The sequence below is a fragment of the Gopherus flavomarginatus genome, chromosome 2 (genome assembly GCF_025201925.1).
Source record: "Gopherus flavomarginatus isolate rGopFla2 chromosome 2, rGopFla2.mat.asm, whole genome shotgun sequence".
NCBI lineage: Eukaryota > Metazoa > Chordata > Testudines > Testudinidae > Gopherus > Gopherus flavomarginatus.
Window position 1 is genome coordinate 65,200,011 of NC_066618.1, and position 288,358 is coordinate 65,488,368.

Sequence of the window (288,358 nt, forward strand, 5' to 3'; positions counted from 1 at the left end):
ATAATAATAAACTAATACCGCAAAATCTTTTATTCTTCTCCTGGTAATATATATTTCTTGGAGACTAATGTATGATGAAAAAATAAATTTCCTTTCTGGCAACTTAATTTGTAGCTAACTGTGGTTGTTTTTAGCTAGGATTTTCACATTATATTTGGAGTCTGTGTGACTGTTTAACATCGTTAAGGGGATATTATATTGACTACTAAGGCTTAGTGAGGTAACTGGTTTCCATGTGGTTAGAGCAATCTATTTCTGTAACACTGTACACTAGTTTTTCCCCTAGAGTACTCCTTGTAACGCTGAGAAAGTGTCAGAAATAATGACTGTCTACCTATATCTGCAATAAAACATAGAGCATGGATATTATAGTTGTAAGTATCAAAGATTTATTTCATGACTGCAGGTAATGATGAATCTTTTAGCACAACTAATGTCTGGAGGAAACCTCTCTTCTTCTCTGCGCTGTCACATGGAGACTATTTATAGGGCCCTTAGTGCTGGGGGGTTTTAGCATAAAGAGGCAATGTGTCTAAGGTGCCACTGGATGGAAATGTTAGCAAGGGCTTCCTCTCATTGAAGATCTTTTAGTAGATGGCATTAGATTCCCTCTGTGTGTGTTTACGTCCCCCAAAAGACAGGGGACAGATGTTTAACATCAGACCATTAATCCCTTAGCCCAGGTTCCTGTGACAGCGCAAACCCAACAGAATGAGCCCTTTGCCTTTGTTCAGTGTAAATGCCGCAATTTACTGCTGATTTACAGAACAGGGTCAAGCCATTAGAAACTTGGCAATCTTCTGTACAGCTGGAAAACAATATGCACGATAAGCTAAAATCCAATACCTTCTTGCACTAATTAAATGGGTTCCCACCAGGACCAAAACACAAATTACAAACACAGGACCTTTCTGCATTCCTATGCATTTTTCCTGCAGATGTGACCATGCTTTATTTAGGCCCCTGTCTCCAAAACACGCTCTAAAGATTTAGTATGAAGTTGAATTCTTATCATAACTGTTTCCATTTTCTATTTTTCGGTCATAGTGTTTTCATGCTGTCTGATTACTCCTCATCTGCTGGGCATGGCTGGCAGGTATACAAACAAAAAATCAAAAGGATTCTCTGAAAGCTGTACTTGATTTCATTATATGGATGGGCATTTAGATAGCATATGTATTTCTTAAATTAAAGGCTCACAAATATTGTCATTATAGAAAACAAAAGAACTCATTTCAAGGCCAGGCCAATTAACCTTATTGCAGGGCAGTGCTGTAAATTTCTGACACAAACTGTCATCTAGTGACGTCAGGAATATCAGAAACTATTTAAATAAACTTGTTTGAACGCACGAAAGTTTATCCAATGACAAAGTTGGTAAACGATATTTCAGGGGAAAAAAAAAGGCAGCCATCTCCCATTTATGAAATTTGTCTGAAAAAACTGCGATTCGTGCATCTGAATGATGCACCATAATTCATCAAGCGAAATAATAGTCTCTCTCTCTATTTATAACACAAAATTAAAATCTAAATAGACCATGTGTGTTCGGGTTGGACTCTGGAGATTACCCACCAACATTTTGCTGAATTGTGAATAATATTTAGCTCTAATATGGTGTGCTTCCAGACTTATTCACGGAGAAACAACAGTAAGATACTGAACAGCTGGAGGGTTAAGTAAAAAACAAAAATAACTCCAGGCTTTAACTCAGATCCAAACAGTCTGAATAATAATCATAAAAAATACCTAGTAACTATAAATCTCATCAAGCAATGTAAAAGAACATTCTAAATCTATTAATATTTCCAGAGACATTATCTGTCTGCCACCCCACTGCTTTGTGACTTGTTGTATCAGCTATATTATTTGCCTTAAAGCACCATCTAAGTGTTTTTCTTCCCCTGTGAGGACAATCTTCCACAACCTTCACAAGATACAGACCACTGCTCCCCTGCAGGAGGACTAGAGCATCATTAACAACCAAAGACACTTCAGCACAAGTTGAGGCTCCAGTGTCTCCAAACCCATCCTGTCTCACATCAAAATTCATCTCCTGTCACTGTTCTAGGAGCAGAAAGGCTTCTCATTACAGCATCATTCCCCTCTTGCAAGAAACACTGATTGCTGCACTGGTGGCTTAGAAAGGCAAAGATGTAATTTAGGAAAATAATGTACCATGCTGATTAATTTAATGTAGCCCATGACTAATTACGGTAATTCATTACATCTACAATTAGGCTAAGTAATTTATTGCACTGCAGTCTCATAAAGCAGAGGATTTATATCGAGTTTTGAATGTCACCCAAAGGACATTTCTGTACCTTGTCTTTACTGAAGCGGAATAAGGCTGCCAGCTGAGATGAGGTCCCTTCCCCCCCCAAAAGCGGCCCCCCTGTACACACTTCTTCTGCCATACTTGATGTTTGTATTGCGGAGAGAATGCAGGCGTGATGAGGGTTTTTCTGGTAATATCCTCCTCTGCCAATTGCTTTGTGATTATCTGGCATTGAGTTTCCATTTTTTAACCACATACCAATTTCATCCACTGTAACCCCTGGACACCTGATACACTGAACATAAAGCCCGCTGGGCTGAAATGAATATTATTTGGAGGTTTCTGAAGATGATCAGAGAAAGATTGGCGTTTATTGGCTCCGAGTTTTGCTGCTTATTTTGCAGAGTGTATTGCAGTCTATTTCAACAAAGGCTTTTGCTTGCCTTGGATAGATGAGCCAGGGACATCTCCCTTCACTTCAGAAAGACTCACACATAGCATTATTATGAAATACAGCCTCACTTGCACCCTGCAGCAGGGTTTGCTCCAGCAACGGTGTACTTCGGAGACCAATTTGTTTAGCTGATCACGATCTCTTTGACGTGGCTGCAAATGTTACCTTTCTCTTTCAATCAAAAACACAGCAGGGTGTGCCATCTGTTTGGCACAGCCTTCGCTCTCTTCCCCAATGCCTTTTTGTGCTGATAATTTTACATGGTAACTTGCACAAATCTTTTCTACTGGGCTTTTGGTAAACAGAATTTTAAAAAATAATAATAAAAACGTGCAATTCTGCTGAGTATCCGAAAGGTTAAAAAATTAGGTTGAAAATAGGCAACAGAAAAATATCAGAACAAAAGCGTGTGTGTATAATATATATAAAGATTATTTCTGGAGCAAATGGCTGCCTGTCGTTACACTGATTATTTAAAATAGACATGTTTACCAATACTGGCTAAGGCATTTTACACTGCTGTGTTCCACATCATTTTCCTCCTTAGATTTTACCTGGCAGGCACAGCTAAATAGAAGATTAATTTGACCCTTTAAAAGACCTTTTTAAAGCAGGTTAACAAAAAAATAGCCACAATGTTAAATTGTCATTATATCACAAAAGCTAGCAGTAAAGTGGTTAACTATGTTTTCCTCAGTTCAGATGCTGCTCCGAGAAATGAAGCCCCTCTCAAATAGGAACAGATGATCAGCACCACAAGCTGAAGCCACAGGGATGCTCATGGAGTTCTGAATGCTTTGTAGCATACAAATGAATTATCCTCATTCTTCTTCTACCGGAGCATATAGGCCAGACCTCATTAGAATTCAATATCACTCTGCTTTTCTAATGCTAATGTACCAGTTATATAAGAAAAGCAAAGGGGGTGGGGAAGACAGAGGAAGTTTATGCCACAATTATGGCCAACATGATATCATAATTCTGAAAAAAGGACTTCATTTTTTTAAAGGAAATGATTGCATTTTCATATTTTATCTCTCAGGCCTAATGCAACTTTCCTCCCTCTAATAAGCTGGTTTTAATTATGTGTCTACCCTAGAACTGCAGCGACTACAATAATGGGTTTTATAGCTTTTATTTTTTTTTTGAACATGCCATGACTAAAGATCAGATTGTGAAAGCTTTGAGTTCGTTTTACTGTGAAAGGAAACATAGCACATTATGTTAATAAACAACTGTAGGAGTTTTTGACATCCAGGAATTACTTAGAGCATTAGGGCTTGTGCTCTTTTGTCTTGAGTGCAGCAAGAAGTGCAATGAAAACAAAACCCACCCAGACATAAAAATACATTTTATACCTTTTTATCAAGAAAATAAGTTGGTTAATGTTTGAAAAGGGAGCTATAATGCATATTTATTGACAAGTTTACTGTAATAATTAGCTGTTTACACAGTCTGGACATTGTGGCTAAATCACTTCCAGCATGTTTATTTGCAGAGGACTGTTTTCTGGGCAGTGTAGCAAGTTCATTAAGAAGACAAACTGTATTAGGATTCAAAGAAATTACCAGGTCCTGTTCTTTACTCCCCTGTTTTGGATTTTTTTTTTTTAAAGACTAGAGATAATGAAGTAAAATAGGAAAGTATTTTCTCTCATAAGAAAAACTGGAGCTTTTCTCAGATGTGGCCGGAAAACCTGGTACTGTACAGCTGAAGTAACATACAGCATTGTTGATGCCACTTTTAAATGCTTATCTGTAGCTCTTAATATGCATAGCTTGAATGTGTATGTTTTTTGCACTGACGCTAAATGGCAACATATTGGATTAAGATAAAGTCAATTTTTTCGTTGTGCCTTTGATTTATCTCAGGAAGTAATTTTACTTTAAGGCTGAATTTGTTCTTCAGAAAAGAAGCCTTTCCTTTTGCTACTTTTGAAGTTACACGCTTAAGCCTCAGAACTACATATAAAACACTGAAAATTATTTAACAGGTTACTGTAAACCTTAAGCATTTTTGAACTGGATAAACAGGTTAAACTTGCACACTCAGTCTGGAGAAATATAAAACATTCACCTGACCCTTTCCTTCTCCCCCTCCCCCCGATGTGTGCTTCTTGTCTCAAAATTTTTTTTTTCTTACTCTGATCTGGGTTTCACATGTCCTTAACGAGCATAAACACAACTGACAGATTTTCTGTTTATACAAAATGCCACAGAAAAGAAGAACCTAAACAGAATGATCTTTCAGTAAAACAGACACAGTGAGAAAGTTCTATTATATCATGCGGAGGCATACAGGAGCACAGCACTTCATTTAGTGCAATAACCATTTTTAAAATTTAAAAACTGTTTAAAAATTAAGGCAGTAAATAGGCTATAATTATGCTCCTGTCTAAGTATGCTTCTCCTACAATTAAGTAATCAATATACAGTATTTAGTGCTGTAAACCAAAGCATAAAGAGAAACATAAAAGGACCTGCGTGTCTAACCCTTCCTGATTTTCCTTTTGCTGCTTTTTAGCTAAAAAGAAGTACTCAATTTTCTCCCAGAAGCAGACATGTTATGTCACACACAGTACTGAATGCATCTCTTCCTACACACACACACACACAAATAAAAACAAAGAAAGAGATGCCAGCTTGTATGGAAAATATTGGGTTATGTCTTCTGCATGCTGCATAAGCCAACTTACAAACGCAAAATATTACGGCTTTCGTTTCACAGGTCGATCACAGCTATATATTTGGACTTGTAATTACTGTCAGTTTTGACAGTAAAGGTAATTTTTTTTTTCCTGACGTGTGGTTCAATAAAACCAGGTAGGCACATCACAGAGAACATTCTTAGGCACAGAATGAAATACATTCCTAAAAGGACTATTTACAAAGCTAAAGAGCGCTACCAGAATTAAATGTAATGCACTTAATGAAAAGACAAGGGGGAAGAAAAAAAGAAATGTATCCCCAAATATGGACCTGATCCAAAGCACACTGAAGACAATGGAAGCTTTTCCACCAACGTCAGTGGACTTTGGATCAGGCCATGTGTGCTCCTGGAAGGCTAGAAAGAACCAGAGGAGAAAACTGAAGATCCTTGGTGGCTTTGTGGTTATTTTGTAAGGCACTTAGCTACCACATTGATAAGTACAATCTAAATACTTTAGTTGGATACATGGCTGCAGCTTCAAACTGTAACTGTTCTGCTCAAAAGTAAATGATTAAAATGCTCTTCATGGCAACTGAAATCAATGTAATGTTCCGTACATTCAAACATACTTGAACATCTGTACAGTCAAACATGCTGTGAAGCAAAGTGAGACAAGTGGTACTATTTGAAGAATCACGATGGAACACTTACTAGAGAAAGTCACTTGGGGGCCAGTTTTATTGCAGATGTAATTCTGTTCGTGTCCAGGGGAAGGGTGACTAGAATAGGCTCCAGGCCTGGAGTCGGTTAGGTTCATTGAATGAGGTTAATATTTTAACCTGTAGAATACTGGTATTTTGTAGCCTGCTGATCAAATGAATGCTTAGGAAGAGATAAATTTACACTTACTTCCATCGCTCACATCTCCAAATGGTAACAATTCAGCTCTGACAGATGTCACTCAATCGCTAACATTAGCCTAATCCAGCAAAGCACTTATGTATGCATTTAAGTGTCATTCAAGTCAGGGGGACTAAGCATGTGTTTAAAGTTATGCAGGTACTTTGCTGGATCGGGGCCACTGTGAATGGGGGAACCTTTCTGGCAGAAAAACTTCAACATATTTTAGAGGAAAGCGCCAGTTTTTTCTTAAATCTTTCTTATATACATAGCAAGCAGAGGAACTTGTGAGCCATTCAAGCTGCTTACTCATCTTTACTTTATTCTTCCCTCTGTAGTGAAGGTGAGCTACATTTCTAGTCATGTCTCTGCAGCAGAGACAGAGTAGTAAACAGTGTTTATGCAGTGTCTAGCACAATGAGGCCAGGTTCTCGGTTGGCCTTGCCACACTACTGCGGTAAACAGGATTAATAATAATCATGTGTCAAGAACCACACCAAAAGTATGTGCTCTTAGTGTTTCCCACTAATACATTTCTTGCTGAAAGTCTAATGGGGGAGATACAGCAGTAAAACGTTTGCCCTCAGATATTCCTAATGCTAGATGGAGCAAAATGATAACACTGACCACTGCAAAGCTCTCCCCGTCCCCCACCACAGCCTGTCTGCTGGTGTCACATCTCATTTGAAATTAGGGAGTGAAGAAAGTCTGGGATAGAATGAAATGCTTGAATTAGTCCGACTGGAAAAGGCAAACACTTAGGTGTTGATGGTTATACAAAAAAGATCCAAATTCCCTGCTAGTTTTGACAGGGGTAACTCCACTGAAGTCAACAGAGCTCTACTGGATTATGAAAGAAATGAATTTGGTCCAGAGAAAATAAAATGGAGACTGGCACTGTCCCATATACAGATATGTTACAATATTGTGTAAACACACTTATAACAAGATAAATCCACACTGCAGTATGTCTTATCTATTGTTAAAAGGGCAGTAGCTTAGCCAGAGTACCCATCTGCCATCAATAGATTTCTATTATACCGGCTATTGAAGGCAATTATAATGCTTGCTCTTACTTGGATTTAGTAGAAGGAGGGAAAGGATGAACAGAAAGACTGGATCACATGTTACTTTTAATGACAGCAGTGTAAATCTGGGGTACCTGCATTGTTTTCAGTGGAATTACTCCGTATGTACATTGGTGTAACCAATGAGAATTCAGCCCTGAGTCTATAGACCATGCATGCATGAACTGGGAATTAGAAATGAGTCATGTATCCAATATTTAAATCAGGAGATGAAGGTGGCTTACACTAGGAAATCTACTCTGGGCAGCTGGAGATCAGGACAGCAATGTCATTAACTTCCTGTCCTTTAAAAAATTTCCTGAACCCTTTAACTACTAGGTATGGTTGGTTTTGGCTTGTAGAAGAGAATATTGCCCAGATAAATCAGATTTCTCTATTCACTTTCCTTCCTCATGTTCTTAGGTACTGTTAAAACCCATTTAGTCATTCCAAGCTACATTCTGAAAACGCCAAGGCCACATTGTAAACCCCTTACTCGTATTTGTAGGCAGTTACTCACACCAGTTAGACCCATTTAAGCCAATGGGATTGCATGTTTGAGTAACTGCTCACTAATGTGAGTAAGGGGTTAACAATCTGGTCCCAAGTAAAGATTTTAGTGAGGCACCTTTCACTGAGGTTAAAGGAAGTGACCTGGCTAATGCCCCATGCACTGCATAAACCCTTACAACTCACTGTATTTTGAAGTAGAATACAATATAAAAGAAAGACAGGGAAGTTTTGTGTCATTGTTGGTTTTCCTGGCGCCCTGGAGTGACTGCACTGTAAATTCCCACAGTGGTACCAGCAGATAATGGGAAGGTCTGTATGAACAGAGAGCATTTCAACAGCCTGCAGAGACAGGCAGAGTACCACTATAATAGGCTTGATAAACATCCTAGCTTCATTGATTATGCTTACTGTACTGTACATCTATCAGCTGTCATCATTTACTGACACTGAAATCATTGTCTGATTATCAAACTAATGAATAAACAACTCTGGTTATCAAACTACATAAATATCCCACAGAGTCATTTGAGAGTAAAGGCCTCAATACAGTCCGTTAGCTATTGTCCCTTGAGTCTCAGTGTCGCATAACATCATGGTCCTGCTGGATTCCCTTTACTTTTGGATTCCACTTCAGTCACTTTGGATTCCACCTTCTTTGGCTGCATCCTTTCCTCTCTAATGACCCATGTACCACTGCCCATGCTTTGTCAGTGTCAGGGTGGACTACTCTAACACAGAAACTACAGCATGGAGCAGTCTGCCTACTAAGCCAGCCAGATCAACAAGCACTCATTGCACTAAGGCTTCATGCTCTGTACCAGTTGTCTATGTGGACCAAGCTCTAAATAAAGAGCCTAGTTTTCATCCACTCTACAAATGCCTAAATGGGATGTAGCCTGGCCTTCTCAGTGAAAGCTTCCTCTATGATTCAACTGTGTTCAGCGGAGATGCTGCCACTGACTGAGCCCAGGGTAATGCCTGCAGAGGTTGGCAGTAGCATACTCGCAGCAGAGGGCCAACTTGCTTCCACCAGAGCTCAGGCTCAGCCTGTATCGTTCCACCTTCAGAACACATTGAAAGGTTCAGACATTCAGGAAGGTGTTCTCCTAAGAGACCGACAGATAGGACCTGACTCTTCTTGCAATCTGACCCTTCAAAATGTCTTGGGAAGAGGAAGGTAAGAGAGAGAGAGAGTCTTCCATAAAGAGCTGTAATATTTATGCCCAGGTACTGAGGTGAGGGGGCATATTTTAGAAACGTGGAGCTCAAAAGCTTGTCTCATTCACCCACAGAAGTTGGCCCAATACAAGTGATAACCTCACCCAGCTTTTCTCTGTGATAACAAAACTCATTATAAAGTATAGCATTTTTTATTAACAGATATTACTGTGGATGGTGACTCTCGCCCCATTAAATGTTAATGCATATTTTAAGTGTTGGGACATGTGAAAAGATGCCTCCTGTTAGGTCAAGGAAAGAGAACAGTCAGGTAAAAAGTGTGGTTAGCAACCTGATCAGGTAAACAGTTTGGTCAGCAGTCCAATCAGATAAACAACTGAGTTAGCAAAACAGGATAAGTGTTTATACAATCTATAACAACAAAGTGTTTAAGGCTAGCACCTGAATGTGGGTGTGAGCTTCCATTTAACCCTGTACTATGCCATGTTTCGGTGGACTGATCACTCACTGATGCAGCAAATAAACAACATACTTCTTCATCTCAAGGGTCTATCTGCAAACCCGTGCATTCTGAGTAGCAGGGAAAAGAACTGGTCAACAATTAGCAAAACTCATGAGATAAAATAGCTCATTCACTGAACACTGCATATGAAGTGGCACTAGAAGTGATGAAGAAAAGATTGTTTCAAATGTGACACAAACTATCTGCCTCTTCATCTACAAGTTTTCTTGTTTTCAGGCTCCCTGCATTGTTGTACTTAGGTCTCTCCACTCATAGTTCCCACAGGTAGATGCTAGAAAGATCATCGGACACACAAGAGGATATAAAGCCTTTCATATGGGAGGCTTATGTCAATAATGACCCAGAGTTGTCATCAGATGGATATCAGCTATTCTAAAGTGAACAGGCTGTCGCAGCCCAGTAAATGGGCAAATGTCCACATCACAAAAACCCACCATCCAACAAGTGCCAACCTCAGAGGCACAAAGGGCAGAATGGATAGAGGCTAATTATCTACTTGCTCCCAAGATGAAGCACCAAAAGCGATATGCTCCTTAGAAAAGTAGGCCCCAAGCCACAGAGTAGTGAACAGCTATGCAGTGTAGTAAACTAAATGAAGACTTGAGAAACTGGAGACGAAGAGAATAAAAGAATACCTAGGAATTGTTTCCTCTTCTACATTAAAGATATCTAGAATAGCATGTGTCAGCAAGCATATACACATGCACCTACTGGCCTTTAAGAGATAAGGAGCAATTAAAACAAAGCAGCTTCTGGGTGGAGGGGCACTGTTTTAGTGAAACTCCCCACCTCACATCCCCACTCTGCTTGGTCGTCTCTAAATCCAACAAGATGCCTAGAATTCTCTTGGGAAAGGGCCACAGAAAGGAAGACGGCGCCCCTGCTTCCCTTATATCACACACTTCTGTGATGCAGCCAACTTTTCCCACCCATTTAGAATTAGGTCTCGGAATTGCAAGACTGCTGGTGTACAACTCAGTAACCTGTGCCTCACAGGCTGTCTGCTCTCTGCCTTTCAGTATGACTCCCATTGGATCTCACTACAAAGCAGCAGTAGGCCATGTCAATTCTTGGATGGGAGACTGCCAAAGAACACCTAGTTACTGTCAGAAGATTGGAAGTCTGCGGGTGATTCCGTGCAACAGTTTTTCTTCTATCCCAAAGAGTCCTAGAAATGGGTGGGTATTGCACTGCTGGAGATGCTGTCTTACAATATGAGCTGTAAAACTAAGATCCTATTATTTGTGGCTACTAAAATTCTCATGTCACTTTCACAAGAGTGGGAGCATTTATATGAACTGTATCTGGCCATAGTGGTAATTTTATTCTATTGACATAAATCCTCACCTCCACTGCAACTGAACATGGAATTCTTTTCCATCTTCTGGCCTGACCTCTATACTATTGCTGTAAAATTGTTCATTGCCTATCACATGCCACTCAGTGGTTGCTTTTCAATGGTAGGGGAAGGAGCCTCATGTTACAGTCTCTCAAGCACTTCAGGACATGCTGGGAGCAAAGAGCCAGTGCAAGCATTAACTGAAAGCAGACAACGAAGGAGAGATTAACTGTGAGTAGCATTTGAAACTATCTGGCTCTTCATCTACAAGTAGCTCGTTTTCACACTCTGCCTTGTTGAACTTGGTTCTCTCCACTCAGAGCCACCAGAGACAGACGCCATCTTCTTGAGTGTTAAATCTTCCTTTATTGTGAAACTTTCTCTTTGCAAAAGGCTGGGATCAGTGCTAACTTTTTAATAAAAGAAGATGTCATCTCACTTTTCAGAATGCACCAGTGGTTTCCATCTGGTTTATATCTCTCAGCTACCGAGGTTCTTCCTCTGCCTACTCTTGGACCAGAGTCCTGGCATTTTCTGTGGACTCCCTTCACAGCTGTTTGATTAGGAAGAGGGCCTCTGACTGCAGAAACAGTGTCCATTTAGAGTGAGTATTTTAACAGGATCTAGTGGATTAAAGTCTTTCTATAGTTTTAGTTAATCATTCAGGGGCAGATAGTTCTGCATGTCAGGGCAAAAGAGCACAAGAGGCTTAAAGTGCCTTCTTTCCCCTCGTCCCCTCTTGCACAAAACCACTAGCTCCTGTGAGCGGGAGAAGCAGAATCTGCATAGCTGCTACATCCCTCCCCTACACACATTCACCTGCACGTCCACCAATGTTATATATGCCATCATGCGCCAGCAATGCCCCTCTGCTATGTACATCAGCCAAACTGGACAGACTCTACGTAAAAGGATAAATGGACACAAGTCAGATATTAGGAATGGCAATATACAAAAACCTGTAGAAGAACACTTCAACCTTTAAAGTGGCCATCCTACAGCAAAATAACTTCAGGACCAGACTTCAAAGAGAAACTGCTGAGCTTCAGTTCATTTGCAAATTTGACACCATCAGCTCAGGATTAAACAAAGACTGTGAATGGCTTGCCAACTACAAAAGCAGTTTCTTTTCCCTTGGTGTTCACACCTCAACTGCTAGAAGAGGGCCTCATCCTCCTTGATTGAACTAACCTTGTTAACTCCAGACTGATTCTGGCCTGCATATTTATATCTGCCTCTGGAAATTTCCACTACACGCATCTGACGAAGTGGATATTCACCCACAAAAGCTCATGCTCCAAAACATCTGTTAGTCTATAAAGTGCCACAGGACTCTTCGTTGCTTTTTACAGATGGGAAGGGAGTGGGCAGGCCCCCAACTTCACCCCTTTCCCCTGTTGCTACCACCATCACTATACCTGGCAGCAGCCTGCTGCTATTTACTCACTCCCACAGAATTAGAACGACTCCCACCTCACAAGCTTGAACCAGGGGAAGTGCAGCAAAGCACCTGAGTCTGGGCTGGATTACAAACTGATGAGGTAGCCCACAATCTGAAGTATGCTAGTATGAGCAGCAAGGGATTCAGCCCAAGGAGGATGAGGATAGAGAAAATAGCTCTAAAATGAGTGCTGAAGCTGTGGCTGAGCATTCTTAGCTCCAAACCAACTTGCTGACATATTTTGCTAAATAGGGAGGGACCTAAACACATGCACATGTGGTTGCCTGCATGAATCAGGTCTTTGAGGAACATTGACATTACAAACCATGACAAATGAATGTCTTAAAGATGTGTTCCAATTGTCATTTGTATCCTGCTATCCCATAATACATATCATGTATAATACAGTGAGTTACATACAAACATACTTCTAGAAGACCTTCCTATATCATCATGCTCTGTCACAACTTTACATACTCTGAATGGTTCCTTTAACTTGACAAACTGTTCCAACCTAAAAATGGGAAGAGGGTAAAATCTAATATTAACACTTAATTTTATAACCATTCTGTATGTTCTAATCCATACCTAATGGACGGTTACTCCTTTCCCCTTTTATAACTGGAGTTCTTGCAGGGTCCCTACAACCAGCCGGAGGAAAAAAACCTGAGTGGCTTTTCCAGTTGTCTGTGTAGCTTAGTGGTGTTCAGCAATCATGCGCTTGGATATCTTTTCTTGTGTATGAACTCTGATATAGCTCAGCTGCAGGAACTGGTTAACTTGGTAGAGATCAGGCTCCCGACCCCCACTGGTTTCTTCTTCAGTCCCTTTGCTTATGGAACAAAATTGAGTTTCTATCTCTTGGCTATGTAGGATCCTGTGTGTGTCTGATTATTTAGTCAAAGGAAAAGCACAGCTTATAGAAACAACAGCACCTCCCTAAGACAGAAGCCTGACTGGCAGCAAATTCAGCGGAGGACATTTTGAAAATGATATGGCTTTTTTTTTTTTCTTTTGACTTGGTGTTTTAAGGGCCTGATCCAAAAGCCACTGAATTCAATAGGAGTCTTTCCATTGACTTCAATGGGTTTTGGATCAGATCATAAGGGAGTTAAACTTTATACCCCTCCTAATGGAAATACAGTCTAGATGGAGCTACTATAAAATGGGTGTTATGTATTTGTTGCAGAGCAAAACTGAATATAGATTATGCATTTGGCCTTGAACACGTAGGGTGGGATTTTCTTTCATTAAGTGTTCAGGTTTGGCCTAACTCTGGTTCCCTTAAAGTCAACAGAAGATTTATAATTGATTTTAAGGCCTATACTGAGCACTTTTATAAATCTCACCCTTGAACTTTGATTGAAGTCGTTGACACCTCAGGAGCATGCACTGCTGTATATGTACTTATTGGTAAAGGAAGTAAATCCCACCTACGTGCAGGTAAAATGTGTGACCCTGAAGCAAGTAATGCAAAGTGAAAGAATTATGTACACAGAAGTACATGAAGTCATCCTAGAGGTGGTACAGTTATGTCTGGGTGCTACAGCAATAAAAGACATTTGTATTCCCCTTATTTCTCTGAATAAATTCAGATGACAGCCCCATTTCATTTCTTCATTCAGTTTGGAGGCCAGATGGCATTAGAATCATTTACTTCACCTTGTTGTGCTTAATTACTACAATCAACACACTATTTTCCAAATTAATCATAACAAAGTAATTTCATTAGTAACACAGCAGGCTGTTGAATTATTAGCTTCATAACAGTTTGCAAACAATTAAACTTTATTTGAACCTTTAAAATTTGCAGAGTGGAACATTATTGTAAGATCTAATGGCAATATAGTACAAATTCAGTACAGAGCAAACAATCAAATAAAAATGCTTTATAAAATATGACTTACAAGCACCTTTGGAAAAAATTTGCTGTCTTACTGTTCACAGAAAGGCAAATAAAATCCACGTAAACAACAAAAACAAAGCAATTAAGCATATTTTCTAACACTCTATTTTATATAAGTTCTATTAATGGGAACTTTCTCATCCAAAAAAGGTTATGGTATTTGCAAAGATTTAAAGTAAACATTTTTTTTTTCTGTTTTACATTGTTGGATTATTCCAAGAAATTTCAGGTCAGGGTTTTGGGTCAGAGTTATGGGTCTCTGTTTCAAAATATCCTAGTTTTGGAATATTTATGTAGTTTGTTTGCTAACCTCTCACATTGTACTAAGTGAGAAAAAACAAAGGATCTAGAAACTACAGACAAAAGATGCTTTATTTCTATTTGTGCCACCAGCATCAGGAAAAGCAGCTCAAAGAGCTTTTTATTCATCAGTTGGCTAAGGACTCCCTCTCCTGGATTAACAGGAAAAGAGAAAGGAGCCCTCCAAATGTTTTCAGTTGCAAATGATGTGCCTGTGCATAAGACACACATTGGCGGGGGGAAGGGTTTCCAATCAGTTCAACATGCTACGAAAATCTGCTGCCATCTACTGTCAAACCATTGCAAAATCTTCTCTTTTTATAGTACTATACCAAAATATAACAGTGATGCCCACTAGCGCTGCTGTAGTTCAGGGTTTGTCAGCACAAGACCACTCATTTCAAGGGGTTTCACTCAGCTGTAAAAATCTGCTGTGGTTTCATCTTGGCATATAAAGTATCTTTAAAAAAAATCAAATTTAGTATATCTCAGATGATTTTCCTTTTGTTAATTCAATTTTACAGGTGACTAGTGTGTATATTGTGTATTTGACAAAAAAAGAGTTGTTACAAAATGAAAAGCAGTTGTGGTGAATTTCTTTATTGTGTAATAGGAAGCCTTTTCAACGTGTCAATTTATTGTGCCGTCATGTTAATGAGAAAAAGCTCTTGCGATATTGACAGTTCACATTCTAAATACAATCCAGAAGTATACTTGAGAAAATAAAGATCTAAATTTACAATCTATAGTTTTCATGCTTCATAAATTACCTGGTTTGGATGACCGTTTCTCAAAAATATATGTTTATAAAATAACCATAAAACCTCGCCTGATTTTACTCCTACTGGTAGTCTTACGTAACAAAGGGTAAAATAAAGTAATGTTAGTGGTCAAAGCACACACAGACAAAAATATCTTTTAACTCATTCTGTTTTCAGGGTTAGCCTGAAGCATAAACAGCCCAAACAGCTTATGGAGGACCTGCATAGGCTCAGCAACTGGCAGACTAAAGTGACCTGCCTTTTTGGCAGCTTGAGGCCTCACAAATCACAATGCTATCCCTGGTTGTTTCCAGCAGTGCTGGAGATTCTAGATAGTTGGTGTTCTTACATACTAGAATACACGGCACTTAAGTAGAATAAGGGGATTTTAAGTATTGACTCTGAATTGTCGTGCTTTTGTGTGTGTAAATGAAATGTTTGCTCAGGGTGTGTGTGTGTTTTAACTGAGTAACTTCAGATTCTGGATTTGATACTGGCAAGACTGCAAATAACCTGCATTCACATAAGCTGTTTTATAGACTTCTGTGGCACTACTTATGCAAGCAAGGATCATTTACATAAGGAAGGTTGCAGAATTGACCTAATGACAGCATCCATACTTTAACAATATCACAACAGGTATATAAACTTTTTCACTGACAAAGAATCATCCACAAATGTTTTTTTTAAATACAACGTGTATTGTCAACCCAGAATATAATTATTTTCAATTCGATACGTTTTAATCTCATGACCACGTTTCTCATGACGCAAGTCTGCCAATAAAGATAACATGGTGTAAATCAATGTAGTTCTACTGACTTTAATGGAGTGGAGTTACATGAATTGAGAATCTGGTTTTATATATTATTTTGTGACTATAAAATCTTATTCTACATAAAAAATACTAAAATTACATGAAGAAATAAATCATGCAGAAATGTAAAACGTTTCTTTAGACGCATGTTAGTTTTAAAACTTGCATTATTGCACAGGAATTTACCTAGCTTTTCCATGGAATTATACATTGCAGTCCCAGTGAAGTGAATTTATCAAAAGGCTAATGCTATTAAAATCCACATGAGGAGAACGATGATTTTCAACTGTCAAGGTGTTGCTAAATTTTTAAAGTTTACATAGAAAAAAATTCTGATTCCATTTAAACAGAACATATCTATAACTACAAAGTGCACTTAATGTTTCAGTAAAACAGCAACAGGTACAGCTTTGCTGCTTGTGCATCACATGTTAACGAACGTCTTCTATTGAGTGTCACAGTACTTTAGTTATATAACAAAGGATTGGACAGAGCACTTTTCCCAAAAAGATTAAAGATAAAGTAGTACAGAAATGGAGAAAAATTAAAGAATGTTTTATGTTTAATATATTTGGTATGGTGGTCTGACTACACCCATCAAACAAGTTCACACAGTAGAATCCTTGCATTTTGGAAACCAGATCTGGAAGGTGCAGTTGTACATCACTCTTGATTGTAATTGCAGAATTCTCCTGATTAGGAAGAATGACATTTATAGCACACGGTTAGCCAAAAAGCCAAAAAACTCCAAATAGCTATCGTTTCCATATATTTCTAACTGCACACACGCGTGCACACACACACACGCTATTAAGCACCTAACCTAACTAAAAAGCTTGCAAACTTGATTCTATGAAAGGACAAAGAAAAGGAAGCTAGTTATGGAATACATCTTATTCTGAACACAATAGTTATTTTTTATTTCTTATACAAACCCAGCAGAATTTCTTTAATTGAACTGTAATATAAAGATTGTGGCAAAATATATTTGTCAATAGAACTCCTGCAAAGGTTCCAGGAAAGAAATACTTATGAAACAGGGAACAAGGGAACATATAAACCATTACATAAGATTGGATTAAAATGTACTTACCCAGGCCTCTCAAATATCATACATCTCCATTACGTAGGCTCTAGGCACCAAGCCAATGGTTCCCTTCATTTCTCCTACCCACCAGCCAAATCTATCGTAGTCCTAATTGAAAACAATACGCAATATTAACCTTTAGTCTGATATAAATGCAATAGAGTTTGTATGAAGCTCCTTATGGATGTTTCCTCTTATATACAGTTTTATAAGAGCTTGAAATTAAAATTAAAAACATTAGATCCTTTTGTTTGAGGCGTTCAAAATGCATGGTTAGGCAAAGAAATACATTACATTTTAAAAGGACCAGCATATTTATTAGTGTTTTGAAAAAGTTACCAAATGTTTCTCTACAACAGGTAAAAACCACACTTGATCTCCCCTTTCTCCAATACTCTTCACCCCAAAACCTATATAAAATCCTATTGTTTGTCACCAATATCCAACAGTGGAATATTGAAGTATGAAAATTGACTGGAATTCTTTCAGTACCACAAGACTAAATTTAAAGGGACTTGCAATCAAATTATTTAAAATAATGTTTTGCTCAAATATGAAATGAAGGCAATCATACATTTAATGCATATTCTCTTTTTATGGACAAAGTATACCATTGCTTTAACCTTGCAGAAAATCCTGCCACAGCTCTCATATGTCTGACAGATGACTAATGTATTTTTGTTTGAAATTTGTTTAGGCTTATTGAGATAAATATGAAACAAAATGAATTATAATAGTTTAAAGAGAAAATATTTTCCAAAAAGCAATACCAAGTAAGAGTATTGTGGGATCCAAATTTAATTTTTTTCCTTTGAGGTAAATATTTTAAGATCAATTTTAACAAGAGTTCAATAAATTGTAACTGCTGAAATTGCAGGCACACGCGTGCGCGCGCACACACACAGAGTTACATATGAGGCATTATTAAAACAGAGACCCTGTTCAAAATGGATTGATTAGTAAGATAATTACTGTGGAACAAACATGGAAAATGTAAAATACACAGATATACATATTAATAAGCAACATTTGCTTCCTGCCATTCTGCTCTTTTGAAAAGAAAGGCTGTAGGATTTCTGAATTGATGGTTCTATTAAGATACCATGAGCTACTATTTTGCCTGTAGCTAAAGTTATTTATGACATAGCAGCCAAGTGGAGGCCAGAAGTTTAAGGGTTAACAGATTTTTATTAGAACCTCAATTATATCGACTTGTGGCTAACGTACACGGCCCATTCTGGAGTTCTCTAAAGGTCCTGTAAGGTGCTTGAGGCTCTCAACTCTCATTGTGACTAACAGGACAGGGCCCCAAAGATGACCAATCATCCCTCTCTCCCCACCCCTTAATTATCCCCTTTATTTATGTATTATTATTTTTTGGGGCTGTGTGTGCAGGTAGACCCTATTCCCAGATTAAAGAGATTCCCTTCTCCTCTCCTCCAAGGTAAATAGAATACTGGTCATTTGAAAGTCCTATCCTCTGATACATAGAATATTAAAATGAATACGAGGTTAAAATAATCCAGTACTGACAACACATTTATTTAAGCTGGAGCACACATGACTGGGAGAAACTAGGGAAGGAATTCCATCTCCTTTTCCACTCTGCAGTAAGGGATTGTGGGGAGCTACCTGGTCTATAAAATCCTAGGGCAATTTGAATGAGGCTGCCAGTCAGAGAATAATCCCCGGTTGCATATTAGGAAGAATTGGAGGAATTGTTATGAAGCACACATTACAGTCAAAACCCTTAAAGGTTAAGCAAGTGTTCTCACACCAAGGCTACAAATGTTCCAGCTCAGCTTGTTTGTTTAATACATTTTATAATTTTCAGTATATATATCACACTATGCTGCTTAAGTATACAAACTATCTCTAGACTGAAAACTGGCAATTGCTCAAGATGCCAGCACTCACCTATGCTAAAGGAATTTCACCCATAAATCTTTCTAATGAAAAAGCAACAACATACTTTAAGCTGTTATGTGAACACATGAAGTGAGCCCAAGAAAGATTGATTAAGCAAGTTTTACTAGACATCACCAAAAACAAACAATACATGAGATCAGGGAAGAGGCTTAGTTAAGTGGTCATTAAACCATTTATAACAAATGGCACAGAAAAAGGTTGTGGACTAAATTATTGCTTGAAAATGTTTCACTTAAAGACACTGTGTGAACTTTGATACCACATGAACTTTTAAAAAGCTATTCAGATGGCTCAATTTAAAATTACAAACATGTTGCTTTTTGAAAATTTTCCATTTCTTGCTATTTAGTAATATGCCATTTAATGCTCTTGTGTGAAGCTAAGTGATAAGATGAAATGGATGGTGATGTAACAGTCTAGTAAGCTAATTTATGGATTCATTGCAGCCATTAGACCATATAGACAAGACTGCAACACAGAAGCCTTTACTTTATCATTACTATTCTTTGCATGAGCCTCTACTGCAATATGAATTCCAGTTAAACCATCTGCAGTCCATAGAAGTTGGAATAAAAATATAATAAAGGTTCCTGGTTACCAAGAATATAATATTTTAACCTCAGGTTTCAGATCATCACTACGTAGAAGTCTCCTTTTTAAACTGGTTAATGTATGTATGTCTCCCTCTAAATACTGCTAAAGCTCACCTTCCTGCACGCCCATATACAAAATCTAATTGATGTATTGTTTCTACTATTGTTATCGATGATAAATTACTTACAGTGACAAAGTAATGCAATTGAATCAGTGTTGTCTTAGGTTCCGTATGTCTGTTGTTGCTGTATAAGACAGGCGTGAAATAAAATAAAGACTAAAATCCACATTTGTGGGAACTAGAGAATAGTTAAAAAATGCAGTAGAAATGGAATCTGGTTATAATAGATAATATGTACTCTTAAAAGTTAAGAAGCATGGTATCCTGCAAGCAGCAAGTAGGACCTCAGCTTTGAAAAAGCTCACCATCTGGTATCCCTCACTGCATTCAGCTCCTACCATCAACGCTAACAGGGGCAAGTGACTATACTTCAGAAGGACTGATAAAATAATGAAGAGTCCTTTAATCTACAGGAAACCATTCTAGTCAATTTATAAGAAATATTGTGTCCCTTTGTAGGACATGTAATTATTTTCTATTAATCATGTGCTATAAAGCTATATTATGTAGTTATTCTGTTATCACTAGAAAGAGGCCTGCAGTCAGTTCCTGACAATGTTAGGTAATTACTAACACAAAAGCTTCTTTCTGCTTACGTAGAAATGCTATCAAGATCCAGAGTTGCTTACTGTATGATGCTTACTGTATGAAAATAACACTCAGAAGAAATTCAATAACTGCAAAATGAATTGCTTCACAAGGCACATAGTATATGGGGAGGAGTGGGGAGGGGAGGGGGGGAGGAGTGGGGAGGGGAGGGGGAGAGAAGGGGAAAAATCCTTTCCAAATAAAACAAGAAGGTAACCCTAAGGAACAGCTAACTGTTTTCTAAACTGCTGATATATTTTCGTTGTTCATTCTGATACACAGTGGGTGATGGTTTTTGTTTTCTACAGATGTTGATTAAGCAACAAAGTGATTGCATCCGGTTGAAAGAACAAAAGAAAGCTGCTAATTTAAAATTAAAACTATTTTTGCCTACACATTCATTTTCTATGTAGTGTATAAAGGTAACAACAAAACAAAGATCCTGATCCTGCAAATGCCTATGCTCTTAATCTTATATGCTGGGTACAGATGCCCCTGCCTACTGCCCCCTACCCCCAACATCAATGTCTAAAGGTAAGCATCTACTTAAGACTTTAAGAGATCCAGGCCTAAAAGGTTATTGCAGTTTGGTAGAGTGCATTCAATGGAAACATGCTAGCCACTTCCATATTTATCTGTATATTTTTGTCCAATTATTTTTTAGTGTACAGAATATTCCCATAAAAAGAGAAGTTTGAAATGCAACATTTTGCAAGAAGTTCTCTCTCACTCCGTCTCTAAGAGCCAGATCCTGTGCAGAGCTGAGAGCCTCCTGAGAGATGCTTAGTATTCTCTCAGGGTATGTCTACACTACGGGATTATTCCGATTTTACATAAACCGGTTTTGTAAAACAGATTGTATAAAGTCGAGTGCACGCGGCCACTCTAAGCACATTAATTCGGTGGTGTGCGTCCATGTATCAAGGCTAGCGTCGATTTCTGGAGCGTTGCACTGTGGGTAGCTATCCCATAGTTCCCGCAGTCTTCCCTGCCCATTGGAATTCTGGGTTGAGATCCCAGTGCATGATGGTGCAAAAACAAACAGTGTCGCGGGTGATTCTGGGTAAATGTCGTCACTCATTCCTTCCTCCGTGAAAGCAACGGCAGACAATCATTTCATGCCCTTTTTCCCTGGATTGCCCTGGCAGACGCCATAGCATGGCAACCATGGAGCCCGTTTTGCCTTTTGTCACTGTCACCGTATGTGTACTGGATGAGGCTGACAGAGGCGGTACTGCAGCGCTACACAGCAGCATTCATTTGCCTTTGCAAGATAGCAAAGATGGTTATCAGTCGTTCTGTACCATCTGCCATGCCATTGTAAATTGGCGATGAGATGACGGTTATCAGTCATTCTGTACCGTCTGCTGTTGTCATGGTTGCTTCTGGCTGACCTTCGCTGAGGTCGGCCGGGGACGCAAAGACAAAAATGGGAATGACTCCCCGGGTCATTCCCTCCTTTAGGTTGCATCTCAAAATAGAGTCAGTCCTGCCTAGAATATGGGGCAAGTGTACTAGAGAACCAGTGTACCAGAGAGCACAGCCGCTCCGTGTCAGATCCCGCAGAAATGATGAGCTGCATGCCATTCTAGGGGGTGCCCCTGCAACAACCCCACTCGTTGCTTCCCTCCTCATCCAACCCTCCTGGGCTACCGTTGCAGTGTCCCCCCATTTGTGTGATGAAGTAATAAAGAATGCAGGAATAAGAAACACTGACTTTTTAGTGAGATAAAATGAGGGAGAGGCAGCCTCCAGCTGCTATGATAGTCCAGGCAAGACATTAAACGGTGGGGGGGAGAGGAGCCCAGCATCCTGCTGCTATGATAGTCCAGGCAGTACAGAATCTTTTCTTTAGACATGAAAGGGGGGAGGGGCTGATGGAGCTCAGCCCCCAGTTGCTATGATGAAGATGGTTACCAGCCGTTCTGTACCATCTGCCGGGAATGACTGGGAGTCATTCCTATTTTTACCCAGGCTCCTCCGGCCGACCTCACCGAGGCCAGCCAGGAGCACTCACGGGATGATGACGAGGACGGCTACCAGTCCTTCTGCACTGTACCATCTGCCACTGGGGAAGGGAGGGGAGAGGATGCTGCTGTTCAGTGCCACAGCACCACTTCTACCAGTAGCATGCAGTAGACATATGGTGACATTAAAAAAAAGTCAAGAAATGATTTTTTCCCCTTTTCTTTCATCGGGGGAGAGTGGGGGTAAATTGAGGAGATATACTCTGAACCACCCTGGACAATGTGTTTGACCCTACAGGCATTGGGAGCTCAGTCACGAATGCAAATACTTTTCAGAGATTGTGGGGACTGTGGGATAGTGATCTGAGCTTATAAGACTAATATGTTTCTTTGTATTTTGATTAAACAAAAATACAGGTTCAGAGGTGCACCCTGCGGTGGTTATTTTTGTTCAGTTTTGTTAAAAGATCCACCATTATGCATTTACAGATGTTAAACACAGTGTACAGAAATCTGAATACCGAATCCTTGCTCTATACTCAGCAAAAGTTCCAGGGTCCTTAAAGCAAAGGGTTAACTAGTGGATGAAATTCCTATGGACAATAAATACTTACATGAGTAGTATCATGTTGCATTGGCATGCACTGAATTAACAACAGGAAATGGGCATAATTTCAGCAATACTGGCTGAGATATGACACTTGTCTTTCTAGTTAAAGTTATTTGTTGTTTTTAAAAATATAAATGTATAAATCTGGTTGGTATGAAAAGAGGTTAAAGATCAGAAGACTTACATAGTGCATGAATCCAGAATACTGTTATATGGTAATGGACAACTACCCGGGGTCTGCTAATGCACTCAGCACAGCATCATAATCATTTGCATCTGGCTGATGAAATTATGAAGCTTTCCAGTATGAAATATTCTCGCTAGAAAATCATACAACTGCCACAAATAGGTTAACTGTGTACACATTCTGAATCCAAGGCATACCCAACTTACAAAAATATAGCTATTCAATCACCCAGGCTTAGCTTTATATTTTAAACCAATTTTTATACACAAAATAAGATTTATGGTAAAGTATTTAAAAGAACTGACCCATCATAGTTTGCTTTCCCACCGATTATAGGAATCTGAAACCAAATAAGAACCCACAACTGAATGGAAGTTGAGGACATTCAGTACCTTGCAGACTTGGGCCATAAAAGTATTGCATTTCTAATGTGATATTTGCTTTTTACATGAGTTAATTTTCATTGAAAAAAATTCCCGTGAAGCTCTGACTGTAAATGTATCACTTACTTGTGGGGCGGAAGGGGAAGGAAGTACAAATTTATGAAGGTTGAGTAAAACAGGATAAATATGACAAAACACACACACACACACACACACACACACACACACACACACACACACAACTTTAACATGATACCAGCATGAGTGTGTATCTGGACAGGTTCACTGTAATCAACTAAAGGTAATCTTTTTAGCTAACTGACTACCTATCAAAATGAGTTATGAAGCATTTGTTCAAAAATTCTGTTATTTAAAAACCCTCAACATTTGAAATATATACTTAACAGTAAACGTTTGCAACAAAAAACGACATGTTCTCCTTATATGCCAAGTACAAGTAGATGCATTATTACTTAGGTGCAAAGGTTAAAACTGCAAAAATGCCCCAGACTTGGAAGGTAGCTCAGTCAGATTTCAGGGCTCAATGTTAAAAAGATGGAAATCTACTTTTACTCAGGAACATTACTGCTAACGTGTGTGCTTGCAGGATCAAGGTCGTAATGGGCACCGTTGATTTCAACAGGACTATTCATGAGTACATCAAGCAGGATTTGGCCTTCTGTAGTGTTTAGCTACATTAGCAAATAAATTACAAATAATCAATGTTGTGTCACTGAAACCATGATTATTTTCCTTAGGTGCACTTAAACTAGAATCACCTCAGCTGCTATTTATTGTCACCTTATTTTCATTGTCTCTTTAACATGTAAAAATGCTACAGTTTTCCAAGTCAGAACAAAATTGCTTCCATTACATTAATACTGAATTGAGAGAAAAAAAGTCTTTAAGGCATTGTACAAAGTATGTGAAAACAACAATTTTTTGGCAGAAGATGCAAGAGTCGTATTGGTGGAAGCTACAAATACATATTTTGTCAAGTTCATGAGATTTAAATTTCTCAATAAAACAAATATACTCTTCTTACACAAATACCCTACATTTTTCTTAATATTGCATTCTTCTCACAATATATAACACTTGCATTTAATTCCTTATCAGCAAAACATGATTGCTTCATGATTAATGTCAAAACCTAGCTGACATATGATAGGAAAGTAATAAGCCATAGCTAGGATCAAGCTGGAGTTGAATTTATGACACCATTTTGGAGCTACACACATTACCTACTGTCAGCAACTGCGTCTCTCATTTTTAACCACTAGATGGTGTAAAAAAATTAAAAAATTGCCCAAGATTCATACCACTGCCACAGAACCCAAGTATTACTCTACTAGATTAAGGAATAATTGTTACAGAAAAGTCTTCACCAATTTTAGGGTGCTCTAGATTAGTTTTTACTTTGGTTGATTCTTAAGAAACCCTATGCTTGGTTAGTAATGCTCAGACAGACCTTGAAATTGAACAAAGTGGAAGGCTAGATGGATAATTCCCTGGCACTTCACCTCCAAGGAGCCTAAATTCAGAGCTGACAGTAGTGATCAAAACGCATTTTCTGAAAAAGCTATAAACAGTCCTTAAGTGAAATAAGACTGAATTCTGCAGACTCCATTTTGGTATTGAAATCACCCCTCACCAGAAAGCTTCCACACATCTGGAGAAATTAGCAGGCCAGTTCAAGGACTTAATATGCATTAATCAAGGCACAACCCGGAGAGGGCTGGTAGGGATTGGATGGATTAAGCTACTGTTTCTCCCCTTCTGTTCTCATTTTTAAAGTGAATTCTTTCAGACTATCTGCAAGAGAGGGGTAAATAATTGTTAATTGTCAGGTGGAGAGGTTAAGATTTAATTAGGCCCTTGTGGCATTAGACAATAGTAAAAGGAGGCTGATGTGTACAATGGAATTGTTTGCTTATTGTTTTCCATGTTTGTTAAGGAGTACTGGTCTTCACTACTGAATGGAAGCCTGCCCCACCAAAAAGCCTTATCTTACCGCTAGTAATGTAATTCAGTTATTAGCTTAAGTGACAATGAAATACCTCAAAAAAAGCACATGGTCACTTCATCATTAGCAATACGTCACCTATATTTTCACATCTGACTATCTTTCCAACAGTAAGTCTTAAAGTTATTTAAACAGAAGCCGTACATTCATTATCCAAAAACACTGCCGTTAAATTAATCAAGGAAGATTTAAAGCAACAGTGAGGCAACTGAAAGTTTCAAACTAACAGAAAGAATACTGCAGTTTTTATGGGGTTACTTATGATTTCCATGCACAAGTACAGAAAGGGTTTAAATGAGCCCCAAAGCCTTCAGCATTGTACTGAATGGCAATCGTGGGTGAAGGAACGTAACTGAAAAGTGCTGCTAACAAAATAAATGTTCAGCTTATTTACTGTGGAAACTGAGGACTTTTATACAGGAGGAGAAGAAAAAAAATGTTTTACTCTCAGATGCACTCATATGTAAACTTCAATGGGCTTTGTGTAACAGCATACAAGGAAAGGATTTTGTCTCATTATTATTTAGGAAAGGTAGGCAAATTAACCTACCTTACAATAAAACATGTCTGTGAGCTTAATGCAGGACATTATATTGGAACAGAAAATCTGCCTTTACCTCTGTGGGTTTTTTTAAGCAAACAGGAAAAAGCGGTGAATTAAAAATCGCCTGAATCTGTCAGAACAAACACACACAAAGCCTAAATTGTCAGAACAGCTGCAGTGTATACCAAAAGATGAAAGCCTAGTTCTAAAACAAATTGTTTCCGGTAGCAAGATGCCCAGAAAACCAAAATCAGGACACACAAGAATATAAAGGAAGAGGAAGTAAAAACCGTAACACACAACATAATATAGTTTACTCTACAAGGTTAACTTTTACCTAGAGTAAGCACATTGTCTTCCATTAAATTAGCTAAGGGATGTCAGCCAAGATTAAACGAACAGATAAACATACTTTTAAGTTGATTCCTGTTACATGGTTATGTTTTAAAAGTGATTATATTTCATTTGACAAAATAATTCATTACTGTGAATGTCTGACTGCTAACAAAGGGTCCAAAGGGAGTGTCATTCCCCGTCCTCCCCCATCCCCGTATTATTGTAGGAATATATGACTCTTTTCTTACACCAATTTACTCTCAGTAGCATACTGTACCTTGCTGAGAATGTAGATAACATCGCCACGTTTAAATGACAACTCATCAGAAACATCTCCTATGCAGTCCCACAAACCTTGGTAGAAATTAGCATAATTGGTATTTTTATCTCCTGGGAAAGAAAAAAAAGCATATATTAAAGCTTCCAGCATTTGTGATCTTTTATCATCAAAGGTAGTAATTAAATCTTCACACACAAAACGAAGATGCGCTAGAACACATTTCTCAATTTTCACTGTAGAAATCCCCATCACAGGCCCACAAAAAAAGCAAGTGGAAAACCAGTTTAACCTGTGAACCCTACATTTGGTAACTGTTGTCACCCAAAACATGTAGCTACAGGTTCTCAAAGCATTTGGCAGCCGTGTCTTACAGCACCTAACTCTTCTTTACTAATATATTTCCAGCAAGCCATGTTTGCATCCTAACTTGAAAAGGATACAATGTTAGAGTACAATTAATAAAATCTGTGAGAAAAGGCCAATGGTAAGCATTTTGTGGTGCACATCTTTTTCTTTTCAACAAGATTTTCCTTTTTCTGAGACTCTTTCATATAATCTTTGGCTGTTACTGCTGAAATATTGTAGCAACTTTGAAACTGTTTGCTGAAGCAGCATTTTTAAAATATTTTGTGTCAGCTTCAGCTTAGGACATTAAGCTCTGGCTAAACATGCAACATACACTATAGTCATAAGCTCATCCTTCTAACAGCATAAGCACAATGGATGTGCCGTGTTCAAACTGCCATACAGACCATTAACTGATTGATTATTTAGCACTCTTTGCTCCCTAATACTGCAATAACAGAGTAATAAATGCTTTGTCATACGCTTACCATATAGAGTACATCTATTGGAACATAGAACTTAAACATGGTTAAATACACTGGACACTTCTGTTACACTACAAATGATTTCCTGTTTTTAATTAGGCAAAAATGGAGTTGGATGAGTTAACTCACAAAGAATGTAAGCAATGCGAACAAGATGACCAGTTACATTGTGTATACACTAACCAGACAGAAGATGTACTAACAATTTACAACACTGGAAAACTATCTTCTGCTTCTGATAACATAAATATCATTGAACTGGCTGAATCAAGGCTGTCATCTTAGTTTTGTTATATGATCCTTGCACTGCAGGCTTGCTGGTTATTCCAACATGTACCAGTCACATTTGCATATCATTAGCACTCTAGATTATTATTTATAGATCACAATTTAATCATGATTGGTTACGTTTATTACAAGAAAAAACATCCCCCTAAAGTATCAGGTAACAAATAGGAGAAATTGCCACACTATTTTCTAAAGTATTTTTCTGTTGATGGTGGTGTTCTCTATTTTGTAAACAATTTGATTTTAGTTCCAGGATTTCCTACAGCAGCAAGAAGAGCTGCTTTCTATTTATTTATCTCAGTCTGTGGGCTAGCACTTTCAGATGTCGTTACTGACATAAGCAGGAATTTGCACAACTCTGACATAAATTAAAACTGCTGTGCATTGCCATTTGTTATTTATCCTTTACATAAAGCAGTGCTTATTGGCTAACTTCCATCACATAGCACTAGAGGGCACTCAGGCTAGCAGCACACAAATTCTGCTATGATCGCACCAAAATATAGATACAATTTAAAAAAACCTTAGTAATAAAGAGGTTTATTTTTTAAATGTCGATGTTGAGACAGTATGGCATCTGGAGGAGATTGAATAAGTTTGAAAGTTTTTGCAAGGTCTAAGTTTTGGCTCTAACAAGCTCGCCTGTCAATTTATTATTCACTGAATCTAAAACTCACTGAATAGTGTAAGATGATAAAATGAACATTGTATCTCTGCTACCATATTTTAATATTGTAATTATTTCAGCTACTTGATTGAACATAATGTCCAGTACAATTTTTATTAAATCAAACTGAAGCTCTGGCTGAGGAGGTTTGTTGCAATTGTCTTTTTTTAATATAACAAATAAAACTTTTAGTTCTTCAGAGTTACGTCAATGTGAATGATGATTTCTCACACATGACACTTATCCCTCTGGGGTTTCTTCTTCCCATTGAGGAGCCTGGTGGAATTCCTATTAACATTAATGGGAGTTACATGGGGCACACTGACAGGAGAAGAGATCCCACAGCGCATGAGATACATCTCTCCCTCGATGAGCATCACCAGTATTTCATTAAGCCTCTGAGTGTAAATGCAACTGAACTAATGACTTAGCAACACTGGAAAAGATGCATTTTAAAATAAGCTAATCGCTACTCGATGATGTTACCCAAAGACCTACCATGGCTCTGTGCTCTCATATGTGAAATCTACATAAGAAGAGAGCTGTTTACCCCAGTGAGCCACTTGGTTCAGGCAGTAATTGGTAGGCCAGGGGGATGAAAAATTATAAATAAAAAAAAGAGGCAGTGTACATTTGTTAAGTTACTTTATTCTCCCAAACACAGTAGTGTGTGAATTCCAGATGGGAAATCTAGACATGAAAAATTAACAACTGGAATCTCCTTGCTCCGCTATGACCACAAGTGTGTCTGATTAAGTATGTGCATAGTTACATGTGTATAATAAGTATAGACATATCCTAAGAAGCAATATGTTTCAAGCAAAGCAGGCTTCATTAAAAGATGGAGCTAGTATTGTTTACAGTGCCTGCACCACACAGAAAGGTGCAGTGAGAGATCTTGTAACAAACTCACATTGTATTCTAAAATACATATACAAATTTCTATTGCTCAACCCCTAATTTACAGACTTATGCTAAGTTCTGAGCTCTGGCCTGATTTCAGAAATGAGAGAGGACCATCTTGTGCCTTTTGCCTTTATCTGGAGAAGTGGATAAAAGAAAGCCAGGTGACCCTGGTGAAAAAGAATCTGGCGGAGAGTTAGGAATGATGCTGACTCTCTGTTCCCACTTTTTATACACTTTAAAGACATGAAAACAGATCAGTGATTTGATATCAGGAGCATATGTACCAATGGGCAGGGGCGGGGGGTGCATATGTTCCTGATATCAGTAACATTACATTCATGGGTTACTGATATGCTCTCACATTTTCTCACATCTCAATTATGAAACCAGTGTTGTCACCATTGTACTGTACCTTAAAGATGAACTAACTCCTTAAAAATGCCATTTCCCTGTCTATAAATATTGCTAAAATAAAGAGAGCATCTATCTTATGCAGAAGGCCTGACCCTGTACCCTTTGCTTATGTGAACAAGGGATACAGGATCGGGTGTATATTTTGTATCTATCAGCTGCCTCTGATACTATTGATCATAAGGAGTGGCTGAGCTGCATTTGGTAAGAGTGGATGATTGTGGTGGGGAAATACAAAGTTAGGTAGCTCACATTCCAGGGCAATTGTTTGATAAGCAATTGCCCAACAGTTTTCAAAACTTGTGAAGGGTTCCTCAAAGTTTCATTGTCAGACCTATTTTTCCAGGGGGTGAGAGGGGCTGATGGAGGATATAGACATTTTTGTCTTATGTGCTGATGAGAACGAACTCTTTGTCAGATCCAGACAGCGCAGCCTCCCTACTTCCCTGATTTCAGACAGAGATCAGGCCTAAAGGAAGGCTAGATGGCTAACGCACATGTCAGACAAGGAGGTGGTAGTGCTAGTTGGTAGGGGAAGCTGCTGGAGAAATTGCTTGAAGATGTATGTGCTCTTGCTAATGAAGTATACTTTGTCAAGGATATCCACAATCACGGGTTATTCTGGATCTCTATTTCCCAAGGTAGCAGCCATACGCAAGAGTGTTGTGTTTGTGGTTCCTCCCCCCGCCACCACTTGCCACTGGCTAGATTTGCAATATATTCTCTCAGGTCTGCACCTGACCACTGTTATCTATGCCCCTCTCATGTCTAGATTAGACTACAATAATGCTCTATACTTGGAGATTTCCTTGAAGACCACCCAGGGGATTCACTGCAGCCCACTTTCTCAGTGGTACTAGATATGTTAAGAGCATCATACTTAGATGTCTAACATATTGTCCTGCTACAAAGATTTCCTTTTTTGCTTCCAAGTTCAAATTAATGCTTAGTTTTAACATCCAAAGCCATACATGGCTGTGGGTCTTGGCCACTTTAGAGACTTCCCCCCTCCCACAATGTCCTCATTAAGTAGCTGTGATCATCTGTGGTCAGTAATGTTACCTGTCCTCAGTGTCAGGACATATTTGATGGATGGACCTTGCTGGTCCAGGAGCTAAGTTTGCTAGCCTTCAGGGTACATTGCAAGTTTGAGTTTGAGTAGTTTGTGCTGGAGATAGATTCACGGATCTTTTAGATATGGTGGTAGTTGTGATTAACCTGGAGATTATTTGCATGCTGTAAGCTACTGGCAATTTATTACTCATGTATTCTTAATGCTCATAATACCAAAAATATGAAAGGTATCAGGAAAAAAAGCTATGAAAAAGTTATTGTTGTAAAAAGAACAGGAGTACCTGTGGCACCTTAGAGACTAACAAATTTATTTGAGCATAAGCTTTCGTGGGCTACAGCTCACTTCATCGGATGCACAGACTGGAACATACAGCAAGAAGATATTTATACATACAGAGAACATGAAAAAGTGGAAGTAGCCATACAAACTGTAAGAGGCCAATCAACTGAGATGAGCTATCATCAGCAGGAGAAAAAAAAACTTTTGAACTGATAATCGAGATGACCTATAGAAGGTGTGAGGATACTTAACATGGGGAAATAGATTCATTGGCCCAACCATTCCCAGTCTCTATTCAAACCTAAGTTAATGGTATCTAATTTGCATATTAATCAAGTTCAGCAGTCACTCTTTGCAGTCTGTTTTTGAAGTTTTTTTTTTTGTAAAATTGCCACCTTCAAGTCTGTCCCTGAGTGGGTAGAGAGGTAGAAATGTTCTCCCACTGGTTTTTGCATGTTATGATTCCTGACGCCAGATTTGTGTCCATTTATTCTTTTGCATAGAGACTGTCCGGTTTGGCCAATGTATATGGCAGAGGGGCACTGCTGGCACATGATGGCATATATCACGTTGGTAGATGTGCAGGTGAATGAGCCCGATGGTGTGGCTGATATGATTAGGTCCTGTGATGGTGTCACTTGAACAGATATGTGGACAGAGCTGGCATCAGGCTTTGTTGCAAGGATAGGTTCCTGGGTTAATGTTTATGTTGTATGGTGTGCGGTTGCTGGTGAGTATTTGCTTCAGGCTGGGGGGCTGTCTGTAAGCAAAGACTGGTCTGTCTCCCAAGATCTGTGAGAGTGAGGGATCATCTTTCAGGATAGGTTGTAGATCTTTGATGATGCACTTGGAGAGGTTTTAGTTGGGGCTGAAGGTGATGGCTAGTGGCGTTCTGTTATTCTTTGACAGAGCCAGTAAAGTACCCAGAAGTCACCTACTACAGGACAGGCCCAACAATCTGTTTTTTCACTTCAGCAGGTGGGTATTGTAGTTTTAAGAATGCTTGATAGAGATCTTGCAGGTGTTTGTCTCTGTCTGAGGGATTGGAGCAAATGCAGTTGTATCTTAGATCTTGGCTGTAGACAATGGATTATGTGGTATGTCCTGGATGGATGCTGGACACATGTAAGTAAGTATAGCGGTCAGTAGGTTTCCGATATAGGGTGGTGTATATGTGACTATCGCTATGCAAATTAGATACAATTAACTTAGGTTTGAAAAGAGACCAGGAATGGTTGGACCATTACACTAATTGAATTTACTTCCCCATGTTAAGTATTCTCACACCTTCTATGGGTCAATTGGGTCATCTTGATTATCACTTCAAAAGTTTATTTTCTCCTGCTGATGACAGCTCATCTCAATTGACTGGCCTCTTACAGTTGGTATGGCTACTTCCACCTTTTCATGTTCATTGTATGTATAAATATCTTCTTGCTGTATGTTCCAGTCTGTGCATCCAATGAAGTGGGCTGTAGCCCACGAAAGCTTATGTTCAAATAAATTTGTTAGTTTCTAAGGTGTCACAAGTACTCCAGTTCTTTTTGCGGATATAGACTAACACGGCTGGTACTCTGAAACCTCTTATTGTTGTAAATGCATTCTACATAATAAATCAGCTCTTCTGGCTCAACATAGATTTTACTGACTATGGAAGGGTTCAAACCTCTGATCTGCGTTCAAATAAACTAGAGAAGAGCTGCTTATGCCTTATGTCTGTGATTGAAGAAATAAAAGGTTGGTTGCCATGGGCAAAAATTTGGCAAATATATTACACACACAACCTTAAACTTTGTTAAACTGGATTTAGGGTTATAAATAACTAGATATTTAAGGAAAAAAGCTTTATGAGCACAACACAGTAGTCTCAAGGAGAAAGCTTAGAAAGCCTGGAAATTCAGAGTAAGATTACACCTTTTAAAAACATTAACATTAGAAAGTATAGATCTGATCTCTTTGTCCTTACACTTGAAAACAGAAGACTAGAAAATAGAACTACTTCTCCAAAGCTCAGAGAAAGCAGGCAGCCAGAAAACAAAGACCTTAGACACACAATTCCCTCCACCCAAAGTTGAAAAAATCCGGTTTCCTGATTGGTCCTCTGGTCAGGTGCTTCAGGTGAAAGAGACATTAACCCTTAGCTATCTGTTTATGACACGCCCCCCAAATTGCAGACAGTGGGGAAGCTCACTGGCGGCGATTTCCTTCTAGAACTTGAAAATAAACAGATTAATACAACACATACACCTTTACATATACTCCTAAGTATATAACTAACAGACTTCTACATTTTAAGAACACTTTTTAACTACTGAATTCTGGGAAACTCTCACGGGAGAGTGCATCAGCTACTTTGTTAGAAGCTCCTGTGATGTGTTGAATTTCAAAATCAAAATCTTGGAGAGCCAAACTCCAACGAAGAAGTTTCTTGTTGTTCCCCTTGGCAGTATGAAGCCACTTTAGTGCAGCATGGTCAGTTTGTAGTTGGAACCGCCGTCCCCAAACATATGGGCGTAGCTTTTCCAGGGCGTACACAATGGCATAGCATTCCTTTTCACTGACTGACCAGTGACTTTCCCTCTCAGACAGTTTCTTGCTGAGAAACACGACAGGATGGAAGTTGTGATCTGTTGCTTCCTGCATGAGCACTGCTCCTATACCACACTCAGATGCATCTGTGGTTACTAGGAATGGCTTGTCAAAATCCGGGGCCCTGAGCACAGGGTCAGACATGAGCGTCGCCTTAAGCTGGGTAAAGGCCTTTTGACACTCATCAGTCCACTTAACTGCATTTGGCTGGGTCTTTTTGGTCAGGTCGGTCAGTGGGGCAGCGATTTGGCTGTAGTGTGGTACAAATCGCCTGTAGTATCCGGCCAAGCCTAAGAAGGATTGGACCTGCTTCTTGGACCGTGGGACAGGCCACTTTTGGATAGCATCCACCTTGGCCTGTAGGGGGTTTATGGTTCCTCGACCCACCTGGTGCCCCAGGTAAGTTACTCTGTTTTGGCCTATTTGACACTTTTTGGCCTTAACAGTTAGTCCTGCCTGCCTGATGCGCTCAAAGACCTTTTCCAGGTGTAGTAGGTGTTCGGGCCAGGAGTCTGAAAAAATGGCCACATCATCGAGGTAGGCAACTGCAAATTCTCCCAGTCCAGCTAGTAGACCATCTACCAGCCTCTGGAAGGTGGCGGGTGCATTTCGAAGGCCGAAAGGAAGGACATTGAATTCATACACCCCCGCATGGGTGACGAATGCTGACCTCTCCTTGGCAGGTTCATCTAGCGGTACTTGCCAGTACCCCTTGGTTAAGTCTATTGTAGAGATGAACTGGGCACGTCCCAACTTTTCCAATAGCTCATCGGTACGTGGCATTGGATAGTTGTCCGGACGAGTTACAGCATTTAGCTTACGGTAGTCCACGCAAAAGCGTATTTCCCCATCTGGTTTGGGTACCAGAACCACTGGAGATGCCCATGCACTGGTAGATGGGCGGATTATACCCATCTGTAGCATGTTCTGGATCTCCCGTTCTATAGCAGCTTGGGCATGAGGAGACACTCGGTAAGGTGGGGTTCTGATTGGGTGAGCATTACCTGTATCAATGGAGTGGTATGCCCGTTCAGTCCGTCCTGGGGTGGCTGAGAACAATGGGGCGAAGCTAGTGCACAGCTCCTTGATTTGTTGCCGCTGCAGACGTTCCAGGGTGGTTGAGAGGTTCACCTCTTCCACGCCACCGTCTTTTTTCCCGTCGTAGTAGACACCGTCAGGCCACTCAGCATCCTCTCCCTGGACTGTAAACTGACAAACCTGTAAGTCTCTGGAATAGCAAGGCTTGAGAGAATTAACATGGTACACTTTAGGCTTTAGTGAGGAATTGGGAAATGCTATGAGGTAGTTTACAGCTCCCAGGCGCTCTTGGACCGTGAATGGCCCTTCCCATGATGCTTCCATCTTATGGGCCTGTTGCGCCTTCAAGACCATAACCTGGTCTCCTACCTTGAAGGACCAATCTCTGGCATGTCTGTCATACCAGGCCTTTTGCTCCTCTTGAGCATCCTTTAGGTTCTCTCTAGCAAGGGCTAAAGAGTGTCGGAGGGTGCTTTGTAGGTTGCTTACAAAGTCCAGAATGTTAGTTCCTGGAGAAGGCGTAAACCCCTCCCATTGCTGCTTCACCAACTGTAATGGCCCCTTAACCTCGTGACCATACAGAAGTTCAAATGGTGAAAACCCTAAACTGGGATGTGGTACAGCCCTGTAGGCAAACAGCAACTGCTGCAACACTAGGTCCCAATTATTGGAGAATTCGTTGATGAATTTTCGTATCATGGCCCCCAAAGTTCCATTGAACCTTTCCACCAGGCCATTGGTTTGATGGTGGTATGGGGTGGCAACCAAGTGATTCACCCCATGAGTTTCCCACAGTTTTTCCATGGTCCCTGCCAGGAAATTAGACCCTGAATCTGTAAGGATGTCGCAGGGCCAACCTACCCTGGCAAAGATGTCTGTTAGGGCCAGGCACACAGTGTTAGCCCTGGTGTTGCCTAGAGCGACTGCTTCTGGCCATCGGGTAGCAAAGTCCACTAAAGTCAGTACGTACTGCTTTCCTCTGGGCGTCTTTTTTGGGAAAGGGCCCAGAATATCCACAGCTACTCGCTGAAATGGGACCTCAATTATGGGGAGTGGCTGGAGAGGGGCCTTGACCTGGTCTTGAGGCTTTCCCACTCTTTGGCATACCTCACAAGACCGGACATACTTGGCAACGTCCTTGCCCATCCCCTCCCAGTGGAAGGACTTCCCCAACCGGTCTTTGGTTCTGTTCACCCCAGCATGCCCACTGGGATGATCATGGGCTAAGCTTAAGAGCTTCCCCCGGTACTTAGTTGGAACCACCAACTGTTTTTGCGGCTGCCATTCTTCCCGGTGTCCACCAGAAAGAATTTCCTTGTATAAAAGTCCTTGGTCTATAACAAACCGGGATCGATTAGAAGAGCTGAGAGGCGGTGGGGTGCTCCGTGCCGCCGCCCAAGCTTTCTGAAGGCTGTCATCTGCTTCCTGCTCAGTCTGGAACTGTTCCCTTGAGGCTGGGGTCACCAGTTCTTCCTCAGACTGTGGACTTGGGCTTGGTCCCTCTGGAAGCGATGTAGGTGATGGGGTTGTTTCCGTTGCTGGTGAACCGCTCTCCGCTGGTGCACCTGAGGGTATTTCAGGCTCCGGCTGAGCCTTTTGGGTATGGCTGTCTGTTGCTTCTGCCAGTTTTGGCTCGCTGGCGCCCTCTGGCGTTGAGTTTGAAGATGGGGTTGCACTTGCTGGTGCTGGTTGCTGTTCCAGTTCCGGGCCTGGGACTGGAGATGCTGTGGCTGTTTCAGTGGTAGGCATGGAATCTGGGTCCACTACCTCTGTCTGGGTCTCTGGTAACACAGACGGGGCCTCTGTGGACGGTTCAGGAACAGGAATGGGTCTGGAAGCTTGCCTGGTTTGGCTACGTGTAACCATTCCCACTCTCTTGGCCCGCCTCACCTGGTTGGCCAAGTCTTCCCCCAGTAGCATGGGGATAGGATAATTGTCATAGACTGCAAAAGTCCACATTCCTGACCAGCCTTTGTACTGGACTGGCAGTTGAGCTGTAGGTAAGTCTACAGCTTGTGACATGAAGGGGTAAATTGTAACTTTGGCCTTTGGGTTGATGAATTTGGGGTCAACGAAGGATTGGTGGATAGCTGACACTTGTGCCCCCGTGTCTCTCCACGCAGTAACCTTCTTTCCGCCCACTCTCAAATTTTCCCTTCGCTCCAAGGGTATTTGCGAGGCATCCGGGCCTGGGGATCTTTGGTGTGATGGTGGTGTAATGAATTGCACTCGCATGGTGTTCTTGGGACACTTGGCCTTGATATGTCCCAGTTCATTACACTTAAAGCATCTTCCATCTGATGGGTCACTGGGCCGAGGTGAGTTACTGGAGACTGGTGAGGTTGAAGGGTAGGGTATCTGTGGCTTTACTTGGGTGGTATGTGGGGTCTTTGGCTGTCCTCGGTTGTAGGGTTTATGGTCTGTGTGCCCCCTGGGGTAATCGTTCCCCTTGACAGTAGCTTTCTTGCTTTCTGCCAGTTCCATCCATTTGGCTCCAATCTCCCCCGCCTCAGCGATATTCTTGGGGTTTCCATCTTGTATGTACCGCGTGATGTCTTCAGGAACACCATCCAAGAACTGCTCCATTTGTATGAGGAGGTTCAGTTCTTCCAAGGTTTGAATGTTGTTTCCTGTTAGCCAGGCCTCATAGTTTTTTGCAATGTAGTAGGCGTGTTTGGGAAATGACACCTCTGGTTTCCACTTTTGGGTTCTGAAGCGCCGACGGGCATGATCTGGGGTTATCCCCATCCTGTATCTGGCCTTGGTTAGAAAAAGTTTATAGTCATTCATTTGGTGCTTAGGCATTTCAGCTGCCACCTCTGCTAAAGGTCCACTGAGCTGTGACCTCAATTCTACCATGTACTGGTCTTCGGGAATGCTGTACCCAAGACAGGCTCTTTCAAAATTTTCCAAGAAGGCCTCGGTGTCATCACCTGCCTTGTAGGTGGGAAATTTCCTGGGCTGTGGAGCAATATTTGGCGCCGGGTTGTTAGGGTTGGCTGGCACAGGCAGCCCAGCTTTTGCCAACTCCAGTTCATGTTTTCTCTGTTTTTCCTTCTCTTCATTCTCTTTTTGTTGTTTTTCCATTTCTCGGTGGTGGGCCGACTCTTCTTCTGCTTGTTTCCTTCGGTAGGCCACCTCTTCTTCTTCTTGCTTCCTTCTGTGGGCCAACTCTTCTTCTGCTTGTTTCCTTCGGTAGGCCACCTCTTCTTCTTCTAGTTTTCTTTTGTGTGCTGCCTCCTTGGCTGCCTCTTTGGCTGCCTGTTCTCTTTGGTAGGCTGCCTCTTTGATCTGTTCTTCTCTTTCTTTCATCTCCATCTCTTTTTGTTTTATTTCCAGTTGTCGCCTGTGTTCAGCTTCTTTGATTTGTTCTTCGGCGTCAATTTTTGCCTTAGAAGTCATGGTTCCTGTTTTCTTGTGTTGGGGTGCCCTCCGGTGTTTATCTTCTGAACTGCAGGTTCTCTGTTGCCTCCTGAAGTCTGCCTAGCAACAGTGCCTTTAGCTAATTTTCCTTTTCTCTCTCTAGCTAATGTTCAATGAAGGGAAACCAGAAAAACCACTTTATTTGCATGCATATAAGTGCCGGTATTTACCTCCTAATGGGAGGGCTATTGCATGACAAAAGACCCTTAACATGCAAGCCACAAACTGCGAGAGAGAGCAGAAAAAAAAAATTCTCTCTGGTTCCCTTTTAAAACCAACTGCTTCTCTCTGCTAAAAAGCCCTTAGCAGAGAAAAGAAAAATATAATATTTCTACTGGCTTCTGGGTTCTGTCTATCTCCCACCAGCTGCCACTCATGTAATAACCTTAGTCCCAGATTTGGACCTTAGCGTCCAAGATATGGGGGTTAGCATGAAAACCTCCAAGCTTAGTTACCAGCTTGGACCTGGTACTTGCTGCCACCACCCAAAAAATTAGAGTGTTTTGGGGCACTCTGGTCCCCCTGAAAAACCTTCCCTGGGGACCCCAAGACCCAAATCCCTTGAGTCTTACAACAAAGGGAAATAATCCTTTTTCCCTTCCCCCCTCCAGGTGCTCCTGGAGAGATACACAGACACAAGCTCTGTGAACCCAAACAGAGTGAATCTCCCTCTCTGTTCCCAATCCTGGAAACAAAAAGTACTTTCCTATTCCCCCAGAGGGAATGCAAAATCAGGCTAGCGATCCAACACACAAATCTCCCCTTGATTTCTTCCTCCCACCAATTCCCTGGTGAGTACAGACTCAATTTCCCTGAAGTAAAGAAAAACTCCAACAGGTCTTAAAAGAAAGCTTTATATAGAAAGAAAGAAAAATAAGTACAAATGTTCTCTCTGTATTAAGATGATACAACACAGGGTCAATTGCTTAAAAGAATATTGAATAAACAGCCTTATTCAAAAAGAATACAAAATCAAAGGACTCCAGCACTTATATTCATGCAAATACCAAAGAAAAGAAACCATATAACTTACTATCTGATCTCTTTGTCCTTACACTTGAAAACAGAAGACTAGAAAATAGAACTACTTCTCCAAAGCTCAGAGAAAGCAGGCAGCCAGAAAACAAAGACCTTAGACACACAATTCCCTCCACCCAAAGTTGAAAAAATCCGGTTTCCTGATTGGTCCTCTGGTCAGGTGCTTCAGGTGAAAGAGACATTAACCCTTAGCTATCTGTTTATGACAACACATCAAGTCATTAAAATAAATTTAACACTGCCCTCATCTCCACTGACCTCCCACTCTACATAAGACAGACATTTTTCATCCTGCTGTAAAGGGGGGGTTGATTAAATCTTTAAGAAGTTAGCAGAGCCTGCAATTGTGTATCTTAAATCTACTAATCCCACTTTATCTGGCTAGTTTCCCTGTGGGAAGAAGGAACTCCAGCATTTTTTCTCATTTATAGTGCCTTGGCTTTGTACATAAATGACTGTGATATATAGGACTGATCCTCAGGCAGACTGCAACTCTGACGTATAAGTTACTTTATTCTGGCTCTTAAGAGGTCACAGCACCAGATAAAACTACTACTACGTATGTCTAGGCTATATTTCATAGCATGACAGCACCATCAACATTTGGGGTGTTCTCCCATGGGACAGTCTGGAATGTGGTTTCTTTTGAGGAAGAGATGCAAAAATTCTGCCCTTTTGGGGATCACTGTTTATGGTCTTTAGAAATAGCATGTGTACTGTAGTCAGCTCTAGTGAGGTAAAGACAGGGGACATTCAGAATAAATAGCACAGTAGTGTACAATTAGTCTTAACAAGAGTAAGATATGGTTATCCAGCTAGTTTCCTTCTCACTTTTCAGACTCTCTGCTGTGATAGTGTGTGTTATTTGAGGACACAAACCATCTCTTGGTTTTCAGTTGTTCTGATATTCCTGCAGAATGTACAAGAATGCACATAGCTTCCTTCTTCCTGGGCCCTTTCTCTCACTCTTGCTATGCACATCAGGGAAAGAGAATTATAAGATAAAAAAGAAGCATGGTAAAATAATTGTACTGGATTTATTTGGAGAGCAAGGGTCAACCACAAGATGAGTCCAGTTTCTCTTCTATATTTCCCCTGCCCCGCATTTCTCCCACCACAGCTCTGTCCTTTCAGCCCCCTCTCTTCAATCCAACATCTGGTTGAATTCTCGCTTTGCCACTTCTCTCGGTCGCTAATACTCCACAATCACAGCTATCTACATCAAGGCAACACACAGTTTATTAAGTCTATGAAACCAATAATGGAAGTGAAAACTGGTTTTGATAATTAAATCACTCTACCAATAATGCAAAACTAGTTAAAGGCACCAGTCTTCATTAAAACCAGCAGATTACACAAATTTAGAGTTTGTAGACAAATTGCTTGGGAGTTAAGATGAGACCAAAAAATGCTAGAAAAGCTTTCAAGAGAAGAGATTTTCAATTTTTTGCCGCTATATTTCAAAAATTCTTTATCTGAGTTGCTTCAAATTTACTATAAAAATTCTAGCCTGACAGAAGATCCCTTAGGTTCAATTACAGATTGAATGGTTTAGTTCTGGAAAAGTTAAGAAGCATGTGTGACCAAGCCAAGTTCATAATGGAAGTCTAGCATCTCTCCATAATATATACTATTCACTCTAATAGATAATTAGAGGAAAAATTAGTTAAGTGCAGAAGATGAGTTACTGATGGTAAGGAAGGTATCGTTTTTCTTGTAGTGCTTGAGACTGGTTGAGATTTAGGTACCATATTCTGTGTGTATTATTTGTTGGAAAAACATCAGACATTTTTGAATAAGTTAGAAGTACATATGATATGATGCCTGGAAAGACAGAAATGCCCTTGTCAACTCACTGTCCTACATGGCAAACAAACTTCTTGTGTCATATATTTAATGGTTTAGGGAAGAACAGAGCTCAGTGCTATGCTCAAGTGTTAAAACTATTACTTGAAATGAATTTCATGTCTGGGGAGAATTATGATCGTGCTTTATTTCAAGGATACTGTATGAACCCTAGTTAGATTTATACAGCTGTTCTCATAAAAATGGGGACTGCTGTGTTCATAAACTAAAGTGCTAATATTTTTGGTTACACTAGAGGATGTTATCAAAGTAAAGTTTCTTTGAGCTGAAATATTTACGAGAATAACAAACATCTGTTGCTCACTTCATAATTGGATTGACCCTATCCAGTATTATAATTATTGGCATGTCTAAATGACTGTTAACACTAAGGTTTCATTGAGTCATGTTGTTTTATGCATGATTTTTAGTAGATCCCAATGCCAGCAACATCTGATGACCCAGTCCTCATTTCCTTTCCAAGAACAGAAAACCAAAACATTTTACTGCAACCTGTTCCTGCTTTCCTGTATGGGTCAGGAAATCAGGCCCCTGTTTCCTCTCCCCATGGTGCAGTAGGAAGAGAACTGTAAAGCTACTTCCTGAACACACACTCCTTATCCACCCTTTTCCTGACAGCACTGGAAGAGTGATGTGCAGTATATATGATGGAGGAAGGCGACCCCAGATTGCATTACACTGCCCGGACACAGTTACGACACGGCAAATCTGGCGTTGGCCGACATTTAGCTGTGAAGAGGTGTAAAGACCTGATAAGAAGCAAGTCTTCCCTACTTTATGGTCAAAAAAGTGATGGTTTAACAACAGGACCATGCCCTTGAGGCAGGGATATATCTTGTTTTTACCTTAGCTGGAAATGTCTTGCAGTCGAGAAAAGTTGTCCCTCCATGTGACTTTACATCGTATATGCAGTTATTTTTCCAGTCCCAGTGACAATTAGCACAGGGCAGTTTGCCAAGCTGAGGCAGAGACAATATCCTTCTTAGCCTTCCCTGGCATTTGTGTCCTTTTCCAATTTTTTTGCTGCTGTCACTGGACTCTGGCATTTCTTACCCAATTCATTTGCTTTCTGTGATAATCATATGCAATGAAGATATGCATGGCCAACATTTAAACAGGCTGCAGATCAATTAGCGGTCTTAAGTTTATCTGATTTTTATCAAAGAAGACAGAGCTCTGGGTCGATTGTCAGAGCCTGTGTCAAGTTGACCTTTTCAGAGATGTCTACATTGCCAGTCCCCTGGGCAGCTTGTTGTCCCCTGTTAGTCTCTGAATGGCAGAAGTCTGTTCTGCTCAAGCACAAAGTATACACAGATGTCTATATTATATTCTTATAGGTTTGACAGCAACTGCATGTTGTATCTATAAACTGTCCTTTAGCAGTGACACTTCCTCAATGATGATAAGCTAATTTATGCAACTAAATCTCCTTTGTGCAGAAATGAAAGCTAATTGAGTCATTACAAAGTAATTCAGGAAGGAATATCTTGTATAAATGGGCTTACTTTATAAATCCTTCTCAAGTGGTTTTCATGCATCCTAAATGGTGCTAAGCAGTTTTACTGCCATAAAATACCCAGATGAAACAGATAACTTTTGGAAGCTGGGAAAACATTGTTTACAACAGCAAAAGGCAAAGACTGGAAAAGAAAAGTAAAGAAATATTTGCAGAAGAAAGAAAAACATTTTAATTACCTGAAACATTGCTAGTGCTCCCTTGGCTCAGTTTCTTTGGCTCTTCAGTCTTTGGAGGAGCACTCTCTTCTTCTTCTGCAAATAGACAATTAGAAACGAAATGCTGAAGGAACCCGCTAACTGGCAGGAATTACAGCCCACATCAGTTAATCAGTCACACTACCTATATTTCTAAAATGTAAATGCTGGAAGTCAAACTCTTCTGTTTTCATAGTGCCACACAAGTTTGAGGGCTTGGTTGTTTTTTGCTTTTAACCACTCTGGTAGCCCTTTTTAAAATAACTCAGTAGTGAACTGCTGAATTCATCTTTGACTCTGAAAAGTGACTTGAAAGTCCCATTTTGGGGTTCCTCCTTTGCAATCTTTCAATGGCTTCTAGAACAATCAGAACTGGGGTCCCATCCTCCCTTGGCTACATCTATCATTCCAGGCTAGGGAAAATTCAGTCTTTGCTATTCATTCTTACATCAGAGGGATGTGATTGTCACTGCCCCACGCCTCTACAAAAAGTTGGGGGTTCCATAGGAGACATGGGGTCTCTTTGCCTCTGCTGTGCCATGCATCTGCATTGGCTCCTGCCTGCTCAATGGGAGTATAGCTGCCCTGTTTTCAGTGGCTCCACCTACTGTGGCAGATTATGGGAACCACTAAATGGAGTGGGTGGGGGGGGAGATTATATATAACCTGGGCATGGGTGGGGGAACAGTCCATATTAATACAGTCTCAGACCATACCAACTAAATGTGCTTTCCTCCATGATTTGGGAGGGAGGAGAAGAAAGCTTGATGGAGCCCCTCAACCCTGTTCTCTTGCCAACACAGAGTTAGAACCCTCCTCCTCCCAGATACAGGTTCCGCTTCATATAGGTACAAGAAAGGGACTACTATAAACTCCTTAGTTTACAATTCTGTTGATAATGAATAAAAAGGAATGGACTTAAACTCTCTCTATCATAGCCGTGTTCTTTCCATAGAAGTAAAATGAATTAAAAACCAAAACCTTCTCATAGTTTCTATAACAGCACAGCTAACACCACAGATCCCTTCGCTAGGTATTATATTGACACAACCACTTTTCAGAATAGAACTGCACTTTAGGCATGTCCAATTTCTGTGCTATTTAACATACTGTGTACTAATATAATAAGGATGTTTGCTTTTAAATACCATGGACCCATTACAGCTACTAATCTGATATTTTGTTAACAAACAATGAGTATAAAAGTCATGGCTTTTAAAATGTTCTTCACAAGCAGATTATGTAAGTATTTCATAACATTCTATGATGGCAAGGAGGGTAAGTTTCAGCATGAACATGGGATCACGTCTGGTTTGCATTAATAACTTTGTAAACGTATAGGTTCATTCATATACATCACATTATACATTCAGACTTCAATTCTGCAAATACTTAATAGACATGTTTAACTTTAAGCACAGGAGCAGACCTGTGATTTCTGTGGGACCACTCACGCTTAAAGTTAAGCACATGCAGAGCTACTTGCACGACTGGGGCTATAGGTTGCCAAACACAATATAATGGGAGCCATGATTATGTGATTTACTGTTCAAGGAGCTTTGTATTATTGTTCTGCTAGTTAATCAGTAGTTTTTGTTGTCTAATAACTACTGACTAGTTAGAAGTTTGGTTGAGACATTCTCCAGTGACTTGGACACAAAACAAGAAAACAATGGAAAGTGGTAAATCTGATGCTACTGCACGGCACATAAAAAAGAGAGAGAGACTGACTATCTGCTATATTTAAATTTGTTCAACACTGAGAACTTCATTACATCATGTGGGGCATGCTAAAAAATGTAACAAAAGTATCCTTATATACTCTCAAGAGCACCAGGAGGCACTCATCCCATGGATTACAAGCAATATTATCCCTTTGTCTGTCATCTTTTCTACCCATAATGCATTATCTCTTCCTATAAACACTCAATTCCAGGTAAGAGACAGCATATTATATACTGCTAGAAATAAGTTTTGATATTGAATATTGCAGAAGTATTTTTATTAAGAATATTCATACCATGCTGCTACTCTTTTCATCGGTTCTGTGATAAGAACTCCATTTTAGTAAGTATTTTTCTCTTCCCTCTCTCTAATTTAAAAAGGGAAAGGTAAAGCAGTGCAGGTTTGAGAAATTTTTCCACAGTAAGACAGAGTACCTATAAAAATAAATACTATATTGTCGGTTCACAAACAAAGTTCATAAATAAGTTCAATTGTCCCTTTAAAAATGGAAAACATCATTTTAAAATGGTGGCCATTTCCTAGACCTGTATTTGAAGTGTAAGAGGAGAAAAGAAAGCCTGAACCCAAGTTCCTTCAGAACCCCAGTGGTTCTCCATGTCAATTAAATATTGCTTTAGATCCAACAGACTTGGGTCATGGGAGCTTAAAGAGGACATTTAGCTCCTAAAATACAACTTATTGAACTTTGGGCCTGGAAGCAGTGTCAAACAGGGAGAGACCTCTTTTAATCAACAGGAGACTCAAATGCCTAGAGACACTGGTCAGAAACTATGTTGCAATGTTTGCAGCAATGCATAGCACAGATAGTATATACAATATCAATTATTAAGGAGAAACAGTACGACATAAGGTACATTGTATTATCAAGATAGTGTGTCACAGGGAGCCGCAGAGATTTTCAAAATAATCGTAGCTCAATCTTTCCTCTCGCCCCTCACTTTCTACCCTTCACACTGAGAAGAGATGTCTCTCTCTAGTTTCTCTCTCCAGATCAATAGGAGCTCTGATCAAACCCAGAGCTCTAGAAGAGCTGCGTATGTGTCCCAAAGAAATCCATCTGGGCCTACAGCAATAGGTTGAGGATCCCCAGAGACTAAAATATAGACACACAGCATGTCTTCACTACTAGAAAGTTAAAAGATTTTTTTTCTGGTAAGAGATCAGGGAGGAACTGCAAATATTAAAAAATTTTAATAATTCCTGTAGATTTCACAGCTGAATTCTAAAATTTTGCACTGTGAGTTAAATATGTAAATTACTACCAGGAGATTGCCAGAGCTATTCCCCAAACACAGATGGCTCTACCTGCACATATGATTTAAAGCAAATACAATAAATACAACAGTATCTGACTTTTAGAGATGAGTCTAATTGATTTTTCTTCCTTTTTGTTCTTCTCAAAGAGAGAATCAGATTATATGAATATAAAAATGTATTAAAGTGTAGGTTGCATAATACATTTCTGCAACAGAATTGGTAATCTCCAAGATAAATATGTATAAAGTCAGCATTCCACCAAAAAACTGATAATAGTCAACCACTTACCTACATTAGTTCTTATATTAATAGCAGTATTATTAGCTAGTATTTGATTGTGTTGTGTTATTTGATATAGACACTGTCATTATCCAGTATTAATTAATATCCTGGATAATCACAGTTTGTGGGTTAATATATTCTATTCAACACTTTAACAACAGTAAACAAAAACAGCTCAGCTATGCAGCAAAATCCATCAAACCACACAGATGGTTATAAGGTTTTCATTATGTGGTTTCCATAGCAATCATATTGTAAATCTGGAAGCTTCTTGCAAATAAGCAGCTTGTATTTACATGCCTCTCAGCTGCAGCATGGAATTCTACAACATGTGAAGTTATTATTCCAATCACATATTATTAGAAGAATTGTTGGGAGATGTTTTGATCAGTCCAGATTAAAAAAAATACTGCAGTGAACTAATTTTTAAAAATTATTCAAGCATTTAGATGACTGTAATGCATACTAATAGATCCATGTTTGAAATTTCACTGTGGTGACAAAAGGCTACAAGCATATAAGCTTGTCCTCTGGAACCCCCCCCCCCCCCACAGTACATTAATAAAAATCAAATGTCTTCACCAGGTACAGATGACAGAGACACACAGGAAGAACTCAGATGAAACTGAATAGCCATTGCTTATTTGCTCAATAGGACTGTAAAGGTATAAGGGCCTATTTAGAGCCTATTTGAGAGAAGGACTGAATTATTTCTCCTGGATCTATCCTTTTCTTAAAATGACCCCATGTAACTGTAAATGGGAAGTCTAAAAAGAGAGTAAATTCTTGCTGTGGCAAAGAGACAAGTACTTTTCTCTCTCCGATTTATAAACTTAATTTTACAAATTGAGCCTGCTCTGTAACAGATGGATTATTACCCTAATAAGCAACATAAGTCTGCCCAGCTATTCAGTTTCACAACAGCTAGATCTAACTTTTACAAATATTTTTGCTTTGAGGAGGATTTGAATAAACAAAAGGAAAGAACAATAGGCAAACAAGTTAAATCTATATTCATCTTCTTAAATTGAGGCCCATATCTCCCATTCCCTTTCCCCCTCTTCTCCCTGCCGCTCTCTACACTAGCATAAGCAGTGAGGACTCAAATCCAGGGACCACTTGGTTTACAAGGAAGTAAGCAGAAATAGCTCTAATACACTGTATCCTTTCCCAAAGACTTGCAGAAGTTATTACCCTTACATTCTGTGAGATTAGTACTCTCCCTTTATGAAGGAATAAGGTCAGAAGGATGGATAGTCTCTGTGGTATCCTCCCCCTCTCCTCTCAGATTTCCTTATGGAAGCTGATGCTTAGTCAGCACTACCTTGCATGGTTCTCCCCCCTGCACTGAGAAAGCTCATTGTGGAAGAAAGAGTGTTGTGTGAATGCCACAGCCAGAGAGGCTATCGGACGAGGGGAGAGTGCAAGGAGCAGTGCGGAGGTATTAAGCTTCTGAGTGACTGCAGCTTCTGGGGGATCTACAAAAGTTTCCTGCACATCTTAGGATATCTCCAGCACAGTTAGTCTCAGACCTTTGTGGTGCTACAGGGGTGGTCAGGACATCTCAACACAGAAATCATTGCCCAAAAGCTTAGGTGGCTTTACATGCCTTTTATTCTCCCAATCCTGCCCTGCTCTGGGGACCAGAGAACCTCCTAGCATAATTTAGATAGCTCTGGGGGCCTAAGTTAAGGTAGCCCTCACAGACCACTATATTGGCCACACCCCTGCACAGAATTGCTGCAGCACTATGTGCTGTAGCTCCACCCCACCATGCCTTACACCAGGACTTTGAGGGTCCTCAGAAGGCAGCCTGATTCCTCTGAATTCAGGAAGCCTTCCCCAGCTGGAATTAAGGTATAAAGGGGCCAGACTTAGAGTGAGAAACTCATCCTTTGGATCCATAAAACTTCTCCATGGAGCTAAGGATGTCTGTAGGTTTGGTGGGTCTTTATTCCCCTCCAACAGAATGATCTGCAAGAAATTCTACCAGTTCAAACTAGCTAAAGTTCCTGGCCCCTATCTGAATATGGACTTATGCAGGGAGTTACTTGGTCCAAAGTCTACATGATGGTTGGGCATAATAAGAAAAATAGATACCCCATGAGGTAGAGAATGTATTTCAAGGATAAATTCACTTATGTTTGTGAAGCACTTTGTTAGTATGGTGATGGGGAGTGGGTAATATAAGTACATAGGCAGACAGATAGAAAATTAGTTAATTATTCAAAGATTGGGTTAAATTAAGAAAAAGAATCCCACTAAGACCACATACAACACAGTCCTCACTGTAACACACACTGTTAAGTATGGTTAAATCTGATGACTGAAGCTGTCTACAATTAGACATTATCAAACACACCTGTTTTTTTATTGCTTAGATGAGATAGTATGCTCATTGTTTAAAATAATACTTATGTTACCAGAAGAGTAACCACATAGTATAATATTGGGAGAGGGGGGAGGAAATGGGTGAAAAAAAATCACATTTTTAATGAATTTATAAAAGGTGAAAGCCACTGTATTTTCATGCACATGCACATGCTGTTTTTCACCCCCTTCAATTTGCCACTGTCTTCCTCCACATGAGGGAGAGTGGGGAGATGTACTATAAGGACATGTTTATGAACACATTGTTACTATATGACTATTCACTATTAGGGAATCCTCCCCCTATCAAAAAGGCAGAGTATAAAGCTCCTCTTATGAAAAGTTTTTGTGTTTTTGATGGCCTGGGGAATATGAAGCTTACAAGGCTCAGGGCTTAAATTTTTCTCTTTGGGCAAAGGAATAGGGGAACAATGGGGGAAAGGTGTAGAGACACCTATTTTCTCAAATGTGAAATTCAGAGAAATTAAAAAAAACTGCTTTTGCTTCTTTTTTCGACAAAAACTTCCACTGTTGCTTTGAGGTGGTACACTGTTTCACTTGATCTTTGCTGTGTCTTCTCAGTTACGCATAATTTTTAAATGCTTTCAGGAAATCCAGACACACACTACCATATATTTGCTTGAGATCTGAAGACCTGTTTTCCCTCTTAGTTTTCCAACATCCCTTCTCCCTCCTTTTCTGTCAAGGCTCCATTTTGTTCAATGATTGATTTCAGCAAAGAAGTTTCACCCTTTGGATTGCCTGGAATTATTTGTTGAGAAAACTGAACAAAATATTCTAATTCATAATATAATGCACAGTCTGGTCCTCATATAGAATAAAATTTTCAAAAGTGTCTAAGGGACTTAGGGGCCTAAGTCACATTGCTGTTCCAATGTGATTTAGGCTCTTAAATCACTGAAGCACTTTTGAAAATTTTGCCCATATGACTCTGTCCTTTGATTAGATGACCAAACTTTTAAAACTGGATAGCAGCTTCTCCAAAGTAAAGGTTTTACCTCACTTTTCAATAAAAGCCTGATTTTGGCCCCAGCTCTAAAATCATCTTTCGGCTTCAAACTTGGTATGTAGTGTCTAGACAGTGGGCAAAATTACAGATATACCAGACAAGATTTTTTTAGCACAATGTTTACACAGTTAGAAAAATGTTCCAATTTTAGGCAGAAAAACACAGCTTAAATATGTATATTCTTCCCCTTTCTATGCAAGTTATTAGGTTATTCCTCTCATTGAGATATAGAGCTATTTCTATAAAGCACAGGAAGCCAAGATTTTGTGTCTGTTTGGTCTCAGATATTAAAATGGTTTAAGAGTTCAACATGACCTTTTATAAACCTTGATACTAAGTTGTGGTTAAAATACACGATATTAAATACTATGCAATAAATATAAACAATTCTCTGAATAAACAGATATAGCAATCAAATATGCAAATAAACCATGCAGTGCAACTTATCACTAGAGTTATTTGATAGACATATATAGGTTACATTTCTGTGGCTTAAATTTGTAGATTAGTAATACAGAGCAGAAAATCTTCATACATTATGTAAAGTTTATAAGCAGCAAGATCTTAGATTAAAACCCATTCCTTAAAACAAAATAACCCTAATTGTGACAAATGTGACTTGACATAATATTTACATACATGAAAGCAGCTTGTTTAAACCACAGTATCAGTTCTATAGTAATTTGTAGGGTTAATTTATTCAAATTTGTAGTCCGTCCCTTTTCTGAACAACTTCATTTCTGGATTTAGAAGAAAACAAGGCTAGTCATTTCAGCAAATTTCACTTTAGTGAAAGGAAATGATATAGTTGCTGGCATGTTTCTCTAGGACGAGTCTGGCTCTTGGATGCTATAATTGCTTTAAAAATGTTAAAGCAACTGACACTTTTGCATTCTCTGTATTGACCACTGACAACACAGAGGGGGAAAAAAATCAGCAGCATGCGCCCTTTGGGTATTTTAATGGAGTCAACATGTCCTTTTTGGTTGTTTAAAGCCAACATTACCAAATTACATGAAGCTAATTCTACTAAAATCTTTTATCTGGCTTAAATGACAAAACAAACCCATTGTTATATTATGATACACAATCAAACAAAATCAGCCAAAATGCAGACTGAGCAGAAAATTAATGAGCAGAGACCTTGATTTTTTGTGTGTGCAGTATAATAGTTCAATTATAGTTTCCCACAAATCACTGTTACGTTTTTCCCTGACCTCCCATACAAATTTCCTGAATCTTACTATAAAATTTTATAGAATGTAGCAAATCCTATAACAAAATGTTTATGTATTTCTCTAGTGTATATTATAGCTGAAAGTATCGTTCTAAATTATTAAACGTGTTAAAAACATATGAAATTCAGCAACAGAGTCTTAATTAACATTTCCAAATACATAAACACCAGTTTATAGCTCCTCAACAAAAGAAAAAACAAAGACCTAACCAACCATAGTGGGAAATAACCTGATAATCCTTTAGTGTCCATTGCCTCTGGCAGAGAAATGGGACCGTTGTATAAATAGTGGAGGAAGACAAACTGTTAGTAATCCTGTCAAACCCCCGATAGAGTGGTCTGTTGGTTGAACTTTATTCTCACTCAGAGCCATCTGGAAGTCTTAAGGTTCCATCAGCCTCCATAAGTGGACTACCAAAAAAGGCCTTTCTCCCTTAGGAAAAGCTGTGATCTGAGCTCATATCGAAGGTGGCAAGGGTTGGTCCATGACAAAGGAGCAACCCATTTCCCCCATCTCCAATCTTTTTCCATATACCACAGCCAGAGTGCAATCAGCTGTGTGAGAATTAACTCAGAAACCAGCTGGGTTAGTCTCATGGGTATCCTGGAAGCCACGAAATCCTGAGCAGATCCATAAGAACAGTCATCTATTGAATTTGTCATGAGATATTCAGCCTTGGTGTCATGTCATAATCAGGTTCCTCCCTGTGGGTTTTTTTGGTTTTTTTGAGCCTTTTTACTCACTATCCCCTTATATGTGAGAGTTTAAAAGGGACACATGAGCTACACATTTTAATTATATTTAAGGTGGATAGCTATAATTGGTTGAAAGGCTCCTGCTTATTGATTATGTTCTGCTTGGCTTAATTCCTTCAGTTTAGAGGAGGAAGGGAGAGAGAAGGCTGGTAGTAGTGACAGTCCCTATGGCAATTAGAAGTTCATTCAGGGGCGGGGGTAGGGGGAATTTGAGAGGGAGATTTATGCTAATGAGTCATCAGGGCTGGGGAAATCTTGTGGGGAGGGATTTATATCTACAGTATCTGAGTGGGTAAGATGGACTTTGTGGGCCACTCTGCTGGTTCTTACTTGGGCACCTGGCTGAGTCAGCTGTCTCTCTTTAATGCCAACCTTATGGAAGCCAGGAAGGCTGAACAAGGATATCCCAAAGCAGCTATAGGAATGTATTGTTTCTCAACAACAATATCCAGTGGCATTAACAGTCTGATCGTGCATTCCTTAAATCATAAATTCAAAAAATATGGGTTCCCAGATTTAGCTGGATATGTATACCATGCTCATCGCAGTGATAAACAAGCACCAGAGTGGGCCCAGAATCTCTACTATCAAAAATATATGCATAATAGACCTCGGACTATGACCTACCAACCTAAAACTATTTCTCATTTTTTAGGATTAGTAAAATGTCTCCCTTACTGGGATACTTGTTTGTAATGCTTTGCTTTAGCATTATTGCACTGCTTCTTAATTAGATATGGACAGTAATATAAAGAAAACTACGCTGCTTTCATAAGAGGGAACTTTAGGTCTGTAACTCGCTGAAGATGTTCATGCATAAACAAAGCGTTGTTAATATTTAACATGAAACCAGCTGTCAAAAATGTAGTCAACAGTGAAAGAGCTATGATACAAGTAAAATTACTTTGTGTGATTGTGTCTCTCTAGGATGACAAGCTTCTCTGAGATGGGATTCTATCTCTTAATAACAAACAACTTCTGTCACATAGTGTTCACATCATATTGGTTTTACAAATCAATAGTGTCAAAAGTGGTTTAATGTAGGTGAAGAGGAAATAGTAAAAAGAATGATTGATCAGTGCTGGAAATAAAGTATCTTATTTCAATAAAAAGTGAATTTGTGTGAATGTGATGTGTGTTAATTTGTTTTTGAAAGATTTTCTTACGCATCAAATTACAGGATTTGAAGTAGGTTCCTTTTTGATATGCAAGCGTAAACCTTCAAATTTTAAGTAAACATGCTTGAACATGCCAACAGATAATGTAGATTTTGCTCTACATTAGGTTTTTTTTATTTTTATTACTCCTCAGAAATACTGGCATAAAATTCAGCCTTCATCAAACTGATCACAGCTATACATTCTCCTTCCTTCAAGAACATACATGACTTGGTATAACAGTTGTTCAGAAATACAGGCCATGTACCACTTTTTTATGCATGGAACTTTGAAGCCAAAGCAAGTTTTGCATGCAAGTCAGTGGAATGAATAAAAACTCTTACTCAATAGTGCACATAGTTCATTTACTTCTGTAGAGTTAGAAACTAACCACTTGAGATTCAGTGATTGTTATAGGATACCAACTCCCCTGACTTAGTAGTCCCAAAATTTGAAACTGAGAAAAAAATCAGGTTTGGAATTGGTAAAATTCATATAGAGTTTAAGAGAAGAACAGAGCTTCACAAAAGCACTGAAAAGGTAATAAAAAGCAGACAATTCAATTTAGCTGTATGGAGTTTCCATCAAGGACTAATATGAGAGCCATTGCTATGCTTTGGAATGCAAATGAGCCATAGCAAGAGGGGGATGGGCAGAGTGTGTTACTAGACTGGACATGTGTCCATGATCTTGATGTTCTACATTAATTAAAAACAAAGTTTGGTAGTCACAGGCTATGGTAGTATCACAAACTGTGTGTATGCAATGTGGTTTATTGTTTTCTACATATCACCATGCACAAAACACACTGTTTTGGGATAAGGGTAAGTCACAGAACCTGTGAACAGTCATACAACATAGGGCTTTTCATATACTCAATGTCACATTGTTTTATGACATTGTCACCAATACCAAATGCCAGTTATTGTTGACATTTGGGTTTTGGGGCACACCTCTGGCAAAAAGAGCAGTCTGAATCAAAGTAATGCTTATTGGGAGCATTTTTCAATACAAAACCCTGCAAGGGGACCCCATGGGCACACAATAGATCATAGGGTCTGCTGCTGAGAAGCACATCATGTAGCAAGAAGCAGGAGACAATCTGTGCACTCTCCAAAACGCCCACCAGGATTTTGGCTGCTGGGTCCGCTCCCTCCTCTCAACCAGGTGAGAAGAAGAGAGAGAGACGATCCATTAATGCCTACTGCTTATCACCAAGGTAAAGATAAAGAAATGGGAGTCATACTCAGATGACAGTTTACACAGATAAAAATCTAGCCCAAGGGATTGCCAGGAAGAAAGGATAAGACCCAGACATAAGGCTCTTAACTTCTTCCTGAATTCATGGGCTTTGAATTGAAAATCATCTTAATATATGACTCTTGTATAGCCACAAGCATTCAACAGTTGCTGGGAAATATCCTCAGGAAGCACATCTGGGAGGGTAAAATAAAAAAAACTCAGGAAAGTACTGCCCCAAAATAAAAAAAAATTGTCACCAACAAATTCAGAGAGATTCTCTCAGCTCCAAACCATGACAATGTTTTGGATTCAAGCTCATTCATGTGATGATAAATCCATTGTGCTATGCCCTCTGATATACAGCACAGGCACATCGGACACCAGATTTATGTAGTTTCTAGAAAATTATGGATTCTGAAACTAAACTTTCATACATTTCAAACAAAAAATCTTTACTATTTTCTGTTAATACGTCATTTATAATTGCTTTTCACTGCTTCTGTATATTTTGCATGCTTCTGAGCCATATGACCAACTTTTTTCTCTTTCTTATTACTCATATAAATGTAATGTTAATTTTACTGTTTGTGACCACAATAAAATATTTTGAAAAATCTGGTAAATTTAATTTACTCTTTAGAGAAGAAAGGATGCAAATTTTCTATACATAAGAATAATGTAATAGCTACAAAACAAGTAATAAGCATCTTAATGTCTTCACTGAGATCCATTTTAAAAGGACTGCTTTTACGTGGTGAACTGTCCTCACTGATTTTTTTTCCCAAGAAAGACTTCATTGTGCACATCTGCCATATATATCAACTGAAATTGTTCAGAATACTTCCTAGAAGTTCTTTTTTCTAAAACTCACCTTCATTTTTAATCTCCAGAATGATGATAATCTTACATTTGCCCTTTTCACCTCCAAATAGTCCAGATATTTTACGAAGTGATTTACTATTTACATTCGGAAACCACTTCATCCATTGCTAAAATGCAGCCACTGCTGGAAAGAATAACAGTTTAACAGTGCATCAGCACTGCAAACAATACGTGAGCACGAGAAGTGAAGAAGAATCCCATATCCACTTGTAACAGTACCAAGACAAGATTACTTTGTTTTCCTAATCTTAGGAGTTGATTGCCCCGTTGCAGTCCATGACTGGGACTTCATGCCACTAACCTCTATGTTTTCAAAACAGTGTGCAGGATTTTAGTCTCAAAACTCCCGTCAAAATCAACAGGGAACACATAGGTAATACCCAGTGCATTATCTTGAAAACTTAAAACTAAGGAAAGAATTTATGAGAAGGTTTCATTAACTGTTATTGTCGTGAAATCCTCAAGCATTAGTGCTTAGAGAAAGGAAATACAAAATGACTGTTAGGGAGGAATCCTGGTTCATGAAGTAACAGATCAGCCTTACACACAGTCATCACTATGTAGTCATGACATGCTTCTCCTCAAATATAGGTAGAACAAAGTCATATTTTAGTTTTGATTCCTCTGTACTGACAGATCGTGGAATGCATTAGTAAAGCTCATTTACTTCTGAGACCCAAACAGCTCCACATACAAAAAAGATTGCAGCAGGAGGGTATCAAGCTTTGCTACTTTCCTAGGCAGGATAAGTGGGAGTATCATCTTTTTATTAATACACAGATGCTTTAAGTAACGACTAAAAGGAATGGACAGGTTCAACATTGCTTACACTCTTACAAAGTATCAAACACTAGTGCAATAATAACAGTTTCATTGTTAAGGTGTTTGTTAGATGAAGCAGCTAAGCACGTCAACAAAAATATAACTGAAGACATAATTACATATAAACAATTTGCCTAAATCAACCCAAGGCAGGAGCAAAACCCAATCAAATAGTAAGTATTTTAAGTGGCTAGAATATGTTCAGAGCTGTACAAAATGTATAGACACTTCTTATCCTGCTCAAAGTTTTACCCCAGTTACAAAATAAGGTTAAAGTCTCACCTACACTACAAAATAGAACTATTGGCCAGAATCCAAGCAGTGGCCAGTATTGCTTGGCACAGGTCTCAGATTGGAGGTGAGGTGGAAAGGCAAACTTTCCATTCCCTTGATCCCTGGCCCAGACATGCACCGAATCAACCTCAAAAGTAATTTAGAGCAGCCTAAGACATGCTCTTAGTTATACATGCTAGAATAGTTCTCTGTGGGGCTGTGCTGTTGGCTCAGGACTACTGAAACAGTATACACCAGCTCTGCCCTCACTCCCTGACTTCCGGCCTGCCCACAAAGAGCTCCTGTGCTTGGTGTGGGAAGTTTGGAATGAGTGGCATAGAGCCAGCTATACCAGCTTTATGCCGTCCAGGGATTCTCCTTATGTTGGGGAAACTTTGGGCAGTTCTTCTTCATCATCATCATCTGGAGTTGTCCCATGCATGGAGGCAGCATGGAAAAAAAACACAAAGCATTTTTAAGAAGCCTAATAACAAAATTCCAGTTTAATCAAAGTTTGATCGTATGCCAGAAGGTGGGCTAGATTAGCAGAACCCTTTTAGAACTGGAAAACATTTCCTTCACCGCTCGCCAGGCTGGGAAGCTGAAAATATGGCCTGCCTAAAATAAGCTAATTCTTCTCCCATCATTTAGAATTCCATTGATCCAAAGATCTTGGCTGTCCTGGTATGATAGGATGCATAGGTTTGCTCTATGTAATATTCATTCTTCAAGTTATTTTTTTCAGGTTTGCACTGTCAGTTGTAGGCTACAATACATATTTGTCATGTCAAAAATACAGAGAATTGATTGATTTATCAGACTATTAATTACTTAACTTCAGCAAAGAATTTCAGTGTCAACTTTTGTTTTTGTTTTTTTAAACTGAGTTTTCCTTTAATTGTTCTCTCTAGGCAAACTAGCCTACCTGAGCCTGCTGAAAGCAGCAAAAGTTGTCTTTTCCTGCAGAATCCTGCAGGGACGGTTTGTAAATTAGCATGTCTTTGGCAGTGGCAATGATCTTGACTCTACCTGAATAATCACAGTATCTATTAAACATACTCTTACTAAAGTGAGCCAGAAAAAATGATGCCCCTGTGGTAAATATGAATTTGTATATGCTATAAAAGTAAGAAGAAAATGGGTTAATAGATTAAGAGATTAGTTTTCCTCTTTGTATCCCTCCCAACCAGCCTACGCCACCTGCCAGCAGACATTACAAATTGAATTCCACTGAAAACCAAGTCTTCAATGGGCTAATAGACTGTTACCATTCTAGTTACTGGTTTAAACTATTCAGCTGATTTCTGCTGCAGTTTTCTCAAGTGCTGAATTCCCAAGTTTCAAAACTATACTAATATTCCCATAATATCCTCTTCAGACAAGGAGGCAGCTTTAAATACAGCCTTCACTCAAGACCACTACTGAAAAAAATGAACTGTATTATGAAAGGGCTCAATGTGCTTCGGTCAAAATCATCATTTCAAAAACCTCTGAGTGCCACAGAAATGCCAGAATTCATTAGTGACTTTGGCACATGAATTGCCATTCCTTGATTAAGCAATAAGGCACAATAAGCTATGTGTCCTAGTGAAATATCAACACTTGCAAGGCCCTAGGGGTAGGTGGAAAGGCAGAATCCGGGGCATGCTGAGTGGAAGAGGATGTTGTTATGAGGCAATCCTAAAGGAAGATGTACTTCTTTCCTCTCCCCACATCTTGGTTTGGCAAAGGGGTCTAGGATAATTTCTTCTACACCCTCCTGCTTAGGGCATCTTTTGGAGGTGTAGAAAGCATTCTTCTCTATTGTTTAGGTCAGATGAAAAGTTAAGAAACCCTTCTCTGCCCTCCATGATTAGGACAGATGCTGGTGGTGGTCATGACCATGGTGTTTTAACCTAAGCATCCAAGCAAGTTCCAGGAGAAGTTTCATTTTTACTCTCCATTTCTTGTACTGAGCATCTTCACGTAGTCTAGAAGGCAGAAGGAGAACTCAGAACACCTAGCCAGGGAGGGGCAAATCTAGCTGAAACAGGGTCACAGGACCTGATGTGAAAAAGCCTCACACAGAACAGTATAACTTTGACGCTACAGAATATTTATGAGGGAAACACACTTCAGTCATTAAACTTATTCCATAATTAGTGCAGACAGATTTTGTCATTCATTTCTTGTAGTTGGGTAATACCTAGAGGCCACAACAGAAATCATGGTCCCATTGTGCTGGGCACTGTTCAAGCACATAGTGGAGATAGTCCCTAAAGAGCTTACAATTTAAATAGACCAGATGGACAAAGGGAAGTATTGAGATCCCTAGGAACTGAAGTACAAAGTGCCCAGGATCAGAGGAGAAGTATATGGTTCAGCTGGAAACCGAACACACATATCCTAAATTCCAGGCCACTAACAAAAAGACCATCCCATCCTTTCAGTTTTACTACTTTCTAGTCTTGTCCACCACATTGTAGGAGACAAAAATTGTTGGAAAAACCTATGTAAAAATGATATGAAAGTTAAAATATTTTTGAATACTCCCACGGCCATCAGGATGCAGGTTAGCAATATTTTGAACACAAATTTTTTATTAATGTGAACATAAATTTTATAACTCCTGGCTCTCAACATACTTTCCAGTTTAATTCATTCAAGCTGTGACCATTACTACTGCAGCTCTGCTTATTGGTTGAAAGAGCCCCATGAAGACGTGAAATGAAGTTATCCTATAGTGAGGTTTACTTTAGTAGTTATATATTTAGGGGGAAAATAAATTTATAAAAGGTATAAGCAAACGTACAGGACCATAACCTGCAAGGCGCTGAATACTCAAAGCACAGTGCAAGTGGCATCCAACACATGGCAGGCCCGGGCCCAAACAGACTGATGTTTTTGACCTTGTGACTTTGGACTTTAAACCCATTGAAGGTCAGTTCTTCATTTTTTCAGTGCATTCAGTGCACACAGATACACTCCAAATAAACAGAGGATCTATCCATGTGATGAACTCTGCAATTTAGTTCCTGGTCACATATATAGAAAATTATGCCCTTTCAGCTACACCAGCAGATCATCTCTAGATCCTTTCTAAACACGCAGAAGTCCTTCTACACTTCCACAAGTGTACAATAAACATTCTTATCAGCTTCCATGATTATCGGCTCTGAGAGTTCATTGAAAAGCAGTTAACACTTGAGTTCATAAGAAGAGAACAATTTCCAAAGAGCGCCACCTAACTGTATTTTTTCTAATGGATAAAATATTCAACATGCAACAAATAAAGAAAGTTAAGTCTATGTCACACGCAAATTATTTTTTCCTCTGAGATACTGGTTGATAGTAGTGCTTTCTCTGAACAGCAAAAGAAACAGAATTCTATCTTGCATTATTGCATATCAAATGACTGAGTATTGACATTTTTTATTTTAAAATGTCATTTTTACACATAGCAACTGAATATCTCATTTTCAGACAGCTTACTAAAACATAAACAAGAATAAAACACGTCTTCCTGCTATTTTACTGTCGTAATAAACTCCAAGGTCTATTGCCAAGAGAAAATTTTGAGATTTACGTTTGATTATCAAGAGGAGTAAACGTTTGACTATGTCTGAAAAACCAGAGTAAGAAATCACTGTATAATCAGATTCGTGCTGGATGATATGAAAAAACAAAGTCAAGCTTCTCATTGCCTAAATTTACAGATCACCACACCTCTCCAACCCAACACATTGCATTGTTGCAAGGGATATTGAGATCATATAATAGACAGAAGTGGATGGCGTATGGAGTGCATGGAGAACCTCTAGTTAATACAAATGGTAAAATGAAGGAAGAAAAAATGAAGGGCAAGTTGGCAGAAAAAGCTGTAAGGCAAGTCAAATTTTTAATTAAAAAATTATGTAGCAGAGACAATGCTAATGAGCCAAAATTCCCACAAGACTATTTTTACTATTTGTCTGATTTTGATGTCCTGATTCACCAAGACAGAAGTGTCCTCGCTCAGACTTGGTAAAGAGAGTATATTCTTTTCATTACTATAGCAAACAGTACAATTCAAAACACAAGGGCTTCTATATTAATCTGAGTACTTTAGCCACTCACTGTCACTCCCTCAAAGTTACCAGACCAAAAACTGAGCTTCTCTAAAAACATATCAGATTTCTCTAGTCACATAAAACCTCAGAAATACCTGGAAGTTCTTCATAAATGTCATCATCTATTGCTGCAGTGCTGACTGGAGGAGAAACTTGTCCAACGTCATCATATTCTTCTTCTTCAGGAATAACACTAGATCCCAAGTCTGTTTAATAGCAGTTTAGAAAATTAGCATTGACGAGAATAGAAGAAGACCCAAAGTGGATGTTTGTGCAGCATACAGCACACTATTTTAAGAGGAATTTTACTGAATCTTAAGAACAAATGCTACTAACAATGGAATTACTTATATGGGTCCTTGTAGAAGAAAAATATATTAACTACTTTTGTTTTCAGGTCTCAGAAAAGATCTTTAAGATACCATCTGAAGAAAATGAAAGTTGTTTAAGTAAAATTGTGCTCTTCTTCTATATACCATTTAAAGTGCTTTATGGTCATCAGATTCTCCAAGAGGTATAGGGATAGATCTATCCACAAAGAGTTTTAAGATATATAAAATATTTGGAAAAACAGAATCCTGGAAAAGAAAAAAACTAATGCAAGCAGCATAATGTAGCAGAGAGACAGCATGTGCTATCTGAAGCCTGGATTGAAAATGATTATGCTGTATTATGCACAAATAGAACATCAGTTATAGATAAAGCTATTATTAATAAACATTATTAAAAACAAAGAATATTGTTTCACTGATTGACTTACCTTGCAATACAAATTTTATTTCCTGTAGCCATTCCTCTGCTTCTTTGGGAGTAGCTGCTGTAAACTACAATAAGCATAATATTAATAATAGTTATAATGGTAATATAAATACAAACACCACCACATTTGTAATGGAAGGAAATGCAGCATTCTTGTCACTTCTTCAAGGAACCATTAGTAATTCTCTTCATGTCTTCTGGTACTTTTCTTGCAAGGATGCTTCTTATAATGTACAGTTAATTTTGACAAATTTACGTAATTGAAGCAGAGGATGATGGATTTGAAACTCTGATCAGCAGCTGGCAGCTGTGCAGAAAAAAGCTGCTTCTCTTTATCAATGTCAAAGCCAGAAGTGATGAACAAAATTTGCCCTTGACAATTAGAAGACACCCATGAATTTCTTTAGACTGCTGGATACAGTTTTCTTAAAAATGTTCTTGTCAGATTCCAACACACTACTTGACAACTTAATTAACTGGCTTTCAACTGCAATCTTAGATATTTAAAACTTATTAAACTTACATTCCATATTGATGCCTAGCTGATAGATCTTTGAATTGCATAGCTGATATGTGCTTCTACCTTGATGTTCCTTCCAAAGCCCTAAGCAATACAATATGTATTTAACTCAGATATTTTTCTTTGATAACTCCATTTTTTTACTATATAATTCATCCAAAAAATCATACAGACCAATTATATAGAGATATTATAGATATAATACTAACACTGAAATGACCAGTAGACAAAAGTAATAGATTTGCTTGTTCTTGTTCAAAAAAAAGATAGTATTTGAACTTAATCTGAATTTTTTTAAAATGTATTTCCTATTATATGAATGTACAGTGTAAGTAAGCCAGTGTTCCTTTTTTTCACTAACGTGTCAGGGAGAGTTGTTTTACTGAAATGTTAATGTCTCTGTAACTGGAATCATAACGGTTTTATCAATTTAATTTAAAGACGACATGCGAAGTCCAACCTGATAAATGCGTTTATCAGGAGCCGAGATTTCAAAACAGCAATCCTTCTTTCCATCCTTCCGAAGGGTATTATTCATTCTGACGGTGTATCCATCTATAGCAAATTCACCTTTCTGTTGTTTGTCTGTTGGAGATCAAAACAAAGTTAGAGCTTCATTTGCAACAGTGAATGTAAGCGGTCCAGCAGGTTATCAGTTATTCAGATTTTGTTTTGTGTTTCATGAATATTACAATGAACAGGGAGGTTTTTTTAGCAAAATCATTAGGTGATGCTTTTGGAGATAAAGCTTTATTTTAAAAGAAGGTATAAACTAAAGTACATTTTTTATGTAGGATGTCTAAGAAATCCCACAGGGAGATGTTTGCAGATGGTGGTCCTGTTTAGTAAGAACTGCATGCTATGACATGCCCAGGGAAAGCCAAGAACTGGAACATGGAACTCGCAAGACAAGTTTACCATAAAGCAGTCTCTCTTTCAGTTTCAATGGGAAAACCTTTCTAGGTTATAACTTGCTGAGTCCCTTGCTAAACTTATCACTCTCTTCCCTCAAAACAGTAAACTTCAAATTCACTTTTAAGCAACTGTAAAAGCCTCTCTTTCTACTGAATTCTCTTCCAGACGCACCTTCTTTGTGCAAACTCATGAACCAATTTAGAAGCTCATTTAATGCCTGCAGTGTGTTCCAAGAGAATTCTACACCTAACACTACAACTGTTGAATTACAAGCCAAGAAGAGGATAGAATTTGATCACAGTTCAACACTTTGGACACAGTTCAACACGTGTTTATATTACAGACAATTCCAGATCACAATTTTATGTATTCTCAAGGTTCTTGTTTATAAGGGACTGTTTTACAAACAGCTATTCTGAAAGTGAGACATGGCTTAAAAAAAGCCAGGGTTTAAACACACAAAACGTTTGGATCAAGATACCGCTGTGTCTTTCAGAGACTACACTCTTCAAGGTAGGGCCTGTACCATCTTTATATGTGGAAAGTGTCCAGGACAAACAAAACATGAATAAGTACAACAATAATGTTGAGATCCATAATCTCCATATGCCATATTGCTATACTCAAGGTAAAGATGGCTGAAGTCTGCACTGTAAATCTTCATGAGTGATACTTCGCCCACTCCTCATATGTTACTGTGCACATGAGAGCTAAATAATGAAAGTAGCACGAAGGCCTTTACTACACTAGAATAATATTCATTGCTGATGAGTATTAGCAATGGGTTCACTTAAACCAGTGCTGAACACAGCTTAGCAGCAAGTGTGGTCAAGGGGAAATAATTTTCAGCACCTCTTCAGAAACATCAATATATTCATTGCTGACACCTGTTGTCAGCAAGGGATACTTTTCCTGATAAGGGCAGGAAAGGTTTAACAGATTATGGCCTTCCACAGAGTTGTTGCATTCCTAGAAAACTTATAGAAAAGTTCATCTATTCTCCGCTTCTTTGACAGTGAAATTCACTTCACCTGCACAAAGCCCAAGCAACTGGATTTTACTTGGAGGAAATGGTACCATGCCCTGTTCACTGACTTTGGGGGCTAAGGTGCAAAGAGAGTTGCATAATGGTGAAGGCCTATCTCGCTTGCCATCCTGGGGACAAAGCAGAGGGATGCAGCACTGTCTTGTCACATAAATACAAATCCTGTGGTTCCTTTCTTGACCTGCTCATATACCCATTTATGCAGAGTCATTGTGGTTGTGATGCCAGGGGTGCATAGTCAGTCACTATACAACTACTCTGCTGGCAGCCCCACATGCACACAGTCCCAAATCTATTTGTGCTGTCCCACTACAATAGAGTGAGAGTTTTCCCCCAGGCCAAATAAACACTGAATAACAAATTTTCACAAATGAATTCAGAGCATAAAATTGAGTTCTCTGCCTCCTTTTCCTATTACTTCTTCCAATAACTTTTACTATGTCTACATTAACTACTGTTATATAGTATTAATATTTTATGTCTGTTCACTCCTCCATCCTCACCACATGTACAAAATTCATGGAATTATATATTATCATACTGAGGCAGACACTAGAAATAATAACTTGCAACAGGCTAACCAAGTCCCTTTTCAATGAAACTCATTTCAGTCTAGAAATTTTACTGTTCATTCACTTATGACCACAGGGAGCAGATGAAGTAGACGACATTAATTTCTCACTCTCCGTGCTGGAAGTTTATCAAAACCCAGAAAGACAGTAGCACAAATATGGAATAAACAAATACCAGGTTCAAAAGGTAAAACCATTTTGTCAAGATAAAAATGAGGCAAGTTATTCAAATTTAGTATCTTGGAATATTTGTGAGAAATTCTCTCTCATACTGATGACCACTTTATATGGTAATACAGTTTTTCAGAGTTACTCTAGATGATCTCTATACTGTACAAGTTCCTTCAAAAAAACAATACAATTAGACTACAAAGAATGCAATACTGACTGCAATATATGCGAGCGCAGCATATGCTGTTCATTTTGTCTTGGATTGTTTTATTGTTTATATTATCATTGGTTTATCTCTCAAAACACACAACTCCAGTGCTAATGATAATTACTTGTGTGCACCAGCAAGAAAATATATGCCCTTACTATTAAATTCTTCCAATCAACTTTACAAAATAGGCTACCTACAGTATTGCAGTTTTCCCTCCCTGGTGACACGTGCAATAAAGGACTCCCAACTAAGGCCCTGATCCCGTAAAGACTTTTGCACACGCTTGAATCTATGCACTGTGAGCAGTCCCACTCAAGACAATATGACTGCTCCCAGGCCCCCATTCAAAGCCCAGTGAAGTCAATGGAAAGATGCTCATTGACTTCAACAGGCTTTGGGTCACTCCCACAGTGCATGAATTAAGTATGTGCATGAGTCTTTGCAGGATCAGGCCCTCACTGAGCAAATTCCTTTTTTGTATTTTTACAGAGGCTTTCTTGCAGTTATCAGTTTACAACAGAAATATATTTCTGGATACCTTGAGCTCTACTGTGATGAAAAGTTAAACAATTGTTATCATTTTAACTAAAATAGCTCAGACTTAAAGATTTTTACTTGAATTTGGAAGTTAGTTTCCTACTTTACTTTAGTGTTGGCATATTTTAAGCATAGATGGATTCTTCTGCCTCCTGGGAGTAATTTTGCATTTTTCAACTAAATTCCACAAGAACTAGGAGGATTTCATTTTCTGATTCCTGCATCTCCAACTCAAACCAGAGATTTTGCAAGGTCACAGTGTAAAAGTGACGGAGCGGCCAGGGGAAAAGTACTATGAGCAGAATACAATTTTCAGTGAAGGGGCAGTATTCTGATGGCCTCTCATTCTCCTGACAATTAGGCCTGCTCTACACTGGGGCGGGGGGGGGGAGGCAGAAATAGATCTAAGATACGCAATTTCAGCTATGAGAATAGCAAAGCTGAAGTCAAAGTATCTTAGATAGTCTTAGACTGACTTACTCCGCATCCTTGCAGCGCGGGATCGAAGGCTGCTACTCCCCTGTCAACTCAACTTCCGCCTCTCACCTGGTGGAGTTCTGGAGTTGACGAGGAGTGTGTTCGGGGATCGATGTAGCGCGTCTAGAAGAGATGTGATACATCGATCCCCAATAGGTTGATCACTACCCACCGATACCCTTAGACTTGCAATCTGATAACAGGAAACCCCTGGGTTGTTACAGTATGCCACACAACTGCAACAGTGTAATATTGATAATTCTACTACAGAGGGACATGAACAGCATTAAGCCAACGTTATTCTAGTATCATCCTGCTAACATGATTCTCTGTATGCCTATTTCAGAATGCGGCTTTATATTGTTCCTATCTCCTCTCTCATGTGCATGTCAAAAGAAAGAGAAAACTCTGGGCCCCTGTGGAGAATTTTTGCTCCACAGAGCTATACTAGTATAAAACTAGTATAAAGCAATGAAAATCAGGCCCCATGTGTTTATTTTGTATAGCAGCTTTGACACAAAGTATATTAAAAATATTTTACAAAGATCAATAGTAAAGTATAAGATAAAACTTCTTATTTGGGAGGTATAGGCAGGAAAAAAGACATGTTTTTGACTGAGATTTGAGAGCCTGTCAAGTGGAGAAAAGCATTCTAGGTTCTCACACCAAAAGTGGTGAATTATTGTGTTGGATGGAGATGACACGAGTGCTAGGTGGGCAGAGGGAATCCTTAGAGAAGCTGAGAAAGACAAGGTTTTGAGGTAGCATTGGGCAACTGCATCCATGAAGAATTTTGAAATAGGAGGGTGCACCTTCAACTAGGTCTTGAAATGATTGGGCTGCCAGTTTGAAGATGAAAGAGAGGTGGCCATACTTCTTAGCACGTGTGAAAAGGAAGGCTGCAGCATTCCACAAATCCTAAAGTGTGGAGAGAGCTAGGACTGTGGAGAAGGGGGTTGATATAGCAAGGCAGGAGGAGACAAAGACAGTGTGGGATTTCAGATAATGATAAAGTATGTACAGTATTTTTATTTGAGAACTTGTAATGACTCTGAATAACAGATGCATGCAGTATTTACTTGTATCTAGGTAAGCATTTTATCTACCCCAGAGCCTGGAGCAGTTCTAAGCTATTATGATGATACTTCTATGATCTGTTAGGTCAATGGGTATTTTGGCAAGCACACTAATACTGAAAATGTCAGCTATGTCTGACAGTCAGAAAATGCATTTTGATCTGGTAAATAGTATTAACTGTTTCTGTAATATAGGGCTTGTCTACACAATGGATTAATATGCACTAGGGGAGTGTAATTTCTAAAGTGAACTAGGGTGTTGTGTGTTAATTTGTCCATGTACATCCTGCTGGTGTGCAGAAAATGTTCCCTAGTGTGCTTTAACCCAGTGCATCAGATGGGTTTACACAGACCATATTACTGCCTTTTAGAAATCACATCCCTGTAGTGCACCACTGTGTAGACAAACCCTAGGGTGACCAGATGTCCCAATTTTATAGGGACAGTCCCGATAGTCAGAGCTTTGTATTATATAGGCACCTATTACCCCCCACACGTTATCTTGATTGTGCCTTACTATCTGGTCACCCTAACAAGCCCATATTCTTAGAATATATTTAGCTCTTCCTTAGTTTTGAGATTAAGGTTCTCCCAGATCTTTGAGACTCTTTCCAATGTTCTACATTGTTTCATATTAAAGTAGGTCTCATATACACAGTAAACATGCTTGCTAAATATTAAAGTGCTAGAACCTCCCAAATGATTTAAAACTTCCAATTTTGGAACAGTCCTTTCAAGATGTCTGTGCAAGAATGCATTTCTTTTACAAGATCAAAAAAGCATGCAGCCATTTTTTTAATTACAAAAGGTGCCAAAGCAAGAGCAAAAATTGTACTGCCTCATTACAAATGTCTTTTAAAAAATGCAACAATCCCCACCCCTAAAAAAACAAAACACAACCCCAAATCGAATTAACAGTATCATGAAAATGATGATAGAAAACTTAGTTATCAAATCATGTCTGTGGCACTTTAAAAATACGTATGTAGTACATTCATATGTAGTATACTGACTAAATAATCATTTGAGGGAAACTGGAGTTACAGTACTTTTATGGCCAGATTTTCAAGAGAGCTCATCGAAAAAAATGGGAAATGCTGAGTATTTTTGAAAATCTGAGCCAGATTAAACAGAGCAGGATTTATATTGCCTTAAGTTTCATCTTCAAGAAAACTGAGTGAAATTCCAATGGACGCAAATGTCTACGACACATTGTTTAGGATTCCAGTTTACATTTTATAGGTTGAAGTGAAGAGTAGGAAACTATTGGGTCAGATGCTTGGCCCACTACGGGCCCTGTAAAGGCAGCATGATGACCCCACTGCTGGAATGGTGATTCGGGGCCAAAGAAGCTGGGCACAAACTTAGAACAAGTTTACGACTGCTCTAAGTTGCCAGTGCTGATAAGGGAAGAGGAACTGTGATTTAAAGCCACCTTCTCTTACCTCTGGTGCCACACAGAACATAGCTCAGCTGGAACAGAGAATCTGAGCCACTGTTTTACATTCTGCTTGATTAATATTTTCTTCCATTTCATGTTTCTTTGGACTTCAAAAGTTTAATTATTACTATTTACGTATATTTTAGTAGGGTTTAAAGGTCTCAGTCAGGGTCCTATTGTACTAGGTGTTATATAAACATGTAAATCTGAGCTAAATTGTGTGTTTGGTTGTGCATGCAACCCCACTTCCCCTTATTAAAATCAACAGGAACTGCAAACGTAGTTAAAGGCAAAACTATATGCCATGAGCTTTTAAGAAAGAAGAAATCTTTGACCAAGTTGTGAGTATGTATTCTCATGTGTATACTTGGCAAATCAATTTCAAACTGACGTGCATTCAGTTGATAAGTGGAGAGAATGCGGGCTTGTTGACTGGTCGTTATATGATTGTGGTGTCTCTTCCTGCTGTGTCTGCTTTTGTTTGCAGTAGCTTGCAATGGACTATTTAGACCGTGTTATTTGTGACCTAAACATAAAAATATAGCTAGAGGAAATCCTCCAAACACCAGAGTTAGTGCTTATTGTTTTGAACAGAGGACATGAATATACAGTAGTTATTAAGAACATCTTGAAGACAAGGCTGGTGGTTCTTTAGAGTTAACTTGATACACTCCTCAGTATTAAGAGGAATTTAAAGTTAATGATTAAAACATATTTGATATAACAATTCTTGTACATGCAAAACTTGACTTCTGACCCATTGACTTCTGATCTGGAATTATATGCAAGGAAAAAATGCAGGATCTAGCCTTTTATGGGTAGTCACAATGAAGGAAGGAGAACTGGACATATCTTAGGTAGGGGGTTTAGACTGGATTCAGTTGTATTCCTGCCATTGTTAAGGCTGGTAATATAACTGCAAACTTGACCAACCTCATGGTTAACATTGGTAAGAAGCCTATATATTTAGTCTGTGTTGAGAAACAAATACAATAGTAGCAGCAGACTGGAGGCTCTGCGAGGAAATTAAAAATCTCTCGCAATAGTTTTAGCGACTGAAAAAATGTATTAACAAAAAAGGTTGCTGTTAATAATACATTAAATGATATATTCAACTCACAAAAGGAAGCTAGGGAGAACATACAAAAAAAAAACAAGATCACTTTCTAGGGGAAGAAGAAATAGTAAAAGAAGCAAGCCAGGATCACATCAGGACATTCAAAAATGTTTTAAGAATGATCAAACTTTAGAAACAGAGACTCTCTCTTAGAATTCTAAAGGAAGCAGCAAAGGAAACAAGGAAACATTTAACAGACACCTTTAAAATCTCTGGAAACCAGGAAAGCATCATAGTCAGAGTAGGAAGAAGGAATTGTTGCAAGTGGAAAATTGCACACATAAATCGTCTGGGCTTTGAGATAAGACATGACCCCTACGTCTGCATTTAAAAAAAAAGAAAGACAAGATTAGGTTGATCAGCATAGTTGAGAAATGCAACACTTAGAAGACCAATGCTACCAGGCTATTCAAACAGTACCACAGAATCTCTATGGGTAAGTCTATGGATAAGTCCATGCTTGAATAATAGGAGTATAACAGTAGGAATATACTCCTGACAACCTGACCAGGATGGTGATAGTGATTATAAAATGTTCAGGAAGAAAAAAGAGAGGCTACAAAAACAGAAAACCCAGTAATAATGGGGATCTCAACTATCCCCATGTTGCCTGGGAACATGTCACCTCAGGACAGGATGCAGACATAAAATTTCTACACCCCGTTATTGACTGCTTCTTGGAGAAAGGCAATTCTTGATTTAGTGGTAAGTGGAGCACAGGATCTGGTCCAAGAGGTGAATATAGCTGAACCATTCAGTAATAGCAACCATAATGGAAACAAATTTAACATCCCTGTAAAGGGAAAATATCAAAGAAACCCACCACAGTAGCATTTAACTTCAAAAAGGGAACTACACAAAAATGAAGAGTGTAGTTAAATGGAAATTAAAAGGAACAGTCACCAGAGTGAAATGCCTGCAATACAGCATGGAAACTTTTAAAAAATACCATAATAGAGACTCAAACTGTATAATATACCCCCAAATTAAAAAACAAAAATCAGTATGAGGACTAAAAAAAAAAGTCACCAGGGCTAAATAGAGTAAAAGAAGCAGCTAGAGACAAAAAAAAGACATTCTTTAAAAACGAAGTCGAATCCTAGTCAGAAAAATAGAAAGGAACATAAACTCTGGCAAATCAGGTGTAAAGGTTTAATTAGGCAGCCCCCGCCCAAAACTGAAGAGCAAGTAAAAAAAGACACAACCAAACAGCAAAAATAGGGGAAGAAGAAATAGTATATGAGATGTAGGAAGCCTGCCAAACAATCAGTGGGATAACTGGACGAAGATGCTAAAGGAGCACTCAAGAAAGACAAGGCCATTGTGGAAAAGCCAAATTAATTTTTTGCATTGGCCTTCACTGCAGAGGAGGCACAGGAGAGTCCCACACCTAACTCATTCTTTTCAGGTGACAAATCTGAGGAACTCTCCCAGATTGAGATTTTGGAACAAACTGATGAATTAAACTGTAATAAGTCACCAGGACCAGATTGCATTCACACAAGAGTTCTGAAGGAACTCAAATATGAAATTGCAGAAATACTAACTGTGGTATGTAATCTATTGCTTAAATCAGCCTCTGTGCCAGATGATGATTTTTTAAAAAGACTTCAGAGGTGATCCTGGCAATTACAGGCCAATAAGCCTAACTTCAGTACCGAGCAACTTGGTTGGCACTACAGAAAAAAACCCAGGATTATCACACATGTTGGGGAAGAGTCAACATGACTTTTGTGAAAGGAAATCGCATCTCACCAATTTATTAGAATTCTTTCAGGGCATCAACAAACATGCAGACAAGAGTGATCCACTTGATTCAATGTACTTTGACTTTTAAAAAGCCCTTGACAAGGTCCCTTACCAAAAGATCTTAAGAAAAGTAAGGAATCCTGGGATAAGGGGGAAGGTCCTCCCATGGATCAGCAACTGGTTAAAAGAAAGGAAACAAAGGGTAGAAATAAACGGTCCGTTTTCACAGCAGAGAGAGGTAAATAGCATGGACCCCATGCACCTGTACTGGTACTAGTGCTGTTCAACATATTCATACATTATCTGGAAAAAGGGGTAAACAGTGAGGTGGCAAATTTTGCAGATGATACAACATTACTCAAGATAGTTAAGTCCAAAGCTGACTGTGAGGAGTTACAAAGGGATCTCACTAAACTGGGTGACTGGACAACAAAATTGCAGATACAATTAAATGTTGATAAATTCAAAGCAATGCACATTGGAAAACATAATCCCAACTATACATACAAAATGATGGGGTATAAATTAGCTGTTACTACTCAAGAAAGATCTTGATATCATTGTGAATAGTTCTCTGAAAACATCTGCTCAATATGCAGCAGACATCAAAAAAGCTAGCAATCTTACGAACCATTAGGAAAGGAATAGATAATAAGAAAGAAAATATCATAATGTCACTATATAATACATAGTACGCCCACACCTTGATGCAGTCCTGGTTGCCCATCTCAATAAAGATATATTTGAATTGGAAAAAGTACAGAGATGGGCAACAAAAATGATTAGGGATATGGAACAGCTTCCATATAAGGGGAGATTTAAAAAGACTTGGAAAAGAGATGATTGAGGGGGGAGTATAACAGAGGTCTATACAATCATGAATGGTATAGAGAAAGTGAATAAGGAAGTATTATTTACCCCTTCAAACAACACAAGGACTAGGGGTTACCAAATGAAATGAATAGGCAGCAGGTTTAAAACAAAAGTAAGAAAGTACTGCTTCACATAAACACACAGTCAACCTATGGAACTCATTTCCAAAGGATGTTGTGAAGGCCAAATGTGCAACTGAATTGAAAAAAAGAGTTAAATAAATTCATGGAGGACAGGCCCATAAATAGCTATTAGCCAAGTTGATCAGGGATGCAACCTCATGCTCTAGGTGTCCCTAAACCTGTGACTGCTAGAAGCTGGGCCTGGACAGCAGGGGATAGATCACTAGATAAATTGCCCTGTTCTGTTCATTCCCTCTGAGGCAGCTGGCACCAGCCACTGTCAGAAGACAGGATACTGGTCTAGATGGGCCACTGGTCTGAACCAGTATGGCCATTCTCATTTGCATTCATGTCAAATAAGAATGAGGAAGGAGGCACAAAGACTTAAGCTAAGACAACACTGGGCACTCAGAGGAATTTAAGCAGAACTTTCATACAGCAAGTTGTTAATATCAGGAAAGAAATTTAAGACATAGCTGTGCTCTGAACAACTGTGATTGTGGAATTCTATATTTTATAAACTGTGATCGCGGAATTCTATAATTCATAAACTTCCATATCAATTTTGTTCAGCAGACAAGTAAAAAGATGTTTACTAAACTGCCAACCTTTCCAATTCAACATTGCATATTGAAGTCAAGCTACACTCTTTCCTTCTTATGTATCTTCACAGAAGAAATCAGTTTGACTTTAAGACTCCAGTTTGAATGTGCAGGGTTGTCTTTTAGATAAGACTTTGTGTTACTTGTGTACTCTACAAGGTTGAGATGGAATATTTAAGACAGAAACATGAAACTCCAAAATGCAGTTTTTAGAGAATAATTTTAAAGTGTGGTTCTACTCTGAAGAGAATTTTTTTTTTAAATAAATTGGACAATCACTTGGACTAAAAAAGAATTGTGACGTAATGAATGGAGAATGGATGTAGGAGCCAGACAACTATGAGATCTAATCCTGGCTCTGTTACTGGCTCACAGTGTAGCCTCACAAGTAATTTAACCTTTCTGCTTCAATTTTCCCATCTGAGAAAAAATGAACACACTACTTAGAGGTGTTGAGAGGGTTAATATTCGTACAATGCTTTCAATATGTAAAGCACGTGAAAAAGCTAACTATTCCAGTAAAACATTAATTTGCTATCTCAAGATGGACTTAGCTTCTCGATCTCCTTCTCTCCTAAAGCTATCTTCTTTTTCCACATATTAAAAGAAAGAGAATGATAAACTATTAAAATGTAGATTTCAGAGTAGCAGCTGTGTTAGTCTGTATCCGCAAAAAGAACAGGAGAACTTATGGCACCTTAGAGATGTAGTTACTCATACCTTTATCACTTCCATAATAATAGAAGACTGTTCTACTGAGAGCACACCAACGCTTCTGCCATTCAAAGCCAAGAAAACTGTGGTCTGCAATTAATACACAATTCATGTTAGATTGCTTTTACTACATACATTTAAGACAAATATACACCTATGTGTATTTTCTTCAAAAGGGGATAAAAGGAAAAGAGGGAGCAGCATGCAGTCCAGAGGGAAAACGGAGTAAAAAGGAGAAGAGAACAAAAAAGAACTTGAAGATGGTAAACAGTATAGACAGGACAGTCTTGTGTGGTACTAAATATACAGAAACTATGAACAACTTTATAAATACTTTCTACAGTTGTAATGCAGCATTAAACAAGTATTAAGATGAAAACAGAAGGAATTATTCAATCAAAGTAAATATTGACTAAACCAAAGCTAAGCTTAATACTTGCTTTCTTGAAGGACAATAAATCTTGATGCTCCCCCAAACATGAAGTCAATATACGCATTGTTACATACTTTTTTCAAAAATATCCACAAGTCTCTGAATTATGTGTCACACTAGAAACTCACTGACTCATCACAGGGCTCCTCAGTTGACAATGAACCATGATTATTTTCTTGTACGTCACAATACAAACTATTTGAAGTTTCCTCTTTTAGCTAATGGTGTTGTGACAGATATGTTAATATCCTTGGGAGCCCTTATTGAATTAATTATGAATACATTTGGGATCCATACGGTGTAGGCCAGAGAATGTGTAGCCTGGAAAAACCCCAGTCAGGAGGGAGAGAGATACAAGTGTCTTTGCCCAAGAGAGGTGATGGCTGAGGAGCTGGGAGGCTAGAGCAGATGTCCTCGAGAGACCACAGAGGGGGAATACAAGTGCAAATGCCCCAAACTATGAGAGGTATCATGAGTACTCAAATTTTATTGGTTTTATTTCAGCCTTCTCCATGTAATTTAGTGTGTACATACACACATATGCATATATAAAGTATGTATTTTTCATTTAACATTTTTCATAAAGCCAACTTACTTTACCTTTTCTGCGTTTTTCAAGGTATCCAGCCTTTAGAACAAATTGAAGGTCTTGAGCAGCAATAGGAGGAAACTGGTTCCCTGAAAGAAAAAAAAAAGTATTATAAACCACTGTTTTTCAAGCTAAACACTACTCTATCCATATTAATAAGAATTGGCAGTGCAAAGGAACTACTGGAAGAATAGAATTCTATTAAATACTATTCCAGATAATTTTTGGCTAAATAGACACAAGTATAATGACAAGCTGTTGGCTGCATTGCTATGCCAATGCAGTGACAGGAAAATTATAGCTGTGAACCAGCCCCTCAAGTCTCCAAGGGGAACAGGGTGGGGGAAGAATCTGTATCTACTTTCCAGACAAGATGAAAATTCAACATGTTACATTAATCTAGAGGATGTTAAGTTTGCATCTTAGATTACAGTTTAAATGAGCTGTTTAGTAAAATCAGTGTTTTCAAATCCGTGTATAGAAGCAAAGGTCCTTAAATACCTTAGACACAATTATTAACTGTAATTAAATGCAGAATTTAATTTTTAGCCATCATCATCTCCAAAAGCCTAACAAAAATCTACTGCAACAATATACAAAGCGTGCACCCACATGCCATGCTGTTGAGAAAGAAAGGAACCAGACGAAGGGATGATAAAAAGTAATATCTTATTGACAGATAACGTATAATTTGTGCTAAATTAGGAAAGCACTGTTGAAACAAATAGACAGTACTTGAGGATATTGGACAGACAAGACAAAAACACTGCTCAAACACTGCCAAAGCAGCTTCTCTTTTAAAAGTATTGTTATTTTCTGTAAAATGACCAATGTGTTCAGTTATATTTGTACTCTCCCCCTCCCCCAATTGTTCGCTCACAGCTAGAAGTGTGAGATCTTAATATTCGGGATTAAACTGGAAACCTGGACACAAAGAACTTATTTAACAAATTAGTTTCAAATCTTCACAAATGTGGAATCAACTTTGTAAATTCTAAAATACTAATATAAAATATAAAGAGCAGAAATACAGCTTTAGACATGCCTGACCATTTATGTATAGAAATGTCCAGTTTTTCCACAAGTACAACAGCTATTCCTGTAGGGGGAGGGTTAATACATTTGAACATCAAAGTGTAGTTTTCCCATTACTTATTATCATTAAATATTAATATTAAAGCCACTGTAGGTAGGTGGCAAATTAACATAGAAATAATTTTTTATCAAAATTTTATACATAACCTTGTTAGTAATACAGTGAAAACCACACTAAGGATCACAATCAGAAGACTACTTTGTTAAGAAACCACTGTGAAATATCCCATCTGGAAACCGATTTGTCTGACCCAGAGATAGCTAAACACTATCTCTGCTAGGTAACCAATGCCTGCTGGGCCGTTGGGTGGTCACTTAAAACAGGATTCTACCTATACTGTTCTTCTTTGGGTACTGGTTTTGTTAACAAAAGATATTTGTGATAGGGCAAGAAAAATGTTAGTGAGAACAAGAGAAAAAAATTACTGAAGATTACAAAAGATATGTACCAAAGAGGGGAATATACTCCCCTGAGAAATCCAAAACTTTTCAAATAGTAAAAACAAAATATATGGTTAAGTTACAACCAATGTAGCAAAGTGTATTAACATTCCAGTTATTAAAAAATTGTGCTTTGACATTCAGTATTATACTATTACTTTTTTATTTCTAAATATTCCACATTACACCTGTGGTTCTCAACCAGGGGTTCGTCCCCCTTTCCCCCCGTGGGGGCCACAAACAAGTTCTAGGGGGTCCCAAGAAGGACCAGCATTAGACTCACTGGGGCCCAGGACAGAAAGCCGAAGCCCTGAGCCCACTCTGAGCCCCGTCATCTGGGGCTGAAGCCACAGCCTCATCAACTTAGTTTTGAGGGGCACCTTGTGGCATGAGGCCCCAGGAAATTACCCTGCTTGCTACCCCCTAACGCTGGCCCTGCCTTCTATATGCAGAAAAACAGTTGTTGTGGCACAGGTGGGCCATGGAGTTTTTATAGCATGTTGGGGGGGCCTCAGAAAGAAAAAGAGAGAGAACCCCTGCCTTACATCATTATTATTTCCACTCCTGTGGAATTTATGACTAACATATTAAAAACAAAAAAGAGATGTACCACATGCATGAAAGTATGTGACCATAAGAACTGCTTTTGGGAATTTAACTCAGGACACTCACTACTTCATTAGTTAAGAAGCTGATCTAGTTATTAGATCAAAATAATAACTGGTTATTAATTGCTCAAGATAAGCAAATGGTTTCTGGCTAAAGATCTACAGCTATTGGGCTGATATACCTTAACTCACCCATAGCTGTACTGAAAAATTATCCATTTCACAATGAGAAACTGACTGTTGTCTGGGAGCGGATCGGGGAGGAGGATTCAGAAACAGCCTTGCTGCGCTGCCTTAAATTGGTCATTGGGAGGCATCAGCGTGCAACACTTGCAGCTTTACCTCCTCCACAAAGGCCTGTTATACACTAGACCAAACACTGCAACAAAGGTGGGGGAAGGGAAAAACCTAATATGTCAAACACATTAACCACTGTTGCTTCATTTTTAAGCACAAGATCTTCAAAACATTATCTGGATTCCAATTTTATGCAAGGTTTTAGTTTAGATTTGTTTCGTTTTTGTTTTACTTTTTTCTTTTTTTGAGAGAGAGGAAATGCAATTTGCAGGGGGTTATAATATAGCATCTATAAGAAGTATCAGATCAATAGCCATGGACAATGAAGACCTTTATCTACAGACCAAGAAAAGCGCCCACAGTGATTTCTCCACACTATCCTGACCATAGCTGGAACCTGATCTGGACTGCCTGCCTTCAGTGGAATAGAGGAGTTTAGGCTCCACAGCAATTCCATCCTTATCTCTGCTGAGATTGCCAAGTCAGTGCCAACTGTAGGGTGGTAGTTTTGGGGATGCAGAGATTAGCCTGCAGAGAACTAAAGTGAAAACAAAGTTATTTCACATAGGGCACTGAACAGCCTACTGCATAGAAAGCTACAAGTAACAGCAGAGGCAGGTACTCAATACTACGCTTCTTCTGGGTTATGGTGTGAGGAGTCGTCTCCCTCCTCTTCCCTTATCCCCAACTAAACAGTGCAGAACTGAGAACCCACCTTGGCTCAGCAGCTCACTGCATTATGAACAGCAGATCCATCAAACAAGAAGCTAGTCAGTTTGACTAGTGCTCAAAATCTATGGAAGTGGAAACTGACCAGATACTTGTCAATTTCATGCTGCAGCCTGGGAAGTCTTAGAACAGAAACAGGGTGGCAATGGTGGGAGAGAAAAAGACAACACACAGAACAGAGATTTGGCAAAGTTTCCTTTTTCTTTCCCCTCTACAACCCAAAAGAGTATTAAGAACCAAGAGGGCAAAGTAGCAAGAATAAGGAGCACCCCCACTCAGGTCTCACTAGCGGTAAGTGTGTGTATGTGGTGGGGAGAGGGAAAGCATAAAAACTTAAGCTTCCTTCACATCAAAATGAGAAATGAGAGACTGAAACCTTGTCCTCCAGCAACTGGCTGGACCCTGCTGAGGAGATTCCCAATCTTTCTATTCTGCTCCCATCTCCCCAGTTGTTACTGCCTTCTTGTGTGTATTAAATAAATAAATGAGAGGAAGGGGTTACAGAGGTTTAAAATTCAAACTAAAAATTTCAAAGTATATTAAATATGTACAGCAGCTACTTTTCATCAGAATACTGTTTTCCTGTTTGTTTTAAATAGACCAGGTTTGCCACGAAGCTCTTAAAAACTGCTAATGGAAGCCCACTGAAGTAACATTTTATTTTTATTACAGACACAGCTAGAGGCCTCAGCTGAAATCAGGGTCCCATTGCACTAGGTTCTGTAACTTAGATAAATTATGACAGTCCCTTCTCTAAAGAGACCAAATTCTGTCACAAGACAGAGGTAGTGAGAAAGGAAATACTGATATTTTACAGGTAGGGAACTGAGGCACAGAAAGATTAAGTGACCTGTCCAACATCATGCAGGAAGTCTCTAGCAGTCATGAACTAAATCCAGAACTCCCAAGTCCCATTTCAGTGACCTAATAATTTTTCTCAAGACCATCCTTACTCTCTTTTGAGATTAAAACATCCTAATATGGCTCAACTTTTGAGGGAAGGGGTTAACTCATATTAAGCTGTATACTGGGGAGGTCTGAGGGAAGACCAACTGCTTTCATGTTTTTCCTTCTCTTCACTCACCCACTCGCAAACCAAAGGAATCTCTCAGTGCAGTTCTCCTCATCTGATCCTGTTGGGCAGTGCTTCAGGCTTGACCTTCTCTTTCATGGCTTCCCTAGGAGTATTTTCTCCTGAGGAAGCCCTGCAGGTGGCAACTGCTTAGGCCTGAAGTGCTCCTGATTAGAGAATCCACATATATAACCCCAGAGTGATGTTTACAAAGGTCACCAAAATATCAGAAGAGGATGCTTATGAGGCCTCTCCAACCCCACAAATTTGTCTATTTTAAGTTTTGCTCTATGTTCTTCATATTTTATATAAAATGGACCAGATTCTGTCCCTTGTTTCTGGCCTCTGTGTGCCATCTAAGCAGCTGGCAGCTCCTATATGGCCTTAGCAGACAGGCAGCTAATCAGGGCTGGATTCATCTTTTGTGGGCCTGACGTCAAACGTATTTGTGGGTCCCCATGGGGGCAATGGAGCATAGCACGAGATGGTCGGTCTCCGGTGTGAGGGGCCAGCCAGGGGCATGGCATGGCAGGGGTAGCCCCACTCTGCCCAGCCCAGTGTGGGGGCACTATTTACAAACCAATAGTTATAGACTTTAGGGTCAGAAGGGACCAATGTGATCATCTAGTCTGACCTCCTGCCCAAAGTTGCTAGACACACAATGGCATACCTGGCCCTGTGCTGCCAGTATGTCCCTTCCCTTTGGGGGCAGGCCCATGCCATGCCACACAGCCTCCCCCGTCCACACTGGAACACCCCTCAGACTGCCTATGGCCAGAACCCCCAAACTAGACCATGCCAAAAATGCCCAGTGCACTGCACACCATCACCCCTGTCCAGTGCCCCCCTGCCCACAGCCCAGCACCCCCACAGAACTCCCACTCCTTAGTGCCCCAACACATACAGATCTTCCCTACCCCCTCACAGCCCAACACACCCCCCAGAGATCCACTCCCCCACCCCCTGCCTTCCAGCTGCACTTCCCAGCCCTGCTGAGAGGCGATTGTGTCTGCTGGGCTGAGCCAGCAGCACAGCCAGAGCTGGTCCTGGGGCTGGGAAGCACTCCGGCCCCTTGGGAGTGGTGCAATCAGCTAGGTCAGGGCCTGTCCCGGCTGGGCTCCCTCAGGACCCACTTGGCTGGAGGGGTGCAGCCAAGCCCCCCACACTGTCCTTCCCCCACCCCCAACTGGCTGAGACTGGTCAGGCTTCTGCACCAGTCCCAGGCAGTTCAGCTCCCCTCAGGTGGTGGGAAGCAGAGTTTGCTCGGAGCTGGAGCTGGCCAGAAGTCAAAGAAAAGCTAGTGGGTGGGTCCAGGGGGCGGAAAGGAGCCCTCGGTCAGCCGGCAGGCCGAGAGGAGCAAGTGGGGAGGTGGCAGCAGGCTGATGGGGTCTCAGGGTGCAGCAGCAGAGAATTGCACAAGTGAGGGGAAGGTGGAACACTCACTGGAATGTAAAGCTGACTCCTACACCAACCACTTCCTTGCCCCATTATAGGACACTTATAAGGGTATAGCTTCACTGCGCAAATTTGCAGTGAGCCTATGGTCTTGTACAGACTGCTCCTTATGCTTAAGTTTGACAATCAGGGAGCCAGCTCCTAGAATACCCTCTGCCCAATAGAGCTCAGTGCAAGAGTGAATCTGGCCCATTACTTTTAAATAGTAAACACTTCACACGGTGCCTTAACTAATGATTCAGGGCATGATTCTGCCATGGAGGTCATGGATTCCATGACTTTAGGGGACCTCTGTGACTTCCGCAGTGGCAGGGCTGGAGCAGCTGTCAGCCCTAGGAATGCCAGAGCAGCAGCCCCAGGACTGACGCAGTGGGGGAGAGAGGGGTTGGGTCAGCCCCAAGGCCGCCAGAGCAGTGGCCCGCAACACCCACTCCCTGCAGCACTCCCACTGATAGTCTCCCTCCCCCCCCCCCCCCGACCCACCCACACACACACACACACACAGTATTTTTAGTAAAAGTTAGAGACAGGTCATGGGCTTCTGTGAATTTTTGTTTATTGCCTACGACCTGTCCCTGACTTTTACTAAAAATACCCATGACTAAATCTTAACGGTACCTATATGAAATTTAAATATGTATTCGTTTTTGATTTCCAGTGAATGTGAAGTTGTTATATTAGCAATACAAAGTAAATTAAAGAATACCGGGTCATGTTATACTGCAGTATGTGCCACTAGTAAGATATTTTATTTCTCCAATGTGGGCTAAGGGATACATAAAGCAAGAAATAATTAGAGGCCAATGCATTCTTAAGGGGTGCTTAGCACGTTTATGGGAAGTTAAGCAGGTGAAGTGGAGATAAGTGTGATTCAGCAACAACTAAGTGAGCTATTATAACTTGTCTTCCCAGCAAAGCATTGTGGCTATGGTGATAATAATGGTAAAGAGAACTTTTCCTCTAGAAAGAGAGATTCAACATCTTTTGGTCATCCGAAAAGGAAAACTGTGAAACTGAAATATAATTCGTAAAGGAGAGTTTATAGTTGTTTCAGCTTCTCTCTCTTCCCCTGCAATTTTCTAACTTTTACTTTACAAATCACTGTTCTTTTAAAAAATATATGTTTTTATTCACCCTTCCTACTGTTTGAAAGATACACACACACAAAAAGGGAAACTGCCTATGTAAATAACATTGAACCAGTTCCAGTTATCTTTAACCAAAAGCAAAAAGTGTATTTAGCCCATGTCAGAAAATACAGAGAAAAAGCGCTAATTATAAAAAAGCACTACTAAATAGGCAAAATATTTCCATATTCCTTAATGGCAAACCTACCCACAAAATGGTGAACAAAATCACTTTCTTGGCCTAAAGGCTACTATGGCTCTTGTCAGACTGAAAGCTGACATACTGTTTCTGGAAGTATGTGTCAAATTTCAGTGAGGAAGATTTATTGTCCCAGCAAGGAAGGTAGTTCATGCCTTCTCTTCCCCAAAACTTACTTTCTTCATTTATCCCATTTCCCTTTAATCTTGAAATGAAACACTTGTCCATTGCTAATAACTTGCTGCAGAGAAATTCAATTGTCCTTGGAGCCTGTCCACTGTAATACAATGTGATTATTCCTGTTACACGTAATGGTTAACCTACACAGGTGTTTTGCATATATTTAAATATATTTCTTTTCCTTGGAAATGTTTTCAAGAACACCAATTTGCATTAAATTTAAAAAATATTTTCCTCACTTTCAAAGGCTTTTTGTTAAGGGAAGGTGATTAGCAGGTAAGTCTCAGTAGCCTCATCAATTGTTTTCAATATATTTTGAAAGAATATATTAGTAACATGCAAATGAAAGTAGCCTACTAGCTGTCAGATAACACAGAACACAATGTTAAAGCTGCAAGATTTCAATGGCAAATACATTACTGGTCACCAAGACATAAGCCACCATATGTTTTCAAGGTGTCTCAAAGAAAAGGAAGCTGTGCCACGCAGCTCTTCAAACTGCTTCTTTCAGGGGTAGTTTGTGGAGCCCTCTACTCTATAGCCCTCTGCTCTGTAATAATGTCTTATTCATAATTTGATTTGCACGCAGTTGGCTCCTCAAAAAGGAATGTATTTGGGTGATAAGGTTTCTTATTCAGGAATATTTAAAAGCAGTGTCATCCCTTTCTAGTTATTTAGCTCTTTCTGGTTTTGGAACTGGAGTTTTGGTTACCAACTTTAAGGCTACAGCTTTAGGGCCTATATTCTGCAGGTTTAGGAGATGGAGAGAAAGAGAAGGGGAATTCTCTGCTTCCTTTCTGTATGTTCAAGAGAAGACAGTGGACCAGGTGGCTGAAATGCTACTGCCATGTATTATTTATAGAAAGAAATATTTGGTTCAGTTTCCACCCATAAGTATTATACTGCTTTAAAGACTGCTTTTTCATTTATTCCCTATTCATGTGATTATATCTTAAAGTGTAGTATGTACAATTTAGGTTAAAAACTATTAATATCTCTGGTTCTTTATACCTCTATAACCCATACTTATTTGTTTGTGTTCAACCCCTCTCTTTCACTTAACATTCGTGTTCTCATTTGACACCTTCATTTTTTCTTTGTCATCATTTCCTGGGTCAAAATATTAGGCCCCATCCACCTGTGACCAGTCTGGTGGAATTATTGTATAATCAGACACTCTTACAGCTGATTCTGTTCTTAAATTTTACACTTTGATCTTACTTCTCTACACAGATTTTCTTCTGAGTATGTGCATACTTGCATTATTTCTTGAATTGGTTTTAAGATGTCCTTTGTTGCTACATTTTGTTGTATAGCACCTCAAAGGTATTGTATTAATTAAAAAATAATCACTTTACCCCTTGCTTCATAAAGGACTGCAACATAAGTAATTACCTAACTGCAATGCACCACAAATACCACCCATGGCATTAAGATGGTGATACTGTATATTGTAAATGGCGATGGTTTCTCATTTTGACAAAAGGAGCCATGATGTTGGTCACAGGAGCCTGCTCTGGCTTCTGCTGTTCATCAAAGACTAGCAAGATGGAAGGAATTAGAGAATCCAGATGAGCATTTGTATAGGCTAGTACAGGGGTCGGCAACCTTTCAGAAGCGGTGTGCCGAGTCTTTATTTATTCACTCTGATTTAAGGTTTTGCGTGCCGGTAATACATTTTAACATTTTTAAATGGGCTCTTTCTATAAGTCTATAATATATAACTAAACTATTGTTGTATGTAAAGGAAATAAGGTTTTTATAATGTTTAAGAAGCTTCATTTAAAATTAAATTAAAATGCAGAGCCCCCCGGACCGACGGCCAGGACCCAGGCAGTGTGAGTGCCACTGAAAATCAGCTTGTGTGCTGCCTTTGGCACATGTGCCATAAGTTGCCTACCCCTGTAGTACGATCATTGGTGGAACAGGAGGACGTACACGGTCAAAGGCACCCTCTCTGAGGAGATTAGATCAAAGGCAGTATACAAAAGTCCTCCTGAGCAAGTTTACTGACGGGCATCTCTGAAATACAAGGCACAGAAAGTTTAGTAGAATGTTGCTGAAATCCCTCCAAGAATCGTTAAAGTCTAATTAATCATTCTGGATGGTGGAAATGGGAAATCTCAATCATCCACAGGCCCACACTGCATCTAAAAGGAAGGCATATCAGATGTAGAGACATGAAAAACTAGTTCATGTTGTCAGTGTGACAGCAAAGCAGAAAACTGAACATTAAGAGATCCGCAAAGTGTCCTGAGAACGCACACCTCCATAAAAGCCATGTATCTACCTCCCAGACATGAGCAAGTCAAAATAGGCTATAATCGAAAAATTAGATGTACAAGAAATTCCTATTATATGAAATAGGTGGGTTAAAAACTTTATAGCACAATCTCAGACAAGTATACTTATCTAAATTTGAACAGAAAGTAGAGATTCAGAGCACCCCCACAAAATATATGAACCATTCGCAGTGCTGTCAACCAGCCGCTGAAAACTAAGGATATGTCCACACTGCATTGTAAACCTGCGTTTACAATTGCTGGACTCAGGTCTCACAGATGTTCTAAGAAGGGCTGTCAAGCGATTAAAAAAATTAATCACGATTAATTTCACTGTTAAACAACAATAGAATATCACTTATTTTAAATATTTTTGGATGTTTACTACATTTTCAAATATATTAATTTTGATTACAACACAGAATAAAGTGTACAGTGCTCACTTTATATTATTTTTGATTACAAATACATGCACTGTAAAAATGAAATAGTATTTTTCAATTCACCTCATACAAGTACTGTAGTGCAATCTCTTTATCATGAAAGTTGAACTTACACATGTAGAATTATGTAAAAAAAAACAACCTGCATTCAAAAATAAAACAATGTAAAACTTTAGCACCTACAAGTCCACTCAGTCCTACTTCTTGGTCAGCCAATTACTCAGACAAACAAGGATGATTACAATTTTCAGGAGATAATGCTGCCTGCTTCTTGTTTACAATGTCGCCTGAAAGTGAGAACAGGCATTCACATGGCACTGTTGTAGCTGGTGTCATAAGATATTTACGTGCCAGATGCGCTAAAGATTCATATGTCCCTTCATACTTCAACTACCATTCCAGAGGACATGCATCCATGCTGATATGGGTTCTGCTTGATAATGATCCAAAGCATTGGGGACAGATGCATGTTCATTTTCACCATCTGAGTCAGATGCCAACAGCAGGTTGATTTTCTTTTTTGGTGGTTTGGGTTCTGTAGTTTCTGCTTCAAAGTGTTGCTCTTTTAAGACTTCTAAAAGCATGCTCCACACCTCGTCCCACTCAGATTTTGGATGGCACTTCAGATTCTTAAACCGTGGGTCGAGTGCTATAGCTATGTTTAGAATTCTCACATCGGTACCTTCTTTGCATTTTGTCAAATCTGCTGTAAAAGTGTACTTAAAACGAACATGTACTGGGTCATCATCCGAGATGGCTATAAAATGAAATATATGCAGAATGCGGGTAAAACAGAGCAGGAGACATACAATTCTCCCCCAGGGAGTTCAGTCACAAATGTAACTGATGCATTACTTTTTTAATGAGCATCATCAGCATGGAAGCATGTCCTCTGTAATGGTGGTTGATGCATGGAAGTGGCATACGAATGTTTAGCATATCTGGCATGTAAATACCTTGCAACGCCGGCTACCAACGTGCCATGCGAACGCCTGTTCTCACAACATGCCATGCGAACGTCTGTTCACACTGTAAATAAGAAGCAGGCAGCAGTGTCTCCTGACAATGTAAACAAACTTGTTTGTCTTAGCGACTGGCTGAACAAGAGGTAGGACTGAGCTGACTTGTAGGTTTTAAAGTTTTACACTGATTTGTTTTTGAGTGCATTTATGTAACCAAAAAAAAATCTGCATTTGTAAGTACAATCTCTTTCACAATAAAGAGATTGTACTTCAGTACTTGTCTGAGATGAATTGAAAAATACTATTTATTTTATTTATCATTTTTATAGTGCATATATTTGTAATCAAAAATAATAATATAAAGTGAGCACTGTACACTTTGTATTCTGTGTTGTAACTGAAATCAATATTGAAAATGTAGAAAAACATCCAAAAATATTTAATAAATTTCAATCGGTATGCTATTGTTATAAGTGCAATTTATCGCAATTAATTTTTTTAATTGTGATTAATTTTTTTGAGTTAATCACATGAGCTAACTGCGATTAATTGACAGCTTTAGTTCTGACATGTCCATACCACAATACACAGACCTTCTGACTTGGGTCTGTGGCTTGAGCTGTGACCACAATGCAGAATGACAGGACTTGCACAACAGGACTTGGTCTTTGATTCATTGCTCTACCAGGGTCCTAGAACCTGGGTCCCGAGTGCTTGCTGACCCAAGTGAGACTGATTTATGCTGGATGGAAGAAGGCTTTGGATCAAACCTGAGTTGGAGACCAGGATTAGCGTACAGTGTAGACATACTGTAAGAGGCCACGTAAATTAACCCACCATAGGACCATGACCAGTATGGCATCAGAACATATGTGGACGGTGTGTCTGATCAGGTCATTGTCCCTATATTCCCAGATGAATGGAAGGATGAAGGTCCTTTGGTAAATCAAGCAGCAGCTTAAAGCAAATGAATCCCCAACCCTGCATCAACAGACTGGTAAGGCTGAGACAGACTGTCTAGAAGCAAAGGGGGAGGCAAGAGCACATGTGGGGGGAGGTAGCAGTTGGCCCCTGCTTCTCCTTACATCCTCTGCCTCCCTTTGACCCGGCTAGGGGGAGCTCCCCTTAATTGTAGTGTAGGAGCTGTGATTTTCAGGATGCCACACATGTGACAGATGCTCTGTTTTGGGATTAGGAATGAATTTTTCCCACTGAGGACAAATTGGACAAGTTCCAGTGGGTTTTTTCACTTTCCTCCCTGACACAGTTCAATGGAATAGGAACTGGAAGTTTAACATTAGGAACGGTCAAACTGTTTAACACATGATAATTTGAGGCCAGTGTCCAGTGAGGATCAAAGCTAAAAGGGCAAGCTCCCAGAGGTAAATGAAACCTGGATATTTGCTAGTTGACCTCCTATCTATAGGAGAAGGGGAGACCTGAAGTCTTCACAGACTGAGGACCCATCTTAGTACCCACTTATCCACACACACATAAAGGAGATGGCAAGAGGATTCAGAAATGAGCTGAGTCATAAGGGTAGGCCAAGGAGGGTCTACACTGAATCATTAGCTATATGGCAGAAGCCCAGTAACTCTGCACTGGACCCAATTAAAATGCCTGGTATGTAAGAAAGGGGCATATAGTACCCCGCCACAGTATTAAATTAAGAAAGTTGAAGCCTGCCACTTAAAATACATCCATGTATCTGTCATTCATTTACTCATGTGTCGTAGGGTTGTCAACACTCCATGACTGTCCTGGAGTCTCCAGAAATTAAAGATTAATCTTTAATTAAAGGCTACCTCATGTGATGACATCTCCAGGAATACGTGCAACCCGAAATTAGCAACCCTAGTGTGTCCTGATCAACATTTTGGGCATCTCCAACTAATCATCAGCTTTTTTCCCATTTGATGTATGGTCACTAAAACATATAGAAAAGATAACACTGCACTTTAGCTGTATAACAGCATTTACCATTTATTTGCATATAACCACCCAGGGAATACAGGATTCCCAAAGAGATAATCACACGTGCCTTAATACTTTGGGAACATCAACAAGAACAAGTTAAAGTTAAGGTTCTTCTTTTTTTGGGGGGGGGGGGGTGGTTTACAGCTTTAATGTTAATTGTACTTTTGGAGTGTTTAGTTTCCTCTTGGCATAACTGGCAGGTTTTGTTCAGCAAAGGCCAATCACTAAGCTGGAATTGAGACTAAACAGTAATGACAGATATTTAACTCAACACAAGAAAGATCACACAGTCTGAAAGAAAAGTTTTCTTTTAGTATAAATGCTACTTTGCAAAAAGTGAACATAATGTGTAGCAAATAATATATAAACAACACTGATATACATTTATTTTACTTTCCATGTCCTGGTAATTCAGGTGTTTATTATACAATAAAATATAGCTATTTCAAGCTTTATACACACACACAACCTAATTTATGACTGTCAAGCTCTCTTAAGTGTAACTAAAACAGGTTCTATGAACGTTTTCTGTCATGCAAATGTTGGTTAGGGTAAGATTATATAAACTATATTTTCCAAGAAGATGCATGAAAGTTAAACCTAATCTGAAGCATGTCATATTTTTCCCTTAACTGATTAGGAAAATCATCCAATGAGCATTTGGATTTCTGGTGAATACATTCAAGTAGGGGATAGAGGGAGAACATTTTAACTGTACATTTGAAGTCTATCCACCTATACCAAAGTAACTCCAAGGAAATGGGAAATTATCATACAACCTCAGAACACCATTCAAAAACCCCTAATATAAAATGGACAATGTTTTGTAATGTGATTACTCCAAGTGGCATCCCCCTCATGCAGAGATCTGTATTCTGTTGAACAGTTCCAGCAGTTCTGACTTGTGGCCAGACTCTTGGCCTAGTAAAATTCTGAAAGGAAATATACAGATAAACTATCTGAGCATTTTAAGTGCTCCAACGGCTCCTATACTATAAAAAAAGGTATAACGTTGCTGACTGCAGCTAAGAACCTTTCAACTGTAAAAATAAAAAAGATGAGGTGTCCTACAGACAGCTAAAGAAGAGAAACAATTTTTGAAGGGTGGATTTAAGATTTTCACAATGAATATACAGATTTTTATAAATTTATATATATATCAAAATGTTTCATTTGGGGTTTCTGTGTACCTCTCTACCTGCCAAGTGGGCACTAGTTTTTATACATTTATTTTACTGCTCTGATAATTTAGAGTGAAAAGTTAAATTGAGTTATCAATGAAGAAAACAAAACCAACAAAAGAAATTAGATCCCCATGAGCCTTTCAAGTTTTCCTATTATTGCACAAACCACACTGGGAAATACCTCAACAGTTAGCAATGAGAGGCTCCTTCCAGTGCAATTATAAATTCCTCACAACAATGAAACTGAATTTACAAAACCAAGCCAGAATAGATGGTGTGATACTGTGATGAATTCAGCCATTCCTTTTGAACAGGGCGAGAGAGATCTCTTGAAAACGAGTTGACTCTCATCCTTCAAAGTCCTAATGTGACAAAGTTCTATGGGGACCCATACTGTCTGAGGAGAGGTAGTGAAAGACTACTGGCTTCATTGTCAACAAAATGCAGATGAACTCATCTCTATATCTCCTTCTCGGTAGGCTCAATCACCACTATCACGAAGATGTCAAAATGGCTGTAGCAGATTGGCATCTAGATGAAAACCAGCCGGCTCAAACTGCATCAAGTTTAATCTGACCAGATTAAAAAAGGAAGAGGGAAACACTGCAAGAGACTATTGAAGATATTGCCCTCATTCTGCCCTCAATTTGCAAAATTTGCAGAAAATCTCAGGATTTTAACAGAGTCTTCATTAATCTTGGATATCAGGTAGAAATGTGTCATAAATGGTCTTGTTCCAGCTTCCAGTTCAGCCTGCCTCTTGCCGGGATACACCACAGGATCAAGCCACAATGATCCATTCAACTCATTAAAATTTCCAGAATAGATTATTATAAGTATCTATATCTGGGATGATGATGGAGGCAATACGGAAGCCAACATGAGCAGAATACAGCTACAGCTTTAGCAGAGAAAGAATCAAATCAGTTATCTGCATTCGCTGCGTCCCCTCCCCCTTTGTTTTCTGTGCCAATTCAAGACTCTGTCTTAGCTTTTAGGGCTTTCAACAGGTGGAGGTTAGTCTACATCAAAGGTTGCCTCCCCTCATGGGAACACTGAATCTAATAACATCCATAGTAACACCTGAGAAAAGTCATTCCCAGTCAAAGGCCCTTGACTATGGAACATCCTACCAGAACACAAGACTCTGCCCTAGCCAACTTATTTTCAGAGACTTGCTGTTTTGCAGAAACCTTCCTGCAATAACCAAATGACAAAGGACTACAACCAAAAATAAGCAAAGCTATTGAAACTTGGAGAGGCAAAGATCATCTTCCAAAGACAATTCTATGCAACTCTTAATTACTGTATTTGGTTCTATATACAATGGGAACACAGTTTCTATCATTATAAAATATTCATGCAATTCCAGCAAATCTTGCAATTCTGAAAACAGCAGAATCTTTCAAAATGGCACAAATGTTTAAGGGTGCCATTGGATGCTCTATGAATACCATCAACATTCAAACAAATCCAAATGAAGCAGAAAACAGTACTGCAAATACTACTATTTGTGTAGTATAAAATCCTTCATAATAGTAAGCAACACTCATTCACCAAACCAGATTGCTATTCTCTCTGTTGAGCTCCAAGCTGGTGTCTCCTTTCAAATCATGGGAGTATACGGACTTTTGCATCTCAAATATCTTTAACGGGAATATCGTAGGCACATGAGAAAGGAAACGGTCCCCAAGACCAGAAAAGAGAGTACTGATAGATACTGTGCTCTGCAGTGGAATCATAAATGGGGAGATGGGGAGTGGCAGGGGACAGTAAGACTGGTAAGATATTAAGTGGGGGAAAACCTGTATGGAGGTCATGCGGTCTGTAAAAAAGATTCACAGATTCCATGGTCAGAATGGACCATTGTGAGGTCATAAAAGTCCTCCAAAATAATTGCTAGAGCTTATCTTTTAAAAAACATCCAATCTTGATTTAAAAATTGCCAGTGATGGAGAATCCACAACACTTGGAAAATTGTTGCAATGGTTAATTACTTTCATCATTAAATTTTTTGCCTTATTTCCTGTCTGAATTTGTCTAGCTTCAGCTTCCAGCTATTGGATAATGTTATACCTTTCTCGGCTAGATTGAAGAGCCTATCATCAAATAACGGTTCCCCATGTACGTACTTTTAGACTTTAATCAAGTCACACATTACTTAAACACGCTCTTTGTTAAGATAAACAGATTGAGTTCCTTGAGTCTATCACTGTAAGGCATGTTTTCTAATCCTTTAATCATTCTCGTGGCTCTTCTCTGAACTTTCTCCAATTAATCATTATCCTTGTGAACACCAGAACTGGACATAATATTCCAGCAGTGCTCACACCAGTTGAGACACACTGGGGTCTTTATTTTAAACTTTTATAAAAAATGGCTGTTATTTTTTCCTGAACTAGTTCAGAACAATCCTGATCTCTGACATTTTATTCTGTGTCCTTTTTATCTTCTGAAATTTCTTGTCCACCTTTCATTTCCCTTAATCCTACTTCCCCAGACCAAAATCATTTTAAGAATTAGAATGGCAAACTACCTGGTGAATGAACTGCTGTTGAAACCTCAGCCGATTGTGGCATTATAGCAGTTTGAATATTAGAACATCTACTGAACCTGCAAAATGTCACTTAGTCAAAGAACTGCATTTAAAAATAAAACATGAAGTCCTGGTAAATCATATATATTTTAGCCTTCCAACTTAAAAATGGTTGAGTGAATTCACTTTAAAAAAAGGCATAAAAGGATAATTGTGTCAAGACTGTAAACTGGTATTTCTAAGTTTCATCTGGGAACAAATTTTACAACTGAACTATAAACTCCAAAGAAGAAAATGGGAGTTTTAATGGAAATGATGACACAGCCTTAACTCTAGCAGTGCTAGCGGGTGGTGCTATAATAAATCTGTCAGTTTCTATAATGCCTATGACAAACCCATTAATATGAATGAAGTACACGTCACATAGCACACTACACAGCAACTGCATAAATTATGTCATCTTCATTCTGAGTAGCAGATCAGTAATCAATATTTGTAAAAGCAGGCTAATCCTTTGTAAAATCAGTGGTTTAGTGATTGAAGAGTTTGCTCAATCTACACAGTTAATCCCTCTTCATCTGTGTGAGCCCTCTATTTATTCCAACCACTTACAGTGGTAGCAGTGGCAGATTAATACATCTCCACGTGCTTAACATGTCTTGACAATTGACAGAGCACACTGTCAGTATAATCTTTACAAACATTGAGCTTCTTCTTAGCAAGCTTGAAGCCAACATTCAGAAATCAAAAGTTTACAAATTGTCTCAGTGATATCCCCTCATACATACATACAATTATGTTTCAATTGAACTATTTGCCTAGACACAGAACCTACCTCCTTATTTTCTAACTCTGAAAGGTATCCTAAAAGGTTTCAGAGTCATAAAGTTAAAAATAAACCTAATCAAGTCATACAAAAGGAATTCTCTTCACTTATGGTGAATTTTTGTTTAAAAGAAAAAAGTAACAAAGAATTTCTTTGTGCTATAGTATGTTGGCACCATGAAAAGTAAGCTTGCTGCCCCGGTGAAAAAACAGTAGTCAAAGTGCTATAGTCAACAATGTAGCTGAACAAACATCAGCAAGTTAACAATCTACAAAACAAAAACAGAGAAGTCACCAGGGAAGTCTACAACATGCTAGAAGGAAGAGCTATCTGAAATTCAAAATAATTAAAACTATAGCAAAACTAATATAATTTCTGGAGATATTTTTCTATTTAAAGATTTTTGACCCAGGAATGGTTAAATACTAATTAAAGGATGGTATAATTTCTATAAAAACTTTCTTAAAAATTCATAAGTGGATTAATAATGCTACTTTGATGCAAATCTGATCTGCAGATAGCTCTCAATCTTTCACTTCTATCAAGATATTTATTCTACACTCATGACACACCTCAATCCAAGTATTATGTTACAAAATATTTCAATTTATCAAGAGACTGAAAACACATTTTCACACGTAATGTGAAATTTAAGTTTTAGGATGAGTAAGTAGAACACTTAAAATTTACATGAAGTTTTTGAATGATTAACCCAATGAGATTTCATAGGGAACCACATGTGCTACTTAGAGCCTTTTTCGTAACCCAGTAGCATTATACCCAACTGTTCATATTAGCCACTAAAAACTTCAGTGACCAAGGAAAATAAGCTATCATTGTTGCCATAGGAAACTGGTTAATTCTCAGGATTTACACAGAAGTATTTTCTTGAGCTACAAGTAAATTACTTCAAGTAAAATGCAAAGCGGATCCAAGATTTTGTACTAGGAAGGAACTGGTAGGTTAAGAATCTGACCAGGCCAAGCAACAAGAGAAAACAGAGGGAATGATGTTGAGCACAAAAATAAACCTTTGTCCTGGCTGATGTATTAGTTACTGGAGGACAGATTCCAGCAGCTCCACATGGTCCTGAGTATACAATTCAGAATCAGGAGTATAGTTAAGGAGGAGCAAGGAACACAGATAGAATCACCTGCTGTGCTTGATACAATTGCATAGGTCAAAGACTTGATGTGCTTCAATTAAGTGCACAGGTCTACTTACAGTACCCATACCCCAGACAGTCAACATTAAGAAGCAATGGCTGCCTTAAAAATAAAAAGCAAATAAGACAAAGAAGTGTGGAGTGACAGGGATAAGAAAGCCATTTATTTCTGGACACAGGTGCCATTTCTGCACATCGCAAACAGGAATTCTAATAAAGTTGCAAGCTGACACTTCAACAAGAACCACTGAAGCTGTCAAGGAAATTACAGGTTCAGGCATGAATGCTATGGATTTGGTAACTCATGCCCTGTGGCAAGACATTTTAAATAGACAGTCAAACCAAGAAAGGGTATGAACTTGTCCTGTTTATTTCACTGGTGTTTTTTTGGTCTCATCAGTAGCACGCTTGATTGACAAATCAAATCTAATTTGCCTTTTGGTTGCACCAAAAATAAAAAAGAGTTCATGCAAAGTGCACTGCTGAACAACACAAAAACCATTCAAAACGTGATATGGGTGAGCCACAGAGTAAACCAAACCAGCGTATTTCAAGAGGGCTGCAAAGTGGAAAGAAAGATGAAGTGCTCTTCTAGCTGGTAAAATCCCAATAAACGGTAAACATAGGTTTGTTGTATATTTTACCATCACTTGGATGTACTGCACATGGCAGCTTGAAAAGTCAGGTCTACCCAAGTTATGTAGTCTCCTGTGGTTTGAATGAAGCAAGTAAAGAAATTAGGGAAGGAAATGTCTTACTACAACCATGCAGCAGTGGAGAGTGTTGTCAGTGTGATGATTCTAGACTAACTCCTGGGGTTCCTCCAAACAAGTTCTAGATGAGTTTAAGCTTCTCATACAATCAAATTCAGAGCGCAAATCATTTAACTCAGCACTGATTATTAGATATTCTAAAATCTTCATTTGGCCAAGACATCAAGAACATTCGTGAAGGTACAGACACCCTAATGCTAATATAAGTTATTACACAGACCTGATTAGTTTTTATAGACTAGGACTTAACCTTCTTTATCTGGGTTAAAATGTTTTGTGGATAAGTAAATAACTATAGTTTGGGTGATTTCCCATCAATTTTAAAATCTTATTTCCTTTGTTATACTTAGTAGTGTTTAAGAAAATGGGAGCATACTCAATGCACCATTATTTGGAAGGTTTTTCATACATGTAAGAAACTGCTGTATATCTTTTTGACTCTGAGTTTGGAGTCCTGGTGGCAAAAGAAAGATACAGCAGGTTTCAGCCCAGTAATGATGTTAGAGCTCAGTTATGTGGATTCTGGGAAGAGTTTCACCACCCAGAATTTGCAGAATTTTAAAGTAGTGGAAGCACCAAGAATGACAAAGGTGGCTGTCACATTTCTGGAGAGCTGAAATCAGTATTCCCCCTTCATGGTCCAGCTAGCATTTCAGGCTTTCAGCTCCCCAGCAATCACCTGACTTGGGTGGAAACCCACATCTCTCTCCCTCTCTTGAACAGGGTTTTTCCAGGCTGTACCATCTTCTGCCTACACTGTTATGACCAGCAAGTCAGATGGCCTAAATGGCCGGAGTCTGCATTTTGCTTTCTCCTCAGAAGCTATAAACAATGTAATTACCCACAATTACAAGTTGCCACAGAGTCCTTTCTAAGCAAGCACATTTATTCTTAAGGTGAAGGCATTACAGAGAAAACATTAAAACAATAAAAGAACCTACATGCATGCTAGTACGCATACCAGAGATCACCCACTCCCAACTCCAGCAAGGGTTTTTTCTGTGGTTAGCAGTTCATAATAGCATTTGCTCAGAACAAGAGCACAGATTAACCTGTTCCTTTACGCAGTTTGGTTCTTTGATATTCTGAGACTGTAAATAGGTAGTCAGATAATGGTTCTCTCATCAAGACATAGCTTCAAAAGGTTGGGGTCACAGGTTAGAATTTGCATTCACCTCCCCTCAGATATTTCCTAGGAAACCCATTTAACTTTGTTTGTCCCAAAAGTTCCTTCTTGTCTGGCATGTTGTATAAAACAGTCCTTTGAAGCTCATAACACTTCCCAGGGTTTACATCGGCCACATCTCCCCCGTCCTCAGAGAAGTTACATACAATCCCACAGTAATACATAAACTTTGCATTTATAATACCATGGACTCCAAAGCTATTTAAATTTAAATTCAACAAGATCTCCCAATGATATGACAGGAAATTGCTGTTATCTGTCACAACGGCCATTACAAATGAGATCACAATTAACGTCTTGGACTTCACCTATGAAGTTAATTTAATGGACTGCACTTTCCCTCACTTTCAATTCTGATTATAGTTGGAAAAGCCCCATAACTGCAGTCAGTCTTGACTGACCAGTTAAATGGAGACTTTCCTGCCACTCAGATGGTCTTTCTGCAGAATCCTAGAGGCACTGCTATGTGACTGATACCCATAGTGTATATCTAACCATCTCTTGCAATTTTCATAGATACATAAAATTGAAAACATTTTAGGGCCCCTAGTTTTCTGAGAATTAGCCTGATAACTTCAATTTACCATTATGGAGTATATTTACTACTGACTGTTCCAGTGTTAGGTCTCCACAACACCGGCTCCTAGTTAGGGCATCCAAACAAAGTAAGAGTGTTAAAGGAACAAATGAATGAACAGAATTCCGCAGAAAAGTCTACAACTGGAGTGAAATTAAATACATTAAAATTCCATGAACTCTTTCCCACTGTCATTCACTGAAAGTGACAGAGATTCACTCAGGAAATTGTTTGGGGAGCCAAAGTGGCAATCAGCACCACAGAGCAAAGGAGGGCATAAGCCTTGTGATTTGCTGGGCTCCACTGTGCCAAAAGGATGTGTGTTGCTTCTCCCTCTAAACTTACTGGTGATAGGTAGTGTCAGGCTGGCCAATGAGTTGCAAGTTTGTACAAGCTCCAGCAAGCAACTGCTAGCATTGCTTGTGCTTAGGGCCATGCTGCAAGAATGAGAGAAAGAGGAAACAGATGGAATCATTATATTGCAGGTGGTGGAACAACAACAAGCAGACTGACAGGCTGAAATCTTGAGGCAAGTTTTGTGAGGGAGGCAACAGCACCTGAAATACTGCCTAGAGTGCCTGTTAACCATTTCACATGAGTCAGTCTCAGAACTTTTTCCCCATAGTCATAACTTCGGTCATTATAGAACAATTAAGACATTATAGGGTTATCATTAGTGTAACACATTTCAAGCACCTGACAGGCACTTGGCAGTCTTCAGATCAGCATCTAAATATTTCTGTCTCTGACCCTCTAGCTGCATATACAAAGACATACCAATAGCACATTCCTTATTGTAACTAGAATCTTAAAGTGTCTTTGGGGAATTTTAGATATGTATAATAATAAATCTTTTAGGAAGATAATATACAAGATGCATGAATTGTGTTAGGTCACACATAGAATGAGACAGATTAATTTGGAAAGAAGTCTTAAACATTTGTTTGTTTCCATGGATCTTGCTGTAGTGATGTATCTGCCCCTGTATTTTGAGTTTCCGATAGCTCTATATTGATAATTCTACACTGTCAGTGTTGTCTGAAATATTTTCTTCGTTCCGTTTCCCAGCCCTTCCATAGATTTTACCTAGGAGGCTTGGGTGATTTGGTCCTTAGAAGCCAAGGAAGAAGTAGGCACGCTCAAGTAAGGGGCTACTGGCCATTTACTGTATGAAGTGGTTCCCACGATGGAGAAATCAGAGCCTAAGATGATGTACTTTAGAGGAGAGCTTTGCACTGAAGCAGAATCAGGGTTCACTATGTACAGAGCAAAAATATATATGTGGAGGTTGTCAACACTACTGTCATGTATACAATGGAGGATTAAGGTCTCATTTGTTATTCTCAGTTGGAGAGGTCAACAACGTTATCTTGCACATGCTGATTTGATGCACTATGCATGATTAACGGTTGTTTAAAGGAACATTGCCAAGGTTTGTAGGTCAAAATATGACCTACCATTATTTTCTGATATCTATATGCAAAATATTTGCAAACCTTTGTCTGTGTTTTTCCTCTCTTAAAAAAACAAGAAGAGAAAAGGAAAGAAGAGATATTTCAATTCTTTTCTTCCAAAACCAAATGTCCAGCAGTAGAATTTAACAAATCACTGTGTATGTAGCAGGAAAATAGTGTCAGCTTTCAAGCTTCAAATTTATTTATATATAAACTAAAGAATGGCTGGTCTAGTTGTGGGACTATATGCAAACACACTTTCTATTATGACCTCATCCATTTTCATATGTTCATGGGTTCTGAAATATTCAACTTTGGGGCTTAAATGCCCTGTACTTAGTTTCTTCACAAAACTTTATTATTAATTATTACCACCATATTTTATTTCCATTAAGTCTGGAGGTGCAAATCTAAGGACAGATGCAAAGTCAATTTATGTCCAGCTCAACTCAAAAGCACATTTTCCAGGAATGATTAAAATGCTCCATTTGGGCAAAGCTCCTTAAACATGCTTTCAAATGCCAGCTAGACCCTTCAGTTCTGCCCTCCCCTAACCAGGTTTGTTATCCCTCAAAGTTGTATGTTGGTTTTTAAAATTTATTTTTGCTATTTAAAATAATCGTTAAAGCTTTAGATCATTTAAAACGTAAGATGATCCAAGGTGACCAGCCCTCTGTGGAGAAAGAAGTGGTTCGAGACTATTTAGAAAAATTGGACGAGCACAAGTCCATGGGGTCAGATGCGCTGCATCTGAGGGTGCTAAAGGAGTTGGCGGATGTGATTGCAGAGCCGTTGGCCATTATCTCTGAAAACTCATGGCGAATGGGGGAGATCCCGGATGACTGGAAAAAGGCTAATGTAGTGCCCATCTTTAAAAAAAGGGAAGGGTGAGGATCCGGGGAACTACAGGCCAGTCAGCGTCACCTCAGTCCCTGGAAAAATCATGGAGCAGGTCCTCAAGGAATCAATTCTGAAACACTTAGAGGAGACGAAAGTGATCAGGAACAGTCAGCATGGATTCACCTAGGGCAAGTCATGCCTGACTAACCTAATTGCCTTCTATGAGGAGATAACTGGGTCTGTGGATGAGGGGAAAGCAGTGGATGTGTTATTCCTTCACTTTAGCAAAGCTTTTGATACGGTCTCCCACAGTATTCTTGCCAGCAAGTTAAAGAAGTATGGGCTGGAACATTGGACTATAAGGTGGATAGAAAGCTGGCTTAATCGTCAGACTCAACAGGTAGTGATCAACGGCTCCATGTCTAGTTGGCAACCAGTTTCAAGTGGAGTGCCCCAAGGGTCGGTCCTGGGGCCGGTTTTGTTCAATATCTTCATTAATGATCTGGAGGATGGCGTGGACTGCACTCTCAACAAGTTTGAGATGACACTAAACTTGGAGGAGTGGTAGATACACTGGAGGGTAGGGATAGGATACAGAGGGACCTAGACAAATTAGAGGACTGGGCCAAAAGAAACCTGATGAGGTTCAACAAGGACAAGTGCAGAGTCCTGCACTTAGGACGGAAGAATCTCATGCACTGTTACAGACTAGGGACCAAATGGCTAGGAAGCAGTTCTGCAGAAAAGGACCTGGGGGTTACAGTGGATGAGAAGCTGGATATGAGTCAAGTGTGCCCTTGTTGCCAAGAAGGCTAATGGCATTTTGGGCTGTATAAGTAGAGGCATTGCCAGCAGATTGAGGGATCATTCCCCTCTATTCGACATTGGTGAGGCCTCATCTGGAGTACTGTGTCCAGTTTTGGGCCCCACACTACAAGAAGGATGTGGAAAAATTGGACAGAATCCAGCAGAGGGCAACAAAAATGATTAGGGGACTGGAGCACATGACTTATGAGGAGAGGCTGAGGGAACTGGGATTGTTTAGTCTGCAGAAGAGAAGGATGAGGGAGGATTTGATAGCTGCTTTCAACTACCTGAAAGGGGGTTCCAAAGAGGATGGATCTAGACTGTTCTCAGTGGTACTCAATGACAGAACAAGGAGTAATGGTCTCAAGTTGCAGTGGGGGAGGTTTAGGTTGGATATTAGGAAAAACTTTTTCACTCAGAGTGGTGAAGCTCTGGAATGGGTTACCTAGGGAGGTGGAGGTTTTTAAGGTCAGGCTTGACAAAACCCTGGCTGGGATGATTGAGTTGGGAATTGGTCCTGCTTTGAGCAGGGGGTTGGACTAGATGACCTCCTGAGATCCCTTCCAACCCTGATATTCTATGATTCTATGACCTTAGGTCAAATTACATTGGAAAAAATGATTAAAATAACCAACCGTATGTGATCAGCCAGCTCTCCAGAGATAACCAGCAAGTGTTTCATGGAGGGGTGTGATTCCCCTGCTTGTTTACACACACTCATACTAGAGCTAGAACAAATATAAATAAATAGCAGGGTAGCCATGGTAGCATAGGTAGCAGCAGGGGAGGCACAGTTTAGTGATGCTGAGTGCAAACCCAGTACCGTAACCAGCATAGCTAAGCTAGGCCTCTGCTGCTGCTACCCATAGTACCACAGCTATTCTGCTATTTGTCACAACCCAAAACTCACACTCTGGCTTTCGGTCTGGCCGACCGTCGGTCAGTACAGGGTCAGCACAAGGTCAGTTTAGGGCCGTGTGCTACTAGTGGGCCGTGTGCCATTTGTGTGCCGCATGCTACTGCAGGGCCGTGTGCTACAAGTGTGCCATGTGCTACCTGTGCCGTGTGCAAAAGTGGTGTGTCATGTGCCGTCCCTAGTGTGCCGGGTGCAGCTTCTACTGACGTAAAGGGCACCAGCTCGGAACCTGATAGGTGTAGGAGCTGGGAACCAATCCAACACCGACACAAGTAAGAGTCTTCAGATAAAACTGTGTCTCATGCCAAAAACTGTTAGAAGTCAAGCGTGTTAGCTGAAGGAGCTGATCACCCCTTCAGCCAGGGTCTTCTCCGTTTTTGCCGGCTCATGTCGTGTCGTGTTAGGATTACATTCCTCCAATTTGCCATGCACTCGGTGTCTGTACTGCTGGTCAGCTGCATCTGGAGTGTAGTAAGAACATTTTAATTTTTGTAAATAATCCTTTTCGCCTAGTCACCTTTTTCTGTTTTTCTTCCCTGCTTGGTACAAAGTTGTGTACAAAGTTGTATATAAAGTTGTGTATAGAGTTTTGTATATAATTGTTAATAGTATTCTTGATTGATAAATCGCCTTGTTCAATTTGATTTGTAATTTACTCCTGCTGCTAGCTCAGTCTGGTTATTTTCCTTGTCGTTGTTCTTGTTGCCTGGTACCAGGTTGTGTGTGTTTTTGTTCTGACAGTATCTGTAGTTGCTGAATTGCCTCCTTTTCTAATCCAAGTTGCAGCTTATCCTTGTTGCTTGTTCGGTTAATAAACAGCAGTTTGGTTTTGAACTTTATTCGGTTGCATCTAGTTGTTCCTCACCGGATTAAATACTTAGTGACCGGGACAAATCAGGTTCGACTATTTATAATCACACTAGCTTGATGAGAGCTGGCGTGAATGTGTACATAAGTAGGGCAATCACATCTCTAGCTCATATTGTAGAAGTAGCCCTAGTTGTAATTAAAATGGCTATATGAAAGGATGACTTCAAGTAAGAAATAAGCAGAAGGAACAGATGAACACCTAAGCAACAAAGTTCCTGTTTTTGAAGAAACATCCCTAGTAATAAAAATAAGGAAAAGAAAGAATGATCAAAATATGACAGGTCTTGAGGACTGTTTCTAACAGGAATGTTTTTCAGTTTTCCATAATATTTCAGCAAATCTAGGAATCCTTTTGTGTGCCCTATACACTAGATAGTCTTTGCTTCAGACGTGAGAGATTGTTAAATTCTTCCATAATTTTTGGCTATACCTCTAAACATTTAATAATAGACTTTCTGGGATTTCTACATGGTCAGTATCAGTGTATTCTTCCGCTTTTCCACAGGGTAGCAGTGTACTTCAAATCAAGGCCATCACGGTGGGAATATCAATGAGTACATAAAATGCCTGCTGAAAGCAGCTGTTCCCTCTTGTACATATGCAAATGTGAGAATGCTAAATGAGGGCAACTCTATGTCACAAAAGCCCAGAACACAGAGACTAAGTGGACTACAACAAAGTATTTGTAGGCAGCAGTGAACTGAAATTTATAAAGAGGGCTATGAATGGCACTTTATAGTCTGCATCCAGAAGAATCAAGTTAGTAAGAAAAATAAAATAGACTTTGTTTTTGTAATTTCTTTGAGCAGACAATTAAAAAGCATTGTTTAATTAAAAGTGGTTTTATTCTAAGAATGATCATATAATTAAGACACAGGCATCAGAAAACTTGTACTCTAAACTCAAGCTTTACTACCAGCTTTGTGTACAACCTGAGATAAGTCACTGAATCTAACTACACCTCAGTTTCCTGATCCATAAAATGGAGCTAACAACTACACCACAAGGCTATCTTGAAGCTAAATTCATTAGAGTGCTTTGAGGTAATAAGATGGGAGAGGCTATAGTAAAGGTAAATATGGTTCTATTTTTCACCACTTTTAATAAACCTACTGAAGCCAAGTAGATTTTGAATGACAATGCTAAAAGCAGAATTTTTAGACCAGCCCTTTTTAGAAATAAAAGGCATTACACAGACCTCTTGGGACGACCCCAATTTGAGCTCTAACAACTAATGACTGAGTCAGAACATTGCTATGTGGAGTGCTGCGAGGAGCCTTCCAGATGTCAGTTGTTCTAACAGGGGACCATTTATTTGATAGTGGAGAAAGCAGTTGCCTCCATGACAGCAGGAGGAACTGGAAAAGGAAAGGAAGCAATTTTTTTTTTGCACTTCCCATTTGCTGTTTGTTAAGGAAGAAGCAGCATTAAAGTTTTAAGAGGCTTGTCATCTGAGTTCAGCGGTAAATTAATTATTGATCACTTCTTTTCTCACCAGCAGATGTCACAGATAAAAAAGGATTTGTTTCTACAGACATGTAATTAATTTAGCTAACCAAAAATATATAGAAATCAGATGAGCAACGTAGATAATTTAATACACTAGTGAACTACATTCCATTAGTATGATGATTGCCACCAAAACTGCACATTTTTGTACATAGGTTTGCAAGTGCCTGGATTCACAGATGATTCATGTAAATACTCAGTAGCATGATTTTTTTTTTAACACACACAGCAGAGTGGGTCGTGCAGGTCTCTTTCACCTAACCAACACAGGCTTAGGGTGATCACGGCTTCCGGTTTCTTTTCATTCCTTTGGGCCCTTCTAATCTTTCATCTTGTTTACTTTCAACCATATAACTAATAGACACAATGCATACCGTATTAACTGGCATGTTTCACCAGCAGTCTTTAAAAATAAAGACAGTACACACACACACACACACACACACACACACAAAATGAGACAAACTTGACCCAAAATACATTGTTTGCTATCTGATGTATATTACTATTTGACATTATGATCCCTAAAACGTGTGCAGAGAGCATGATTGTCATTAAGCAGGCTGTCAGCAACAGACCATACTAAGGATTATAAATCAGCATCTTTCTGTAAGAATGAAATTATTGTTCAGCATTTGACAGTTATTCTTTACAACAGTTCTGAAGAAGAGAGCAGTAGAAACAAAAACTTCAGCTCAACAATCAAATATTCCATTGAAATCCACTGCAACAGAAAGAACTACATTTCTGAAGCAGTGTGTGACACAATGCAAAAATTCAGATTTCCTTATATTATCTTATACCAGCAATTTTAAACCACACACCACACACAGCTAGTGTCATTTTAACTGATTACAATAATGTGGGCACTCACATATTTCATAATGTGTTGATTTCTCTTCTAATCTTTGCACGCTTTTCATACATCTGTATAGCTAACTAGCTTTTATAGGAAACTAAATTCCAAATTTTAGTTGATCTGAGTAGTGATTTACTTGTAGTGATTTCAAGGAAATGGGGGAAAGAAGAGAAGACGCTATTCTTCAGAGATGAAGGGGTTTCTGACAACTGTAGAGGGAATGGGAGTAATAGTGAAGACTCTTGCTTTCTCCCTGGCTAGCCTGAACTTCCATAATCCACCTCTCAATCCTGATCCAGCCCTCAGGCTGAGAAGCAGCAGAGGGAGATGGATCATGTTGTGAGAACAGACCAAGGTCAAGAGAAACTGGCAGAAAGCCCAAAGCTTGGGTCATCTGGAAGCTGGGGCTGGCACTATGATGAAGCAGTACACACCCACGAGGAAAGGTGTCGCTAAGCTTGGCAGAGAGTGCGCGGGAATAGGAGAGGACTGGAAAGGTCTCTGTGACTTCAGGAAACAGAGGGGGAAGTGCAGTAGAGAGTGATTAATTTCAGGATCTTTGTTAGAGCCAGATAGATATTTAGACCCTAACCCATAAACCTCAAAACTCATCTCTTCTTCAAACACAAACTCCAGACTCACCAAATCAGGGCTACCCACTTACACACAAATCTGACAGACGAGTTCCAGACTGGTTTTACTAGTTCAGAGCCCAAAGTTTTACATACATGTCATCCTTGAAACTCTGTTCTAGACATGTTACGGCACTGCTGGAATTAACCTCTGTGTTCCCCACAAATTTTTTGTGCCACTATGAATTTATTAAAAAGGTAGGAGAAAGGGTCCTATTTCTTTTCTACCTTTCTCTTTATCGTCCTTTCCCCATGGTTAACTATGCCTTTAACATTATGCCACACAATAGACACCGTGTATTAAAACTAAAAACCTGGCCAAAATTTCTGGAGTCTTAGACTCTATTGGGCAAGAAATAATCACACAGAAGTCAACCTGAGCATGAAAAAACACAAAAGCTTTCTTAAAAAACAAAAACAAAAGGCATTTCTAAGTCAGTTACAACTTCCTACAATACCATGTGAAGGACTGAACATAATAATTAGCCTATAAATATACAATGTAATTAATTGACTGTCATCCAGAAAGCTATTTCCATATTAAGCCTGAACAAGCAAATTCTCAACATACTGACATTACTATTCTAACATAAGCAATTTGTAGGTACTTCAGCGTGGTATGTTACTAATACAAAACACTGGGAAATCAATGTGCCAAGGAAAGTACCACCACCGTGCCCTCGCCCCTCCCCATCCCAGACTTAAGTGCTTCAGAACCATCAAATTGTGGACAAAACCAGCCTTTGTCTCAATGTATATTGACTGGTATACCTTCATCCTCTCTCCCCATTCCTATCTCAATGATTGTTACCCTCAGCTGGCATGTCAACTTAAAAAAGAGTATGCTCCTTGGAGCAGGGTCTCAGTATTCTTATGTGTTTGCATAGCACCTAGTGCAACAGGGCCCTAATTCTGATTGGGATCTTGGAGCACCATTATAATAGAAACTATATAAATAAGAAAAACTAGTTAGTGTGCACTATGAAAGAGAGAAAACTACAGACAGCTTTAGTATAAGCCTTATACTAATGTCTGTAAAAAGTGCTGTACATAGACAGAATCCCTACAACATAGAATCATATATCCTCCTGTCACAGTTATCCTCAAAACTCTTGGGACCAATAGTGATGTGAAAGTATTTTATAACTAAGAGGGCTTCAGACAGCCATAATCAGCTTTCACATTTATTTATTCTAATACCCTCTGCTACTGGCACGGTGCGCATTCTATCAGCATGCTTAGATGAAACAGTCCATTGCACAAAATCACGGTTGAAATATAGTGCAAAAAGCCATTGTAAAAAATGTAATTAGTTCAGTACCAGTAGTGTATTAAGTGTTGTTTCACTATGAATGCTTACACAGATCACTGCAACATAAAAATGTCCATAAAAATAATGTTAATTGTATTCACTGGTACTGTTATTTCATAAGTTAACTACAGCTGTTGCCTACTCTCCATTAACATAACAAAAGACAACGACATTTATCTAATTTCACTGGAAATCCTGCCATCAGACACAGTTGCTATCAAAAGAGAGGAGAAAGATGGAAGCTTATCCTTCAGCGATGTAAGATCAATACATACATAGTACTCCTGGAGCTTGTAGACCAGTATATCTTCTGTAAGGTTAGCTAGAACCTGGAAGCTGGGGCATGCAGAGGGACACTGAACACCACATTTTTCTTGACAAGAAAGTTTACATCCATTTGGAATACTATCAAGTCATTTTGATTATTTTCTTCACTGAGTACGCAGTGTTAAATTCATATTAGAGATTTTATATGTCAGACACACATCCCTCAAATGAAGAATAGAGATAAGATTTTAAAATTGAGACGCTCACAAGTGCACATATCTAAGTTGGGTGTGCAAATATCCAGTGTATTTAAGTGCCTCAATAAACATATAACTTGCCAGGTCCCTACCCAGTTTGTTCATGCACATCAACTATTTTCCAGCAACCCACCTATGAAAATTAAAACACTATATAATATAGGCATTTTACGAATGGGACCTCTATCTGTTATACCTTGTTTTAGTTTTTAATATATTCTGATGAAACAGGAGACCTATACCTATTCTTCAATTCAGACAACATAGAGCCATAGATGATCTTCTCCAGCTGTTAGCATTTTAGTTGACACATATGAAGTTCTTCCATTGCATGATGCTATACATAAGTTCTATAATACAAAATTTAACTATTACTTTAAACCAATGAATAATCACTCTAACTAAGACAAGGTGAGTACAGTGCCAATCGTGGGATCTGATTTATCTACAAAAGTCAGGTGTAAATCACTATCCCTGGCATATGGTTTTATTGGACACTCATCACATTAAAAGCTTTTTGAAGAAATCAGTAAAAATAATTGTTTTATTGTTAAAAGGGTCAAACTAGAAGACAATAAATAATGCATTTCAGTGATAACCTATACAGAACATGCATACAACGCAGCAAGCTGAACCGATGAGTGGGGGATAAACTGAGACAGATGAATCAGTCTATTAAAAAGTTTAGTTTCCTAAATCCCCTATGTTTGTTTTTCTAAATAAACCTTTTTTAATGAGTTTAAGCAGTCATGAAAGTGAGGTCCTATTAGCACTGTCTTGAGTCAAGCAGATGCTGATCACCTTCAACTTCCTACTTACCACAGGGAGAATTGAAGGTGTCTCCCACATTCAGAACCAGGGAGAACTGATACTATATTAAACTTTACCACACAGTTTTGCCAAAACACCTAATTTCTGATATAAGGGCCTCTCTTGGACAGAAACTGCTAATTCACATTGATTTTGTGGTAATTTTATGACGTGCACAAACAGGAATTAACATAATACAAAACTTGTGGATTGAAACTCTGTACAGTGATGAACAGCAATCAAAGTCTTTTAGCCAGCTAACCCTTACAGTAAGGGACTTTTAAACAAGAAATTTCAGAATTAGAAGTTAATCCTGAATTTTAACATTACAGGTTCATCTGAACAGTAAGTGAATTTCCAATTAGTGTGAACTGAAGTTATGTATGGATTGTCATAGATCCACAAGATCAGTGCTACGCCCGAGCTTTCAAACAGTGTCTTAGAGGAATCCTTTCAGTGTGCCAGACCCCGCAACGGATCCCACTCTTCCTTCAGGATAGGCCCTGTGGCCTCACCTCCAAGACCGAACCTTTGAACTCCAGAACTCCTGCTTCACATTGAGCTCTGCCCAGCAAATCCAATTAAAGACAGACTCCTAATCAGAGTCTTAACACTCTTCAGGAACTAATGCACCTCAGCAAGTATTCGCAGTGACACCGGGCAGCCTTTTCAAAACAGAGTAGGGTTTATTGGTCAATTGAAATACAGCATCAGAAGTCCTTAGGTTACCATAGAGAAATAAAGATTAAGACATAGTCCACTTGGCCAAGCCAGTACCATCTGCCACCCAAGCTGCTCAGGACACCATTCAGGCTCTATCGCTGACCCTTTTTCCCAGGTGAGAGCAGCCAGCCTCTCTTCCAGAAGTCAATTCTTTATCCCCTGCCTGTCGCCTATCAATCCTTTGTTCTTGAACTGGCCTCTCCTCAGCTTGACGCTGAGAGATGGTGGGGACAACCTCCTTCTTCTTGGCCATTATTTGCTAGGTGTGAACGTTCTGGTCATTGGGACTTCCCATTGTCTTTTTCAAATTCTCCATCGATGGGGTCAGTTTTAGCAGTTTCTCTAACAACCATTAATTCTGCTCCAGACAGCAATGTGACACAGACATCTCATGTCCCCTGTACTGTCACAGGAGCAGACTTAGCCCTTTTGCCCCCAGTGGCAAGTAATGTAAAGTACAGAAGAAAACTGAGACACACAAATGATTCATAAAAATACTACAGAAAATTTCCAGTTCACATGGATAAGCAGAGAAAAGTCATTGTATCCTTATGTCACCCTTTGACTTGTCTTAGGCTTCCCCTTCCCTCCAAAGAAGTCTACTTTGTAGGATAGAAAGAGGTGGCTTGAGGATTGCGGATTTAGGGATTCAGCCATATTTCTGAATTGCTATATGCCTGAATTGCTTTTATGGGTTTAAATTGGGCACTTCTATTGTTTATTTCCCACCTGTATGGGAAACGAATAGAACTTCTGAAGATCCATTCTCCAAAGCCTCTAATTATTCCCCACTCTTTAACCAGCAATGGCCCACATACTCACCGTTACAGATAGCAACTTCTGGCAATGGAAGACTGGATGGACCTCCTCCACAGAAGCAGAGTTTAACAGTCCATTTTGTGGAGTGTGAGAGGGATCATGTTTCAGTGTCCTCAAAATCCCACACAGGACCTCAGGCCAGCCCTGACCACTACATATTTTCTATTCCTTAGAAGTCAATTAAGACCACTGTTGAATTACAGATGCCTGATTTCATGCTGCCTTTGCAGGTATCCCAGAAAGCAAAAGGCCAGATCCAGACACAGAATTCCTGTTTCATGAATAGGCCTACAGAATGATGTCTGGTCTCAAAATCATCTCCTCACTTATTTTCATACAGATTTTTATGGTTTTCTTTTTATAATAAGGTAAAAATAAATACAAGTTGGTACAGCTGTGTTGTCTACCATATAAATATATATTTAGTTACAAGCTAAACTAATCACAAACACTTATTTAGAGCAATTACAGAATCTTGCGTCCTCACGTAAGTAGTCCTCATGTAAGTAGTCCTTACAATAACAACAGATGTGTAGTAGATGTATACTGCACATGTGTAATTGACATCCAAACCTCAATAACTTATTCCTTTGGCAAAATATGGCAATGGTCTACTCCATAATATGGACTAAGAGCACAAAAATGTGTTAAGAAGCAAGATGTATTGTTCCATACGTCTGTGTTCAAAAATTTTAAGTTGCACCCCAAATTATTGTAACTGGTTTATAAATTATGACTTGTTAGAAATATTTTGGGGGCTTTATTTGCTTTCTAGTTTTTTAGTAGTTAGGAGTCACATTTTCAAGCTTTTCTCCACATCACTGAGAGCTAGAAACTCATTTTTAAAAAATGAAAGCTGAAAATCTCTTGTATTCATATGATTCTAGGAGCTGGAGCTTTAAGAAAAAATACACCAGATATTGTGAGACTCATGATAAAAATCATAAGATCTAGCAACACTCCAACTGCTAAACTACTATCGGTTTTTACTTCTGAATCACGTAAAAAGGTCAAATCAACACCAAAATTGACACAGTGTGTGTTTGTGCGTGTGCACACACACACACACACACACGATATATATATATATTAGTGTGTTAAAAAGGGGACTAGCCCTCAAGCTAAATTGCTACATGACAAAGTTTAACCAAAGATATTAATAAACCTCTTCCAGGGTAAATAAAGGAAAGACTGACAAACCTTTAAGCTATATAACATTTGTTTCAAGTGCCATTAAAATAAATTTTTATATTGCCACAAGTATTATTCACACTATAATTTCCTTTCCCATCCACTTATAGTGCTGTCAGATTAGACACTGAAATTCTTACTTTTTAAAATAGAAAATATTTACATTTTTTAAAGCATCCATTCGGTATTCAGGCTTCTATTTTCTCAGCAAAACAATAACTCTCAGCCCTTGTAGGCAGCCAAATATTGGGCCTTAACCATCTGTCAACTGGCTTGGATTCAGCAAGCATGCTCCTGTAGTTTTAGTTCTAATTGTGTTTAATGCTGCACTAATTATTTCAATGGGGAATAATTTTGTACAGTCAAAGTTGACTCATTTTATAAACTGGAAGCTCCTCAGCTATAAATTGGCAGGTCTCATCCTTCATTTCTCCTAAGCGTTGTGCCAAAGGGGAATAAGTATATGGTTGCTCTGTGACCAAATGTCATGTGCTGGGCAGAAACATTGATCCTGGCTATTAATCACTCTGCAAGCCCTCCCAGTAATCAAAGGGCACAGCTGCAATGATATATGACCAGTGTCAGAGCAGAAAACCCTTTACAAGACTGCATGCCTACCAGCTGATGGCCAGTATGTAGTACAGCATGCTCACTAGCCAGCCCAAAATGCCCAGGCTAATTAATCATCACCTCTAACGGTTCATACGATCATTAAACACCTTTATTGGCTGAATTATCTGAGGATTCTTACCCCCTAATTACTTAAGTCTGGAAGCTAAGAACCTTCACCTGGATACAAAGAGCTGCCTATTACCTGCTCTGGACCAGCACACTCTTTCATTCTCCCCTCAGTAACAGGGTTTGCTGACCCAGCAGTGAACCTGTGACTAGGAGAAAATTGGATACTGTTGTGACTGATCTTGGTATGGTTCATATCAATTTATTGAGAGAACTAAATAATATCCCACTGTTAAAATCATTAGGTTGGCTTTTAAAGTATCATGTTTGGATTTATACCCTCAGAGTTGTGATACTACCTGAGAGAGGAAATTATATAAAATGTATTGAATTAAAAAGCAAACAGGTTTCATTTGCAGCTAACAAACATATTTTTTTCTGTTCATTACATTACTGTGGGTTTTATCCTCTCTTCTTTTATAGCCAGGGTTTTTTTATTCCTACTTTTTCCAGCCAGTACAGAAAACTATTCATGGACTGTTTCTTAAAATTCAACCACTGTTTCTGTGATTAATATTACTTAAATGCTTATAAGTTTCCTGAAAACAAAATCCAAATATTCCTTAATCCTAAAGAATCTATGTGCTTCAGAATATGCTCAGAGAAAATTTACTTATTTATATAATATTTGGAAGGTTTTGCAATCTGTATATCTACACTGTCCCTGGGACTCTGCTTCCCTTCTCAGGTAGATAGACTTGCCCTAGCTTTGCTTCAGTTAGCACTCTAAACATAGCAGTTTAGCAGAGGGTAGCTGCCTGAGCACAAACCTGCCAGGACCCTCTAGCTACATACGCTGGCAGCTAGCCCAAACTGCCGCCCTTGCTACTACTGTGCTAACTCGAGCAGAGCTAGTGCGTATCTGTCTACCTGAGAAGGGAAGCACAGTCCCAGCTGCAGTGGAGACAACCCCTCTATGGACCAAATCCTGATCCCCTTAAAGTTAATGACAAGATCACCATTGAGTTCAATGGTATCACCCTATATGCCCAGTTCTGCAGGATTCGTTTGCACTGAGTAGCACTTAGTGGAACTATCACTGTTATTTGCTTTCATACCAAATGCTACTCATTGTGAATAAGGGCCATTGAATCAATCCATTCCTTGCACCAGCTTCCTCCCCACCATGCCACATGCTGATATAAGAAGCTCCATAAGTGACTGCATGAATTAGAATTATGGACTGTCTGCCAAATACTAGGATGTAAAAGAATACCCCTGAAGGCCAGTAAATATATGTAATGGCCTCATAATAAAAAGCTCAAAGAATCTTAGTAGCCATAAGAGAAATATACAAAAAATGTTAAACATATGCTGTACTTTGGTAAACCTGTCACTTGTGGCATATTGCTGGAAAATGGTATTTTTGTTCAAATAACAGAATTTTTAATACTGCAGAGCCCATATCTGCCCCCCAGTGATGTCTGTGACAAAATAAATATAAAATAATGAACAGTATATACAGAAAGTAATTCACGGGCTCCCAGTTACCTCCTCAATACCAAGAATTAAATGAAACTGAAAGGCAACACATTTAATAATCAGAAAAAAGACCTCCATATGCAATTAACCTGCAGAATTTACTATCACAAGGTATCATTGAGGCCAAGAGTTTAGCAGGGTTAAAAAAAAAAAAGGATTAGACATTTATATTGCTAATGAGAATAGTTACCCTGGCTAGCATAAAAAGCATATAGGTTATAAATACTCAGACACAAGAGCATAAACAAAATTAATGGAGATTAGGAAGAAGCTTCCCCTCTGGACAAGCTATTCTATAATTATCCCTTTTAGGGATTCTACATTTATCTCAAAAGCTTTTGACATTGGCTCCTGTCAGGACCAGGAACTGGACTAGGAGTGGACTACTGGGTCCAACTGATCTTGTACTTCTATATACCACTGCCACTTATTTCAACAAGAGCAAGAAATATGCCTTAAATATTTATTCAGATAGAAAATTAACATGGAAATCTCCAGTTCCATTTACACAGAAGGTGTTTAAAATGCCAAAAGAACAAACAAACCAGTCTCTATTAGGCCTGGTCTATACTACGTGTTTAAACCAATTTTAGCAGCGTTAAACCGATTTAACACTGTACCCGTCCACACGAGGCCCTTTATATTGATCTAAAGGGCTCTTTAAATCGGTTTCTGTACTCCTCCCCGACGAGAGGAGTAGCGCAAAAATCAGTATTACCACATCGGATTAGGGTTAGTGTGACCGCAAATCGACGGTATTGGCCTCCGGGCGGTATCCCACAGTGCACCACTGTGACCACTCTGGAAAGCAATCTGAACTCGGATGCACTGGCCAGGTATACAGGAAAAGCCCCACGAACTTTTAAATTTCATTTCCTGTTTGGCCAGCGTGGAGCTCTGATCAGCACAGGTGACCACGCAGAGCTCATCAGCACAGGTAGCAATGCAGTCTCGCAAGAACTGAAAAAGAGCTCCAGCATGGACCGCACGGGAAGTACTGGATCTGATCGCTGTATGGGGAGAGGATTCAGTGCTGACAGAACTCCGTTCCAAAAGATGAAATGAAAAAATATTTGAAAAAATTTCCAAGGCTATGATGGAAAAAGGCCACACCAGGGACTCAGTGCAGTGCAGAGTGAAAGTTAAGGAGCTCACACAAACCTACCAGAAAACCAAAGCAACAAACAGAAAGTCTGGGTCAGGTCCGAAAACATGCTGCTTCTACGCCGAGCTGCATGCAATTTTAGAGGGCTGCGCCACCACTACCCCACCCCTGTCCGTGGATTCCGAGGTGGGGGTGGTAATCTCAACCATGGTTGAGGATTCTGCGGAGGGGGAAGATGAGGAGGAGGAGGAGGAGGAGGAGGAAGAGGAGGACGACCTTGCAGAGAGCACACAGCACTCCGTTAGCCCCAATAGCCAGGAGCTTTTTCTCATCCAGACGGAATTACCCTCCCAGCCCTCCCAAGCCACTAGCCCAGACAGTGAAGCCATGGAAGCGACCTCTGGTGAGTGTACCTTTGTAAATATAAAACATGGTTTAAAAGCAAGCGTTTTTTTAATGATTGATTTGCCATGAGAGCTTGGGATGCATTCGCAGCCAGTAAAGTTACTGGAAAAGTTTGTTAACATGTCTGAGGATGGAGCGGAAATCCTCCAGGGACATCTCCATGAAGCGCTCCTGGAGGTACTCCAAAAGCCTTTGCAGAAGGTTTCTGGGCAAGGCAGCCTTGTTCCGTCCACCATCGTAGGACACTTTACCACGCCATGCATGTAGCAAGTAATCGGGTATCATTGCATGACAAAGCCTAGCTGCGTATGGTCCAAGTGATTGCAGGCATTCAAGAAACATCCGTTCTTTATCTCGCTCTGTTATCCTCAGGAGAGTGATATCGTTCATGGTAACCTGGTTGAAATTCAGGAATTTAATTAAGGGGACAGAGATGGCCATTTTCCTCCTGGGTTGTTGCTTAAAAGAAATCCTTCCTTGCACGTAGCCAAGCGGGAGGAGGGGAGGAAGGATAGCGCTGAGCTTTTTTGCGTTTGGCTAGCAGAAATCTTCCCAGCTACCGGCCACGCAGGGTGAGGGGGGGAAAGGGAGGTGATTAGCAGTGATCTTCCATGATACCAGCCATGTGGTGGGGGGAGGGGTAAAGCAATCATCCTAGAGAATTGGATTGGGGGGGTTGGCTTCTGCTGCTGCATGTTAACAGGAAAGAAGCATCAGAGGGCACTGTGTATATGAAGGCTGGAGAAGTCGAAAGACAATGGCTCACCATGGCCGCATGCAAGCTGAATTCTGATGCCCGGACCTGCGTCTGTGAGATCTCTAACACCAGAGCCGCAGGCACTCTATATTAAGATGCAAAATGCGACCTTGTAGTGAAATCACACGTGCTATGTAAGATGAATAGTGTTGTTCACTGTGAAAGAGTATAACCATTGTTCTGTAAAATGTATCTTTTTAAATACTTCTCTCCCTTTTTTCCCTCCCTCATGCAGCTGCACATTTTTCAAGCCTCCCTACTCCATCCCGAAGGCTATCTCAGATAAGGCGGAGGAAAAAGAAGACGCGAGATGAAATGTTCTTGGAAATCATGGAAGTAACTCGCAATGAAAGAGCTCATCTGAATGAGTGGAAGGATGTCATATCAAATTACAGGAAAGGTGCTAGTGAACGTGAGGACAGGAGGGACGCTCGAGATGAGAGGTGGCGGCAGGAACATCAGAGGTGTAGGCAGGAAGATCAGCGGTGGTGGGATGCAACGCTGGAGCTGCTGCATGATCAAACTGACATCCTCCGACGTCTGGTGGAGCTTCAGGAACAGTAGCGGGGTCACAGAGTGCCGCTGCAGCCCCTGTGTAACCACCCTCACCACTCACCATGTTCCATATCTTCCTCGCCCAGATGTGTAAGAACGCGTGAGGGAAGGCTTCGTGCACCTGCCCACTCCACTCCCATGCGCAGTACAACCATAAGGCTGTCATTACATTGAAATGTGTTTAATGGCCTTTTCCTTCCTTCCTATCCTCCTCCCAAACCACACCCGGGATACCTTGTCAGTTCTCTGCCTCTGTTTATAATTACTTTTTAATAATGAATACATGATTTTTAAACAATAGTGACTTTATTTTCTTAAGCAAGCTGTAATCGAAGGGGGAGGGTGGGTTGCTTACAGGGAATAACTTTTAATAATGAATACATGATTTTTAAACAATAGTGACTTTATTTTCTTAAGCAAGCTGTAATCGAATGGGGAGAGTGGGTTGCTTACAGGGAAGGAGTCAATAAAGGCGGGGGTTCATGAAGGGGAAACAAACACAACAGTCACACCGTACCCTGGCCCGTGATGAAACTTGTTTTCAAAGCTTCTCTGATGCGCACCGCTTCCTGGTGTGTTCTTCTAATTGCCCTGATGTCTGGCTGCGCGTAATCAGCGGACAGATGATTTGCCTCAGCCTCCCACCCCGCCATAAAGGTCTCCCCCTTACTCTCACAGAGATTGTGGAGCACACAGCAAGCAGCAATAACAAAGGGGACATTGGTTTGGCTGAGGTCTGAGCGAGTCAGTAATGTGCGCCAGTGCGCCTTTAAACGGCCAAGTGCACATTCTACCACCATTCTGCACTTGCTCAGCCTGTAGTTGAACAGCTCCTGACTCCTGTCCAGGCTGCCTGTGTATGGCTTCATGAGCCATGGCATCAAGGGATAGGCTGGGTCACCCAGGATAACTACAGGCATTTCAACATCCCCCACTGTTATTTTCTGGTCTGGGAAGTAATTCCCTTGCTGCAGCAGTTTAAGAAGAGTTAGTGCTTCTGAAGACGTGAGCGTCATGAACCCTTCCTGGCCATCCCACGTGGATGTTTGTGAAACATCCCTTGTGATCCACCAGTGCTTGCAGCACCATTGAAAAGCACCCCTTGCGGTTTACGTACTGGGTGCCCTGGTGCCAAGATAGGGATGTGGGTTCCATCTATCGCCCCCCCACAGTTAGGGAATCCCATTGCAGCAAAGCCATCCACTGTGACCTGCATGTTTCCCAGAGTCACAACCTTTTGTAGCAGCAGCTTAATGATTGCTTTGGCCACTTGCATCACAGCAGCCCCCACAGTAGATTTTCCCACTCCAAATTGATTCCCAACTGACTGGTAGCTGTCTGGCGTTGCAAGCTTCCAGAGGGCTATTGCCACTCGCTTCTCCGCTGTGAAGGCTGCTCTCATCTTGGTATTCTGGCGTTTCAGGGCAGGGGAAAGCAAGTCACAAAGTTCCATGAAAGTGCCCTTACACATGCGAAAGTTTCGCAGTCACTGCGAATCATCCCACACCTGCAAAAGTATGCGGTCCCACCAGTCTGTGCTTGTTTCCCGGGCCCAAAATTGGCGTTCAATGCCTAGACCCTGCCCCATTACCAGCAGTATCTCCAAAGCGCAGGGGCCCGCAGTTTGAGAGAATTCTGTGTCCATGTTCTCATCACTCTCATTGCCGCGCTGCCGTAGCCACCGCCTCCTGCTCGCCTGGCTTTGCAGGTCCCGGTTCAGCATAGACTGCACGAGAATGCACGAGGTGTTTACAACGTCCACGATTGCAGTATTGATCTGAGCAGGGTCCATGCTTGCTGTGCTATGGCGTTTGCAGAGTTCACCCAGGAAAAAAGGCACGAAATGGTTGTCTGCTGCTTTCATGGAGGGAGGGGTGTGGCTGTACCCAGAACCACCCGCAACACTGTTTTTTGCCCCATCAGGCACTGGGCTGTCAACCCAGAATTCCAAGGGACAGGGGAGACTGCGGGAAAAGACGGTTACTCACCTTTGTAACTGTTGTTCTTCGAGATGTGTTGCTCATATCCATTCCTGTTAGGTGTGTGCGCCGCGCGTGCACATTCGTCGGAAAACTTTTACCCTAGCAACTCAGTGGGCCAGCAGGTCGCCCCCTAGAGTGGCGCCGTCATGGTGCTCGATATATACCCCTGCCAGCCCACCCGCTCCTCAGTTCCTTCTTGCCGGCTACTCCGACAGTGGGGAAGGAGGGCGGGTGTGGAATGGATATGAGCAACACATCTCGAAGAACAACAGTTACAAAGGTGAGTAACCGTCTTTTCTTCTTTGAGTGATTTCTCATATCCATTCCAGTTAGGTGAATCCCAAGCCTTACATAGGCGGTGGGGTCGGAGTGAAATGTGGCAGAATGAAAACTGCTGAGCCAGAGGCTACAGCATCTCTTGACTGCTGAACCAGGGCATACTGCGAAGCAAAGGCTCAGTTACACAGCAGCCACACCGTGAGGCGAAGAGGCTGCAGGTCCGGATGACGAAGCCTGTCGTGGCCCTGAGTGATGAGGTCTGGGTGGGGTGGCAGGGTAATTGGGTTGGTTATTGACAGGCCGAGCAATGTAGTGAATCAGTGCTGCCTGGACCACGCTGGAGTGATCATGATGATGCGCGCTCTGCCCCTGCGGAGTTTGAGCAGGACCTAATGAACCAGCGGGAACAGTGGGAAGGCATAAAGGAGTTGGCCTTTCCATGGCATCAGGAATGTGTCCAAGATCGATCCCGAGGAGACCTTGGAAGGAGCAGAACATCTGGCATTTTCTGCTCTCGCGGTGAGCGAACAGGTCTATGTGAGGAAAAATCTCCACTTCTGGAAAACAGAACACCTCACATGGGGCAGAGTGACCACTCGTAAGACAGGAAAGACCTATTGAGTCAAAGCGCCAAGGCGTTCTGAACGCCTGGGAGAAAGGACGACACCAGCTCCATCGAGTGGGCCATGCAAAAGTCCCAGAGATGGATGGCCTCCTGACAAAAGGGGGAGGACCATGTCCCTCCCTGGTTATTTATGAAGCACATGGCCGTTGTGTTGGCTGTAAACACTGAGACACCACGGCCTAGCAGCTGCCGCTGGAACCCCTGGCACGCCAGACGGACTACTCTCATTTTTGGGGCATTGATGTGGAGTGCCAGCTCCCGAGAAGACCAAAGGCCTTAAGCTCGGAGGTGACCATGAGCACTCGAGCAGAGAGATGATGTGTCCGTCGTCAGGGGCAGTGAGGGCTGGGGCGGATGGAACTGCATCCCTGCCCACACCAGAGAGGGAGTTAGCCACCACTCTAGGGAGCCTAAGGTGCTCGAGGGAACGGTCACTACCATGACCATTGGCTCCCTGTCCGGGCGGTACGACGAGGTGAGCCGGACTTGGAGAGGACGGAGGCGGAGCTTGGCGTGTTTGGTTACAAACTTGCGGGCAGCCATGGACCCAGGAGACTGAGACAAGTGCGAGCCGAGGTCGTTAGGAAAGTCTGCAGACCTCGGATGATTGTTGCCATCGCCTAAAACCGTGGCTGTGGTAAGCAGGCTCCGGCTAGGCCGGAGACCAGGATAGCCCCTAGGAAGTCCAACCTCTGCGTGGGAACCAGAGTGGATTGCTCTATAGTAATCATCAGGCCTAGACCTGTGAATAAGACCGTGACGATGCCCACGTGCTGAGTGGTTTGTGTCTCAGAGTCTCCTCGGATAAGCGAATCGTCCAGATATGGAAAAACGCATATCCGACATCAGCGAAGGTAGGCGGCGACTATGGCCATACACTTTGACAATATCTGTGGGGCTGTAGAAAGGCCAAACAGCAGGACAGTAAACCAGAAGTACTGACGGTTGGCTAGAAAGAGGAGGTATCTCCTGTGCGGAGGGAAGATGGCGATGTGAAAGTACGCGTCCTTCATATCGAGGGCGGCATAGCAGTCCCCAGGAGGCAAGGATGGGATAATGGTTCCCAGGGATACCATGCGTAACTTCAACCTTATCCTAAACTGGTTGAGTCCGCGCAGGACTAGGAAGGTCTGAGACCTCCGTTCAAGTGGGGGACTAGGGCATAACGGGCGTAAACCCCCTTGCCCCTTTCGTCCGTCGACGTCTGCACCTCTTGTACGTCGTGAGACGGGTCCCTGAAGGAGAACAGGGTTGGAACAAATTAGAGATGGTACCCATGCTCCACTGTGCGCAGGACCCAGCGATCTGAAAGTAACTGGGGCCACGCCAGGAGAAAGCGGGATTGGGGTCCCAGCCTGTGACTGGTATACCGCCCTCAGGCGCACCTTGGAAGGTTCATCTTTGGTCCCAGTAGTAATTGCGAGGGACCTTGACCTTGGCTCTTTAGGGGTCCTGATGTTTGTCTGCGACCACCTTGGCCTCGCCGTTTGCCAAAGTCCTGTCTCTGGCTAGGCACAGAGTATGGCGGCTGGGGACAGAAAGGCCTGCGTTTGGTCGCTGGCATATGCATGCTGAGAGCGAGCATTAGGACCCTATTGTCCATCAGGCTTCGCAGCCTGGGGCTGTCTTTGCCGCGAAGAGGCCTTTACCAACAAAGGGTAAGTCCTGAATGGCATACTGCAGCTCCGGCCGGAGGTTTGAAACCTGAAGCCATGAGATGCACCTCATGGCAACACCAAAGGCCAGAGTCCTGGCTGCTGAGTCTGCTGCGTCCAACGATGCCTGGAGGAACGCTCTGGGTACCTTTTTCCCCCACCCTCCAAGACGGCAGCGAACTCTTGGCGGGAGTTTTGAGGGAGAAACTCCATAAACTAAACTACCGTCACCCAGATGCTATAATTATAGCAGCTAAGCAAGGCTTGTTGCTTTGCTACCCAGAGCTGCAGGGCCTCTGCAGAGTACACCTGGCGGCCAAGTAGGTTCATTCGCCGAGCCTCCTTCGGTTTCGGGGCTGGCGCCCGCTGGCCATGCCAATCCCTCTCCTTAACAGACTGAACGACTAGTGAGCAGAGAGGAGGACGGACAGATGAGTAGTCGTACCCCTTAGAGGGCACCATACCGGGTCCTCTACCTCCAGGACATCCTCCACCTCAGGTTGTCAGGGGGCGTATCAGAATCGTGGTCCTGAGCATAATATCTGCGCACGTGGGATGACATGGATGCGTGTCTGGATGGCCACGGAGGTACTAAAAAAGGCATGGGCAGAGTCTCTGACTCTATCGGACCTCGCCCAACTCGGCACCGGGGACCGGCACCGGGAGGCGTACCGGTACCTGGAACGAGATCCAGACCTGCAACCAGAACGGTGCCGGGAGGTCGACCGAGATCTCGAGGCTCGGGGAGAGGCTACGGGAGTCACGGCACCTGTCGCAGTGCCGGGAGTCAGAACGGTGCCGATAGTAGAGGGTCGGCGAACGGGATACCGACCGGTGCGGCGAGTGCGACCAGTACCGAGGAGGAAAATAGCACCGGGACTGCAAGTGGTGTCGGGTGTGCAGACGGGACTTGGAGCGTCTGCGGGACCGTGATCATGAACGGTGCCGCTCTGCTGTGCCAACAGAGGACGGTCATATGAAGAGACTGTATTACCCGCACCGGCGGTGCCAGGGTCAGGCAGCATCGACTCTGTCATGGCAATGAGATCCCTCGCCGTTGGTAATGTCTCCGGCGTGGAGGGAACAGAAGGCTCAACCACAGTGCATACTGGGGAGCTGTCAGGCACCAGATTCGACGGCCCTCGTGGGACCGGGATCGATGGTACCGAGGTCGTCAGAGCCTCGGTAGGTGTCGTTGCCAGGCGATCCGACTTAGACGAGCTCTCTGGCTGCGGTGCAGTTGGCACGGAAGCAGCAGGAGCAGTTAGCTCAACCACGGCGCGTGCTGGGGAGCGGGCAGGCACTGGATTCGACGGCCCTTGTGGGACCGGGATCGACGGTGCCGACGTCGTCGGTGCCTCAGCAGGTGTCGGTGCCGGGCGATCCGACTTAGACGAGCTCTCTGGCTGCGGTGCAGTTGGCACGGAAGCAGCAGGAGCAGTAAGCTCAACCACGGCGCGTGCCGGGGAGCTGGCAGGCACAGGATTTGACAGCCCTTGTGGGACCGGGATCGACGGTGCCGACATCGTCGGTGCCTCAGCAGGTGCCGGTGCCGGGCGATTCGACTTAGACAAGCTCTCTGGCTGCGGTGCAGGTGGCACGGAAGCAGCAGGAGCAGGGGGCTCAACCACGGCGCGTGCCGGGGAGCCATCAGGCACCAGCAGGAATTGTAGGCTCTCTCGACCTCAGAGGGAAGGAGCGGTGCCGAGTCGACTTCGATGCCGGCGACAGCCGGTGCCAAAAGGCCTTGGCAGTACTGGTGGGGTCCGGTGCCAAGGAGGCGCTTCTGCCAGCCGCTTGATCATCGCTCGGTGCCAAAGGTGGAGGGCTAAGTGAAAGTCTCACTCCTGTTTGTTCTCGGCTTAAAAGCCTTGCAAATGGGGCACTTTGCTGTCAAGTGTGACTCCCTGAGGCACTTCAAACAGGAGTTGTGTGGATCTCCCGTCGGCATCGGCTTCTGGCAGGCCGAGCCCATTTTAAAACCCGATGAGCCGTGCATGGACTCCGGCACCGGGTGCGGGGAAGGGGCTACTTCCTGAACCCCGCTAACTATTACTAAACTAACTATGTTAGCAAAGAAAAAACGTATAACTATACAAATATATATATAAAAGGATTATAACTGCATAACTATATACACGAGAACTACGAGTAGCTAGGGAAGTGGAGGTCAGCTAAGCCGCGCTCCACTGTTCCAACGACCGACACGGGCGGTAAGATGGAACTGAGGAGCGGGTGGGCCGGCAGGGGTATATATCGAGCACCATGACGGCACCACTCTAGGGGGCGACCTGCCGGCCCACTGAGTTGCTAGGGTAAAAGTTTTCCGACGAATGTGCACGTGCAGCGCACACACCTAACTGGAATGGATATGAGCAATCACTCGAAGAACAACTATGGGATAGCTACGGGATAGCTACCCACAGTGCAACGCTCCAGAAATCAACGCTAGCCTCGGACCATGGACGCACACCATCGAATTAATGTGCTTAGTGTGGTTGCATGCACTCGACTTTACACAATCTGTTTTACAAAACTGGTTTATGTAAAATTGGAATAATCCCGTAGTGTAGACGTACTCTTAGATTGTAGAAAGTATTAATAAGGGGTGTGCAAAAAAAAATTTGAAAACCAACTGTCAAAATCTGAATAGTCAAGGGTTTTATATGTCCAATTGCTTGTAAATTTTGCAATTTTTCCTTAGAAGTATTACAACCGAGTGAGAAGATGCTTTTATAATTTAAACAGTCCTATGAAGAGAAAATGGGAGAGGGTCATTTAACATTAAAATACCTTTTAATATAGTTTTACTGTATTGTCTAATACATACAAATGAAAAAGAGTGATAAATACAGAGGAAAGAAAGAATACAAAGGCAACAGTACAAGGGCATGCAGGAATACCATGTGGTATAACAAACCAAGTCAAATAGTGCAATTGAATTTTGATGTAAGCCAGTTCAAAATTGATAGGGTAAGAAATTGGCAAGTTTCTTTGGCTTGGAAAAAACAGGATCATCCTCATATATGATTTAAAACATTTGAAGCCACTTTTTGCATATTGTCATGTGAAAATGGACAGTATTTAGGGTAGAGTGGCCACAAAAATTAATCAGATATTGGCCAAGAAATGTTTAAAAGTTTCCAACAGAATTTTCATTGTTACATTTAATCTGACCACAGAGTATTATCATTTAGTTTAGAAATATTAGGGTTTTTCCTCTTGCTTTGAAGCTTTTAAGATCAAATGGGTAATAATTTACAAATGGAAATGAAATGCAATAGATTATAGTACAAATGCACACATTTAGATACAATACATTTCCAAACACGACATTTCCTAATGGAATTACCAAGTCATCAATAAATATGTTTTATTTTTTGTTTTAAATGTCCATTAAATTAAAAATTCCCAGCTTCCTTGGCACACTGCAGTCATCTTGTTCATAACTACTGACTGAGAATCTGATCCATCCAATGATAAAGATGTAAGAGAATTTTAAAATCACGGATTTACACTCAACTTTATGTCATTAAAGATACTAACTGGATATTTATACCTGCTTACTGTATTTTCCACTCCATGCATCTGATGAAGTGGGCTATATCCCATGTGAGCTTATGCCCAAATACATTTGTTAGTCTCTAAGGTGCCACAAGGACTCCTCATTGTTTTTACTGACTGGAGTGTTTTCCAAAATGTTTGCATCCACCCTTAAACCAAACAACATGATGGTTAGACAAACCAGTGCTGATTCAGTTCCATAAGACATATGTTAAAAAGTGTAATTTGGTATCATAGAACAGTAAAAATTCAACAAGTCAATCAATATTTTAAAAAAAAAAAACATTCCATGACTTAGAATAATCACTTAGTCTAAAGAGGTTTATTATCCACTAGCATTTCTAGAAATGCGATTTTGCCAGTCATCTGCCAGTAAAAGAGAAAACTATAGATTCTTAGATTTCTTTAGCGAAAGTGGAAATTACTTCTCACTATTTTATCAGAGAATTAAAAAGAGAATTGTAGATAACTATATGATCCAAAGATGGAAACGAGGGTGCTGCTTCAAGATCTACAGAAGTAGAGCACTTTAAGACAATTAAATGATTTCCCTGCAGGCAATGTCTTTTCAATCTGAGCTAATGACATCATTTAAGGAGGATGGTCCATTTAACTGAAAGGATCTTTTACCAGGCAGAGAGACGGAAGGCAATCCGGGAATGTTTGCAAGGACTTCCCATATTTCAGAATTATAATGGCAAAATGCCTTCATCAAATTCTTAAACTCAAACGTTAATCAACAAAATTAAAGAGTAATTTTACAAGAAAAACATAATAAAGCTCTTTTAAAGAAGTTTTCCCTCCATTATTCCTTCCTTTAAAGGAATCAATTCCTTCCAAATGGCAATTATGCTGCTTTGAAGTAATGGCGGTACTGAGTTGACTCATTTTCAGTTGCTGTCTCTAAAGTGAATCCAAATTACTTCTATTACTTACCCCACTTCAAGGAGTAGCTCTTTGACTCTAACAGTTTATATAAATTAGCTGTGAACTTCTGGACTGGAAGAAGGTATTCTACTAACTCCAGTCACTGTTAATACCTCTCTGGGTCTGCCAGACAGAGCTCAAATTGCACATAGGAGCCACCTTTAAAAATAAAAACTCCCAAATAATTCAAACAGGCTTTGGTTTTATCCTTCCTCATTTCAGCATCCCTACTGGCAGAGCAATTCACTGCTATAGTACTTTGAAAAGAAATTTAAAATCTTCAAGTGCTATGCCTTGTGACATCGAAATATGCATCTTTTACATTCAAAAGCAGAAGCTGGCAGTTCTTATAAAAATGAGTTAAAGGGATACTCTCATTAATCATACTTTAAGTTCAAATATTCTTGCCAAGACTGATATTCAAATCAAGACAGTTTTTGGTCTTACGCAAATTGAAGAATACATCTCTCTAGTACTTAAAGAATGGCACTGGCTTAAACTCAACCAGATGGGCTTGGTGCTATCCAGATCCCATTCTGAAACCACAATAGCTGTAGGCAAGTTAGTGACATTTTGTTAGAATAATATATAATAAAATAAAAAGACATCTAAAAATAGAGTTAGCCCTAGATTACTTCAGCATCTCTTAAAAAGGGTCAAAGCAATCTGACCTCTAGAATGGGTGAGACACATTATAGTCGCCTGAGCATGTAAGCAGGAGCTAGAGAATACTGAGTTTTAATCCTGGCTGTTACCTAGATCCCTTTTGCAGTCTTGGATAAGTCAGAGCCTCCTTGCCTCAACCTCTTTTTTTATAAAATAGGAATAATACTTCCGTTAAAGGAATGTTACAAAGGCTACATAATGGTTTTTATAAAAAATACTGCCCACCAGAGGAACCTGGTTCTCTAGTAGAAGTGAACGCTAAGTGCTTGTCTACACATGGAGCTGTTCCGGATCAACTCCGTATGTGGACACTTCACTCCAGAATAAGAATGCCTACACATGGAACCAGTCAGGAACAACTTCATGTGTAGATGAGCCACGCTAGAAATACAGGCTTAAAAAATCATACCTTAAAACACTACCAATGCACTTTCACAACTTTTCACAAATTCATAATGGTAAATTGACATTTCTGCCTAGGAATTTACACCATGGTGAGTACACCTTACAATATTACATATGCCAAAGGATTTGATATCACTATTCTTCCATCCCTTCTCCCACTGACTGGATTTTTGTTTCTGCAAAAAGTTCAGTTCAAAGAAGTAGGTTTTGCATTAAATTCTGCAGGCTGTGCATTTTGTGGTCATTCTAATTTCTGCTCAAGGAGGTCTTCACCAACTACTGAAAAAGCTGTCTCCTGTGCCCACAAGTCTTGAGGATGACAATTCCATCATGCCAGTGGAACATAACTGTCACGGGAGATCATCATCGCAAGTATCAGAGGGGTAGCCGTGTTAGTCTGGATCTGTAAAAGCAGCAAAGAATCCTGTGGCATCTTATAGCTCGGATGATGTCGCTTCTCGCCCCCACAGCCCCTAGGGGTGCCTGTAGGAGAAGCATTCCAGGGAGGATCGGGCAGCAATGCCAGCTGCTCCATGCACTAAGACTGTGCAGTGACGCCCTCCCCACCCCAGGCCTCTGGAGCCTTTGGAGCAGAAAGATCCCAGGAGCTGAGGAGGAATCCAGGGATTGCCAGCTGCTTTCCAACTGAAGTGTGGAGACACTATAGCAGACCTTAAGGTGGCCATCCTGCAGCAAAAAAACTTCAGGACCAGACTTCAAAGAGAAACTGCTGAGCTTCAGTTCATCTGCAAATTTGACACCATCAGCTCAGGATTAAACAAAGACTGTGAATGGCTTGCTAATTACAAAACCAGTTTCTCCTCCCTTGGTTTTCACACCTCAACTGCTAGAACAGGGCCTCATCCTCCCTGATTGAACTACCTCATTATCTCTAGCTTGCCTGCATTTATATACCTGCCCCTGGAAATTTCCACCACATGCATCTGACGAAGTGGGTATTCACCCACGAAAAAACATCATGGCAAGGTGATCCTACAAATAGTTGGGGACAATCCCATGGAGTACTTCACATATCAATAGCGAAACCTTGAATTTTATACTGTATTAAATGAGGAGACAACTCAGTAAGCAGGGCACTGTAATAATGTCCTGTCTGTGGATGTGTTGCTGGAGTCTAAATCAGCTGGAGCTTTTTCATGATTGGCAGCCTCCTTCCTAGTGAAGGGGAAGGATGATATAGAGAATGAGGGAGTTATGTGTAGTATCATATGCACCTCAGTTTATCTGCTTGATATTATCCTGCCTGACTGCCAGGAGTAAAATCCGAGGAGGTTGTAAAGGGGGAAGCAAACAGGAAATGAAACAACAGCAAGGATAAAAGGCTCCCTACAGGAACAATGGGGGGAGCTATTAATTAGGGAATGCCTCTGCCTGGCTCTCATCAAGCTGGCATGGTTTACAATTCACAAGGCTAAAAGCCTAAAAACAGAGGTGGATCCTAAACCTAAGGCTACTGCCCTATGGCAGAAGAGGGGGCTGAGCGACCTGTCAGCAGCAGTGGCTAGAGATGAGCCTCTGGCAGACAGATGACACACAGTGAGTGCAGTAAGCAGGCTGTTTTCCCAAACCAAAGATGGAAATAAGCTGGACCTACCTGAGCTATGGATAGAGGTTAAGCTTATATAAGAAAATATGCATACAGAACTCTGAATTGTTCTAACTAGTTTTCCTAGATGCCTCTGGAAAGTAAATGCTACTTTGTTCTGAAGATGCTGGCTTTTGAGTCACTTTAATCAGCTGAAATCATGGGTCCTTGGAGGTAAAGGGTTTAAAACTGCAAAATCCAGTTGGCAAACAGGGAGGCTTAAGCCCAGAGATCCAGGCTAAGAGTACTGGTTCCACTCAAAGCAGGGGAGGTAGCAAAACATGTGTCTCAAGGGGTGCAACCAAAAGGGAGAAAAAGTCTACAGCATGGCTCGCCTGTAACCATGACAAATGTTCTTGGATAAGGCAGTGAGTTTCAACTCAGGAGATCTGGGTTTAATTCCAAGCTCTGCCACTGTATGACATTGGACAGATCAGTTAAATCTCTGAGATTCAGTTTTCCCATCTGTAAAATGGGAATATTAGTTTCTTTCTCCCTTATTTCTTTATTTAGACTCAGTTCTTTGTACAGGGACCATCTTTTACTACGTGTATGTACAGTGTGGGACTAAGCACTGCCTTAATACAAAAAATGATTAAGTAAACATTTTGATGAAAAATACATTAACATATTCTCTTTATGTCATGCATTCAGCTATTTTTAAAGTAATGATGAGAAGTTTTTGGAAAAACTATAAAAAATTAAATCACAGTTTTACAGGAAAAGAAAACAAAATCGTTAAGAGTGGCTCATGGTTCTTAGTGTTAATTAATTAACAACTAGAGCTAAATAGTAAGTCGTAGTCATTCTAAATGTAAATTTGTATATTGGATTTTGAGAGTTGTAGTAATGTTCTTCCATATAACATATTTAGCATCTCTAGATAGCTATACTAAAACAAATTATATACACTTACTGGAAACACAAAATAAGATCGGAAACAGGTTTATCAGCTTAGAAGTATATTGAAGTGATAAAACAAAATGATGTATATCACTGTTGTATTTGTCCTCATGAGCAGCATTTTATCCATTAATCTAAAATTTTATTAACCATAATATATATTAAGTTATTTCTACGAATGGCAGGAAAATATATTATACAAAGATAACTTTTGGAGAAAAATCATCATGCCAGGTTTGAAAGATACATAGCAACACAGTAAGAACATTTTTGCAAAACTATATATTTACCTTGGCCTTGTGAAACGTGGTACAGTATGAGGTGAATAGTTATCTATTTACATAAAATCACATATACACATACATAACTGGTAATTAATTTAGTTTCAGTTTGTACAATATTGTGCTTAATTGATAATTCAGTCAGCTGACTAAACAAAGAGACCTGCTATGGGGAAAAAGTCTAGCATCTTTAGTACTTGTCTGAACATCCATCCATCCAGGGCAACATGCATAAGGGTAGATGCTTTTGAAAATTACAAAAAGTGTTGGCAATACTTAGAATACCTTACAGCTCAAGTACTGTAGAAAACTAAGCTGACAAGAGAAGAGAAGTAAAAAGCATGAGAACTGGACTAGTGACTCCTGGTCCCCAAGGAGCAATGAAACAAACTACGAGAGAACTGTCAACATGAATACTGAGCCAAAAGAAAACAAGCGGCTTGTCTTCATGGAAACTGGAACCAAAATAACTAAATCAGCTGCAATTTACACTCTTAGCTATCACAGTGCAAGTCTGTGCACGGACATTACCTAACAATATGAACTAAAACCAATTTGGCCATTTCAGTTTCAGTTTCCATGTAGACAAGTCCTATGATTTGAGATTTTTAAACTTGCTTGAAGATCGTGCATCACTAGCTGTCTTTTTGCACAGTATTTTGTCTAGTCATGTTTACATTTTGATTAGTTTTTATTTCCGATTGTCTGTTTCTCCAACCAGGGCCGGCTCCAGGCACCAGCATTCCAAGCAGGTGCTTGGGGCGGCAATCTGCAAGGGGCGGCAGTCTGTGTGTTTTTGCCCCCAAGAAGCGCGCTGAATTGCTGCCACGGACGGCGGGGGCAGTCAGTGCGCTGTTAAGGCGGCACACATGTTTTCGCGGCGGCAGCAATTCAACAGCAGCTTCTGTCTACAGCCAGAAGACAGAAGCTGCGCCACCACAGACAGCTGAACATAGAAGCTGCTGCCGAATTGCTGCCGCCACGGAAACACGCGTGCCGCCCTGACAGAGGCTGCTCCACCGTGGACAGCTGAACATAGAAGCTGTTGCCGAATTGCCGCCGCCATGGAAATGCACATGCTGCCCTGACAGAAGCTGCTCCACCGTGGACAGCTGAACATAGAAGCTGTCGCCGAATTGCCGCTGCCGTGGAAACGCACGTGCCGCCCTGACAGCACATGGTCTGCCCCTGCTGTCCACGGCGGCAATTCAGCGCGCTGCTTGGGGTGGCAAAAACAGTAGAGCTGGCCCTGTCTCCAACAGAAGCCTGTTTTAAAATTGAGACAATCTGAACTGGAACTGGCCATTCGTCAAAAACGTTCACCTCTTGAACATTCCTGAGGAAATCAAACTGACAGCAGAACTTCAGGAAAGCTGAGTCAGAAGAGAAGAACCAGGCTAGAGTCTCAGTCGGGGCATAGGCACTACGGGGCCCTCTCCCAAATGGATTGAGGCTGGCTCTGGTCACAATATGGTACAACTCAGTGTATCTCATTAGAAGCTTTTCTTTCTTGAAAAGAGCTGCTGTTTTCAAGGACAAAGGCAGTTTATGAAAAAAAACTAATCAGTATATTAGAGTGGCTAGAAAATTCAAAGAAGCTATAACCCATTATCTTTAGTGTGAAAGTTGTATTTCCTAAATTAAGGCTTCAAGATAATGAGAGTTGTGGGGTTTTGGTACCTCTTTGGATCAGGATGTCATCTGATTGAAAGTTCTGGAAGCACAGGGAAGCTGTATTAATTTCCCCTCAATATATGTATCTTTCAGGATAATGTAACTATTTACATAATGAATTAAAAACAACTGTATATTATAATAGCAACTATATATACTACAGTAAGAACAAAATAAAATACTGAGGATACAATAGGGCAAGGCCACAATTTGACCAAACTGTGTACCTAAAATTAGGCAGTCTACTACTAGCCTTAACATTACTTGCTAACTTCTCTGCATACCACACCAAATGCACACTTATCTCTGCCTATTTTGAGTAATACAGATTTTGTTATATAGAGTTGCCTTTATAACATGATTCAAGAGATTATAGTAAAGTAAAAAAAAATTACATCTACACAGTGTAGGTTGTAGAGGTATAGCGTAGCAAATCAGTCACCCAATCTCTCAATGATTGTTAATCAAATTGAAAGCATAATTAGCAAGACTAGGGGATTAACCCAGTATCCTAACCATTCTCCAATTTGGATAATTGCATCCATCTATACAAAATGCCTTGTCACTTCATTTAGGAAGGATATTTTTCATATCCTGTCTGAACTGCTGTGTTTTGTTTACAGTGCCATTTTAATGACAGTTATATTCTACCCCAGAGGTAGCTGCATTTTCATGCTACCAAGAGTAAGGACCTCAATATATTTTGAATTGTTTATTTTGTAAACACATCAATGTTTACAAAAGAATCTACAAAAATCCATAAATAGTAACTCACTTCACACACTGTTGAAAATATACAGTCATATATATTCCACATAACTACATCCTAATTGGTACCAAAGTATATATATGTTAACCATCTGAGTGTAGCCATTTCCTTTGTGAATTAACAGTATAACAAGCAAGCTTCCTAGCACACCACAATAATTTATTTTTAAATATTTATGCTAAATTTATGCCTTTTGTATATGTATTTTGTATGTCTATATAAAATCCTTCCAGTAAGTTATTTACAAAAATGTTTTAACATACGGAAACAGTACTACAATATATCTTTTAGCACCATGAAGGAGAATGCTCTGAGTTCTCCTCCCTCCGCTCTGAATTTTCCAAGACTTCCACTCAAAAGTTTGTCTCTCTCACCAACAGAATTTGGTCCAATAAAAGATTTTACTTCACCCACCTTGTCTCTCTAACAGACCAGTTAAGGAACACAGGTCTTATAATTAGGCCCTATAATCAAGTTGTACTCCCCACTTCCAACGATTTAACCATAAACTTCTTATTCAGAGTATACACGCTACACACGTATAACTCAACTCGAACACTAATAATTTTCTTCCTCAATCTATTTCAAAAGAGTAAAGTTTTGACTCTATATTGAAAATATATTTCATTTTTGCTAAAAACCCTCTACATTTGAAAAATCATTAAGCAATTGTTTTGGTGGGTTTAATGTTGACTGAAAGAAGGACATTCACTTGATATGACAGGATATATTCCTGCCTTTCCATATAAAATCACTGAACCTCTCCCCCTTTCCTGTGTTTGGCTCTGGGTTGCACTGAAATGGCTATTAGTAAGTAAATACAGAGATGCTTATGTTAGCCATGTTAATATACCCCTGGTCCCTTTATTGTGAAATGAAGATCTGATCATGCACATTCTAGATCTGTGTTAATGCACGCATGTGCTTTAACACTCCCTAAATCCCAAAATGTGCAATTTTAAAAATCTGTAAAATCTATTACAGAGACAAGGTGGGTGACGTAATATCTTTTACTGGACCAACATCTGTTGGTGAGAGAGAAACTTTTGACCTTATACAGAGCTCTTCTTTAGGTTGCATATGTAAAATTTATGTTAAAGTAGCCACTATTTTCTTTAGTTATAAACAGTTAAAAAGTCAATTTTAATTAGAAAACTGTGCTAGTACATAATTATTTTGGAGTTTAACACTAATTCCATTGTAATCACAAATTCAGATAATTATGCTAATAATCTTAGATTTCAATTTTGAATACTACAAATATATTTTGGATAAACTGTTTTTTTTTAAAATAATCTTTATTGAATGTCCATAAATCAAAGTAGTATTTATATCGGCTATTCATACGTTCCTGTACAATAATGTAAACTACTGTACTTATTGTTATGCAACACTGCAGTGACCAAATCAGCAATGTATTTATTGCTCCACTGTGTCATTCTGGAAACTTCTACCAGAGAAACACAGGCCAGGAATGAGAAAAGCCATTAAGCCATAAAAAAAAGTTTGTTTTTTCCTGTCCTGGCCTCCTAAGACCATAAAACTCGATAATCTCCTTCACAAATTGTCTTTTTTCACTTGTTTCTTTACTACTGGGGTTATAAATACCTTTGTCTTCTTCTGAGTAGACACATTTTCTTCTGTAAACTCACTTCCTGTGAAGTGCTATGTTGCAATTTCTACACATGCACATCCATTTAATCAGAATCCCAACTACTAATACACCTCTGTTTATTTAAAAAAATCTCATGACAAATAGAACAGCTTTCGTTTTATCATCATAGTTTTAGTTAGATAAAATGAACCTCTAGACTATCACCCTTGACTGGAAGAGGGCATATACATATCAGAATGTGTATTTCAAAATACAGTAAAAAAAAAAAAAATTATCTTCAGTAGACCTGAGTGTAAAAAAACCCAGCACATGCTATTGGTTAGGCAGCAGTACTATTTTTGTCATTTAAGTATGTGTATTGACAACATGTTAGCAAGATTATCCATGATTTAAACTTTCACTTGTGTCCACAAAACTACATCAAACATTTTCATGCAATAATGCACCTACTACAAGTTACAAAAGACAAACATAAATTGGTGGTAGACTCTTCGGCACAGCTAAGATCTCTTTTGAATGTCAATCAACAATAAAGTATTATTCTACCATCACAAAAGGAAAACCTTTGGAGGCAGTAGAGTTCTATGTGTTGTGCAAATGTGCAGTTGCTAAGAAGCAAATATGCCTCTCTTCTAATCAAATAGCCCAGCTCAGCAATGCTGCTGGCTTGGGGCAAGAAGCAAATTCCACCAGCCACAAACTTAGAAACAGCCTTGAATTATTTCTTGCTGACCGCTGGCTGAACCCTGTCCTGATGAGCATCATCACCATTAGCCACTTCTCTGTGTATTCCATCAACCAATAGCAATAGCAGCATGCTACAGCTCAGGCTACAAGAAATTGATCAAACAGGGTAATGAGACTATTTCTTCATGGAGGTTATTTTAAATGAATATAAATATTTTCTTTCTACATAATTTGCCACAAAAGGTCACAGAACTCCCTGTGATTCTAAAGAAAAATGCTGTCATATCCCCTTTACATATTTGAGTTAGGATATAGCCAACAAACAATTCTGGGCATTTTTGATGATAGCGTACATCTTAATGAGCTGGCATCCCAGACAACTGATTAGTAGCCATGTTTTATCTACACTTTTAGTTACAGATGAAAAGCAGATATGATGCTATTTCAAAAAATCATGATTTACTAATTTAAAATCCTTCATGGGAGAACATTTGCATGTAATAATATAATTAATCAGTAATTAGTCATAACATATGCCTTTGTACTTATAGGTATTAAAATTTGATATTATTGTAAATGACTTAGAGATTAAAATTAAAATAGAAAAAAAGAAAATTAAATGTTTCTATAGATTCTTCCTGCAACTAGACAGTGAAAATATATGTTAATTATTATAGATTGAATCTGAATAATTTCACTGATGTAAGTTAGATTCACAGATACCTGGGCATTTATTCTTCTTCTTTAAGACTTAAAAAAAGTCTTCGGGTTCAACCTTTGCAAACTGGAACAGAATTATGACCTATTTCCTTCCTTTTTCCTCGTTTAAGATCTCTGCTCCAATCACCTTCAGTACAGGACAACGTGTTCAGCAATGTTAATTACTACTTTCCACTAGTACAGACAATTTCAAAATAACAGAAGTATTGAGATACCATATTAAAGATAACTTTTTAAAGTTACCATTGCCACTTGGATGATTTTAAGGCAATCCATACAACACAGCCCACTAAAAGGAATAATTTAGACTTATGCCCAGAGAGGAGAATAAGTTATTCACATGAAACACAAAGCACTTCAATAAATGTTGACTAAAAAACAAGTGTATGCGAGACTACAAATTAAGATTTTTTTCCTGTTTAGAAAGAGCTTGTTCATCAAATCAGAAACAAACATAAATAGGAACAAATTTAAATACACATATTTAATAAGAATAACAAACAAAGAGATTAATTTTTATTCTACTAACAATTGTGATTTGAAATTTTATTATTTATTATGTGTCTGGAATCCTTGTCATCATAAAAGCAGTTTTTCATTAAAATTTCTGAAACTGGTAATAAAGGGAAAAAAATAAAGAATTAAAATGAGAGGCTACATTAGTAAGTTTCTGTTTAGTATTTTTTCCCTCATTAAAATACACTCCACTAAACCTATCCTCTCTGTTTATTAACACTGTATATAGGTTTTGCATGACAATGAAACATATCCAGTACCAAGTCATATAAGTAACTCAGATGTTATGTTCAAATGAGCCACCAGTTTACAGAAATTTCTTTTTAATAGGAAAAAGCAAGTAACTGCTGCTCTGTGATGAAAAAGGTATCTCTATTGCCTGGATTATCCTAAAGTAGGAAACCTGTCACAGCTGTATCATAGAAATTTAGAATTCTTGCAGTCTAGCCAAGAATTTCTTAACGAAAAATATTTCCACAAACATTTAAATGGGCAGGCTGCATATTTAATTGAAGAATTTAAAAAAATTGGAGAGAACGAGTTACTACCGTGCAGACTGCATAAAGATGATTCAACAGACTTTTAACATGCAACAAAGGAAATCCACAACCAAACACTGTTTTTCTCAAATAAGACATGTTAAATCCTAACCATGTTCAGGAATAAGGTAAAGGTACATAAAATTACAATGAAAAACAAACAATCATTTAAAAGAAAATTAACATCCGGTAGCAGAAGACATCTCATCAACTGTCCAACATTTGAGAAAGATCAGTAACAGCAGCAAAGAAGCCAACATACAACTTCTAGTGCCAAGAAGCCAGATGGCACTGCTGGAAAAATTATATCTACAGACTGACAGCTTGATCCCGTGATTATTGCCCAAGGGAGGAGAAAGAAGAAAACAAGGGGTTGTTCAGTGTGATGAAGTAAATCAATTATCACCAGCTCTCAACACGATTTTCACATTATTTTAATAATGTGTTCTAAATATAATTCAAGTGAACGTGGGAAATTTGGAAGATTCCAAATATTTTGGGGAAAAAGAATATTGAATGAAATAAATATTCCTATGCTGCAGGACACAGCACATATCTCCATAAGAGACTTTGTAATTATGTGGCAGCTAACATGTAACTACAGAAAATTAATTTTCCAAATTAGCTATTGCCTTGAAAATCCATAAGCATCCTAAAGACAGTCATCTGATTGCCCCCCATAAAGTTCTTTGGTATTATCTTAAGAACTGGAAATATATAAAATAATAAACTGATTGTTTTAAATAAACCATGATTAAACAGTAATTATCATATTGCCAAAATATCGCAAAAACATTTTGAGGTAAAATATACATTTATAATCTTTGCAATAATAAACTGATTTTTTCAAGCCTATGATTGAAAAAAGTAAACTCCTCCTCCAAAACCTAGTTTTAGAATTAACAGGCAAAGAAAAAAGTCATTCCATTTCTGACCTACTATAAAAAAAAACATGCCATTTAAAACTTAAGATAAAATAATTTCACGGTTTTTTTTTAAAACTTGAATGAGCATATGCCAACAAGAAATCCTAAACCACTGGTCAGCCGTAAAACTAACGTAAGAATTTTCACTTATTTTTTAACCCTCTTGAAAAGCAATAAAAGGTTAAATTTTGCCTTGCTGAAGTCAATGACAACATTCTCTTTCCTATGCAATTGTAATGGTGACATTAGTTTCCTGTGCCCATGCTTAAGAGGCAGAGTGACTTATCTGTGATCAAAAAGATAATGGACCACTCTATTTCACCTACTTCCTCCATCAGACTCTACTCCTATTCTTGGTCCCTTCTTCCTGTTAGTCTCTTCCTATCAAGCTTTTTCTCTCTTTTTCCACATTGTTGTATGCTCGATTCACTCATTCCTCTGCCCTAATCTCAGCCCCCTTCACCAAACTCCTTCAACACTCCCCACTCTCATCCCTTGCTTATTGGAGAGATTAGTGGGTAGAGCACAGGTGACAGTCAAAGGTACATAAATACAATTTATCACATGGCTCCAGAATTAATCACATTGCTATAACAATACAATATTGGTTATATTCTAGAAATCTGGTGTGTGTTCATATATGTGTAAACACATACACAGAAGTTCAAAACTCTACTGCACCAGGTATCAAACAAAAAGTCATTTCTTATCATGACTCGGACATCTCCTGAGAGTTATGTTTCCAGGCTGCGATGCCCTTACCATGAAATATGGCTTTAAGCTTAGATGGACTAGGGAGCATTAGAGAGTGAACAGCAGGAGAATCTTCTTCACTTCCCCATTTCTTCTCTAATTCCTCACTGGAAAAAAAGGATGTATATTGACTAACTCAGCCAGGAGGACAGGAAAGGCTAGACTAAACTGGTGGAAGGGAGGATTAAAAGAGCTACGAGAGGAACTCCTTTCTACCAGGGTCAAAATAATGGGTATTTCCAGATACTGCCAGAGGCTAAGCTAAAATCCTCAAATGGTATCACAGTGCATTCTCTTAACAATGGACAACAGCCCCAACCAAAATGACTTTTTAACCAAAAATACTATAGTAAATTAAGTAAACTAATTTTAAAACCCTGAAGGAAAAAAAAAGTGGTCTCAGAAACCATTAAATTCTACTTGGACTCCTTCTCCTATCTGTAAGTTATCTGATTGGTACCTACAGAGCATCCCACTAAAGAGGAAGTCAGTAAGGGAGAATGCACAGTGAAATCACCAGGGAAAGCTGGCTTCCTGGTATAATTTCATAAATGGTAAATGGTGCATCCAACTCCACTTCTTGGATGGGTAATCAGTGTAGTGGAAGAATAAGGTTTGATTTCACTTCCCTTTAATAAACCATTCTGTGTCAGGGCTCCCCTGCTCTTCCATTCAAATTCCTTCTCCACACTCAAATGTTAACCTATTGTCAGTCAAATACTGCCAACTTATTATTTACTTCAGAAAGACCAAATTATTAAGTTAACACCATCCATAAAGATCACTATGTGTTTAGGTCCAGTCTTTGTCTATCTGCATTGCATGCTGCTCCAAGTGGTCCTTGATCTTTTACTTGTACATCATCAAATATATTGTGTGCACTTATACAATAAGCAATAACAAAATAAGATCCAAAAACAAGAATGTGGGAACATTCTGTTAATTAATGCTGACATCACAATATATACCAAGGTGCTAACCTCAGAATATACACATAAGTCATAAATGCTTGGTAACCAACTCAAATAAGAACCAATTCAAACCTTTCTGTAGGTTCTGAAATACAAGAGGTTTATATCAGGTTTTTTCAGTTGCATGTGCCCAGGTACTTCTAGACTTCAGACAGGGTATGAAGCAACAAAGTACCATATGGAAGGTTATTTTATGTATTTCTGATCTAATCAGACACAAGAAGCAGATAAATCATCCTGATGATCTTGTTTCCACAAGTTATTGGGTCAACTTTATAAAACCAAAATTCAGATAAGTTTTGGATATACACATCTACACTTTTGTGTGATAATTCAATCCAAACCAAAACTCTAACTCAAATCTTCTTGATCACTCTAAAATACACATGTAAGTGCACTGTTATGAAGTAAGGTATGTTAAGAGAAGAAGTGCAATGCACAGTATGTAATACAGTATGTCCTCTAACTCTTTGATGGGTTGGAACCTGGAGAGGCCCAGGCATTGCTACTTCCCATCTTCCCCAAGCAACATTAGAAGACGTAAGAAGTGACTGTATAATCACTCCAATCAAAGCAACAGAAGACATAAAAGTAGCAGAGGACAGACCTGCTTCCCTACACCGCCAGATGATAGTAAGGAGCAGCAGATTCCACTCCTCCAGTATCCCAGAATGCTTGGGGAGCAGTCAGCTATTGGACTAGCTCACCAACTGGAAAAGTACTAAACAATTCCCCCATACCAGGATGCCACTGTGGGGAGTGGCAGTGCTTTATCACCTACTACTCCAATGCCATCTTTGCTTGATTCCAGAAAGGGGAGAGGTCAGGAGCAGCGTGGGAATTCACCTTCAATTACTGCTTGGCGGGAAGAAGAGGGAGCAAGAGGATGGACATTCATTCCACTGCAGAGGGCCTTCAGCTCCTATGCACCACTTAAGCACAGAATCCATAATGAACATACCTTGCATGACCCACTAAAAAGGCCACCACTAATTTAGAGGAAAAAACTTCTCTGGTTCATTTTATTTCAATTACTTTAAAAAAAACTGATATAGGAAAACATGGACAGAATGGTAAGCTGTAATACGATGCGATTAATTTCCACAAAGACTAAATCAAAAACATACACATTGCTGCATTTTATTCTTCAATGACATTGTTCTATATTTCAGGAAAAAAAAATATCCTAGATTAAAAGGACATAAGAAGTGCTACTACAACTAAAATGGGGTATGCAGTTATTTAAAATCTGAATATTATGTTTGGACGTTGGTGGAATCCAGGTGACTGTCTTACTGTGCTCAATACCTCAAACAATGTGGCAAATATCAAATAACCATAAGCAGCAAGCCCAGTGTCACTTTTTCCACGAAAGAAGGGTAAATGTTAAGGGAAGGGGGTTATATTTGATACGGCATTTTTAAAATGATACATAAAAATACAAATGATTTAGAACCATCAAGCTATGCACATTGGTAGTAATCATATGGTATCACCATTAAACAGTAGAAAGGAAAAGACTGTTACATTCACTGATGCAGTTTGCCTTTAACTATATTGTAATCTCCTTATGACATGGACTATGTCTGCCCAGCTATTTGCAGAACACCTAGAACAACAGGGCCCTAATCACGACTGGGGCCTTTGAGCACTACCACAAAATAAACATTACAGAAAATTCCAAGTAACGTATGTGATGACTTCTTTATTGGGCATCCCAATAAAGTCAAGATAGCCCTCAGATGAGGTAGCATGACAGTTTAAAATAATATATATAATTTACCTTTCCAAGTCTACACTGGACCCTTTACTTATACTAGAATTTCCCATCTTTTTTAATCCAACAGATAAATGATTTAACACTGAAATAATAATCTTTTTCATTAAGTTTGGTGAGGGGCAAAAGACGCAATGCCACATCTGCTTCTTCATCACCCAGGGTAAAATCTTAGCTTCACTGGAAGTTTTGCCACTGACTTCAACGGGGCCAGGATTCCAGTTCAGTTCTTGTTTCACGCTCAGAAGTTTACTCCTCCTCCCTTGCAAGACTAGACTTAAACCACAGTTAATAGAAACGTTACTACTTCACATGCAAGTTTTTATTTATCTCTTGCTTCTCTAAAGATTCTTTCAGGATCCCTCACGTGATACATTCACTGCTATGGATTCTGTAGAAGCTCTTCTGCCATCTTGGTTCTGCCTTGGGGATCTATAGCATTTTATGATGAAGAGTGCATCATCTTTAAGATTTTAGACAGGATTTTACGACCACCACTGCCAACAGGAAAGGATCTGTGGACTTTATGCTCATATGACCCCACCAGCATTCATTCCATGACCAGATTTATTTTTCTACCATCTCTCTCTCTCTCTGACAGGATGTTGCTTTAGTTAAGAATTTCAGTTTATGCAGTGTTTTCTTTAAGCATGTTAGCCTCCTCTTCAGCATGTTGTACTTTCCAGTCTGTTTCATCCACCACCTTGTCAAAGGTTTGTAATTTGGATCGACACTATCTCAAATGTTTCTTTCTAGGGGAAACACCGAGGGCCGTAGGCCCACAATCTGTTCACAAATGCCACAGCTTAGCTAATTCCTTTCTGGCACAGCTCTTCTCTGAAGCCCTCAGCATAGTGCAGGCAGCATGGGCCTGATTCAACTCCCAATGAAGTGAATGTGAGTCTGAGATTAATATTCTCCTATTTAATTAGTATATTCATCTCAAAACTTCTTAGACTGATAGGACGTTGAAAGTAATACATTTCATAGTCCTATTACCTTTTTTGCCCAGAAGTCCTCAGAAATACAGAATTGCATAGCATTATACCAAGCAATACATAATCATTTCTCCAGAACACAGCATTTGGGGCAGACATTGCAAAATGGTCTAATATCCTCTTCGACACAAGCATATAAATGTTACTATTAAATACCCACATGTATCATGGATAATAAGCTAAAGATTTATATTTTAGTCACAATTCAGACAACAGCTCTTTCTGAAAACAAAATGATTGGATCAAACTTAAGTGGTACCATCATTCCTCGTTTCTGAAGAAGCTGAAGGAGGAACACCCTCTCCTATCCTATTTTTTCATCTCCCACAGTGAAGAGGAGAAGGATGACTTTCCCAATTTATTCCCTCCATTCAGCAGACAAAAGTAGAGAAATGATATGGGGGGAGGGGATCATTCCCTCTTACTTGTCATACAAAGTAACAGACAGCAACTTCTCCAAACCCACATACATACAAAAAAGAAGAAAGTAGCCTCTCCCAGAAAACCCCTCCTGAAGAAAACAAGGCTGTGTCTACACTACAGCTTATGTCGGCATAATTTATGTCGCTCAGTGGGGTGAATAAATCAGCACCTGAGCAACATAAGTTACACCGACATAAGCATCAGTGTAGACAGCGCTGTTGGCGGGAGAGCGTCTCCCGCCAACATAGCTACCGCCGCTTGCAGGGGAGTAATTAAGCTGACGGGAGAGCTGCACCACTGTAAACTCTCTAGTGTAGACGTGCCCTAAGTAAGGGGCTGTTCAAAGCAAAATTTTTCCCCAGTTAGAGTACAGAGTCAGGGGCAGACACATGCACAGACCCACACACCCTTTGCTCACTTGAGAAAAGAAGGCCTATCAGGCCCCGCTCATTTCCCTTTGCTTTAATGAACCGTGATCTTTCAAATTGTGCCAATCAACCTGAAATAATTAAATGGGAACAAGAATAAGAATATACGTTTGTTTTCTGTGTAGGAGGACTACTCTGGATAGGTGGAATAACAAGTTAAGAAGAAATAACCATGCTCTTTAGGTGCAAGCTAAGAGCATAACAATCATTCTGTCCCCACAATTGTAAATCTGATCTAAGGGAAAAGAGGACAGAAAAATCTTAACTGTATTTTCTATTCTCCAACCCTTGTTAAACCAGTTACTAATATTGTATTATTTAAAGCAGCCCTGGTATGGAACATGGTTTTCTGCTAAATAGAGTTCTTAGAAAACAAACTCAGTAGGAATAGAGTTAAAAGGAAAATAAATTAATGTACATCATACACTGCAAGAAAAAAGTTCCTTTGGGTATGGGGGCAGTGGGATAACTCAGTGGTTTGAGCATTGGCCTGCTAAAGCCAGGGCTGTGAGTTCAATCCTTGAGGGAGCCATTTAGGGTTCTGGGACAAAAATCTGTCTGGGGACTGGTCCTGCTCTGAGCAGTGGGTTGGACTAGATGACCTCCTAAGGTCTCTGATATACTATGATTTTTTTTTCTATATTTGAGTTCTCTACATCTACCACCTTCCACTGTGAAGGTATTATAAGTCTCTTTATCTAAAAATGCTCCCATTACTATGTTGGGGGGGGGGGGAATTAAGCAATTGTGACCTGTAAATCAGACCCTACCTTTCAAAATAAAATATAAAAATATTAAAATGTATCATTTTTCATTCTCACTTTCACAATCTAAAATGCCATACAATATTCAAATAGAGAAGGATTATAACACAAATAAAATAGTCATCCCAAATCCAGAAAATTAGACTGACTGACATGTGGATTTTAGAATTTTTACACTTAGCACCAAAAGTGTTATATTCTCGTAGGAGAGAAACATGTTGGCTTTTTTTCAGCAAAAATATTCAGTAAAGCACATTGGTTACTCTCCACTACCTTACCTTGTCTCCAACATTGTCAGAATCTATTCTGAAAAAAAAAACAAAACCCCACAATACGCCCATTCAGTTTATTCATCACCAGCCACATATTTCCTACTCTGTTCTTGTTTTCCATCTCAAACTGATTCTTCTCGGACAAGACTATTGCACTATTTAAGGTTCTTCAATTAAAATGGCATATTTTATTCATGATTATATCCAAATATTACAATTACGAGGACCACATAGAGTACTTAGATAAGACATATTTTCAATATTTCTTTCAGCCTCCTGCACTTCAAGGCAACATTTCTAGATTGTCATCTGCAGAAATGACTATGGCCTAAATTGCTTCAAATGTTACCAAAATCCATTGAGATTTTTTTAAATCTAACATTGATTGAGAGATCAGGTTCATGCCCCCTGAAGATGTGAAGCTAAATGTAGATAGATCTGCTTCCAGGCTTGAAAGTGCATTTTCACATCTTTGTGCACCCCCAATGTAATTTCAGGTAGTTTGAAGCATTACCACCTCCGCCAGGGACAAACAAATGAAGGAAGTGTCCCAGAAGAACATTCACTTCATCTGAACTGAAAAAGCAAGTCATCATGCAACAGAAAAAAGTGAAATCAGGGTTTTATTTTAAAGAAATTAAACAGCTATTCTATAGATTCTCTTACCAAAATTATAAAAGATTAAAATTTTAAACAGCCTGAGATACTTTAGCAGTTTCAAATGGCGCTCAACTGATTTTTTTTAAGTTAAACAAAAAAAAACAACCCACCTTTGATATTGACTTTTCAACCTTTGGTGTTCCAGTACAAGGAACAAACTATTTCCTGTAAATGAAATGTTTTTCTTTTTTATTTTTTAAGGCACTATCTTCTAAAGTTGGTGATAACTTTTTTTTTTAACCATAACCGTAAAGTACAGACTTACTATTTTAATTTGTAAGTATTTTAACATATCTTGGTTTCCCCTTTTGTAACTCAGCTAGAGATTTATTTCCTACCACAACCAAATTTCAAAACAGACATAAGGAGAGTAAGAAATTACAAGACACAACATTGTTATACAACATACTATACAAAAACAGGTCATTTAAGTTACAAGAAACCTAGTCATCAATAAATGAAAAAAAAATCCCACTCAAAAATCAATTATTTCGAGTCTTTTGTATAGAGAAGTAGTATACCTTTCAGGCAACTGGTATTAATGAGAAGACATGGACTATAGAATCTCCATCTGTTTTTCTGACAAAGCTGTGACTACTCCAGTCTCTCATCGAAATTCCATTAATCTGGTGCACCAGGGTCCAATGCGAAAATCAAAACTCCATCTAACCCATTATCAGCTCACAATAACCTACAACTGAACTCTGCCTGTTAGCACACAGCAAGTTATGATTTTGCTATCAGTCAGCCTGTTAGCCAATAAATAAAAAAAATCAGGTTAGGAACACAGTGCCTGGCAGGGATTTTTGGTTTGGTTTGGTTTTTGGGGTGCTTTTTTATTTATTTTATTTTTTTCAATTCTTTTTCAGTTTTTGTAGGGTGTCTGGACCTTGTGAGCCTATACATTATTCTCCTTCGTTGTGATTTAATTGCTGCCAGCAATCAAGTCAAAGCATCACTGAAGTGTGCTTGAATTTCATTAGAAGATATAACTTATGCTACTTTCCTACAGTACCTAATAAACCATAAAGAAACCAAAACACACATGGCTTGAGGGAATAACTGGAAAATTAGGTGGCCATTTGGGAACTGAATGAACTTTTGAACCAGAGGAACAGAGAAAAAGAAATATTAAAAGGAAAGACAGACTTAGAATGCACACAGAGATGTGGGGTTTGACCTTTTCAGTACCTAGAAAATTACATTAGCATTATGAAAAATACATATCATGTTTAGAGTTTATAATCCATCAAAGTTTAGATACTTTGTTAGTGCCTACCATAAGGTAAAAGTCAAAAGGACAAAGTAACAATCAGATTTGACAAAAGGCCTTTTGGTGACCTGGACTAATTTAGTTATACCGTACTTATTGTTAAATGGATTATCTCCTTGTAATTAATATAACAGTAGATAAAGCGCCCTCACACAAAAACCAGGAGTTTAGAATGATTGCAGAATACATACGATAGCCCTCCAGACAGTTACAGATAATTGTTAGTATAACTTCGCAATTATATTTTTAGAGAAATATTGAGAAATCTGACCTTAGTATTTATAGAAAACATACAAGTCTTAAATTCTTTATTGTAACATATAAGCACATAAAACCTAATAATTTTGCATTACATAATCATTTAAGTACAGTAGAAGAATAATGACCCTTGAAGTTAAAGGAGAATATTTCTGAATTTCAGTTAGGCTCCTAATTCCATACTTAATAAGCCTTGATCCTGCAAATGGATGAGTACAATGAGATTCTTACACCTGCATGGACCCTAATTTAGGTAACTGGGATCAGCACAGGATCATGCGGATTAAGTTACAGGATTGTAGTTTTAGGGTCCTAAATATAAGTAGGCTGTTTTCTGAAAGTACTGAGCACCCACAAATCCATTCATGTCAATGAGAGCTGGAGGCACTCAGCACCTTTCAAAATCAGGCCACCTATTTAGGTACCTAAACACAAATTTGGGAGCCTAAGCCTAGGCAGCTAGATTTGAAAATATTGGTCTACATTTTGAAATTCAAATGTCTTTAAAGTGACCTAATGCACACAAACTAAACAAAAATGATTCAAGGACATCATCAATATTTATGGACCAATTCCACCACCTTTACTCACTTCTGACTCAGGATCTCCCACAGGACTTGGCCAAAAGGGACAACAGTACAAAGTTTCATCATCTTAGATTATATTATCTTGTACTTGTTGTATTTTTACCCTACATTTTATCTAATTATCTAAGGATTTTGTAAACTGGCTATTATAGTGGTATCTATGCGCTTAATCTAGTAATTACAACATCCAAAAGAGACTAAATTAATTATCTTTGTGTCCAAATTGATATGATACTTAATATATTTAGGCATCAGCATTGTTCAACAATTCATTATTCAGTTTTGTCAACAAAACCGCTGTCTTTTTCTTAATATACAACTTCAGAAAAAATATATAGCTTCATTTTCTCTGTCAAATATGCAGATAATTTTGACATATACACTTTGTAGTAGCTTAAAGCTCAACATATCATAAGATTAACCACAAAAAGGTATTTTAATAAAATTTGTCAGTACAAAAAATGGAAACTAACTTGTTTGTACTTTGGAAAACTAATTTAGATTTTATATAAGCCATGCCTTGTTTGGCTAATAATTATAATATGAACTGAAAATAAAGTTTATTTTTGCTTTTTTAATAAAATTTCTACATGTGCCAAAATGAAGAACAAGTGCAACTTAAAAAGTATGTGATTACTGTTGCACATTTTAACAAAGCTGTACGTATAAAGAAAATGTCATTATTCAGAATCAGTGGTTAGAAGGTTTATCACTTATGCATGTACTTGACTTATCCCTGTTCTGCAATAGACATAATTTTATACCTCATAAAAGCAATTTATGTTTCCAAAGGGAATAATCTGGGTAGCATAAAATGTGGAGTGCTATGTTGCAGGAAGCATATTTTCATTCAGCAATTGTATTCTGAGATGGAGCTGCACAGTTTGATCATCATATCATGGCAGAAAACATCATTCACTTCTAACTTTCAGTGCCACAAATTAATATACATAGTTAATTCATTTCTATATGTATTTAATTTATAATCGTACATTACCCATACAAGATTTTTTATATTGTGTATAATAATAAATGGACCACAAAAAATTGAACCTATGATAAAGCAAGTTTAACTCTTGCAATATTCAGTTGTTCATATCTTCATTAAATGTAATGCTAAATTTGGTTGTTTATATACTTTTCAACACAGGATAAGACAATATGAAAACAACTATGGAACAAAGGTTTTTTTTAAAAAATGGGAAGTCAAACTAAACATTTATATAAAGAAAACAATCTACATAAGACAGTCTTAATGTGAGGAAGCATCGTAGGAATAATTAATTTAATATTTTATGAACTGGTTCTGCATGAAGTTTAAAGAAAAATATCAATCAATTAAACTGTTTCATTATTTATAAGATAAATAATACAGCAAGCCATTAAGTAGCACAATAAAATTAAGCAAGAATCTGATAATGTTGAATTAACAAATAATTTGTTACTATGAACATTCACATACTGCTTTACCTACTGTTCTATCTTTAAAAAAATTCTACAGAAGAGTTTTCATTATGAAAAAATGTGAGTAAAAACAGTGTGCACTTATGACAGGTTCACTATGCTTTTGGCACCACTAGAGAGAGCTCGTCAGTTCCTTAAAGGTTCTTGTAAAGGTAAGAAAACTGTCCAGCTGTCTGCTGATGCCTATCTGTTTATCTGCTTCCCAACCATAACAACACCCTAATCAAAAGGATCAGATTGCATGGGTTGTAGCAAACTGGAAAATCTAGTGCATTCTAAGATAAACAGAGTCACGTACCATCAGAGGGTGCTTCATCCTCTTTATCATATCGGTCAGATGCTAATGAGAGATTATCAGGAGGTGAAGGGAAAGAGCCCTCAGACTCTTCCTCATCTTCCAGTTCTCCTGCAAGAGTCAAACAGATACCATCTGTTAATAACTGTCTCCTTCTGATATAAACAGAATTCATTTTGAAAGAAGAGATGCAGCAATTCTTTGTTAATAAGAAAGAATGATGTCACGTCATATTTTAAATTAAACTGAACAAATTCAGGGTCCTATTGTTCTCTTAATTTCACTTCATGTACCTCCGAATACTAGAGTACGGCTGTGCACACAGGTGCTCCAAAGCTACATTCTAATTGGCCAACTGGGTCTTTTTAATGGTGTCATATTAATGAACCCCTCCCAATGGTGCACAGTGGGAACCTCATCAGTTTCAAAAAAAAAAAAAAAAACAATAAAAAAAGCCATGCCACACACCAAAATTGTGGGTGTGGGGAAAACTAACAGGAAACGAAAGACAGACAGCCTGAGGATAGAGGGGAAAGAGAACATATTTGGTGAAGAAAGGAAAAGTCTTCCTCTGTCTCCTTCACAAAAAGTGCCAAACTGCATTTTCAGCAACATTTTGTGCACTTCCACACGTTTTCAATTTGCTTTCTCATCAACTACAAACTACTTTTCAAAGTGTCAGGATACATCCTTCCACTTAAAAGTATTTTTAAAGGTAGGGTTTCCTTTTCCCCTTGAAATAAAAATTGGAGTCACACTTTAATAGCACTCAGTTACAATTGTGTGTGTATAGCACAGTAATCTATAGGTGTGCTTCTCAGGGAAATAAGGGCCTCAAATACACCTGAGGTATGCATCAATAGCTGACTAACGTATACGTCATGTTGGGTCTCATTGCTATAATGAGGGGAAATGGAAAGGGGGGGAGAGAAGTATTACGTGCATCTTTCATTTTCATTATGCAAAATCAAGTCTCCTTCCCAAAATGTGGTATATGTCTAAAAATATACCAACTATGCAAAGAAAAGGAGAAGAGTTACACATATCAGAGAATGTAGAAAAAGGAGAGTGCCCAATCGCTCTTCTTTCAAAAACTGTTTATATTTTACAAAAATTGAGTGGTTAAAGCTGAAGTTGTCAGGCTTAAAAACGTACCCCCACAGAAAAATAATCTGAGCACAAATGGAAAGACTGTCACCCTGTGTGTGAGAACATGCATTTGTGTACCCATGCTTTGTGTTGAAAATACACTAATTGAAATACTTAACTCTAAGAAAATATACCATATACACGGAAATAGAGGGGGAACTAACTTGGAAGATATTTGAGACTATATTAAGCCAGAACTTTGTTTTTGTGTTTAAACCAAGTGTTTTGTAGTTCACACTACAGGCTGAAATGCAGTCTTTAATTCACCCGACTGTACCTGGGAATTGTAGCTCATTTTGGTATCATAGATCACCCAATATTCCGCAGCTTCAATGAAAAACACATCTACAATGCTTAAGTTTATGCATGACAAAATGATTTAAGAGTAGAATCAGCCTTAATTCTCAGTTTCCTGGCTTTGTGGGGTTGAGAGATTTAGAAGTCTGTTCTGTTAATATATAGTGATATTACTCCCTGAAGTTTTATACATCAAAAGTATAAGCAGCCTTCTTGTTAATTCTGTGGGGTCTTCTGTATCTTTGGACAAGCCCTACTAATCCTTTCCATACTTTTCATCTTCCCATAACCAGACCCTGTATCAAAGTCAATATCCTTCTGACTGAGAAAGTCTGGAACAGACTGCATTTGAAGCTATCAATGCTACTCCTTAACCAGTCAGAGGAGTCAGTGTTGAGCAGCACAAACCATTTTCTCCCCTCTGCAGGTGCTAAGTGCCTGCAAATACATCTGAAAAGCCTAAATAAATTAAAGGAAAGTGTTCAACTTGTATTTACATAATAGAAAGCTGAACTACCAAGCAACAACAGGCATCAGGTAAATGTATCCAATACAATTTGAAGACATAATTGAAAGCATTACAGCCTAATCAGACATCTAAAAGCAAGGCATGCTCAAATGAATAGTCTATAGACTCATTAGCTGGCAGCCATTCCATTACAATCACACATAATGTCAGTAGTGCCTTCAGCCTATGCCAATGACAACAGCATAAATTTTGCATCTCATTTCTGTGGTCATAAAATTAATGATCAGTTTTAAAATACTTCTTTGTAAAAGTTATTGCACAAAGAAAAGACATGAATGTGTCTCTGTTATATAGTCATGAGGATAATTAAGGAGTTGATGTTCATTAATATGGTTTCTTGTTTCCCTAGAACAGCATTTGATTTATCCTGAATTTTTTTTTAAGTTTAATTAATGATATACCATTAACAGGTTTTTTTTTTAAAAAGTCCTATTCTCTCATTTCTGCAGTTTAACTCACCACTTAGGTTTGAACATAGAATCAATATTTTGATTTGCCCACAATAAAAGGTACTGTACCTGATCTTTTCTTATTAAACATCATCTTTTCAATTACAGTACATTAATTTATTGATGCTCTGAAACAGCACACACCAAGAGGGCAAGTGTGCAGAATGGAAGTGGGGTATTAGACACTTAAGTGTTATGTTAACAGGGGCCGCACTTTAATTCCTTGTATTCTGCATTGAACATTTTCAACAGGTTTAGCTGGTATCGACTGAATATTATGAACAAGACCATATTACTTTATAGGGATCTGGTTAAAAAAAAACCCAACAAACTCTTCTTTTTTTTCCACAATTTGTTTTCCTCTGCTACTACTTGTTCATGGTAATGAGCTCAAACATTTAAGATATTACCTCAGCCACTTAATCTGTAAAGGAGATCTGCCCTTGAAATAGACCCTTGCTAGATCAGGGGTTGTCTATTATTTTTTGTCAAGGTCCAAATTTCTTGGTCAAGGTCCAGACTCCAGAGAAAATAATAAACAGCAGTAATGATAATAAATAAATAATTAATAACAATAATACATTAAAAAAAGTAAATAACATGATTTTGGGGTCCATTCAAAAGGGGCTGGCCATTCGGATCCGGCCCACTGTCACCTATTTATTACCACTGGTCTAGACACTATGTTAATAAAACATCTAGGAAGGAGGAAGCAAAGAAATTGCTCAAACTTAATCTTAAAGCGTATAAAACACTTAAAGGAGAGCAGGCAAGCAGCTGCCTCAAAAACTCCTGATTTTTTGCTATTCCAGAAGGCCCAAATGTGTCAAGCTGAAATGAGTTCCTTCTGCCCAGTATCCAATCTCCACTGCTGGAAAGACTGTTATACCCAGCAATTAATAAATGTAAGATTCCCAAAACAGGTTTGTTAGCACAAATGAGTGGATAAAGTTACTTTCAAACTAAAGCTTGTACACTTTAGTCTCTTGGTTGTTTAGTTGATTTTCAAAAGAACATCAATGAGAAAATTACTCAATCCACCTGTCATCCAAGTGGCTCCTCTGACAGCTATTCTCTCCATGCCCACTGTGACATGCAGCAAACTGATAACTATGTGCATTAAGGTGTGTGAATCAATCATCTAGGTTCTGATATCAAGTGGTAATGTTAAACATCCAAAGAATTCCTACCTGAGCCTTACAAAGCCAAAGAAAGACATCTACATATTAAGCACTACAGAAGCAGTATGAGGTTTGTAGGTGAATATGTTTCAGAGATGTGAAGAGTCAAAAAGCATTAGGAAAGTCTTTGAAAAAAAATGATAGAAATATTTAAGCAACTATCTCTGAAATTTCTCATGTAAAGTTCTCCCAGTGTTTCCAGAAGAGTTCTACCAGAAGATTGTATCTGGTATGTGAAATTTTTGGTGGATTGCTTAGGTTGGCAGTGAGATAGGGAGATACTAGAGAAGTGAGCTTAAAATGGAAAGCAGACACTAACTTTATTTAAAGAAGGACTAGCCATCTACAAAACTCAGGGTACTAATGCTCTGCACACAAGTTGACTCTTTGGCCTTGTCTTCATGGCATGCTAACCTCATGTTCAACACCACCATTCTGCACTTGCTCAAGCTCAACATGTAGTTAAACTACTTTGTCCTGTTGGCACACATCAGGATCACAGATATTGTGATATTAGGGAGAGGAACAACATAACAGCTTGCCCATGTTGAAAGAGGTCAGACCTCTAGAACACCCTGGCATCATGCACCCTCTCCCACTGCATCCAAAGTAGGTGAGCATGAATATGCCATGATGGTCCACATGAGCCTGCAATGGAATAGTATCCTTTCCTGTTAATATACTCACTTGCTCAATACTAGTGGGGATGCATACTGTTCCCGCCACCATAATGCCTGTGCAGTTTGGGAGCCCAGCCATTCAAACCCTTCAATTATTTCAGGAGTATTTCCAATTTTACAAGCCTGGGGGACGGTGACATTGCACTCCATGTGTTTTATGGAAATATGCTAATGAGCATGTCATGGTATAATTCCCCACTCTGAACCTTAGCGTCCAAAAGATGGGGTACCAGCATGAATTCCTCTAAGCTCAATTACCAGCTTAGAACCTGTAGCGCTGCCACCAACCAGGAATTCCAGTGCCTGGTACACTCTGGTCCCCACAAAACCTTGCCCGGGGAACCCCAAGACCCAGACCCTCTGGATCTTAACACAAGGAAAGTAAACCCTTTCCCTCACCGTTGCCTCTCCCAGGCCTCCCCTCCCTGGGTTACCCTGGAAGATCACTGTGTGATTCAAACTCCCTGAAGCACAAAACAGAGAGGACAATTCACCTTCCTCCCTCCTTCTCTTTCCCCCTCCCAGACTCTTCCTGAGAGAAAGTAATCCTGGCACAGAGAGAAATCAGCCTCTCTCTCCCTCCTCCCTCCTTTCTCCCCACCAATTCCCTGGTGAATCCAGACCCAGTCCCCTGGGGTCTCACCAGAATAAAAAAACAATTAGGTTCTTAAACATGAAAAGCTTTTAATTAAAGAAAGAAAAAACAGTAAAAATTATCTTTGTAAATTTAAGATGAATTAGGTACAGGGTTTTTCAGCTATAGACACTGGGAATACTCTCCCAGCCTAAGTATACAAGCACAAATTAAAATCTTTTCAGCAAAATACCAATTTGAACTCCTCCCAGCCAAATACACATTTGAACTTCTTCCAACCAAATACACATTTGCAAATAAAGAAAACAACCATAAGCCTAACTCGCTTTATCTACCTAGTACTCACTAGTCTGAACTTATAAGAGCCTGTATTGGAGAGATTGGAGAGAAACTTGGTTGCATATCTGCTTCCTCTGAGCTCCCAGAGTGAACAACCACCAAAACTAACAGTACAGCAGAAAAACTTCCCTCCCTCAAGATTTGAAAGTATCTTGTCCTCTGCTTGGTCCTCTGGTCAGGTGACAGCCAGGCTTACTGAACTTGTTAACCCTTTACAGTCAAAGAGATATAAAGTACTTTTGTGCTATTAACTTTTCTTATCTGTTTATGACAGAGCGTGAATATAATGTAACTGGAATATGCTTCATGAAAAGGGTCTCTTGTAAGGTATCATTACAAAGCTTATGATCTACTGAGTGTGTTTATCCTATTTGTTTGCATGTATTCTTTTCTATGTCTGGAGTTAGGAGAAGAAGATATAAACTGGTATTACTGATGTAAACATGTTAAGTGGAAGCGATTAAGGGTGCTTCAGAATCAATCACCTATAAATGGCTCTGTTTACTTGCAAACCTTCTGGAGTATGTGCCAGCCAGCCTTGGAAGTATGGAGACTAGGGGTCTCACAGGACATGTGACCATGTCACATGATACTGGAATCCATCTTAAACCTGGTGCTTTTCCATTTAGAAGGAGGTGTTGGAACCCAGAGAGAGACAAAGGATACCACCTTGTGCCAAAGGTATAAAAGGGGGAAAAACAGAACAAAGGGATGGCCAGTCATGAGAAATCCCCTAGTTACCACCTGAGCTAGAACTAACAAGGCTGTTCCAGGGGAAAGGATTGGAACCAGACTAGAAAGAAGTCTAGTTTGTGAAAGAAGCTTATTGGAACATCTCTGAGGGTGAGATTTACCTGTATTCAGTTTCTTAATGTATTAGGCTTAGACTTGCATGTTTTGTTTTATTTTGCTTGGTAACTCACTTTGTTGTTATTACTTGAAACCACTTAAATCCTACTTTTTATATTTTAATAAAATCACTTTTGTTTATTAATTAACCTAAGTAAGTGATTAATACTGGGGCAAACAGCTGTGTATATACCTCTATCAGTGTTATAGAAGGCGGACAATTTATGAGTTTACCCTGTATAAGCTTTATACAGAGTAAAACGGATTTATTTTGGAGTTTGGATCCCATTGGGAGCTGGGTGTCTGGGTGCTGGAGACAGGAGCACTTGCTGAGCTGTTTTCAGGTAAGTCTGCAGCTTTGGGGGTGTGGTTCAGACCCTAGCTCTGTGTTGCAGCAGGCTTGTGTGTCTGGCTCAACAAGACAGGGTTCTGGAGTCCCAAGCTGGCAAAAAAACGGGCTCAGAGGTTGTTTCAGCACATCAGGTGACAGTCCCAAGGGGGTCTCTGTGACTGAACCCATCACAGGGGACAGCACATCATTAATTGCCTTGCTAACTTCAATGACTATTGCACCATCTGTAGATTTTCCAACCTCAGACTGATTGCCAACTGATCTGTAGCAGTCTAGGGGTGTTCGTTTCCATAGGCAACAACGACATGCTTCTGGACCTTTAGTGGGTCTCATCTAGGTGCTCTGCCACTCAAGGTCTGAGGCAAGCTTCTCACACAGTTCCATGAATGCATGTGTTTTAATGCAAAAGTTCTGGGCCCACTGCCAGTCACCCCATATTTCCATCATACACCTCTACCCTGATATAACGTGACCCAATATAACACGAATTCTGATATAATGCGGTAAAGCAATGCTCCGGGGGGGGGGGGCTGCGCTGCACACTCCAGCGGATCAAAGCAAGTTCGATATAACACGGTTTCACCTATAACGCGGTAAGATATTTTGGCTCCCGAGGACAGCGTTATATCGAGATTGAGGTGTAATTTACTACCACCAGTGTGCATTTGCATTCCTGGCCCAGAAGTGGTGGTCTGCATAGAGGACATCTGCCATTAAAAAAAGCATCAGCTAGGTCCATATTTCCACATCCACGTGATATCTTTCAGTAGCTGTTGTTGTGCTATTCCTAACCGTAAGCCACGGCCTCTGTCTTTTCCAGCCCTAGAAGCCCCTGCTACCGTCTCCGGATGGCAGCTTATGTAGAATCACAAAAAAGAAACACTGCCTCAATAAAAAACAGCAGCTCTCAGCCTGGTCATTACAGAGAGCAGGAACCATATCTCAGCAAGTAACAGCACAAGTATGGTATCTAGGGTCCACAGTACTTTTCAATCATGCTTCTGCCAACTTTAGCACTAGTTTTAGCATGAGTTAAAAACAAAGCTCTTTTAGCTAAACATTTTGGCAGCCAAAATATTGATTCAATTAATCTCAAACATAGATAGAAATGCCAAAAACTATAATAACTCTCAATCTTCAACAAAGTCCAGGCTTCTATCTCCTTAGAACAAAAACTAGTCTCTGTGTAAGTGTCACTAAAAATTCATGTAATCACTGATCTTGCAGGAGATCTCTCTGTTGGAAAATTTAGAACAATTTAGATTGAATGTGATTATACCCACTTTTTGATTCATCTACAGTTCTAAAGGGCTGAAGCACAACAAGAGTCAATAAAAATAAAAATAAAAAAACACCTCAGAGGTCCTACAGGAAAACCATAGGAACAAACAAAACTCAGCCTAAGCTCCCTCCTGATCTTATTGTTTATTAAATAAAGAATAAAGAAAAATTCTAAGACAGGGAGAGTGTTTTAGACCATAATCCAGTATGTACTGTTGTCTTGAGAGCAGAATAGGGATTCTACCTGTTCACAATTAGCATTATATCCTAACTGTAAGAGCCAATGTAAAATTGGGTAATAACTCACGGATGAGAATTAAGCGATATTTTCACTTTGAATATCCATGCCCATGAATGCATCTGGATTTTCTATGTAGATAACATTTTCAAAGTTTGGCCCCATTTGTAGAACTCACCAACATACATTTTCGTGTGCTTTCATTTTAGTTACATTGAAAGAAAACTAAACAATGTCAAAATTTACAAGCTATATCACATGCAGTTCTAGACGCTCCATGGGGATTAAGAGTGCTCAAGGCAATCCTGTTCTTCTTAAAGGTTGTATGTACTTTCAACAAAGCATATCATATAAACTCATCACTGAAATCAGAGCAGGTCATAAGAATATGGCAACCACTGCATGCTGAATTCTTCAAGTTATATCTTCCTGTAGAACTAAAGAAACCTCATCTCAAAATTAGTTGAAGAGCAAAAAAAAATGCACTACCAACCAGATCAATTAAGTCTTTAACAGTTGGAAGAGCAGATATGCTATAAGAAGTTCTCTTCAACTTGCTTTTAAATAAACTGCAGTGAATAGGAGCTCTGGTCTTTGTAACCAGCTCACATGTTTATCTGTGAGCGTACCTAAATCATTTTGAAACCTTCTGGTTGTTATATACAAATTTGGAAGTTACACATTACTGTACATACACTATAACAAATACTTTAACATGTAAAATACGCTTTACAAAAATCGGATACATTTTAAATTGTACAGTGACCCCATCTAATTTCAAAATAAAGCTAAGACAGTTTCTTAATAAAAATACAAAGTTTGAATTTATTTTCTTTATCCTTTTCCATGTACTTCTGATGAAGATGACCAAAATGTGATTTTAACTTGAGTGGAAGGACTAAGATACAATATAAAATGGGGTAATTTAATTTTAAAAAATTGTAAGTGCAAACTTTTTATTTTGATTTTGCCAAACCCAATTGATTCCAGAAAGTTAAAAAGCGCCACTGTTAAAATGAAAAATGAAAGATATAGATATATATTTAATTCATTCAAATTATTTTTTTAAATCTGTAGTCTGATTTTAACTGTATTTTGCTTTAGCTTTTCCTAGCTGAAAAGCTGGTTCATAGAAAGTGTCAGTATACTCTCACGTTATCAGCTAGCACTAATATTAGTTATACATTAGTATCTCCTGTCTACAGATAGAAGGTACCAGGATTCTACTTTCTGCAAAGAGTGCAACTTTGCATAAGCTTTTTTGACCTCACACTGTGACCCTCATACCAGCATCCACAGGCTACAGGTCATGACCTCATGAATTAGCATCATGGAAATAAGGGCCATTCCAGGTTTAGTTACAGAACAGAACACTGTAGCAACACATTCTTCAATTTTTTCTCTTTCTAGCTGCACAGTGCAGCTTTGTTTACTCCTCAAGAAGACAATACACAACACAAACTTCAGTTTTAATTACTAGCACTCTAAATCCTGTTCTCCTGTGCTAACAGTCTGATTTCCTGCTACACTATTCATTCAGGGTGGATCAAAAGTCAGTATCATTGAGTCATTAAATCAACCTATTAAAAAGTAAAAGAGATATTACTGTTGAAGAGAAGACTTTAGTATCTCTCCTTCACAAAAAAGATCTCAAATAAATTATTACTATTAATGTTTTACTGCCAAAGTAGACTGCTTTGAATACACTTTCTATGACAAAACACGAATTGTATAGTTTTAGACAATACTGAGTTTTTGTTTATTAAGTAATCTATATTTAAAGACATTCAATTTATATAAACTTCCAACTACATTTCTAAACAAGACCCCTTTATTAGTGAACTTTCTCCTATGGTGAATTCATGAAGTAAATAGAACCAAGTTATTAAATGAGTGAGGTTTTAGCACACAAATTTTGAAGCACACAGGAGATTTTTTAAGCTTTTAATTTTTTTGCTCAGCAGGGGGAGCTAGCATCCTCATCCTTGAAAGTCAATAAATGCACAAGCTGAACATTTGAATGTTATGCTTTTAAACCCATCTACAGTATGTTTATTCAACTGAGAGTCTGTCAATGAGCAAAGTATTTAAGTCATACCACAGTGAAATAAAATATTTTACATTACCTTTATCCTGGAAATCTTGAGGGTAACTGCAGGAGAGGGAGAAAAGAAAGACAACATAAAGCAATATGCATTTGGAGAGTCTCAGGATGTGACAAACCCAAATACAGAAAAATTAGTTTCCAAATAACAGTTTTGAGCTAGGAGTACTGATGTTGCAAATTTATACTGCAAATTTTCAGCTTTATTAAAACATTTAATCAGTTCTTTTTCCAGTGTTTTTGAATTTTAGAGCATGGTTATCAAACATTTTAAAGAAATTCCATGGAATAGTGACAAATAAAAAATGCCACTTAAACAGATTCAGGTGTAATACTAAAAATACTTAAAAAAAGACTAACACATTTGCTCAAATAGCTTAATTAAAATGGTGAACATATGATATAACATTTACTTTTCCATTACCTTCCCAAAAGTTAATATCATATTTTAAGATGTCTCAATACATATGAAAGCCATTTATCAGAAGTTACATATCACAATCTTTTACATGTTTTATAATGAACACATTGTGATTTGGATTTGGCTTGAATATTTTAGCAGCATATAAAAACAAAATGGATATGCAGGAGATGCTTGTTAATTAAGATATTGATATGCATTTAAATATAATAGTTCTTTGAATACATATTCACAATAAGCAAGGCTTAATAAAATTTACCCAACAACTCTTATATGGAATGATACTACTATACCTCTTATACTGAGGGATACTACTTGCTGTGGTGAAAACTACATGCATTGCCATGTTCCCCAAAGCTACGATCCTTGCGACATATGTGAACAAAACAGTTGCAGGGTGCAGAGACACAATAAGATGCAAGGTAAATAAGTAAGGAAAGGTTATTGTTATGTATGGCTTTAACTAAAATCTCAGGAAACTTGAATTTATTTGAGTAGGTGTAAAAAGGGGAACTGATCAGAAAGACTGGCAAGTAAGATGATCTTAACAGCTGCATTTTGTATGGACCAGAAGGGATGGTGCAAGTGTCAGGAAACCCATTTAGGCGATGGTTAAAAGCAATGAAAATGAGAATCCAGGAGGCCCTGTGTGAGAGACTTAGAAATGCAAGCAGAGATAAAAGGCTAGATCTAAGAAACATTGTGTAGAAAATAGCAATGTTTGGATGAGTAGAACCGGTTGGAGAAATCAAAGGTGACTAACAGTTGCAGATTTTGGGGCATGGGTGATAATAAGATGGGTGGCGTTAGCAGTGATAAAGGTGGAAATGGGAGAATTTGGAAATAAAAATAAGGGCTGAAATCTTGGCCCCACTGAAGTCAATGGCAAAGCTCCTGTTTACTGTAACTGGGGTCCGGATTTCACCAAAGGAGTTCAGTTTCAGCATGCTGAGTTTCAGTTCATGATAAGACACTCAGGAGAAGACAGAGAGGAGTAGAGATGTAGGACTGAATGGAAGGAAACAAGTCAGGAGTGGAGAGTCATCCTAGAAACACAGCTAATGAAATCACCCAGGAATGAGTTGTAGAGAAAGAAGGGCCAGAATCTAGGACAGAGCCCTGGGGGACCCCCATGGAAAGTAGAAGAGGGGAGGAGAACCACCTACCAAAAGAAACATTAAATGAACAGAGAGGTAGTAGAACCTTTAAATTATAAACATTTGGGGGCCGGTTCTACATCTTCCTCATTAGAATAGCACTGAGTATACTGTCACCACTCAGTTACACTATCACTGACATTGTAAAGGAGTGTGACATGACAGCCAAGGATGAATATCAAGAAGGAAGGAGCAATCACTGTGAAAAAAAGCTGTGGAGAGGCTGAAGAGGAGAAGAAGAATGAGTGCCAGAACATATCCTAATTTAAGATACAACATACTGCAGAACAGATTTTTTTTTCCAATATGTGTAAAACTAGGGCCAAATCCTCCTCACCCAGGTAGTTTGACTGAAGTTAGAGAGTGGAACTAAGTCTCAAACTATATTCTCTGAAACAACATTAAGAAGACAGCTTTGTCTGGTCTATGCTGCACTTAACAGTTTTCAATAGCAATTTAAAGGAACTTGTTGCTTAAAACTATTTTCAGCAATGGTTAAACTTCCTAGCATAAACAGGGCTAATGAGAGAATAGGTTAAAACAAACAGATGTTGAAGTCAGCGGACAGAGTTATGCCAGCTTACATCAGCTGAGAATCTGACCCAATGAAAATAATCATGCAACCGCAGGAAGCATCCTGGACAAGTTCTTCCAATATTACTGTTTTTATGTTTTAAATAACTCATTAGTCAGAGGAAGATAGGTCCTGGGCCAAGAACCAAAGCCCTGATCCCACAAAGGAATCCACACAGGCAGACACCTTCTGCCCACACTCCCCACTGAAAAATTGAATCCTGTGGGGATTCAATTCAATTTACCCATGTAGATCCCTTTGCAAAGTAGCCATATAAAACTCCTTGTTAAAACAGAGTAGTTATCAAAAGAGCAACAAGCGTTTACTAATAAAATTAAAACAGTAGAGATGACTTACTTAGCCTTGACCTCTTTTATCTTCTTAATAAGGGCATCCTTTTTTTCCTTTGCTCTCTTGGATAAATTTTCTCCTTTGAGGGTATCAGATATAAATGTGTCAACATCTAGACCATGAGGGGTGAAAAAAAAAATAAAGGTTACACATTATAAGGGAAAAAGTGATAATCTTCTGAAGACAAATATCCCCATGATGGATTGTTCTGATAATATCACTTACGAAGAAACCTATTTTATCTGTTCTATGTATAACATGGTTGAAATATTTCAGATTCGAAAACTGGATAAATTTGTTCTCTGCTCTACTTATGCTTAGCACAGCAAATACTGTTTCGACATTTGGCATCATTAAACGAGCAAGCAATACACAAGACTAAATAAACCTTGGTGTTATGGCAAATACATTGTACCACTTATGGTATACAGCTAATAGAATAATCAGCTTTTGTGCACAAGTTACATTCATGTTATTTTATAAGTTTAAATTTCAAAAAGTGGCTGAGTCATTTACAACATTATAGCAGAACCAGATGAAGTCACTACTGGTATGGATCAGTTGCTGGTTCCTTATAAATTCAATTTTCAGATGTTTATACATTGCCATTGTACCCCATATTGAGCTAATACTTGATATCCAAGGCCCGCTCCTGCAAACAGTTACACAGGCGCTTAATGTTACATAACTGAATAACCCTATTGAAGTCAACAGAACTACTCGTGCTTACAGCATCTGTACACTTGCAGAATCAAGGCCCAAGTTATGAGCTGCAATATACTTTTTTTATTCTTAAAGCAAAAGATAAACTGATATTTAGAAATGAACTGTTTAAAAACAATATTGTTTTAGTTGTGTGAGAATTTTGTCCCACTCCAACTAAAGAGGTTTGAGCATTCAAAATTAATACCCATTTCCCTATTCTTTTTGTTTTCAAAATGAGTATGTTATTTCATATTGAAAAAGACATGAGAAAAACAGTAAGCTTACAATATGTTATTTGCATGCTGAATTAACTACAGCCTAATAGACCTAATCCTGCCATTCTTCCTTGGGTTAAACTCCCATCCACTTCAGCGGCCATTATACAGTCCCTACTCCTGAATGATTGTGCTCAAAAGTTCCAGTGACATTGCACCAGGACTAGATAATCTGGACTTTCAATGCAATTTCACTGGAAGCATCTCAAACACCTACATGTAGTAACAAACTACACTGTCGGGATAGAAAGGTCAACCAACATAAGGATTCAAACTGAAAAACACCTCACATGGTATTCCAATAGCCATAATATAAGTGGTTTGTGGATATAATAGAGTGTCAATGAAGAGGCTTAGCATTGTTTTAGTGCTTAGTATTTCACAGACTTCCATAATCACAGCTGCTATGGAAGAGCTATTTATATCACACCAGAACTTGACCTATATGTCTAACCTGAAAGTTACTAAATTCAAACAGCACTTGCTATGTTAAAAATTTACCAGATTTTCAGTATACACAAAGAGGGCCAAGTTCTTCCCTACCACTTACACACGTGCTACTCCACTTAAATGAATAGCACTGCATGCATGTAACTGAAGAAAGAATTTAGCCCATAAGATGATAGATCACTCATTTCAATACTCTTATATGGCTCACATAAAGCAGGGTTAAGGTTGGAGCATTTCTGGTATATAGAGGAGTTAGATGCAGAATGTAAAGCAAATATTCTACTTCAAGTTATTTTATAATAGAACTTCGTATTTAAATTCCCTAATGAGTATTTAATTGCTTATTTTAAGTTTTCATTATGAAGACAAGTTTAAAACTAAGCATGATCCACTTTGCATTTTGTGCTGCAACAGAACAAATTAAGCCAAAAAATTCTTGCTTTCAAAAACTAGTTTAGCCACTACATCAACAAATGTAGCCATGCAATTCTTCATTTAAAAAAAACAAATTACCAAAACATTTTTAGGAGATTCGGATTAGATTGCTATCATCATGCAATCTGTGGCAAAATCTTGAATCTGCAAGGTTTTTGAAGATCTGAACAAGTGCTTTTCACTCAGAGGTGAAGAGTGTGTCCCCCTAATCACATGTAGCAGAGCAGCCCTTAGAGTAGCTGAAGTCTCACTCCAGAAGTGCTACCTTCTGCACAAGGGCAGAAACAAAGGGCCAGTGAGTTAATGTAGTTGCAAATCCTCCAGGCTACCCACAGAAACTTGGGCAGCACTTTGCCCTAGAATCTGTACCCTTTCACAAGTCCCAAACATCCTGCCCCTTTTGCTCTGAAGAGCAGTTGGGATGCTGTCCTGAGGTAAATTCCCATGAAGTCAATGGGCCTGATCCCGTTCCCACTGAAGGCATCAACAAAACAGCCAATGACTTCAAAGAGGAGCAGCAAGTGTTCAGCAATTCTCAGCATCAAACCCCAAAGGTTGTGCTGTGTGCAGGGGAGGGAAGAAATAGGCTTGGTGAACCCTTTGCCTTTTATATATTTACTCAACAAGTCAGCAGCTCTGAAGTGCTATTTAGGTAGCAATATGCAAAAACCCAGAGTCACTGTTCACTTTTATAAACAGAAAGTGATGTTTACATTGTAATCTTTAAACTCTTCATCTAATTCATTACAGCACTAGGCCTTTGCAGCCTCCAACTAAACTCTGCAGGCCACTTTACTTCTTGTTGAATTCCAAACCCAAGCAAAAATACCATCATTCAAGTCACTGTCTGACAGTGCTGAAATTACTGAGCAACAAACATCACTTAAGGCTAGAGTTGCCAGGAGTGCAGTTTTCGACAGGAAAGCCCAGTTGAAAGGGGACCTGTTCAGTGTTCAGTCAGATGTACTGACCAGACACTAAAAGTCCAGTTACTGCAGGGGGTGGAAGGCACCAGGTCATTAGCCAGGGCTGCCTCCTACCTGCATCTCGTGGGAGCCGAGAGAGCCCACCTTGGAAGGTAGGGAGGGTGAGAGGAAGGAGCGATGGGGGAGGCGAAGAGCAATGAGCAATTGGGGTGGGGCCTCAAGGGAAGAGGTGAGCCTCGAGGAAGAGGCAGGGCAGGGGGAAGTCCAGTGCTACTGTTGTAGTGTCTAGTTTTCAGAAATTAGAAAGTTGGCAACCCTACTTATGGCTTGGGATATGCAGTGTACCCAAACTGTGTTGGGGACCAATGTCTGTACTGTGGATATAATGCATCCTGTTTGGACGAACTTTGAATGTGAAAGCAGACATGAAAATAAAGCTTGCAACCTCCAAATACTATAGAAGCAATGCAGAAATGGATATACCATCTATTCTCATTGTGAGATTTTGCAAAAAGTCATTGAAATTATGATAAATCTGTTGCTTATTGAAAACAGCAGTGACATGGAGGAGAGATCTTTCCCAATGGGAATACAGATCTCTCCCTCCTGTGGGCTTTTAAGGTAGGCTAAGATACCACAGTAGATACTATTCACCTACATCATTGTTCACCTTCTTATGCACAGAAGAAAAATCAAGTTGCATTCAGAAGCGCTTCAGGAGAGAGTCAACTCAAACCATATTTTGGCACAACATCCTATAGTTTCTAACAAATACAAGTCTTCCTTAGTATTGCTATTAATATTTGCGGACAGAGCTGGCAAACAGATGCTCTATCAAGTGCAAAACAAAAATTCCAACTCTCTCTACTAGGATGCTAAGGCAGAAATCTTACACATGCTAAATTTCAATGCCAGTATCACACTATAACGTATTAAAAAATTTAACACACACTCAGACCTTTCAGCTGCCCATGATTACAACCACTGTTGTAGCCATGTTGGTTCCAGTATATTAGAGAGACAAGGTGGGTAAGGTAATATCTTTTATTAGACCAAATTCTGTTGGTGAGAGAGACAAGCTTTCAAGCTAACACAGAGCTCTTTTTCAGGCCTGGGAAATGTATTCGGTGTCACAGCTAAATATAAGGTGGAACAAATTGTTTAGTATAAGTACTGTTATGAGTTAACTACTTATGCTAAACAATCTGTTCCACCTTGTATTTCACTCAGACACTCTGAGTACATTCCCCAGAGCAGAAGAAGACCTCTGTGTAAGATCAAAAGCTTGTCTCTCTCACCAAGAAAAGTTGGTCCAATAAAAGGTATTACCTCACCCTCCTTGTCTCTCTCATGATTATGTAGAATGTTCTACATTTTGGTCAAATCTTCCTTTGTTGCACAGCTCCACAAAGGCAGGCAATGTGATGCAGACACACAAGAGATAGAGTCCCCTGCAGAACACCTGTGTAGCCTAGAGTAAAGTGCTCTGGGCTGGGATCCAGGAAGCCCTGAAATCTAAGCTCATCTCTTCTAGTCACTGTTGTTTGTATTTCTATGCACTTCATAGTCTTTATTACTGAACAGGGCTTCATACCTCTACATTTAGGAGGGAAGCAAGTATCATTCTCCCCAGAGGCCATTCAACACAATCTGCCACCATAGGCAAAGCTCCAGCCCCTCTCCTCACAGGCCTAGGCAGCACATTAGGGCCAGCTAGCCAGAGCACCCTCTGATTCCCCCATTCCATAATAAACCTAACCCACTTTGCCATATTGCCTCTTGGACTGAATGAGCCAGTGCTTGTAACTGCTACTCTAACCACTAGCTCATTCTCCCTTCCCAAGGACAGGAATAGATTCCTGAAATCCTGACCCTCAACATTCTACTGCTGCGAGGAAAAAAGCTGTGTAATCCACTGGTAAAGAATGCACCACATCCCTCAAAAATCTGGTCAACTCAAAGGATATCTTTAACTCAAGCATTAGAGGTGGGGTGACCAGGTGTTTGGTTTTCAACTGGAGCACCTGATCGAAAAGGGCCCCTGGTGGCTCTAGTTAGTACCGCCGACTGGACCGTTAAAAGTCTGGTTAACAGTGCTGTGCAGCTAAGGCAGGCTAGTCCCTACCTACGCTGGATCCGCACTGAGCCCCAGAAGCAGCCAGCAGGTCCGGCTCCTAGGTGAGGGGCCACGGCTTCATGTGCTGCCCCTGCCCTGAGCACCGGTGCCACACTCCCATTGGCCAGGAACCACGGCCAGTGGGAGCTGTGGGGATGGTGCCTGTAGGCAAGAGAAGCGCGCAGAGCCACCTGTAGCACCTCTGCCTAGAGCTGGACCGGCTGGCCACTTACGGGGCAAAGTGCAGAGCCAGGACCAGCAGGAAGCCTGCCTTAGGCCCCCTGCTGCACCGCTGACCGGGAACCACCTGAGGTAAGCCCGTACCCCAACCCCGAGCCCCCACCCCCTGCCCCAGCCCTGAGTCCCCCGCAACCCAGAACCACCTCCTGCACTCCAAACCCTCAGCCCCACCCCAGAGCCTGCATCCCCAGATGAAGCCCTCACCCCACCCCAACCCCAGGCCAGAGCCCTCTCCCACATCTTGAACCCTCTACCGCATTCCTCAGCCTAGAGCTCCCCCTGCACCCCAAACACCTCATCCCTGGCCACACTCCAGAGCCCGCACCCTCAAACAGAGCCCTCACCCCCTCTGCACCTCAACGCGCCGAGCCCTCCCACACCCTGAACTCCTCATCCCCAGCCCACTCCAGAGCCCATACTCCCAGACGGAGCCCTCACTCCCTCCTGCCCCAGCCCAGAGCCCCCTCCTATACCCTGAATCCCTCTGCCTCACTCCCCAGCCTGAAGCCCCCCCTACACCCCAAACCCCTCATCCCCAGCCCCACCCCCACCCCAGAGCCCACACCCTCATACAGACCCCTCACCCCACAGGGGGAATGTAGTGAGTGGGGGACAGGGCCTCAGAGAAGGGGCAAGGCTATGGTGTTAGTTTCTGTACGATTAGAAAGTTGGCAACACTAATTAGAGGTGTGTTGTGAGAATCTGAAGATTCAGGATTTAAACCCTGCTGCTGACACATGTGGGAGTTCCTTGTGGTTGTACCTGAAGGCATTTCTATTTATCCATCTCTCTTTTTAAAACAACCAGTTTAATTCAAACAGTGAGAACGCCTGTTAAAACAGGTTTTATAGTAAAACAGTTATAATTTGTCAGTTACAGTGAGACATGGAACAAAACATAGCTGTTGCCCTTTTCATTCATTATTCTCACACATTTTGATTGCTTCTATCACACACTGACAGACTAGAGGGCAAGATGTATGCACATGCTATATAATCCATATTTCTGCAGCAAAAAGAGCCAGAGTTCCTCTGCTGACTGTTTATATTTAGCTCTATAATTACAAAGATGAATAGACATGGAGAAACTATTCCACACCAAAGTTATCTTTAAAAAGTTAACATACAAGCCCTGAAATAATTGATGTTAATAACAGTGTTTGTTTTGCTACTGTTTATATTTAATTATCTTAACCTTGTCTGAAGTACTCTAGAGAAAAAATATTTTCATGCTGAAATGAATAGTAGATGCAGAACTGAAAGATCTAACTGATAAGATCAGATTCACAAATTGCTGTCAAAAAAAGACTACAAACAGATAGAAAAAAAGGACAGACGACTAAAATATGGTACTAGCTCATTGGTAATTAATCAAATGGTTTATTTAGTTTAAAACTTGATTGCCATTAGGTATAACCAGTTAAAATTTTAACATACATTTTTATTTTGTTTATATTTTACATCTATCCTTTGTGTAGAAATGTTTAAGTCAGAGTTATTTTGGTTTGCAATTATCAATATAAACATACAGCAAGGACTTGGGCATCACAGTATTTCAGTGGGTCTACGCAGATAACTTTGGGAATTTTCCAGTTACTGGTGGCAGAATACGAACAGAAGGCCCAATTCCTCAGAACCTCATTCTTGTGAGTGGTCAGTGTCTTATGCTGAGTTTTATGAAGGCAACAAGACTATTCTTGTGCATGAAGGCTACTCACATAAGGCTTTTCAGGATTCAGCTAAGAAAACTATACAAAAGGGAAAGTATAAAAATTTACAAACAACAAAAAATGTTTGGCCATCTGAACATGCTTCTGCAGCCTAGCTTTCAGCTCTGCAATGATACAGCATTTTATCTATCATTCCAAATCCAACATAGCTGTTTGCATTGCATATTACTAAAGAGAGTAAATATCTGCTGTACTTGAACTAAACATATTATAAGAAATATACTTTGGAAGTATGACCAAATGGACACAGTATCTCTTAGCAGTACTAGGTCTAGTTTTAGGAAGCAATTAAACAAGCTGACTTCAGAATCTGACAGAAATCTATTGATAAATTGTCTTCAGACTTATTCCCTATCAGGCAACAACCTCTGTAGCTGCCTGTCCATTTGTGCTACAAATCACGATCTGCAATGCATGCAACATTTGCTCTTTTCCATCAAAAGGAAGACCATTGGATGGTTTGGAAAATTTCCTCCCAGAGTTTGCCAAATAAATATTGGATCTCATTGAACATGCTACTTGTCATGTTTTGATTTACATTTGTATTTATACAGCAACAAAATATCTGTTACAAAAGAAAAATGAAGACAGACTTGCAACTGTAAGACAGCTAGCTGAAAACAGTGCATTGGTATAGGCTGACAAATATTTAGACCTTTCTTTTGCCACATAGAATCTTTTATGGGGAGTCCAGTTGTATCTTAAACCACCATAAGGAAGACCATCTTTCTATATTACTACCAACATAAAATGAATTTATTGATAAAATAAACAACCAGCAATTCCCTTCAATGATTTACAGAGTAAAAGCACACCTAGATTGCTCAGGTCCTCAACTGAAATCAAACACCTAGGACATTTCAAATAAATTACATTCAGGACAAAGTTCTAATCTCACCCTACAGGGATTGGAACATTTTCTTCTCCACACCTCGCACCGGTTACAGATGACTGAAGCACACTAATACAAATCAAGAGCAGTTTACAACATGATTCCAAATGAGCTACAGTAAACAATCTTAAGGATTAACCTAAGATTTACACGATATGCTACATTATACTGCATCTATTGTGGTTTGTTGACATATGATTAGAAAAGAAATGTAAACTTAGTCAGATGATAAAGATGGTTTGTCTTTTTCGATTAACGCAGCGTGTGAGTAATGAGTGTATAAAAAATAGTCTATGCCATTTTTATCACTCATATGACACATATTCTCAAATTTATGGCAGACACAATTTGAACAAAGTTTCAAATCACTGGAGGCTATTTCTTACCAGGAAGCTTGTGTAGGGCTCTTTACCTCACTGTTTCCAGTCCCACTCCAGTACTATTTAAATACATATTAACAGCTGCAGACACCTTCAAAACAACTTCTGGATTAAGCAGAAGCCAAAGTTCATGGAATGTGAATCAAAGAGTTATGAGAAAAAAAAATCTCTTTTCACTAATATGGGGTCAACGAAGAAGCAGATGTTATTCTTTATGCAAAATGTATTATAAAGTCCCATCATGCTTCCAATGAGGACTATGACCCTAAATTATAAAGAATCTGGTAGCAAGTTCTATTTTTCAGTTGCCTAATTGTTTTCATTAGGAAACATTTGACTTTTTTAGGGATGTTTGCAGATATCTTTAGAAACTCATCAGGAAGAAAAAGTCTCGGTGCTAGAGAAATGCCTTTTCTTTCATCTCAGGGAATTCTGTTAAAATTTGGCTGAAAAATAAATGTTTAAAAACTGTAATTTCCTTTCTGCATAGTTTGCATAGTCAGCACGATTTTGGCAACATAGCAAAAAAGTAGTTGAACATGAATATTCCAGTCTAAGACCAGGTCCACATTGCCACAGAAGCAGCAGCACCAGCTGATACTGCCCTGGGAACCCCAGGAGTGGACAACTTCCCCAAGAGAGGGAAGAAGAGATGGCCTGCTGGGCTCCCCTCAACAAATCGTGGTCCATCTCTCTTCTGGAGGCACCACCTAGGCACAAAGTTTTCCCCCTACCTCCCAGAGTGAAGGAGGAAGGGGAGAGAGAGCATTAGACTGGGTCCTGCCTCCCCTTATGGACACAGAGCATGGCCCCACCCACCCATATCTGCCCCTCTGGGGGCACCACATAGGTAAAGAGCTCACCATCACCACCACACACACGCACAGGATAAAGAAGAAAGACAGACATCTGGAGTGGACTCCCATCGGCCACCTCCTGCAACAAGCACATTGCCACAGTGGCCCTTCCTCCTACTTCATAGACACAGCTTTCTCCTGCTTCCAACCCATGTATAATCATTCCTGTAGCTCACACAGTGCTTCAGTGCTGAAGGTTCAGTGTTAAACCCTACCAATAATACATGACGGCACAGGTCGTACAGTTGCTCACAACAGAATTTTTTAAAATCTTTTTCCACTGAAAAAACAGATAAGAATGTTATTTAGGTTGCAAAGCCAAGCATTCAAAAGTTAGGAAATAAAGTTGCCCATGTAACTGAATTCATTCCCCTTGTGTGTATGCATTATGACAATCTTTAATTACATAATTACGTACTATTTTTCCAAGGGAGCCCTACTTATTGAGTGTACAGGATGAATGTACACTATACAATTCAATAAGGGTTATGAAGTGAATGAGAAAGTTTGTAGGATTCTCTTTCTTTGTTGCAGAAGTTGGAAGAAGTGTGTAGAAAATGAGGCTAGAGACGACTGGGGAGGGGGGAAAAGAATGGTCCCGTGGTTAAAGCAAACGAACACCAGTCAGGAGAACTCAGTTCTATGCTGGCTCTGCAATAGGAACTCTAGGTGCTGTTTTGCAATTTATACAGCCTGAACTGTTCATAGGTAGTCAGTCCCTAATTGTTTCTCTCTCACCTGGGGTCTGATATACAGAAGTGTTAAGCAGTCACAACTGCAACTGAAGCCAGTGGAAGCACCTCTCCGACAGTAAGGCAGCTTGATCTGGAGAAATAAGTACATGGTTTGGAGACAGAGGGTCTTGCATTCGAACCCTGGCTCTCTACTGATTCAGTGTGTGGCCTCAGATATGTTTCTTTCTCAGTTTCCCCATGTGTAAAATGGATGATACAGAGATGAATTCATCAGTATTTGTGAGCCACTTAAATACAACATTAATAATCACCACAGAAAAGGCCGAGACGAAATGAATAATGCACTGCAGACTTTGGATAATATGCAGTAAATAAGGTAGGAGTTACTAATTTAATGAAGATAAAAATACTGAACAGCTGCCTCTTCTCTCAAGTACCACCTAGGCAATGTAGAGAATGAGGCTAGTGTCCTGTGAAAAAAAAAAAACAGTGCATGATCATATAATTAAAGACAGTACCATAAAGGAGTGCTTCTCAAGGCCAGTCCACTGCTTGTTCAGGGAAAGTCCCTGGCAGTCCGGGCCGGTTTGTTTACCTGCCATGTCCGCAGGTTTGACCAATTGTGGCTCCCACTGGCCGCGGTTCGCCGCTCCAGGCCAATGGGGACTGCGTGAAGGGCGGCCAGCACATCCCTTGGCCTGCGCCGCTTCCTGCAGCCCCCCCTTGGCCTGGAGCGGCAAACCACGGCCAGTGGGAGCCGCGATCTGCCGAACCTGCAGATGTGACAAGTAAACAAACCGGCCCAGACCACCAGGGGCTTTCCCTGAACAAGCGGCAGACCGGCTTTGAGAAGCACTGCCATAAAGCACACACTAGGATGTATGAGGGGGTGAATAGAGATGGCTTGTGCAATCTCAGCTCTGGTATTTCATAATTTTCAAAGTCCTTAACTATCGGCTTTGCAACTTAAATAACTTTTAACACAGCTTTTTTGTATATGACCTGTATGAAGTATTTGTTGGTGTGGCGAGGCATGCTTGCCCTGCACTGGTACTGTCAGGGTTAACGCCACCCTTTGGGCCAAGGAGGCCACGCCCCCTTGGCTCTGCTGGTCATGTTCCAGCTGGAGACCAGATATAAAAGGGAGCAACCCAGCTCATTCAGGGTGGACTGCTGAGGAGGGAGGATGTATGTGGTGAGCTGCAGACTGGGAATGCTGAGGCCCTGGGTGCCCTGGTGAATGCCCAAGCTCCTGCAGATGCCCAAGGAGCAATAGAGCTGCTGGGAGTCACACAGGCTGAAGAGCCCAAAGAACTTGGAGATGCTGGGACCACTGCACCAGGGACAGGGTAGGAAGCAGCACAGTGCAATAGTCATGTGTTGGGTGCTGTCAGTGTGTTTTGGATGGATTCCCCTGCTGACCCAGTGGAGCAGGGAGGGCCTGGGTCCCCCTACCTGACTGACCCCACCCCCAGGTGGTGGCCAATGCCACTGTCTGGCCACTAGGCCACACAGCCCTGAGAGAGGGCAGTCATATTGACTTACCTAGGCCACACTGTACCAAGACAAAGGTGATTGCCAAGATTCAGCTGTGGGGAAACAACCCTCACCCTGCCTCAAAAGAGGATGGGTGTGCTTGCCTTGTGACAGCTGGATTGTTAAATAAGCTATCCTGTTTTCTAGAAAAAATGCACAGGAGTGATGTTTTCAACTGAATAGCACAGATGCTCTCAAGGCTTTTTCTCCCCACCCCAATTCAAAAGACAGACATGTATGTAAGGGTTAACTAGACAATATCTGTTATTACTCACCCCTTTGTCTCCCAGAATTCTTAAGTATCCTGTCTAACCTATAAAACAGTCCCTCAGCTCTATACATGTTTTATTATGCTCAAAAAGAGCTAGGAGAGCAACAAGTATTAAGTATGCTTTTCCTTCAAGTACTCTGATAAACCAGAGTGTGAACTGGGGTTGGTGTATTAAACTGTAAACATGACTTTCACTGTAACTTAAAGATCAAGATATTTGTGTAGTAAATTTTAAATTATTTTAAGAAGTTTAAAAACACACCACTTCATCATTAAACTTGTTTACTGAAGATAGTAGTTGTAAAGAGTACAGCTTCACTTCACACTAGAAGAACTGTAACCCAAGGGTATTTTAGACTAAATAGGTATTTATCGACAGTCAACTTTGCATTTCACAGTCACTGTAATCAATGAGACCCTCCATGTACAGCTGTCCCCCAGCCTGTACATGAAAGGCTCAGCTGCCTCTGCAGCGCTGTCTCATTGAGCCTTATAGAGGCCTTTTCAAGCAGTCTGTGCTGGGGGAGAGTGGAGACTAAATAGGATTGGTGGGGGGGAGGGGAGGATGCATATTATTAGAAGAAATAATATAAACTCAGACTATTATTTCATCTGTATAGATCCCCTTAAAGATCTCATGGGCAGCCATGTCAAGCACAGTTCCCAGCAAGGTGGAAGCTGCAGGATGCCAGAGGCAAAGAACTTCCATGAGGATGCCCCTGGGTCTCCTGAAGAATGCTAGAACCTTGTGGATCCCTGAAAATTTGCCAGGTTTGGAGTCTGCAGCCTACTCCTTTGGGATGGTGGGGGGGTCACAAACGTGCCCCTGATATTACAAGGTAATTGCATAGAGATTTCCTTCCTCCAGAGGATTTTACTGCAGAAGGGGTTCTAGTCCAACACTTGTTTACAAAATGTTAATTACACTCAGACACCACATAGCCTTAACCTTTCTGAGACTACTTTGCAAGCCTGCCTCCTTAAAATTAGGCATCTAAATAAGTAGCCTTATTTTAAGAAGTACTGAACTAAAGCTAAGTTTAGTGGGAGATATAAGTACTCTGTCCCTGTGAAATTCAGGCCATTTCTTCAGGTGCCCAGGTGTGGCTTTACGAGCCTAGCTTTAGGCACCAGAATTTGAAGAATGTGGTCTAAGTGTCTTCTCCAAGGTCACATGGAAGTCTGTGGCACAACCAGGAATAGAAGCCAAGTTTTCCAGTGCTTTAACAACTCAAACTGAAGTAGTCAGAGTGCTGCAAAGTCTATCTCACACTTTTTCCAAAGCAAAATAATAAAATCCTGAGTTCTGAGACATATAACTTACCCCAAATCAGTAACAATTAGCTATTCAGTGCTGCAAAAAAAGGAAATCAAGTACACTAGTGTAAATCTTGCACATAAAATAAAGCATGCCTCAAACCATTTTCTTTAAATTTTAGATGTGTTAAAGCCTTTTATGTATACTATTGCTGGTCACTTTTGTGGTGAGAGAGTATTCTTTAGTAGTCAATCACACTTCATGTCTATATAAATATAAACATCTGCACAGCCAGACCATAATCTCACACATTTTATTGAAACAATATGTGATGCACCAACACAGTAACATTTAAATTAAGCCAGGTGATCTAGGACTATACTGTTTTCCGATGAACTAATACATTTTTCTGTTTTATTGGTTTTGGGACAAGTAAACTGTCAAAAGGGATCTCTAGACCAGAGGTGGGGAACCTTTTTTCTATTGTGGCCACTGACCCACATTAAAAAACAGTCATAGGCCACACACAGCTGTGGTGGGTTGTGGGAGCTTGGGGCTTCCCCTAGGCTGCAGGATGGGACCAGAGATAAGGGGTTCAGGGTGAGGGATGGGGCTCTGGGCTGGGGCAGGGGTGTGGGAGGGGGTGATGGCTCCAGCTGGGGGTGCAGGCTCTGGAGTGGGGCTGAGGATGAGGGATTTGGAGCGCAGGAGGAGGATCGGGGCTATGGCCAAGGGGCTTGGAGTGCAGGAAGGGGCTCAGGCTGGGGCAGGGAGTTGGAGTGCCGGCTCCAGGAGGGAGTTTGGGTGCAGAAGAACGCTTAGGGCTTGGGCGGGGGGGTGGGGAGGCAGGGTCTGGGAGGAAGTTAGGGTGCTGGAGGGGGTTCCGACCCAGAGCAGGGGGCTGGCGTGCAGGTGTGGGGAGGGAGTTAGGGTGCAGGAGGAGGTTCAGACCTGGAGCAGTGGGTTGGGGGTGTGGGTTTCAGCTGGGCAGCGCTTACTTTGGTGGCGCCTGGTCAGTGGCGTAGCGGGGCTAAGGCAGGCTCCCAGAAGCAGGCGCCATGTCTGGCCTCTAGACTGAGAGGCCAGGGGGCTCTGCACGGTGCATGCTTCCCACGCTTGCAGGAGCTACGACCACATCTCCTATTAGCTGCAGTTCCTGGGCAATGGGAGCTTCGGAGCTGGCGATGGGGTTGGGGGCGGGCAGTGCGCAGAACTTCCCTGATCGCCTCTGCTCCTAGGGGCTGCAGGGATGTGCTGGTAGCTTCCGGGAGCTGCGCAGAGCCGACCAGACTCTTAACAGCCTGGCAACCCTAGCTTCCCCCTACAACGCACTGAGATGGTGCTTGCAGCTCCAGCACCATGGGGAGTAGGGGGGATGGCCGCTGAAGCTTGGGGCTTGTGGGCTATGGCACAGAGACTTGCCACGGGCCAGATGAAATGAAGCAGTGGGCCAGATCTGGCCTGCAGGCTGTAGGTTCCCCATCCCTGCTCTAGATCAACTATGTTCCTCAAAGATTTGGATGAGGTGCCTTTCAACTCACTGGTTAGGATTCAGCTAGCGTCAGTAGTGACCAAATTTTGGTCACATGATGGCTGTTTCACTATCCACTCATTCCAATACAAGCCCTCAATTGGTGGACAGGTTTTTACATTACCATTGGTATCCTTAGCAAGACAGGGAGGGTGAGGTAACATCTTCTATTGGACCTACTTCTGTTGGCAACAAAGGACAAATCTAACATACAGTGCTACATCAATGCAGCTATGCTGCTATACTGCATCTGGTGAAGATGCACTATGCCATCGGCAGAGCACTCTCCCATTGGCAAAATTACTCCACCAAGGCAAGAATCATAAGCTGGATCAGCAGGAGATGCTCTCCTGCTGTCATAGCATTGGTATGGACAGTGCAAAACTTGTGCAGCTCGAACCCCCTGAGGGACTTCTATGAAGTTAATTTAACTTAAGTGGTAGTGCACACCTGCCCAAAGACAAGTTTTAGAGCTTTCACAGATCTCTTCAAGTCCTGGAATCAACACAGCTACAACACCCTTAGTAACCTTGTCAGTTTCAGCTAAAGGGCCAGGCATCAAAACTGGCATGAAGACAGAAGAATGGTCTCACCCCTAGTTTCTCTCTCCAAAATAAGTGAAAGCGCATTATTGAGCAGTTGCAGGAAAGTGGGCAGAGACACATACGTGTACCTGTTATCTGAATATTATTTGTAAATATAATCTAAGCAAATAATACGTAAAAATGGAAAACTCAGAATAAGTAGACAGAGTATATATTGTGTGAGAGACTGAGGAAGTAAGAAGCAGGCCTGTCCTTCCTCATTTCAAATATACTGAAACAGAAAACAGATAGGTTTTGGTTTTTTTTTAAAGAGCATAAGCAAAGTCTAAGTAAACAGAGCCTGTGGGGAGGGAGGCCTTTAAATACAGAAAAAATAATCAAGAAGGAAAAGATTATAAAACTGTAGAAATTAAGTGTGGCCTTTTCATCATTAAATGAGAAACTACTTTCAGAAACAGTACAAGCCCCTACAATAAAGACTTTTTTTTTTAATTTTACAAATACAAAAAACATTCTTTGGCTTCACATATTCTTACTACCCAGCCACCTGCACCACTACTCTCCACCCAGTCCTTTACTGTCCCCTTCCAATCACCAAGCCTCACCCCTGCTACAAGCACTACACTGAAAGCGTGTGGTGACAACCAAATACAGGAACGAATCAATCCATCTAATAAATGCAGAATAACCCACCATTCCCTGAGGTGCAGCTGCCACCCTCCCTGCCCGCACCCTACCTCCTCTCCCACGCCGGACCCCCATGTCTGCTCCCCTACCCCAGACACCCCCCAAACTCCTTCTCAGACGCCCTCCAAACCCCCTGGGGGCCCCCTCCCGGGTTACCTGCCAGGAGACTGACGATGTCATCGGGCAGGGCGGGTGGGCTGCGCATGCTGAAGGGGAGGGCAGGGGGCAGCTGCTGGCCTCGGACCCAGGAGGGAGGAAGTGACAGGCCCCCCCCCCCGGGCTCAGCAGGCGGAAGTCATTGAAACCTCAGGAGCAAGAGGGGGCGGAGCTACGCCTATTCTCTTCCCCTTCCCTCCGCGTCAGTCCAACTGCGCATGCGCCTCTTCCTCGGTCAGGCTCAGGGTTGTGGTGTTACACCCGCTGCTAGGCTCCCGCTGAGCGCAGCCCCAAGAGAGCCGGCGTGGTCCCGATCACGTGACCACAACTCCCTCCATTTTTAATGTGGGCATGAAGTTCAAAGAGGCCTCCGCGGAGGAGCCGCCCCGCATCCCGCTACCTGAATCAAAGATGGCGCCCAAGCCGATTCATTGGCCTGCTGCCCGCTGGGACAGGGCTTCCCTCGCTGATTGGTTCGTTGTTTCCGCTCCCTCCCCCCGCCCCGTTCATAGCGTTGTTCAGGTCCACCGCCTTGAGTCACAGTGCCCTGCCCCGGTTGTAATGCGGATAGCGACAGGTAGAGTCTGAGCGCGCTCATTTAGCAGCCCCCAGGGCAGGGGGCCGGGGCGAGAAGGCTAGAAACGGGGTGGGGGGAAATAAGCGGGGCGGGGAAGAGGGAGATGGGGGTGGCCCGGGAGGGCGGAACAGGTGCAACGGGTAGGGACAGAGACTGACCCAAATCGTAACCTACATTTCTTCACTCTCTGTGCTGGATTGGGGGCGGGGGGGCGTATACAGACATCTGTGCTGAGAAGGAGGAAGAGACCAACTATTCTAGCCTCAGGCATAATCGTAGACCAATGCTCCAGTACCTGCGTTAGTCTATAAGGTGCCATAGGACTCTTTGCTGGTTTTACAAATGCTAGACCAGTGGCTCTCAACCTTTCCAGGCTACTGTACCCCTTTCAGGAGACTGATTAGTTTTGCATACCCGCTCCTCAGTTAAAAACTACTTGCTTACAAAATTAGACATAAAAATACAAGTGTCACAGCACATTATTACAGAAAATATCTTTCTGATTTTACCATATAATATTCCAACTGTTTTATTTTATAATTAAATATTGTACTTACATTTCAGTGTATAGTATGGAGAGTAGGGATATAAACTGTTAACCAGTTAACTGGTAAGCATTAGTCTTACCAATTAACCCCCCTTAACTGTTAACCCTCAGGCCAGCTGCCTGTCACAATCCCAGCAGCCCTGTGCAGGCCGGCTATCCCTCCAATTGGAACCATCTCTTGGGTAGGGCAAATCGGGGTGACCGCTCTGGGCCCCGTGCCTTGGGGAGCCCTGTGGACCAGTGTGATTGGCCAGTGCAGTCGGTCCCAGAATTCATAGGTACAGGAACTATGGGAACACACAAGCCCTGTCCTGGCTGCCGGACCCACGAGACGGGGGCTTTGCCCAGCCACTGATGCAGAGGGGTTCCCCAAGCTAGCAGGAGCTAATTTGTCCTGTGGCCCGCACCCCCCTAGGGATGACCCTGCTGCCAAAGCCAGCAGCCCCACGCCAGCCTGCCACCCCACCAACCTCAGCAGCCTAGGTGGATCAGCCCCAGCCATGCCAGCCAGACAGAACAGCCCCAGTCACACCAGCCAGCCAGCTGAACCCAACCCCAGCCCCTCTCCCTTTAATCGGTTAACCTTTTAAACGATATAATTTTAATAGTTAAACGGTTAACTTTTTAAATAATATTTACATCCCTAACGTAGAACAGTCTGTGAAATAAATCATTGTCTGTATGAAATTTTAGTTTGTACTGACTTTGCTAGTGCTTTTTATGTAGCCTTTTGTAAAAGTAGGCAAATAGCTGGATGAGATACACCCCTGGAAGACCTCTGTGTATTCTCGGGGGTATGTGTACTCCTAGTTGAGAACCACTGTCCTAGAGGTTCACTCTTTATTTCAGCCCCATGTTCAGATGCTTCTCTCAATAGTTTGTGCATTCAAAATTGGGCTAGACATTTGCAGGAACAAGATCCTCCCATCACCACTACCATTTCAATGGGACTACACATGTACTTAAAGCCAAGAATGTGTGTGTTTGAGACCTTGCAGGATCAAAGCCTGATTGCCAAGAAATGTATTTCTCTGCGCTTGGGGGATTGGACTCAGTATTTTTTCAGTGGTTTCCCCCTCTTTAATTACACAAGACAGCTGTCATAACATTTCTTCCCAGATCTGGACCTTAGCGTCCAAAATATGGGTGTTAGCATGAAAACCTCCAAGCTTAATTACCAGCTTGGACCTGGTATCGCTGCCACCAGCTAAGAATTATACAGTGCCTAGCTCACTGTGGTCTCCCCAAAACCTTCCCGGGGGGACCCCCAGACTCAGATGCCTTGAGTCTTACAGCAAAGGGAAATAACCCCCTCCTCTTGTTTCCTTGGTACTTCCTCCCAGGCTCCCCTCCCTGGACGACCCTAGGAGATTCCCTGCTTCCAGTCCTGGAAACACAAGTACCGAGAGATCTAATCTCTCCCCCTCACCCAGATGGTATGCAAAGTCAGGCTTAGTAAATCTAACACAAAGAGATTTTCCCCCTGACTTCTTCCTCCCACCAATTCCCTGGTGAGCTGTAGACTCAATTCCCTGGAATCCCCACTAAAGAAAAACTCCAACAGGTCTTAAAAAGAAAGCTTTATATAAAAAGAGTGAAAAAGGACATAATATATAGTTTCTGTATCAAGGTGGCAATATACAGGGTCAATTGCTTAAAGGGAAAAAATGAATAAACAGCCTTATCCAAAAAGAATACAATTCAAAACACTCCAGCAACTACACATATGTAAATACAAAAGAAAACAATATAAACCTATTGTTTTACTATCCTTGTACTTACAACTTGGAAACAGAAGATTAGAAAGCCAGGAGATAGAAAAATCACCCTCGGAGCGGAGAGGGTCAGACCCAAGACAAAGAACAAAGAACTCACACCCAAAACTTCCCTCCACCCAGATTTGAAAAGGCCTTGTTTCCTGATTCGTCCTCTGGTCAGGTGTTTGGTTCCCTGTGTTAACCCTTTACAGGTAAAAGAACATTAACCCTTAGCTCTCTGTTTATGACAACAGCTCATTTCAGTTGCATCTGGTTTTCAGAGCTGTACAGCTTTATTACCTGGTTTTATAGCCAGCTTGACTGAAGCACAACCAGTTAAGTAACTGGCCTGTCTGATGTTGCACAGTGACTTTAATCTTCTAATTTCAAAATAAAATCATGTTTATATGTGGATCTTACCTTTATATATTTGTGTTGATGGTTAATAAGTACCTATTACTCTTCTGCCATAGGAATATTTGTGCTTTGTTAATTTTTCTACAGTGGTGAGAATAACTATTTGTGCTTAAGTTAGTGGACACATTTCAGATGTGCAGATTTTGGGAAGTTGACATAAGGATATAAAGAATAGGAAAGGGAAATCCAGTCTAATGTGTTTGCCCTTATTGGATTAATCTTAATCCCACTTTCTTTTGTTGACTTTACCACTCTGTTCCTTTCTTCTCCAGACAGAAGCTGAGCATGGCACTAGAACTACAATGTAGTTTGTTTTGAGATCACTTTTCCTGGTAATTTATTCTGTATGTTTTGCCATTGTATGAGTTTTGCCTAAATTTCAGGGAATAAAGTAGACAAAAATAAATTATCTTTTATTATTTTCTGTCCTTTGCATCTCTCCCCCAAATTCGAGATACTCTTGTCCTTCCACAGACTTTCTTCCTGCAATATCCTTTCGCTGGCTGACACTGCGCTTATGATCAGCCTACGACAGAAGTGGCTTATTTTCAATAATTATTTTTTGGCAAGAATTGTGACCCAGGCTCATTTGTGCTTTGCTGATTTCATGAATTATCATTAGTTTACTAATTTTTAAATATTCCCCTGATAGGCAACATGATGCAAAACAGATCCAGGCCTTCAGTGAAACATATCTGGGTTCAGAGCCACTTCAACTCATTTTCTGAGGATTCCACAGCTTTGTGCATCATGGAAGATGGACTTTGGCTGATAAGGGGTTCTCAGCATATAGGTTGTGACCTCGTGGGGATCTCAAACAAATTTTAGTGGAGTAACCACCCTCCCTCTTGCCTTTTTGGTTTTAAAAAAAAAAGTTTCTAATCCTTATAATTGTAGAAAGATGCTCCAAAATGTGAAATCAGTGTAAACTAATGCCATAATGCCTGCCTAAGGCTGCAGTCAGCCTGAAATAATCAGTCTAGGAAGTGTGAATATCCCCTTTCATCTCAGTCAAGGCCCTGTGGCTTCTGCAACCCTGGAATTTGCTGTTTTCCAATGTGTCATGGCATTCAGCATTTTTCCATGGAATTTTGCCATTTTTCTGCGGCCAGCACCTATATCTTTGTTTTTCAATAGTGCAGGAGTTAGGCCCTGCCTGTAACTGCCTCTTGTTTTCCAGTTTACTCCTTAAGATAAAGTTAATTGGAGTATAGTACATGCTTCCAACACTGTTTCATCGAGGCTGGCAGCGGGGTGGCTGTGATCACTGTATTTTTTCCTTCTATGCATTCAGTGCTTGCATTCTGTATTTCTCCTCGGCTGGATTCAAACTAAAGCAGCTTGTCAGCTACCTTGATACTTTAAAAGAGCTCCTGTAGAAGTTGGCAAAGGATTCTGGGGAGTGTGTATAGCCACTGAAAGGAAGGACCACTGAGCCATTTAGAGACCAAACCACATCCATCTTTACAGAAGAAACCCATAAAAGCTTATGGGTTTACAAATTCAGAAAACTGTTTTAATAAATGACAGTACTGTAACCTGGAAAACTCCTCGTACATTAGATGTGGTATCACTGCATATAGCAAAAGCTAACAACCCTCGTATACTTGAAGAAACATTGATTGCACCCATTGCCTTTGCCTCTGATATAAATAACGCTCTGTTAGATCTGCTGCTGCCAGTGGGGCATAGTTGCTCCACTCCAGCCTTACAATCAGCTGACAAATTCATGTTATCACTTCAGATGGTTGAGAATAGCCATGTAAAAGTATGCAGAAGAGTTGATACTTCATACTACAACTGGTTGAAACTCTAGATGTCATCTTCTGCCTAATATTTTTCCAGTATAGTTGAGAACCATCCATTGAGGATGACTTTGTATTTCGTTGTCCCCTGATGGACATGCTACAGAAGAAAAACTTTCCTGAAGTTTTGCAAAATGAGTTTGTGCAGCTGGGTTGCATTGGCATAACTGTACTGGTATTTGTACTGATAGTCCCTGAACCTGACAAGGAAACAGCGTGGCCTCGCAAACAGAATCCAATCCATTGCATCCCAAGCCATTTGGACACACTCTTCAGTGGGTGCTTTGGTGGCAAAGAGGATGCTAATGGAACTGAAAGGTACTTGATGAGACTGCATAAAAGCTGCAAAGTTGGTTACTTTGCTAAAGGTTAGCCCACTTGGGCTTATCTTCTAGCCTAGCACAATGGGGTTCTGGTCCATGACTATGTCTCCTAGGTGTCATGCTAGTACTAATTAATAATAATGCATACATCTGCTATTTTATGTGAAGAAGTGGGTGCTCAACATCACCAGCTTCTCTTCCACACCAAAGTTTATTGACTTTCATGTGGCAATGGTTTAATTGCTTGTTTGAACTCACAGAAAATGCAAGGTCTTTTCTTGGTGAATGTGGCTCTGCCCTTACTGAATACTTCACTGATCAGTATTGGCTTGCTCTGAATTCTTCTGTCAATGGACATGATATGAGTTCTCAGCTTCAGGATCACAAATCCCAAAAGGATCCCTAACAGGAGTCAGAGGGTTATTGTAGGAATATAAGCCCACATAAGGGCTGAGTGAACTATGGTTTTAAATTGGGTTTGGATTTTTAGTGTCAGTGATAGGTCCAAAGCATGTGATTAAAAAGAATGAAATCATAAGAAAGAAAAGTTGTTTGTGGTAAACTTGTAGTGATTCTGGAATTAACCGTGTTATTTAAGATTTGGGCTAAACAATAGAAATAAAGAAAATGTTAATTAGTGGTTTGAAATATTTAGTTGGGTAGTCGGGGGAAAAGCTCGAAGACAGCAGAGTGTAGCCCTAAACTGCTTCAGCTGACTTTATCTAAGGTCTAATAACCAGCAATGACATCACATGTTTGCTACGGTTTATAAAAAGGCAAAATTTTACAGTTTTTTTTTCCTTCAAGCTTTTCTCTACCCCTTTGGAGTTATGCCATGATTGGAGGGCATCTCTTGGTCCCAAATCTGTAGTATGTATTTTGACCAGTGCTTATAACTATATGTTTGCTAGGGTTTAGCATATAGACATATATATGCTTGTTTTTGCAGTTTGAATGTAACCAACACCAGGTGGCCTTTGAACTAATAAAAGAATGGTTGTGTGGAAACTGAGTCATGGTAAACCTTAATAAACTTATTAGGGAAATTATTTCCAACTGTTATGACCACTCTTCCCTTCCCATATTGCTAAAAGGGATGGGGACTCCAGGAAGGCCCAGGTTAGAAAAAGGGTGAGACCTATATCTTAGATCACTTACTACAGGCTACATTTTGATAAATGACTGAAGCATTTGGGCTGGTTCTATATTCACTATTGTTTTTACCTTTCCAAATAAGTCCATATTTCATCATTACTTACTTATGCCAAAACATTTCTGGAAAAGGATTGGCATTTATATGATCAAAAATATAACATAGTATGCTTGTGTTCAATAACTGTAACTGTTGTTCAGTGAACATTGGGTAACATGTCTGAATCTGAATACTTCCTGCACCATCCAACATCACTTAGCACATGTACAAAGCTCTTCCATCCCTGTTGATCATGCTGCTTGCTGAAATGGCTAGCTTGTTGTGTTTCTATAACTAAAGTTGTTTAAGAGACTAGGCTGTTGACCTATCACTCAAACCCCAACCTGGGGGACCGGTGGACTGCTTTTCATCTGATCCCTATCATTTGACTTGTCTGGAGTAGGTGGCCCTACCAGGAGTTAAAACTCCTACTGGCATTGCTCTTGGGATTATTGGAACACTCAAGCTTTCCCACCACATCAAGGTGCAGTCTACAGGGAAAGGGGTATCATATGGGAACATATTTCCCTTTGATTTTTATTTTTACCTGTACATCCATTTGTTTGGGCAGGTAGTATGTTTATGCCTGATTCAAAAAATCATTTCCCACCATGTCAGCAGGATTAAGTACTCTATATGTCAACACCAAGCTCAAGTATGGCCCCTTTTTAAATAAACTTCACACAAGAATGCTCGCATGAGAGTTCCATTGCAATGCTGCCTTGAAAAAGTTTTCCAGCTTGGTTGATTCAAGGAGAAGGATGAAGTCCCAGTAGTTAGTTTCAGCACAGATAAAACACTTACAGATGTCAGTGGGCATTTTGTCTTGCTAAGTACTACACAATCAAGCCAAAGATAAACTTACCAGAAATCACATAGAGCCCTGTCATGCTCATTTTACTCTTCCAAGTAATTCCACTGAAGAATGGGGTTAATTGTGTAATTAAAAGGTGCAAGATTTAGCCCATGATGGGTCTAGCTGCTCCTGCTTTTATCTAGGCCTTTGCTCTTTGCCACCTTCAAAGTGACCCACCAATGAAAGAAAAACTGTGCTTATGTCCTTCTTTCATGATGTATAAAGTTAGCTTGAAAATAATTTTTTTAAGTAGATGAATGGGTAGGAGAAGTTTCTGTTTGATTCCTGCCTCGACCCCCCAAATCAGAAATTCAGTGTCTCGTGTAACTTTTCTTTTAGCCCCTATATTAAATATCTAATGAATATTGTGGAGTAATGAGGAGATTTTCAACATCCTTGTGGTTTGTGAACCCACAGCACATCAGCAGATTCTCCAGAAAAAACAAGGAAGATTATCCTTAACATCCCCATACTTCAAAAGGTAAAATGAAGCATGAAGAAAATGTAAGCCACTTTTAATACAATTTTAAAGTTTTATTGTAATTTTTATATCTTTCTCACCTGTGATGCACCAGAACATTTCAATTTTGTTTTAAAATGTATTTTGGAAACAAAGTAATTACACTAGTAACAAATTTCCTAAGCGAAAGGCTATTGTCACCCTCCTAATTATGTATTCTTTTTTGCTAATCTCTTCTGTTTTCCACAGTACAGAAGGGCAGTCCCCTTTTAAAGTTGCCAAAGCCTCATCCCCAAATTGCATAAGAAGCAGTAGCCATATATATATATATGCATGGGGTGGGGGAAGGGGTTTCCAGAATTACAAAATAATTCCTGTGTAATGTTATATCTTTCTGTTTTCAGGGGGAAAGGGAGATCACATTGGTTTGGTTTAAAGTGGATGGTGTCAAATTCAAGGGCAAATAAACATTAAGCTTCTCTTCATATTTCTGATGATTTTTCATCTCTGTGTGCTCAATACTAACATGTTTCATTTCTGCATTTTCTGATTTTTTTTTTATTTGCTGCTATAGTGCGATTGCTGTAAGCAGCAACAAATCAGGATACCATCATAATATTCAAATGAAGTAGCCACTTTTGCTGTCTGAGTTCAACGTTGTTACTGGGAAACATATAAATGAAAGTCTACTTCAAACCCACCTAAATAGGATTCTGGTCAAAGTGAGACAGATGTATATGTTTGTTTTGTGCAGTGCAGTCCTCTTTACTTTACATCAGGAATATCATCAGTAATAAGTGGTACATGGATGTATAAAATACCAAGCAGAGTAAGAGGCATTCATTGTCTCCAGCAGAAATTGTATTCATTTCTGTTTTATTAAAATGCTATATAGTTAAACTTCATTTCAGAGGGTTCAGTTTAAACTGTGAATTATTACTGTGTAAAATAGGGAACCATGGAAAATTCTTGATGCAGATACAGTTTATTTATAAAGTGTCTTCTAGGATGTCACGTGGTTTACAGTGAGTCTACTCAATTAATAAAATAGCTTTTCTCAGCAAGTATTTCTAGTGTAATGTCCATAAACTATAGTGTACTCAAGGGTGCTAAAAGTATTCAGACTTATTCATGGCAATATACTAACAAGAGAGAAAACAGTTGCCAAAACTAACCTCATGTCACCTTTTTGTATCTTTTCAATTTAATTAAAAGCTCTGAATACAGAGTAACTTTCATCTGTCTTGTAAAGAAAAATGCAAATGCTTAAATAAACCATGACAGACAGGTTTTCTAGTTTCTCTTATATATGCTATTATATACATATACATTCCATGTATATCCCCCCCAGCACTGTAGCATGTGAGCATCTCACAATCCTGAATGTTTTTATCCTCAGAACACCCCTGTAAGGTAGGAAATGCTATTATCTCCATTTTACAGATTGAGAACTGATGCCCAGAGAGTCTAAGTGATTTGCCAAGGTCATGTAGGAATTATGTAGCGGAGCAAAAAATTGAACCTAGGTCTTCCATGTGCTGAACTAGTTCCCAAAGCCTAAGGACCATCCTTCTTCCCCAGTTTTATTATCTTTGTTGACAGCTTCCTTTTGCATGGTGTGACATACCTGGGTACAATCTAGGCTAATGAGCAGCTCTGCCATCCTTGCCCTGCAGTCTTGGGTGCCTTATGATGCCTTGCTGAAGGAGTTCCCACCTGAGCCACTCACAAACACCCTTCCAGCATGCAAGCTCCACCTTGAATGTTTGTGTGTAACTGTAGCCAAGTAGTCACATTTAGGTCTTGTCTACACTGGCAAGATACTATGCAGTAAAGCAGCTTTCTGCAGTGTAACTCCCGAGGTGTACACACTGCCAAGTCACTTAGTGTGCAGAAACTCCTCAGTTGCAGCGTTGCAAAAACACCACCTCAACGAGAGTCGTAAGCCTTACAGCGCAGAGGGTCCAGCGCTGTATTGGCAACGTAAAAAACATTACAGAGCAGAATGCAATCATTGGCCTCCGGAAGTGTCCCGTAATCTCTCAGGTGGCCGTTCTGCTCATTGTTTTGAACTCGGCTGGCCTGGAGACATGTGCCCCTCCCCTTTCAAAGCTCTGTTTCTGACAGCCCTTACATGCTGATCTGCTCCAGGACACAAAACAAACTATTAATATGGAATGCTCATGCTGTTGAACAGAGAGGCAAGTTGTGTGTGTGAGAGAGAGAAAGATTGCTGTGCAGAGATCTGGGAAGGGAGGCGGGGCTGATGTCGGGGTTTACCCCTCCCCTTGCCTTAGGACTGGTTGCTTCCTGCCACTGTCTGAACTTACAAGACAGCATGCTGACACACTCTGTCCCCCAAACTGTAAACACACTGTCCCTCTCCCCCTCCATACACACACACACTCCCCATCACACACTCTGCCCCCAACCCTTCAGTTGAAAACTAGCTGGCAATGTAGTATGATGCCCATGGAACAATGGGATTGGAAAACCTGCATCATGTGTTGCTGTGCCTGCCCTATGAGGCATTGCAAGTCCTTCCCAAAACACCCTGCGACCAGTTGCACAGTGGGATAGCTACCAAAATGCACTGCTCTTTGCCATTGCAAGAGTTGCTAATGTGGATGCGCTTCACCGGCACAAGGATCACAGTGTGGACACGCAACAGTGGTTTAATTCCAGAGCTTTAATAAAAGTGGTATAACTTGTTGTGCAGAAACTTGCCAGTGTAGACATACTCTTAGGTTACACTCTGGCTCTGACCAGCTTGGGTTATACCCCACCACACTCTCTGTCTTAGATTTTCCCCCAGAAATGTTTGTCCTGTACTGCCCAGCCCTCATGTGGACAATACAAGTTTATATAAAGTCTGCTATTTCTTTAACAGAAATAATATTCACACAACTTGCCACCCCAAACAGAGTTTCTCAAACACTTCAATTTAAACACAATATGGATTAGATAAAAGAAACAAGTTTATTAACTATAAAGAGAGAAATTTTAAGTAAGTACAAATAATGAGGCATAAAAGTCAGAAATGGTTAGAAGAAAAATAAAGATAAAACACAACTTATGCTTAACTTAAACTGTGTTAAATTCAAAGCAAAGTTTTCTCACCACATGCTTTCATTCATCTTATTGATTAAACTTCCTAGGTCAGGACTTCTTCTCCCAGAATCCAACAAATGCATCCGTTGTTGCTTCAGGTTCAGTGAATGTGATGGGCTGGGAGTAGGGTGACCATACGTCCCAATTTTATAGGGACAGTCCCGATTTTTGGGTCTTTTTCTTATATAGATTCCTTTTACCCCCCACTGCCTGTCCCAATTTTTCACATTTGCTGTCTGGTCACCCTATCTGGGAGACAGAGAGGAGGTGCCTTGGGGTGTTTGTCCCTATTTTTTTAATACTTTCAGTCCCCCTCTTGAAACACATTTTCAGCAGGGTACCAGGAGACACAAAGTTTATAGGGAGGATGGTTCCCTGCTGCTTTTTTCTCATCTGTCAGAGCTTCTTTTGTTTCCCTTCCTGCTTGATGACTCTGTTTACTGCTTAAATGCAAATTAAGCAGAGCACACATTCCTTTGTTTGAGATAGACCTGTTTGCCAACCCCAGTTTGGAACATGTGTTAATAATACCATACAGTGCAATCTTATAACTTTACATACAATGTTGCCACACATGTTTTATCAGGACAATAATGACCAGCAAATTATGGGTTTTCAGTTGATACCTTACAAGGCATACTTTGTATGACAATTATAACAATAGTGTGTAAGGTGTGACTAGAGGAGTGCATTCTGTCACAGGTGGCAAGGAGTATCCAAAGCAATCATCTATTTACTCCATCAGACACCACTACCTTTGGACCCTTCATCACAATAACCCTTGTTCCTGAAGAGGGCTGCATATGTTTCACATCAGAGCCTGTCAGTGTTATTCTGAGCACTAGCCATTAAGGATTGCAGATGAGAGAAATCTGGTGCTCCTTCCTCTGTGGGGTAGAGTATGTGAGGACTCTTTTGAGTTCTTAAGCCTTACTTTGTGAATGTTAGTACCAACTTGTATCCCCACAGGCCAACACAATATACTGCTGCTAGATTACCAGGATAGACTCTATTACCACTTCTGTGGCTTCTGCATTTTTAAATGTGAATTTGATGCCAACAAAACATGCCTGACACCCTGGATTCTTCTATCTAGCCATAAAGCAGGTTCCGTTCAAGCATCGTCTGTACAGGTTTCCCCACATTGCCCTAATGGTGGACCTCAACCATTACCTGGAGAAACCACCTATGGGATTAAGAAGACAGCTCAGGGTCCTCACCCATCAGTCTTCGGCCTTCCTGAGGAGACTGCTAACAAGGTAGCCATCTCTGACTCCTATCGCTTCTCCTGCATAAAACTCATCTCCAACATATAAACCTGAGGTTGGAAATACTGTTTTCCTTCTTGCCAGTAACCTTTGAACACCAAAGGGCTATATGAATTGGAGGGTCTGAAATGCAATGTTGAGACTTCATAACCAAGTATCTGAAAGCATACTTATCCATTTCATATATTTCTGCTCAAAAGCTTATCATTGCAATTATTGCTAATGAAAGTATTGTATAGTGCCAAACTGATGAGCCAGAGGGCTGATTCTTTTTTTCTTCAAGTTTTCCAGTACCTCTTAAGTGGAGCTACTCAGGAACTTTTTGATGAAAACTTTTGTCAGAAAATGCCAATTGATTGAAATGAATTGCTCTAGGATGGATTTTCTGGAGAGAGACAGACAAACAGACACCACAACCACCACCGTATCCCGTAATAGCTAATACTCTAGTGGTTAGAGTACTCACATGGGCCATGGAGACCCAACTTTAAGTCCTTGCTCTGCCTGATTCAGCTCAGGAATTTGAATCTGTTAATCCTGTGTCCCACCGATGAGTGCCCTCTCTACCATATTATTGGTTATTCTGGGGTCAGTTGTTCTGTTAATGAAAAAACAAGATAAAGATCTTGGTTTTGTTCTGCATTGGAAGAAAAACAAATTCCAAAACCTCAGAATGTTTTGACACTGTAGTTCTCATTTTCTGGCCGACCCTGCTACTAAATATATTAATTAATTAATGCAAATGAAACTCCAGTACTATAAAACCAGATCCTGCTCTAATTAAAGGGAATGGCAAAACTGTCATTGACCTCTGTAGGAGTAGTTTCAGGCCCATAACTTTCTTATATTGTACATTAAATGTCAATCAGAAATACCGTCTTTTTCCACTAAAATGATATATGTTGTGTGACAAGTAGTAGCATGGGGGTTAGTCTGATGGTCATAATTAGAGTTTTTAATAGCAGGTTAAGTATTTTTAATACCCAAGTCTAAATTTCTGTTACACAATGCTTTTCAGGATTTTTACACATGGCAAAGTTGAACTTGGAGGCAGATGAAAGTACACTATATTTCAAATTCCTTGGTTTTGCTGATCTAGCATCTTCTGAGGCACTACACCATGTGGTGAACAAACACACTATAAACAAGGATGTTTTCCACTGAGAGTTGACACTTATTTAAAACATTTAACACTTTCCTGTTTCCTGCTGGTAGAAATAATGTAAATTTCAATTTGATTTGAAGAATTGTGCAATTATTATAATAGATATCATTTAATTATCTTTGTGGAGTTTAGGTGCAGCACCAACTCCATGTACTAGCTAATGGCAAATCCATTAACTGATTAACTGAGTTATATAAAGAAAGTTTATTATCCAGACATTTGTTTGATATGGCATTAAGTCAAAATATATTTGAAGAGATATTCACTTTGGATTTAAAATACCTTACAGAAAAGTCATTGTTCCAGATAGTAATGAAATATCTGAAAGACTAGTAAGTACTTTAAAACTAGGAAATACTATAAAAGCATAAAAACAATATAAAAATGATCCAAGGCACCACTAATTGAGTATGATTCAGTGCTTCCTGTAAATTCATGGCAGCTATGAGCAACAGAAAAACAGAGCTCCCTATCCTGAAAAGCTGCCAGTTTACCATAGGATATTGATCCAAACAGTTTGAACATCTTCCGGATATAAGATTACTAAAAGTCAGTCCCTCTTGGGGCTTCTTTCCTCTCCGATAGCCACAGGCAGCTCCATCCAAACGTCATCACTTTCTCTAATCTATTAAGATTTAGAAATTATTCTACAGCTGATGTGTTTCTTTTCCTGACATTAGTTTAAGGAGTGTAGTTTGGTCAGATGGGGCTAAATAATCCAGCAGTCTTAAACTATGCCATGGTATCTTGGAAATAACTACATTTTGCAATTATTCCATTGCCTTCAAAAATATGTCAGAATATTGTTTATTTGCACCATATAAATATCACAGCATATGAGTTTATTATCACATTCTTGTTCTGGTGGGGCTCTGCTCTGCCTACAAAAATAGACAAATATTTGAGTACTGTGTGGCTACAAGTGAACTACTTGATGCTTTCCCAGACTATTTGGTAAGTGTGTTTGCTGACCAGCAATAATATTTCACACTGATATATGACGTCTTTGATCCAAGGATCTCAGAGAATTCACAAGCATTAAGTAATTAAGCCTCACACACTTGTGGGAACTATGTATTAGTATCACCCTTTCTCAGGAGGGTGAACTGTAGCACAGAGACATTTACATGGCATCTTCATGGTAAACCAGCAAATTAGTGACAGTGCTGGGAACAGAATTTGATAGGAGAGTTAAGTCCACTTGTTCTTTGGGATCAAGAACTCCTCTATGTGCTTGCATATAGGGACCTGGAACACAATCCAAATAAAGCTTGCAGCTTAAATGGTGATGGGTAGCCTTTGGAGGAGGGGAATAAAAATGGTGTCAAATTGGGCACTCAGTTCTGGGTTTCCTTAATCTAGGAACAAAGTTAAGGGGGCAAGGGAACAATTGTCTTTCACCATCAAGGGAACATCTCGGCCTCAGGGTACAAACCTGATGTTATCTACGGAATGAGTACACATTTACTGGGGAGAACTGGTGGTCCTGCTGGTACAATGATCTGTGTCAGAGTGGCCTCAGGTGCCTAGTAAGAATACAGTATAGGAACTGGTAAAGGTTTAGGGGAAGCAGGGGGACAGGACATTGTGCAGGTGTTTTAATTTTTACTTGGCCTATATAATGCGCCTGTTGCCATGTTATCTAAACAATGTATGATGTGTGGAGAGACTGGATAGCATGCAGTCTGCAAAAAACAGTTATTCATTTCCTACATCTATAAATTGTGTTTATTCTCTTTAATTTTAAGAAAGTTGCTACCTCCTTCTCTTACCACCACTGTCTGTCCTGATTCTAATGTGCCCACAGCAATGAAGATATTGTTTATGTTCTAATCAGTATACTAAGAAAATGTGTTAACATGTGTTGGCTGCGGCCCAGTATCTATCGGAGGATTATCCTATGAAATTATCAGTATATGTCATGATAATTAAATTTGTAACCTGCAACCTGTCAAGTGAGAAGAAGCTTACTTCAACAATTATATTCCCTTTCACTTCACAGATGGGGCTTAATAAAGTGAACTACTTTAAAAAGTAGTGAGGTAATAACAGGCTTGGCATTTTGGTAGAGTGAAAAGGAGATTCGATTTCAAGAACTTACTGAAACTAAGCTTTCTTCAAAAGTAGAGCTGATCAGACTCCTTTTTCCTTAAAAATAATAATAATCAAAAGGCCACATTCAGCACTGATGTAAACAGGGGTGTAAGTGGTAGCCTAATTTGCAATGAGAGCATCTTTTCCTCTCATCCTCAGCACCTCCAGGTGCCTTCCCCTACAAAACCCTTAGAGAATGTTCCCTGGTTGGCACTTTTGGAGTGACTTTCATTGGATCAGGTGGGCAAATGCAATGCCCCTGAGCTGGGGCAACCTACACAACAGATGCACTGAACCTGGAACCTCCTCACTAATAGAAAATATGATTAAGTATGTGGTAACATGCCTCACTTCAAGAATATTTAAGGGAGAAAAATAAAAAATTGAGACATAAGCGGTAGCTCTAGGTTTACAGTGAAGCTTGACTATTGGCTTTGGTAGAAGCAGGTCTTGCATACACTTCTTAATCAGGTGTTGAATATGGTTTAGCTCAATCTAACCTGGTCAGCTAACCATGTTCTAGTTCAGTTCCAAAGGGAGAGCCAATTTGAATTTAAATTAAATACTGTAGGAGGGTAAACAATGGCAAATAATAGAGGGAAATGTTATTTTTTCCTCATAGTTTATATCACTTTGTGGAATATGGCTAGGAAGGTCAAGATCTAGGTAACTAGGTCCAGAATAATACAGTATGCATCTAATATCGGAGAGCTGATGAGGCCAGTTTTCTGGCTGCTTTGTACCACTGGAGCTTTGCAATGCAGCTAACATGGATCAGGCCCATAATTTTGGTAATGGAAGAATTTCTACAGGTTCAAATTAAGTTTCTGAAGTTGACAATTCTCTTTCCACTTTCCCCCCTTTCTTCTGCCTCACATATTATACACCAATATCTCTTTATCAAACTAAATTTAAATAGAAGCTTCCTTCCTCTTTTGGCCTTCTGGACCCTACATAAAAAAGAAAATTCTGATTTTTACATGGAAAAATTATTGCCTGGGAAATCATCCTGTCAAATAAGACTGTTGTTTTAAATATACAGAAATATTTAGATATGCCCTTACAAGATATCTTAAGATACATAAGGTGGACATTGCTGGTGGACATATGTTCATTTACTTCTGTGGTGGAACTCTGACTTGCTCCTGTGGGTCCTACGCTTCTAGGCGGTTTATGCTAGCCTCAGTGGCTCACTGTGACCCTCCACATAGCCCTTCTCTCTCTAGAGCCAGGGTTACAGTCTACTGAGCCCTTTTCATCATAGACCAGCAAGGAGGTTGGTGAGAGAACTACCACAGTCACTGTTTAGCCTCCTGTCCTGACAGGGGCCTGACTTCCCCTCCCAGGAGATGTTCCTGTAGTGGTGGGTTGGGAGGAACCCAGGCCTGCCCTCTACTCCGGGTTCCGGCCCAGGGACCCTAATGGTAGCAGCTGTTGGCAGCCAACCTTTCACTGCCAGAGTTGCTACATTTCCCGGGCCACTTCCCCACAGATCTCCTGCTTCTCCCTTCTTCACCCTTACCTCAGGGCTCCCTTAATGATGGTTTGAGGGTGTCTTCAGTAACCAGCCCTTCAGCCACACTTTCTCTCCTCTGGCTCCCTGGCTCTCCTCTGCCTGACTGGAGTGAGCCCTTTTTATAGTATCAGCAGGGCCTTAATTAGAGTCAGGTGGTCACATTAACTTAATGGCCTCACCTGACTCTTTGCAGGTTAATTAGAGTCAGGTGTTCTCATTAGCCTGGAGCAGCCCCTGCTCTGGTCAGTCAGGGAACAGAAAACTGTTAATCCAGTGGCCAGTATATCTGCCTTCTGCTGTACCCAACTGGCCTGGGTCTATTACACTTCCTTCACTTTTCTCTTTGCTGACCAAAGAAAACCACAAATGGTGCTATCATTATAGATTTATGAGGGAAGTATGTGACCCCTTCTGACAGATTTAAGAATGCATGTATGCAAGCTAAATGCTGTCTTCTAAATGTGGTTCTGTTGCTCAGACCCAAATGATATTACTGAGTCATTTCCCTCCCCCTTTCCTGGACAGCAGCAGTGTTTCATAGATAAAAATTTTATGAGAAAATAGGACATGTATTACAATCTCAAATGGAATTTAAAACTTCAACTTTATGGGACAGTCTTAACCTTTCATAAATTCAGTTAGGACAAAGGGTCCGATTTTCAGAGGTGCTTCTCCTTGATTTGAGTGGGAGCTGTAGGTACTCTGCATCTCTGAAAATCAAGCACATCATTTTGGTGCTAAAATATAAATATAAGTATTCAGCTATAGGCATCCACATTTGAAAATTTTGCCTAAATTCACTTTGTACTTTTGTCAGGATTTGTATTACCTACCTGGATGGTAATTTATTATTTAAAATATACACCTAAAGTGATTTGTTCCATTGATAAAAAGTACATGACATCATTCTTTCCATGTTTGGTCCTTTTTACACAATCTCCATAAACTTCTGTAGGAACATAGGATTGGCCAACCTGGATCAGACCGCAATGAGTAATCAAATCCAATATCCTATCCCATCTGGCAGTGGCCAATATTTTGTGCTTCAGAGGAAGAAGATAAACCCTGTGATTCACAAAGCCAATTGGATGATGTTGCTGTTAGGGTGACCAGGTGTCCCAATTTTATGGGGACAGAACCGATATTTGGGGCTTTGTCTTATATAGGAGACTATTACCCCCCACCCCCTGTCCTGATTTTTCAGACTTACTATCTGGTCACCCTTGTTGCTGTGCTCATCATATGCCTTGAAGCCTGGAATTTTATTAATCTTATCCCTCCCATGCACAATTACAAATGGTTATAAAATTCTCCAGCCTTGCTTAAAATTCAATAGCAAGTTCAATAGGCTGACAATATGATAGGTGAAGCAGTCTTTTCCTTTACTTGTTCTTTTGGAAGATTAAAACCCAGATATCCAGATACTGGTAATATTGTATTCAATATCTGAACTTTATGTAATTACTGTGAACCCAGGCCCAGATTTCTAAAGGTATTTAGGCATTTCTCCACTCTGCATTGCAAAGCATTAGTGATTTAAACAGCTATTGCACATTTTTTCAAAAGTGATGTAGGCACGTAAAAACCTAAGTTTAATTGAAAATCAGTAGGATTTAGGTTCCTAACTCATTTAGATGCATTAGAAACTTTTAATCAAGGATTTTTCTGCTGTGCCATATGTAATATATCCACATTGGGTAATCTGAAATATTGCCTCCCTGGGGATATGTATAACAATATTAATTTAATTTTGCCACTGTTTAGCTATCATTTATTTTATTATTTTCTCTCTATTTTCTGTGTTATGCCAATAAACTTTGCTAATACATAAGGAGGCTGAATTTGGGCTAGAATACATGAAAGTGTTGAACCAGCTATGGCCCCATTTTAGCTACTTAAATCTCAGTTTTCGCTCAACTGCAATCCACAAAACTCCCACTGAACCCTGTAGGCACCTAAATCCACTCAACACCTAAGTTGTTCAGAGTTAAAGTTCTCTTGGTGCCTAAATTTCTGCTGTGAGCATGCACACTGCTGTCTTACTCTAGGTATCCCGATGCCTATCTCCCACCTAAGCCCCAGAGTGACTCATAAACCAGAGGAAGACAGGTGTCCAGCTGCCTAACTCAGGGTATGTATATGCTACGGGATTACTCTGATTTTACATAACCCGGTTTTGTAAAACAGACTGTATAAAGTCGAGTGCACGCAGCCACACTAAGCACATTAATTCGGCAGTGTGTGTCCATGTACCGAGGCTAGCGTCGATTTCCGGAGCGTTGCACTGTGGGTAGCTATCTCGTAGCTATCCCATAGTTCCCGCAGTCTCCCCCGCCCCTTGGAATTCTGGGTTGACAGCCCAGTGCCTGATGGGGCAAAAAACATTGTCGCGGGTGGTTCTGGGTACAGCCTCACCCTTCCTTCCGTGAAAGCAGCAGACAACCATTTCGCGCCTTTTTTCCTGGGTGAACTGTGCAAACGCCATAGCACAGCAAGCATGGACCCTGCTTAGATCAAGACCGCAATCGTGGACGTTGTAAACACCTCGCGCATTGTCGTGCAGTCTATGCTGAACCAGGACCTGCAAAGCCAGGCGAGGAGGAGGTGACTACGGCAGAGCGGTGACGAGAGTGATGAGGACATGGACACAGAATTCTCTCAAACCATGGGCCCCTGTGCTTTGGAGATCCTGCTGGTAAGGTTCTAGCCATTGGGGGCAGGTTCTAGCCATTGAACGCTGATACAGACTGGTGGGACCACATAGTTTTGCAGGTTTGGGATGATTCACAGTGACTGCGAAACTTTCGCATGCGTAAGGGCACTTTCATGGAACTTTGTGACTTGCTTTCCCCTGCCACGAAATGCCAGAATACCAAGATGAGAGCAGCCCTCACAGTGGAGAAGCGAGTGGCAATAGCCCTCTGGAAGCTTGCAATGCCAAACAGCTACCGGTCAGTCGGGAATCAATTTGGAGTGGGAAAATCTACTGTGGGGGCTGCTGTGATGCAAGTAGCCAAAGCAATCATTAAGCTGCTGCTACGAAAGGTTGTGACTCTGGGAAACGTGCAGGTCATAGTGGATGGCTTTGCTGCAATGGGATTCCCTAACTGTGGGGGGACGATAGATGGAACCCATATCCCTATCTTGGCACCGGAGCACCAGGGCACCCAGTACATAAACCGCAAGGGGTACTTTTCAATGGTACTGTAAGCACTGGTGGATCACAAGGAATGTTTCACCAACATCCACGTGGGATGGCCAGGAAGGGTTCATGACGCATGCGTCTTCAGAAGCACTGCTCTGTTTAAACGGCTGCAGCAAGGGAATTACTTCCCAGACTAGAAAATAACAGTTGGGAATGTTGAAATACCTGTAGTTATCCTGGGTGACCCATCCTACCCCTTGATGCCATGGCTTATGAAGCCATACACAGGCAGCCTGGATAGTAGTCAGGAGCTATTCAACTACAAGCTGAGCAAGTGCAGAATGGTGGTAGAATGTGCATTTGGCCGTTTAAAGGCGCGCTGGCGCACATTACTGACTCGCTCAGACCTCAGCCAAACCAATGTCCCCTTTGTTATTGCTGCTTGCTGTGTGCTCCACAATCTCTGTGAGAGTAAGGGGGAGAACTTTATGGCTGGGTGGGAGGCTGAGGCAAATCACCTGGCCACTGATTACGCGCAGCCAGACACCAGGGCGATTAGAAGAGCACACCACAAAGTGGTGCGCATCAGAGAAGCTTTGAAAACAAGTTTCATCACAGGCCAGGGTATGGTGTGACTGCTGTGTTTGTTTCCCCTTCATGAACCCTCCCCCTTATTGACTCCTTCCCTGTAAGCAACCCACCCTCCCCATTTGATTACAGCTTGCTTAAGGAAATAAAGTCACTGTTGTTTAAAAATCATGTATTCATTATTAAAAAGTAATTATAAAAAGAGGCAGAGAATTGACAAGGTATGCCGGGTGTGGTTTGGGAGGAGGATAGGAGCGAAGAAGACACCCCTCTGGTTGACATCTCCTGTTGGTTAGTTTGGACCTCTCCCTGCCTAGCATGCTGGCTTTTGTGGAGTGCATTCTTAAGCGCCTATCTTTCCCCATTCATAGAGGGAACCTAACGCAGCTTTGTGGATCATAGGGTGTTCCTGTGATTTTCTAGGTGCCTAAAGGTTGGGCACTGGGACACTCAGGGCATGTCTGCACTACAAACTTAGGTCAATTTAACTTAAGTTGACATCCAGCCGCCATAGTAATTAAGTTGGTTGAGCATGTCCACACCACACTCCCTTTGTCGGTGGAGTGCATCCTCACTAGCAGTGCTTGCATTGATGCAGAGAGCAGTGCACTGTGGGTAGTTATCCCATAGTGCAACTCACTGCAGGGGGTTTTGGGAAGGGCTTGCAGTGCCTCATGGGACCAAAACTGTCACAGGGTGACTTTGAACATGGCTTCAATGTGCCATGATGCAGTTTTCTCCCTCCCTTGACTCCATCTGCAACCCATAATATTTTGAGCTTTTTTTCAAAAGGGTGGCATAGCCACATGTACACCATTTGCAGAGAAGCATGGATCCCACTCAGCTGTGCATTATTGTGGTTAGAGCTGCAAACAACGTATGCCTTATCCTGCAGTATTTACAGAGCCACGAGAAGAACCACTGCATGGAACATGGCAATGTCCTTCAAGTAGCCCTGCTGGAAGCCATGGAATGAAACAATTCCTGGTTGCCATTGACAGTTGCACACCAGCTGAACTCAGTGAATTGCCGGTTCTGATCCCAAGAAACAAAAATTGACTGGTGGGATCGCATCATTATGCAGGTTTGGGATGATGAACACTGGCTGCAGAACTTTTGTATGTGCAAGACCGCTTTCCAGGAGCTGTGTGCAGAGCTCTCCCCAGCCCTGCAGTGCAAAGACACTAAAATGAGACCTGCTCTGACAGTGGAGGAGCAAGTGGCAATCGCTGTGTGGAAGCTTGCAACGCCAAACTGTTATTGCTCAGTGGGGAATCAATTTGGAGTTTGTAAATCCACCATGGGGGTTGCTGTGATCCAAGTATGCGGGGCCATTAATTGCCTTAATCTAAGAAGGGTAGTGACTCTGAGCAATGTGCAGGACATAGTGGATGGTTTTGCTGCGATGGGGTTTGCTAACTGCAGTGGGGCGAAAAACAGAACACATATCCCTATCTTGGCACCAGACCACCTTCCCAAAGAATACATAAACAGAAAGGAATCCTTTTATATGGTGTTGCAAGCGCTGGTGGATCACCAGGAGCGTTTTACTGACATCAGTGTTGGATGGGTCCAGGAAGGTGCATGACTCGTGGATCTTTAAGAACACCTATCTGTTCAGAAAGCTGCAAGCAGGGACTTTCTTTCCAGATCGCAAAATCACCATTGGTGACTTTGAAATGCCACTCATGATCCTGGGACACCCAACCTACCCTTTCCTACCATGGCTTGTGAAGCTGTATACCAGACACCTGGATAGCAGCAAGGAATGGTTCAATAATAGGCTCAACAAGTGCAGAATGGTGGTTGAATGTACCTTTGGCCATTTGAAAGGTTGCTGGCGCAGATTGCACATTAGGTTAGGCCTCAGTGAAAAAAATATCCCAGTGGTTACAGCTGCCTGTTGTGTGCTTCATAATATCTGTGAAGCAAAGGAAGAGAAGTTTCCATGGGGTGGGGTGTGGAGGTGGATAGGCTGCCTTCTAAGTTTGAGCCGCCACATACCAGGGCTATAAGAAGAACTCAGCGTGGAACAACGCATCTGAGGGAAGCTTTGGAAACCTGATTTAATAATGACCCACAGTAATGTGCGCTGCTTTTCTGTATTTTGCCTATCCATAGTCTGAACCTTGCTGTGACTGCTGTGTTTCTTTCTCGGGCACAACCTCACACCCTCCCCCCATGCCTCAATTTCACTATCTCTCTCCTTCCTATGCTTTGAATTAATAAAAATGGTTTCATTTTCAAGACATGGACTTTTATTGCACACATATATATACACAGAAAGATCTGACAAAGAATTAAACCTTGGAAAGACAGTGGAATAATATTGAGAGGAGGAAAACTCATTCATCTTGTCTTTAAGTGTCCTACCGCGATGGAAGAAATAAGGCAGCTCTCCCCAGAAACCTTCTGTAAAGTATTGCAGAGTACATCCATGAAAGTTTCCCAGAGAGCTCTATGGCAGATTCCTGGGACATCCCTGTGTATATAAATAATCTTTTTTGCAGGGCACTCTTTCTCTCGCTGGTGTGGCTGCTGGGAAGCAGACAACAACAGTTGAGGTAGAGTGGCTTTTTTAAAATAAAAAATAGCATATAAGAACATGTAACCCCACAATATTAATTGGAATTGGATACTCACCCAGATGTTCTTTCTCCAGCATCATGCTCAGCCATGCTGTCGTGCTGCAACTTGCTGGACTGCTCCAGGGTTACAAACAACTCCTGGCTCTCCAGGACAATAGATCCCCCGCTTGCCTATCTCTGATTCTCCTCCTCCTCCTCTTCCTTGTCCAAGACCTTCTCTTTAGTGTTGCCTATGATGGCCCAGGACTCTAGCTCCTCAGAGGTATCCATGCTGGTCTTGGGGGTTGCTGTGGGGTCGCTGCTGAGAATAGCATGCAGTACCTTGTAAAAGTGGCTTGTCTGGGGTGCTGAACCAGAATCACTGTTTACCTCCCTTGCCTTCTGGTATGCCTTGATTTTCACACAGCACTGCTGCGTGTCCCAGCTGTAGCCCTTCTCCCCAATGTCCCAAGCAATCTGCTTGTAGATGTCTATGTTTCTATGGCTGGATTGGAGCTGTGCCTGGCACAGCCTCTTCTCCTCACAGATCCAGAAGATTCATCACCACCTGTGTACTCCAGTCAGGAACACATTTGGAGCATGAAGCTGGCATGATAACAGATGAGCTCACCACACCAAACACACAGGAAATGGAAATTCAAAAGTTCCTAGTCCTTCAACTGGGGAGGGGCTGTTTCCTGTGTACCTGGCTTCTGGGAGGTGGAGTTGAGAATGGTGACCACAGCAGTCACAGCAAAGCATTGTGGGACACCTCCTGGAGGCCAGTTAAGTCGACAGAAGCAATGCAGTGTCAACACTGGCAATATGTTGACTTAACTACATCGACTTAAGTGCTGTGCCTCTCGCAGAGGTGAAGTAATTAAGTCTATGTAGCAGGCGAGTTACATCGGTGGAAGGGACCTGGTAGTGTAGACACAAACATTATTAGGTCAACGTAAGGCAGCTTACGCTGACCTGTGTAGTGTAGACCAGGCCTCAGTATTGCAATACATAAGTCCCTTCATAGATCCCACCCATGCTGATTTAGGCAATCACTGTAGAGTGTTAGAGAAGGAAACTGTTTTCTGACTTTAAAGGAAACTGAAGAAGAAATGAGGGAAGAACTATAGCACTCATTCAAGGACCAAAGGAATGGCAATCTCCTCCTCAAAAGTGTTGGGAGGATACTCTAACATGGGCACATGAGGAGCGGCATGACTTGAGATCTTGCTGCCTTATTGGTTGCACTTCTAAATTTATCAGACATTAATCTAATTAAACTAAATTAATTGATCTGATAGCTAGCAAACACAAAATTAAGTATGTATAAATTCAGCCTAGAATAAGATGTGAAGTGAAGTAGTTTGAGCAATCTTGCAAAGTAATGTTTCTTTTCACACTCTAATGTATAAAACTGTGTTATATCAAGTGGCTAATTATTTCCCTTAAAGGTTTAACACCAAGGCATGTATAGAAGAAATTTTGGAATGGAAAGCTGTCAAGGTTCCTTCCCCACTCTGAACTTTAGGGTACAAATGTGGGGACCCGCATAGACACTTCTAAGCTTAATTACTAGCTTAGATCTAGTAACTCTGCCACCATCCAGAAATTTCAGTGTCTGGAGCACTTCCTGTCCCCCGAAAACTCTCCCCTCCCTGGGTGGCCTTGAGGGACTTCACCAATTCCCTGGTGAATACAGATCCAAACCCCTTGGATCTTAAAACAAGGAGAAATTAACCATTCCCCCTCCTTTCCCCCACCAATCCCTGGTGAGTCCAGATCCAATCCCCTTGGATCTTAAAACAAGGAAAAATCAATCAGGTTCTTAAAAAGAAAGCTTTTAATTAAAGAAGAAAGGTAAAAATCGTCTCTGTAAAATCAGGATGGAAAATACTTTACAGGGTAATCAAATTCGTATAGCCCAGAGGAACCCCCTCTAGCCTTAGGTTCAAAGTTACAGCAAACAGAGGTAACATCCTCTCAGCAAAAAAGGACATTTACAAGTTGAGAAAACAAAAATAAAACTAATCCGTCTTGCCTGGCTGTTACTTACAATTTTGAAACATGAGAGACTGATTCTGAAAGATTTGGAGAGCCTGGACTGATGTCTGGTCCCTTTTAGTCCCAAGAGCGAACAACACCCAAAAAAAAGAGCACAAACAAAGACTTCCCTCCACCAAGATTTGAAAGTATCTTGTCCCCTTATTGGTCCTCTGGTCAGGTGTCAGCCAGGTTTACTGAGCTTCTTAACCCTTTACAGGTAAAAGAGACATTAACCCTTAACTATCTGTTTATGACAAAAGCAAACAGAAAAAGATGTATGGATATAATGTCAGACTCACAGATTGCAGTTAGTCAGCTTGAATTGCTTTAAATTGCCAGAGTCGGAGGTAACAAGATAAAGGAAAATTGATTCAATCAGTTTTAAAGCACTTTTCCTGAGTTACTGTAACAAGCACTTGATTACTTTTATCCTTTTTGTTAGAAACAATTGAAAGAAGAAGGATTTGCACTTGACAGGGCTTTATTCTTAAAGTTAAAATTATCCACAAGAGCATACACAGTGTTTTCCGATGTAATTAGTGTAAGGAATTGTGTGGTGTGGGTGTGCGTGTATCAGTTTTCAAGTGTGCAGTCCATTTCACTGAAATATATATGGTCAGCTAATAAGGGCCACTTTGCTGCCTGCTGCAGGATTTGTCACCTTTGCATACCTCAGCAGGATTAGGCTCTGGCAGAAAGCAGACCAGGATTTAGGCATTAGGTTTGTTGGAAGACTGATTTTTGAAATATTCATTCACAGGACTAGATTCACCCTGGCTGGTGGAGGGAAGTGCAAATGGCACCTGCTTGTGCTAGTGAGTTCTGCTGTGCCCGATTCATGGAGAGTTTCCATCATAAGCTTTGCTTGTGGGTTACACCAGGAGAGGGAAGCTTTAATTTTTGTCAATGAGTGCCTCAGAGCCAGGGCCGGTGCAATCATTTAGGAGAACTAGGCAGTTGCCTAGGGTGCTGAGATTTGGGGGCGCCAAAAAGTGCCCCCCAATTTTTTTTTAAATGGTTGACCGGCCGCTGCTGCTGGGACACAGAGGGAGTCTGAGCTGCCGGTGGCAGCCGGCAGCCCAGGGTGTCCCCCGGGTCAGGGCGCCGCCGCGGCAGCCCAGGAGGTCCCCCAGGTCAGGGCGCCGCTGCAGCAGCCCGCAGCCCAGGGTGTCCTCCGGGTCAGCACGCCACCGCGGCAGCCGGCAGCCGAGGGGATCCCCTGGCCCAGGGAAACCCCGGGCTGCCGGCTGCCGCGGAGGCGCACTGACCCTGGGTCAGCGCGCACCACCAAGGCAGCCAGCAGGCCAGGGGCCCCCTGGGTCAGGGCGCCGCTGCGGCAGCCGGCATCCCAGGGGGTCCCCTGGGTCAGGGTGCCACCATGGCAGCCAGCATCCCAGGGGGTCCCCCAGGTCAGGGTGCCGCCGCGGCAACCCGCAGCCCAGGATGTCCCCCGGGTCAGCGCGCCGCCGCAGCAGCCGGCAGCCCAGGGGGTCCCCCGGGTCAGCGTGCCGCCGTGGCAGCCGGCAGCCCAGGGGATCCCCTGGCCCAGGGAAACCCCGGGCTGCCGGCTGCCACAGGGTCAGTGCGCACCGCCGCGGCAGCCGGCAGCCCAGGGAATCCCCTGGGTCATTGTGCACCGCCGCGGCAGCCGGCGGCCCAGGGGGTTCCCTGGGTCAGGGCGCTGCCGCGGCAGCCGGCAGTCCAGGGGGTCCCCCTGGTCAGAGTGCCACCGTGGCAGCCGGCAGCCCAGGGAGTCCCCTGGGTCAGGGCGCCCCTGTGACTGCCCAGAGCTTCAGGCTGCCAGTGGCGTGCTGACCCAGGGGAATCCCTGGGCTGCTAGCAGAGTCTCAGAAATCAGAATCCCTCTCCCTCCCAGAGCAGGGGCTCCAGCCTATGCAATTTTTCTCATGGGGGGGGCGGCTGCGGCTGGGCAGAGCTGTGCAGCTCTGCTTAGCACACGTGGTAGGAGCCCTGCGACAGCGCGACACAAGGGCTTCTGGAGGAAAGCGGGGGCTGCCCCCGTGGCTCAGCCTCCACATCAGCCCCAGTGAGGGGCAGGAGAAGAAAAGAGCCTCAGTGGTGGTCTGGTGGAGTGGAGGAAGAAAGAAGACCCTGACACTCATGTGCTGGGCAAGGTAAGCAAGTGCTTCCCACAGCTCGGCCTCAGGCGCCTGTGCTCCTGCCCCCTTGGTCCTTGGCTGGTCCCTGCTCCTGCTCCCCTTGTATGTGGGCGGCTTGAGAGAACAGCAGTCTGCAGAGCTGAGTTGCCCCAGTGCCCCCAAGCACCCCCCTTGACCCCATCCCCCCCACAGCCCTGACCCCCAGCTCTGAGCCCAGCCCCTCTGAGCTGGACACCACCCTGACCCCATCTCACCACATCCCTGAGCCCAGCCCCTGTGAGCTGGGCACCCCTGAACCCAGAGCCCAGCTCCCCACCCCGCCCTGGGCAACAACAGCACCACCCCCAGGCAGCGACAGCCCATTGGTACCAACCATCACAATCACCCATCATCTGCCCATTATGTAATTGCAAATGTATACAGACCATTACAGCTTTTAATGTTTTTAAATAATGTATTTAGTGTATTTTCAAATTATTACAAATTAATTTTTGAATGTATTTCACCAGTTATTTTTTACATTTCCTAATACATGTTACTATAGTATTGCAAATGTTTTATGGAAGGGGCCCCCAATTTTGCTTTGCCCAAGGCCCCCTGAATCCTCTGGGCGGCCCTGTCTGAGTTTTAAGCCCTGCTGCTGTGCTTTGCCTGCAACAGGCAGGCCTAAGCCTGTGAGTGATCCCCATAGCAGCTGCCTGAAGAAGTGCTTGGGGGAATCATGCAGAAGGAGCGTGATATTTATTTCAGTTCTCTCCTCATGGAGGCTGTGCTCCACTTGGTGCAGGACAGCAGTCTCAGCAGGACTCTAGGCCCAGAACCTTGCCTCAGTTTGTGGACTTGTACTGCACCCATCACCGGCCTCAGTCTGGCACCGTTATGCCTCACCAGTGTCCAAGAAGCAGTCAAAAAAGTTGGATGGACTGGTTAGGTTAGTTGTCGTGCTGTTGCTTGGCCAGTGTAGAGACCACTGAATGCATAATATTCCTCTGTGATGTTCTGTCCTGAGCACAATTGGCATGTTATGAGGTAGGGCCTGTGATGGACAGGTGTCTGTTTATGTCATCCAGCCATCATGTCTTAGGTCTTCTGGAGGGGGAGCTTTTCCATCCTGCTTTCATTGGATCAAAGTCAAAGATTATTTTCATAGGGAAGTTAGTAGGCATTTAGAGCAGATGAACATACCACCACAGAGAGCACTTGGCAGCCATTTGAGTGTGTGTGACCTATTTAGTTAGAAAATGGAATTTTTCTTTCAAATTGAGTTTGTACCATTTGATGTTTTAATCATTTGGAGGTGCATGGCTAGTTAGGCAGAATGGGTTCCGCAGCACTCCCAGTCAGATTTTGATATGAAGGAAGGATGTATACGTGACTAAAAAAGGTGTATTTCTGATTACAATCAACATTGCTTAATTTTAAGGGAAAGTCATCTTGATCTCTTAATCAATATTTACGTCAAACAGTTGATGAAATTCAAATAGTTAATTACAGTAAGTGACATGCATTCTCTATCCTTTACTTTTAATAGTGAACAAGAAAAAGGACTGATAGGAATAAAATTTCATTTTTTTTCGTTTACAGTTGATGCAGCCTCATGGCAGATTAAAAAAAAAGGTCTGGGGCACAATTTCGTGACCATGTATTGTGTATAATGTATGTGATTTTTTTTGGGGGGGGGGGGGCGCGAGATGGAAGTTTCACCTAGGGCGCAAAATATCCTTGCACCGGCCCTGCTCAGAGCCCTGATGTTCTAAATCAAACATATCCCCTGCTATTGGCATAACACTCCCTTTCCTCACCTCTGAGAATGTTCAGCAAGTAGGATAGGGCTGGCTTTCCTGCAATGAGAGGGATTCATGTGAAAGATTAAAACAAGCTGCTTTAAAGGACTAGCACAAATGGTGTCTCATGATGGCTTAGAAATTCTGAGAGCAGAATGTTCCTTCCTGCCTCTCAATGTTTTCCCCTTACACTATTTTTATACCTTCCTCCCTGTCAGAATTAAGATGCTGGATGAAGAACTCGTTATAAAACAACCAAACTTCCCAGTTTTATCAGACATGTAATCCCCTTCAAATCTGTCACTATTTCTAGGCCTGAAATATCTGCAGGTATGTTTGGCTCCTGCTCTCCTCGTAGTTCCATACTCTGTGGCTGCCAAGATCTAAGCATAGTTGTCATTTCTACTTCCCCCTCTTCACAACGATTCAATACTCCTTCTAGGATGCTTCAATCATCCTCTTTCTCCAGGTGGTTTTTCCAAAATAGGCAAGAAGAGCCACAACATTTTGCACAAAAATATTTAAATCATCCTGCATGACCAGCAATAAAAATAATGTTAATGTGAAATAATGTTATTCTCCTTTCCCCAGGCTTGATTTTGCTAAAACTGCTGAGTGTAAATTGGGCCTTTGCTCACAATCACTCCCAATTCTGAAATACATTTGCATCCGCCTCATTTTAAAAGTCCATCAGTGCTGATGAAATATAATTAATATAGAAAGGAGACACCATTTTCTGCAAGTTTTCGAAGATATTTCTATACTGCTCTTAGACATGAAAAACATTGTATTGAAGCATGCAGCATGTTATACAGAGTATATTTATGGTTTTCCTTCCATGAAATTAGGAACTGATGAATTGCAGTGTTACACCAGAAGCAAGGTTGCTATATAATACAGAGCCTAATAAGCAAAAAGAAAATACTTCAAAACATAACATTTTACCATCATCATTCTAAAAATACTGGACATTCACAAGCCACAAATGCCCAGATTATAAACTTGCAAGCTGCATTAATGTGGCAGTAAAACTTACTAGTCTGAAAGCTGCACTTGTAAAATATTTATGAATACACACAGTTGTCACAGGAAAAAACTGCACTGTCAGCTCAACCTTCCTCCTCATTCCCTTTTCCTCTCTGCCATCCCTCTATGGATTGTATCTCATGAAATTCACAGCAGGAGCATTAAAAGATTAATTTCGAAATACCCCAGTGAAAGATTTTGCATTACAATAGAAAATACAGCTGCTTCCATACTTTTTTTGACACAATCATTTGATTCACTCCCTTCTTGACTCATAAAGGTGGACTTGGTTTCTTTCCTTCATTTTTTCAGTTGTGTTTATATTTTATTTTTACATGTCCAGTTTTTCAAATTAGAAAGCAAAGTTTTACCGATTGAATTTAAGTATTTCCATATAATTTAAAATTCACTTTAAGTAATACAACATATTTTATAGCTAGCTAGATGCATGCATGCATATGCTATGATTGTCTGAGGTGCTACCTCTGCAACTTTGATTGACTTCAGTGGGATTTATGGGTGCTCAGCAATTTTGAATGTCAGGCCCAAAGTGTCCACAAATATGGTACCACAAGACAAGTCTCTGCCCAAAAGACCTTACAGTCTATTATTCCAATCTCCAAACAGTTATGGAAGTACTTAACTTTGTACATATAAATAGTCCCAGTATTATAGGGGTGTATGGGGGATATTAGGGAGAGGTAGTACAGTAACTCATCACTTAACGTTGTAGTTATGTTCCTGGAAAATGTGACTTTAGGTGAAACAATGTTAAGCAAACTCAATTTCCCCATAAGAATTAATGTAAATGAGGGGGTTAGGTTCCCGGGAAATTTTTTTCACCAGACAAAAGACTATATTATATATATACACACACACAGAGTATAAGTTTTAAACAATTTAATACTGGTACACAGTGATGATGATTGTGAAGCTTGGTTGAGGTGGAGGAGTCAGAGGGAGGGATATTTCCCAGGGAATGCCTTACTGCTAAATGATGAACTAGCAATTAGCTGAGCCCTCAAGGGTTAACTCTCACACTCTACAAGGCAGCAGGAATGGAGGGAGGGGAGACAGCATCGCAGACAGAGACAGAGACACACACCGTATGTGAGCGAGAGAGATGCGCATTTCCCCTTTAAGTATACTGACCCTACTCTTAAGTACACTGCCTTGTTAATTAGATCAGCTTGCTGAGACTGCAGCTGCTGCCAACAAACTCCCTCAGTCCTGACCCCTATTGTGTGTCCCCCCTGCTCTATGGAAGATGGGGTAAGCGGGGTGCAGGAGCAGGCGGGAGGGGGACACCCTGTCAGCCCCCTCCTCCTCCTCTCCCCTCCATGCACAGCAAGCAGGAGTCTTGGGGAGCAGCTCCAAGGCAGAGGGCAGGAGCAGCACATGGCAGTGAGGGGAGGGACAGCTGAACTGCCAACAATTGGTAGCCTGCTGGGCAGCTGCTGCACAGGCAACTTAAGGGAGCGGGGAGCTGATGGGGAACTGCCGGTCCATCCTGGTTCCAAGCCCCTGCCAGCTAGCTGCAACAGGCTGCTCTTCCCCAAGCAGTGGACAAAGTAGGCGGCTGCCAAATGACTTTAGAAGGGAGCATTGCACAACTTTAAACAAGCATGTTCCCTAATTGATCAGCAATGTAACAACGAAACAACGTTAGCTGGGACAACTTTAAGTGAGGAGTTACTGTACCTCTGTTGGAGGAATACATCATGCTCCTTTGGGCAGGACTACACTACCGCTGCCAGTCAATCTAAGCTACGCAATTTGAGTTATGTTAGTAGTGTAACTCAAGTCGACGTAGGTTAGATCTACTTAACGCTGGGTCCATACTATGGTACATCAATGGGAGACACTCTCCCGCCAACATTGCTTCCACCTCTCATTCAGGTGGAGAACAGAAATCGATGGGAGATGTCTTCCCTAGACCGACTAATTCAATGCAATCAATTGCAGCAGCACCGATTTAGCTCCGTAGTGAAGACAAACCCTTAGGGAGCAGTTCATCTGCTTTGGTCTACACCTACACTCAGCTTTCACCTGTGGCTCCAAGTAGCTGTTTTCATGTGATAGCAGCCACACCCCAGTAAACTGCTTCAACGAGCGGGCTAAACCAGATAGGACTACATGTGTACATTTTGGCAGGATCATAGACTAGACAGACTAGACAGAAATGAAAAAGCGAGGAAGGGTTGAAATCTTCTGAATTCATTATTCAAGTCAATGGGAACTGAAAGTCAATGGGAGTTTTGCCTGAGTGAAGATTTTAGTGTTGAATTAACAAAGGATTCAGCACTGAAGTTAGAAAAGTCAGGAAATAAAAATGTTAGTGTTGTTCTAGTAACAGTAACTTGCCCCTATTGCACATTCATAATATTGCTGATTCTGAGTTAATCAGTTAAAAGTAAGCCTGGATAGTTGTTCAGATACAATAGAAATGAGTGTAATCTAAGTTAACCCACCTGCAGCATGTAAAATGAAAGTGAGTAACTGTTTGTATGAAAAGCTTTTATATTTCACTTCCAGACATTCTTGCATTGCATTAACACAGTTCTTTGACATTTTTAGGGCCAAATTTTAGGGCTATGTTCAGCAAGCACAATAAAGGTGAGATTTTTGAAGACAGCTTTGTTCTTATTTAGACACCAGAATAAGTGGCTAGATTCATTTGCAGGGGAGATCATTGCAACGAATGCTGCATTCGTTTGAAAATCTGGGCAGAAATGTCACAATAGAACATGCGAAAATCTGGCGCCAACTGTAGGTGCTGACCAATTCAGAATCTGGCCTTTAGCGTTCCTGTTTCTTCTTCCCCCTACTACCCCAGTAACTGACAATTTTGCCTCTCTCCCATTGCAGCAACTCGGTGGGAGTGCTCAGCCCCCTCCTCCGCTCTGCCCCTTCTGCAAAGGAAGAGAGAAGGTTGGGGGATCCACAAAAAGGACTGCTCGGTGGGAGGGTATATACATAAAGTTTCGGACCCGAGGTATCTCCTTGAATCCTGGCTGTGAAACAAGCACTACTGAACACTGCAGGTCCCCCAGCTCCCTTTTAAACCAGGCACAGAATATTTAGGATTGATTGGGCCAGTGTGGTGCTAGCTAATATGTGAATAAAGAGCTCAAGCACTTTGCACTCTTGCATAGCTATGGGCAAGATCTGGCCCATAATAAACACTACTGTATGCTCTAGTGTCCCCTGCTGTATAGAAATTACATTTAATAAGACAGGTGTAAATGGGCTGATGTATGGGCAGAATAGTCAATAACTTACTTTTCAAGGAGATAATATTTTATTTAAATAACAACATATACTCACATTTAAACACATCACATGTTTATGCCTGACAGAGGAAAAGCGTGATTGCAGATGTTTGTGGCCCTTAAAGGATTGATACCTTTCAAATTAATGAGGGCACGGCTCACAAAAAAAAATATGAACAGTTGCCCTTCTACAGTACTTCCTTTAAAGTGACATCTGGGGTGAATTAGGTTGCTTTCAGACTGTGGCACTGCTACAGATGTTGAGGTGTAAATGTGTTTTTCAGGAATGGTAGATTATGTGCTCATGATGTAGACTACTTTTATTAGGAGCTCCAACACCACATTTACCAAAATATGAAGAATGATAGAAAAGAGAAGAAAATGCCTTTGGAGCTTAAATTACAACCGCATCTAATGAACTCAGAGATGTTTTCACTTACTCTGGTATTACTTTTCAACTCCTGCTGCTTAAATGAACCTAGTGATCATAACAGTAAATATGGGCTCAAAAGATATCCCAAGAGGTATCATTAGTCACATATTACATCCTTTTCTAATTTGTACCCTTACCATGTTGCAGGATTTCACAGGACTGCTGAAACCTCCAGAATTTCATGTTTGCCTCAGCAGTCTCCCATAACCCTTAGTCTGAATGACATGTATTATTTCCTCAGTGAACATGTGATGTAAAGGAGTTAGTAAAAGATTTATTGTAAGGAAAACTAGATGTTTTATTTCCAGCCTAATTGAATACATTATTGCTCTGTGTTTAAAAAGCTGTGTTGATGTATTACACCTCAGTGCAACTACACACATGCCGTCTGCAGCAAGAGTGCTTATTAGACCACAAATCAGAATACAGATGTTAGGAGAAAAGCTAAGTTACAATGAGTTACAGTACAGTTTTAATACATAAGTCTTAGGGAAGAGTAAAAGAAAAGTCTGATGGAAGAGTCACACAATGTTGGTGTTTTAAACTGTTGAAAATGGGACCCAATGATAGAACTGAAAAGGAAAATCCTCTTCTATTATATGTGTGAAAAGGGGTCTATAATATTATCCCCCTGTCAGTTAAGTGGGAAAGAGAGGTAAGGAGATAGATACTATTAGATCCAGCAAAGATTAAGTACAGGATAGAACCACTTCAAAGTTCACACTAGAGTAGAAGGACAGCACAAAGCCATATGCAGCACTGGAACCCCACATAAAGGGTGAAATTCTCTCCACCTGCCAAAGCCCAAGTATTTGGACTGGGTGTAGGTGGAGTTCAGAACAGTTGGAGGATGTGAAATCTACCCTCCCCTCAACCCCCACCCTGTATACAGAGCTGCCATGCAACCCAGCCCCCGCAGCTTCTATTTCAGCCTTTCCAAGCGGCTGAACTGAGTATTGGGTCAATTAGATCCATGCAAATTAATATGGAGCTGTGGCCCCTTCTCTCTCCTGCCTCACTGTGGTTTTCTGCACTAGTATACATGAAGCCGGCACTGACAACTCTTTTTACAGCATATAAAGAGGTGAAGGGGGACACCTGCACAGCCACTTCTTGCGGCTTAATTGGTACATAGGCGCTCATGCTAGCCCATTGCATCACAGATGAATTTCACTCTATGTCCTTGATTTGAGGCTTAAGTGGTGCCTAAACCATTCTACAGGCTTTTTGCACTAGAGTGAATTTCACCCTACATGATTTCTAGCAATTATCTATTTGTTTTTAAACAGATCTGCACATTTTTGTTTATTAATAGTCAGATAAATATATTAAATTATACTGCTAAATAACAGATGATCTTCATGGTGTCATATGTTCTGAGGCCTGGTCAAACCACAGCCGGCTCAGTATGCTCATTACTTTGAAGGTGTTCACCGCTCTTCTTTCTCTGTACATGAGCTACCAGTTCAATTCCAATGTGCAGCAAATTAAAATTCCTTAAGTGAGATGGGTCTGTGAGAGAACTAGAGCTGATATGTAATGATGTTATAAATACTGAGCTGCAATAATGTTATTAACATTGTATGTGACTGGGTCAGTTAGGGCAAGTTAATTGTATGTTGAGTTACTAGAATTTCCTGTTTTACTGTATTTATCTAACTTATATTGTGGGTGAGTGGAATGTTGGATATGTCTACACTTTGTGTTGAAGGTGTAATTTCAACTTGAGGAGACATACCCTTGCTATTTGTTTGGGCTAGTCTGCTAAAAATAGAGTCTTGCCACAGTGGTGTGACTCTATTTTTAGCAAGTTTCTATTTCACAGAGAGGGAGATGGGGGACAAGCAATGGAGAATCCACATGCCCCTGGTTTTGTGAAGCAAACTTCATAGTGTCTCCTTCCAACAGAAGAATGGCATATGGATTGTGGATGGGCTGAGGAAGATTGGCCTTGTGTGCCTACATGCAACACGGATCCACTAGGCCAAAACACTGAATAGAAGCTGAGCAGCAGCTCATGCAGTAATGGCCACAGCTCAGGACGGGTTGAGGATTCCATGTGGATCTCCATTTGCACCTTGAGAGTATATTTTGATGGGCACATATCCAATTTATACAGACTGAACACTCTTTCCCAAGATTTGGCCCTAACCTTGCCTTTAGTCTATTGTATATTTGTAACCATTTCCGAACCTAAAATATAACCCCTTTTCTTGCTCTTCTCTAGCTCGTCTCTTTTTTGATTAAATCTGCATATTGCTACTGGATTAATTTTCATTTTGTTTGAGTAAATCCTGTTTCATTGGCTTTTTCTCTGCCTGAGCAATGGAGGCTTATTTTCCAAATGACCAAGAAGGACCATTGCCTTTTCCTCCTGATGCACTATCTTTCCAAAGTACCCTCCATCTATTTTTTAAACACCCCTTGGGCTGAAAAAGGGGGAGACAGGATAATCCTCCATTTTAAATTATCAATAGACTGGCACTACTATCAAAAAAAGTAGCTAGCCATTGCTGCAGTCATATCATTCAGACTGTTTAAGTGCAATTCAGATTGGAGCAGAGGAGAGAAACTTACAATATGAGGAACATCCTGTAAGGGTGTCTGTCTGTAAGGCACTATTCCCCTATGGGATTGGAATGCTTTTGTGCACTCATGTCTTAGCAATGAAATTTACAAAGCATTGCTAAGTGGTACTTATCACTGTAAACTCAGCAAATGTTGGAGATTCTCATACAAATCCAGAGACTTTTTTTATCGCTTCTCACATTTCAACAGGAAAAAAGTCACCAGCAGAAGACTCTTCTTTTTGCAGACCACTATTTGAAATGGGAAGTATTTTGGTGAGAACCAGGGGATCTCTGAGCAGACACAGTGAGACCTGGCAACTTAATGCAGCCTTTGCAGCATGGCAAAAAGGTGGAACAAAACAGCTACCTACATATAAATTACACAGTATTTGTCTAGAGTTGTCTGGCAATGAATTACTTTAATATATACATATAATTTTCCCCTTGGAAAAAAACCTGCCTTTTAAATTCTTCTCAGTCAAGTTTCCCTGACAAAGTTGTTTGATGGGCCTCGGGGACCTGAAGCAAGCTTCCATGGAAAAAGTAACCATCACTCATGCTTCATTGGATTTCTATGACAGAATGATCAAATTCTGTAGAACCTGGCATAAGCACATCATTATCAGGCCCTGCTTTAGCATTTCTTAACTGATCACGGATGCTGAGGTCCTTGGTGACTCCTGCGTTCTGGCACTGTTTGTAGTTATTTGACCTTTTCTCTGTGGATAATCCACACAAAAAGCCCTAATTACTTCCCCAGCTTTGAGCAGTCCAGCAGTGTGAATAATCAATGACACTGATTTAGGTATTGCACAATCAGATGCTTATGGTGTTTAAAGAACATTTTTCTATTGACCTGCCACAGCTGTAGGACAACACCAAGCACTAAAGCTGCTGCTGTAATCACAAGTTGACCAGATGACCTTGGGGGTCTGTATTTCACTATTGGGGCCTTGGTATACAAGATATTGATATTGGAAGCCTTGTCATGATAGACAGCATTTTTAATAAGACAGTTCCTCAGGTGTTAACATAGCAAGTGTATTCTACAAAACACAAGATCCTAGTGTTCATATGATACTAACTGAGCACAATGTTCATTTACATGCTACGATTCTCTTAATTTTTATTTTAGCTGCAGGGAGAACACAGTAGCAGAAGGCTTCTTCCCAGTTTGATTTTAACAAAATGTAACTGAAACAACAAAAATATTCTGTCACTTGACTGTACACAATCACACTTTTAAAGATGAAGACAGAGTAGGAAAGGAGATAGCAATTGCCAAGGTGCTTTTATAGACTAAAATGGCTGAAAGAAACAATATGAATTAATTAATATGAATTAATGTTACCACTTGCCCATCTTTCAGGCTTTTCTTTTCTCTTTTTTTTTTTTTTTAAAGCAGGCCCATTCTATTGTGGTTTGATTTTAAATGAAAGTTTTGCAGAGTTTTCTATAAGGAGCCATTTCCAGGAATGAATAATATAGCAGGACAACTGAGCATTTGCCTTGGGAATGGCCCTGAAGCAAACATTTCTTCCTCCGTACACCCACACACATACACACAACATATGAGAAAAAATAGAGGGTGGAAAAATAGGTATGAAGAGAGACATGAATAAATCCTTGTCTTCGCTGCTAAAAAAAGTGTTTGTTTTTACCTCAGGGTAATTAGTGTGTGTCAGTTATCCTGAAGTAAACATGCAGTGAAGACCAGACACTTTAGTTGTACCACAAGGTAAAGCAGACACGGTTAACCTTCGCTAGCTTACCTCTCAGTAAAATTAAAGTGTCTCATCTCTGCTGCATTTTTACTTTGTGCATTAGTTACCCAGCAGTAAGAAATTGTCTCTCAGGCGTACATACGCACTCACCCAGCCACCCTCCCAGCTGCTCCCTTTTATTAGCAGTGAAGGCAAGGCCTAAGAGGTGAGGAGGAGGATAAGCAGAGAAGTGGGGTCAGATGCAGGGGTTATAGTAAGGCAGAGCACACCATCACCCTCTTTTGCTAAAAGCAAAGGGAAAGCTCCCTCCATATTTTTCCTTCTTGGCTTGAAGGAGTTCTGCTCTGCTTCCTCAGTGGTTGAGGAAAGCATCAGGCAGGGAAGCTGAAGCAGGAGCAACAGGAAGAGACAGTGCATAACCAGAGAGTTTCTTGCACTGCCATACTTCCTGCCAGGAGGAGGATAAACAGCAGAGCCTGACAGGAGAATAAGAAGTTTCTCAAGCAAGAGTCTTCATCAGTCTCTTCTGTAGGAGAATATAAGCGATTTCCTCCAGACACACTGTAACCTTTATGTTAATATGTTTCCAGTTAGTATTCAGTTGGTAAAGACAAGGGTGCAATAGAACCCAACCTTGCTTTTAGGTTCAAGCCTCTAGGTCAGTTTATTTAGTAGAGGATGACTATGCAACACTTTGAATAATACAAACAAACTTTATTTAAAAAGAAAATGATTAGCTAAGCAAATAGGCATGCAATTACTACTTATACAACACTACAATTATACTCACACTCAAAGATGAACTAGCATATCAATGGGTAATCAGTCCACTGACAACAGCGTGAAGTACAGCCTTATAATCCTGGACCCTAATGGTACCCTTTTGATGTTAATTAGAGCTCCTCTGCAATTTAGCAAGGCTACTCCCTTTATACTCTATTATAATACTAATTATCATTCAATTTTACCACAATTATATTTCTTCCACCTTCTTATAGGCTTTCTGCATTACACAGTATTTAAATTAATATCTGCATCAATGTCCTTCCCATACTATCAATATACATAGCATTTAAATAAAACATTCACAGTTCTCAAACGTGCTCATTAAAAACCTTGCTCAAACCAGTTATAACCAAAATATAATGGTAATATAAACCTGGCTTATGGCCTTGCTAACTCTTAATTTCCCATAACACACTGTCTCCAACGTACCTCTAACTTTCTCACACTTCAAACTTCAATTTCTCATACTCTTCTATACTTAGACTAACTTAGGCCCAAAACCTAGTTTCTACTTGTTTCTTAACACAAACCATCCTACAGGCTATAACATGCATTTTTATTTTCACATCTATGCCAGTCAAGTCAAAATTATGACATCTGATGGATAGCTGGTGATGTGCCCATCATTATGGGACAATGTTTACATTGCAGTAGCTCCTTATAACTGCAACCAGCTTGATCCCCATCATAGTAGTTATTGTCCAAACATTATAGTCTTTGCACTAAAGCTCTTACAGTTTAAAAGACCAGAGGTGATAGGTGGATGAGGCAGGTTGGATTGGAGGAAACTGAAAAACAAATATAATATGTGCATGATTCTCACTGCTCTTTGCCTGTCGAGCCATTATCAGGTTGTGCTTTACTGTATGCATTCCAGAAGAGGAGAGTTTTGTGGAAGAACTTGGAGGATAGGGTGAATGGCTTTATGGATTTTGACTGAGAGTTTTCCCCACTAGTAAGAGGCAGCATGGGAGAAAGATGTAGAATTGTGAGGTTATAGTGGCTGGTGTCATTGGTAGAATGAAAGCAGGAGTCAACCTTTCAATAAGATAACAGGTTAGATAGGTAGAGTGGAGCTGAGCTGTGGAGAACTTTATAGGTAAGGACAGTAAATCCCTACTGTGCTGCACACATATCCTTTTTTATGCCTGGCTATAGACATTCTTAGGGATACTAACTCATTTTAGATACATTTCTTCTCTCACCCTCATTTTCTTCCCTTTACTGTGTTCTGTCACCACAGGATAACACTCCATCGACCTGTGACAGTGAGACTCACTCTGACGGATACCAAAATTGACAATCTCCCTCTACTTTGATTTAACTTTAACCACTGGTCAGAAGTAAACTCTTAAATTCAATCTCTGTTCAGTTTACAATAAATAAGTGACAACCCTATCCTGCCTGCAGTTGCAGATTTATCCAATCTATGGTATTGTCAGGGAGGGTACAAACTGAAGAGGTAGTGCAGAATGAGGAAAAAGGAACAGAATAGCACAATTCAAGCAAAGAAGTTAGCTCCTGGCAGGGGCACTGAAACAATTTGTATAGTGGGGGGGCTGAGAGCCATTGAATCAAACTGTAGACCCCGGATATTGTGGAAACCACTTCAAGCTGGGGGTGCGATAGCACCCCCAGCCCCAGTAGTTCCAGCACCTATGGTTCCTAGAAAAAAACATTCAGAAAGTGTTCTGAAGAACTCAGTGTACAAGATTTGTAAGTCTCCAAGCAGCTGTAGTTTGTATGCCCAGCACTCATGAGGCAAATAATCCAGCCTTTCACTGATTGTGGCAGCACGACATAGGTTATATTTTGAGAAAGATGAGCTGTTTCTGAACAATGTCTCCAATGTTTTGGGCATAGCTGCACTTTTCTCTAACTCTAAGTATGTGAGTCTTTGTTTCACAGCTATTGTCCCGTGAAGCGTATTTATTGTCAACAGTGCAAAGTGAAATATCATTCTCTAATGCCTGAGTGCTTCTGTGTTCTTTCACTTCATTCTGGGATATTGACAGAATTGGTTTAATCTCTCATTTTGCAGGTCTAAAGACTAATATCATAGAAATAGAGCAGCTGGCCAGTGACTTTGTGCAGGAGCGTTGGAATATTTTGGTGGTTGACGTTAACAATACAAGGTGAGTAAAGTTAAGTTTAAGAAGTTGCAATTTGATTTATCACCCAAGAGGCCTGCGCCCTACTGTCATTGAACTAAATGGAAGCTTTTACCATTAATTTCAAAGGCAGCAGAAGCAGAGCCGCAGGTGGCAACAGATGCTGAAGAAGCAGGTGTTTTGGATAGCAGAAGCAAAAACACTAGGGCCACTAGCAAGGTGTGGAGCAATCTGGCCCTGATCCATCAGAGTACTTGCATCTAGTTTTAAATACAGGAGTAGCCCCTTTGATGTCAATGGGACTGTTCACAAGTTCTTAAAGCAAGTGTACAAATGCTTTGCAGGACTGGGATCCGAGTGCTCAGCAACTTTCAGAACCAAGTTCCTAGCATTGATGTAAAATATAGCTTTGAACTGGTATATATTGTTCAATGAAACAACAAAATATGCTCAACACTTTTCATAATGTAGGCTTCAGTTCTGCAATTGATTGTGCGCACACACACACACCATGCTCATACAGAACCCCACCATTCAAATCAATAGGGCTCCATGTGAGTGCTGAGGTGCACTGCGTAGTCAGTTGCAGAACTGAGCTCCTACAAGAGACCTATTTATTTGCTTTTTCTGCTGTGACTCAGTTTGTTTGCACCATATAGTTGTTTACATGCTGAATTGACCGTGGGTTATTACTAGAGTTTAAAGCTCTAAAGTTTTTTGCTATCAAAAAAATAAAAAGGCTTTCTACTCAAATAGTGGATCAGAACCTAAATTATGAAGAAATGGCTTTTTTTCTAGGGTGCTACTTCCACTGTTTAAAATTACATTTAAAAAAAAAACTATTTAATAAGCTACCAGTACAGTAGATTCAAGATGGGTATTATTCACTACATAACATTTTTGAGGTTAATCAACAGACAAAACTGCCTTTCATCTAGGCTAGTATTAATTGATTTGAGTTGAAACTACATCGAAGCAAACATTTTTCCCCTCTCTCTAATTTTTTTCTAATTTTCCCACATTATCTAAATGTGAAGAAGGTAGTTAGTGCTATTTTCCAAAAAGTCAGAAAATCTCCAGTAGATTCAGGTATTTTGAATTGCTGACAGTTGCGTACATCTTTGAGGTTCAGCAAAAACTTACCAGCACTTTCAAAGGCATTTTTACTTAAACATCTGCTAGCTGAACAGGGTATGGCTGTTAAGCAGATTTCTTGTGGAAGGCTTTTCCAAAAGCAGTGTGGATACTAAAAATCAGAACCATATTAACAAACAATAAATTGGATTTATTTTTCTTACATCAATGGAGAGAGGCAAGAAGTGGGTAGTCCTGTATTGGTATATTACCATGGAGAAAATGATATCTAAATACTAGATATTTCACTATCAAATACAGTAACTACTTAAGTGCTGTAACTACTTAAGAGATAGGAGAAGGGTGTTTACATAATGGTTCAAATGCTGATAAGACAGTTGATAAAAGAATCAACAAATCCTGTTAAGTAATACATCACATGAATAGCATGTTTTCACTTTATAGATTCTAGTCAAATACAGTACAGGGTGTATGATTCAAATGGAAATACAAGTATAGCAGCCCATCATCTGAATTCAGTTGAGGTCTGAGTCAATTTCTATTCAAGTCAATAGGAGTCTTTAGGGTTGGCCTGGGCCCTAGCTTAGCATACACAATGAATATTGCATCATACTATACAAAACTATGGTATACTTTATATATACCAAGTATATTTTTAATATACTTGCAGCTTCTGGTTTGGGAGTTTAAACCTGCGTTCAGTGGCCTGAATTAAAAACAGACTAATAGTTATTTGATACAAAGAGTACATACAAATCTTTGATATGTCTCCTAGTGTCTGCATCCCTGGTCCTCAGCTCTATTGTGCTCTGAGTATCAGTGAGGAGCAGTGCATGACTTATGTTTGGTGACATATCTGCAGCAGCAGGATTATTGTAACTGCTGAACAATGCCTTCAAATTGCACTTCTCCATTTTATGTTTATTTTATTTGTTGATAAAATGCTACCAAGCCCTTTCAGAAAATAAATTCTAAAAAATTGAAGTATAATTCCTAAATATAATGGTTTTCTAAGCATGAGATTCATGGCACCAGCAGATCTGACTGAAGTGTGCAGTTTATGAAATTACTTTCCTATATATGTTGTACCATAGTATGGAATAGCAATTCTGATTACTATACTGGCCTATGGATATTTTGTATGAATTTTTTTCCCACGTAAAGGATAGAGTTTTCTTATATTTTGACTTGTCTCTCCAAATAATTATTGGGAATATACGTTTTCCTCCAAACAAGTCTCTCCTTCAATCCTCATCTGCCTGCTGCCAATTTGGAAAAGTCAGCTCTAAAACTCACTTCATGATATCATAATCAGGATTATGATCCATCATCCATCAGTATGATTTTTAGTATAGAAACAAAGAGAATACGTTGAAGGTAAATACTTTCATTACTTTTTTAAAAGGGCAAAGTATAGTGAGCTAGTACATTCGCTCAGTTTAGAGTTTTCTTCAAGTCTGAGTTTTCAGGTTTTCTTGGCAGGCTAGGAATCGCTGAGTTCAGTAGAGCTGTCCAGTTTTGTGTTTTTAGAATGTTAGGCAAAGGACTTTTGGAGCATTTGCCCTTCCCTAAAGGGGAAAAGCCTGGAGAAGGCAATTTGAGCTGGCTTGCTTAAATGAGACTTATTGTAACTGTTCATATTGTGGAACATCATTACTGAAGGAGGTTCCAGTTGGATTGTTTCCTGCCACCACCAATGGGCATCAGTCGGGATGCACAGAAACGTATTAGAGATATTTTAAATCAGGATAGGACTCTATGTTTAGTACGAGTGCAGTATAAAATAGAGCAATCACATGGTGAGGGAAGAAACTATTAGAAATTAGGGGCCTGATTCTGCAACCTTTACTCACATTGAGTGGTACCTTATTCCACAGGCAGTCTCACTGAAGTCAGTGGGACTATTTGCATAGTGAGGTACAATGTTATTCATTGTGTGAAATGTATTCCTTCACCTAAGTCCTTGTGGTAACCTTCTGCAAAGCAGTGAATGCCACTCAACATGAATAAAAGGTGATAAAATTGGGCTGCGTATTAGGAATATATTTGAAGCATTCATTTATTTGGGGGAGCAGGGGAGATCACTTATCCCAGGAAGAAAGAGCAAAAATATTAACGTTTATCACTAATGCTGTTGTAGTCACACTCATCAGTTAAAGTTGTCATTGTTCCCTGCTTCCTTAGTGTCTGATGACTAAGTAGATGTGATATTTTCATGACAAACACAAAATGTCATCATTTTTGGCTGGGGCCTTGTTTAGTGAGCATTTAAAGAATAGTTTATACTCAGAGTTAGGAAAGAGGTGGAAATAGTGATCCAAGTTAAAACTGGGCAGTTCAATTTACAAGAAGTTCAGATCTTGGGGAAACTTCCTCAATTCTGACCAAGAATGGGGAAGTTATGGCTTTATAATAGCTATACCAGCATAATTTGTTTGTGAGAGAGTCAGTTTGCAATATTTCAACATCACAAGCTGCCTTTAAGAAAACAAAGGGATAGTTTTCTGTTTCTGCTATTTAGTTACTCATAATTATACCTTATTATGCAGAGTGCTGCACATTTTACTCCAATTTTCCATCATGAAATTTTATTCCAAAATTTTAGTGTATTTTTCAGAAATATCAATAGCATATCTTAAGGAGAATAGTAAGAGTTTTATGCAAACCACTAACCTATCACATAATGTCTGTTTTACCTTCATCTTGCTTTGCTCCACAATTTTCAAGTATCTATCCACTATGGCCAGAGTTAGCTTGGCATCTCAGGAAACCCTTTTCATTAGAGGCAAGGTAATTTGTAGTATCCAATTAGTTCTGAAACCTGGTGGTAGACTGGATCTATTTTTTGTATAGCAACAGTCTAGGTGAGAGAGAGAGAGAGCAGAATGGCAGGATCAAGAAAAATAAGTGTCTTAGAAGTGAAGGGAGAAATGTAACAATATTTTGTACATATAAGTGATCTTTACTATGTTACATTGTTTGCTATACCTTATAGGATCAGGTTCTCATTTACACTTCACCCTTTACACAACTGACAGTGTAAAGGGATCTTAGAGTAAGTTATTAATTTACTCCTACCATGGTGTAAATGGGCCTCAGTATGAATGACATTCTGGTCTTATGTTCTTCATTCACTCTGCATGCATCAGGAAAGGACAGATCCTTCGATTTTTTTAGAGAAGACAGACTGGTGTCTTGTTGCTGCCAAGGTATTTTTTCAACTGAAACAACTGTGCTGGGCAACCTTACTACTGCAAAGAGCAAGAATAGTGACATTAAACATAAAATAGCATTCAAAATAAAGTTTATACTTCCTCTTCTGAGATTGCTTTTATTGTTTCTATTTATGAACATCTGTGTCATACCCTCAGTTGATTTAAATGAATTTGGACCAGATGAGCCTCTGGTCCATACTGATGTGTGTACAGCCTTGTACAATACCATCTCTGCTTGTAAGAATTTACAGTCTAAAGACCAGACTGTGCTCAGACATGCAAGGAGGAAAAGGACTCATTTTCCTCTTCTGTGTGCGGTAGGCAAACCCAATTACAGTCCTTGCACTCCATTCAACCCAGGGCTAATTATGCTGTTGGTCATGGGCTCCCCAAAGAAATTGTGGGTAAACAGGAGGGGCATAAGAGAAGTATAGTTACAAGTTTCGCAATATTTTTTAACTTTCTGGCACAAAGGACAATAAAAACTGAGAGAGCAAAAAATAAAATATATATTCATATTATTTAGAACTAAGCACTCAAGTGGTGGATTTCAAATATGATTTTCAGCATGTAACCAAAAAAATAAGCCAGTTTTAATTTTTTTAAAATGTTCAGGCCTTTAACAAGGGTATGCATCCATCCTGCCTTAATGCTGTCACCTAACCATATTATCCTCATGCCATATCTGCCTTGCAGTTTAGAGGCCGCGTCTTTATTTGTGACCAACCACAATTAGCAAACTTCTAAACACATTATCAAACACATTATCAAGAGGATCGCGTGCTCCTCACCTCAGGACTGCTATAAATATAATGAGGGAAGTAACCCTTTTCTATTTTCCTTGCCTGTTATGTTCTTTAATTAAATCAGCCATGTTGCTGCCCCTGGACTCACCTTCCACCACCTCATACAGCCTACTCCATCCTGTTCAAGGCTATTTCCTCACAGCATAACTTGGCACCTTCTTACATATAATAATTGGCCTTGATACCTCTATTGCTTTGAGAGAATAAGTTAACTATGTTTGGGAGGGGCTACTTATAGGACCGTATAGGTAGAGAGAATTAAATTACACAACAAACAAAAGTAACTTCATGACCTTATTTTATATCAGTTTCATACCTCTGTTACCTGTTCCTTCCTTCATTTGATTTTTAATTTCCAGTGTCAGGTCTGGCTTTTACTGTAAATTCCTTGGGTCAGGATCCTAGACTTATCACTCTGTCAAGCCTTATAGAAATTTATAGCTGGAAGGGGCCTTGAGAGATCAAGTCCAGCCTCCCGTTCTGAGGTAAGACCAAGAAAACCCATCCTCCCCTCTCCCTGAAAGGTGTTTGTCTAACCTGTTCTTAACAACCTTCAGTGATGGTGATTCCATAACCAACCCTTGGAAACCTATTACAGACCTTAACTACCCTTATAGTTAGAATGTTTTAACTATCTAACATAAAACTCCTTTTCATAGATTCATAGACTCTAGGACTGGAAGGGACCTCGAGAGGTCGTCGAGTCCAGTCCCCTGCCCTCATGGCAGGACCAAATATTGTCTAGACCATCCCTAATAGACATTTATCTAACCTACTCTTAAATATCTCCAGAGATGGAGATTCCACAACTTCCCTAGGCAATCTATTCCAGTGTTTAACTACCCTGACAGTTAGAAACTTTTTCCTAATGTCCAACCTAAATCTCCCTTGCTGCAGTTTAAGCCCATTGCTTCTTGTTCTATCATTGGAGGCTAAGATGAACAAGTTTTCTCCGTCCTCCTGATGACACCCTTTTAGATACCTGAAAACTGCTATCATGTCCCCTCTCAGTCTTCTCTTTTCCAAACTAAACAAACTCAATTCCTTCAGCCTTCCTTCATAGGTCATGTTCTCAAGACCTTTAATCATTCTTGTTGCTCTTCTCTGGACCCTCTCCAATTTTTCCACATCTTTCCTGAAATGCGGTGCCCAGAACTGGACACAATACTCCAGCTGAAGCCTGACCAGCGCAGAGTAAAGCGGAAGAATGACTTCTCGTGTCTTGTTTACAACACACCTGTTAATGCATCCCAGAATCACGTTTGCTTTTTTTGCAACAGTATCACACTGTTGACTCATATTAAGCTTGTGGTCTACTATGACCCCTAGATCTCTTTCTGCCATATTCCTTCCTAGACAGTCTCTTCCCATTCTGTATGTGTGAAACTGATTGTTCCTTCCTAAGTGGAGCACTTTGCATTTATCTTTATTGAACTTCATCCTGTTTACCTCAGACCATTTCTCCAATTTGTCCAGATCATTTTGAATTTTGACCCTGTCCTCCAAAGCAGTTGCAATCCCTCCCAGTTTGGTATCATCCGCAAACTTAATAAGCGTACTTTTTATGCCAACATCTAAATCGTTGATGAAGATATTGAACAGAACCGGTCCTAAAACAGACCCCTGCGGAACCCCACTTGTTATACCTTTCCAGCAGGATTGGGAGCCATTAACAACTACTCTCTGAGTACGGTTATCCAGCCAGTTATGCACCCACCTTATAGTAGCCCCATCTAAATTGTACTTTCCTAGTTTATCTATAAGAATATCATGCGAGACCGTATCAAATGCCTTACTAAAGTCTAGGTATATCACATCCACTGCTTCTTCCTTATCCACAAGGCTCGTTGTCCTATCAAAGAACGCTATCAGATTAGTTTGACACGATTTGTTCTTTACAAATCCATACTGGCTATTCCCTATCACCTTACCACCTTCCAAGTGTTTGCAGATGATTTCTTTAATTACCTGCTCCATTATCTTCCCTGGCACAGAAGTTAAACTAACTGGTCTGTAGTTTCCTGGGTTGTTTTTATTTCCCTTTTTATAGATGGGCACTATATTTGCCCCCTTCCAGTCTTCTGGAATATCCCCCGTCTCCCATGATTTCCCAAAGATAATAGCTAGAGGCTCAGATACCTCTTCTATTAACTCCTTGAGTATTCTAGGATGCATTTCATCAGGCCCTGGTGACTTGCAGGCATCTAACTTTTCTAAGTGATTTTTTACTTGCTCTTTTTTTATTTTATCTTCTAAACCTACCCTCTTCCCGTAAGCATTCACTATATTAGACATTCCTTCAGACTTCTCAGTGAAGACCGAAACAAAGAAGTCATTAAGCATCTCTGCCATTTCCAAGTCTCCCGTTACTGTTTCCCCCTCCTCACTGAGCAGTGGGCCTACCCTGTCCTTGGTCTTCCTCTTGCTTCTAACGTATTGATAAAAAGTCTTCTTTTTTCCCTTTATTCCCATAGCTAGTTTGAGTTCATTTTGTGCCTTTGCCTTTCTAATCTTGCCTCTGCATTCCTGTGTTATTTGCCTATATTCATCCTTTGTAATCTGATCTAGTTTCCATTTTTTATATGACGCCTTTTTATTTTGTAGGTCACGCAAGATCTCGTGGTTAAGCCAAGGTGGTCTTTTGCCACATTTTCTGTCTTTCCTAACCATCAGAATAGCTTGCTTTTGAGCCCTTAATAGTGTTCCTTTGAAAAACTGCCAACTCTCCTCAGTTGTTTTTCCCCTCAGTCTTGATTCCCATGGGACCTTACCTATCAGCTCTCTGAGCTTACCAAAATCTGCCTTCCTGAAATCCATTGTCTCTATTCTGCTGTACTCCCTTCTACCCTTCCTTAGAATTGCAAACTCTATGATTTCATGATCACTTTCACCCAAGCTTCCTTCTACTTTCAAATTCTCAACAAGTTCCTCCCTATTTGTTAAAATCAAGTCTAGAACAGCTTCCCCCCTAGTAGCTTTTTCAACTTTCTGAAATAAAAAGTTGTCTGCAATGCAGTCCAGGAACTTATTGGAGAGTCTGTGCCCCGCAGTGTTATTTTCCCAATATATATCTGGATAGTTGAAGTCCCCCATCACCACCAAATCTTGGGCTTTGGATGATTTTGTTAGTTGTTTGAAAAAAACCTCATCCACCTCTTCCACCTGATTAAGTGGCCTGTAGTAGACTCCCAGCACGACATCACCTGTGTTTTTTACCCCTTTTAGCCTAACCCAGAGACTCTCAACACTTCCGTCTCCTATGTCCATCTCCACCTCAGGCCAAGTGTGTACATTTTTAATATATAAGGCAACACCTCCTCCCTTTTTCCCCTGTCTATCGTTCCTGAGCAAACTATACCCATCCACACCAACATTCCAGTCGTGTGTATTATCCCACCAAGTTTCAGTAATGCCAACAATGTCATAGTTGTATTTATTTATTAGCACTTCCAGTTCTTCCTGCTTATTACCCATACTTCTTGCATTTGTATATAGGCATCTAAGATACTGGTTTGATCTTGCCTCCCAGCTTTGCCCTGACCCTCCTTCCTCACTGCCATTATAGCCCGTGCTCCCTCCTGTTTCCAACCCATCTCCCAGGTCTTGTTCCCCACTTACCTGTGGGGTTAACTCACCTGTCCCCGTCGAACCTAGTTTAAAGCCCTCCTTACTAGGTTAGCCAGTCTGTGCGCAAATAAGGCCTTTCCCTTCTTTGGGGCAGATTAAAGCCATTACTTCTTGTCCTGCTTTGAGGGAAGAACAATAGATCATAATCCTCTTTAAAACAGCCCTTAACATATTTGAAGACTATTATCAGGTCCCCTCTCTGTCTTCTTTTCTCAAGGTTAAACATGCACAATTTTTTTAGCCTATCTAAACCTTTTTTTTTCATTTTTATTGTTCTCCTCTGGACTCTCCAGTTTATCCACATCTTTCTTACAATGTTGCACCCTGAACTGGACACAGTACTTCAGCTGAGGCCTCACCAATGCCAAGAAGAGTAGGACAGTTGCCTCTCACGTCTTACATACAACAATTCTGTTAATACACCCCAGAATGATATTAACCTTTTTTACAACTACATCATACTGTTGACTCATATTCAGTTTGTGATCCATTATAATCTCAAAATCCTTTTCAACAGTACAACCACCTAGCCAATTATTCCCCATTTTGTAGCTGGACATTTAATTCTTTCCTCCTGTGTGTAATACTTTGTACTTGTCTTTACTGAATTTCATCTTGGTTTCAGATCAATTCTTCAATTTGTCAAGGTCATTTTGAATTCTAATCCTGTCCTCCAAAGAGCTTGCTACCCTTCCCAGTTTGCTGTCAACTGCAAATTTTATAAGCATATTCTCTGCTCCATTATCCACGTCATTAATGAGAGCACAGACTAGTACCAGACCGCACAGTCTAGTACCAGACCTAGGACTAACTCCTGAGAGACCCCAATAGATATATCCTCCCAATTTGACAGTAAACCATTGATAACTACTCTCTGAGTACAATCTTTCAACCAGTTGTGTACCCACCTTGTAGTAAATTTCTTCTAGACTTCATTTCCCTAGTTTATTTATGAGATTATCACATGAGACTGTCAAAAGCCTTACTAAAAAAAAATCAAAATGTATCACATCGCTTGCTTCCCCTCAATCCACTATGTCAGTAACTGTGTTAAAGATGGAAATTAGGTTTGTTTGGCATGATCTGTTGACAAATCCATGCTGGCTATTCCATATAACCCTCTTATCCTCCATGAGCTTACAAATGGATTGTTTAATAATTTGTTTCAGGATTTTTCCAGGTTTTGACATTAGACTGACGGGTCTATAATTCCCCAAGTCCTCTTCCCTTTTTTAAGGATAGGTACTATGTTTGTCCTTCTCCAGTCCTATGGGATGTCACCTGTCCTCCACGAGTTCTCAAAGATAATTGCTAATGGTTCTAAGTACCCTAGGATGAATGTCATCAGGACTTGATAACATGAATACATCTAACTTACCTAAATATTCTTTAACATGTTCTTTCCCTAGTTTGGCTTACTTTCCTTCCTTCCTGTTTGTATTAATTGTGTTAAGCATCTGCTCACGATTATCCTTTTTAGTGAAGACAGAAGCAAAACAGACATTAAACACCTCAGTCCTTTTGATGTCATCAGCAGGGAAGGAAAGCTAACAACTAAATAGGGGACCTATACTTTCCTTCTTCTTTCTCCTGCTCCTACTATATTTAAAGAACTTCTTATTATCTTATGTCCCTTGCTAGGTATAACTCAGTTTGTGCCTTAGCCTTTCTGATTTCTTCCCTACCTACTTGTGCTATACTTTTGAACTCCTCCTTAGCAATTTGTTCCATTTTTTGTAGGATTTTTTTATTTTTTTAATTTCAGGTCACTAACAAGCTCTTGAGGTAGCTATACAAAGGTCTTACTGTTCTTCCTATCTTTCGTTTGCATTGGGATGCTTGGCAGCTGAGCTTTTAATATTGTCTCCCTGAGAATTTGCCAGCTATCTTAACTTCTTTATCCCATAGATTTGCTTCCCCTGGGACATTACCTACCAGTTCTGAGTTTAAGATCTGCTTTTTTGAAATGTAGTGTCTTGTCATACGGTTTACTCACCCTATGAGCAAGAGTGGAGAATCAGCTCTTGTTTTCTCTAGTGCCCCCTTCCATTGTTTGGTCCCCCTGTAATCCCTCTCTCTGTTTATGTCTCAGCTCTCTGGCAAGGTCACTAAATAGTCCCCCCTTCCAGTGTATCAAAGTCCCTCCAGACAAGCTGTCTGGTTGACATCTCCCACAATCCTGTGCCACTTCCCAATAGCTAGTAGGAGAGTTCAAATTGCCGACCAGAGCAATCATGACGGGCATTATGGGACACCTCCTGAAGGCCAATTAAAGCAATACAATCAAGCATGGTGTGTACACTGGCACTTTGTTGACAAAAATTTTGTGCAAGAAGCCTTATGTCTCTCATCAGAGTGGTTTTATTATGTCACCAAAATAGAGCATTTTCCCCTCCAAAAGTCGCATTGCAGTGTATATGCATCCACTGTTTTGTCGACAAAAGATGCCTTTTGTCCATAAAGCTTTGTATTGTAGACAATGCCTAATTCTCCATCAGATATGACCTATCAGGTTAGTTGGCCCTATCTGAAGCACCGTAAGCCCTTCAGGGCTGGTGTGGGCTGAGCACCTCCATCATATGTCCTTTGTTCTCATGCCTTCCTTTCCTTAGAATCATGAAATGTATTATTTCACCCAAATTGCCTTCAGCCTTCAGAATCTCAACCTATTCTTCCCTGTTGGTCAGAATCATGTCTAAAATGGCTGTTCCTCTAGTTACTTCCTCCATGTTCTGAAAAAAAAATGTGTACCTAATACATTGCAAGAAGTTAGAAATTTTGCATTTTGCTAGATGTCTGAGCAGTTAAAGTTCTTCATTACCATCAGGTCTTGTATTTTGGATATTTCTTTTGTTTGTTCTAGAAATGACTCATCCACCTCCTCTTCCTGATTTGGTGATCTATAGTAGACATCATCCCCATTTTTCCCCCTTTTATCTTTCCCAGACACTTAGAACTGACTGTTGCCTCACACCTCCTTCTGGACCTCAGAATAAATGTATATATTCTTGATGTATAATGCAACCCCTCCTCCCTTTTTTCCTTGACAGCATCCTCTTTGGGTGTGGTGGCCTTGGAGGCAGGTAGGGCCTCCTTCTTGTCAGGAACTAGAACATGGGTGATCAGGTCCAGTGGTTAGAGCCATAAGTGGCCAGACCTGAGGGGTCAAGCCAGAGTTGGTAGCCAGGGTCTGGAACCAAGGGTCACACCAAGGTCAACAATCAGAGGCTGCAGCCATGGGTCAAGCTAGAGTCAATAGCCAATAACCAGAGAACAGGACAAGGAGACAGAGCCCAGAAACAAGTCAGGGTCTGTCTCAGCAGCAGGTCAGGGATCTGCCTTGTTGCACAGACAGCTTCATTGTACTCCCTCCAGGTTTATATAGTAGATCTGGGTCAGTCGGAGATCATGGGAAGGGCTGCCAGTCTTCTCTACCATGGGCAGCACTTCCTGCAGCAGTTGGTCTCTCAGCATGTCCAGTGCATTGAACATGGCTCTGCCAAGCCTACCTACTAGCAGCATGGAAATGCCACCTGCGCAGAGCCCTGCAGACACAGATTCAAATCCCATGAATCCCCATGCTCTGAAACTATTGGGGTTGTACCTCACCTCCTGTTGCCAGTGTAGCATACTGGTTCTTGACCATGGCAGTCCAGCCACTAGTTCTCCTTTTTCCTCTCATGCTGCTGTAGTCAGCTAGCATCCTTCATCCCAGATGTTTCACAAGCATCCTGTTGATGAAGTCCTCATGTTCCTGGATACTATACAGATAAGCCAACTCCTCCTGCTACTCTCTGACCTGATACCTGAGAGACTCCACCAACAGATACATCTCACACTGGGTTTCCTTCTGCAGGGCCAGTGGGCCATGTTCCCAGCAAGTCAAGACCAAGACCTGGGTAGAAGCTATTAGGGTCATGTTCACCTATGGCACTGTATTAATATGAATACTAATTATTATAATTGGGAATGACAGCACATGACAGGGTTAACATTAGTGATAAGACCAATGGGGAAGCAGCAGTGGCTATGTGTGCTTCACCCTTGATATCTGTACTAGCCTCGCATGATGACGTTCCAGATAAACTTGTCTTCTTGATGGCATTAGCTGCACTGAGAAAGCCTTTGGACTCCAAGAGGCTTAGAATAGCTGATATGTGTGGATACAAGACATCTTTTGATAAAAGAATGTATACCACTTCCTGTGATTTTTCCATACCCAAGTCAGATTCAGTTTGAAACTCTCTCTTTCACTCAATAAATAGGGCTGGTCTTCCCACAGTTTTTGATATAATCCCAGAATGGTGACACAATTATAACAATATAAACACTGGTTTTGAAGGTATTTTTTGCTGAAATAGTTATACTGGTACACCCCTATTGTGTACACAGTTATACCAGCATAAAGATGCCTTATGTGAGTATAGCTTATGTCTCTTCTCTTATACTAGTATAAGGGCTAGTCTTCACTATGGGGAGAGTGATGCTGCTGCAATCGATGCAGCAGGGGTTGATTTAGCGGGTCTAGTGAAAACCCGCTCAATTGACAGCAGAGCACTGACCAGTCACCCCCGGTACTCCACCTCCCTGAGAAGAGTAAGGGATGCGCAGTGAAGACACCGTGGTAAGTCGACCTAAGCTACATTGACTCCAGCTATGGTATTGACATAGCTGAAGTAGTGTAACTTGAGTTGACTTACCCCGGTAGTGAAGACAAGGCCTTAGTTACACTGGTATAACAACAGCCACTCTAGGTGAGGTTGCCCTGCTTTAGTCATACTAATATAGTTAAAGTGGTACATCTTCTGTATTGCATAAGCCCTACATTTACCAAAATATGCTATACTGTTATAAACACCTATATTGGAATTACTGCATCCACGCTAGGAGTTGCACTGCTTTTGCTATACAAATTCATATGAAACATGTGTTTAGACAGGCCCTTAATCATAGAATCATAGAATATCAGGGTTGGAAGGGACCTCAGGAGGTCATCTAGTCCAACCTCCTGCTCAAAGGAGGACCAATTTCCAACTAAATCATATTAATGATTAAATTAACCTATACTCTTGAAACAGTGATAGAAATTCTAGCAGTGGAATGGTTTCACCTATGAATTTGCAAGACTTCAATTAAATGAGACAATCCTATACCAACACGAATTCCTAGTCCTGTCCATAAATCCACATGCAAAGTAGCTGCATCCACATTCTGTTTTGTGACCTATTTGGTTGTCACCTATTTTAATATTACTTTAAATTTCTTAGATTGCATACATTAGTATTTGTATAACTCTTTGAAAGGAGCCTTATAATGGAGCTCACCAGAGGTTGGTTGTTTGATTTTACTTTTTACCTAATTTTGTAATTATAGTGGAGCACTTTCTGGGTTTCTGAACAGAACCATTCCCATTGGTGTGATAAGTTGGTTGGCAGTGTTGTAAAAGAGAGGCTTCTGAGTTAACTTTCCAGTCCTTTTTTTTTTTGAAGTTCTTAATTGCTTTTGTTTTAGTGTTTCAGTCCCTGTTGTGGCTCAGCCAACCTATTTAATAGTTGTGGAATGTGAAAACTATAGGGCTGTTCTTTATTCCCTGTGAGTTACTACCAGATGCAAACACAGTGATATGTCCATGCACGCCACTGTTGCTAAACTGCAAGCAATGTGAGAGAAAAGACTGATTTAGAAAATAAACCTAAGGTCCTTGATGAGTGAAATGTCAAGTAGATTCATGTCTCGCAAAGGACTCTTCCTTGTCTATCATCATCCAATCAATGACACTTGAACCTGGGTTGACCAGGTCATCACTCCACCTCTGCTCAAAGCTGGGAGAAATTAATAGGTCACATTTTAGAATGACAATTAATACAAGAAGATATGGTAATCCTGCAAATCCTTTCAAAGTGGTTTTGTCTTGCCATGCAAAACTCTCCATGTACTACACATAGTAGCAGCAAACCTGCTCTCTTTTCTTTACATGAGGAGAAACAAAAGACCTTTAGGAAACTATCTCCCTGGTGGCTCTTGTCTGATTAGAAAGTCCTTGGGGGGATTATCAGTATGAATTTCACAGCTTCCCCATCCCGCATGCATCAAGGTTAAAAGGATGTGCCTAGATCAAGTCAAAAGGAAATTAAAGGAAAAGCAGCCCCAGAGCAGTGTTCTTTTGCATATGAATATTTTTAGTCAATGGTCTTTTGCCATTTATCTAAAATATCCTGCAAGTTTTGGTGAAACAAAAGGTTCGTTCAAATGTTGTCATAGGGCAGTAATTTATTATACTCCTATTTTAGATTAATGATAGCATTTGCTGTTAATTTGTTATACTTGTACATATTTGTTGTTGCATGTAATCCTTCAGTTTACCCAGGAGATTTCGTCAAGTCCCCAAGAAGATCAAAAGCTGTAAAGGTTTTGTTTGCATTTCCATGTAAAACTTACCACTTTCTCACTGCAAAACAGCCTAGAGAGCATTCTTTAAACTCATGTTAACTTTCAGCTGCCAAAACCTGCAGGGGAAGACTTTGATGAGTGTATGATCAAACAGCAGTAAAATTTAACCTTTTATGCAACAAAATGAGAAAAAAACAACAACTTCATATTGTGTCCTTTCCATATTGCCTATTAAATATAGATTTATAATGGATATTCTTTAAAGGAGTAAACGTTGCCACTTGGTTTCCCTAGCAAGGAGCTGTAAAGGGTGCTTCAAGGATCAAAAGTGCCATTCGAAAGTATGTTATTTTAAATAGGCATCTGTTCCAGAATCTTCGCAATAACAGCTGTTTCTGTACTTGGATCATTTTACTACTGTTGATGAATACTATGGGCCAAACCCTGCACTCTTCACAAGATGGGAAAACATCCCACTGAATTCAACAGTATAACTGTTAGGATTGCAGGACTGGTTGGTGTGTAACCACCTCACTGGACAAAATTTTGCTGTCATTTACACCCATGCAATTCTGTTCCAATGACTGGGAGCAACCAAGAGCAGAACATGGCCCAATCTGCTTATAGCTAATATTGACAGTGATTGAAAGGCAGAAAGAAATACAGACCATGGACCAGACTTTCATAAGTGAACTAGGTTTCAGAGTGGTAGCAGTGTTAATCTGTATCAGGAAAAACGACAAGGAGTCCTTGTGGCACCTTAGAGACTAAAAAATTTATTTGGGCATAAGCTTTCGTGGGCTAAAAAAACCCACTTCATCATGAAAGCTTATGTCCAAATAAATTTGGGCTTTAGCCCATGAAAGTTTATGCCCAAATAAATGTGTTAGTCTCGAAGGTGCCACAGGGACTGCTGGTTATAAGTGGACCAGACTCTCACAACTGGGGCCAGATTTTCAGAAGGGCAGAGTTCCCATTCAAGCATGTAAGGGTATGTGTATACTGCAGTCAGAGCATGTGAGTGCAGCTCAAGTAGATGTATCCAAGATAGCTTTAATCTAGCTGGTCTGGATGAAGCTGTGGCAGCATGTGCTTCAGCATGGCCTAGCCCTTCAATAATTACCCAGGGCATGGGCAGGCTTGTACAGCCCACGCTGAAGCACATGGTGCTGCAGCTTCACTGCTCCCAGACCCAAGCTAGCTAGATTAAAGTTAGCTCCAGTATGTATGTTTGAGATGCAAAGTCTGTGACTGCAGAATAGACATACCCTGAATGAAGGGGACAGCTTTCACTGGGAACTGCCAGGTGCTGAGAGCACGTTAGCCTCTTATTGTGTATTTCAGTGCAGAGTGAATCCATTAACAAAGGAAGCAATCTTTAAATGATATGTGCAACTGACAATACGCTTATTTGCTACAACCTTCTAAATCTTGGGTGCCTAAAATTAGGCACCTAAATAAGTGATTTTCAAAGGTGCTAAGCACTCACAGTCCAATAAATTACTAAAGAGTGTTGAGTGCAGTGTTTAAAATACTAGCTTCCTATATGTAGATCATATGCACATTTAAGATCCTGAAGATACGTTGCACTTAACAAGCATGTTAACAATATGGCTTACAGATGGCATTCAGGCCAAATCAGAAGTACTGCAAACTGTATGAGTACAATCAATGCTGATTAATTGATGCTTGCTTTAGCTACATGTCTAGGTATTTCAAAGATGTAGATTGGATACAATCTTTCTTCCTTGTATTTTTATGCAAGGCACATTTATTTGGTTTAGCTTATGGTTGATTGATTTTGTACTTTTTTGTTTGTTTGGATTTTGTTAGGATTATTTCATGTCTTGACAATATGGCTGATTTATTTCTGGCACCAGTAGCCATTTAATTCTGGAAGTTTTATATAACTTATATTTTTAATTTCTGCCACTAGCACCTAGTTGCCATAGGGATAATCATGAAATTAAATAAATATTAGCAGTACCGTTGACTTGTGTTAATGAATGTTGCACAGGAAGAGAATATAATGATACACCTCAACCCGACATAACATGAATTCAGATATAACGTGGTAAAGCAGCATTCCAGGGGGGCGGAGCTGCGTGCTCCAGTGAATCAAAGCAAGTTCGATATAACACGGTTTCACCTATAATGCGGTTAGATTTTTTGGCTCCCGAGGACAGCGTTATATCAGGGTAGAGGTGTATATGGTAAATTCATCATAGTTGTACAGTATAAGATCTTTGCCCTCACTCTAGGCTTGATTTGACATGGACTTCAGTGGGAGCAAAACATCTTATGGCTTGATTTGCCCCTGCTGGATACAGGTTCCCCAATGGTACTCAATGCAAGGTGCTTGCAATAGTACGTATACCACAAAGACAGGTCAGCATGAAGTGCTATGTGCAAGGTTCACAATCAGGAGGACAGGGGGTGTTGCAATGAAACAGAGCACCATGAGAATCCCTTCTAGAAAAGAGGATTAAAGAGGACCTAGAGAATAAAGAGAACACAGACAAGGGAGGAGCAGGAGCATGTCATATGGAGATGTTAGATCCAGAGTCCAGCTCTCCTTTCCCCAGGACTATTCCTGCCTACTGTCTATTCTATATAGGTTCTTATACTTCACTCATCACATTTGTATCTGAGCACCTTCCAGGAGTGCACTAAGCAATGGAACTAACATCTGTCACATATTTGTTCACTTATCCCAAGGGGAGATGTATATGCAATGGAATGTTCATTCTGGTAAGTCTGGGTGTTTTTTTATATACATGTTGCTCTGTGTTTATATTAGAGAAGGAAAGGTCAAAGATATAAGCCTGGCACATAGCACAGAAGGTACTTAGGTTTGTTATGGTCATTAGTTCCTCAAGGAGTCTTGGAACAGCCCCTAAGAGAGTTGTGTCTCCAACACAAACGCACTTTACCCTTATTGTAGTGAGTTCCATTGTGTAAGCTGTCCCCATATCCTTCTATTTAATTTGCCTTTTGACTGGCGATAAGCACTATGCCAGTTGCCAGAGAGACTCTTGTTTGCCACAGGAGTGATCCAACATCTACTGAAGGCATGAGAGTCTTTCCATTGGCTTCAGTGATTCAAGCCCTGTAAGTTCAGACTCTTCTGCTGCTCTTTTGTTTTTTACTATATGGCCAAATACCACCGTGAATATTTTCTTTCTTTTTTACCCTGTGTGTGTCCTTGGCTTTGTCACTTTGTTTCTTTGAATTCAGTTGCTTAACCCACTAATGGCACATACTTTATGCAAATTGTTATTCTGAATTTTATTGTCCCACTTCCTTTCCCTAAATTTGCTTTATCTGTGAATTTCCTCACTTTAATGGTAAATTCTCTAATTTATGACACAAATAAAATTTGTTCTGTATGGTTCTTTACTAGTCCTCTTCCTTTACTTTGAACTGTTAATAGTCAACAAGAATCATGGGACTTTCATTATCCAAGTAATTTCTTTATCTACCTAGTACAATAATATTTTCCATTTTTGCAAATTAGTCATTCTGTGTTACTTAGAAAAAATCCTAAAGTTTGGGCATTTTATGCCCAATAAAATAGCATATTTCACCACACAGCCCTCCAAAACTAAAATGTGAGTGTCCTTAGCTTTTACTAACACATGACAGAGATCCGAAATGAAGGACCTATCAACAAAAATAGAAAATGAAGCTTGTTACGATGTGGGGATTCTCGCTTTAAGAGAACATTTTATACGTTTTGGTTTCAAGATTTTGCATTTCTACTGTTTATAATTTATTGAAATAAACAACAAGGGAACAGTGGATTTGTATTGGGCAGAAGGAAATTCAAATCTAAAATGAGTGACGTGATGTGTTATCTGGAAAAAAGTACTTTTGAAACTGCCACTTTCTTAGCAGAATCTGAAAATACAAACTGGCACTGGATTGGTTGTGAAATATACCTTGGATAAAAGTCAGCCTCTATCTGCGTCTTTGATGTTAAACTTTTATAGCTTCTTCTGTGGTTAGTAACAAGCTCAATTTGCATTCCAAGGCAATCAGATCCATGGCTGGTGTCTTTAATAGGAGTTCAAGCCCCATTGAAGGAATCTCACTAACCCATCAATGTGAGCTTTAATATGCATTCCGTTTTCCTGTTGACCTCCTCTTCTGAGGTTAGAGTTGAGTAGCTAGGCTTCAGCTGCTGCTTAGAGATGTGTTGAGTGTCTGATATGTGTTGTCATCATAAGCCCATGAGTAACAATTGTACCTGCTGTCCTTGGGTATTTCTATGTGTGGTTTCTGATACATTATTTATGATGCAAATGCTTTTTAAAATTCCTTTCACAGATAATAGTTTTGGGAATATTTAGTACTGAAAAAAATTTGGACTCTTTTCTGGGAAATTCAATATCCTAAAGATTTAAAGAAAAACAGACACCCTTTTACATTTTTTAAATTTCTTTATAAGAAAAAAATAGGGCTCAATTTTAGGTTTACAAAAAAACCTTAATGCAATATAGTACATTCTTACATTGAACCTTGATGTTATTTTGATGACAATGGGCATGTCAAAAATACTTCCTACTGCATTATACTTATGGAAATGACTCATTTTGATAGTATGTAGTATAGTATATTTGGAGTTGTATGCAGCAGTCAGAAGGTTATAGATGGTGAGCCCTGTGGGGATGATGTTTTGTTTCTTGCTATAACCCACTAACAGCACCCCTCGGCAAAAAACCTAACTGGCTTCAAGTCTGAGCTTGATAAGTTTATGGAGGGGATGGCATGAAGGGGATGGTATCTGCGACTGCAAATATCTCCAACGGCCAGTGATGGGACACTAGATGGGGAGGGCTCTGAGTTACTACAGCTAATTCTTTCCCAGGTATCTGGCTGGTAGGTCTTGCCCACATGTTCAGGGTCTAACTGATGGCCATATTTGGGGTCAGAAAGAAATTTTCCCCTGGATCAGATTGGCAGAGACTCTGGGGGGCTTTCGCCTTTCTTTTCAGCATGGGGCCTGGGTCACTTGCAGCTTTAAACTAATGTAAATGGTGGAGGGCATGGCTACACTGGAGAGTTGCAGCGCTGGTGATGGGGTTACAGCGCTGCAACTCACTCTGTGTCCACACTTGCAAAGCACGGCCAGCGCTGCAACTCCCTGGTTGCAGCGCTGGCTGTACACCTGGTTTGCTTGGGGTGTAACGATTCCAGCGCTGGTGATGCAGCGCTGGTCATCAAGTTTAGCCACCAAAAGCGCTGTTATTGGCCTCCAGGGTATTAGGAGGTATCCCAGAATTCCTGTCCACAACAAACCGGAAGAATGGCTGAACTCCGATCTCCCTGTAGCTACTTAGGCCATGGCTACACTGGCACTTTACAGCGCTGCAACTTTCACGCTCAGGGTTGTGAAAAAACACCCCCCTGAGCGCTGCAAGATACAGCGCGCGGCTCCCAGCGCTGCAAGCTACACCCGTAAGGGATGTGGTTTACGTGCAGCGCTGGGAAAGCTCTCTCCCAGCGCTGGCGCTCCGACTACACTCACACTTCAAAGCGCTGCCGTGCAGTGCTCCCGCAGCGCTGCCATGGCAGCGCTTTGAAATTTCAAGTGTAGCCTTACCCTCAGCTAAAAAACAAACACAGCTGCTCTTTGCTCCAGCGAGCGAGCGAGCGGAGGCAGGGGAATTGCTTTGGAATGTTCACAGCTGTTTGCTTGAGGAGAGAGGGGAGAGGTAGTGTTGAGCAGCTGCTTATATGGTCTAAAGACTATTTAGGAGTGCATAATTTGCATTTAGTGAATAAGAGACAGGTGGGGGAAAGGTCAAAACTTTTTAAATGATTGAAGGTAGGCACTGTGTATCTTCCAGTCCTTAGAACTTGCAAGGCAGGGAGCTGAGAACAGTGTCAGCTCCAAAAATCCACTCTCTGTCTCCCCCACGCTCCCTGTCACACTCCACCCAACCCCCCTCTTTTGAAAAGCACATTGCAGCCACTTGAACGGTGGGATAGCTGCCCACAATGCACCACTCCCAAAAGCACTGCAAATGCTGCAAATGTGGCCACACTGCAGCACTGGTAGCTGTCAGTGTGGCCACACTGCAGCACTTTCCCTACACAGCTGTATGAACACAGCTGTAACTCCCAGCGCTGCACATCTCCAAGTGTAGCCATACCCGGATTCTCTGTAACTTGAAGTCTTTAAATCATGATGTGAGGACTTCAGTAACTCAGCCAGAGGTATGGGTCTATTATAAGAGTGAGTGGGTGAGAATCTGTGGCCTGCATCATGCAGAAGGTCAGACTAGATCAATAGTTCTCAACCTATTTACCATTGTGGGTCGCATATGCAGCTCTCTATGTGTTATTTGAGCCACATCCACACAATATATAAACTACCTGTATGGCTCTGAGGATGTCATATGGGCATCAGCTGTGTGCTGAATCGGCTGCAAGTGGCCCGAAGGCCACATGTTGAGAACCACTGAACTAGATGATCATGATGGTCCCTTCTGACCTTGAAGTCTATGAGTCTATGAGCTGCCTTCCCCCTACCACTTCCTTTACCCATTATGATGGAGGGGTGTTAATGGGCCACTTCGCTTTGAATGGTCCCTGGAAATATGTGTTAACTACTCATGCTAAATAATCTGTTTCACCTTGTATTTAGCTGTGGCCTTTCCCAGATCTGAAGAACTCTCTGTAAGCTCAAAAGCTTGTCTCTCTCCCCAACAGAAGTTGGACCAATAAAAGATATTACCTCACCCACCTTGTCTCTCAATTTTTTATATGTAATGACTTGAAAATGACCTAGTAGTAACTTGATTTGCTCACATAATTACTGGTAAAAATTCAAGTTAAGTGTTAATTAATTGTATTACAGTAGCACCCAGTAGCCAACCAATATCAGGACCCTGTTATGCTAGGTGCTGTATAATAAACACACACTGTCAGAGATGGTCCTTGCCCTGTAGCGCTTATAGTTTATACTGACAAAACAAACAAAGGATATGAGAGAGATAGAACATACAAACAATGCCTGATGTAAAACTCATCTCATGCTAAGAGGCAAAGTTCTTGTGTGTTACTGATCTTAGGAAATATGTGTTGAGAAGCTATAAATTGATAGTGGCAGAAATGACAAGAGATTGAATAAGGAAATATTGGTACGACCCTTTCCCTGCATTAGCTTCCTTGGGTACTTAGAGGAGCGATTAGACAGTGTCTGCCTTGGCCCATATAGACATATGCTCCCATGTCCGAATCATAAATAAAGCCATGGCATCTCTTATTTGAACAAGAAACAGAATTCAGGCACATTTTTTTAATAGTAGCTGATGTTTTTGAAGTGGCCTGCAGAAGTTAGGCATCTGGCTCCAGCTGAAGTCCATGGTAACTGGATGCCTAAATCTCTTTAGCCCATTTGAAAATCCAAGCCATTAAGAGTATTTGTAACAGTGTAGGGCCCTATAATCAAAGGGCGAGGCAGGACATACTATAATGCAGTCAGCTATCTTAGTAGCTTAGCTCTTAACTGCCTGCAGCTATACAATTGCATTTAAACTCCTACCGTCTCCCAGCTCAGGGATACACTGTGCCTTTGTCTTACAGATGAGTAGAGAAATGAGGGATTTCCCAGCTCCTTGCTTGCCCTACCCACACTTTGGGCCCTGGTCAGAACTCAGCCCCTCCTCTCCAAATATTCCCCCGGAGAGCTAGTGAGTGCGGAGGGGATAGAGAGGAATAAGAAGTGGGCAAAGTCAAAATAGGTTTCAAAGGATGCTGAAGCTTACCCACCACTCCAGAACAAGAGATGAATGGGGTGGGGGGAGGGGGGATGAGCAGACAGTTGTGACTCTGAGGTACAATGCCACCTGGGGCTACTCCTAAAGACACAATCTAGCCCCAAGAGTCTATGTACTTATGTATATGTATGCATATTTCTATGTATATAGAAAAGTCACCTAGCGAGACAGTTTTGTTACATGTGAACCTACCAACTTTTGTGCGTTTTAGAACATTTCCTGGCATCTGTTAGGAATGGAGTGTTATGAAGTAAAGTTGTATCCACTTTTGACTTTTCTTCAAACGGTGGCAGTTAAAAATATTTCTGAAATTGTGTTACTGAAACCCAATGCCCAAATGGGAACAAGGTTGTTCCAGCCTTTAATTATAATCAAAGTGTAACTGTATGAGCTCCTGCTGCTGTTCAACCAAGATTGGATATATAAGGAAGTTATCACATTTTGTACCATCAGTGCCTGAAATTTGCCAACAGCTTTCTGAGAAAAGGGGAGTTACGTTTCCTCAGTAGTTTAACAAGAGTTACAGACAGGAAAGGAATAGTCCTGGCTTTGGTTTTGTAACAGTTTCCTGGAGGTATTTTAAAAGGTGTAACAGGAGGGGGAAGAAAAATAGACTAGGTCCTAAAGCAACAGAAACTGTTCCTATGTGATATATTGTGCCTGGCCCTGCACTGCTACAGAAGGGGAGGCAAGTGTACAAATCTTTTGAAGGCCAGACACTCATCTCCTGGCTAGTATTTCTGATTGTGCTAGCCTTTTGAAGAGAGAGAATGAAGAGAAGTGGATTGAGGGCAGGGATGGCCCAGCATGAAAGGAAGCCCAGGCTGCATCTAGAGATGCCTGTGCTGCCAGTCTCCTCTGCATTCCCTCCATGCCCCAGAGAAATGCTTATTAAAATGTTGTCCATGAGGGAACAACAGTGAAGGAGGACTCCATAGCATCAAAAATGTCTCTGGGAAAGGGACTGAAGACATGGCCAATGTATGTGATCTTCTTGGTGAACCTTTAAATGTGGCTAAAAAGCCCAAGAGAAGAAATGAGAAGAGCAGAATAAATAGGCTCGCCAGTGACGAAGAATGGAGTGTTTAGGATTCAGAGTGCACTCAGGTGGCTTGTGTGAGGATAGTATTTGGGTTAAGCCATGTCTACTTAAACAGAAGGGGAACAATCTCCTGTGATCAAAACTGGTAGAGCTTGAGAGGCAGACTTTAAACTAGGCAGGAAGCAAGGATCCACTTAACCTTGTTTTCCCAGCTGACACTCTGCCAAGAATCCATCTTGCAAGGTGCAGAGCATTTCCTGGGAAGTGCTGAGCACCTCATTTCTCATTGAGCCCAGATCTGTTCTCATTTACACTGGTTTTCCACTGGTGCAAACTCATTGATTTCAGTGGAATTGCACAGGATTTATGTGGTGTAAATGAACAGAATCTGGCTCATTAACTTAAGTGGGAAATGAGGTCTCTAGCACTTTGCAGGATCAGGCCCCTAGTAAAGAATACCCCAGTCCTACACTTGGAGCATCAGCGAAGGCAGTGCTCCATTGACATCAACCCTCAATACTGTACTTTGAAAGTCAGTCACTGCAGTGAAATGTTAACACTGATGCCTAATGAGGGAGACATTGTTAACTCTTTCACCGCTAGCCTTTTTAGCAGAAACATCCAGCAGCCCTGGGACTGTGAATGAAGCTTGGGTCTCACCTCTTGCCCCCTTCCAATCTGACCCCTACATGCATTGTGGTTTGCAGGATTACATTTCTTATTCTGGCCAATATACCTTGGGAGAAATCCTGATCCCACTAGAGTCAGTGGCAAGACACCCATTCATTTCAGTAGGTCCATTATTTCCCCCTATGTTTCCAACCATTAGCAAAATATCTGATAGAACTCTCTTGTGGTTCTTCCCTTTCACTCTGTTATATACCCATATGGTCATCACAGCCAACTCAGAGTAAGAAAAAGTGATGTGTACATGAACAAATATTTTTGATCTTCTTTCAAACAAACAAAAACAAAAAACTACTCCAAACACTTCTCCAGGTTTCCTTTTCTGCTCCACTCAGGAAATCATGATCTCTTTGTTGTACAAAAGCAGAAGAGAAATTTCTAAGGAGATATTTTATAAATGTTACCTTTAAATAGCAATAATGGAAGGAAGGTTTCTCCTTAGAGTTTGCAAAGTCATTCAGGAGGATGATGGATGAATTTCTGATTCTATCTCCAAGTTGATTCTAAAATGCCTACAAGTCTTTTAAATATGAAACCACCTCTTTCATTTATGATTTAATATATTCAAGTTAATATATTCAAGTTAGATTTCTCCTCCCACTGAACATTGGTATTTCCAGAAACAAGCCTGAAGATTTGTATCTTCAGGGAAATTTCACCTTTCTAGCATTTATATGGTATCCTTCATGCCAAAAAAATCAAACCTAGCTTTAAGCAGGTTCAAATCCATTGACTTCAGCAGAGTGCATCTGTTATCAAATCTGAAATTAGTCATTTATCTTCAAGACTTTTTGGACACAAAAACTGGTTGAGTCATGAACTTGTTACCCTTGTCAAAGAAGAAAGCAATATAACTGACTTGTTATTACATGATGCAACATTCGTTTTGTTGCAAAATTGTCGTGAAAACTTGCCATCTGAGTAGAAATTCTACCCATCCATCTGTACTATGATGGTAATGAAGAAACTAATGTTAGTACTATGTTTGTGCAACACATAGTCACAAACCAGCACTCCTGGATGCCATGGTAACACACATAAAAAATATCATTCATTTCACTCATGTGTCAGTAAAGTTACTCACTCCAGGAAAGCACTTGTGTAGAATTTTGCAAAGCCATGATGAATGTATTAGTTATGCCTGTTTTAAGAGACATCTTCCTGAATACATGTAAATTTTGCTTAAAATTCAACTTTTCAAGTTGAAGAGCTTTAACATTAAATCACCAAGTTCACTAGTCTTCTAACTGATTCCTTTACATACATGAAACATAGCTAGCATCTACTCCAAGGCCTGGTCTACACTATGCATTTAAACCGATTTTAGCAGCATTAAACCGATTTAACCCTGTACCCGTCTACACAACAAGACCCTTTATATCGATATAAAGGGCTCTTTAAATCGGTTTCTGTACTCCTCCCCAATGAGAGGAGTAGCTCTAAAATCGGTATTACCATATCGGATTAGGGTTAGTGTGGCCGCAAATCGACATTATTGGCCTCCGGGCGGTATCCTACAGTGCACCACTGTGACCGCTCTGGACAGCAATCTCAACTCAGATGCACTGGCCAGGTATACAGGAAAAGCCCCACGAACTTTTGAATTTCATTTCCTGTTTGGCCAGTGTGGAGCTCTGATCAGCACAGGTGACCACACAGAGCTCATCAGCACCGGTAACAATGCAGTCTCCTGAGAATCGAAAAAGAGCTCCAGCATGGACCGCATGAGAGGTACTGGATCTGATCGCTATATGGGGAGATGATTCTGTGCTAACAGAACTGCGTTCCAAAAGACTAAATGAAAAAATATTTGAAAAAATTTCCAAAGCTATGATGGAGAAAGGCCACAACAGGGACTCAGTGCAGTGCAGAGTGAAAGTTAAGGAGCTCAGACAAGCCTACCAGAAAACCAAAGAAGCAAACGGAAGGTCCGGGGCAGGGCCAAAAACATGCCGCTTCTAAGCTGAGCTGCATACAATTCTATGGGGGTCCACCACCACTACCCCACCCCTGTCCCTGGATTCCGAGGTGGGGGTGGTAATCTCAGCCATGGCTGAGGATTCTGTGGACAGGGAAGATGACGAGGAGGAAGAGGAGGACAAGCTTGCAGAGAGCACACAGCACTCCGTTAGCCCCAACAGCCAGGAGCTTTTTCTCACCCAGACGGAATTACCCTCCCAGCCCTCCCAAGCCATTAGCCCAGACAGTGAAGCCATGGAAGCGACCTCTGGTGAGTGTACCTTTATAAATATAAAACATGGTTTAAAAGCAAGGGTTTTTTAATGATTGATTTGCCCTGAGGACTTGGGATGCATTCGCGGCCAGTACAGTTATTGGAGAAGTTTAACATGTCTGGGGATGGAGCGGAAATCCTCCAGGGACATCTCCATGAAGCTCTCCTGGAGGTACTCCAAAAGCCTTTGCAGAAGGTTTCTGGGCAAGGCAGCCTTATTCTGTCCACCATGGTAGGACATTTTACCACGCCATGCATGTAGCAAGTAATCGGGTATCATTGTATGACAAAGCCTAGCTGCTTATGGTCCCGGTGATTGCTGGCATTCAAGCAACATCTGTTCTTTATCTCGCTGTGTTATCCTCAGGAGAGTGACATCATTCATGGTAACCTGGTTGAAATTCAGGAATTTAATTAAGGGGACAGAGACGGCCATTCCTACTGGGTTGTTTGCCTGTTGCTTAAAAGAAATCCTTCCTTGCACGTAGCCAAGTGGGGGAGGGGAGAAGGGGAATAGCGCTAAGCTTTTTCACGTTTGGCTATCAGGGATTTTCCCTGCTACCAGCCACGGGGGAGAGGAGGGAAGGAGGGTGATTAGCAGTGATCTTCTATGATACCAGCCATGCGGTGGGGGGAGGGGTAAAGCGATCATCCCACAGAATTAGAGGGGGGGTGGCTTCTTCTGCTGCATGTTAGCAGGAAAGAAGCATCACTGAAAGGGATTTGCTTGGTATTTGGGAATGGAGGGCACTGTGTATATGAAAGCTGCAGAAGCCGAAAGACAATGGCTTACCATGGCCGCATGCAAGCTGAATTCTGATGCCCGGACCTGCGTCTGTGAGATCTGTGACACCAGAGCCGCAGGCACTCAATATTAAGATGCAAAATGCGACCTTGTAGTGAAATCACATGTGCTATGTAAGATGAATAGTGGTGTTCACTGTGAAAGAGTATAACCATTGTTCTGTAAAATGAAACTTTTTAAATACGTTGCTCCCTTTTTTCCCTCCCTCATGCAGCTGCACATTTTTCAAACCTCCCTACTCCATCCCGAAGGCTATCTCAGATAAGGTGGAGGAAAAAGACGAGAGACGAAATGTTCTTGGAAATCATGGAAGTGACCCACAATGAAAGAGCTCATCTGAATGAGTGCAAGGACGTGGTATCAAATTACAGGAAAGATGCCAATGAACGTGAGGACAGGAGAGACCAACGTGAGAATAGGAGGGACCAATGTGAGGATAGGAGAGACGCTCGAGATGAGAGGTAGCGGCAGGAAAATCAGAGGTGTAGGCAGGAAGATCAGCGGTGGCGGGATGCAACGCTGGGGCTGCTGTGTGATCAAACTGGTATCCTCTGACGTCTGGTGAAGCTTCAGAAAGAGCAGTGGGGTCACAGAGTGCCGCTGCAGCCCCTGTGTAACCACCCTCACCACTCACCCCATGTCTTCCTCACCCAGACGTGTAAGAACGCATGGGGGAAGGCTTCATGCACCCACCCACTCCACCCCCATGGACAGCCCAACCAAAAGGCTGTCATTACATTGAAATGTTTTTAGTGGCCTTTTCCTTCCCTCCTATCCTCCTCCCAAACCACACCTGGGATACCTTGTCAGTTCTCTCCCTCTTTTTATAATGACTCTTTAATAAAGAATACATGATTTTTAAATGATAGTGACTTTATTTCCTTAAGCAAGCTGTAATCGAAGGGGGAGGGTGGGTTGCTTACAGTCAATCGGGGGGAGGTTCATCAAGGGGAAACAAACACAACAGTTACACCGTACCCTGGCCCATGATGAAACTCGTTTTCAAAGCTTCTCTGATGCGCACCGCTTCCTGATGTGCTCTTTTAATCGCCCTGGTGTCTGCCTGCGCGTAATCAGCGGCCAGGTGATTTGCCTCAGCCTCCCACCCCGCCATAAAGGTCTCCCCCTTACTCTCACAGAGATTGTGGAGCACACAGCAACCAACAATAACAATGGGGACATTGGTTTGGCTGAGGTCTGAGCGAGTCAGTAATGTGTGCCAGCATGCCTTTAAACGACCAAATGCACATTCTACCACCATTATGCACTTGCTCAGCCTGTAGTTGAACAGCTCCTGACTACTGTCCAGGCTGCCTGTGTATGGCTTCATGAGCCATGGCATCAAGGGGTAGGCTGGGTCCCCCAGGATAACTACAGGCATTTCAACATCCCCAACTTTTATTTTCTGGTCTGGGAAGTAATTCCCTTGCTGCAGCTGTTTAAACAGAGTACTGTTCCTGAAGACGCGAGCGTCATGAACCCTCCCTGGCCATCCCACATGGATGTTGGTGAAACATCCCTTGTGATCCACCAGTGCTTGCAGCACCATTGAAAAGTACCCCTTGCGGTTTATGTACTGGGTGCCCTGGTGCTCCGGTGCCAAGATAGGGATATGGGTTCCGTCTATCGCCCCACCACAGTTAGGGAATCCCATTGCAGCAAAGCCATCCACTGTGACCTGCATGTTTCCCAGAGTCACAACCTTTCGTAGCAGCAGCTTAATGATTGCTTTGGCTACTTGCATCACAGCAGCCCCCACAGTAGATTTTCCCACTCCAAATTGATTCCCGACTGACTGGTAGCTGTCTGGCATTGCAAGCTTCCAGAGGGCTATTTCCATTCGCTTCTCTGCTGTGAGGGCTGCTCTCATCTTGGTATTCTGGCGTTTCAGGGCAGGGGAAAGCAAGTCACAAAGTTCCATGAAAGTGCCCTTACGCATGCGAAAGTTTCGCAGTCACTGCAAATCGTCCCACACCTGCAAAACTATGTGATCCCACCAGTCTGTGCTTGTTTCCTGGGCCCAAAATCAGCTTTCAATGGCTAGAACCTGCCCCATTACCAGCAGGATCTACAAGGTGCAAGGGCCCACGGTTTGAGAGAATTCTGTGTCCATGTCCTCATCACTCTTGTCGCCGCGCTGCCGTAGCTGCCTCCTCCTCCTCACTTGGCTCTGCAGGTCCCGGTTCAGCATAGACTGCACGAGAATGCGCAAGGTGTTTGCAAAGTCCACAATTGCGGTATTGATCTGAGCAGGGTCCATGCTTGCTGTGCTATGGCGTCTGCACAGTTCACCCAGGGAAAAAGGCGCGAAATGGTTGTCTGCTGCTTTCAAGGAGGGAGGGGTGAGGCTGTATCCAAAACCACCCGCGACAATGATTTTTGCCCCATCAGGCACTGGGCTGTCAACCCAGAATTCCAAGGGGCGGGGGAGATTGCGGGAACTATGGGATAGCTACAGGATAGCTACCCACAGTGCAACACTCCGGAAATCGACGCTAGCCTCGGACCATGGACGCACACCACTGAATTAATGTGCCTAGTGTGGCCACGTGCAATCGACTTTATATAATCTGTTTTACAAAACCGGTTTATGTAAAATCGGAATAATCCCATAGTGTAGACGTACCCCAAGATGCATGGTACCGGAAAACAAGTTTCAGAGGTACTGCATAGCTGCATAGTCCACGATACAGCAATACTGGGGACAAAGTTCAGCCCTTTGTGTAAGTAGGTGTAACTCCATTGACTTCCGTGGAGTCACTCCTGCTTCTGCCAAAGCTAATTTTGTTCCTTTCATTAAATTTGCACGTGTATATGCAGACTCTCTTGAATTGCATGGTGATGTGTGCTGTTCAATTTAGAGTAAAGTTTGGCTCTTTCAGTGGGTTTGTGAAGTGCCTGATGCTGATTGATTCATACTTCAGCAAACACATATCTAAACACTTGTACAGAACTTCCTAATGGTATGATAGTTTGAATGAGGAGACTAGAAAAAGACAATTCAATGGCAATATTGAATACTCCTCACAATTCTCCAAGCACTTCCTAAGGCTTTGAAACCACTGCAGGTCTATCTGTATATTCCTAATACATCCCTCACTGTAGAAACTAGGCTCTTAATTCAATAAGATTTGAACATAATACATGAGTATCCTTCTGCCAAGTCCCAGTGTTCAAGTTCTTTAGGAAAAGGGAGAGGAATCTCCTGGCTCACTTTCTAGGAAGGTTATTTCTTCCTTCAGAAGAGTCCATTTAGCCATGTAAAGTTCTTCTATATTTATTTTATTTATTCTGTTCTTACATCAAGCCACAGAACCCTGATTCCTGTAAAAAGATTTATATTCTTAAATAATTTAGATTGAAAAATTTAGATTTAATTAAAAAGTGTTATTTTTACTGATTATTTAGTATCTGATTTTAATTACCATGTGTTTAGTAATTTTACAGAGTTTCTTAATTTAAGAGCAATGTTTTTTTATTGATTGAGCTCATTTCAAATTCATCATAGAGAGACAAAGTGTACAGTTATGCCCTAAAGAAAAGCCTTAAATTAGTAGGATTATATTATGCAAATTGTTTCAAAATATTTTTAAGCAGGCATTACTTCAGCATTTAGATATTGGCTAATGCAGCTTTAATATGCAAGACAGGATGTAAGATGCTTAGCTGATCCAAATGCCAGTCTATAGATTTGAAAGACTAAAGATCACATCACTGGGAGGTTGACAGAAGTGACACTTTGCAAAGTGCCAATGATTTATGCCAATGTCTTGCTTGATGATACTGTTATAGACAGCACTGTCATTACAAAGTCCCCAACGACTTCAGTCTACATTTATGGTGCACAAATTATAGGGTAGCGCAAAGATCGAAACCTTCCTGACTTTTAGATTTCAGTGACCACATGATTCTCATTAGGTTCAGTTGTTGCATGCACTGTGAAGCTTTCTACCCCATTTTCTGTTTCAGTGTTAGATTTAAAACATACCAAACAATATATCTGTTTATAAAATGGTGCTGAGTGTTTGTGGCTCTGCATGTGTTTTGTGGTATCAGAGTGCAGAAAATACTGTAAGACACATTCTGGCAATCATTCTTTTATTTCAAACTGTTGATAATCTTGCACTATCATTATGTATAGACAGACAAGTATAAGATCCAATTCTGCAAGGGGCAAAGTGACTTATCGAAACGCTTAGCTCCTTTCAACTCCCATTCACATAAATGTTGAGGGTGCTCAGTATCATGCAAGGATCAGACCAGGTTTCAAAAGAGCACCTTTGGAAGCAAGGCTCTAGAGTAAGCTGTCAATATTCTTATGGATTGACCTTCTGTGGTGTGTATAATATTCTAATGTTCTACAACACTTTAGTCATTCCTGAAATGATTGCTAACACTAAAGCAAATTATAGGAGCTTTGTTCTCTTCAGTAATTACATTAAGTCTTAATGTTCGTGTGCCTAAAGAAGACAGAAAACCAGCAAATAATTATATAGAACATAAAGCAAAAGTGTCAACTCATGAATAATACTAATTATAACGTAGGAAGTGGTTCTAACATAAGATAGAAATCTAGTTCGAACAGGCCATTTAAAATTTAATGCGTATTGCACAATGTAAGGAGATTGGCAGAAATTCCATAAGAAGGGTTAGGCACTGTAGTTTGGCCTCCAGTGGACAAATGAATGATCCGTTGTTTTTAAAGGAACTGCAGCAGTTTTGCATTTTCCATGAAATTCCTTAGATAAGATCAGAACCAGCTTCAAAGGACACCAAAAATAAAATATAACTACAGTGGGCCAAATCCTAAGGGTTTTTGGCAGTTTCTACTCAGTACTTATTCAAGCAAAACTGCCTTTGAGGTCACTGGGTGTTCTGCCTAAGTAAGAGCTCAGTGAAAACCTCAATATTTGACTTAATTTTTGTTTATTCTGAAGTGTACTGGAAAATGCATACCGAAAGAAACATATATGGACTTGTGCTAGAACTAGGGGTGCTGCTGCACCTCCTGGCTTGAAGTGGGTTTACAGGGTTCACAGTCTAGATCAGTGGTTCTCAGCACCCCCAGCTATAAAAATTGTTCCAGCACCCTCTTTCTGGCTAGGTAGACTCCTGCATTTATATTTAGCTGCCTAAATGAAAATGGCTTGATCTTTAGAGGAGCTGAGTTCTTGATCTTCCAGCAATCTGTTCCGAGGAGAAGAAAGGCAGGATCAGTGGGATGTTAGAAGTATTGCTAGTTTTCAGTGGTTATGAAAGTTTCATTTAGGTTTTCCCAAAAATATTCAAAATCTTGAAGTTAAATTTTTTTCAACTAGCTCTGCTAATTTTTTCCCTTGATATCCAGTCATGTTCTGCCCATACATTAGCTGCTGTAACATTAGTTCATGCTAACTGACCTCTTGTGCAGAGCAGGAGATCTGTTTCCAGCAGCAAATAGGACACCAGAGCATGTAAGGGAATTCAGTCTTGCCTTTCTGAATAAGCCTTGTTTAGTATTTGAAAAGGTTGCTAAACTTTTACTAAATATGCACTAGTTTTCATATAGCAATTTTACCACTGGCTGCTGTTCCCCAAGAGAATCAGAAATGGTGGGTGAAAACCCTCACAGAGCAGAACTACTTGTCTTCTAAGGTCCTCCACACATTCACAGGGAGAGAGAGAATAAACCAAGGACTAGAAATGGTAGAATGTCAAGACCAGAGGTAGAATTTTCAAGGAGGTGTGGTTGGAATCTTTCCCATCAGTGCTAGATTGTCTTCATGAATGACCACTTGGATTCATTGATAGGTGTCTTTTTCACCAAAGGGGCTGAAAAAGACATGCAGAAAGATAAGAAGTGCAAAAAGAAAATAGGGAAATCCTCAAAAAATCTCTGCTATAAAATCAATACATTCAAAGTATTCTTTTAAAAATCAGAACAAACACTATACATGCAGCACTATTAGTTAAAAGATAAGTGTTCCAGAACATTCAGTAACCAAAATCCAGGGTCTCCTGATGACTAAGAGATGTTAAGATTCAGAGGCTTGAAGATACTTCACTTTCTGATTCACCTGTTGGATCCTAAGTTTCCCATAATGCTGTTGGCTTTGTAGTTCCAAATACGCACATGATGACCCCCAGAATTTCACGTCAGAGACTTGTTGCTCAGAACAGCAACATTAGAGAGAACTTAAAGTTCCACTAGGGAACAATGAAGAGAACTTAATCTTTAAGGTGAAATTTTAGGGATCATTACAAAACCAAGTCAGGAATTTGCTCCTGTCCTGCTGGTTACTCTCTTGGGTGTCTAAAATGATCAGGAATCCAGATGTTGCTCTACAAGTCATTCAATCAAAACATACTTCAGAGTACCCATTTGCTTCAGTCCTGTGGTTTACAGTGTCACCACAACTCCTCAAGAAAAATACAGCCTTATATTATACAACTGCATATACGTTATGCCAGATACAGTGCTTTCTCACCTTGCCTTTCTAGCCACTAGCAATTCCCTACTGGAGAAGCATCCATTAACACAACACACAAAACCACCAGAGCAAGCACACGGATTCTGTTCTGAAGATAAATGGGATGGGAAGAACTTCCTTTTCTGAGAAGGACAGTGCAACAGTTGGCTATGTTCTACTAATCATTCTCTCAAACAACATTCATCCCAAGGCCAGATTTGGAGGTACATTATGAAGGCCACATGTCTCCAAAAGCTGATAGCCTAAACTGCCCTTGATTCATGCCCAGCTAACTCCTTTTGACATAATTAGGGCTGACATCTTAACACAGGCTGAGAGACAAATATGGCCAGCAATTACTAAAAATAGTGAATTAAGTTCTCCCCTACATTAGGGCTTCTCTAAAAGCAGCTTAGCCAGCCACAGAAGGATCACACCCACTATGGGATTTCCTGAGATGGCACAGGAACAATCATGATGGCTCTCTTGTGGTTAGTATAGGCAGGGTGACCTGAAAAAGAGGAGGCTTCACAGCTGGAAGGATGCATATTCCCTTGGGCCACTGTCAATGCTATAAGGAAGGCTACTCTAATTTGCCCTGGGGGACTAGTTCAGCCCAATATAAAGAACACAGGAGCTCAAAACGTTGTTTAAAGCCAGCTCTGCACAACACCTCTTGAGTTGCACCAAGTAATCCATGGCCAGAGTCAAGGATCAGGATCCATAAATCTAACAAGGACTCTGATTCTTCAGCCACTCCCTACACAGACCTCCCATTGCCTTCAAAGAGGAGTTTTATGCACAGAATGGTGGTAGAATCAGTGTCAATGGAGTTAGCAAGATAAATTATATGAGAAATTATATAATTGGAAAATAAGAATGAGAATTCTCTATTAATATTTTCCTAATAAGAATTAATCTGAAGTAGTGATAATTAGATACATATATTTTGACTGATTTTAAATATTAATGAAATGTGTCCTACTTGTATTTAGAAAAATTCTGAGAAAATGTAATTCACCATTATATCCTGGTAACTTCCTTTTATGAAGTTCTAGGCAGTTAAGTTAATCTTTGCAAGACTAAAGGCTTAAAATAAGGCTAAAAAGACCATTGAAGGTCAGAATTTACATATTGATCATACTGTAAGTTTATACTCCTGCAAACATGTAATTAACTTTGCCGTTATTGAATTTTGGTTCACTTCCAATTTTGTTGGTCATAGTTTCACTAGTAATTCCACTGGACTGAAGCATGAGTGACAGACATTTGTAACAACACAGAGTGCATACTTATATGTTGTGACTACATGTAGATTTAAACCTCTTATAATATTTGTTGTTTTGAAGGAAATACCTTTTTTCTAACACCAGTCTTGACAATTAAATGAAGCACTTTCATGAGAATTACTGATGAACAAAAACCCCTGTATAATAAAGTTTTAAAGTTCCAAAGCATCTGTTTCTCAATGATAAATGAAACTGCCACAATAATTGCTATTAAGTTAATAAAACAGCTAAAATAATTTTTAAAAACCTTTATTCATGCATCAGTTTTATTGCTTCTCTCCCAACAAATCCCCATCCTGAATATTAATTGTATAATGATCTGAAGGTAATCTGCACAAATCTTTGGGGCATGGGGAAAATGGTGACAGATGGGGGCACGTATGCTAACAGGGGAGAACTGAAGAGCAAGTGAAAAAAGAGCTCATGTTCCAAGATCCCAAGGCTTGAATGGGGTGAAGAGGACAGAGATGACCGACCAGGTGGCGCTGAAGAGCCCAAGCTCTAAATCAGTACTGTTCTAGTTATTAGACACAGGAGAGCCACCTTGGCAAATTTAGGAGCCGCCGTCGAATCCTGGGAGAGTGAGCTGGATTCTATTCTGGCTCATACATCTTTGACTAAATTGTTTATTAAGTTCCAATTCTATGGCCAAATTGATTAATTAAGCCTCACCTTCCCTCTGAGAGCTACAAAGCCTCTATGTAAGAGAGAGATCAGTTTGTTCCAATCATCATCGAAGTCCACCCACCCTTAAAAGCTAATCTGCACACAAGCTGGAACCAAAACCAACAAAAAGTGTGAGGTACTGCTGTCATGAATTCAGAATTCAGCACCCAATATTAATATAGCTCTTTGCTAAACATTTGCCTTCTTTTTGCCTTGTTAAATTTCCAGCTTCTTAGTGGAAAAGCCTCATTAGTACTAAAAAGTGTTGAAGAAAGACATTTCAGAGAAGAATGCATAAGTGTCAGTTGCACCGATTGACCCAGAACTGAACTTTAAACTATGTTACCTATTGCCCAAGGGTTTCACGGCTAGAAAGCACAAAGGGGGGGGGGGGGGGGGGGGGGGGGAAATCAGAGCATCACAAAGGTATCAGGGATAGTTATCACCATCTCAGCAGACTATCCTACCATCAGTACACACTGCTCTCAGCCATTATCTCCTGATCAATATGGCCATCAGTGAATGGGACTCACTGTCCTCTCAGGTCATCCTTATTTCACTTGGACCCAGAATCAGCATCCTATCCAATGCTCTTTAGGAAAAGCAACATGACCAGTAAAGGCAGAGACAGAGTAATGTTATATGTCAGATGGCAGACTGGAGGCAGTTTAAATGTGTTTGGAAATGTTAAAATGTGTTCATTTCCATGTTCTCTACAATTTTAAGTTTACATTGACAGACAGGGCATCATTGAAAGATGGGTGTTTGCTGAAAACCAGGTTACCAAAAAAAAAATAAAACCATTGTTAGGCATAACTAGATAGAAATGACAATATTGTTATGCATTCATCTGGCCAAATACTTTACAGATGCAGAAAGATGTGTTTGGTCACATTTTGATTCTGAAATGTGAGCTCTGCTATTCTGCTGCTTATTTTAAAAAATTACTGTGTCTGAAATCAGACCAGAACACTTGCCTTATCAGCTATCAATGCATCTCTTTAATTTGTTATTGTCACACTAAGAGAAAATATTATATTATTTTACATTGGTCATTGTTTCTGAAATCACTCACTTTAAGTATTGGCCCAGACTGAAACCTTTTATCTTCCCATCCCTACAGAATTGGGGGACCTAGAGCAAGGAGGCACATCACAATCTTTAGTTATTATATCATGCCTAAGGGATTATATGCCAGTGATTTGGATGAGAATAGCCCACAGGCTGCTCTAATTTACTCTGGGGTCAGCACAACCCTTAGAAGAGTTCAGACACAAGGGAGAATCTGGCCCAAGGATCCTTACTTAGGGAAAGGTATAGAGAAGCTATTTCTTGCATCACTGTATTTGGAAGAAGAAGGAGGTCCTTACCTCCCTCCCTTAGGCACCATCACCATGGCATCTATTTCTATACTGCAGCTGGAGAGGTCTTTCTCCAATTGTCAAAGTAGAAGAATTCCTTCTCTTTCTAATCGTAATTTGGATTTGGGGGAATAGAGAAAGGAGGAGGCTCCTCAGAGCCATGAGGCCCTCTCTTCTCAATGAGTGAGCTCCATGTTGCCTTTTTAAAGCTATTCAGTGGCTGTTTTTTCAGTAAGCAAGGTCCAAGTGAAAGAGAGGAGAATTAGAGTTCTAAAAGTTAAGAACTACTGATTTTCCACGCAAGATGCACACAATTATGCTAAGCAAACTAACTACAAACCTCATGTAGTTATTGCTTTTTCAAGATGGTCTCTTAATCATGCATGAGCAATAGGTGCACATTTTATCAGTTATGACCTCTCATAATTTTAAATGATTGAATTCTATTCTAGTGGCTACTGTACACTAAAGATTACTAAAGGATTCAAACACAGAGGTGATTCTAAGGTATCATAGTTCTTCTGGGTCCCTCAGTAGGCAAGTTAAAGCACATACACATTGGTAAGTGGGTGAGAGTCTAAATTACACATCGCTTTGAATTTGGCCCATTGATTAGGAGTCCAGGGAACCTGTTGGAAGTGGGTAGATAAGTAGCCTCAAGCCAGTTTTAGCTTACACCGTCCTCCAGCACCTTCTTATGTAAGTTACAACTTTAGACTCCCTGACATTCACCCTGGGTCACATTGTACTAGTTAGACACTGGATCTTGTTGGAAGATGCACAAAGGGCCCCATCCCAGGGGCCCTCTCTAGGGGAGCTGAGCAAGCTGGCACAATATATACGCACTGCTGAAACATCTCTTCAGAAGGTGCAGATTGCTTCCTCCAGATGGGAGGAGTGTTGGGACCATGGTCTCACTTCTTTTCCACGTGTCATCTTTTGGGGTGATTTGTACCCCGGGCCTTAGCACAAAAACTATGGTTGCATCTTGGCTTTATCTGGGGTGTGTAAGGGTGGAATCAAGGTTCCATATGCCTACCCTGCCATCTTGAGCACCTACACAGTTTGTATGTGTAACCAGGCGGCCTCACCCCCAAGGCACCTCCTGCTGGTCGTCCTCAGGAATCAGCTCAGTCCAGTGTCCAGAGCGCCCTCTGCAGGCCAGTGATCCGCCTTCCAGCTACTGGCCCTGTGTCCCTCCCTGGACCCCGGTGCCCCTTTAACTGGGTCTCCCCCTCCCAGGGGAACCCCCACCCCACTATCCCAACTTTGCCTCAGTGTATTGGCAACTGCCCAGTCATTGGCTAGCCCCACACTCTGGGGCAGACTGCAGTATCAGCCTCTCATCATCGGCAAAGGGGGTTTGGACCTGCTGCCTTTGCCTACCCCTGGGTTGCACCCTGCAACCCCAGTATCTCTTGGCCTAATGCTAGGTTGCAGCCTGGGGCTTTCCAGGCAGGAGCTCCCCAGCTCCGCTGCCTTTCCCCAGCCCTGCTCCACGCTAGGTACCTTGTCTAGTTTCCAGCAACCAGGCCCTTCTCCCTCTACAGCCAGAGTGAGGGCTGGTCTACACTATCGGGGAAAATTGATCTCAGATACGCAACTTCAGCTACGTGAATAATGTAGCTGAAGTCGAGGTATCTAAGATCGAATTACACACCGTCCTCATGGCACAGGATCGATGTCCGCGGCTCCCCATGTCGACTCCACAACTCCGTTGGGGTTGGTGGAGTTCCAGAATCGATATAAGCACGTTCGGGGATCGATATATTACGTCTAGCTGAGATACGATATATCAATCCCTGAGGAATCGATTGCTACCTGCCGATACGGCGGGTAGTGAAGATGTAGCTGAAGACTCTTTTTGTTTCTGGCTCCCCTGGCCTTCTTATACAGCCTTATTGCTCAGTTTGGGGTGTGGCCCCCAGCTGCAGCCACTCTCGCCATCAGCCCAGCCTAAAAGGCTGCTTTCTCCAGCCCCAGCCCTTATCCAGGGCTGTTTTAACCCTTTCAGGGCCGAAGCAGTGGTCCACCCTGCTACAGTATGTATAGTACATTATGGGGAGAGGGAAGGTTTCAACTTAAAAAGACCAAGAATAAGAAAGAGATAAATATTTTAAATTTCATTTTAGAAAATGTAGGGCCGAGTTCTGCCTTCAGTAACACTTGAGCAACCCCAATGAAGTCAGTGGGTGTATCAGAGGGAAAAGCCTGGCCTTTAATCATTAAAATATTATTTAAAGGAACATGAATAGAAGAAACAAAGGCAAGAGAATCTCCACTTCCATATCATTGTTCCGGATATTTTGCATTTATACAGAGCAGGGTTCATGAACTCTTTGTCACCATGTTAACAATCCATTGGGTTTCTAAAGGAGCAGCAGGGGTTGGAATTAGAAGTCTCCCCCATCTACATCAATAACATCAGTCTTGACACACTGATGGGATTTCCAGTGTGTTCTTTGCAGAAGGTTTAACAGCCACAGTAAGCAACACTCAGCAGTGGTATCTCAATATGCCTTGTGGGAGGGAGGGAGGAGTCTAGCGCTGGTAGTTCAAAATTAAATGTGGGTCTGTGATTTCTTGTGCAAACAAGTCAGAGTTAAGACACTTATTTTAAATCAATTCTTCTTAGTGAAGAATGTAAGTTTGCTTGCAGTAAATAGCTATTCTTACGGAGATGGATGTTTATAGAGGTTTAATACCAGAATTTTAAATTCTCATTCTAATTCATAAGGTTTGTGTGGATGAAATTACAAATGATTTCACTGAGAGATTAAGGAAATGCTAGTGCCTCTAATATACAAAGGAAGACTGTGTGACTAATGATGACCCAAGCAACCAACGGGTCGTTAGTTTTGAGGCTCAAGCAGATTGATCAATTTTAAAGAAAGCAAGGAACAGATCCTCTCAGCTGCTGTGAACTGGTCACTAAAGTCAATGAGACTGGGTAAATTTGCCCCAGAAGAGGATCTGGCCCTATGCTGCAGAGCTATTCCAAACTTTGAAAAATAAATAATTCAGAGTGGTTTCTGTGTCACAAGATCCAAAACTGACCCACTGTTTCAAAAATTGTCATGATTTTCTTTTTAATTTAGACACCTGACTGTAAACCAGGGTTTTGTTCAAACAACACTATTCAATAATGATTTCAATAATGTCACCCTGCCCAATGGAAACAATTTTGACATTTTGTGTTTTTAAAAAACTAAACCAATCAGCTCTACTGCTTTGTAAATGCCTATTACTATATCTCTTATACTATATAATACCTGTGGTGTGATGTAAGAGGAAATATTAACTCTAGCTTGTATGATACGCAAGTACTGTATGCTTTGAAACAACATGTATGGATTTCATCTTTCTGTATATCACTTTTGGAGCAATTGTTCTGCTATATCAATATGTTTCAAAAATCCAATAGATCAGTAAAGTGCAATTTTTTGGCTGTTACAGTATATTCAATCCAGGTTTCTTTGTGACATTTTCATGGACTGAAAGTAAAACACTTCCAGTTTGACTAAATAAAACCCGTTTTGGAGAGGGCTAATCCAGCTCTGATTAAAATCCCACTTATTCTGATCTGCCCTCAAACATATGAAGCATATCTGTGGTAGTTGTGGTGATTAATATCAGAGAACCGTTTACATAGTCTCTCGTCACTAAGTACCCTGGCAAATGTCATGCACATGGCAGTTGTGAATTGTGGATGATGGTGTGTGCTGGGGAAGTTGAAGATTCAGGCTGCTACGGTGGGAGTGATGAAGAGGGAAGTTAGGAGGAACTCTACTTGGTGACCATTTTTCTCATAATATCTCTTCTCAACATTCACTTAACAAGTCTTGAAAACTATGTTCTCTATCCTGCAAGGAGTCCCCCATTCATCAGTGGACTCCTGTGGCCGAGCAGAGCCCCAAGGACTGCATGGTGGTACTGCTCAGGCCCAGGAGTCCATCTGTACTGAGATCTTTGCAGGATCAGGGCCTAAACTAATCTCCTCTTGTTACCACCAGTTTCACCTTTCTAAAAACACCCACAGGACATATTCAAAGAGAAATATACTTTGTATTAACACTGACCAATCTTAAAATAGCTTTTTGGTGTGATTCTCTTTGATCAAGTTGTCAATAACAGGCCAGAATTTAAGGTTTCGGCTTGGTTTCAGCTCACATGTCATTTAAATCACTGGGAATGCAGCTAAGTAGAAACTGAGGCTATGTCTGCACTACAGAGCTTATGCCAGCATAGCCAGCATTGCGCAGATGGAGCAGATGCCAACAGAAGGAGTTTTTCTACTGGCCTAGGAACACCATCCCAAACAACATTAGCTATGCGAATGGAAGCCCTCTTCTGATGGCATAGCTGAGCCTATGCTCAGGTTGTTGTTGGAATTGTCATGTCATGAGGGGGTGTGATTTTTTTCACACCCCCTGATTCACAAAGTTGTGCCAATATACATTTTAAGTGTAAATCAGGCCTGAGTAAAGACCTCAGGCTTTGAATGACTATTTTAAAAGGCTGTTTATCTGTTTATTTGTACCTAGTGGAAATTAGCCATCAAAAATGTGCTGTATCATTATCATGCTAAACATCGTAAGTGACATTTATCTAGCACAATTCATCCAAAGTGCTCAGGGATCTTGGCAAATTTATTTACATAGAAGGACAAAAATCTAGTCCTTAAATTGTGGTGGTGAGAAAGCGGAGGGTGCCAGCCTTATGGACTCATGCTGGTGACACAAACTGCTCAGGGTTGGGACATGACCTCTAGTGCACCTCCCTGCAACTCCAAAAAGGAGCAGCATGTAATCTCCTCTCATGCCTGTTGCTAACTGCAGCCTGCACACAGGGTGGTTGGAGACCTGCCACGCTCCCAAGACAGTAGACAATAGGGGGATTGGGCAAGGAAGGATGAGGCTCACAGCAACGGGATGCCATCATTACTCAGCTTTGCTACACGCACATCCTGATGATTTTGTTACACGTATCCATTTCATTTTCATGCAGTTTGTCAGTAGCACAGAAGAAGTGGGTATTTTTATTTTCAGGAGCAATTTGAAGGATGAGAAGGATCCTTGCAGACAGAAACTGGATGGCCATGCCATATGCTGTGGATGCCTGGGAGAAGGCAAACAGATAGGTAATCAGAGCAGGGGGCAAATGTAATATGAGGCAAGGTCTGATGGGTAGTTGAGTCTATTTATGTATTTAATACAGTTGGATAAACAAAATTAAGAAAAACAGAATATGCAGTAATAATCCTCCCTGGACCAGAGTTGAGTGTTTTTCATTGTTCTGGAGGAGACGTGACTCAGAAAGGTGCTGGTTGCTCTTGCGACAGCTAGTACTGGCTGTATTAAGTAGTGCTGATAAGTGGGTTGTCACTCAAACCCTGGGCACAGGGAAGTCAGTTATCGAATGACCTTCAGGATAAGACAGGAATTAATCTGAAATCCCCTTATATCATCTTTCACATAACTTGACCCCAAAAACCTCTCTTATGGGCAACTTTTCACACAGGGCACCTAGGCAAGCTTCATAAGCATAACCTGCAAGAAGAGGCCTGTGCACCCAAGGAGAAATTTTGGCCCCATTAAACTCAGTGGCAAAATTCAATCAGTGGGGCCAGGATTTCACCCCAAGATCTTAATGAGAGAAGTGACACTTCCAAGAAACTGCAACACTTTTTTACCTCATAGACAAAGGGAACCCAGCTCACAGATTGCTCTGCTTCTCTTCTACCCCAGCATAGTGGACATTGGTTGCTGGACATGCCCTTCTGCTTCCCACACTTAACATACTAATGTTTAAACTGGCAGAAAGAAAGAACTAATTTCCCTTACTGAAAGTTCAGCCTGCCAATCCTCCACATGTGCCCAGACAGTAACCGCTGTGATCCCAAAAACCACAACACTGCTAGCAGAATCAATCAGTATTGCACAAGCTGTTGGCAGCTATGAAGCACACTGCTGGAGCAATGCTAAGAAAATAGTGTTGTATATGTTCCTGTGTAAGGGTCTGGCTTTGCATTCACAAGATAATGCATGCTTAACCTGGCATGCACCAGAGTCTGCAATCCACTGGCTGGATCAGTGGGTGGAGCACCATCTGAAATAGAGTCATCAGTCCTAGAGATCTCTCTGCAGGGCCCAAAGATTAAGGAAATCAGGAACTGCTATTCATATTTAAGGGACGGAAGGCAGCATATTTATAGACACTTACCTAATTCCTGTCCTTATGTGGATGAATTGGCTTAGCTTTTCCAAAGAAAGCTGAAATTTTAGAAAAGCCTATACATTATGGATTAGCTGCTTATCCATCCCTGAAATGCTGTCTAAAGGTCAGTCCTCACTGTACAAGCATGCTTAACCACTTCACTACTGCTTAATGGGCCAGGTATATCTAATGCTGCCTTCTATACCAGGTGTAGCACAGCATTCCACCATTCGGCCAATGAAGCATCAGAATCTCAACTGTACAACACAGATGCTGGAGTGGTGGATCAGCAGAGATGCAGTTTAGAAGCAGCTGAGTAACTTATGCTGTTCAACCTTAGGTAAGCAAACGTGAGTGTTCCCCTATCACCCTGTACAGCTGACTGGAGGGAGATCTAGCCATCCCCTAGAGGTTGTGCTTTTCCGAAACAGCATGTTAGTCAAACAGTGCAACCAGTGGGCTACAGTAAAAATTGAACATGCACAATACAACAAACCCAGCAGGTCTGCAGGCCTTTAAGGTATGTCTACACTGTAGCATCGCCATGACTAGCCCAGGTCAGCCAACTTGGGCTTGCAAGGTTTGGGCTGCGGGTCTCAATATTGTAGTTGAGATGTTCAGGCTCAAGCTGGAGCCCAGGCTCTGAGACCCCATGAGAGTCCCATAGATCAGTTGACCCAGGCTTGATAGTCAGTGCAGCAGATTTCCTATTGCAGTGTAGACATACTCGATATTATCCCCCTCCCTATGGAAATAACATAAGTTAAAAGTTATCTGCTGTAGAAGGTACTGTGTGGTAATGGGCGAGAGCCAGCATTACTTCACCCTAGGCAGAAGGTATGCACTCATAAGATGTATATTTTTTAAAACCTCACAAGAATCAAAGGCTCTTTTTGTGATCCAGTGATGCTTGCCAGAACCGTAAATGTCTCTTTTAAGGCTGGCTCTCTCTCCTGCTCAGGTCCACATTCCCTTGAGATATCATATGCAGTAGATGGGCTGGGATATTTTTTTGAAGTACTTTAGTGTTTTATTAATATTAAGAGTGGCAAATACTTGAAAGATACCAGAAATCTTGTGATTTCTACTGGTGTTGTTTATGCCAGGAAACCATGCGGCAGCTGTTAGCCAGATTAACATTATAGTAATGTATGTTTTTTGGATGTAACATCCTAGTTTTTGTTTTGTTTTGTTTTGTTTTGTTTTGAGGAAGAAAAAAAAGAGGATAATGGGGTTCCAAATCTCCAGAACTTGGTTTCTAATGGTTTCCAGAGAACTGAAAATAGTGCATGTAAGTTTAATAACCTGAGAATACCCACACATCTTTGGTGGTCTGCAGCAGGAGGCAACTCTATTGTGCACTATAGGTGATTTGCAAGAGTGACACTCCTATAACATGTAGGAGAGGGGCTCCCAATAACAGGAAGGTGAGAGTTCCAGAACACTATGAGGGACTGAAAACAGGAAGTTAAAAGAGAAGCCAATTATTCACCCTTAGCGATAGCAGGCTGCAACTAGAGCTACTATAATGTATAGAAATATAATTATGACATGCTAGTTTTTTTATATATTATAGATGCTATCACACTCAGAGAACAATAATATTTGTTTCTGGTGGGTGTTGCCTTTTGTTCACAGGCATGTGACCTATAATCCTACAGCGGCCTCAGAGACCCACAAAACTCATAGGACATCATTCCACCCTGCCAATTAGAGGGATACAGATGTGTAAGGGATAATCTAAGCTCTCTTTTTTCAAAGTAGCTTGCTAGCCTTTCCTTTCAAATATATCCTTGAAAATGTAATCAGGGCACGTAGGCTGAAAGTACATTACTGCATTTTCCTAAATGTCACACCATTTATCCGTGGTCTGTCCTGCTCAAGCTGGCCTTTGGCATCTGAAAAGAATGGCCGCGTGTCCCCTGATTTCTGGGAGTTTTGCAGTTAAATGTACAGCTGGGGGCCAGTGCTACTCAAGCTACCCCTTGTAGAACTAGGGCTTCTGCCAGCTCCCTCCCAGAAGCTGAGCCAGATCCTCTTCTGAACAATTCCTGTGACCTCTGGCCAAAAATAGGGCAACCGCATAGCTTGAGAAGCAGTGTTGTATAAATGACTATATATTGATCTAGCTTTCTAGTCTGTGCCCATCACCATGGTATGGAACTGGAAGCAACCAAGCAACTTCTGCATTCTAATCATAGATCTAACATGAACTCTTTCCGTGGCCCTCGTCAAGTCACTTAATTTTCCAGCCTGGGTTTCTTTCCCTATCTTTAGAATTGGGATACTGCTACTTACCTTCTCACAGAGGGACTGAGTGTTTGTAAAGGACTAAAATTAACCAGAATGCATACAACTCCAGACTACCAATGTATTTGGACAATTGTCACTTCAAAACCTTTTGGAATACAAAGGATGGGACACTGGCCCAGGAGTCAGGAGACCTAGCTTCTATCTCCAGCTCTACCAATGAGCTGCTGTTGGGAGTGGGACCTTCACCTCACTATGCCTTCATTTCCCCTTCCACCTTTCATCTACTTAGACTGTAAATTCTTCTCTTACTATGGGTCTCTATGGCACCAAATGCAATGGGTTCCTGATCTACCATCCTCATTTAAGTGTTTGCAACTTTTCAGCAATTCCAGCTCAAGCTTTTCTTGCAGCAAAAGACCACAGCAATCCCAAGACTCTACTTCCTATAAAAAGGGCTAATAAAATTTGAGTGTAATTAGAAGGACCATCTTGCCAGCCCTTCCCAAAATCATCAGGAACGGTAGGATGATGGTGGAACAGAGTACATTGTCTCAAGCTGTGAGTGAAAGAGTTGTTTTGCAGGACTCCCTCTTCCCCTCACAAAACAAAAAATTATGCAAGCCCATCTCACATTACAGACGTTTGGATAAAACTTTTTACATCATCCAAGATTCCAAGCTGCACACTATATTGTCAAATCTATCAATCAACTTGACTGGTGTAGATTTGACTAAAAATGTCTATTTTTAGAATGGCTAGCTAACAGGCATTTCAGTAGATCTCTCGTTTTATGTTAAAGACTTTAATCTTCCACTGGAGTTTCTCATTTGACATTCATCCAGAGTACAAAGATGGATCTTTTCTTTCTCTGTTTGATAATGTGTCAGAGCTTCACTTAAAGGTTTAGAAGACAGTCAAAAGATCTGTCAAACAAATGTTTTTTTGTTTCTCTTCCAAATAATGTATAGGAGTTAGCAATATGTTGAAATAGCTTTACCTTGGGATAATAACTTTCTGCTGATCTCACATCTATCTGTCACACTGTCTAGCTTCTGTATTAACAAAGTCTACCTTTGGGCAGCTCACACAGTAAGTAGCTGTCAATCTGTCCTCACTCCTGGGTAATTACTGTAAACCATACTTATGTATATTAAAGGTGTATTGGCAAAGACAGTAATTTTCCATCTCTCTCTGTGACAAAGTCAGAGGTAGCCAAAAAAGTGGCCCTCCAGCACTTCAGATGTGAAATAATGCAGTACATATTGCTATAGTAGAAACTTTTTCCACTTCAGAGGTCTATTAATTTTGGCAGCAGGCCCACTTGTGAAAGTGAGGAATAAAAAGAGGCTAAGCTCATTTAAGATTCAATGGCTACCCAAGGAGCAAGGAGCTACGGATGGGCCCTGACACTGCAACTGACTCAGAATTCTACTCTCTGGGATTTCATACTATAATAGCACAGAACATCTCCTGTCTATGACTGTTGAGAAAAAAATGGAGATTGGAGAGAGAAGATGAAAAATGAGAATTTGTGGCTTATTTCCTTAAGTCCCAAAGTTCAGTGGAGTGAGGAGGAGACTAGAAGAGCCTTCTCTCTAATGTATTTTGAAAAACTGAAGCAGGTGCTGCCCTGTCTTCACCTCTCTTATTTGTATTGTGGTAGTGCCTACAGGCCCACTTTCATTGTGCACCAGAAAAACATAACAAAGAGTGGGCCTCTTTCCCACAGAGCTTACAACCCAACTGTAAAATGAGAGAGGGCAGGTGGACGCAACAGAGAAAGAGGGTGTGGAGCACAAAAATAACAGTGAGGCAACTATGGTCAGCATGACAAGCAGAGTCACAGCACATCAACCTAACTACCCTCACCTCTCTCTTTTACAGATTCTTTTTTAAAGAGTCACCTCGTGTCAGAAAGGCTAGATGTTGTCCTTCCTGAGGCCTCACCTCTTATCTGTGTCTGTCCAAGAATACTATTGTATTGATGTAGCCCTTTCTTTTGTCTCTGCCATTGCTGTTTTCCTTCTATTTTTTTTTGTTTTTCCTCCTTCCTTCCCCTATGTTTATTTTTTCTATTGTCTCTCTCATTCCTCTTTATTTTTGTCCTGTCTCAACTGTCTGTGCTCTTAACTCTCACTTTCCTGTAACTCTATTTCCCACTCTTTTCTCTCCCCTTCATCTTACAAATATACCTGTCTTTCTCATTCACTATCTGTGCTTTCCAGCCCTTTGACAAACATGTTTGTAGCTAAAGGAAAGGTTATACCATGTATTAGAGACAAAACACCCCCCGCCCCCAAAAAGCTAGGTTAGCATAGGTATATGCCATATATGTCTGTTTCTTCAGTAACATTCTTTCCCCCACACTCATCTCTCCCCTCTGAATTTCACTGCTTTTTTTTAAAGCTCCAAAACCTCCAAAATCCATTTTTCTATTTTCTCATTGCATTTCCCCCTCCCCTTACAACCCTCTTGACTCCCCCTTTAAAAAAATTTGACTTCTGATTAATATGAACCTAATAATATTCAAGTAAAAAATTCAAGCCCCTGATGTTTGAGTGAGTTCAAAATCTGGGAAAATTAATCTGCTCATCTGTAGCGAGGCGGTGTGGCTCCCCTCCTCACCAGGGATGGTTGAGCCCCGTCAATCACCCCCCAGGGCGGAACCGCTGGGAGGAAGTCCCGCCCCTCAAAGGGTCAGGCGGCAACCCGGAAGGATAAAAGCCGGGCCTCAGCCCTCAGTCAGGCCCCGACTGCTGGCAGGAGCAGACGTGCCCACTGACCCTCCTCACCGGGAAGCCGCTGAGGCCGGTGGGAGCTGCCCTGCAGTCGCTACGACGAGGAGCCGCCAGAGCTGCCCCGTCCCCACTACGGCCCCGAGGAGCTGCCAGACCAGACCTGGTCCGCTGTCCCAGAGGTATTCCCGGACCTACCGCCCTGCCCGGACTGGAAGAAGCCCATGGTACTGGACGCCCCAACGGACCAGGTAGGAACCAGGGGGGAGGCTGGAAGTAGCCCGAGGGCAGCTGACTATAGTCAGGCTGCAGAAGGCCCTGCGCCTATGTCAGTGTGTTTCGGTCAAGACCCCCTTCACCACTGACCGCCACTAGCGGCATCAGCCGCTATTAGGGCCCCGGGCTGGAACGCAGAGGAGTGGGTGGGCCTGCTTTCCCCCTGCCACCCGTAACCGGGTGGCAGACTCCACCCCCCCCTTTGCCACTGCTCTGCCCTGCTTCAAAGGCCAGAGCTAGCTGAATTGTGTTTGATGCCCTGCCCGAATCAAGGTCTGGGCCCCCTTTGACTTTGCCACTGCTCTGCCCTGCTCCAAAGAGCTGATAACTGTGTTTGATGCCCCGCCCGAACCAAGGGCTGGGCCCCTAGTATTTAACTGTGTAGCTGTTCGGTCCCACACACAGGGTCTGAACTGCCGGAGTGGACTGCGATCCCGAGGGCAGAGGCCCTCGGACGATGAGACGAGGCCGGTGTGGCTCCCCTCCTCCCCAGGGACGGTTGAGCCCCGGCACCCCCTCGTCCACACCATCCCAAACAGAGATTTGAGCCCTGATCAGAGGGCGTGCTTATGAAAATTGTACTAGACTCTCTGTAGAATTTGCCCAGTTCTCCACAGGGGTTCCCTAGCAATATTCAGTGGGAGAGTGGCTGAACCAATATAGGGTAGAGGTCTCTGCAGTTCCAAAGCAGTCTCCCAAATCTCCATATCTTTAATGACAGTTTTTTCTCCCCTATGGCTCAGAATGTTTACGTAATTATTTTTTAAAATAAACTATATTTTAGCATTAGCAAATGAAGTACTAACTGAGATTTTTAGAATCCCTTCAAACTTTTTTAAAAGTGTGCTAGTTCATTTAATCTCAATAGAAGAAAATAAATTAAAAATCTGTAAACCGCTTAGAAATGTGAATGTGAATTTATGTGTCAAAACATGACCACTTTCTCCCTCCCTCCAACGATGCATTTCAATTTACCTGGTTTAAGATTTTGTGTACAAAGCTGCCAGAATTAAATAGTTTAGCATAAAGTATCACCATTGTCCCTCTAAGACTTTGCAATAGGTCCTATTAACATTCCAGTTTTGTACGTGCTGGTCTGAAGAGAATTAGCCATTGGGTGTTGCGTGAGTTACCTGCCTTGAGCAAAATGAGCAGCTGAGATGTGTACAGTACCTGACCATGCTTGTTAGGCTATTTGCTCATCTAAGCACATACTGTACTAGTGAATGCCTGCCATTCAATTATCTTAAGAAACTTCAGCATGTAGTTAAACAATAAAACATGATGAGACGTGTTATTGAGTAAAGGTCATCTGGTGCCTAAAAGTGTCTAATTACATCCTTCAATTATTAGCTACAATTCATTTTTTAAAACAGAGATATTTGAAATGGTAAAACAAGAATATTGATTACTACTTTTAATGATGTAGATATCTTTCAACTTGGAGAGTCATTGATGGAAGAAGGATAGAACCCAAGGTGGTGCCATTGAACAGATACCCATAGAAAGCCAGTGAGATCCTGATCCTGACCCCACTGAAGTGTTGGTAATTCATTCTGGAACTTGTAAGAAAGCTTTGGATCTGGTCCTAGTATTTTGTGAGCTAATATACTGCTGTCCTAATGGATTCATCACAAACTCAACTCAAGGTCAGAACAGGCGTGGCTTCTCTGTGATCCAAAGAACAAAACGTATGTGCTAGAGGACAAAACTGGCTTCAGTAACTCTTGAGTTCACTGACCTGGTGCAAGTCATTTAACCCCTTGGCCGTATTTCCTAAACTGCTCCAGATAAGCAGCACAAAATGGATGGATTCTGGCTGGAAATAGCCATATTTCTCCTGTAGCAGGGAGCTCTCTGCTTCTGAAACCACTGATGCAGCAGAGCTGTTTTTTTCTGTTCCTCAACCCCATAATAATCCCATAATATCTTTATCACCCTGGATGTATCAGGAGAGAGAGGAGGCATAGCAGCGGTGGGCTGAGGACATGGCAGAATTCTGTTATGACAATTCACACATGAAAGTTAGAGGAGCTCCTTGGTGGCTCTACCTAACGCCAGGACTGGCCAATGCTACATTGCTCCTTCCTGCCAGTCCCCTGCAGCAGGAGCTCTGATGCAGGGGAGAAATGATAATTTACCTAGATAGACAAAGATTAAATTTACCTACCTCACTGGGGCATTGTGAAGATTAATTAATTAATTAGATGATGTTTGTAAAGTGCTGCATAAGCATTAAGAGAGAGAAGCAGCTGGCTCTACAGTCTCCCATTTTCAACGTGGCAATATAGAGGTAAAGAAAGGTTCATATTCTGTCAGTATGCACCACTTTTTCATACCGTGTGTTATGGGCTCATAATATGATTCATCATTTTGAGAAATTATGACAAGCTGACAATGTAACTTATTACTAGAGAATGAGTTGCCTATTTTGTCTATTGTAGCACAGTGAAACCTATTTAAATAAAAACCTGTTTTAAGACTTGAAGCTGTTGGCTTCATTCACAGCAGGGAGAGCTGAAAATTACTTGCCACATGCCGGTAAATTACCAATTTCTACCATTTTGTTTAAAAAAAGGAAGTGCTGTTTCTTTGAACTGGGAACACAATGTGATATGTGCCACATTTTCTGAAAAAGGAATAAAAGATCACTGTGTGTTACTCTGATGTAATTTAAACACATGGGAATTCATTCTTAATTTAACTATGTTAGTAAACTCTGCATGTGTGAAGTCAATGAAGTTACAATATCAAAAAGTTTGGCCCTTTAAGTGCAATCTGCACCTCAAACTTTGTGCTGACCCTTTGCTGTACACTGTCCAGCCCTCTGTAAATGAACAGATGAGCAGTGCCCTCTTAAAATGCTGTGGCTTGTCATAGATAGATCCCAGGACTAAGACAAAGACGTAAAGACAATTGTAAGAAGTGGGGGGATGTTACTTAGGGCTCAGAATGTTATTATTTGTATCACATTGTGTTTTCTTTCTGAATTACAGAGAAGCTGTCAAACAAATCCTGTGTGCAGTTTCCAGAAGTGCATTAGGCACATTTTCCATGAGCCAACACTTGATTTACTAGAGATGAATTAATTTTCACTGAATAATTTGACAAGTCCCAGACTATCTACCATTAGATCAATTTCCTCAAATCTATTTGTTGTTCACACTTGTTCAGTGAATCTCTTTTCAGCTTTTCTATTCTCTTGCCTAGCTGTGAATATTCTATGTTCAGATCCTGCAGTTTTGTTGTGACTGGGCAGACACTTTCTGTACCTTGACTGGATAAACGTGAAAGCAATTCCCACACAAGTACTAAAGTTTGCTTTGCACATACAATTGTGCCAGCAGACTGGATCACTAGAATGACCGTAGAAAGTGACTACAGAAGGAGCTCAAACATGACCTAAGCAATCCATTTCACAATTTGAATTAATATTTGTGCAGTTTTATTTGCCCAACTCAACTTGAAAGAAATGCCTGATTTGGGGTCCATCAGCATAGCTCCACTTAAGCTAGTAGAGCTAACCCTCTCTGTCTTTATCTCTGTTCAACTGCGGGGAGCTGTCACAGGATCATTTTACACAGTACTTTGTATTCTTTGTACATAATTTGAGTAGCATTTCTATTATCCATTACAGCCGCCAAGGCTGGCTCCAGCTTCTTTGCTGCGATTGGCAGCACTTCGGTGGCTGCTCTACCGTGCTGCTTCATTCTTCAGCGGCAATTTGGCAGCCGGTCCTTCCCTCTCAGAGGGACTGAGGGACCCGCTGCTGAATTGCTGCCAAAGACCCGGATGTGCCACCCTTTTCCATTGGCCTCCCCAAGCACCTGCTTCCTGTGCTGGTGCCTGGAGCTGGCCCTGACAGCCACAATATCTGTCTTTAGTGAAATCTGAATGAAACTGGTTTTTAAAGGATTCACACCAAGATGGAGAAACCAACAGATGTGAAATCACATAAAAGCAAGTAATTCATCGATACTTTAGCCCTCTTTGATCCACCACTTGTGAAACTGATCCCTGGTCTTTGCTAGTGAAGACTAATGCAGCTTACCGAGCCCCCATGACAATAGAACGTATCAATATCAGCTACCTTAAAGAGTGGCCAATTTGAAATAAGCCAACAAAATCACTAACTGCTCAAGTTCCAACATCCCTTTTCTCTGCAATGTCTTTGGGATAAGAATGGCATCCAAGCATCAGCAACACCTGCATTCTGCCAATATCCTGGATCCTCTTACCATCAGTTCAGATTAGGACAGGGTAGTCAATTATTTCTTGGTCAAGATATAATCACAGTCCAGACTCCAGAGAAAATAATAATAAACAAATAACGATATGATAAGTAAAGATTTTTGGGGTCCTTTCAAAAGCATCTAACAGGCTGGATTTGGCCTACGGTCCACCTATTGACTACCCCTGGATTAGGATATAGAATAGAGATAGCCCTGCTACTATGGACAGAATGTCCATGATCATATTGTCAGATCTTTCAGCATGCCATTGATGACATGCTAAGAATCCTAAAAGAGGTAAATGGGGCAGTACTGTGCTGAATCCATTCATTCCCATCACACTGACCTTACTGGGTCACGATGAGAACCTACTCTCATGCATAGTCTCCTCCTCATTTACATCTCTGTGTGACTGCGTTGAATTAATTGCATCTTCAGTTCTTTCCATGCCATCAGTATATAGACAACATGCAACCATACAGCCTTCTCTACCAGTGTAACCCGCCCCATCATCAAAAAGGCTTTCTTCCTAGAGGAGATGAGCGGGTAGTGAAGGAGAGAGGGCTCAAATTTGATCCAGAAAAGACAGAGTAATTTATAATACTTTAACGTCACCATCAATTGACAATCTCAGCCCAGAGTGGGGAAGGCAATGCAAAGCCTCCAGATTCTGCTGGGTTCCTGGACACATAGCTCACCACACTAGTGATGAATGCTCTCTTAGATTAGGTAGACTGAGCCCTCTGCTCTTGCAATGTCTCCTGGACCTTCAGTGGAGCAATGTAGCTCCACTTCACTCTTAATGAGGGCTCATGCTTCTGTGGCACAATTGTACACTGTATTACACTAATAAGCCATTTCATATTGTTGTCATTAGAGATATTAGACATGAAATCTAATTAAGATGTTGATTAACCATGACATCTAAAATGATAATATTAGTGCAAAGATACTTTGCTGAAGACTGTAATAACACTCCAAGTCCTCAAGAGATCACCATGATTGACAGATCTTATAGTCTCATTAGTAACTTAGTGAATTCTAAAGCAGAAAGCCCTAACTCATCAGGTAAGGATAACACATGGATACCTAATACTATAATAGAGTAGACAGTTACAATATACAACTGACTTCACTGACTCATTGTTTGCCCAGAGTAGTTAGTGTGTCTCCATTTTCAAAATAAAGTTCAACTTCAAGTTTAGCTGGGCTGACATGTTCATTAATATCAATGATAAATTCTTACATGGGTTCTGCTTTTCATGAGTACATAGCAGTAATGATGTAATAAAGATTAATTACTGTAAGTTATAGTGCCTGAAGTGCGTACCTTCAAGCTGTTAAATGTGTGGCTGGAGATCCATTATGACAACAATGTGCATATTACACTCAATAGGGATTATTGCTATTTGCCAGCATGAAATGTGTGCTGTCATTATTAAGACAAAACCATTGAACAGAATTCAGTTCTGAACACAGCTGAAATAAGATCTTTGTGGTACACTACCTAAGCCTTGATTTTGTGGTACCCATTACTGTGGTTTTCATTACATATTCCCGCTGATATTATTTCATGGCATCAGAGATTTTATGGGACTTTTATTTTTCATCATATTACAGAGCAGCATCACATATATAGTGTTTTTGATCTGAAAAATCTCAGTGATTAGCAAAGAAGGGTAAATACTGTGATCCCAAATAGTCTGAATTTACCTATGTTACTTACCTGTCAAATAGTTCAAGCGGAAATAAATAACAATAATAAAAATATGATGTGTGAAGTATAGCAATAAAATTAGCTGCAAACCTTTCATTTAATTAAGCCAATATAGAGCCCTCTGTTAAATTAATTTTTAAGGGCATAGATGAACACCTTAACTGCATAATCCAGTTAACAAAAATCTAGTGCTTTAACTAGTAAACAAAAGTAACAGATATGCACAATGGAGGTGAGTTAACTGTGAAAATGAATGTGTTTTAGTAAGACAGTTACAGTTTCCCTCATGTAAGTTGTCCTAGCATCAGTCTGGGATGCTAGGACACATGGTCCTGTGGAGGATGGTCAGGTCAAACAGAGGGAATATATAATTTTGTCCACTTTGTATGTAAGGTCATGAGCATGTGCAGAAGCAGTTTCTCAGTCAGTTATAAAGCTATATATTTTTCTAAACTGAGGATCAGACCCTCCAAGCCCTCTGTGGTTAGTAAGAGTCCTGTAAAAGGCTTGTAGGTTTGACCTGATAACTTGGAAGGTAGTCCTCACAGAGGAATCACCGAAGTCAAGTTCAGAGTTCTTTTTGCTCAGCTATTTTTGAGTTACTGTCTGAATATGAAAAGATTAAATTTTCTCACTCTTCTATTGCTCAAAACTGGATCAAAGAATTTTCCTCACATTTTCAGAAGAAAAAACATCACCTCTGAATTGATACCAAGCATGGAAGTTTTCAGCCCCAAAAGAAGTTTTGAAATAATTTATGAGCATTTGAAATCAAGGCAAAGCCAACTGCTGCCTCTATCTCCCTCATTCTCTGGGTAGCTTAGCCTTCTGGTTAAGCCAAAATTCTACCCTTTCAGAGCAACAAGAATCCAACAAAGATGTCAATCAAGGCACCTCATTCTTTGCCTTCTTAACTGGTGATCTGCATTTTGTTGCCATGTGGTCATGGTGCAAGAAGAGGCAAGAAAGGAGGAAGGCATGTGAAGGGATTGTTTTAAATTGCAGATACCACTTTAAAACTTCCTTCAGAAGTTCTGATTTGGGTTCCCCCAAGAAATAAGTCAGTGCCCACTCTAGGCCTCAAGCCCACGTTTTCCTCTTTGCCCCAGACTGTTTCCGTCACCTTGTCCAAGTCACCACCTTCCACTCTGGGTTCCCAGCACAAATCCTGACAGCCAACCAATGATCCACTGATAAATAAGTTCAAAAGCTATTTTCCGCAGGGCCATCAAATACTTCCTCTCTCCAGGGTTCTTTACCCTGTTGTCTTTCTGTTCTGTGGGAAGAGATGCTTCTAATAGCTCCTGACCCTCCTTCCCATCATGCCTTGCTCTCAGACCTGCAGTCCCTGTATACTCTGGAACTACAGTCAGCAAAATTTCTCCTCTCATGACCAGTAGCTTTGGAGAAACTGTTTTTGGTTGATTGCTAGCTGGTTGCAGAAGCACTTTTCAACAGTAGTATTGACTTGAAAATCTGTTCAGAAATGGCTTGCTGTGTTTCCAGTATATGAGCGAGAGCTTTTTGTTTCATTTTCTCTATTGCCCATACAGTCCTACTGATCACCTGCTATGCTCAAGCTAAGATGACATCATCTCTTTGTAGGTGTTCCAACACTTTAGTTACCTCCTCTAGAGAATCCATCGAAAGTCTGCAATTTAAAACAAACTCTTCAGAAGCCAATGACTTAGTAAGCCCCCAGAAAGTCTCTTGGGTTTTGGCATCACATGACTGATTTTCAGAGGCATATACGAAATTCACGTGAAGAGCTGCATAATTTTTCCACACAGCTGATACCACTCTAAAACAAGAAGCTACCTGACGTACTGTCAGAATTTTTCCAATCTTGTTAAGTTGTATACCAAGTTCGGAGTTCCAAGCACTGAGTTCCCATTGATTTTTGGGAGATTAGCTGTAAAATGAGTGTACCTTGTCCATGAAAATTTCGAAGTGATTTATTCTTCCAATTTTTTCTATGGTAACCCTAATGCTAAATTCAACTCTGTGACATAGACAGAGATGTGATGAGATTAGAGTAGTCATTGGTTAAACTAGTCCACTTTTATCCTGATCATGATGTTAGCACTATCACTGCATATACCTACAACTAACAAAAGATCCTTGGAACAAATAACTGTATGTATATAGACAATCAACAGCGATTCAGCTATTCTGGAGTTAGGCACCTAAACCAGGTCAGCCACTTAGCTAGTCCATTCCCTAGCAGCCAAAACCACCTCTCTCTCCATCTCTTGCTCACACTCAATACCTCTGTCACACTCACCCTACAATTCCCAGTCACTTGTGTGGCATTCTGCTGGCCTCCCACACACATACCTGCCAGTGGACTGCGTCTGGCCCTCCTTATTCAGGGGCTAGCAGTTAATAGGTGTTAAGTGTGCTCAGAGCATGCCTATAGGATCTGGACCCACTGGCAAGATAGGCATTACCCAGTCTAATTTGAGAATCCCATTTTGGGGCATTCCAGGACGGCAGCTTGAACTAGGCCTATGAGCAGATCATTAGCTGTGGGGCAGCTTCAGTTCATGGGTGATTTAGTGAATACCTACCAGCAGAAACTTAGGTGAATTGGGGACTTGGGCATCTGAGGAGTTATATGGCAGCTGAGTGGCTCTTTTGAAAATGTTAGTGGCACCTAGTTGATGCTTAGGCATCTGAAGTGGCAGATGGGCACCTCCGCACCTTTAAGGATCTGGATCTTAGGGTACATTTACACTGCAACTATGATCAAGATTCTTAGTCCATGTAGACATAGTCACACTAGTAGGTCTCGAGCTAGCACACTAAAAATAGCAGCATGGACACTGTGGCTCAGGTGGCATCTTGGGCTTTCAAGCCCACCTAATCCCCTGGGTCTCAGCCTAGGTGGCTAGCCTGAGTCTCTGCTGCAGCTGCAACACCCACACTGCTATTTTAAGCAAACTAGCTTGAGCTGTGCTACTGCAAATCTGTTGATCGGTACTGGGTGGCTTGCTTTCAGCTGTAGTGTAGATATAACATGAGTAACTTGCTGAAGATCACACTGGGAACTGAAGCCGGGTCTCCCACGTGCCAGGTTGACTCATCCTTCCTCTCTCAAAGCAGTGCCTCCAAATTTCTTTCATCATTTTCTTTCATCATTTCTACACACAGGGCTGGCATAACAGGTGGCTTTTAAAACAGAGTAAGAGTTTACCCAAATGAAACATATGTTGCATCATATTCTTATCATAAGCCACAATACTTTTTATCACAACTGAGTAAAATACAGATAAGCTTTCATTTACACAGGCTTTTTTATACTCAAGTACATGGTTTGCTTTTCAATCATTTTCCTAGATATGGTATCCAGAAAAATAGGTAGGTACACAGGTTTTCTTAATGTTTACATTTGCTTAAAATGTGTATTGGTTACCTAAAATCTGGACCAGCTCCTTCAGAAACACTGCTGTCCCATGGAAGCTATATTTAAGCAATTATTTATATTTCATATTAGTTAAAGCAGTTATTCTCCTACCAATAATCCTACCTAGCTCTTCAATACTACGTAGATCTCAAAGTACTTTTCAAAGGTAAAGATAATTATCTCCATTTTTACAAATTGGGAAACTGAGCCATGGAATAATGCAATGACTTATCCAAGGTTACACAACAGAGTTGTAGCCATGTCAATAACAGAACCCTGGTTTCCTATCTTCCAAGCCACTGATCTAACCACTAGACAATGCTGTCTGTTCATGTATGGAGTAAGCAGCATATCCAACTATGAAAGCTGTCCAAGGCCTTGAACCAGCAATGAGCATCAAATGGCTGGAGTTTCATTTACTTCAGTGGGGCTTGACATGGCCTCAGATGTCCACCCATGCCAAGCCGGTGTAAATTAAACATCATACATTTTCTTTTTAAAGGCCTACAGTTCTGCATTAATGATGAAATTCAGCCCTTGTTGCACCAGGACTGAGTAAATGGGCTTTCTGCAGTGAATTCTGTGGGCGTGGAGGCTGGCTGTGAAGCTGTATGGAATCTGGGGGACACTTGAGGGTATTATAGACTCATAGATTCATAGACTTTAAGGTCAGAAGGGATCATTATGATCATCTAGTCTGACCTCCTGCACAATGCAGGCCACAGAATCTCACCCACCCACTCTTGTAACAAATCCCTAACCTATGTCTGAGTTATTGAGTAGTTACAGAGTAGCTAACCTGCCCTGAGGCTGCTCTAACTTGCACCAGGACCCCAACTGGCCTCTGGCCAATCTCAGCATTACGGTCATGGGGATAAAGACACTTTTGCCCCACTCCACCCAACACACACACACTTGAGTCCTGCATAGAGGATAGCTTGGCTGAACTTGATCTTTGGGCCCAATGACTTCCTTGGCGTTACCATGGATTTATAACACTATAACTGATGAATAACAATATTGTAAAATTGCAATGAGTTGTTCCATATCAGCCATATAAGGTATCTGCAAATATGTTATTATTTGCCAGAGATGATAATCTCATTTATGTGTTTGTATCACCTTTGTATTATGAATTATAGATATATATGTATGTCTGTATTTTAAACTTGTGCCATGCTTCTGGATGACACCAGTTTGGTATCAGCACTGCCTAGCCTGCTTGATGGCCCATTAAAGACCATCAGCTATACAACTGACTCATTGAGAGAAGGCAGATACACCTTGTGACTCAGCAAGGCATGCAGGGACGTGCCAATGGACAGAACTCTAAGGCTTCCAAGCCATGTGCTGGGCAGCTTGTGTTTGAAACAAAGGAAGCACAGGCCGCATGGCAAAAGACCATAAAAGGCAGCTGCATCTTCTCCATTTTGTCTTCAGTCCTGCTTCTTACCTCTTGAGGAACTTTGCTACAAACTGAAGCTCTGAACAAAAGACTGAATGGATGTGTTCCACAGGGAATATCAAGCCAGAAAAGTCACCAATACTGCTAGGAACCTGATATATTGACTTTGAATCTTTGTATGTATGTGACTGTTTTACCATTTAACAACTCTCTTCTTGTTGTTTTTTCTTTATAATAAACCTTTGGTTTTAGACACTGAAGGACTGGCTGGCAGCGTGGTATTTTGGGTAAGATCCTGGTAATGTGGCTGGCCCTTTGGGGTTCAGAAGAACATTTTGTATATGTGAGCAGAGTTTTTTAGAATAGCTTCTCACTGTACTGGACCTAGTTGCTGATTGGGAGTCAGAGAACTGGAATGCAATAACGGGGGCTGTGTGATTTCTTTTTTTGCTTCTTGATCATCAGAATGGGGGATCAGAAGCACAGTCTGTGACTGGTTGGGGAGTTTAACTTCAGTGTTACCCAGCAGACTTGGGAGTATCTGCTCTCCCTTTTGCAGCCTGCCCTGACCTTGGCATTCCCAGTGAGGGTTGCCCCAGACACCATGGGTCACAGAGGAATAGAATAGACATGCCATGAGCGGATAGTCCAGGGCTTCAGAGGCTCCTATTCTAGTCTGTGTACTGGATTTGCCACCCCTTCGAATCTTCCTAAGAAAAGGCTCCTTGTCGTGGGATATGCATAGTTATCAGTCTAATGGCCCCTTCCAAACCTTCGCTGAAGCTCCCTCTAACAACCTATTCATAGTCAGCAGAGACCTTCCCTGAAAGCGCAAAGACACCCAGGAGTGGCTGCTCAGCTCGCACTCCTCTCTTGCAATCACGCTGCCCCACAGCTGCTACCAAAGGCCGCCAGGAATCCTCTGCTGTGAGACGAATTTTCACAGTTGGGCCTTCAAACCCTCACACATGCCTAGCTTTACACGCTCCAGTAGTGCCCTGTGTCTGTGGGATTGGACCCTAAGTCCTCAGAGGATACTAGGCAGCAGCAGGTAGAAAATCATTTGCCTAATCTTATGGTAATTAAAATATCAAACAGAACACAGCACCAGAAAGTACATGGCTATGGTGCTGCTTATTTTTACATGAGATAGCTAAAGATTTCTCAACATACAACTGACTCATTTGGTTATTTGTCTTACATCTAGATATATGTTTAATCACATATGGAGAACACAGACAAAGTCATTTTCCAAGCAAAAACGTCTTTTCAAAAGAGAGGCAATTCTGGCTAATATATAATGAATTCAGATACTGTTGATTATTTCCTAAAAAGGTAAAACTAAACCAGCATAAAATATAAGGGCAAGTATCTCCGTGTTTAGAGCAGCTTAGGAACCTTGTTTCACTGCCTCACCACAGGAACTCAGGCTGCGCTTTCTGGTGACAGAACATCTGCTAGAAAGTCCAGGGCAGAGTGGGGGCACAGCACGAGATGCTTCCAGCTTCACCTAGAGGCACAGAACCAATCTGTGGCTCCCAGAAAGGATACGGCTACACAACTGCCGGGGAGATGCTTCCCAGTGTGAGTAGACAGACAAGTGCTAGCTGTGCTCAAGCTAGACTGCTAAAAATTGCAGTGTGGCTATAGCAGCATGGGCAGCAGCTTCAGCTAGCCACCCAAGCCCAAATCTGTCTGACCACTCTGGGTGCTTATTCGAGTGGCAAGCCCAAGCCGCTGCCCATGCCATTGCAGCCACATGGCTATTTTTAGCACCTTAGCTCAAGCAGAGCTAGCGCATGTCTGTCCATTCACACTGGAAAGCATGCGCTCCTCTGCAGAGTAGACATACTCAAAGTGGGGAGGGGAGGAGATGTGGCCAGTGCATCCAGGAAATGTGCTCATTGAGCACAGCACAGCACACCTTCTACTGTCAATTAAAGCTTCTTTCTGATGGGAGGAGATGTGGGGGTTCAAAGGTGATGCTCCTGCACCCACAGTGATGAATCAAGCCCCACCTCTTTGCAAGTTTTTTTATAGTTATCTGTACCTGTGGGATAGGCCACTGATTCACTATGTGATCTTGGACAATCACTTCAGCTAAAATCCGGAAGCTGGTAACTGGCCTGGATAGGGAAGATAAGCACTGGTAGGTGCACAGGAATGAGCGAAGGCTGTGGACGAGAGGTAAGAGTCGAATGAGAGGATGCCATGAAGTTGACAGTGGCCAAAGTAATCTATATGGGGGCCTAACATCTCTGTCCTTCACACCAAGGTGGAATGTGCGGGGATGAGAAAGAGGGTATCTGCTCATCAACAGACATTGGTACCACACTCTATGCCTGCTGTCTCCCTTTTTCCTTGCAATGCAGGCCAGAAAACTCACAAGGAGCTGAACTCTGTAGGGTTGCACGCCCTCTGCGGAGCCCCAACCTCCAGTCCCCCACACCAAACTCCTGCATAGTGAAATTGACACTGTTTCAGCAACAAAACTCTATGAGCCCAATACAGGGGGCTAGATTTACTGCTTAGAGCCAGATCTTAAACAACACATGTGCATTTTTTCGTGTGGCCATCTTAGGCGTGTGCAACCTCAAAAGTGAGTCTATTTTGGCCTCGCAAGCTATTAGGTCTTGAGTAAACACATTTGCATACAACTGTGCAAAGCTCAGCTTACACGCACACCGGTATTCATGTGCCTTAAAATCAGGTGGTCAGGTGCATGTGCGACTTAACCTATCCATGTGTGCTGTGACTATCCAAGTGCGAAATGGGTATTATAAAGGAGATAAAACAGGAGTGATGTCATGGTAGGGTTGTACTATAGATCACCAAATTAGAAGAGAAGATGGCTAAGGCACTTATAGAACAAATAACAGAAATATCCAAAACACAAAACCTGATATTAATGGGGAACTTTAGCTACCCAGACATCTATTGAAAAGTAATACATCAAAAAACAAAATGTTCGAACAAGGAGGAATTGGTTACAAATCTGAAGGCTGAAGGCAATTTGGATGAAAGTGACCAGGAAAAGATAGATGTTATGATTCTAAGGAAATGAAGGAGTGAGAGCAGCAGAATACGTACAATTGACTTAAAAAAAGCCCAGACATTAACAAACTTAGAGCTCTAGTAGGTAAGGTCCCATGGGAAGAAAATCTAAGGGAAAAAAGAGTTCAAGAGAGCTGGCAATTTTTCAAGGGGATAACATTAAAGGTGCAATAGCATTATCCCAATGTGAAGGAAAGATAGGAAGAATAGTAAGATGCCAAAATGACTCTATCCTCAGCTTTTTAATGACTTGAAAATCAAAAAGGGCAATCCGCTGCAGCGGGTTGTTTGGCAGAGCTGCTTTGTTTCTTGCCTCATTAAGGGTAACTTTCCCGCACTGCTCTGCCATCATCGGGGGGGGACCGTTGCTGCATACGGATGAGCCGCATAAAGGCCAAGGCAGAAGCCACAGTCTTGGAGGAGACTCTCCCTTGATTCTCTGCTCACCCTCAGCAGCGAGATATCTTCCATAATAAACACAGTCTGTGGAAAATGTGGGGACAGGAATGATTATAAGGCCCCCCCTACAGTGCTGGCTGTTCCCAAGAGCCACATGCCCAGTGGACAGTAGGGTCCTGGAATGCTGATTTCACCTGCCCCTGTGGTTACTAACCATTTTGTGGGTCTTGGGGCTCATGTGTGTTTCCCTGGGGTCAGCCAGTTAGTGACAGCACCTCCATGAATGCCACAAGCAAACTCATGTTGTAGCTACTACACGTGGCGAGATCAATATCAAACTCCTCCTGTCTTTGTAGTTTAAGGAATAACTCCACTGCCACTCGTGATGTGTTAGTGAGAACAAGCAGTACATTGGTCAATAGTGCAGGATCCATTCCTGCAGACCAAAGAGGCGTCGTGCGCAGTACACAAACCATTGAAAGGTGGCGCCAAATGTGGCTGGAATCACAGGGATTGCTGGGATGCGAAGCAATGCATCAAGGGACATTGGGACAGGACCCACTTCACCTTCCCACTACTCTTAGTGGCAGAAAAGGAAGAGATGCTCTGTGGGATAGCTGCCCAGAGCGCACTGCTCCGAATACCAAGGTAAGTGCCGCAAATGTGAACACGCTATTGCTCAGGCAGCTGACAGTGTGAACACACAACAGCAATTTTCCTTCAGCTCTCTCTGAGCGGTGATATAACTGCCAGCAATATAATTCTGCCAGTGTAGATATACCCTTAGATGTATTCAAGTCTGTAGGGTCAGATGAAATTCATCCTAGGATATTTAAGGAACTAGCTGAAGCAATCTCAGAACCATTAGTGATTATCTTTGAGAACTCATATAGAATGGTCGAAGTCCCAGAGGACAGGAAAAGGGCAAATATATTACTTATCTTTAAAAAGGAAAACAAACAAGACCTGGGGAATTATAGACCAGTCAACCTAACTTCTATACCTGAAATGATACTGGAACAAATTATTAAACAATCAGTTTGTAAGCATCTAGAGAACATAGGATTATAAAGGCTAGCCAATAGGTATGCACTAAGAACAAATCATGCCAAACCAATCAAATTTCCTTCTTTGACAGAGTTACTGGCCTACTGGGTAAGAAAGAAGCTGTAAACATTGTATACCTTGATTTTAAGAAGGCTTTTGACACAACCTCAATTGACATTTTCATAAGCAAACTAGAGAAATGTGGTCTTGATGAAATTACTATAAGGTGGGTCCATAACTGGGTTGAAAGACCTTAGTCAAAAAGTAATTATCAATGGTTCGCTGTCAAACTGGGAGGAGATATTTAGTGGGGCCCTCCAGAGTCTTACCTGGCTCTGGTACTTTTCAATATTTCCATTAGTGATTTGAATAATGGAGTGGAGGGTATGGTTATAAAATTTGTAGATGACACCAAGCTGAGAAGGAAGGCAGGATTAGAATTCAAAATGTCTTTGATATATTGGGGGATTGGTCTGAAATCAACAAGACAAAATTTAATAAAGACAAGTGCAAATTACTACATGTATGAAGGAAAAATCAAATGTACAACTACAAAATGAGGAATATCGAGCTAGGCAGTAGATTTCAGAAAAGGATTTTTGGGTTATAGTGAATCACAGACTGAATATGAGTCAAAAATGTGAAGTAATTGTGAAAAAGACAAATATCATTTTGGTGTATATTATCAAGCGTGTCCTATGTAAGGCACTGGAAGCACCTCTCCTGTTCTAGTAGGCACTGGTCAAGTCTCAGCTGAAGTGCTGTGTCTAGTTCTGGGAAATACAGATCAAGAAAGATGTGGATAAACTGGAAAGAGTCCACAAAAGACCAACAACATGATGAAAGATATAGAAAATCTAACCTAGAAGGAAAGATTAAGAGAAAGGGTTAAGGTTCTTGAGAAAAGATGACTAGGGGGTGAGGGGAGGGGAACCTGATAACATTCTTCCAATATGTTAAGGGCTGTTATAAAGAGGACGATGATCAATTGTCTTCCCTGTCCACTGAAAGTAGGACCAAAAATAATGGGCTTAATCTGCAGCAAGGGAGATTACGGTTAGATATTAGGAAAAACTTTCCAACTATAAGGGTAGTGAAGGACTGGAATAGGCTTCCAAGGAAGGTTGTGGAGGTTTTTAAGAACAGGTTAGAAAAACGCCTGTGAGTAATGGCCTTGGTATAGTTGGTCCTACCTAACAGCAAGGGGTTGGACTAGATCAGCGGTTCTCAACCAGGCATATGTGTACCCTTGGGGGTGCACAGAGATCTTCCAGGGGGTGCATCAAATCATCTAGATATTTGCCTAGTTTTACAACAGGCTACATGAAAAGCACTAGCAAAGTCAGTTCAAACTAAAATTTCATACAGACAATGACTTGTTTATATTGCTCTATATGATACATCAGTGTTTCTCAACCTGGGGGTCATGATTTACTTTATAATTGTATGGTAAAAATAAGAATGTAAACAATGTTTCAGTAATAGTGTGCTGTGACACTTTTGTATTTTTTATGTCTGATTTTGTAAGCAAGTAGTTTTTAAGTGAGGTGAAACTTGGAGATACACAAGACAAATCAGACTCCTGAAAGGGATACTGTAGTCTGGAATGATTGAGAACCACTGGACTAGATGACCTCTCAAGGTCCCTTCCAGCCCTACTTTTCTATGTTCTATGATAATACTTTTCTCTCTCACAAAGATGTTATAAGACTTAATTAATTGAGGTTCATAAAACCTAGCCTGAAAGGCATTATAAAAGTTGCAAAATAGTATTTTTATTCTAAAAGATAGAAACAGATTTAAAAATTTATTAAAGTAAATGTTTGAAATGAAATATACACAGGTTGAGAGGGAAGGTACTGTACATCTGGGGTCAGGCTTGGGTTATGGGGGGTTACAAATACCGTTTGCAAGGATGAAAAGATACATACTGGCATAGACCCAGATTGGGGTGTAAGGGTTTTTAAAGTGTCAGTGAATAAGTGGGCTCGGGTTCGCCACCTATGAAATGAATAAGGAGTTCAAGTCAGTATCGGTAGAGCGGATAGGTACATGGGTGGGGGGCCTCCCTTGGTCCCTCAGGGAAGGAAGTGGGTTACATCCAATATTTCAATTCTGACAGAATTTAAAACGTCAGTTTTCTACTCCTTCATAGAGCAGATGTATCCACACTGTTATTTGCCTCCAGGAGGAGAGGTGACACCTTTCATACTATATAGTATCAGATTTCATCTGAACAGATGTTGCCAACTTTGCCCAAAATATGACCAGTTCTAGGCCTTGATCCACATGAAAAAGCTTTCATTGATATCAGTGAAAATTTCACTGTAGATAAAGAGCAGTATATGGCACTATGTAGGTTCGGGTGTGACTAGTGGGAGTATAGTTAGGCCAATGCTGAGTGCTTATGAAAATTTCACCCTTATACCACACCATATTGTCATTTATTCAGAGTCTCTCTCATTCTTCTGAGGCAGGGACAGTGTTAATTAAAAAAAGAAAGAAATAGAAGTTATTAAGACAAGTAAGTAGCCTCCAGATCACCCTGGGATCAGATTTGAGATTGGTGCTCATTTGGAAGCACTGGACTACTTACAGAAATGGTAGGTACATTGCATAATACTTACTCAGGTCAAAAATAAATGGTTTTGCATGTACTGCAAACTGTCTGTAGTTTAAGGTTTTTGTTTATATTAATATAATTAATGTGTTTATATTGATAAAATCAAAGAGGAATTTACTCCTATGTTTTGTGGTATACAGGAGGTCAAACTAGACTATCCCTTCTGACCTTATAATCTATGAAATTTATGAATCTTTCTCTCTGCATGTGTAACACTGATTGATTTACAAAAAATAAATCTGTAGTTAGAATTCTTAACATCTGAACTTCAATACAGGACAGCTACCAAGATACTGTAGGTCCATGTTTAGGTCTAATAACATAGTTACTTTACAAAATGTATTAACTTATGCATTATATTGTATGAGTACATTTTAGAAGGACCTTGAAAATGACAAGCCAATGTTCTGTGTTTTAACCCACTCAACACCTCTACTCTGTAATTCATTATTTATTGTCTTTAGTTCTATAATCTTGCAATATTGTGAATTTAATGTCTCATAGCAAATGGGGGATGTGCTTTGCTTCTCTGGCTATGTGATGCTCTATCTGAGAAAAATATCTAACATCTGTAGAGGTTTTAATTAATAGGATGTGCTGAAGGATTTTTTTGATGAAGAAAATCAAATGATTTAAAATCATTTGGATAATGTTATAGATAATTTACAATAGAAAATGTGATACACGGAAAAAATATTTAGGGTACAGAGTCTAGCAATTTCTTTAAAATTTCACACAAGTCTAGACTACAAACAGATGGTATAGTTAGGAAAAAAACTGAAAGGCAAAGTATAACCCTCATGCCACCTGAACAATGCCCCTGCTTATCTCAGGCTATATTTTAGATCAACTTCCAAAGTATTTTTCTAAATAATAAAACTCTCTTGAGCTCTATTTACTAAAGACAAACTGGTCTGTAAAGATACATCAGTCAAGCAGAAGATTAATTCCTGTTGCATAAAGTTGTTTTTGGCACAAAAGTCAATATTTAGAAGACAGAAAGCAGTTGTATTATGCAAGTTAGCAGAGTGCATAAATCTTTGCAGCAGGTTATAGCAAGATTATGATACTATCCACAGGTAATATGATGGAAGCATTGCCTTAGCAGAGCCTTCCTAATCGTGGTCATCCATTTAACAGTATGAGCCAAGTTAACGAGGTCATACTGAATCACTTCTTGTCACTTTCCTTTTGGATGCAATCAGACCAAATATAAAACAGTAATATATTAAAAGAGTAGTTCTGTAAAGAGTGAGCTGTCTATATAAGGCTGTGAACCAGATTTTGCCTTAGATTAAGCAATGGGATACACAGGCCCCGAAAAGCAGATTAAAACCCCAGAACCTAGGAAAACCATGTTGGTAAAATAGCCTTGCTCAGCCTGGCTATATCGCAAAATTCCAGTTAGGGTCTAAGGCTCACCAAGCCACAAAGTCTGCTTGGGCGGGGGGCACCATTATTTATTTAATTCTGCAGATTCAAGTTACGTTCTTTGGCTAGACTTCTTGGCAACTTTTGAAACGGCAGCATCAAGGGCATCCATCCGAAGGAATGAAGTGAGACCGCACTGTCAAAAATTCCAGCCAGCTTTAATGCAGTAGGGCCAGTCTTCCCCAGAGCTAGCAACAGGTGGCCCTGCCCACGGAAGGACACTTTGTTTCCATTTCCGTTCCCCCAGCCCATCTCGCAAACTATGCTGCCTTGGGGCAGGGGAAACGCTTTACTGTATTATCAGCTATGCTTTCTTTTGACACAGGTTGGGCCTGACCTAAAGTTCAAGCCAACTGGAGTTTTTCCATTGATTTCAATGGGCTTTAGATCAGCAATGTTGGGGAACTGATGGAAACAGCTTTCATTTGACCTGAGTCCTACTGATAACATCATTCAGCAGCAGAGGCTATTCTTTAAGGCCCTCTCTTTGTGCTGTGGTGTGCATTTGGGATCAGTGTTAGCATCATTCCTCTTCCCTTTTTCAAAAAGTCACTGCAGAGAGATGGCACAGTTCATGTTTAAGTGGCTAGACTAGGAGTCAGGAAACCTGGGTACTATTCTTGGTTGCACCACTGGCAGTTTGTGTGACCTTGGACATGCCACTTTGCCTCTCCGTGCCTCAGTTTCCCCATCTGTAAAATGAGAACAAAGGTCATTACCTTCCTTTGTACAGTACCTTGAAATCTTACATATGAGCGAAGTATTAGTATTCAGGATCATAGAGGTCACCCATTCCCCCATTCATAATCTACCTTTCCCCCTTGTTGAAACGAGTTATATATACCAGTGATGTCAGATATCATTCTGGTAGTGCATTATCCTAAGGGCAGATTAGGTTTAACATGCGACGTTACACCAGTTCCACTTCTTCCTGGACAATTATTTCAAAAAAACCCACCCAAAACCATTTACTTGACACCACTAAAATGAGTGAAGTTACTCACCTGCCTAAGTATATGCACGACTGGGCCTGTAATTCTTATTTCAATCAGCATTGCTGGTGTCAAGATATTACCTTTATTCTGACATTCAGAGCCATCATGCTTTACAAAATTAGGCACATGTTTTTAGGCAAAGATGTTAGAAATTGTACATTTACTAGATACAGATAACTGGTCAAGCCTACTTAGCAAATAGGAAACAAAATGAAACTATGTATGCACGTTTCATAAATTTATCTGCATGAATTTACTTTCTTTATAAATTCCACCATCATGATGACTCGTTTTAGGTCTAGACTAGAAAAAGCTAACAAATAAGAATTTCTTGAAATAGGGGTAGAAAAGAGGTCTACTTGAAATAAACAAAAAAGTTAACATTCAATTTTCTTGGCAAGATTTTCTTGTATTGTTCATCAAATAAATGTACATTATGTCTTGTGCTGTTACTCAGCTGTGATCCTGCAATGTATTCTCTGCATCCTGTCAGACATGATCCTTTGTCCCATAATAGACCCAACTATCTCACAACCAGCTGAGCTCAGGGTCATTCCTGGGTCATGCTGGTTAAAGATGGCTGTCAATTCACTGCCTGATTCTCGAATGCACTTTAAATCACCTTCATCTTACTTATGCTGATACTTTCCAGTGATTGGTATAGACGTAGCTACAACATCCATATGCAGTTCAGGGAAATGATCTGTAGAACTACTGAAAACTTATCCTCATATATATTTGTGTAAAGTCCAATGCAGCCAGCATTAGTTTAAAATATAGATGGCTATATTATATAAAACAAGAGCTGTTTTAAATACTTTTCCCATAGAGTAAATAAACCATTATGGTTCTCATCTGTCTTGGAAATATAGAAGATTTTAAAATTTTGCAACTATCCGTTCAAAGTGGAAAGGTAATTATTATTTAGTCAAAAATATGCAGCAAAAAGAGTAATTGTTTGCTCAGATATTTTAACTTGGGTCATGTTTCACCTGGTGTTTTTATTGTGATAAATACCTCTTTCAGATACATGGGCCTATACAACTTCTTAATGTTTGTCACAAGTATCTACGGTATAGAGGAAAGACAGGCCTTAATTGTAAATATACACATGCTTTATTGCCAGTGCAATGGCATGAACACATTTAACAGGATTGTCATTCCAGTTAATTACACTGATTTTGGCATGTACCTATCACATATAAAATTGATAGTGTCTTCAGACCAGCTAGGAGCATTACAATATATTGCATCTTTCTGTCTAAGGTTAAGAATATTAGGGAGGTGGAGACTAGCAGAAGACGAGAGTGGCTGCATACTGAGTGAGCACTGCTTTTAAGCAGCAAAATATTCTTTTAACAAACACTTAGATCATTCAAAAACAATGAATTCTCTGCATTTTTACTTTGTGCTCTCCAGCCCCACCTCAACCCCTAGGCAAAGACAAGAATCTTCATTAGGCTGACCAGGCATCAAAACAGTCTTGGACTTTTTAAAAATCCTGGCTTAGTTCACTACATACAAACCTAGGCACCCAAGCAGATGGTAGCACTTACTGGCGATGCTGACGAAGAAGAGAAGAGGAAGAAAATTGGGCAACCATTGGAAGAATCCTTTCTGACAAGGTAGTTCTATGACTCCCCTGGAGCAGAAGTCTGAGTTTTTGAATTCTACAATGAATGATATGTGGGAAATGAATGAGATGAAACAAATAGCAAGCCAGCGTGGAATGAAGTGAAATGCACATTCTAGCCTTGTCCTCATGGCTTTAAGTTCTCAGAACCAATCTCCTGTATCCAAAACAAAAAAATCCTCAACCTCAAATTTCTATCAACCTCATCAAGTGATCCAGTTATCTTTTAAGGAAAATCAACCTTTAGCCATGCAGGGTTAAAGACAAACCATATGTGCCTAAGACAATGTTTCAAGGGATTCAAGCTAAAAATAGACAGAATAGGAAAGCATTGTTACATTACACCTGAGAAGGCTAGTAGGGTGAATCAAAAAGGAAATTATAAACAAGACAAAGGAAAATAAATTGTTGTAAAGGGCCCTAGTGAAACCGCATTTGGGCCCTATTTCCTGGTTTGAGCACTTTGCCTTCCCAGCAATTTCAAATTCTATATAAGTTCCGGAGAAGGTATCCTAAACTGATCAAAAGCAATGAATAGTCTTAGCTATGTGATAGTCTGGAGAACTTAGCTGATAAGGCTTGGAGAAGAGGACACTATTGGTGAATCTTATTGCAGTGAACAAGTGCCTAAGGATATGCCTACACTGTCATTAAAAGCCCATGACTAGCCTAGCCCAGCTGACTCAGGTTCACAACGGGTCTTGGGCTAAGAGGCTGTTGAACTGCAGTGTAGACATTCAGGTTCAGGCTAAAGCCCAGGTTCTAGGACCCTGCAAGGTGTGAGCGTCCCAGAGCTCATGCTGCATCTCAGGCCCAAACATCTACACTGCAATTACACATCCCCTTAGCCTGAACTCCATGAGCCCAAGTCAGCTGGCACGGGCCAGTTGTAGGTTTTTAATTGCAGTGTAGACATACCCTAAAAGTTTATCTCAGAGTTGGCTGAGAATTTATTCATATTGAATGGCAGCTGGAGAACATGTGGACATGCCAATATTTGTAAAATAGAAAAGTGTAGGTTATATATAAGGAGAGCCTCTTTATTTCCTTTCCTCCAAGAAGGCAATCGTAACATTTACCGTTCTTGGCCCTTGGAGATATGGGCAGAATTCACCTAGCTATGAGTCAAGAAAAGGTAATGTTTCCAAAAGCAGCAGTATTTCAGAGTATCTAAAAGGATTCAGTGACTAATTATGGTTATTCTCATTCACATGCCCAGTTAAATTGATCTTCTTATTTGAGGTCTAAATAGAATTTCCCCAGGTCATTTTACCAGGATCCTTGGGGATGTTGCCTTCCTTTGGACACTGAGCAGCCATTGGGATCAAATGGGTGTTTTTCAAGACATGGCCATTGGTAGACCTCTCTCCTTTCTCCCTTTTTCTATCTGAGCTCAGGTTGTCTCTGGGTACGTCTTCACTACCCGTCGTATCGGAGGGTAGCAATCGATTGCTCGGGGATCGATATATCGCGTCTCATCTAGACGCGATATATTGATCCCCGAACGCGCTTATATAGATTCCGTAACTCCACCAACCCGAACGGAGTTGCGGAATCGACAGGGGGAGCCGTGGACATCAATCCCACCCCGTGAGGACAGTGAGTAATTCGATCTTAGATACTTCAACTTCAGCTACGTTATTCACGTAGCTGAAGTTGCGTATCTAAGATCAATTTTTCCTCCGTAATGTAGACCAGCCCTTAATCCCTCAAGTAAATAACTGTGCACCAACTCCTATAGTCCTTTCTCTGGCAGTTTTCTCACTGAAATCAGTGGGTCTTCTGACTGAATAAGTTTGCCAGGATTTGACCTTTAGCAATTAAAGGAAGTTTTTCTTTTAAAGTTACTGGATAACTTTATATCAAATATTAGAAAGTATGGGGAGCCTGGGAGAAAATGTACTTTTGACCATGATAATAATAATCTTCTTACTTACAAACTCCTTGTTATGATAAGTGTAAAGTCTGGATTACTTAATGTGCTTCTAATCACAGTTTACTTGAATTCATTTTGCGTGTGCCATTCAGAGCCATCATGCTTTACAAAATTTTTGGAGGGTTGATATTTATCCCTCACCCTGGAGAATACATAAAAACAAAAATAGAAGTATATTTTAAAGTCTGTAGAGGGCAGAGTTTGAGTCTGTTGGTTTTGGCATTGCTCCTTCAAAGGGGATATTGGAAAGTGCAAAAAAGGGCCTGCCTTAAGTATTAAAAAGAACATATATATGACATTCTCATAATCATAAAAAGAATTGATATATATACTGCACACTTAACTTGGAAGTTTCATACATTTTACCACTTAAGATGATCTTCAAAGATGTTTAAATTGGGAGGGAGGGGTGCCCTTGATCATTGTATTTAGTTCTGTAAAGTGATAGCACATGAATTAACAGCTTCCTTATCTTATTGGCATGAAATATATAACATGAATATACTGAAACACAATATACAGTATGTCTCAGATCTCTCATTCATCTATTGATGATCTTTCAGTCTATCTGAGGAGATGAAGACTCAAAGAAATAAAATACTACAGGTGAAAAGTGGGGGAAGCCTTCACCCATTCTGACTTGCAAAACCCACAAAGAAGCAGTGATTACACCCACAAGCACATGCAAACATTTTTTTGTACCTAGATGGAAAGGGCTTTCGGCCTCATCCTGCTCCCACTGAAGTTCCTGGCAGATATGCAGATATCCTCAAGGCAAAAAAAATCTAGGAACAGGCTGAAAGGTTTGGACATACTTGTGTATTCACTGAGATGTTTACTGTATATGCTGCAACCAGAATATTGACAAGAAAGCAAGAGAGCATCTGCTTTTGGACTGATAGGTTCAAGGCAGCTTTCTACAGCTTCATTAACAACTTTTTTTAACTGAAAATTGTCATTTAAAATATCGTTCAAAGCTTTTCATTTTATCATTCATCAGATTAAATCTGCTTTGTTGCAACCAAAACATTCTATTATGCACTTTAGCCAAAGATCACTTTGTCTTTCAGTTAGGCCTCATCTTTTAATACAACAGGAGGGGACTATTGAGTCAGTGCTTAAAATCATTATAACCATAAATTATATGTAAAAGGAAACATTGGCTTGAAACAGCAGATTTATTAGCAAAGTAGGTAACTTCATATTGCTAGAGTACATTAGTTTTACAAAGTAAGAGAGAAAGAGAGATCAATTATATTGTGGGTTCACTGTTGTTTTTAATGCTGCGTTTATAGTAACTCCTTCTTTCCTATTATTTTAACTTCTTGTAAAATGTCACACTGAAAAATAGATAGTCACTACTGATCCCAGGCCTGTAGTTCTTTCTCATACAAAGCTCTTGCTGACTGC

The 288,358-nt window shown here is 40.7% G+C and overlaps 1 protein-coding gene across 4 annotated transcripts; it reads right to left on the reverse strand.

Moving 5' to 3' along the window:
- Window positions 1-14,113: 14,113 nt before the first annotated feature.
- SKAP2 (src kinase associated phosphoprotein 2) lies at window positions 14,114-173,101 on the reverse strand. 4 transcript variants are annotated; one of them, XM_050938698.1, is made up of 14 exons: window positions 172,882-173,096; window positions 157,204-157,309; window positions 154,717-154,742; window positions 144,655-144,762; window positions 73,979-74,056; window positions 72,952-73,035; window positions 69,087-69,206; window positions 61,784-61,908; window positions 60,805-60,868; window positions 60,140-60,250; window positions 42,885-42,959; window positions 26,777-26,889; window positions 17,221-17,322; window positions 14,114-16,819 (listed from the first exon to the last, which is right to left on the reverse strand). In XM_050938698.1, the coding sequence occupies exons 1-13, from the start codon at window positions 172,928-172,930 to the stop codon at window positions 17,230-17,232; spliced, it is 1,152 nt and encodes a 383-aa protein (XP_050794655.1). In that variant the 5' UTR covers window positions 172,931-173,096; the 3' UTR covers window positions 14,114-16,819; window positions 17,221-17,229. The 4 variants fall into 4 exon arrangements, with proteins under 4 accessions (XP_050794655.1, XP_050794657.1, XP_050794658.1 ...); XM_050938699.1 differs by lacking the exon at window positions 14,114-16,819 and adding an exon at window positions 19,925-19,982 and having other exon boundaries at window positions 17,225-17,322; window positions 172,882-173,101; XM_050938700.1 differs by lacking the exon at window positions 69,087-69,206 and having other exon boundaries at window positions 172,882-173,099.
- Window positions 173,102-288,358: the final 115,257 nt, after the last annotated feature.

Coding starts and splice junctions, on each gene's coding strand:
- SKAP2 (XM_050938698.1), bottom strand. CDS start 172,930: ATGCGCAGCCCACCCGCCCTGCCCGATGACATCGTCAGTCTCCTGGCA. Junction 69,207..72,951: donor TTATTATGGAAGTGATAAAG/GTATGAGTAACT, acceptor TTTTAAATGCAG/ACGTAGGGGTCATGTCTTAT. Junction 42,960..60,139: donor CATTTATGAAGAACTTCCAG/GTATTTCTGAGG, acceptor GTCTATTTGCAG/AAGAAGAAGAGAGTGCTCCT.